Source organism: Rhinatrema bivittatum, chromosome 1, assembly GCF_901001135.1.
Source record: "Rhinatrema bivittatum chromosome 1, aRhiBiv1.1, whole genome shotgun sequence".
NCBI lineage: Eukaryota > Metazoa > Chordata > Amphibia > Gymnophiona > Rhinatrematidae > Rhinatrema > Rhinatrema bivittatum.
Genome location: NC_042615.1, coordinates 42335950 through 42579742, shown reverse-complemented (window position 1 = coordinate 42579742; position 243793 = coordinate 42335950). Strand labels below are relative to the sequence as shown.

At 44.5% G+C, this 243793-nt stretch overlaps 1 protein-coding gene across 4 annotated transcripts; it reads right to left on the bottom strand.

Moving 5' to 3' along the window:
* Positions 1-7403: 7403 nt before the first annotated feature.
* USP38 (ubiquitin specific peptidase 38) lies at positions 7404-140075 on the bottom strand. Of its 4 annotated transcripts, none has more exons than XM_029598521.1 (12): positions 139823-140075; positions 139558-139691; positions 132122-132846; positions 114420-114555; positions 109674-109803; positions 100645-100746; positions 85918-86076; positions 84865-85058; positions 83145-83238; positions 82277-82383; positions 70451-71807; positions 7404-8506 (listed from the first exon to the last, which is right to left on the bottom strand). In XM_029598521.1, exons 3-12 carry the CDS (start codon positions 132801-132803, stop codon positions 8321-8323), a joined length of 3147 nt encoding a protein of 1048 aa, XP_029454381.1. In that variant the 5' UTR covers positions 132804-132846; positions 139558-139691; positions 139823-140075; the 3' UTR covers positions 7404-8320. The 4 variants fall into 4 exon arrangements, with proteins under 4 accessions (XP_029454381.1, XP_029454472.1, XP_029454655.1 ...); XM_029598612.1 differs by having other exon boundaries at positions 139913-140070; XM_029598701.1 differs by lacking the exon at positions 7404-8506 and adding an exon at positions 63374-63453.
* Positions 140076-243793: the final 103718 nt, after the last annotated feature.

Here is a 243793-nt window from a genome sequence, read left to right as displayed (position 1 = left end):
ATCCAGTCTAAAAAACCCCAATCTTTTTTAGGCTGCTTTTAAATCCTAACCCCTGGTTATCCCACTCACACTCTTACTGACTTTAACCATTGTTCTTAATAAATGAAATTCCCAAAGCCTATTACCCTGATTGTTTTTCTTGTTAAGACTGTAAGTTCTACAGAGAAGGAAGTGTCTCTTTTAGTGTACAGCACTAATTACGTTAGGTAGTGCTATAGAAGTGATATGTAGTTAAGTAGTAGTAGCAGCAGCAGTTTAAATACTGAGTTTGCTACCGATTGTATTGGGGCTGTGGTGGCAAGTTCTGAATATAGTATGAAACCCAGGCACCTGACTTGGTGGCTAAAGAGAAGAGTTGTTGCTTCCAGTCCCTTTGGAATCAATATGGCTACAGTCTCTCTTTCCAATTCATAACATTTTTTTTAAGGGTTTTATTTTAGTTTGTTTTAGGATAGTATGAATTTGAATTCTCATATAATTTTTTGTCCCTCCCCCCACATTGCAAATGAATTGATATTGTTTTTGTTCCTATCATCTCTCCAAGGAAGATGTTCCATTTATGGGATAAGCACAAGGTGGTAAAGATAAAGCCAGAAGCAGGGGGCATTGCAGCAGGAAGGGGAAATGGACAGCCCAGATGGCCTTATGGTATTTATCTGTTATAAGGTTTTGGATCACAATCCAATAAACTCTGCTTGTCAGTAAATATTTGGATGAAGGACAGAGTTTTCAACCATGCTAAAGACATTGAATTTTGGGCTCATCTCTAAAATTAAATTAAGGCACATGCTACTTGAGTTCAGCTTTATAGTTTATGGCATGCATGCAGCAGTCAATTTATGCATTTTAATGGATGAGCTCCCCCACTCTCCCATGAAGAAACTCATGCACACAAGCACACCTTCCCTGGGATGCATTGTAAATGAACGCTGCCATCCCCAATCTAAAGATAAAATTATTGGAATTTAAACAAACAAGTGAATTACGAGGATCCTGCTTCTATCTTTAGTGGAAGTCATTCCGCCCATGTTTTATCTTCTGCAAGAGACTCCTTCAACATAGACAGCATTTGTTTCAGCAGCATGAACTGATGAGCAAAAGGACTAGAGCAGCTGTTTAAGAATTGAGGCACAGGATTACAATGGAAGGGTTTTCCCCCTCTTTCCCTATTTTATTCTTAAGGCAATGTCACTGAAGGGGAAGGCACAATGGAGTTTGAGAAGAGTTGTGTATCTCACGTTTTGTAACCCTGCTTCTCTTGTTCCACTGCTAAGTAGTTGGGAATTTGGTTTTTAGTGAATAAAAGGAGGTAATCCCCATTATCAGCTTCCAAAGAGCAGAACTTGTTACAAATACTGTAATAAAAAAAAAATCCTCTGCAAAAAGGAGAGTTAATAGTATAATACCATACAAATACTAGAAATTGTTCTAATGTGGAAAACCTCTTCAAGAAAAACTCTTCTTCAATCCTGCACATTGTGGAAAGGAACTGCAATGCAACTGTTCAAACAAAATTATTTTCCATTCTCTCACAAACTTTTCTTAATTTTCATAACCAATTGCTGTAAACTCCCTACCTCACAATAGCCCTAATAGAAAGATTTTTTTTTTTTTTTTTGCAAAGTGTTGTGATTTATTCAAATCAGCCGGCCGGATTTTAAAAGGGTTACGCGCGTGTTTTAAGATGTACCCCAGCATGCGCATGTGTTTGTAGGTGTAGGGTGGTGGGGATGCCAGTCTTCAACTATCACCTTGTGTATCATAATCTTTGTTGGTATCGCTGTCGAGATAAACAGTAAGACTGAAGCAAGACTCACGTAATTTCAGCAGTATGTTTACAATTCCTCTCTATTGCATGGGTTTGAATGCTGCCAAAGTAAAGTCTCTTTATACAAGTGTCCAGAATTAGAATCGCCTCTGTTATACTGACCACATCTACCCACACTGATTATGTGATGCCAAATGCTAAGATAAGAAAGAACTGCTACACCCAATACTTTAGTCAGAATAATTTCTGAAAAAAAATCTAATTTTCTCAATTACATTCCCTGTGAACTATTTATTTTTGTTGTTAGAGACATACTATTAAATTTTTATATAAAAGTCTGTGGTAGAGGGAGTGACTGAGTGGTCACTAGAAGGCAGGAGACCTGAGTTCAAGTCTTGCTTCTGCCTCTGATCCTCATTTTGACGTTGGTCCAGGCACTTTGAACTGGAAGCTCTTTCAGGCATGGATTAATATGCCTGAATAGAATTTCTTGTATGATTAAGGGTAGTGGTTTGCCCAGTTCCTGATACCCCCATCTAAGCAGGTTGGTTTCCAGGAAATTCCTAATAAATATGTTCAAGATCTTTGAATTTGGTTCTTAGATCCAACATATACAAATATTTCTCATAGATATTCAGGTTGGGTACACAGATTTAGGATACCAGATAAATGCTGAATACAATAATACAGCACCACATAGCTCAATGATCTTCAATATTTTTCAAGCAGGGTCTATTTTAGTTAAAAAAATATTCAATGTGGGAGCCAGAACCATTGCTGGCTGGTACCCTGGTCAAGGTGGGGTCCCCCTCCAATAATACTGCTGGCCTGGGGACAAAAGTGTTTAAATTAGAGGTTGCAACTGGCGGGGCTGCTCCAGCACATTCAAAGCAACTCATGTCATAAAAACAAAGTTGTTTCCATATTCTTGCTTCTTCAGCCGTTGTCCCACAGACATATTGCCCTTTCCCTGAGTTGCCCCTAACACACTTCTCCCTAAATCCCCCCCAACCTGTCTCAACCACCCACCCACCTCTCCCCACCAGTCAGCTTCTATCATCCTTAGGCTCATCCTAAACTTAATGCTGTCTCACTTTCTCCGGTGCTACCTCTAGAACAACTTTTCTGATTTCTTCTGATACCATGTGGTTGTCACAGTCCCATGAGAACAGAGCGGAAGTTTGGGCACCATATAACTCAAACTCACTGAGATCAACTTGGTGCTGGAAAAAAACAGGAAAGCCATTTTCCCTGTACGTACCTGGATCAGTCCAGGACACCTGGGTTGTGACTCCGCACCAGTAGATGGAGACAGAGCAAGATCTGTCGGACTCAGCCATATATGCCAATGTGCCTGACACAGCCCCTCAGTCTTACTCTGTCTCCAGTAGATGATGCAGGTGCAGTCACAGCCTCTGCCTGCCCTGAGTACTGTTAGTTAGTCAGGGTTGGTTTTCTTGTTGGTTTTGTATCTGTAAAAAAATAAGAGAAAAGGTAGAGAGAAATAAGGTAAGCAGAAGGAAGTTTTCAAAGGAAGCTGTCCGTCCTGCCTCCCAGGGGGGTTGGAAGGTTTTGAGGGGACCATCCCCCCCTGGTTGAGGCCGCTGCTGAGGGTCAAGGATCCGGCCTACCACGGGCAGCAGCATTGGGGGTGACACCGGGGAGCCCGGTTCACTCACCCCCTACAGGAGCAGGAGCCCCAGGACCGAGGACAGCGGCAGGTTTAAAAAAAAAATTTGAACTCTGTTTTTCTTGTGTGCCGGCTCTCCGTTTCTTCGCCGGAGGGGGGGGGGGGGGGGTCGCTCCACTCGGCGAAGGGGGGGGGGGGGGGAGTTGTTTGGTTTTTAATTTTTACTTCTGTTTTTGAATTTTCTTGCCGCTTTCAGGGGTTTGCGGGGCTTCTCCGTCAGGGTCCCGTTTGTTTGGAGGATGCGGATCACTTTTGTCTTGCGGCATGGCTTTTGAGAGGCAACGTTTGCTGAGAAAAGGCTATTCGGATACGGTGGTGGCCACGTTGTTGAGGTCCAGGAAGCAGTCTACGTCCTTGGCTTATGTCTGTGTCTGGGTAGTTTTTGAGGAATGGTGTGTGAAGCGAGGGCTGGATCCCATCTCTGCCTCCGTCTCAGATGTCCTGGCATTTCTTCAGGCCGGTCTTGCCAAAGGTCTTTCGTGTAGTACTCTTCGAGTCCAAGTTGCAGCGCTCGGTTGTCTGCGGGGCAAGGTCCGCGGATCCTCCCTGGCCCTACATCCGGATATCGCCCGTTTTCTTCGGGGGGCTAAGCATCTCCGCCCGCTGCTGCGTCATCCTTGCCCGTCCTGGAATCTTAATTGGGTTCTTTCCACTTTGTGCTCATCTCCGTTCGAACCCTTGAAGCGGTCCACTCTTAAGGATCTCACGTTGAAGACTGTTTTTCTTGTCGCTATTACTTCGGCTCGGCGAGTCTCGGAGTTACAGGCGCTGTCTTGTAGGGAGCCGTTCTTGCGAATCTCGGATGCGGGAGTCTCCTTACGGATGGTACCTTCTTTTTTGCCAAAAGTTGTGTCACCGTTTCATTTGAACCAATCGATTGAGCTCCCTGCTTTCGCGGTTGGGGAGTACTCGGATCCGAAATGGAAGGAATTACGGAAGCTGGATGTGAGGAGAGTCCTCCTTCATTACCTGGAAGTCACTAACCCTTTCCGGGTGTCTGATCATCTCTTTGTTCTGTTCTCCAGTCCGAAGAGGGGGGCTAAGGCCTCCAGGACGACGATCGCCCGTTGGCTTAAGGAGGCCATCGGCTCAGTATATGTAGTGCGGGGGAAGCCTATTCCAATCGGTCTCAGGGCTCACTCGACGCGCTCGCATGCTGCTTCTTGGGCGGAATCTTCTCAGGTGTCACCTCAGGAGATTTGCAGAGTGGCTACTTGGAAATCTTTACATACTTTCGTTAGACATTACCGGTTGGATGTTCGAGCCGCTGATGCCGGGGGTTTTGGAGAGAGGGTATTCCGAGCGGGACTCTCTGCTTCCCACCCTTGGTAATTTGGCTCTGGTACTTCCCAGGTGTCCTGGACTGATCCTGGTACATACAGGGAAAGGAAAATTAGTTTCTTACCTGATAATTTTCGTTCCTGTAGTACCAAGGATCAGTCCAGGATCCCGCCCATATTTGCTGCTCTGAAGTAACGGAGAGTCCGCTCGCAGTTTGGCTTGCTATTCTGATCATGGGTTTCACTCCCTCGGTTTGGGAGTCCTGTTCCAGTTGGGGGTTTTTGAATGGCTCCCCGTTAATGTTAGGTTATTTAGCTAGTTTATTTGTTCTGGTTTTCTACTTTGACATTACGTAAGACTGAGGGGCTGTGTCAGGCACATTGGCATATATGGCTGAGTCCGACAGATCTTGCTCTGTCTCTATCTACTGGTGCGGAGTCACAACCCAGGTGTCCTGGACTGATCCTTGGTACTACAGGAACAAAAATTATCAGGTAAGAAACTAATTTTCCTTTCTATATGGTGCTGACATTGAGCCTTCAGAGAAGGTCGAAGGAGAATGTGTACAGAGGGAAGGGAGTCAGGAAGTATCAGGGCACATCCAGTCACTAGGAAATGGCACATTAGGAAGAGACCTGCCTGAAGAGGTTGGCTGGCCAGATGAAGGTTGAGCCAAGGCCGGAAAACCCAGGCCTAACTTCAGTGGTATCTCGACATACAGCTGTAACATTGGAGCAGGCTCAGCATCAGGAATTCGGGAATAAAAGTCACTTATTAGTCAGATACTGATGATAACAAGCTAAGCTCTGCCTCTGATGACTGCATGCAAAGCTATAAGCACAGAAGTCTAAACCAAAATCACAACAGACAACAGGAAGTGCTGGAAGCATAATATATCACACAGGGTTCAGGCAGCATCGAGGCATGCCCTGCTAAAGACTTTAATTTGGCCATATTTCAGAAGCTACTTAACTGCAAAAGATATAAATTAGATGGGAGTTAGATAGGAGTTAGATAACTAAGCAGCCTTACAAAGGTAACAACTTTAGGTAGTAAGCTTTGTTAAAATAGGAATTCACCCAAAGTTTATTAAGTGATAGTCTGGAGCCAGTGGAGTTACTGGAAATGGTGGGGTTACATAGCATTTATTTGTACTTGATTCAGAGCCTGGGAATTGCAGGGGGACACTAAGTATTAAGCTGTTTACTAATTGGGAGCTGGGAGGTGGAGGGTCCACTAAGGGTTGGCCCATTCCTACATTACAATTATAGTTAATTAGCCTGGAGATTAAATTTGGGGCAATGGGGATCCAAGATTTTGAAATTAGGGTTCTGATTTGTTTTCCCTGCATTTATTCAGCTTAAGCTTAGAATGGCATATTTTCAAATGTGTCTAGGAAATAAGGGAAAATTAATGGGCAAGTGGAGAGACTAAATGATTTAAAGTTCCTTCCAACAAGCAATTGCAGGAGATGATAATATTTACACCTACAAAGTAAGAAGAAGAATATACAATTTATTAAACGCCTAGAATAATGTTATATGGTGTGGCTTTTATTCAGTGAAAGAGAGGAAGTGCAGCTTCTGCTGTGTTCAGTGATTTTACTAGATTTGCTAGCTTGTACAAGCATAATTAAACGGAAACACGGTTAAAAATGAAACTTTATATTCTTTTTGTGGGGAAAACTGATAAAACTTGGGTGCATTCTTATCTATCTGTGCCTGATAGTATGTTTTTTGGTATAAGGTGAGAATCTCAGGATTTCTTCTCTAGTAGTTTACAGATTTAGAGCCCATGAATAAAGGGTTCCAAAAGGAGCCCTGCTGTATGGCCCCAGGCAGAGAGACTGGACTAAACTAAGTTGCGAGAGGGATATGAAACATGGGGAAAAAAATCCACAGGTAGTTGCAAATGAAGGCTCAAGGCACCAGCTCCCAGCTCTGATTCAAACTGAGCTGAAAGCCTGAACAAAGAGGAAGAAACTGCCAAGGCAAAAAAGAAGAGGGGAAAAAAACAAAAACAGAAGACATCAACAGAAAAGAATGACTCAGTCCACCCAATCTGCTTTCCTCTCTGCTGCCACAGATCCTATTCCAGCTCTGCTACTACCGTAGAGTCTCTTTATGTCTGACCCAAGCATGCTCAAATTCTATCACCACTTTGGCTTTTCCAACATTTGCTGGCAACCTGTTCCAGGATTCTAATATCCTCACAGCGATAAACTATTTTGTCAGACTACTACAATCCTGCCTTTAAGTCCCCCTCCCCCTGCAAAAAAAGAAAGGAGATATAGAAATAAGACAGAAAAGATGCAACGGAACCAAGAAACAGGCAAGTTGATATTGGCAGCTATGAGAACAATACTGCTATTTAACTGAAGGCAAGGCTTTGTCCCTCCCAGAGGATGAGAATGTCCTGCAGCTTTTCCAAGAGGTATGAAAAATGGTACCTCTCTGCAGTATTCTGTTTTCTATCCAGAAACATAAGTGTTCCTGAACCAAGAATCCAACCCGTGGAAATCTCATGACCACCAAACTGGCTGCTTCCTCACACTTTACAGGATGGGTAAGCAAAGCAATTAAAAAAAAAGTATAAAAACAAATTTTAAACACGTATATCTAGTTGCATTACATCACAAAGCTAAAAATAATGGCCCACAAAACATTTTGCCTTTCAGAACCACCAGCTTTTACTTGTCGAAAATCTAACATCTTTCAAAAAGTTATAATTTCTAGTCAACATATAAGATTATTAACATTTCCTGTTATTTAAACTTTAAGAGCCTCAAACATCCTTTTTTTTTTTAATTTACAGTACTTGCAAGGCACATACAAAAACATCCTCCTAATTACACAGCAGATATTCTCCCTGAAATATAATTTAAAAATCCTCAAAACAATTAGAAAGACTACAAAGTTAGCAATTTCTAGTTAAAAACTTTGTTCCTGCAAGACCATGCACTGTTTTTGTGAAATGATTCAGGAAAAACTTTACATATTTTTATGGTTGCAGTTGAAATAATATACGGTATTCAAATTTCTATAAAGAAAAAAATTACTGTAATAGGACAAATGTGAATTATTGCCTTCGTTACAGGTTGCATCAATGATGTTTTCAAGTTTTATTATTTTAAGAAGAGAAAACAAGATTTGCAATTATAAAACAAGTCCTAGGTTTTTCCTCATTTCTTAAAATGAAAGTGATGCAATACCCACAGGTTTTTGTCAGGCGAACAGAAATCAATTGCTTTGCCTTCGCTCATTACCTGTACATATCCCAAACTGGCAAGAGCACACAATTTGTCTCAATGGCTCTTTTGCGTCTAACTCATTCTAATTAGAAATGCTGCTGAAATTTTAAAGATAGGTTTTTTTCCATGATGCACTTCACTTATAAATATAGTTGTAAAGAAAAAAACAAACAAAACAAAAAACAAGCACAAATGTCTTCCAGTACAAGGACCAAGTCTTAGAAACAGTAAGGGTAGGTATCTGTTACAGTCTGATACTTTGGCAGCCCAAACACTCTGTATTGTGTGCCGTTCTGCAATCAGTGCATATTGGACTCTCCCTCATTGGACATCAAAACACGAGTCTGCCGACAGTGCTGAATCCACCACCACCACCACCGCTGCCGCCGCCACCTCCTCCTCCGCCTGTGGGGCCACAGCTTCCGGGAGGGTCATTGTCATCGAACCCATTGGGCCGAAAACAACAGGAGGCGGAAGCTGCTTGCAGGGCCCGTGTCCGTGCATTTAACTCTTGCTCCTAGAATTTTAAATAAAAAAAAAAACATTAGAAAATGAACAGGGGTCTCTCAGTTTTCCAAGGATTCTCTGTCAATCCCCTACTTTTTCTAGTAAAAGGACAGATCATGCCACAAATTTTAAAACTTAAAAAAAAAAAAAGGTCCTCAGCAGAAATATTTATAAATTAGGAAAACTGATAAGGATAAACCAGAAAAAAAAATCAAAACAAAGCTCAGAAAGGCTGGTAGTCTTCTTTCAGTCTGCTCTCACTATTCTAAATCATTGGGGGGTTTTTTGGGTTTTTTTTTGGTTTTTTTTTAAGGGGAATGAAGATTTGTGGATGATCCATGTGTATTAAAAATGGAATGTCTATCAAACTTCGTTCCCCTCAAAAAAATACAATGATCTAGAATAGTGAAAGCAGATTGTGCTCTCTCATAAACACAGAAACTGATATTCAAAGGCTTTGTCAGCCAAATGGATGCATTTTATGCATACATCTTACTGTGCATGCAAGGCTGATCACTATACATCATGCTTTTTAATATATATTTACTCCCATTATGCAAACCCCTATCTGGGCTTGATCTACAATACTATATCTGTGCTGACAATATCCAGTTTTTCCAGTTATTTTTGGGTTATTCTCTATGTATTTATCTGCGATAATAGTTGGTTACCCCACAACCTGTTAGCATAAAATCTTTCTAAAACTGAAATACATTTATGCAAAAATTCTCATATTACTCCTCTACCATCACTTGCTTTTTGTGGAAAGGAAATTTATACATCAAGCCTAACTAGAAACCTGGGAGTTATATTTGAGAAAAAGTTATCATTTCGAGTCTATGTCAAGACATACTCAAAGCTCTGTATATTGCATAGATTAAAACCCTATTTTGAGCCCTTGGACTTCCATACTGTACTACAGGCTCTTGTAATTTCAGGCATCAATTATTGTAACTCAATATATCTCAATTCATAAAACACAAAATTATAGTAGTGTTAACAGATAAACAAGGCACAAACCTTACAGAAAACAAACAAATCCTAATGAAGGATGCCTCATTTCAAGTAAGCTAAAACTTAAGAGACTGTTGACCACTACCACTGAGCCCATACTGTGAAGTGGACCAAAAAGTACTTGGGTTCAAATGCTTACTGGAAATGGTAAACTTTAATCGTTTTTTTAAGGGAATTATAGGTAATTTTTTCCTGCTATTGATAGAACCCTAATATGTATCTTAGACAGTTGGGCAAGTTTGACAGTAGACAGCTAGAGCAAACCTGTCCCAGAAAAGTAAAGGAAACGGGTAGGGGCATCATATCACATATTAAGTACTCAATTTGTGGTCTGCATGCAGGCTAAAACACCCAAAACAATGCGTGGTGTTACTATGGAATCTTTGGACAACTACATTACACAATGGCTCAGAAATAAGCACTGGTTGAGAAAGCTATGGAGTAAGACTGGTCTTTCATATTTCCTGACAATGCTAGGGATATAATTGTAAGCCACCTAGTATCATCATAAGAACATAAAATATGCCAGACCAAAGATCCATGAAGCCCAGTATCCTGTCTCCAACAGTGGCCAATCCAAGTCTCAAGTACCTGGCAAGTACATAAACATTAAATAAATCTCAAGCTACTATTGCAAAGCATTTGTGGAATCTCTAAATATTTCTATGCAAGCTAAACTTTCCATGCTATACAAAATCTCCATCACCTTCTGGTGCTTACAGATAAACCTAAATACTGTCATCTAGTGAAGCTACATATACCTTCCATATTACAATATCATAGAAACATAGAAATGACAGCACAAAAGGACCAAATGGTCCATCCAGTCTGCCAATCAAGCTACCCCCATGCTTATCAGTTTTCCAGACCATAAAAGTCAAGGCCATCGTCAGTTGCTATTTGAATCCATTTCCCTGTTATGCCTTGCCGTTGAAGCAGAAAGCAATTGTGGAGTTGCATCAAAGTATCAGGCTTTTTGGTTATGGGTAGTAACCACCACATCATCAAGTTACTCTCATACTTATTTGTTTCTCCAGACCGTAAAAGTCTGGGCCCTTGTTGGTTGCTGTATGAATCCAATTCTTCTTTCCCCCCTGCCATTGAAGAGAGCCATGTTGGAGTTACATCAACAGTATCAAGGCTTATTGGTTACGGGTAGTTACTGTCGCACCAGCAAGTTACCCCCATGCACTCTTTTCTTCATTTCCATCCTTTAGCCTTTAGGGATCCACAGTATGTATCCCATGCCCCTTTGAATTCTTTCACTATTTTGGTCTTCATCACCTCCTCTGGAAGGGCATTCCAGGTATCCACTACCTGTGAAGAAATATTTTCTGATGTTGGTTCTGAGACGTCCTCCCTGATGTTTCATTTCATGACCCCTAGTTCTACTTATTTCTTTCCAATGGAAAAGGTTTGATGTTTGTACATCATTAAAACCTCTCCAGTATCTGAAAACCTGTATATCACCTCTGCAGCTCCTCTCTTTTAGGGTATACATATTCATATCCTTCAGTCTCTCTTCATAGGTTTTCTGAAACTGATCCTATACCATTTTGGTAGCCCTTCTCTGGACTGCTTCCATCTTGTCTCTATTGGTTTTCAGATAAAGGCTCCAGAACTGAACACAGTACTCCAGGTGAAGCCTCACCAAGGACCTGCACAAGAGCAGCAACACCTCCTTTTTCTTACTGGTTATTCCTCTTTCTATGCAGCCCAGCATTCTTCTGGCTTTAACTATTGCTTTGTCATATTGCTTCGTCATCTTCAGATCGCAAGACACTATCACCTCAAGATCCTGCTCTTGGTCCATGCTTATCAGCCTTTCCCTCCCTCATCACATACATCTCTTTTGAATTACCGTGTCACAGATGCATGACTACACTTCTTGGCACTAAATCCCAGCTGCCAAATCTTTGAGGACTCTTCAAGCTTTTGTAAATCACTTTTCATTCTCTCTACTTCAGGCATGTCTACTCTGTTGCAGACCTTGGTATCATCTGCAAATAGACGAAGTTTACCTTCTATCCCTTCCATAACGTTGCTCACAAAGATACCGAACAGAACCGGTACTAATACAAATCCCTGTGGCACTCCACTTAATATGGCTCTCTCTCTTCAGAGTAGATTCCATTTACCACTACACTCTGTCTCCTCTCAATCCATGCCACCACTTAGGCATTCACTCCCAAACTTCTCCTATGCGGGATGGTATCAAAAGCTTTGCTGAAATCCAAGTAGATGACATTGAATGCTCTTCTATGATCTAATTCTCTAATCACCCAATCAAAAAAAATTAGATTTGTCTGACAGGACCTTCCTCTGGTGAATCCATGCTGCCTCGGGTCCAGCAACTTACTGGATTCTAGACAGTTCAGTACCCTTTCTTTCAGCATCTCCATTAATTTTCCCACCACCAAGGTGAGACTAACCAGCCTGTAGTTTCCAGCCTTATCTCTGCTTACACTCTTATAAAGCGGCACCACAACCACTCTTCTCATATCTCATGGTACTACTCCTGTTTCCAGGGATCTGTTGAACAAGTCATATAGCAGACCAGCCAGGACATCTGAGTTCTCTTAGTATCCTGGGATGTACCTCATCTGGCCCCATGGACTTGTCCACATAAGGTTTTCCTAGCTCTTTCCATACATACTCTTCTGTTAAAGGAGTTGTGTCTAGCCCATTCCTTTCTATGGTCTTATCAACCAGAAACAGTCCTTCTCCAGGATCTTCTTTAGTGAACACCGAACAGAAGTATTTGTTTAATATTTCCGCCATTTCCTTATCTGACTCGACACATTGCTCCTTGCCACCTTTCAATTTTACTATACCACTTCGAGCTTTGCTTCTTTCTCTTAAATATCTGAAAAATGTTTTGCAAATCTTTCTTCTGCTGAACCTTTTGTTTTTCTGAGTTCTTTCTTTGTGTTACGTTCTGTGTGTCTTGAACTAATAGTGGTTCCTTGGGTCAGGGTGAGTGAAAACTCCACCCACAGGGAGGAGCCCTGTGGGCCCTTACCACAACAGGCAAGGTCTCAGCAGTGATGGACAACAGAGGAAACAACTTTATTATACAGCCAACGGTGATCCGAGGAGCAGATCAATAGAGTCAGTCCCGAGAGAGTGACCTGCAGCTGGTTGGTCCGCGTAGTAATCCTCAACATGGAGCAGTCCGGTGAATACCTTCTCTAGGCGTAGCTTGTGCTGGAAACTCTGGTAGTGGTCCGCAGCGCTGGGAAGCCGAAGGGAAGTTGCACAAGACTGGAGAGATCAGGTAGTGGCCTGCAAGTGAGGTAACCCGAGGCTCCGTGCCACAAAGGTAGAAGAGAGCAGGTTCTGTACTCATGCCGGTACTGAGGAAGTAGATGGAGGATCAGGCACCGAAGAGGTCCAAACAAGAACAGCAAGGGTTGTCCGAGGACGATGCAGGAACTCACTGGAACAGACAAACAGAAAGTAATGGCTCTCCGAGGAGCAGATAGCCCTGAGTATGGCAAGACCCCCGAGGAGCAGGTTCCTAGGTCACCCAGTAGTTCAGCGAGACGGAGTCCCAGTGTGGAGGAAATAGCAGGACAGGAATACTTGCTAACTCGTCTTGCAAGAAGTTAGCTAAGTTTAAGAATGGTAAGCGGATGACATCATGCAGTGGGGACGCCCCCCGAGGTTACCGCCATGATGCATTTAAGAAGGTGACAGGTGCACACACACATGCCTTAGGTAACCCCGGATGTAAGATGGCTGCCGGGAGTGCCCACGCTGTTCCAGGCATGCCATGAGGGTCGGCGTGTGGAAGCGGAGGCCGCCATTCTCCCCAGACTCTGAGCTGCATAGAGAAAGGAAGTGAGCGCAAAGGTTGCAGCCACCTTTGTTAAAGAAATGGCAGATACCATGCCATTTGAACTGCTGGCTGAAGAGGATACTTGACACTGAAAGGAGATCACGGCAATACCTATCCATGAAGTTCTTCTAGAGCTTCAACACCGCCTTTGGGAGCATCCTTGTTCTGTGCCTGCAGTTAATAGGAGAACGGACGCTACATACCTGGTCCAGCCTATACCAGGTTTCCAAAAGCCACAGTTACCACATAATTCCTTTGTTGTGGAATCTGCCCAGAAAAAGGCAAGGAAACAGAAGCCACATTCATCTACTCCTCCAGGAAAGGAACATAGATTCCTTGATACTTTAGGAAGAAAAGTGTTCCAGGGGTCCGTGCTGGTGACACGTATAGCTGCATATCAGCTATATATTACCCAATATCAAAGGAATTTATGGAAACAGGTCCAGGAATTAGTAGTTTCCTTTCCTCAACAACAAACACTCAATGCCCTTGTTGACAAGGGGCTAGAGTCAGGAAAATATGAAGTCAGGGCCACATATGATTCTTTCGAGACTTTGGCCCGTTTATCAGCTACGGGAATTAGGGCATGGAGGTGGGGTTGGCTGAAGGCTTCCGAACTCTGAATGGAAGTCCAAGAGAGACTCATGAACCTTCCATGTACAGGAGACAACCTCTTTGGAGAGAAGGTACAGGCCACGGTATCTTTACTTAAAGATCACCATGAGACGCTATGTCAACTGTCTAAGTTACCATCGGATCGTGCATCCTCTGTACGTAAACCCGCTAGGCGTGACACTAGGTGCCCTTTTTACAGACGTCGTAGGTACTATCCTCCTACCTCCTCTGCACGACCTTTCCATCAACCTCAGAGAGGACGTTCACGTCAGCCAAAACAGGCTAAGCCTCAGCCACCTCCAAAGTCAACACCTGCATCTGGTTTTTGAAATCTATGCCAGAGGACAGCAGCTTCTCCCGTGAGGGGGCTCCATCGATGTCACCCATATGGGAGGACTACATCCTGCTGTCCTGGGTTAACACCTATTACAAGGTAAGCAATTTTGCTTTATCCTAACTGAGCCCACTGTAAACCACTTTTTTCTGGGTTTCTGAATTTTCTGTAGTAAAGGGGAAATGATTCCTGAATGCTGTAAAGTGGGCGAGGATTCCTTGGCAGTTGCTAACACTTTTTTACTATAGCTAATTAAGCTTTAAGGTGAGCCACCTTCAAAAGGAACAACCCCTTTCCTGTGATCACATATGCTAAATGTGCACAGTATATATCATTAACAGGGGCAGACTGCAGGAAAATATCAGCCTGGGGGATTTTTTCAAAACTGGCCCACAGGATATCTTACTCCCTTGTGCACTCTCTCTGCAGCACAAGCATCAACACACAAGTCGACTCTAAAACCAGGCTGATTTAAGCGCAAATATCTCCAAAATAAATTTAATATTTTACCTAAATAACTTAAGAAATAGAGCATACTCTAGACCAGTAGAGAGTAAATAAAGCTGTAGAACCCCATTCCATCCATGGAAATTGGTTAGGGCCACCCCACAAGTCTGCTTAGCAGAATACCTCACCTTAGTCACACATGTAAAACACAGACAGACCCTCACCAAATACAAAATGAAGAGATAATAAAGTATAAATAGAAACATGCAGACAAAAACTGAACTTGAAACTGCAACAAGTCAGACTCTGTATGGAATGGAAAAACAAATATCATTCCTCACTAAACATCAAACAATAACATCAAGAAATATAAAGCAATCAATCATAATAGCAAAACCAAACTCATAAAAAGAATAAATATTTCAAAACAGCTGATGAAAAGAACATCCAATGATTACAATTATATAACACTTTGTTTTTTATTTCCCAAACAATAAAATATTTCAAAATAGCAGACACAGCAAACACCCAGTTAAAATAAATCCCCAGCTCTCTGTATCTGGGAACTTTAGATTCCAGTTACCCTGAGATTGTCATGGATTAGTAAGGGGTGGGAGATATGTACAAACTTTCTTCTCTAACACACGTTCATTCTCACACAAACTCCCTTATATTCTCTATCACATACTCTCTCTTGTACATGCTCACTAGCTCACATGCTCTCTCTGACAGGCTTGCTCACTGTGTCACACACACACACTCTTGTTCACACACATGCTCAATTGCTCTCTCAGATACATGCTCATTCACGTTCACAGACTCGTTCTTGCTCAATCACTCTCTTATACTCACACACAGGCCCATTGGCTTAAATAGCCCTCTTGCTCAAACATATGCTCATTGGCTCATTTATTCTCTCTTGTTCAGAAACATGCTCTGGTAACCACAACAAGCCCAACTTTATTATGCAGTGCAACAATGGAAAAACAAACAAAATCACTCCTCACAAAACATCAAGCAATAAAATCAAGAGAAATAAGACATCATTCATAATATATTCCTTCTTTTCATAGTTTTAATTTCAAAACAGCCGACAAATATAGAGGGCCCAATATTCAAAGCACACTCAGTGCTACTTAGCCGGATAAGTAGGACTTATGTGGTTAAGTAGCAGCTGCTGAAATGCTTACATTCAGTGGCTGCTGCTTAGCCACACAATTTATTTATTTATTTTAAATTCTTTTACTACACTGATACTCAAGACGCGGTCTTATCGTACCGGTTTACAATAGAACAGGGGAAACCAATTAATAACTATATAGAAGGTAAGAAGTTACATCAAACAGGGAGCGAAAAACATGGGAGCTGGAGGACAGGAAAGATATTTTAAAACGATATCAACTGAAGAGTGCTAAAATAGTCATTGAAAACAATGAAAACAAGACAGCGATACAAAATCAGCTAGATTAAGCTCGGCTGTGGGTTAATCTTAGGTAATTATTCACAATTATTCATAAATCTTGTGGACGGGGGAAGCATGGAGGGGTAAGCAGGGGGGGAGGTGGGAGTAGGGAGGCGGTCAAGGGTGAGAGACAATTATGTTTGATAAAACATAAATCCCTTATATGGCTAAAAAGTTAGCTGCATAAGTTGTGGGCAGGCAGTGGGTGAATTAGCCACATAACTTATGCAACTAAGTAGCAATATTTTGTCTTAGCTGCATAAATTTACCACCTATGTTAGACAGTTAAAACTGATAAGGCTAAGTACAAATATATATGCGTATACTCAGCAACATAGCTGTGCCGCTGAATATACTGTGAAATTTAGCCGGATAAGTTATATCTGGCCAAGTTATTTAAACGGCCACCTTTCAATATTAGGCTCCTAATGATTTAAAAAGTCACAAATTTTTTCGATTTCCCAAACACTAATAAATTATTTCAAAGCAGCAGACAAGAAATAACACCCCAAAATTTAAAATAATTTAAGTTTAATTTAAAAATCTCCAGCTCTCCATATCATTAAATAAATAAATACCTGGCATCTTTTGATTTCCTAGAGACTTGTGGATTTAGGTGAAGGCCACACAATCTTTATCCTCTCTCTCTCTCTCCTTCATACACTTAGGCACTCTCTTTCTGATATACACATGCAGGCTCTCTCTCATGGACACATGCAGGTACTCTCATACAGACATGTAGGCACGCTCTCTCATATACACATATTCAGGCTCTCATGCACACTTGCAGGCTCAGCCTCTTTCATATAAACATGCAGGCTCTCTCATGCGCATATTCAGGCTCTCTCTCTTTCATACACACATGCGGGCTCACTCATGCACATATTCAGGCTCTCTCTCTTTCATACACACATGCGGGTTCACTCATGCGCATATTCAGGCTCTCTCTCTTTCATACACACATGCGGGCTCACTCATGCGCATATTCAGGCTCTCTCTCTTTCATACACACATGCGGGCTCACTCTCATGCGCATATTCAGGCTCTCTCTTTCATACACACATGCGGGCTCACTCTCATGCGCATATTCAGGCTCTCTTTCATACACACATGCTGGCTCTCTCTCATACACACATACCCCTCTCAGGCATCCTTCTTTCAGGGCTTGATCTAGCCCATGCTGCTCATTTACTGCTGGAGGGGAAATGGGAGGAAGCGGCCCTGCAACCACCAGATGCATCGTCCTGCCGAGCCTGTAGGCCTTTCTTCATGACGCGTCATGGCCCTGCCGCGACCTCCCTCAGGCCACGAGTTGGGCTCCATCGCAGCCCTGCCAACATCTCCCTCTGGCCGTGTCGGGTATCATGGCCCCTGCAAAAGACCTTGTTCCATAGCAATCCCTCAGCAGGAGCTGAGATAACCACGTGACCAGTGCAACCGGCCTATTGGGGGATGCCCGATCCCCAGATAGGCTAATACACCCCGATCATTAATAATACAAAATTAACACACAAGACTAACCACAGCAAAAATAAAAAATAAAACAATCACAATTGTACACAATGGGAGACCTTACTAAGGGGTTAGTGACAATGGGAATGTCAAAGATAAAGGGCCTGAATCATTAAGCTCTTCCCTACTGACACAGAATGGGCGGGAAAGTATTTACGAATCAGGGCCTAAAAGCGCTCACATTGAGGTAGATTTTAAAAGCGTTGTTTGCGCAAAAACGGCCACATGAATGTATGTGGGACATGCACGAACAATGCAAATGTTAAGTCAGCTAGCACTGCAGTGTACAAATCAAATCCTGTTAGACTTTTCAGGATTTATAAGGACTACAGTTTCTTACTGATGTCAATTTTACTATGAATATTTCTGAATGTGTCTATATCAGCACCCCCACTAACCCCAACCCACCCCGATTCAGAATGCCCCACTAGAGTGGTACCTCTATAGAGAGTATCAGACTAACCCTATACAGAGATGCTCTCTCTGCCTCCCCCGAGCATGCAAGATATGCATGTAAAGGCTGTAGAGAAGTACGGACAGCAACAGCATTTTGAATGCTACGCGTGTACTTTATAAAGTAAGGTGTATGTTTGCTCGCGCTGCAATATGCGCATGAGTGTTCCTTTTCAAATTTACCAGTGTGTGAGTAAGGGGGGCAGAGTTAGTACTAACACACGTACTTATTTTTTATTTAAATCACAAAGTATGCATGAAAGTGACCCCGCACTTGTTACGGTATGTCCTGCTAGAGGAGGTGTAAATTTCAGCAAGATAATTTGTGCACATATTCGGCCAAATATCTGAGGATTTTCAAAGCAAACTTGGGCGCATAAATTCATTTTGAAAATACTCAGTGCATGCAAATTTTATCACTATGTGCACTGTTAGAAAACTATCCTCAAGTTAGCTTAACCCATCTTAGATCTGCATGTGTAACCAATACTGTATTACACAGGCCAACATCAAAATGTTACCGTATATCTTCCATGCAGAGAAATACCCTCAACATTTCCTTCTTATTGGCAGATAGAACTCTCAATTATCTGACATTTTGTTTGGTATGTAAAAATTCACTTAAAAAATATTTGCCTTCAAACTGGTAAACCCCTACAATAGCCAATGCTAAAAAAAATTGTCTTTTCAGTCACATAAAATCCATTGTGAAAGCATCATTTTCCAAGTTACAAATGTTGAAAAAACTGTGTCCCCTGGTAGATCCCCAGGATTTTCGTGTTCTCCAGTCTTTAGTACTTAGCAGTCTAGATTACTGTTGGTCTCCCTTACAATTTCATCCACCCTCTTCAGATTGTCCAAAACACTTCAGCACACATTCTGTCTGGTGATAAAATGTGTGATCACATTATACCAGTTTTGAATGATTGGCACTGGATTCCTATTAAATGGCGGATACCTCCCAAGTTGGCTATGATCATTTTAAATGTATTAAATGCATCAAACTAGCTGGTTTAGCTCTGTCTTGAAAGTGTATAGATAGACTCTATCTTTAACAATTTGCTTTAAGTTCCAACAGTGAAAATGGTCCATCTAAAAGCCACAAAGGAGAGGGCTCTCTCAGCAGCAGGGCTAATTTTTTTTCCCCAATAAGTATGTCCAAAAACAATCCAACAATTTTATGAAACTCTCTTCCCAAGTTAAGAACTATATCCTGTATAACATCTTTTAAAAAGGTACTGAAAACTAACTTTTTTAGAAAAGCTTTTATGATATATATTTATTTTTTGGCAACTGTTGTATTTTCTTTCAGTTAATTACTGTATTTGTCAGAAAATATCTTAATATTTTGTGCTTTATTGATGATTACTTATATTTAGTGAAGTCAGTAATCAATTAGCCATAAAGAGACGTGTTAGCATTAATACCCATAAGCCTTTATTTTAAAAACCATGGCTTTAGTCAAGGCTTGTGCTGAAAAAACTCCAGCACATAGCACTCACCTTTACCCCACTTCAGACCTTGAGAGAAAGTTGTTTACCACTTTCTCTTATCTCAAGTAAGAAAGCACCTGCATTTTATGACATTGAGCATCCTAAAAACAGGTGGTATGATTGAGCATCCTAAAAACAGATGGCCAGTCAATCAAGCATGAATCTTGTGACAGAAGGGAGTGGAAAAGATTTTCTCTTAGAACTACAAAAGAAATCCAATTAAAAATCGAATATGGCCAAAGCTTTAAACAGGTTAAAAATAAATCCTAAATTTTAATGTTCTGATATGAAAAATTAATTGGACCTCAGTCAAGGTCTCTAGAAATGAAGCTCTTCAAAGGCTAAAAGATAGATGTATTGATGGAAAAGAAACAGCTACCCTGGATCAAAGAGTTTTAAGGGTATAAAACTAGTGGCAGTCTGAGGGAAAGTGAAGGTGCTACTTTGACTTTCTTTGCACGTGATTAAGAGAGACACAGAGCGGGGTGCTTCAGATAATTGGTAAATATAATTTATTCAAGTATATGAGAACCCTTAAATTGCTATTGTTTCTAGATTGGCAGATGTATTAGAAATGCATTGATTTCTAAAAGATGACATTGATAGACATTTATCTGATATTAATAATTTCAATTTCCTTGTTAATGGCTCTTACATTGATTGTAGGATATACTCTGGTAAAGTTAAGATTTGAACATAAAAGTGTTTCTTAGTCATTTAGAGATTTTTATTCATGCCTTTCTTTATCTGAAATAAAGAAAATATTTTTACAATAAACTGACTGGTTTATTTTGCATGAAGTGCTGCATGAATTATTGATGAATAAATTTCTGTGGTAGATTCGAACACACCTCTGAAAGTAAACTTTTTGTCTCAAGGCAGAAAGGGTAGGGAAATAGAGTGGAAGTGGGGGTTTTTTATCAAGGCAGGAATCCCTGGTTTTGAATTCTGCTAATGGTAGAAGCCTCAATACTTCCATTCAAAATTTACCACATTTTATTTACTGCATTTCAGTTTGTTTGCCTTATGTATGTTTTTAAGCCTGTTAACTGCTTTGAAATGTAATGATGCAAGCGGTATACAAATTTTTAAGAAAAAAAAAAAAGATAAGCCTTGAGAAAATATATAATGCTTCACTTCAAATATAAACAAACATCCAGATCCTATCAAAACCTCAACATTCAGAAGGTCAAAAAAATGTATTAGAGGGGAAGATTGTGGTGGTGAGACAATACACTGCTGCTGCCGGGAAGATCGGACAAGGTGCAGGCGGCCTCAGTGACATCAGCTGAGAGGACTTAGGACCCTTAAGTTAGCGCAGAGAAAAAGTCCAACATAGAAACATAGAAATGATAGCAGAAGACGACCAAATGGCCCATCCAGTCTGCCTAGCAAGCTTTCATATTTATTTTTCTCATACTTATCTGTTACTCTGACCGCTGAGGTCAAGGCCCTTATTGGTAACTTTTTGATTCTAATTTCCTTCCACCTCCGCCAACTGATGTAGAGAGCAGTGCTGGAGCTGCATCAATGTGAAGTATCAAGCCTAATTGGTTAGGGGTAGTAACCACCGCAATAAGCAAGCTACTCTCACATCTATTTGTTTGCCCAGCCTGTGCAATTTAGTCCTTGTTGGTTGTTGTCTGAATATAAATCCTCTTTTCTTCATTTCCCTGCCAATGAAGCAGTGAGCTGCACTGTATATGTATTCACAGGAAAGTTATCAGGCTTGATTTGTTCGGGGTAGTAACGCCATAACAAGCAAGCTACTCCCACGCTTATTAGTGAATGCAGATCCTTTTTCCCCACATTTCCTCTTGCCTTTGAAGCATACAGCAATGTTGGAGTTGCATTAACCGTATGTATGTTTATTGAATAAGGGTAGTAGCCGTCATTCCCGAAGCCACCCCCATATGCCTCTTCTCGTCATTTCATTCACATCCTCAAGACTTTATGGATCCACAGTGTTTATCCCACACCCTTTTGAAATCCTCCACATTTTTGGCCCTCACCACTTCTTCTGGAAGGGTGTTCCAGGCATCCACAACCCTCTCCGTGAAGAAATACTTCCTGACATTGGTTCTGAGTCTTCCACCCTGGGGTTTAAAATCATGACCCCTGGTTCTGCTGATTTTTTTCCCAATGGAAAATGTCTGTCATTGACTTTGAATCATTAAAACCTTTCAAGTATCTGAAAGACTATCATATCACCCCTGATATGGGGTGATATGATACAGTTCAATAAATAGCTAATACAGCTATCAATCAAGCTAGGTAGAGAGTACATTGTACAATTCTAATCCTCTTTTCTCTTTCAGCACTCCAAATGACACAAAATGTTTACTGATGTATACTTTACAGGTTATACTTCTGACTATGTATATAAAAGTGACCCCCTAAGCCTACCACACCCCCTCAAACCCCCACCCCGAGTTTAAAGTACTCCCTCTTTTGGTGGTATAAATAGTATAGTGACCTATTCCTCTTTATTGAGTCTCTCTCTCGCTCCCTAACTTGATAAAATCCTGTCTGAGCAGTATAAAATAGCTATGGGGGTGGAAGGGGAATAGAACAAGGAGCTAAGAGTAACAGATAAGAATGAGAGAAAAAATGTGTGAGGCTTGCTGGGCAGACTGGATGGGCCATTCGGTCTTCTTCTGCTGTCATTTCTATGTTTCTATGTTTCTATGTGATGTGGTACCAGGAAAATTAGCCTAACCATGCCTTTTTTTTTTTTGTATTGTGGGTGTTATTCTTGCGAAATTTTTAGCAAAATAATAAATCTAGGCCTTAGTTAGAAGGCTGAATGTAAGATTTTTAAACTTTCGTAAGTGCCCTATGATAGCACCTACTGAGATGTTAAAAAAAATTGTATGTAGGTTTTTCTGAGTGTTAAAGGAGGTTGTTCCTTCTGTTAAGATTTATTACCCTCCAGAATCTAAAGTTTTCTCATTAAACAAAGCAGCTCAATCTGGACCCCTTTGACCTTTCTGAATTTCTAGAACAATCTTAAGACTATTGTTAAGGAAAGAGTTACTCTGCTGGTACAATATGCTAAAAAAGCAGATAAATAACAGACATTGAAATTGTTTTTTCAAATGAAGGATGTGCACTTTTTAGGATATAAAATATCTTTATTTCCTGATATGGTGAAAGACTCAATGTAGGAAATTGTTTTTTTCTTAAAAGAAAAAGAGTCTTAGCCATAGGTATAACATTCCAGCTCAGATTTCCATGTAAATGTGCTGTCAAATTTCAAGGATCTAGATATTTGGTTTTGACCCTGTCCAACTTGAGAGTGTTCTATCTAATAGAGTAGTTACTATTGGGTAAATATCCATATGTACAGGACTATATAAGCAATTGGCTTTTTCTTTGCTTGTTTTTTTTTGGTTTTTTTTTTAATTTCTTTTCCATAATGTAGCCTAATGATAGAATCCATAATTTTTCTTACAAAATGTAGTATAATTTTCTGTTTTACTTTATGTTTGGATTTCTGTATTTGTTTAAATCAAGGTTTTCTTGAATGCATATTTTGAATTTATAAATCAAAAGTTAAGATATATATATATAAATAACAGATCTAAATAATACTGACAGCATCAAACCCAAAGCTAGAACTTCTATTAGGTATTGTGCTTGTAAACCAAAACTGCAATTGCTGGCAATTCTCCACCTAAAATGCTTTCTTTGTTTAAAATTCTGCACCCATCGGGCATCATTTGCACCTCAACTAGGATTTCACTTATGCTTCCTCCAGCCTGTGCTTCTTTTTTTGTGTATTGCTTCAAATGAATATTTACCAGCCTTCCAGTTCACATCAATCCCCTCTTCCCCACCTCGAACAAAACAAAACAAAAACTGAGAAAGACCTTTAACTTTTGAGAACCATTTCATACCAAAGCTTACACCTTTTGCTACTGCATTCAGTTACAAATTGTAGGCAGCAATTTCTCCAGTAAACCGCCCTTTGATGAAAAAGAGCCTTAGCACAAGGAAAACCACCACACCAAATTTCCTATGTGTATTCTCAGGACATGGTCTATACACTGGTGCAAGTTCAGCCTTCCAACTCTTACAGATTTCTTTACAAGATCAATAAAATATTTGGCACTCACAGCAATCTTATGACTGAAGATTCTGTTGGATTTATTTATTTTATCTATCGAGTTTTATATACAGTCATTCAGTTTCACCATCACAACGGTTTTCAAAGTTTTGATATTTAACAGAGTGTTCAGAAATTCACTTGCTTAACATAGATATCGTAGTCATTATAAACATATGTACAGGTTAAATTACGTGCTTTGTATTGGTTCTGCAATGGAAGTTATAGCATATAGTCATTGGGTGTTTTGGTAGGCTTTTGTGAACATCCAAGTTTTTAGTTCTTTTTTTGAAGGTTTTTAAATTTTGCTGTGTTCTTAGTTCGGTTGGGAGGATGTTCTAGAGTTCGGGGCTTCCTAGGGAAATGGCTCTTTTCAGAGTTGAGGTGAGTTGTTTGTGGCGAGCAGGTGGAATTTTTAGTAGACCTTTGTTAACTGAACGGAGATTTCGGTTTGGTGAGTGGAGTTTTATGGATGCACTTAGCCAGTTTGTTTTTCATATATTGTTTTGTGTAATATGGATAGTATTTTGTAGTCTAATCCTGTACTTTATTGGGAGCCAGTGTAGTGAAATGAGAGTTAGAGTAATGTGATTGTATTTTTTCGTTCCTGCGAGTATTCTGGTGGTTGTATTTTGAAGTATTTGGAGAGGTCGGATGGTAGTGAGAGGTAAGTTGAATAGTAGGGAGTTGCAGTAATCCAGGTTGGAGAAGATGAGTAGTTGAAGGACTGTTCTGAAGTCGCTGGGGGAAAGGAAAAGTTTTAGATGTCGTAGGGTTAGGAGTTTGTGATATCCATCTTTGATTTTAGCGGAGATGTGGTTCTTGAATGATAGTTCCTTGTCGATTATGACTCCTAGGTTGCGGGTATGGGTGACAGGGGAGATTGCAGTCTTTTGATTCATTATGTTGAGTGTGGTATGTGTGTAGGGTTGTTCTTTCTATCCAGCATGATTATTTCTGTTTTATCAATGTTTAGGATAAGTCTCATGTTGGTTAGTAGTTGCTTTATTTTGGTGAGGTAATTGGCTGTTTTTTTGTAGGTGTCTTCCAGAGAGTTGTGTATTGGGATAAGTATTTGGATGTCATCAGCATATATGAAGTGAGTCAGTTTAAGGTTTGAGAGGAAGTGGCATATCGGGAGAAGATAAATGTTGAAGAGTGTCACCGATAGTGCGGAGCCTTGGGGAACTCCAGTGTCAAGGTTTATTTTCTTTGAGAGGGTGTCGATGGACATCCGGTATGTCCTTTATGATAGATAGGATGAGAACCATTGAAGGTTTTTTCAGTTACACCAATTCCGGATAGACAGTCAGTCAATCAGTACTGAATGGTTTACCGTGTCGAAGGCTGCTGATAGGTCTAGCAGTACTAGAAGGTAGCTGTGGCCGTTGTCAAATCCTTTGAGCACAGTGTCGGTTAAAGATAGGAATAGTGATTCAGTGTTTAGTTGTTTCCTGAAGCCAAATTGCATGGGGAGTAGGATGTTGTTCATTTCCAGGGGGTCACTGAGTTGGGAGTGGACGATTTTTTCAATAATTTTGGCAATGAGTAGTAGGTTTGATATGGGTCGGTAGTTTAGTGTGTTTTCTGGATCAAGGTTGGGCTTTTTCAGTATGGGTTTGATAATTGCTGATTTTAAGCAGTCGGGGTAGTTTCCTTCTGTGAGGGATAGGTTCATGATGTTGGTTAACATTTTTGTTATTGATGGTTCGATGGCTTTGATCATCTGTATGGGTATGTTATCAATAGGGTGCTTAGCTGGGTTCTTTTTTTTGATGATATTTTGGATTTCCAGAGATGATGCTGAATCAAAGTTTGGCTAGCTTGGTGTTTGATTGATTTGTATTTTCGGGTCTTGCGTGTTGTTGATGAGGTGGTTGTTTGAGGATTTTGATTTTTTTCGTTAAAGAAATCTGCAAAGTTGTTGCTTGAGAGCTTGGTGATCTCTGGTCATTGGAGGATTTGGTTAGGCAATGTATGATATTGAAGAGCATTCTTGGGTTGTGTTGGAATTTGTTTTGAGTACAAGTCTTTTTTTTTTGCATTGTGGATAAGTTTTTTGTAGTATGCTAAGTGTGATCGGTAGGCGTTCAGTAGTGTAGTTCTGTTGTTCCTCCAGGTTTTTTCTTTTTTTCAGAGTTCGTGTTTGTCTGATCTGATGTTGTCATTATACCATTGGTTTTGGTGTTTTGGGTTTTTTATTGTTTTCTTTATCATGGGGTTTATCTTGTCTGCTATTGTTTTAGTGATGTTTAGCCAGGATGAGGTGGCATTTTCTGCATTAGATAGGTCTAAGTTTGTTAGTTCTGTTTGTAGATTATCTTGAAGTATCTCTATGTTGAAGGGTGGCCTGTAGGAGAAGGATCTAGGTGGGCTTTTTTCTGTTGTAAGTTTACAGTTGGAAGAAGGTTGGTGTAGATTAGAGCAGCGGTTCTCAACCGGTGCGTCGCGACACACCAGTGTGTCGCCAAGCACCGGCAGGTGTGTCGCGTGGCTCCCGGTCCCTCCCGCTGCTCGTTCTTCCCTGCTGCCGTTGCCGCCGGGCTATCAGCACGTTCAAGCCCAGCGGGAACGGCAGCGGTGCAAAAAAAAAAAAAAAAGCTGTGGCATCCGCGGCTGCCCTTTTCTTCTTCCCGCGCCTGCATCCCCCCCCCCCCCCCGGACCCGGAACAGGAAGTGATGCGCGGGAAGAAGAAAGGCCGTGCCGCGTGATAAACTAGCAGGCACGGCCTTTCTCACGCGGCACGGCCTTTCTTCTTCCCGCGCACCACTTCCTGTTCCGGGTCCGGGGTGGGGGGGGATGCAGGCGCGGGAAGAAGAAAGGCCGTGCCGCGTGATAAACTAGCAGCGGCCGCTGCTAGTTTATCACGCGGCACGGCCTTTCTTCTTCCCGCGCACCGCGTATCACTTCCTGGTCCGGGGGGGGGGGGGAAATGCAGGCGCGGGAAGAAGAAAAGGCCAGCCGCGGATGCCACAGATTTTTTTTTTTTTGCACCGCTGCCGTTGCCGCCGGGCTATCAGCACGTTCAAGCCCAGCGGCAACGGCAGCGGTGCAAAAAAAAAAAAAAATCTGTGGCATCCGCGGCTGGCCTTTTCTTCTTCCCGCGCCTGCATTCCCCCCCCGGACCAGGAAGTGATACGCGGTGCGCGGGAAGAAGAAAGGCCGTGCCGCGTGATGAAGTAGCAGCGGCCGCTGCAGCATCGGCCCCCAAGCTATTGCAGCAGACGGTAATCGGGAGAGGAGAGAGCAGCAGGAGCCTCCCGCGATCGATGGAATTCTTCCTTATTGGCCTGCGGGGGCTGGAGGAGGAGGAGCAGCTACCGTTGGGGGGGGGGGGGGGGGGGGGGGGGGAGGGAGAGAGAGAGGAAGTGAGTGACAGAAAGAGAGAGAAGCAGCCAGCCAGCCTGTGTGTGAGAGAATGTGTGTGATTGAGAGCCTGTGTGTAAGTGAGAGAATGTATTTGATCGAGAGTATGTGTGTGATTGAGAGAAACTGGTCAGAGAGCTGATGTATGTGTATATGTGAGAGACAATGAAAGTGACTGCTCAAGGAGATGACTGATGTGTATGTGAGACAGTCAGGGATGTGTGTTTGTGTGTGTGTGAGAGAGAGAGAGAGAGAGAGAAAAAGCATGGAAGTGAGAAATCTGGGTATGTGAGAAAGCATGGGAGTGGGAAGCCTGTGTGTGTGCATGTATATGAGAGAGACTGGTTGGTAAGGTGACGGTGTGACTGGTGTGTATGTGAATGTGAGAGAGAGAATGTGATTCAGGGAATGAGAAGCCTGTGCACGTGGAGAGCGAGCATGGAAATGAGAGAGAGAGACTGGTGTGTGTGTATGTGTGTGTAACAGAGAAAGTGATTATGGGAATGAGAAGCCTGTGCATGTGAAGAGAGTGAGCATGGGAGTGAGAACCTGGGTGTGTGTGAGACACAGCATGGGAGGGAGAAGCCTGTGTATGTAAGACAGAACATGGAAGTGGGAAGCCTGTGTATGTGTGTGTATGCATGCATGAGAGAGATCAGGTGACGGGTGTGGGTGTGTGTGTATGTGTATGTGGGAATAAGAAGCCTGTGCATGTGAAGAGTGAGCATGGGAGTGTGTGAGATACAGCACGGGAGTGAGAAGCCTGTATATCTGAAAGAGAACATGGGAGTGGGAAGCCTGTGTGTGTGTATGCATGAGAGAGATCAGGTGACGGGTGTGTGTGTATGTGTGAGAGAGAGAAAGTGATTATGGGAATGAAAAGCCTGTGCAGGTGAAGAGTGGGCATGGGAGTGAGAAACCTGTGTGTGTGTGAGACACAGCATGGGAGTGAGAAGCCTGTATATCTGAAAGAGAACATGAGAGTGGGAAGCCTATGTGTGTGTGTATATGCATGAGAGAGATCAAGTGACTGGTGTGTGTTTGTGTGTATGTGAGAGAGAGAAAGAAAGTGATTATGGGAATAAGAAGCCTGTGAATGTGAAGAGTGAGCATGGGAGTGTGTGAGATACAGCACGGGAGTGAGAAGCCTGTATATCTGAAAGAGAACATGGGAGTGGGAAGCCTGTGTGTGTGTATGCATGAGAGAGATCAGGTGACTGGTGTGTGTGTATGTGTGAGAGAAAGAAAGTGATTATGGGAATGAGAAGCCTGTGCATGTGGAGAGAACAAGCATGGGAGTGAGAGACTGGTGAGTGTATGTGAGAAAGAGAAAGTGATTATGAGAGTGAGAAGCCCATATATGTAAGTGGAACACGGGAGTGGGAAGCCTGTGTGTGTGTGTATGGCATGAGAGAAACTGTTCAGGAAGGTGACTGGTGTGTTTGTCAAAGACTGGGAGATGATTGGTGTGTGAGAGACAGAAACTGGTCATGGGGGCATGACTGGTATGGTGTGTGTGTGTGAGAGACATGGGCCCTAAGGAAGAGGACCATGAGTATAGAGCTTAGCCACTACTGCTGCTTCTGGTGTGTGCTACAGCCTGCATGGAAGAGGAGTAGGACAGCTGCTGGAGGGGGTAAGTAAAGGTGGCTTTTTAAGTTTATTTTTCTTGATTGACTGCCATTTTAATTATTTAATATTATGTGATGTGTCTGCTTTTTTTGAAATATTTTATTGGTGTTTGGAGAATTTTTAATAGTTTTTATGAGTTTTTAATTGTTGGATGTTATTCTGTTCATAGTTGTTGTGAAACATTTATTCTGCTTATTAGTATAGTTTTACAATTATTTCTGTGTGGGGATCTATAGCTGCTTGTTAGTTCTGTTTTCCTAATAAGAGGTGTATTGGTTTTTAGGGCCTGATTTTAATATTTATAGTGTTGCCTTTTCATAGATAGGGTTGCTCCTGTTTGAGTGTATTCCATAATACAGGTGTAACTGTGTGTGGATTAGTTTATGTGCATTACTACAGATCCTGGGAGTATGTTAGGTCGGTTCTGTGTCTGTTACAGAGATATTTTACTAGCATGTAAGTGTTTTATCAGTCTTATTTGTTGCGTTTTCTCAAGAGGACATGCATTGGTGGTAAACTGCTGTCTTTTCATAAGTAGGGCTATTGAGCCTGAAAGTAGAAGGAGTTTGAGTTGCTGTTACTGAGATGACACCAGAACCAGAATATCTTTTTTGTAGATGAGTTGAATGGGGAATGTCATAATTCTGCTTTACATCCATTATTGTGGATCAGGGGGGGTTCCCGTGGATGCAAACTGTACATTTACATCTAGCCCTGTGACGATCATGGGTCAGTGTGTCACGCATGTGAGAACCATCTGTCAGGTGTGTCCCGACAGAAAAAAGGTTGAGAACCACTGGATTAGAGAGTGGTCAGACCAGGAGATATTAGTGATATTTGTGTGGTAATTAGTCCATATGTCAGTATTGATGAAGACTAGGTCTAATGTGTGACCTGTTTTGTGCACTGGGCCTTTGATGATTTGACTTAGTCCTAGGGTTGATAGGGCTTCGGTTATTGCATTGCATGTGGGAGATTGTGTCAACGTGTATGTTAAAGTCTCCTAAGATGATGATGGGTTTGTTGATAGTTAGTTTGGACAAGAAGAATTATATTAGTGGAGAGCAGTTCCGATCTAGTGAATTGGGGGGACAGTATACCAGACAGATTTGTAGTTAAAGTGAGTTGAATAGTGCAATTTCCAGTGGTAGGTGGGTGTTGGTTGGGAGTAGTTTATTTATTTATTTGAAACTTTTATATACCGGCATTAGTAAGCATACATCATACCGGTTCACATTGTAACTAGTAGGCTGAAATTACAATCAACGGGGAGGGGAAACAGGGAGGAATATACATAGAGCAGGAAGGTTGAAATTAAAGCATTTAACAAGTGTAACAGGCTATTTACAGATATATACAAGGAGGCTTAAGCAGGTTACTTACAGGAGCCTATATACAAAAGGGTACAAGTTAGGTGAGGGCTGGTCGGGGGGGGGGGGGGGAGGGGTGAGGATTAGTCTAGGTAGGCTTGTTGGAAGAGCCACGTCTTAAGTTTTTTTCTGAACTTGGAGTAGCATGGTTCAAGCCTGAGCAAGGTGGGGAGGGTGTTCCATTGTTTGGGTCCTGCAATGGATAGTGCGCGGTCCCTAGTAGTGGAGAGGTGGGCTGTTTTTAAAGGGGGAATAGAGAGGGTGCCTTTGTTGACAGATCGAATGGGTCGTTCAGAGCGTATGGGACAGAAGGGTTCGTCAAGCCAGTTAGAGTTGGATGGATGGATTTGTGTACTATGGTTAGGATTTTAAAGAGAATACGGGATGCAATGGGGAGCCAGTGGAGTTCTTTGAGTATGAGGGTGATGTTATCGGCTTTCCGTGAGTTGGTGATAACCCTGGCAATGGCGTTTTGGTACATTTGTAAGGGTTTGATGGTGGATGAGGGTAGACCGAGGAGGAGGGCATTACAATAGTCAAGCTTTGAGGAAAGGGTAGCTTGGACGACAGTGCAGAAATCATGATAGTGTCTGAGTTTCTTCAGGATATTGAGTTTGAAGAAACCTTCTTTGAGGATGGCGTTGATCTGTTTTTTTAGATTGAGTTGTTGATCGAGGATTATCCCAAGGTCTCTTACGGTAGCTTAGGACGTTATGGTGTTGAATGCTGGGTCGTTGGAGATCAGGGGTTTAGGAGGGAGGTGAGGAGAGATGAGGAGCAGCTCTGTTTTGGAGGAGTTTAGAGCGAGGTGGATGTTGGCGAGGAAGTCATTTATGTTGGCAAGACATGTGGTCCAGAATGCAAGGGCATCTGAAAGAGTTGTGAATGGGTATGAGGATTTGCACGTCGTCTGCATAGAGTTAGAATTTGAGGCCGAGGTCTGTAAGGAGCTGACATAGCGGTGTGAGGTATATATTGAAAAGGGTAGAGGAGAGGGAGGAGCCTTGGGGGACACCTTGAGACAGGGGATAGAGTGTGGAGTTGGCGTTTCCTATCTTGACTGAGAACTTTCTGTTAGATAAATAGGATTTAAACCATAGCAGGGCTAGGCCTGAGATGCCTATTTCTGTTAAGTTTCATCTTTAGGTTATTTTTTTATGATTAGCATTAGCCCTCTTCCTTTCTTTTTTGGTTGGGGGATTGAAAACGTTCTGTAGATGGGGATATTGATTTGGTTGATTAAGACTGGGTCGGTGTTTCTTATCCATGTTTTCGTGATGGCTATGAAATCTGGTTTGTGATCGTCAAGTAGGTCAGAAATGATGGGTATTTTCTTTACTATGGATTGTGCGTTGAATAGAAGGAATGATAGGGCTATGTAACTGCTGTAGGTCTTAGTGTTGATGTGAGTGATGTTTGAGTGTTGGTACTTATAGTAATTCTGTTTTTTTTTCTTGTTTCTTTCTGTGGGTTTTCCATGCTTTGATCCTTTCTTGTTTCCTTCTGTGGGTTATCCGATTTATGATCTTTTCTGTGGGACTTGAGGTGGATGTAGTCAGGAGTTTGTGTGTTTGCCATTTCTTGTGGAGTGTAGCAGTAGATTTTCTGGGTTTGGGGTCTGTACTCAGGTTTGCATGAAGGGGTGCACAAAGGGGAGTGCCCCTTTGTCGAGTGATGCCTGGGGAGCACGCCTCCTTTTGATGTGGGTTTGGCACTCCTATGATGTCACCAGGGGGCGGGGCTAGCGGCCGAGGAGGCAGGGCCGCTTCGTTGTTCCTCGGGGCGTCTCGTGCCTTTCTTCTGGCTCCTGCCTGCCCTCCCTGTGGGCACCAGGCGCCCGATGCTGCTGATCTTGGTGCCGCTGCCGACTGCGGGGGACCCCGAGGGATGCTGCGGCCGGAGGGGTCCCCCGAGCATATTAAACAGTTTATGGTTCTGAGTTACTAAAGTTTTTCTCTCATTTCTGTATCTATGAGAAAAAATAAGTCAGTAAATCAGACCCCTATACTTTATAGCAGGTCTGATAATATAAATTATCATATCACATGCAAAATATAGAGCAGTTACAGCATAATTTTAGTTGAGGAACCTAAGATTTTCAGCCTTGGGAACATGCAAAAATGCAACCTATTCCTTGCCTATTTTTTGGTTCTCTTCCTGTCTCAGTTGGTTGCAGGCTCTATTTTCCCCTTTTCAAAAACTTCTACACTGGTCTGGAATTAAAGGTGTGCAACTTTTATTATGACCACATCTTGCTTTTCAGTTCATACCCTGGATATATCAGTGATCTTGCCATAGCTCTTGATATTGTCAATGAGCAGAATAGAAACCCAGTGATGAGTATGATTTAGAAGGAAAGATTTCAAAAGCTGAGAGCACTAATTTCTTCTCAGGACTGAAATACAAATTATTAAATAAAACAAAAATCCTATTGCTGCTATTAATCATAATATTTTGGTTATACTATTGTTATCTGTAATAGACCATTACTCACCTAGCTCCTACTCTGGCCATGGTATTGCAACTGCTCCGATCTTTTGTTCTCAGTGATATATTGGCATTCTTCATTCCTTGCCAGAGGTATGGTTTCTGATATCAAGAAAAATCCCTGCATCTCTTATCTCTATCCTAGCTGCACCTCATTTCCTCCTCTATAAAGTTCTCAAATGTTCTCTCTTTTTAAATCAACAAACCTTTTAACACATTTTTTGGAGAGGGACCAACAGAAGGGGATGAGAGTATAGCTCCATATTTCAAAGTCCCTACATACCTCTTAGGACAGGGGTAGGCAACTCCAGTTCTGGAGTGCTTCAAACAGGTTGGGGTGTCTGGATATCCACAATGAATATGTATGAGGTATATCTACATGCACTGCCTCCATTGCATGCAAATATACGGGTGGATTTTAAAAGCCCTGCTCGCGTAAATCCGCCCGGATTTACGCGAGCAGGGCCTTGCGCGCCAGCGCGCCTATTTTCCATAGGCCGCCGGCGCGCGCAGAACCCTGGGACGTGCGTAGGTCCCGGGGTTTTTGGACGGGGGCGTGGTTTTGGGCCGGGGCGTTCCGGGGCATGGCTGCGCCCTCCGGAACCGCCCCCGGGTCAGGTCTCGGCGCGCCAGCAGCCCGCTGATGCGCGTGGATTTATGTCTCCCTCCGGGAGGCGTAAATCCATGGATAAAGGTAGGGGGGGGGGTGGGTTAGGTAGAGGAAGGGAGGGGAAGGTGAGGGGAGGGCGAAAGAGAGTTCCCTCCGAGGCCGCTCCGATTTCGGAGCGGCCTCGGAGGGAACGGAGGCAGGCTGTGCGGCTCGGCGCGTGCCGGCTGCCCAAAATCTGCAGCCTTGCGCGCGCCGATCCAGGATTTTAGAGGATACGCGCGGCTATGCGCGTATCTTATAAAATCCAGCGTACTTTTGTTTGCGCCTGCTGCGCAAACAAAAGTACGCGATCGCGCAGTTTTTAAAAATCTACCCCATATCTCATTGTGACCTGAAAACCTCATCAGTTTTTTGGCACTCCTAGGACTGGAGGTGTCTACTCCTGTCTTAGACAAATGCAGAGAATCCAATATGCCATCTATAGAAACTTAGTTTGAAACTGTCTTATAATGCTGCTCTGCAAGTACCTGAAATTACTTGCTGCCATTTTGTAATAATTCCTTACAAGGTCTACATTTTTCTGCTCCTGAAAATTCACAAGATGTTTCATCTCTTTTTGGTCAAGGATTGCTTCTCCAATCCTGATGCAGTCTCCTCTGTTTCTCTAAACAGATCCAATTTATGGTGATTTCCTCTGTTTACAAACCGTAACATCCTCCTTAACCATTGGCTACCTTTTTGCTCACAGCTGTAAAACAGTCTCCATAACACTTTCTCTATTCAACAAACATTCATGTCTTCTTTGCTTATACATTCTACACTCAAACATGCTCATCTCTTGATTACAGCAAATCTCAAATAAGGCTTTTCAACTCCCAAGGCTCCAACATGTCCCGAATACAGTTATTGAACTCATTATTCATACTAAAAAAAAAAAAAAAAAGTGATCTCATTTTTCCTTTTCCTCCGAGACCTTTATGACTGTATACCCTATATTTCACTAGGAAATATCACTTAAGCCCATTTCATCTATTTCCAAGGGGTTGTGAGATTTGTTTCAAGCCAGCAGTTCAATTGCCTTACTTGTCTTGCTAATCCCCTAAAGACTTTCCTATGCAACCTTAATGCAACTTGTTTCCCTTTACTACTCCCTCCAGTGCACTAGACTTTCCTCTCTTAAAAGCAAGCTGTACCCTCTGTGTACTGCCATATTTCAAAAGCACACATAACTTGTAATACTTGTCTTTCACATACACATTTTACCATAAGGTCTTTGTGATAATTCTTTAAAATACTTCACTACAGAATGCCACAAACGGGTCCAGTTTTCAGGATATCCCACAATGAATATGTTTAAGGTACATTTACATGTACTGCCCCCATTGAATCCAAATATAACTCATGCATATTAACTGAGGATGTCCTGAAAACCAGACCTGCTTGTGGCACTCCGGGACTGGAATCGCCTACCTCTGCTCTACTGCAATTCCTCTGCACCGTGTAGATCAGCCATTATGAAACTGCGGCAGAAAAATGGCTTTGCACAGAATTGTACAGTTCTCTAGGGGCCATACCGGTCCTGGAGAAAACCTTTCCTGGCACAAAAAAAAAAAAAAAAAAGGATGATGCAGTACGTGAGCTTTCATAACTGCACAGGTCCCTTTCTTGACATGTGACCAAATGAAAGAATGTGCAGTGGGTGATGGCATTTGTGACATAATTCATGTGAACTAACTGGATCCAGAGGGGAGGAGGATTTGGGATGTTTGGTACTAAGGCTGCTTCCATGGGTTTAATGGAATTGTAAGGGAGCTTCTTAGAGAATTCAATGCACAGACTCAGCAAAAAAAAAAAAAAAAAAAAAATTTAATTGGTACAGGGTGGATATTGCTTCTTACTTGTACTTCTGAAATACAGCACAGTACACAGAGGTATGGATTTTCTTTCCAACAGCTAGATTCTAATAGAATTTACTGCCAGTCAGAAGTAAAATGAGTTTGAGTCTCATTCATCTCTCCCAATAAACTCTATGCCATAATCAAAGTATCTATACATAATTTGTCAAAACTCAAACATCATAGTGATCCAGAGATGCATCAGCATATTTTGAACTTACAAAAGTCTAAGAGCCTGAGAATAATCCCTCAGATCAGGCATAATATGAGAATGCACTGTCAGTGTCTCCAACAGTACATCAGGCCTCTGCTCTAAACTGTCATGGGTGCACATAAAAAATAATTCTCACAACCTTCGCAAAAATTGCACACTAAGGGTCCCACAATACTATTGCTAGAGAGCATGCTTTTACATTAAAAGCCTCTCACAAGGTCTTTCCTGCTAAAAATAACACCGTGATCCATATTCTTCCACAATATTTTCCTGTTGCCTGGCAATTTCAAGTGCATATTATGCATGTGACAGTAAAGGGAAAAAGTTAGAAAAGCAGAAGGTAACAATTAATGTAGACACAGACAAGAACCTGCTGCAATAATGTAAGCTTAGATATGTGGCTGGACGTGCTTATCTCCTCAGACATAACAAAACCTATCAAAAGATAGCTTGCGCACCAGAGAGGGGCGTGGCCACCGCGGAAGATGGCCACGTGAACACCAGCTCTGTTCCCCCTCGAGCAATCTAGCAGAAAAAAAAAAAGCCACAATAAACCCCGTGAAATTGTGCAGGGGTTGAGCCCAGTGCTTCCTGAGAGAGTATGGCACTCTTGGTAAAAAAGAAAAACCCCGATTTGCGGCAATCCTCCTATCATTGGAGCGCAGAGGAAGTGGCAGGGTCTGGAGAGCAGGAGACTCTGGCAGAGGAGCACATGGCGTCTTGCACTGCAGCGGAGGCCGTAGAAGCGGCGGTGAGTGACATCCCCTCCCATGAAGAGTTCAGGGAATGGTTCTGCGCGATCAGGAAAGATGTAAAAGACTCAAAAAAATAAATTAATGGAGGTAATTACAGAATTATCTCCATTAATTGAATTGGGGAGGCGTGGGGACGAGTGTGATGTTCGTCAGGACACCCAGAGTGTAAAAAGTGAGCAGCTTGATAATCATACCGCTGAACTCCAGCAAGAAAATGTGGCTCTGAATATTAAACTGGAAGGTCTGGAAAACAGAGGGCACCGCTGTAATTTGCGGTTCAGGGGAGTGCCTGAATCTGAAGAGTATTTTAATATCCCAGAGGCAATACAGAAAATATGCACCTTTTTGCTGACTCAAGACGCTGGAGGCTCATCGGCACAGGATCCGGTGGAGATTACTCTTGAAAGTGCGCACCGTACGCTGGGCCCCGGGATTGGTGGTCGACTGCGGAACATACTCGCCTGCTTTCATAGATTTCCCATTAAGGAGAAGGTGTTAGCAATAGCCAGGAAACAACAAACCTGGCTTTGGGAGAATCATCCTAACTCCGTGTTCTCCGACCTCTTCCCTGTGACCATAAAAAAAAAGGAGAGCGGACTTTAAAGAAGCCAGAGTCCTCATGCGGAAAGAGGGGATTCAGTACCAGTGGCTCTTCCCTTGTGGGCTCGCACTGACCATCCAGGGTTCACATCCATGGTGACTAAAGCGGAAGAAGCAGAACGTCTGCTGGCGGAGGCTGGACATATGATGCAGAAGACCAACAGCAGAATAAGGTATCTGCCCCGGGCAGGCTGGATACGCCACACTGGCAGAGAGTCGGGAAGAGCAACAAGCGACTTCGGAGGCAGTCTGGGGATTCTCAATCTTTACAGGAATGGGGGAAAGGATGAAGGGACTTTTTGCTTTACATTTGGCAACTTCAGACCACAGTACCGATGGGGGCAGCGACTAATACTGCTCTAACTGCTATCACTGACTGGTTCATTTAAAGCGTGGGTTCACAAAGTTTATACGGCGGTTGCCCTGGTGACAAGGGGTTTATTGTCTATATTGCATTTTACATTTTGTGCCTATTAAGTATAATGGTTTCATGTGGGGCTCGAGGGATGGGGGTCATTTCCACGGTTTTCCCCTCTTGCTGCGTGGGCAGCCTTGCTATGGCAGCATAGCAGATATACCGGGGTAAGGGTTAAAGTACTGAGCCAAGGCATTGCAAATATACCTAGTATAGAGACGACGAAATGGCAACGGGCGCGCAGCAGGTTCTCCTGGGATCTGACCCATTTTTTTCTTTAATCTTACCTTTTCACTGGATAATCCATGATTGAACAGCTTTCTATGCTGTCCCTGAACGTTAAGGGGCTGAATTCCGAGAAAACGTCAGTCTTTGCGAGCAGAAATTGTACGTTCCAGGCCAGCTATAATTATGTTACAAGAAACACAACTCCGAAAGCGATATGAATCCTTAATGCAGTGGTCATTGTATCCCACCCAATTTTTTGCAGCTTCTACAATCCAGGATGACTGTGTCGGTGTTGCCATTTTGTTGCACAAAGACTTTCAAGGGGTTCTATGTGGTCACTTTTATGATCCCAAAGGCCGCTTTGTCATGCTGAAATTTGAACTGGAACAAGTTAAGTACACCCTGGTAACTGTTTACGCTCCAGTACAAGATCAAGTCCGATTCCACGCAGAGTTGGGCCTATATTTGTCACAGGCAGTGGAGGGTCAATTGCTTTTGGTTGGGGATTTTAATTTAACTTTGGACCCCCAGCTTGATAATTCCCAGAGAGGAGGCTCAGGAATGGGTATTGCAAGGGCTTGGCTCAAGAAGTTGGTGAAGTCATGGAACCTCCTGGATATTTGGAGATTTAAGTTTCCTCATAGTCGAAATTATACTTTTTTCTCCACTCCACATAACTCATACTCTAGGCTGCATTTTTTTTTCTTATGGACCAACTCCTGTTACCCCGGATTTTGAAGGCTGATATCAAGCCAATAACATGGTCCGATCATACACCGATAGTATTAACATTGCACGGCTGTAGCCAAGGGGAGGGGGGACGATGCTGGACCCTTTATAACAACTTGCTAGGTGATGAACAGTATTGCTCCCAATTAGAGGGGGAAATCACTGACTATATTGCTCTAAATGATCTGGAGGACACTAATCCCTCCATTTTATTGGAAGGGTTAAAAGCAGTGATTAGAGGTCATTTAATTGCCCGGGCAGTATATATTAAAAGAGGCAAAATGAAGACCCAGCAGCGGTTATTACAGGAGATTCGGGAGTTAGAGCGGACACAAAGCAACTTTAGCAAAATCCTGCTACACCAAACCCATGCGAGCTAGGGCAGCGCTCCAAGAATTGGAGATGGAAAAACGGCATTTCAGTTACAGCAACTGAATCAGGAGCAGTTTGAATGGGGAAACAGGGCCAGTCGCTTACTAGCTTGTTGTCTGAAAAAAAAAAAAAAGACTGGCTCTACGCCAAATAGTTAAAATTAAATCTGAGAGTGGGGCAATGTTAACGCGGCCTGAGGAACTGTGACAAAGGTTCCAGGATTTTTATAAGTCCCTTTATACAGCGGAACCTCACATTCAAAACAGGCATATAGAGCAATACCTGTGGGAGACCTGCCCAGCTGGGCTCAACATCCACTACTCACTACTGCCACATCTGGTGGCCTCCAAAACTGTTTAATAAAAGATTTAAATCTGTGTTTGTGTGTCCAGAGTCTAGCTTGACACTGTGGTCCCTCACAGGATTGCCCCCCCATGGGGGTGGTCAGTTGCCACAGTGTCCAAGGATCTACCCAAACATCTATAACCATAACAAGATCTTCCTAAACTGTCTGACCTGGAGAGGCAATTTTTTGATAAAGACATCTCGGATTTGGAGATACAGCAGGTGATTAAAGAGCTTAAAATACATAAGGCTCTGGGGTTTAGATAGGTATACGCTCCTGTTTTATAAAAAATTCTCCATTCAAGTGATTCCTATATTATGGGAGTGGTTTAATTCCTTAAAGAATGGAAATTCTATCATGCCTAGTGCAAATGTAGCTGGGATTTTCATTTTGGCTAAACCCGGGCGTGACCCTTCCCTGTGTGGCTCCTATCGGCCAATCTCCTTAATCAAAGTCGATCTAAAGATTTTTGCCAAGATTTTGGCTAACCGGATGAAGTAGGTCATGACCAAACTGGTACACAGGGACCAGGCGGGTTTCATTCCAGGTCGTATGACTGCGGATAATGTGCGAAAAGTAGTAGATCTTGTTTGGCTAGTTCAGGAGAAAGGGATCCCAGCAGTTTTGCTTTCAATCGACGCAGAAAAGGCCTCTGATATGGTCCACTGGCCACATCTGTTCAGGGTATTGCAGAAAATGAATTTTGGAACTTCCTTTCTAGCATGGCTCACAAATTTATACTCCAATCCTCAGGTGCGTGTTAAAGTTAACGGTATATATTCAGAACCTTTACCAATACAGTGGGGCACTAGACAGGGGTGTCCACTTTCACCGCTCGTGTTTGCCCTTTTCTTGGAACCCCTAGCTCAAAGCATGGGGTGCAGACAAGTCGGGCTGAATATAAAATTGCCATGTTCGCTGATGATATTTTATTTACTTTAACTCAGCCGGCCATTTCTCTACCAGAGGCTATTGCTGTACTTAAGGAATTTAGTAGAGTCTCGGGGTTCCGATTAAACCTTGACAAAATCGGAAGTTTTAAACCTGACTCTGGAGGAGGAGCAAGTAGCTAGATTACGATCCATACTTCCCTTTAAATGGGCTACCCATAGCATAAAATATCTCAGTATCCGCATCAGTAAAAATCATGAGGACTTGTTTAAACTGAATTATCAACCTCTTTAGCAGACTTTATCACAGGAGTTGGAAAAGTGGGCTTCCCTTTCTCTTTCCAGGTTTTGTCGGATGGCGGAAGGGAAATGAATTTACTCCCCAGATTTCTATATCTATTCCAATCACTTCCCATTCCTAATGCTATGTTGAAATGTTGGCAGAAACGCCTATTTTCCTATATTTGGAAACGAAAACCACCAAGGATTAAGAGGGATATAATGTATCAACCAACCATGAGGGGGGATTGGGAGTCCCAAACCTTCAATGGTACTGGGAGGTGGCTCAGATGTGGGCGGATATTGATTGGCATAGAGACAACCGTTGTGATGGTACATTACTAAATGACGGTATAGAAAAGCTTTTAAATTAAATTAGTTTGCAAGAACAGATTGTTTCCCAAGTTTGACAAGTATACCCTGTCCAGGGCGTACAGTTCTGCTCAGTTCCCGTCCACCCATTCATGACGGAAATGATAACCACCCTGGCGTTGTGTGCCAATATTTGCAGTTACATAGTTCAGTGGACGGGCTACAGCAGTGGGCTTGCTTTGTGGCCATCCAAGCCATGATCCCATCCGGTTCTTGGCAGTCATGACACCTGTTCCGGGGACTCGCTAGGCGTAAGATCCCACAATTCCACTTGGGCAGATATTAGAGTACCAGCACCTACTCTGCTGTGATTTTGTAAACATTGATTGATTAATTAGGCACCGAGTCCATTCAGACTCCCGTTAGGGATTCTAATAAACGGCTGCAGCTTTTGCATCCAAATAGTGTAGCGTGTTTTTCTTATGTGTAAGTGGGGGGAGGCTGGGGTGGGGGCGGATAGGAGCCCGGACTGCCTGTTAATATTTTTAAAAGGAAATGTTCTTGCGTGCAGGGCAAGTTTTAGGGTACCAGCAGGGTAAAACTAAAAGAATTCACATGGCTAAGCCCAAATTCTGAATAGGCACTCCCAGATAAAACAAACAGGTGGCTTATCAAAATGTTCCATTTTTTTAAATGAAGACAAACTCTGCCCAGAACAAATGGTGCCTACTTTCCAGGATATGGACATTTACATGGATATATAAAAAAAAAAAAAAGCTACCCCGTCAAAATCATGTTGCCACTAATATTTCCCTAAAATGTGATATGGATAGCACACCAAAAAGAAACCCTATTAAAAGAGACACAAAGACATAGCAATCAGCAACCTCATAAGCCTTCTTCTTGTTTGGAAAGTAAGCTAATAAAAAATTCAACTCAAATGGTGACAGTAAAATGATCTCATCAGTGCTAAATCACTGTACGGCATGTGCTAAATGCTTTACAAACAAAGGTCTTGCATGTCTAGTCCCAATTACAGTGCACAAAAAAAAATTATTTTTTTTTGGGCCTGGCAGAATCTTCGTTTGTGCTTCCAGCTGAACTGGAACATGCCTCTGCTGGGGTTACAGTGCCACGACTCTTCAGCCACTAATACCCAGGTACTTTCCCCCCACTCTCTCTCCTACTCCAATTTATAACCTTGTTCCCCACAGCCACAGCCCTTGGCAAGGAGCAACAGGCCACAGCATGCTCCGGTATGTGTGCACATTGAGATGCAGGTGGCGGCTGCTGTTGTTTTACAAAGGCTGGGACCTCTTCTCCCAAGAAGGGCTGTGAATGCCTGTTTCTGCAGTACCCCCAGCCCAAGAGACAGAAGGTGGGCTTGAAAATCAAACCCAGACTATGAGATCAAAAGGTTTGTGTTTCCTGTCCACAAGGGATGTTATGGTTCAAAGATGTTCGTGGGGGGAGGGAGAACACTTGAGCTCTTAGATAAAAGGATGAACAATACTGCCAATGGTGACTGAGAAAAAAAAACCGCCCAAAACATTTTGCTCTTGGCAAATTTCAAGAAAGATTTGAGCTGGAAGCTTTTCCCTTCTTTGCATTTCTGTAATTAAGAGAGGTAGCTAGTAGTTTGAATGTTAAGGAATCCTCAATTTGAAATCCAACTATGCTGAAGAATGTGATTTTTATTAATAAAAAAAAGTTGAAGGACCTTTGAGTAGAATTTATAAAGTACTTCAGTAGGATAAAGATATAAAACCCATTTTTGGGATTAAGGGCTTAGGGGAATTGAACAAAGAATTGGAGGAAAGGAGTGAGATCAGGTATGAGTGGATCTTGGAAATGAGTGGAAATGTTCCCACTCGCTGGATGTGGTTGAACAGGAATACAAAGTATTGCTATGAAATTATCATGTGCTGGCTTATTTGAAAGCGATGTATGCAGATGTATCTGATCTTTGCCAGAGGGCTTGCAGAAAGGTTGGTACATTGCCTCATATTTTATATTTTTGTCCAGTACTTACAGAGTATTGGGAAGAAATTAAAGATGCAGTCCAGGCAATATTCTTAGAAGTACCTGACAAGCAGGTACTTCTCTCCCGTATGAATGGTCCACGGGAGAGCTGTACCTGACAAGCAGGTACAGCTCTCCCGTGGACCATTCAGTCCACGGGAGAGCCCATTCAGTCCACGGGAGAGCGGGCGCTCCGAGGTGTGAGCCCGCTCTCCCGACGCGCACCCAGGCACCTCTCCTGAGTGCGCGATTTTGTATTTAAATTAGGGCCCGCGCTAATAAGGAGGCGGGGGCTGTCAGCAGGTCTGACAGCCGACACTTAATTTTACCGGTGTCTGTTGTCAAATCCACTGACAGTCACATGTTCGAAAAACAGACGCCGGCAAAGTTGAGCGTCCATTTTCCAACCCAAGGGCAGATTTATTTTTTTAATTTTTGGGGCCTCCGACTTAATATCGCTAGGATATTAAGTCGGACGGAGTACAGAACAGCAGTTTTTTTTTCTGCTTTTCTGTACACTTGCCCGCTGCCATCTGAAATTAACGCCTGCCTTTGACAGGCGTTACTTTCTGTATTGTGGGTACTAATAGGCTCATCAACATGCATTTGCATGGGATGAGCGCTATTAGTTTTGGGGGGGGGGGGGGGGGAGGAGACGCGTGTTTTCCACAAGCTATTACTACCCCTTACAGTATAAGGGGTAATAATAGCGCGTGAAAAACGCGCTGCCTGAAAGGAAGGATTATTGTTTCGCTATGACGTTGATAGCCATTGGGAGGCGAGTACTGTTTCCCTTTTGGAGATGATCATCTTCCTTTGCAGAGTGGTCCAAGGAATTGTGTAAATGGGTGGAACTGGAATTACTTTCTGCTAGGATTCGAGGGAAGATCAATCTAATTCAGCTGGTGTGGGATTTGGTGATTAACTATTTTAAGAAAAAATCATAAAATGTTTAGAGAGTTTCTCCATCTTTCATATCACTATTTTTGATGTTTTAATTCTTTCTATTCTTCTTTATTCTCTATTCTTTATCATTCTTCTTAACTCATTCTCTGGAAAAGGGTATATGGGAAGGGGAAGGAAGAAAAAAGGGAAAAAATGTATTTGAAGATATGTAATTAGTAATTCCTGGTATTTGATAGACTATAAGATGTTTATGTTTTGGATATGCTATATCTCACCTGATTGTTCATAAATGGGTTAAGATTGTTCATAATTGGGTTAAGATTGTTTTGCGGGTATGTGTTTGACATTATATTGAATTGCAATTTTGATATAATGCTGGATGCACACAATAAAACAAACAAAAACCACAACACAAAACAAGAAGACAATGCTTAGGGTTTCAGCACCGAAGAAGATTTTCCCCATTAGCCCTTAGCTGCAAGGGGCATCAGTATTGTGCATGCAATTGCCCTGGACCAGGCAGGAAGCAACCCATTCACAAATACAAAAGTTGTTGGAATGTAAAACATTAGCAATAAGGCTGCTTGATTGAACTAAGAACAGAAATAAACTTGGTGTGAATATGGTTCCATACGTTCAAAGTCACCAGTTTTCTGCATGAGCTCATAAAACCGAAGGGACAATTAAAATATAAAATCTGTGGCTAGGTCCCAGGGCTTTCTTTTGATTATCGAAATAAAGGGGGCATTTACTAAACTGCGCTATTTTCCTCAGAGAGAAAAATACTACGGAGGCTAACTAAACTGTGGTATTCACAGGTTAGGAAGCCTCAAATGCCACACAATGGCAGCCCCTTCACCTAAGCTGCAATCTTGTTAAAGCCCTTCCCAACCCCAAAGAGAAAAAAAAAAAAATCCCAGGGATATTGTGAAACCCCCTGTCCCACCCTCTGCTGACTCTAGAGACAGCTCCAAGGCACTACCAGGAAAAAAAAAAAGTACATTTTTAAGTCATGCAGCAAAGACCCCTCCTCTTCTTCCCAACCCCACTCCTTTGAAACAATTGACCTCATCCAGCCTTCAAACCCCACCTCTGGTCATATTGGTAGTTCATGGAGCCTGGAACGCCCCTCTACACTCTGGTTCATGTGCCATTTGAAGAAAAATGGTGCTGGCTGGCTGCTTATCAACTTATGCACCTATTATGTGAGCTTTCTGAGCTGCAAAAATGTGACAGGAAAGCCAGGGGTCAAGTGGCAACAACAGGAGTTTTATATCAGGCTGACTTCATGGGCCATCACACAGTATTTTATAATTTTGTGACAACATTCCTCTGTCGCTATAAAGGTAAATAGTTTTAAAGAAGTATTTTCTCCTGCTATTTTGAAACTGGACAAATACATGTTTGAGAAGGGTTGGCCTAATGAAGTTTTGACAAGCAGATTAGGATATACGTAGATATATAGGGATCAGAAAACTGCTTGTCAAAACTTCGTTAGGCCAACCCTTCTCAAACATGTATTTGTCCAGTTTCAAAGTCATGTATTTGTCCAGTTTGTTTAAGTCAAACAAAAGAAGGATTTTGATGTAATTTCTGGATGGCATAATGCCACCTCAGAACAATTTCATCTTTATACAAAGGTTCTGGTGCTTGCAACAGCATACATGGTCTGTTACACTAGATTACAGCTTTTTCCTGAAATCCAAGTCAAATTTTCTACTAGGCAGCCTATAATCTGGTGTGGATAACTGGGCCCTCAGAGAGATGGAGTTATATGTCAGGTGAAAGGATCCCGTTTAGGAAAAGGTTGAAGATGCTGCTACTGAAGACCTAAGTAACTGGCTACAACCAGGTGAAAGGTACTTGCCTAATGAAGAAATAGCCTGGAATAGCTTGAAAAGCTTTGTCTGCAGCTCAGATGAGAAGACACCAAGGAAGACTGTTGCACAATGCCTTCTGAGAGCACCTAAGACTAAGTCAGTGTTTACTCCCTGACTACAGGTTGAATGTACTCAGGTTAAAGATTCCCTGTTAAAGCCTCTACAAGGAAAACCCCTACAGAAGGAGGGCTGACTGCTAATCATCTCTGCTAAAACCCTAAGAGATGTGAAGATCAAGAAAAGGGTTAAAAATAACACCCCCAACCCCCCCCCACAAAAAACCAGAGGTGCAGGGCATCCAGCAAAGACACTATTTAGATTGAACTAAGGACTACCAGTGCGCACAGCCAGATCTATGATAAAACTACTTTCTCCTTTTGTGATATGCTGAAGTGAAGCTGATTTTTTTTTTTATTTATATTTTATTAAGTTTCCATCAATTTACAAAATATTGTATGTCCAATTGGAGAATATAGAGAATCAGATTAGGGGGAAGAATTTGCATTTCCTCAACTTCCCATATACTAGGCTATTATCTGTTAATGAATTATTCAAAAAAATATGTTGCGTAGATATTATCCTTCTCTGAAAATAAGTGAAGCTGATTTTTATGTCCAGGCTGTGCCTTTTATGATGCTGAAAGCTGCCTGAATAAAAAACTTTTTTTTTTTTTTTTAAACTATTCACTGGCCTGGTTGAGTTGTCCTGCCTAGTCACCCACCCCAGTCTCCTATAGCGGTCAACTATGCAATAGCTGACAAAGTCCTGGATAGGTTTTAGATGTCTGCAGCTGCTTGTGTTCCACAGCTGGAAGAGAAAGCATTCATTTCAATTAAGAGCATGACAAATTCTGCTGAAACAGAAGCCAGCTCCAGCATACAGAAACTGAGGTACTCATAAAGGCAAGGACTTCCTCAAGCAAGTATAAAAAGTAAGGTTGCACTTTTTCTATTCAAAACCAGAGAGGCGTTTCACAGTTCAAGTCCACAACCTACTGCATAGTAGATTTTTGTACACGACGTATTTTCAATTTGAATATAACAATTTTTTTTAAGCACAATGTGAAATATTGTTGAAAATTAACATGTGCAATTCTATGCAAGACAGAGTATGCTAATTTTCCACAGAACTGCTGCAGAATCTTAAAAAAATAAGTCAGCTGCAGAGTTTTAGATCCTTGTCACTGAATCTACCCATAAAATGCCACAGGAAGCTGGGTGGGAAGTGTTTGAAAACAGTCCCCTTTGCAAATGGAAATGGCATAATCATTTATCAGTCTTTCTGAGCAAATCCAATTTACAAGGGCAGAGAAGAACAGTATAAACGAAATTAAATTTATAGCCGAGCTTTAACAGAGCCAGGTCAAATTTTGCCTTAAAAACACCAAAGCACTTTGATGGGGATGTTTCAAAGAAGAAAAAAGCTTGCATAATGAACCTTAGAGTAAACTGCTATAAATGACCAGCAACTCTAAGGAAATGGAAATGTTGAGACAACTTAAAGGGGTGAATATAAAAAGTAAATAAAACCCTAGTGAATGTGGACAAAATTCAGAAATCCACAAAATTTATTTTTGCTGACCACAAAAAAGGTTTTCTACAAGAACTTGACTATCTTGGACCAATTTATAATTTAATGCCATAAAACCACAGCTACAGCTACAAATATTTATATACACAACAGCAACTTTTAAATTAGACAATTTATTAAAAATATATAATCTAATGAAAAAGAGAAATTACTACTTACCTGATAATTTCCTTTCTTCTAGTAAGGGCAGGTCAAACCCCATGAGTGGGTTATGCATCTCTGCCAGCAGATGGAGACAGAGCAAAAGCTGACATCACAGCCATATAGTCTCGCCCTGACATCAGCCTGCCAGTGCTCTCTGGAAAAGCCAAACTATGGACATAACTGATTATACTTGAAAGTTACTGTTATTAATCAACCGTTCGTGTTTCCCAACCAATAGGAACACTAAACTCAGCCAAAAGAAGGAACATATCTAGTGAACTAATGGTTAGAGAAGCCACTTACCAGTTTTCAATGAAGAGCAGGAATCAGTCTGCAAGGCTCACTACAAACTAAAACATTGGCAGCCGAGCGTGGGTCAGGGATTGACCTTCCCTTAGAGGAAAGGAAATTATCAGGTAAGTAGTAATTTCTCCTCTCTCAGCATTCGGGCAGGTCAATCCCCCCAAGTGGGATGTACCAAAGTTAATCTTGAGAAGGGCAGGAGGCTACCAGCGGTCCAATCAATACTACCCGCACAAACAAGGTGTCCTCCCTAGCCCTAACATCCAAATGGTAATGCTTGGAGAAGGTGAGCAAAGATGAGTATGTTGTCATTTGGCAAATTTCAGCAGGCGACAACAAATGAAGCTCCGCCCACGATACCGCCTGAACCCTCATGGGCTGCTGTAATGACTTCATTAACCCAGTGGGCTATTGTTGCCTGCGTTGCTGGTGCTCCTTGTTTACCTCCACCATGGAGCACAAAGAGAAGATCAGACTTGAGAACAGTTTTATTTATCTCCAAAAGTACTGCAGTAAATGATGCTTAACATCCAAGGAGCGCAAAGGAAGATTCTCAGCTTCATCTCTGTCCCTGTCCAAAGTGGGCAGGGAAATAGACTGATTCAAATGAAACTCCGAAACCACCTTTGGCAAAAAAAAAAGAGGGCACTATCCAAAGTTGAACAGACCCCAGAGTCATATGGTGAAAAGGCTCAAGGCAAAAAAGAGCCTGCAGCTCTGAGACCCAACGTGCTGAACAGATTGCTATCAGAAAACTGTCTTCAGGTAAGCAGCCGCAAGGAAAGAGTATGCAGTGGTCGAAAAGCCAGATCTGCCAAGAACTCAAGGACCAAGTTAAGATCCCACAAAGGCACTAGAAGCCACAATGGGGGATGAAGATGCAAGAATCGGGACACGTCTGGAAGGGAAGACAAAGGCCCTCCATTGACTCTTTAACAAGCCAATGTTGCAACTTGAACCTTCAAAGGTATTAAGGACCAAACCCATAAGCAAGCCAACCTGTAAAAAATCCAAAATCAAAGGAATATCCACCGTGTTTGAATACCTTACTCATAAATCAGGCCTCAAAGAACCTCCAAACTCTAACATAAGCTAAAGAAGTAGAAAATTTCGTTACAGCAGGTGAATAACCGTGCCCTTTCAATGGGTGAACCATAAGACAGAATCAACCCTCATGCAGAATGGGCCGCTGACGTAATAGATCCATCCAAAATGGTAGCCAGAGGGGACTGCCCACCAGAAGTCTCTGGAGATCAGCGTACCACGGACTTCGAGTCCAATCCGAAGCTACTAAAAGGACTTGCAATCTTCTGTAACAGCTGTCTATCAATGGCTAGGATGGAAACGCATACAGAAGGGTGCCACGTGGCCACTCCTGAACAAGAGAGTCTATGCCCATTGCTTTTGGATCCTGCCTGTGACTAAAGAAGCATAGAACCTTTGTGTTGTTGATGTTCGCCAACAGGTCTAGATCCAGCAGTTCACCAGGAGCTGAAAGGCCTCATCTGCCAGTTCCCATTCTCCTGGGTCCAAGCTTCTCCTTAAGCAAATAAGCTCTGATATTGCTCTCCCTGGCAATATGAGAGGCGAATATGCTTAGCAGATGCTGCTCCGCCCACACCATGAGCGCATTTATCTCCTCCAACAATTGATGTAAGCCACTGTCACTGTGTTGTCTGATATTATCAGGACCGCCCGAGCCTTAGTTGCTTGGCAAACTGCAGGCATGCTAATCGAACTACTCATGTCTCCAGTCTGTTGATGTTCCACTGCCACTCTGCTGCATTACAGGGCCCTTGTACCACTAACTTCTGACATTGAGCCCCCCAGCCTGGAGGCTCATATCTGTCTGAGCACCAACCAATCTGGCATCTTCAGGGAAATTCCCTGTACCATAGTCCAACTGGGATTTCACCTCTAATGGAAGGAGCAGCCTCATCGCATAGTTCTGCAACTGTAGACTCCATCAGGAGAGCAATGAGCCTGCTGGAGGGCACATATGAGCCCTCGCCCAGAGAACCACTTCCAATGAGGCAGGCATCAACCCCAGGAACTGGAGATAAGACCACAGGATTGGACAAAGTTCCGCAGGGATCTAACTCGCATCAATGTGCGGATCCCTGCCTTGTATCGAACTGAACCCCAAGATACTCCAGGGTCTGAGATGGCTGCAAATTGATCTTAGCCAGGTTCACCGCCCAGCCTAGCTCCTTTAGTAAGGAAACCACCCTGCAGGAAACACAAAGACTCTCTTGCACGTCTTTGGCTCGAATCAACCAGTCATCAAGATAGGGGTGAACTAGAATGCCCTCCTTGCAGAGGGCCACCGCTACCACCACCACAACCCTGGAAAAGGTCCTGGGCACTGTGGCTAGCTCGAAAGAAAGGCCTGAAACTGTTAATGATGATTCAGAATAGCAAACCGGAGGAACCACTGATGTTCCCGACAGATGGGAATATGTAGATACACCTAAGTCAGATCTAGAGACATGAAGTACTCCCTTGTTTGTACTGCCATTATTACAGAGCGCACCATTCCCATCCTAAAATGCATGACTTATAAATATTGGTTGACACCCTTGAGATCCAGTATGCGCTGAAATGATCCTTCCTTCTTGGGCAAGACAAAATAATTGGAATGGCGGCCCATATTTCACTGTGATTCAGGAACAGGAATCACCGTGTTCTGGTTCAACAGGCTTTATAACATCACAACCACTTCAACCCCCTTTCAGAGGATAGTTGCAAGGATAGACCATAAAAGCATCTGGAGGAATGTGACAAAATTCAAGAGCATACCCGTCCGAACCACTTTGAGTACCCATTGATCTGAGGTAATCTGGACCCACCTGTGATAGAATTGGGATAGGCGACCACCAATCTTCTGCACCACCAAGTGAGCCCACAAACCTTATAGAAATGAAATAGAAACATAGAAACATAGAAATGACGGCAGAAGAAGACCAAACGGCCCATCCAGTCTGCCCAGCAAGCTTCACATTTTTTTCTCATACTTATCTGTTTCTCTTAGCTCTTTGGTTCTATTTCCCTTCCACCCCCACCATTAATGTAGAGAGCAGTGATGGAGCTGCAACCAAGTGAAATATCAAGCTTGATTAGTTAGGGGTAGTAGGGGTAGTAACCGCCGCAATAAGCAAGCTACACCCATGTTTATTTGTTTTACCCAGACTGTGTTATTCAGCCCTTATTGGTTGTTTTTCTTCTCCCCTGCCGTTGAAGCAGGGAGCTATGCTGGATATGCGTGTAGTATCAGTTTTTCTTCTCCCCTGCCATTGAAGTAGAGAGCTATGCTGGATATGCGTGAAGTATCAGTTTTTCTTCTCCCCTGCGGTTGAAGCAGGATATGCATTGAAAGTGAAGTATCAGGCTTATTTGGTTTGGGGTAGTAACCGCCGTAACAAGCCAGCTACTCCCCGCTTTGTGAGTGTGAATCCTTTTTTCTTCTCCCTTGCCGTTGAAGCAGAGAGCTATGCTGGATATGCGTGAAGTATCAGTTTTTCTTCTCCCCTGCCGTTGAAGCAGAGAGCTATGCGTGAAGTATCAGTTTTTCTTCTCCCCTGCCGTTGAAGCAGAGAGCTATGCTGGATATGTATTGAAAGTGAAGTATCAGGCTTATTTGGTTTGGGGTAGTAACCGCCGTAACAAGCCAGCTACTCCCCACTTTGTGAGTGCGAATCCTTTTTTCCACATTTCCTCTTGCTGTTGTAGCTTAGAGTGATGTTGGAGTCACAGTAACCATGTGTATGTTTATTGAATAAGGGTATTATCTCCAGGCAGTAGCCGTCATTCTGGTGAGCCACCCACTCTTTATTGACGGCCTCTTGATTTTATGGATCCACCTTCATTGGGAAGACCAAGGGGCTTCACCTCCAGAGCACACATTCTTTTGAGGTCCTCAGGAGTGAAAGGACTGAGACCTGCAGAAGGGACGGGATCTCTAGGAAGAGAACATAAGAACATAAGAACATAAGAAAATGCCATAATGGGTCAGACCAAGGGTCCATCAAGCCCAGCATCCTGTTTCCAACAGTGGCCAATCCAGGCCATAAGAACCTGGCAAGTACCCAAAAACTAAGTCTATTCCATGTAACCATTGCTAATGGCAGTGGCTATTCTCTAAGTGAACTTAATAGCAGGTAATGGACTTCTCCTCCAAGAACTTATCCAATCCTTTTTTAAACACAGCTATACTAACTGCACGAACCACATTCTCTGGCAACAAATTCCAGAGTTTAATTGTGCGTTGAGTAAAAAAGAACTTTCTCCGATTAGTTTTAAATGTGCCCCATGCTAACTTCATGGAGTGTCCCCTAGTCTTTCTACTATCCGAAAGAGTAAATAACCGATTCACATCTACCCGTTCTAGACCTCTCATGATTTTAAACACCTCTATCATATCCCCCCTCAGTCGTCTCTTCTCCAAGCTGAAAAGTCCTAACCTCTTTAGTCTTTCCTCATAGGGGAGTTGTTCCATTTCCCTTATCATTTTGGTAGCCCTTCTCTGTACCTTCTCCATCGCAATTATATCTTTTTTGAGATGCGGCTACCAGAATTGTACACAGTATTCAAGGTGCGGTCTCACCATGGAGCGATACAGAGGCATTATGACATTTTCCGTTTTATTCATCATTCCTTTTCTAATAATTCCCAACATTCTGTTTGCTTTTTTGACTGCCGCAGCACACTGAACCGACGATTTCAATGTGTTATCCACTATGACACCTAGATCTTTTTCTTGGGTTGTAGCACCTAATATGGAACCCAACATTGTGTAATTATAGCATGGGTTATTTTTCCCTATATGCATCACCTTGCACTTATCCACATTAAATTTCATCTGCCATTTGGATGCCCAATTTTCCAGTCTCACAAGGTCTTCCTGCAATTTATCACAATCTGCTTGTGATTTAACTACTCTGAACAATTTTGTATCATCTGCAAATTTGATTACCTCACCCGTCGTATTTCTTTCCAGATCATTTATAAATATATTGAAAAGTAAGGGTCCCAGTACAGATCCCTGAGGCACTCCACTGCCCACTCCCTTCCACTGAGAAAATTGTCCATTTAATCCTACTCTCTGTTTCCTGTCTTTTAGCCAGTTTGCAATCCACGAAAGGACATCGCCACCTATCCCATGACTTTTTACTTTTCCTAGAAGCCTCTCATGAGGAACTTTGTCAAACGCCTTCTGAAAATCCAAGAGCTTTCCCTATAAGGCCGAAAACGCCAGCAGTCTCGAGAGTGGCCACCCATCCGAAAAGACTGGGTAACTGGTTTCTTAACTTTTGGTAAATGAGGGTCCTGGGTCTCTCCCCATTTACTTGCCAGTTTTCTCTAATTCACTGCCAAACAAAAGCGAGCCCTTGAAGGGCAGCTTGGTAAGATTGTCCTTTGAAATAGTATCTGCTAACCAGTTGTGCAGCCATAGCTGCTGCCCAGCTGCCATAACTGAAGCAGCTCCTCAGGCTGCTATGCAAACCAGGTCACAGCTTGTATCAGCTAAGGTGGTGGTCCCCGATTCAATTATAGGTCCAAGATCGGACACTGTGCTAGCAGAATCTTGACAAAGACGCAAGGTAGCTTGAGCTACCAAAGCACAAGAAGTAGCAATTTGTAAGTTCATCATCACTGCCTCAAAGGCTTGCTTTAGGATAAGCTCAATCCTTCTAATCCTGAGCATCCTTCAACGCCGCACCTTCCTCTACTGGGATGGTGGTATGTTTTGTGACAGAATATATCAAGGCATCCACCTTAGGGAAATGCAACTACTTTCTGGCCTGCGGATACAAGGGATATAAACCTGCCAAGATACATCCTCCTTTAAAGGACACATCTGGAGCACTCCATTCCAGATCGATCAACTCCTGGATTGCATCAATGAGGGGAAAAACAAAATGTCTTGTGCAGGGTAACCAAAATTGGATCCTTCTTCTGTATCCCTAAGAAGTCACACTCAGCCACTCTGAGGGTCTTCAAGGTCTAAGAGATCAAGCTCGATAACTCATCCCTATGACAGAAATGGAAAAAAGAGTTCTATAAGGCTCCAAATCTGGGGAAATCTCCCCTTCCTCACCAGGAGATCCACCACCATCATCATCCTGATCTACCTGCATTCGAGCCTTGTCAGACTGCGCTGAGCCACACCACTGGACTGTGGAGACAGGCGGAGGAGCACTCTGAGTGTACGGACCTACATTTGCAGGCAGTGTTGACTCAGAAGACTGTCCTGGTAAGAATATCTGAAATCCCTGGAAGAATTCTACCTAGGAAAAGGAAGACAGATCCCTTCCAGGCACCAAAGGCCCAAAGCTGACATCCTGAGAGTGAGTGTCTCCTGACGACTTGGTACGTGGTTCGACCGAGGGAGGGGACACCCGTCATGCCACAGACCGAAGAGATAGACCATCGTTTGCAAAATCAGAAGGAGATAAATCTCCCCAAGCATCTAGGCAGCACTGACAAAGGCTTAAAAACAGATTCAGCTGAATGGCTCTGATGTGGCATGCAGCACAAAAGGATAAGCACTTAAGCTTCTTTGTTGCTAGCGCCATGGTTTTAAGTGTGCAGAATGGTAAAAGCTTACACCTAGATTACGCGCGTATAAAACCCGTGCCCAAAATGGACCCAGAAAAAAGGTGCACGCAAGTATACGTGCCTAGGCTGCAGGTCCAACTAGGCAACCAAGTTGGGCGCCTAGTACAGACATCAAAAAAAGACGTCGAAGTTGGGCACACTACTGGACACGCAGGTGTACACGATGGCCCGCAGTGAAAAACGCATGAAATCACCTCCTGGCCTACCATGCGCCAAAAGAAAAGAAGCCTGGGAGCGGGGCCTAGCCAAAAGGCTGCTCAATCCGCCGTGCCTGCAATACCTCCTCAGCTCACTGAACTTCCCAGAGACGTGAGCAGGAAAGCAGAACGCCAAGGTAACAGACAGTTTCTCCTGCTTTCTTTCTTCCTCTTCCTGTGTTTTTTTTTTTTTTTTTTTAATAGAGTAAAACACTTTTCCCTGAGCACAGCCCTCCCTGGCTGAGAGCAGGCAAGGGTCCCGGCTACGGGGAGAAAGGGCTAAAACCTTTACTGCTGAGCTTCTCTCAGCCTGAAACTGCTAACTGAAATTTTAGGTTCACTTCAGACAAGGCTACCAGACCGAGGGAGGGACCACACAGTATCGTCTCAGGAGGCAAGCGGTGCTATACAGACATCTCTTTCTGCTATCTCCTTTCAATTCCTTCTTTTCTTTTTCTCTTTTTTCTCACAAGAAATCCTCTGAAGGGAAATCATGTCCATCTTCTGGAGACAGAGAATACTGGCAGGCTGCTGTCGGGGTGGGACTATATGGCCGTGAAGTCAGCTTTTGCTCTATCTTCATCTCCTGGCAGAGGTGCATAATCCACCTGCCCAAACACTGAGGAAGTAAAGTTTTATCATCATTCATCATCAGTCCTGGAAAATTTTTTTTTTTTTTTAAGGAACTATGCCTTATATTAGAACAACATAAAAATTATGCTAAGTTGGTGGCTTAGTTGAGTTTTTGAGATCACACAAGACCCTTCAAGATGCCCAATGTGGAGAAAAGTGCAAATAACTTAATGCCCAGGAATATCTTTCACTCATTCTACTTACTACTATTTGTCATTTCTAAAGCACTATTAGATATTCAAAATGCTGCTCTCATCTGTTTTCACCTCAGTATTTGGCTGACAATTAATAGTCTTAAAAATCTTTACTGTAGACATATCCCTTTAAAAGTGTGTTGAAATATTTTTTTCCCACTCCTAGCTGATATTTACTATTTCCTTTCTTCCTCCTCCTGCTCTTCTGAATCCAGCAAGCAGATATCACCCTTAAGCAGTGAACATGTTTCCCTCACCCAGGGGTCTGTAAATGATGCTTCCACAGTATCCCCAGCCCCCCCTCGCCCCACCTAGGGAGCAAAAGATTAAATTTAGGGATTGAATTAGGGATCTTTCATAAGGCAGTTCCCCACCCTCCATGTTTTTTACCTGAACTTTCAACCCCTTTCCTACCAGTGCCCTTCATAAAAGACTCAAGCATACCCAGAACCTGTAAAATTGCTGGTCACCACCACCAACACAGGTAAACCATTTCAGGCCTTGTCATCTTTCTCTATAGTTCTTACAGGACCAACACTATAATCCCACTCCCAGGTCTCATTCCATGTCTTATTACCAAGTTTTTAAATAATCCACACAGCTACCAAAATTCGTGACGCTGACATCGAAAACATCTGGCCTCCCAATGCGCAATGAAGTTTGTGGGTTTTTTTTTAATTTCTTTAAACTTTGCTCACTCCATGCAGGTTACCTACAGTGCTTTCTTGGAAGCCTGTGTCCAAGTTACCCCAGTACTATTCTTGGAATAATGATGTATTCCTGTTACTGCTCTTTGGGTCATGATTGCCACTCCTCAACAGTTACACCAGTGCTATTCTTGGAAGCATGGACTGTGAAGCCTTGCCAGTCACTGACCATGCAGATTCAGTTTTTAACATACAGTCAGGAAAGTTAAAAGTAGGCCAAGTTAATTTGACACTAAATAGGTGAACTGATGAACATATTTCTAATACTGTAAGTAAGCCCTGTAATTTCATTAATAAAAAAGGATTGCCACTAATAATTTCCTTGCCCAATATCTACATTTATAGTTATATTTTGTTACTTTATATTTCTTTAGTTAAAGAGTACGTGGTCTATAAAAACATTAAGAGGCCGATAATCAGAAGCCATTTAGACAGCTAACTAAAAAGTTATCCGTCTAAATGGCTAGCTGGTCGGGACAGTCCCGAGGTGGACGGGAGGTGTTTCACGACAGGCCAGATTTAGCCACATAAATTATGCCGCCAACTCCAATATTTGGATGTAGCCACTTAACCAATGGAGCTAACTCTGGTCAGCTCATAGGGCTGTCCTAAAGTTAACCATTTAGACATAACCGGCTAACTTTAAGATAGCCAGGGATATTCAGCAGCTATATCCAGCTAACTTAACTAGCTGCTCTTTGGCTGAAAATGGGACCTCTAAATCCATATTCATCTTGCATTCAGACTGATTAGGCCTGAGATGTAAAATCTTTTCCAAAATTTTGAAGCCAACTATAATTTCTAAAATAATTCTTAAAATCCTGGCATGATCATGATACAAACAAACATGCACCTGTCTCAAGGGGTTTTGTTTATACCATCATGCATGGGGAGGTCACATGACATTATGAAGGTTCAGGACATGTGCCTGCATAGCTCCGGATCCCCACCTCCTATTTTGGTTTTTAACCTGGGTTGTTTTTTTTTTTATTTCGTTTAGTACTGCTGGCTGTTCCTGCCTAATAGACCTTTTGGGGACTTTGCCATCTTTTTTTCGAGGGACTTTGGCAATTTTATGGCCTCCAAATTGCAGCACTGTGAAAAGGAATGGCCTAGAGCAGTGACTCAGAAGATGGCGGCTCCTTTTAGTACCCCTCTGTCGCCGGAAGCAGTGGCTGCTAGAAGCATGGAGGTAGCATCTGTGGTGGTTACCGCTTTATAGGCAAAATTTGAGAAGGTTTATGCCAAATTTGATGATTTTCTGATGCTTGTGGATTCTAATGAACAATTTGTGGAAATGCAATCGAGTGTGTCAGACTTAACAGATCAAGTGCATACCCTAGAGTCAGAGGTAAACACGCTAAAAAGAGATCGCGACATGCAAGCTTTTAAGATATGTTTTTTAAAAAAAATCGATCGCATAGGTTTCATCGGATTCAGAGTCTATTTGCAATTCCGATATGGCTGGTGTTTTGAAGGAATGGCTGCCCCAGGTGCTGTAACTTAACAAAAAACATGGCAAACTCCAAATAGAGAGCACACATCGGATTGGGCTGAAACTGGAGCAAAGAGCTAAGCTATGTCCTCTCATTGCGAAATTGCTGAACTTGGCGCACAAGATGGCTATTTTGCAAGCTTTTTGGGCTAATCGCACGTTTCTGAAGGACGGGGCCCAGATATTAATATTTGAAAGATTATTCCACTATAGTTACAGCAAAGTGCAAGGCCTTTGCACCCATTTGTGCTCAGCTTCTGGAAAAGAAGATTTCTTTCATGCTCCTATTTCATGCAAAACTGAAGATTGTTCATGGTAACAAACCACAGTTCTACTATTCGTTGGAGGCTGCAGACACTTTTCTGGACTTCGGACCTCTATTTGTGAGATATCTTGCCAGAGGATGGAGTGTTCAGACACATTAGTGTTGCTTATGAGAAATGATTTCTTCCCCCCCCCCCCCCTAACTACATACCGAAGTTTTGGGGGGACAGTGTTGGAGTATTAGCAATTTTCCTGTGGGATGCGACCTTCTGTATTACTGCTTTTTTTTTTTGGTGTTTTGGCCTAATGTACTGAGTGTTGATGAGCCTGAAGCTCCATATGATGACTGTTTTCAGTTTGATGGCTGGCACGAGCTTTGAATTTCTAATGGTTTGGGATTATGGCTGTGAATTAACAGTCTAAACGGTCGATAGTTTGGACTCTGTTACTGGACATACAGTACTGGACTGATTTGCAGGATCTTAGATGGGACTGGATGATTTCTAATTTTATAATTCATTTTTTTTTATTATTATTGTTGTACCTTTTTAGTTTTTATCCCTGAAAGAATATTTGGTTGAGATGTTAATGGGAGGTGGGGGATCTGCATGTCATATCTGGCCTTCTTCCCCTTTGAAAAAGGGTCATTAAGGATAGGTGGATACGAGTAGACTGGTTTTGGATGAAAGGTATGGGGGTGGGGAGGAGGAGCTGGATATAGGGACTTGGAGGGTGGTTGGGGGTGGGATTTCTGGCAAGTGGAATGTAAGGTGCATGGAAGAATGTATTGAGTGAGGTTTTGTTGGCAAGGGGCTAGTTGCTGGTTCGAGCCTAGGCTGGGGAACTCGAATCATAAACTGGGACTTTCTGCAATGTCTTGTACCTATAGTGCAGATAGATAGTCATATAATGTCTCAGTCATTGGTGCGATATGCCACTTGGAATGTGTCCAAGATTGGGTCTGTTCATAAACTCTATAAAATTCTCCAAGTCTTTATGTCGCCAGAAGGTACATGTTGCAATGCTGCAGGAAACTTTAGATGAAAAGGAACATCAAAAACTTCGGCAGGGCTGGGTTGGAGAGGTATTTTCTTCTCCATCTCTTAATAAGGAGAGAGTGGCGATTCTAATAGGAAAACAACTTTCTTTTCAAGCCATTAAGACTATTTCTGACCCAGAAGGGAGATACTTATTGTTAGTTGGGTATTTATTTGGTCAACTTGTATCTCTATGTAATATATATGCCCTAAGGGGTAGATTTTAAAGAGGTGCGTGCAGGTGTACATGTACACCAGATTTTATAACTTGCATGCGCAGGCGCACAAGTTATAAAATCAAGGGACGGTGCGTGCAAGGTGGGTGCACAATTGTGCACCTTGTGCTCTGAGCTACTCTGCCTTCCCCCATTCCCCCCCCCTAACCTGACCTTCCCCTAACCCTACTCTAGCCCCCCAAAATGTTTTATTTTACCTCTGGGCAGGCGATCCCTCGACACAGTGGCAATGGACACTGTGTTGCAGGCCTCTGGCTCTGCCCCCGGACCGCCCCACCCCACCCTACATCCCGGGGCTTTACGCATGTCGCCAGGCCTTTTTAAAATAGGCCCGGCGTGTGTAGCCCTTTTAAAATCCGGCCCTAAATATTTACCAACACTCCTTTTTCTTTAAACTGGTGAAACTACTGGCCAGTGAAACTCAAGGGTTTCTTGTTTTAGGTGGCAATTTTAATTGTGTCCAAAACCCAAATATGGACTGGTCCTCTGGAATCCATATGGAGGACCATCCATTGAAAGGCTCTTATGTATGTACCACCTTGGACCTGGTAGATGCTTGGTGCACGTTGCACCCTTTGGATAAAGAATACACCCATATTTCTAGAGTTCATGGCTCACATTCACACATAGATTACTTGATTGTGGGAAATCACACTCTCAAGGGTAGGTGGTACAGCGATAGGGATACCAAGGATACCAGAAATATTAGATTATTCCCTGGTTTGGATGGATGTAGAGGGGTCCCGACCTTCAGAAGTGAGAATGACATGGCGATTTCCAAGATATCTTTACAAGGATTCAGGGTTTAGAGCATTTTTAACTTGAAATGGGAAGATTACTCAGTTTTTAACGCAGCTCAAAGACAAACCAAGCTTCTTCTGGGAAACAGCAAAAACAGTTTTGCATAGGGAAATCATTTCTTATGTGGTGGCCCAAAGAAAGAGGCTGTCTAGAGAGGTGGTTCTTCTTGAAAAACAATTGAAAACTGCAAAGAAAACTTATGAACGCCATCAGATTGCAGAGTCTAGGGTTCATTTTTTGGAAATTCAAACCTCCCTAAACTCATTATTGCATAAGCGGGCAAAGAAGTCTCTCCTGTACTATAAGGTGAGGGTTTATCAATTTGGGAATAAATCTGGGAAGTTGTTGGCAAATCTGCCCAAAATTTGGGGGGGGAGTCGTCACGCTATATTAAAGCTTTGAGAGAAGTCACAGGAAGCATTACAAATTCTAATGGAGATGTCTGTGAAATCCTTCGTTCTTTCTATAACGATTTATATAAGGATGCATCAGTAGATGAGGGACAAATTGCTACTTATTTGCAGAGAAGGAAGCACTGAACACCTCCATTCAATTAGATGAAATTCAACAGGGTATTCACTAGGCTCATTTTTAAAGACCCCAGAGTAACCCTGATGGTTACTCTGAGGAATTTTACAAACTCATGAAAGATAAACTACTATTGCCCTTGGGGGATATGGTTAACATGTTTATTGAATTAGGTTATTTTCCTTGGTCATCCAACAGGGTGTTCATAACAGTAATACACAAAAGAGATAGGGATCCTCTGTCGCCAGGGTCTTATAGGCCTATTTCACTGTTAAATTTTGACACTAAATTATTAGCAAAAACAATGGCTGACAGATTGGCTAGGCATTTACCTTCCTTAAAGAGGGGCAAGTTGGGTTTGTTAAAGGGAGATATTCAGTCCATAATGTTTGGAAAGTTTTAGCATCCATGGGAAACAACTTCCATCGCTACTTTTGAGTTTCGATGCTGAAAAAGCATTTGATTGGGTGGCTTGGAAGTTTATATTTGCTGTGCTCAAAGTGGTGGGAAATGAGAGCTACTTCCTAAAAGTGGTGAAGTTGCTCTACAGTAACCTGGTTGCTTCGATGCTGGAAAATGGGGCTCAATCTGAGAGCTTTGCACTGAAGAGAGGCATTCGCCAAGGTTGTCCGCTCTCGCCTTTATTTTTTATTCTTACCCTGGAGCCTCTTAACTATGATCAGGGATAAGGAGAGGGAGTGGTAATGCTCCAATATTTAAGCTCCCGGTGTTTGCAGACGACATTTTGGTCCACATTACAGAAGTAGACACTTCCCTGCTAGCACTGCTAGATGAGTTCACAGAGTATGGGAATTTGGCAGACTTAAGATTAACTTCAATAAAACAGTAGCCATGCACCAGGAAGTTCGATCCCTGTGTGGGAGTCAATTTCCTTTTTCTTGGGTAAGGGATTCCTTTAAGTACTTAGGAGTTTTGTTGTATAGAGACTTATCCATGTTACAAAGGGAAAATTATAAACAAACATTGCTCCAAACCACAAACCTTTTAAGTACCTGGATGGACTTGCCTCTTGTTAATGGGGAGGATTAATTTATATCAGATGATGATACTCCCGAAGTGGTTGTACTTGCTCCAGACTATGTCTAAATGGTTGAATTCAGGAGAAATTAGGAGGTATAGAGAGACAGATCAGACAATTCATATGGCGAAAGGCTAAGCCTCGATTACAGCTTGGAATTTTAACTAAGAAATGGAAACAAGGGGGCTTGGGATTAGCCAATATAAAATACTATAATAGGGCTTGTAATTTGCTTTACGGCGGAGGCTGGATTATGGGGCGAATTTTTACACTCCCATGGAGTGAAGAGTTTGGTGAAGCCTAAGGACCTACGGCTTATCCTACACATTGTTCACATTTAGGTTTACCAAAGTCTTTTCAGCAAAATATTCTCTTAACTCTGACAATTAAAGCTTGGCATTGATACTGTAGGAGGCCAGGGTTGGATTTGCGAATATCTCATTTTTTCCCAAAGTGGTTCACATTCTCGGGTTTTTAAGGATTGGGGACAGAAGGGGCTGTATCTTTTACATCATGTGTTGTCTGAGGAGGGGTCTACCTATTTTATCCAGAGATATGTCAGCAATTTGATATCTCCCCAAGACATAGCTTTTCTTATTTTCAGCTGCACCATTATTTGCACTCCATGAATGTTAAGGCTTTGGAAGAACAACGAGAGATACTTCTAGAGATCTTCAATCTAGAGGATCCTAGTTGTCTATTTCTTTCTGGTATAAAATCTTATAGAAACTGTAAGTTGGACCTGGTTTTGAGGGGGTAGGGGTTGGAATTCAGAACTGAATACAGAATTGTCAAGGCAATCTATTTTTAAGGCTTTGGTGGGTGCCAAATCTCTCACGCCCAGGGCTTCTTTGAGGGAGACTCAATATAAATTCCTTCTCAGAGCCTTTTCCTCCAAGATCCAAGCTTTTTAAGAGTAAACTGGTGGCAACAACTTTATGCGTGAATTATGAGCACAATTTCTGGAACTGCCCCCTGGTACAAACATATTGGAAATCTGTGCAAAATTATATTTGTGATGTTGGCTTTTGATGACTTCCAGACTTCCACCTTTCCTTCTGGATATACATGGTTATGGTGTAGGAAAGCCAAGAAATGTATTTTCAAAAGTGGATAGTGGAAGAGATGCCCAATCTAGGGCAGTTGAGGAATTTGGTTTTCCAGACCTGTCAACTACTCGAAATAAGATTGATGAAAGATTTAAAAAACTCTTTAAAAAACGTTTGAAAACTTGGCTCTTCAAAAAAGCTTTTTACAATGAGGTCAATGAGTAAGAACACCTACTCACAGCTGAAAGTCACCTAAAAGCGTAATTGCTTTCTTTACTATTTTTATCATAATTAAGTATTAAGAGAGACAGTATAAAACATATATGATTATCCAATGAATCATAAAAATGGAAGTTCCAATCCACTTTCCATATAGAATAGATTTTTTAAACATGTAACCGAAAAACTGATTTGCACCCCCCTAGATAAATGTACAAACCAAACTGATATACGTGCCTAATTGTAAACAGTTGTAATGGTGTATTACTAAACGACGGTATAGAAAAGTTTTTAAATAAACTAGAAAAATACATCGAACAAATGGATATGAATAAGAGATATCAAAACCTTTTAAAAAAAAAATTGGGACCTGTATTTACAATTTTTTTTTTTTTTTTTTTTTTTTTTTTTACAGCCTAGGGGTAGAAGTTTGATTGTTCATGACTTCACTCACTGAAGTTTTGTCTAATGTTTTTGGGAAAATTTCTTTGTGTAATACTTCCTTTCCACTTGGGGTTGTATGGAAAGGGGGAGGTTTGATTTGGACAATTCAGTTTGGTTTCTAATTGAAGTACTTTCCATGTTATCTGAGCTGGGAAATGTACACAATTTCTATTTTTTCCTGTCCATGTATCATATTACATATGTTTATTAAAAATACTTTAAACATACCGTCATATCTAGAGAACACAGCATTTTAAGCTAACGTCCACAATCTAGTCTTCTGGCTCCCCTAGCCAGTCTGGTTTTCAGGATATCTGTAATGAATATGTATAAGATATAGTTGCATGTGCTACCTCAACTGTATGCAAATCTCTCTTGCATATTCATTACAAATGAAAACCAGATGGGCTAGGTTGTGAAAATAAGATAAAGATGTAGTTCAAAGGTTTCAGGAAATAACAGCCTGTATGCAAAGCCTTTGATACCATTTCCTATCATTTCCTATGCAGGGGTCTAATTCCTTTTAACCCTAATCACATCAAGAGATTCTATCTAGATAAGCTAAGTAACAGATATCAAGCACTGTGATGAGCATGCCTCAGGAAGCAAGAAAAAAAGAAAGAATAGGAAGTAATACCATAAGGACAAGGAGGGAATACTGGTGTGAGAAAGATAAGAACCATATAAAGTTGTGCTCCACAGGGAAACATCTGGCTGGCATCTTTTTTCTGCTACTTTGTTGGCAGTAGGCAGAGACTAGATCCCAGTACCTACAGAACTCTTTGTACCTTATTTGCTTTTAAACAAGGCTTCTGTAGTTTTTCTTTTACTCCTCTCGATAATAAAAGTTCTTTACTTGTAAGAAGACTGCCTAAGTTGTTTATTTAAGAAAAAAACAGATTAACAGTTGATTGAGGGCCTCCTAGGAGCAGTTTGAGAACCATCATGAAAAACCTTCACAATCATAACACCCCCCCCCCCCCCCAAAACAACCTTGGACAACATCATAGTAGTTAAGGTTCCAACTTTAAAGGACAAAGTCTTTGGCATACTCCTTAATATCAATTTGAGTCACATGCTCATCAACTTTTGTTTCTGTTGGGTAATAGAACAGTCAATATTCTCTCATTTTAACCCAAATGTTCAGAAAGCAAAATTTTCTTACCATAGACAGGGTTCTCCATGGACAGCAAGATGAGTCAGCCATGACATGTGGGTGATGCCATCTAATGGCGCTGAAAAACCTTTCACTCTTAGCTTTACTGAGCATGTGTGGGAGTTCCCATACAGATGCTGCCTTGAGAGCCACTCAGTCAATTGTAGAGCTTAGCTGTAACTCGATATTTGACTCTCCAGGGAGATGGCCAGATATTATGCATGACTAATTCATCCTGCTGTCTACGGAAAACCCTGTTTACAATAGGCAAACTTATTTTCCCTAACAGGCAGGGATGAATTAGCCATGACATGTCAGGAGTCCCAGGCTGAGAGTTGCAGCAGAGCGATGACTGAAAAAGCAACCAGGCCTCCACTGTGGAGAGTGGACTACTGGGTGAACAGGCTGCACAAAACTGCTTGTTCAGATTTACTGTCAACTTCTTCATAGATTGTCCAAACAGTAAAGGGATATGAAGGTGTTAACTTGATGACCAAGTTGCAGTTTTGTAGATGTCTTTAATAAGTGACGGCTCACAGATCAGCTACTGAAGTAGCCATGGCTCTCACTTGAAGAGCCTTAGGCTATCCAGAGTACAGCAGCAAGAGGGGGGCTTTCCAGTCTTTTGCATTGAGTGTCACATTTATTTATTTATTGTTTTTGTTATACCGAGTTTCATGATAGGCATCACATCAACCCGGTTTACAAATAACAAGGAGTGTAAAGCATAACGTAACGTAAAAAACAATATTTTCAATAAGAACCTTGAACTTTAAATACAGTGAATCAGAAAAAGGGAGAGGGAAAGTTACAAAAAACAAGGAAAATAAACTTGGGATGGAAGGGGAGAAATTGAACAGCACAATATTTACATTTCAGCCTATTGATACATTAGAATAGCAAGTGAAAAAATAAGACTATGAAACGGTACATAGGTAATCAAATGAATAAATATGACAGTTGTGAATGGTAATAGTATGATAAATATTCAGCAGGAATTAGTGAGAGAGGGTTTGAGGTTGGTTGATTCGTGTTTACATTCCATTATGTATGATTTTTTACCGGCCGGTGAGAGATTGAATGTGTACACTCTTTGCAAAGAGCTCCTGGCTCTCAGGGAACAAGTCCGATCTCTGGAGGCTAGAGTAGCAGACTTGGAGGAGCTGAGGCAGACAGAGGTACATTGATGAGACCTTCAGGGACATAGTAGCCAAGTCTCAAATCCAGTCTGGCAGCCCCAGGACTGCCTTGGATCAAAAAGGTCTCCCAGTAGGAGAACATCACCCTAGTGTAGCAGGAAGTGATCCTGTAGCAAGGACCTACTCTCCAGGTGATGTATCATCCTCTCGCACTGAAGACAAGACTCCCAGGGCTACTGCCCAGGAGGGAAGGATTAGGTTGGCCATCATAGTTGGCGATTCGATTATTAGAAATGTAGATAGCAGGGTGGCTGGTGACGTGAGGACCGCCTGGTAACTTGCCTATCTGGTGCGAAGGTGGCAGACCTCACGCGTAACCTAGATAGGATTATAGACAGGGCTGGGGAGGAGCCGGCTGTTCATGGTACACGTGGGCACCAACGACATAGGAAAATGTGGGAGAGATGATCTGGAAGCCAAATTTAGGATTTTAGGTAGGAAGCTGAAATCCAGAACCTCTAGGGTGGCATTCTCTGAAATGCTTCCAGTTCCACGTGCAGGTACCCAGAGGCTAGCAGAGCTCCAGAGTTTCAATGCGTGATGAGACGATGGTGCAGGGAAGAGGGATTCAGTTTTGTAAGGAACTGGGGAAACATTTGGGGAAAGGGGAGACTTTTCCAAAAGGATGGGCTCCACCTTAACCAGAGTGGAACCAAGCTGCTGGCACTAACTTTCAAAAAGGAGACAGAGCAGCTTTTAGACTAGAACAAGGGGAAAAGCCGACAATCACTCAGCAGTGCATGGTTCGGAGAAATGTATCCTTGAAGGATACTAATGAAACAGGAGAGTTAGGGCATCCCAACAGAGAGGTTCCATTAAAAGCAAACATAGTCCATGTGTCTATATGTAAAAAAATTCACCACCTATATGTTAAAAATTCACCTAATATGGAACCTAACATCGTGTAACGACAGCAAGGGTTATTTTTCCCTATATGCAACACCTTGCACTTGTCCACATTAAATTTCATCTGCCATTTGGATGCCCAATCTTCCAGTCTCGCAAGGTCCTCCTGTAATGTATCACAATCAGCTTGTGATTTAACTACTCTGAATAATTTTGTATCATCCGCAAATTTGATAACCTCACTCGTCGTATTCCTTTCGAGATCATTGATATATATATATATATATATATATATATATATATTGAAAAGCACCGGTCCAAGTACAGATCCCCGAGGCACTCCACTGTTTACCCTTTTCAACTGAGAAAATTGACCCATTTAATCCTACTCTCTGTTTCCTGTCTTTTAACCAGTTTGTAATCCACGAAAGGACATCGCCTCCTATCCCATGACTTTTTGGTATTATTTCTGTTCTGCCCTTGGGGTGGATGGGTAAGAGTATGTGGCATAGTGGGGAAAAGTGTTTTAAAATCACAAAAAGTTTGGATTACCTGTTGAATGCTCTCAGTTTACTGGTTGTTTTGTTGTTGTACCATATATGTCCTACTCTGGTGCTTGAGCACATTAATAAAAGGTTTTACATAAAAAGCAAAGTAAGGATGCCTCAATGAGGATTGTTGCTCAGAGGCCATTGAGGCCACATGCTGCTGCTTGATTTGGATGGCCATTTCCCTGAGCTTGTCTCCAGAGAGGTGTTCCACAGAGCAGAGCACATCTGCCAACAAAGGTGAATTTTAAAAGCCTAGTGCTCACATTAATTAGGAGATGTGCGAATAAGTCAGACTTAAGAGCACCATACAGATTTTAAAAGCTGGCGAGATACGCACATATCTCCCAGAGAACACACATCTAAAATGTTTTCAAAAACAGCCTGGGCGTGGTCTGGGCAGGGAATGGGTGTGAACCAGAGATATGTGTAAACGCTGACATGACTCTGCATGCGTTGAAGCCCTCTGCTGCGTAACTTTACTTCTGCTTGGGATGACATGTAAGTTAAAAAATTAAGAAAACTATGCAGATATATGGGGTGTTAAGGGTCGGGGATAACTGCGGGGAGTGAAGGCTAATAAACTAAGGGGTTTGGAGGATCTCTCTCAACTGGGCGAATTAGGGACAAACTGCACAACTGGGAATAGTGTTGATGCATGCCCCTTTCAAAATCGCCTGATTTACGTGGTAGAAGTAGCATTTGCATGCACCCCCGCTTAAAATCTGGCATATACATGCACGCGGGCAGGCTATTTTAAAACATGCATGCAAGTTATAAAATAGCCATATCTGAGTGTGGGCCGATGCATGCGTGCACATGTGCACCAGCGTGCCATTGACAGTTACCATGCCATTGTGCACGTGGTCACGCAAACTACTGGCCCTCGAACTAAGCCACTTGGCATGCTCCAGTAGCTGCTGCTGATGATCTGGCTGCGGTGTCAAAACAATTCGTATGGCAAGCGAAGGAAATGATATTCGCACTCCTTAGCATCCAGAAGAGTCTGTGGATAGCCTGACTGGCCTCCTTCCCCTGAGTCTAATCAGCAGCTTCCGCTTCTCACTATAATCACCATATAAAACTGGTAGACTGATGCCAGTATTAAGCATCAAGCTCTGGAAAACCATTTTCCCAAAGTTGTCTAACAGTCTAGGATCTTTGCCTGGACGGATGTTAGAGAAGATCCTGGTCTTCTTTCCACTTTCCAGCACCAATTTCACTACTTCTGATTGGTCTAGTAGCTGCACTACCCCATATCCAGGGGTTTGCTGAACTCTATACTTAAGGTCCAGCTTTCTGGCTACCAGGGGCCAGGATGCTGGATTTTCCCACATTCTTGCTTGTAAATCCTGTAGGATCAAGTGCACTGAGATTGCTGCAGGTTCCGCTGGAATTTTTGAGGATCAGAAGACCAAAGACCTCCATATGGGGTTCCTTGTCCTTATGAACGCAGACTCCCAAGGGCCTTTCCCAGCTTATCCAAAATCTGGAATAGGAGAGGTCTACTGGCGATGAAGAGTGCTCCAGAGGATCAGGAGGGGTGATGGAACACTAACTCAGGACTGATGATGCAGGAGACTGTGGCGTGGCCCTATTCCTGGGAGATGTCCACTGACTAGATGGGAGAGAGAGAGACACACACAGAGACTATATTTCATCCTTTGTATATCTGATGGGACATCCTTGGGTGTGTAGACAAGAGAAGCACTCTAGAGGAACAAATCTGACCCTCTGGAAAGGAGCAGTTGAAGGGTGCCCTCCTTGTCTCTAGCTGCCAGCGAGGCAAAAAGAGTCTTCACCAACTCTGCCACCTGGTCCATGGGTTGCCATGTCCTCTGACCAGAGCTGGGGGAGAAACATCTGCTTTCAAATCCAATAAAAGTTCATCCTGCTGAAAGGCTCCCTCTGGACTTCAGGTGGTGGACCCTTCCTGGAGCAATTGAAACAGGAGTGCATGCAAACCAGCTGCACCATGTAACCTGGACTGGCCACTTTTGGAAACCGGATGCTGGGCTTAATGGACCCTCAGTCTGATCCAGTATGACAACTTCTTATGCTCTTATGAAACAAACTGGGTCTGGTGTCTCCAGTTGAAGACCTTACTCCAGAAGCCTCAACAGTGATACCACCCTGGAGATGGGAGAAGGTAAGTGAAGCAAATCCCCCTCAGGACCTCATGCTCAAGTGCATCGATGGAGCCGATGAGTGATGTGCTGATGATGAATAGCTGTGTCGATAGTGTTGAGGGTTTTTGCACTGAGGCCAGATATTAGGACTCTGATCGCCAGGCATGTTACAAAGGTGCCAAAAGGTCCATGCACTGATGGCACTGGGAACATCTTTGGTGCCAGGCTGTGGTGCGTCAATGGCACCAGAGTTTGATATGTCAATAGAGTTGAGTGCAATGGGGAAGATCCTATGTGTCACCAGCTCCAAAACATACTTCTTTTTAAGTGCCACCGAGCCCTGCAGATCCCATGGGCTCCTGAGTCCGGAGTTTCTGTGCTTTATTTGACCCCACTGAGGTGGTAGGCGTGAAGGTCTGCACCCAAGGAGAGGAGCCGTGCTCAAGGAGCTCCTGTTCAACTCATCACTGGGAAGAACTCAAAGATTCTGCTCTGGGAGGAGGATCAACTCTGGCTCTTTGCCAACCTGATTGACTCCTCTATCTTCCAGACTCTGGTTCTCTGAGTCTGCAGCGACATCCTGCCACAATGGTAACAGGTACACTATATGAACAGAGGACTCGGCACAATTATAATGCCAACAAATAAGTATATGTAAATTTTTTTTATTTAGAACTACCGACGACATCGTCGGTAGTTCTTAAATTGTGTATGTTCTCAGCACATAACGGTTCTAATACAATATGTTAAAGTCATTTCTAAATAAAAAATTTACATATACTTATTTGTTGGCATTATAATTGTGCCGAGTCCTCTGTTCATATAGTGTACCTATTAATAGAAACAGAGGTGTACGTACTTAGATTTATGACCTACAATGGTAACAGGTGCATCATGATCAGGCCCTAGACACTGATGGCCACAATGTCTGCTAATAGACATTTTTTTGCCACACACACAATCCTTGAAGCCACTGAGAGTGGTTTTCTTAGAGCCAGACATCTCAAATTATTTTTTTGAATACTGAAAAATGCTGCTGTGGGGCTGCCAAGGCAGTAAGGCAGCACCAAAAAGTGTTAAGTAAAAAAAACAAACAAAAAAAAAAAACACAACACAAAAATTTAAAGTAGTACAAACTAAGAATAAACTAAAACAGAGAGAAAAAGAGTACATGCCTGTGCGGTACCTCAGATAAAACAAGACTGAGGGGCTCATGAGGCAACTCTTTGAGCTAAGAGAGAAGGGTCTGTTCAGTGGTGTAGGATGATATTACTCACATGCCATGGCTAATTTGCCCTGCCTGCTGATGGAGAACTTGAGTCAAACAAAAAACAAGACCAGATTTCTCAAGTCCTCCATCAGGTCTGATTTGAGTATCCAATGTTAGGGTATCTCTGACCAATTGTAACTGCACAAATTTCCAGTAAACCAGCACAGCTAAATCAAGTCCTAGGAAGTAACATTTTATAAAAATGGAAAGGTCAGAAGCTGCAACCAAGACCAAAGGGCTTGCTGTATTGAATAGAAACGTCCACTGCTGCACTTGGGAAAACTTAAGCCCCCATCTTAGTCACCCACTCTTCCACAGAAATTGACTTTTAAGATTATTGATAATCATTATATTTATCAGGACTAATCATTTTAGTTGCCTTATTTTGTTCTTTTTCTCCCTTTAACAGTAATTTTTTTTTTTACCATAAAAGATGTCAGCAATTCTCTTACCATAAAAATGTTTGACAGACCTCCTTTAAAGATGAGCTATGGTGTTATAACAGAGCAAATTGTCAAATCTGCTGTATTCTCAAACTTCGTATAAATACTTGGGCTGTTTTACTATATGTTTATATCCTTCAATACCATAACTCACTACCTCAATTAAAACAAATTTAAAATTATATGACAGGGATAAGAAGGCCAAAATTATACTTTGGAGATAAGAAAAAAAAAAATTCAGTGAGCTCTCCTGTAAGTTAACATACTGTTTCCTTACCTGTAAATACAATTTATTGTCTTTTGTAATAGCATCCATAAGTTCTTTCTGCAGTGGAGGATCGCCATTCATCCACAGTCCATTTGCTGAACTAGGGCTGACACCATTACTTTTGCTACTCTGCCGTTTGTAAAGCAGTACATAAGCAGTATCCTTTGGAAACCTACTGGTGATATTCTGAACGGACTGAAATGAGGTAAACGTCACTCTGCTGTCGTTAAAGAGGAACCACTCATGTGACACCTCCCTGCTGTCCCTCTCCTTTCCAACAACAGAGATAGGAGTTTCGCCACCTAACAAACGACCGTGGGGAGGGCTCAGAGTCAGGGTGTTGGGCTGATGGCACAGCTGGGCCGAAGGCCCTGAGCCTCCAACGTTTCTGGCATAGGAATAATAATGCCCGCTTTCAGAGGATATGCCAGAATGCACCACAATGGAACTCAACACATAGGGTACAAGCTGCGTGCAAATATCTTCGGTCCCAGAGGGCTTCCGTTTTTTAGCAAGGTTCTCACCAACCTGGAACTCCAGATCCATAGCCCAGTTTCCCGATGCTGGAGCTAAGGATGATGTAGTTCTTTTCACTGGCAACTCCAAAACCAGTGGCAGGGACACGTTGTCCAGGATTTTGCGCCTCACATGGCACTTTGGGTCATAGGAGAATCTCAGGAGGGTGAGGATGAGGTATTCTGGCTCGTCCATAATTTGCATAGTTTTCTCCGCATTTTGTAGAGAGGCACATTTCTCGCAGTGATACCTGTTGTCTCCATCAAGTATCTCAGGTGCCAGGAAATAGCTCAGCAAGTCAGTGACAGAGAGGGGACTTTCACTTTCTGGTTTCCGAGGAATGCAATGATTACTAGGAACCTTACAAAAGCCAGAAGCGTTCTTAACATTGTTAACCACAGATGGCAGAATTTCAGGCATTTCTTCAGTCAAACCTACTTCACGATCAGTGACTTCTCTTCGAAAGTTACAAAGGTCTGGTTCTGCGGTTGGACTGGCTATATCTGTATCTACTTGCACCATGCACTCGTCATCTTTCTGTTTTGGAGAGCACAGAGCCCCCTTCACAGGCACACCTGCAAAGGAAGGGCAGAAAGCTAGGGAAAGGTCAGTGAAAGCTTCTTCTTTCTGAGATGTGCTTTTGCAGTTCAGACAGCATATGCTGGTCTGCAGCTTTCCGCCAAACATTTTCTCTATCAAGGTTTTGTCCTCTTTCCTAGCAGCTTTATAACGTGCCTCGGAAAAGGGTTGAATCTGAGAGGCTGACTCGTGGCAATTGCTGTCCATGATCATATTTTCAGAAGGTTGCAGTGAAGAAAGTGCTCTAATGGTTTTCTCTTCTTCATGAAGTCTGAAAAAGATAAATAAGCACAAATCTGAATCTTCATCAAATAATCACTCAGGGCATTTGGGGGCTAATTTTGTAACTTCCCACATTGGTGGGAAGTTTAAAGGTACTTTTTGCCCATATACATGTACTTTCCCTTTGAAAGTTATCCTACCAAAACTACTCGTGCACATTTACAGCTGCTGATGTGTGCACAGATTTTTCAGGAAAAATTACGTGCGTACTTTTGAAAATGCAAAAATACACATAAAACCATACCCTAGCTTCTTCACGCTAGGGGTAAAAGCATCCACATGCGGGAGGACAATTTATTTTTTAAAAAAGGCACATTTCAACAGGTAAATCACTATTTTTCCCATAGAAATGGCTTTGAAAATTACCCTTAGTAATACACAGAGTAATTAAGGCAGCAATTAAACTGGTTGATTTCCTCCCTTAAAATAAACAAATCGGTCAAGTTGAAATGCTTCTTTGATCTACAGAGCAAGAAAACCCTACTGCTACAAACCATTCAGAGCCCATGACTGTCCTTAAAAGGATTTTACTCCATAACTTGAGGCTTGGACACTGGCAGAACTTGCTGCTCAGCCTGCAAGCAGCCCTCACTCCTGCTGATAGAAAACAAACAGAAAAGCCAGTTCTAGACTGGCTTTTCTATCTGTTTCCAGTGTAGTTGTGGCTGTAATTATTTTACATAAGTGAACCACACCCATCTTACATCTAAAAAAAAGTCACATCAAATGGGACACAATATAATCTCAAATGAAATCATTAAATAAGGTATTACCGGTATACAGAGGCACAAAATTTCATATTATGTTGATATATTAGCAGTGCCTCACCAAATTATAATCCTGTTATCAGCCCAACACAATTCAATTGACCCACTTAAACCTCTTGTATTAATACTGGATTTACTCTGTATTGTTAACACCTAATGAGATAAATTGTTCTACTCATTGGACTATGGTAGAAAATAAAGTGCATGCAAATAACATGTGCTGGATGTGGGCATTAACCCTAATGCCCTTTAGTACCTATACCCCTAAATATTCCCAGCTCCCTCAGTGTTTACTGATAGGCATGGAAACCATATAGCTGCATGTCCAGGGAACAAGCTGAGTTAGTCCAGGTTTTACCCACTGCATGTATGGAGATGTAGTTCTGATTCTCCTATTATTTCCTAAGAAAAGCAGGGATGCATCTCAATAAATACAACAGGGTAAAAACCAGGACTAGCTCCATTTGTCCATCTTGACATGAGCTATATGGTCACCCTATACACAAGTAGGGCTGCTAATTTTAGGTTTTAACAAAAAAAAGACAAACAAAAAACACTGATAAAATACCCTGATGCAAAAGAATAAGATAGGTGGATTTTTTTTTTTTTTAATAAACCCCAGAAAAACACCATTTCCCTTAGTACTCTTTCACCCTCCCCTTAGCTACCTTGAATCCCCCACTGTTTCTGTGCCTTTTTCATGCTGACTCCTCCCCAAATATATTCATTTTCACTGAGAAGGGGTTGATTTTGGAGTTCTAATGGTGGATTTATGTTTGTATGTTTTTATTGTTTTATTTGTGCTTGTTGTTCACCGCTCCAGTCAGGTCAGATATGTGAGTGGGCGATATGTAAGACTGTGAAAAAATACCCAACAGTACCTGCACCAGGAAAACTCAGATAAGCATCAATCTTTTTGTATTCTGAAAGAACCCCTAATTAGCTGGAAAATTAACCCAAAATGTACAATTTATAAACACCTAAGATCAGACACACTACCTATATGTAAACCCTGAGGGAGCTGAGATTATTTGTTCTAAAGAACACCAAGTGGTGAATTTAAAGCAATATTCAAATGTCTAATTAGTTTGTTTTAATGATAGATTCTGACGAATTAATGGTCAGACGGTGGAGAAAAATCATAGGAAGCAATTTCCAGGAGTCTGCATTTTTGAAACATATGCAGGTACGTTTGTAACCAGGGACCCTATAGCAAATATTCTAAGGGAAAGTACTCAGGTACAAAACTTTGTGGTGTACTTTTGAAAATCCAAATGTCCGTACTTTGTTTACTCCCCTGGGAACACCTCTTTAAGCCAGCTAAAAGGCATGTGCATTTGCTGGGCACAGGCGTGCAGCACGGTTCAACACTTAAGGGCCCCGTGGCGGAAACAGTGCTGGTCGGTGCCTCCAGATGATGTCACACAGCCGGGTATTTAAACCTTGGCTGTGCAATGCTCCAGAGCCTCAGCAACAGGTAGACTCTCGTGAGAGTGTGAGTTGCTGCTTCCTTCATATTCAGCCTCATCCAGTCTTACCCTTGTCTTCAGCCTCATCTTCTCATTCTGCCTACCCTTGGACAGGTTCTCAGAATCAAACATAGCCTGTGACCTGACTATCCTTGCTTGCCGCCTGCCTCAACCATAAGAACATAAGAAATTGCCATGCTAGGTCAGACCAAGGGTCCATCAAGCCCAGCATCCTGTTTCCAACAGTGGCCAAACCAGGCTACAAGAACCTGGCAAATACCCAAACACTAAGATCATCCTATGCTACTGATGCCAGTGATAGAGGCCATTCCCTAAGTCAACTTGATTAATAGCAGTTAATGGACTTCTCCTCCAAAAACTTATCCAAACCTTTTTTAAACCCAGCTATACTAACCACATCCTTTGGCAACAAATTCCAGAGCTTAACTGTGCGTTGAGTAAAAAATAATTTTTTCCAATTAGTCTTAAATGCTAACTTCATGGAGTGCCCCCTAGTCCTTCTATTATCTGAAAGTGTAACCGATTCACATCTACCCATTCTAGACCTCTCTTGATTTTAAAGTCCTCTATCATATCTCCCCCTCAGCCTTCTCTTCTCCAAGCTGAAAAGCCCTAACCTCTTTAGTCTTTCCTCATAGGGGAGCTGTTCCATCCCCTTTATCATTTTGGTCACCCTTCTCTGTACCTTCTCCATCGCAACTATACATTTTTTGAGATGTGGCGACCAAAAAAAAACCAAGATACTGAGCCAGCATCTCAAGCCAGACACACCAAAGGTTAGAAACTTACTGCTGTCTAGAGATTAAATAATGTTGAGATTACTTACCTGATAATCTCCTTTTCCTTAGTGTATGCAGATGGACTCAAAACAAGTGGGTATAGTGTGCTCGTGCTAGCAGTTGGAGACAGATCTGACGTCAGCATGGGTACATATACCCCCCCGCAGGAAGTGCATCAAATCAGTAATCTTCCTTGCAAAAGCTGTAGCTGACCGATCGATTAAATGAACAGGATTACCCTGACCGATTGATAGTAGCTGGAGACCGCCAGTGTTCTCAACCGGAAGGCGTCGACACCCAGCAGGGTGGATGGCCTATTATAAGAAAAAACATGGCTTACCGTGAGTCGATGAATTCCCATGTAGACCGGCAGCCGGGCGGGATGCTGAGTCCATCTGCATACACTAAGGAAAAGGAGATTATCAGGTAAGTAATCTCAACATTTCCTAGCGTGTAGCAGATGGAATCAAAACAAGTGGGATGTACAAAAGCTACTCCCGGACTGGGCGGGAGGCTGCCCGAGGTCCGTTCAGGATTGCCCTCGCAAATGCTGTGTCCTCCATGGCCTGGACATCCAGACGGTAGAATCTGGAGAAGATATGGAGGGAGGACCACGTTGCTGCTTTACATATCTCTGCAGGCGACAGCATCCTAGTTTCTGCCCAAGAGGCTGCTTGCGCTCTGGTAGAGTGAGCCTTGACCCGTAGAGGCGGTGGTTTCCCTGCATCTACGTAGGCTGCCTTGATAACTTCTTTGATCCAGCGGGCGATGGTTGCCCGTGAGGCCGCTTCCCCTTGCTTCTTCCCACTGTGAAGGACAAACAGGTGGTCTGTCTTTCGTACTGCTTCTGACATTTCCAGGTAGCTGGACAGCAGCCTGCCAATGTCGAGATGGCATAGTATTCGACCTTCTTCCGATTTCTTCAAACCTTCCGTGGTAGGCAAGGATATGGTTTGGTTGAGGTGGAAGTGTGAGACCACTTTGGGTAAGAAGGAAGGAACCGAACGAAGATGGATAGCCTCTGGAGTGATTCTGAGAAACGGATCACGGCAGGACAGTGCTTGTAGCTCTGAGATGCGGCGTGCCGAGCATACAGCCAGCAGGAACACCATCTTCAAGGTTAGCAAATGGAGAGACAGGCCTCGAAGTGGTCTAAAGGCGTGTCCCGCTAGAAATTCCAAAACTAGGTTGAGGTTCCACAGGGGTACTGGCCACTTCAGTGGCGGGCGAATGTGTTTAACTCCTTTCAGAAAACGTGAAATGTCTGGGTGTGTGGCGATGTTGTTGCTGTCACTCTGGGGACCGTAGCAGGATAGCGCTGCTACTTGGACCTTGATGGAATTGAGGGACAGACCCTTCTGAAGTCCATCTTGTAGGAAATCCAAAATGATAGGGATCTTCGCGGCATGTGGATTGGTGCTGTGAGTTTCGCACCAGGCTTCAAATACTCTCCAGATCCTTATATATATGTTAGTGATGTGGAGAACTTGTGTGCTCGGAGGAGTGTATCTATTACCGGCCCCGAGTATCCTCTTTTCTTCAGTCTAGCCCTCTCAATGGCCAGACCGTAAGAGAGAATTGAGCTGGATCCTCATGGAGGATGGGACCTTGCCGCAGCAGGTCCCTGTGTGGAGGCAGGGGAAATGGAGTTCCTGCCAGTAGTCTTCTCATGTCTGCGTACCAGGGTCTTCTTGGCCAGTCCGGGGCTACTAGAAGAACTAGGCCGCTGTGCTGCTGAATCTTGTGTACAATGGTGCCCAGCAGGGGCCATGGAGGAAAGGCATATAGCAGGATCCCCTGAGGCCATGGCTGTACCAGGGCATCGATCCCCTGGGATAGCGGATCCTGCCTGCGGCTGAAATATCTGGCTACTTGAGCGTTGGACCTGTCTGCTAGTAGGTCCATGCCCGGTGTCCCCCACTGATCCACAATCATCTGGAAAGCTGTGGGCGACAGCTGCCATTCCCCTGGATTTAGGCTCTCTGCTGAGGAAGTCTGCCGTGGTGTTGTCCTTCCTGGCGATGATGTCCTGGAGATGTGCTTCCGCCCAAGTCATCAGGGGGGCTATTTCTAGGGATACCTGTTGGCTTCTGGTTCCGCCCTGTCGGTTGATGTATGCCACCATGGTGGCGTTGTCTGACATCACTCTGACCGCTCTGTTGCGAAGTCTGTGGGCAAATCGCAGGCACGCTAGCCTGACTGCCCGTGCCTCTAGTCGGTTGATGTTCCACCCCGACTCTTCTCTGTTCCACCGCCCTTGGGCGGTGAGTTCTTCGCAATGTGCTCCCCATCCGGTCAGTCTGGCATCTGTAGTGAGCAGGATCCAGGTTGGGGAGGACATTTTTGACCCCCGGCTCATGTGGCCGGGTTGAAACCACCACCGTATCTGATTCTGCACTCTGGCTGGTAGAGGTAAGTGTACGGTGTAGTTCTGTGATCGTGGGCTCCACCGAGATAGGAGGGCGCGTTGTAATGGTCTCATATGAGCCCGCTCCCCTGGTATCACCTCCAGAGTGGATGCCATAAGGCCGAGGACCTGTAAGTAATCCCAAGCTGTGGGCCGGATGGCGCTCAGCAGGGCTTGCAGATGATTCCGGAGCTTTGATCTTCTCTTGGAGGTCAGACTGACCTTGTCTTCCTGGGTGTCGAATTGGACTCCTAGGTATTCCAGTGACTGAGAAGGCTGTAGGGAACTCTTGTTCAGGTTTACTACCCATCCTAGGCTTTCCAGAAGAGACATAACTCTGTTGGTTGCCTGGCGGCTCTCCTCCGGGGACTTTGCCCTGATTAGCCAATCGTCCAGGTAGGGATGGACGAGAATTCCTTCCTTCCTGAGTGACGCCGCCACTACTACTATGACCGTGGTAAAGGTTCGCGGCGCGGTGGCTAACCCGAAGGGTAAAGCTCAGAACTGGAAGTGTTGATTCAGGACTTGGAAGCATAAATAGCGCTGGTGATCCCGATGAATTGGTATATGCAAGTAGGCTTCCGACAGATCTAGGGATGTGAGAAACTCCCCTGGCTGAACTGAATTTTTGACAGACCGTAGAGTTTCCATGCGAAAGCTGGGGACCCATAGGTGTCGGTTGACCGACTTGAGGTCCAGGACTGGCCTGAAAGTGCCCTCCTTCTTGGGCACTATGAAATAAATGGAATAATGCCCAGAATGTATCTCCCCTGCAGGCACTGGGATTATGGCTTTTAGAGACAGGAGCCTCTGCAAGGTAACTTCTAGTGCCATCCCCTTGAGGGGTGAACAAGGAGATTCCACAAACTTGTCCGGTGGGAGCCGAAGAAAGTCCAGGTAGTACCCTTCTCGGATGATGGAGAGGACCCACTGGTCCGAGGTAATCTCGACCCACCTGCGGTAGAAGAGGGTTAGCCTGCCCCCTATGGCTGCTACCCCCGGATGGGTCGGCTGATTGTCTTGTGGGGTGCAGCCGGGACCCGAACCCGAGCCGGTTCCTCTCTTGTTGCGCTTAGTCCGAAAGGACTGGTTCCTGGCCTGTGGATGGGGTGCTTGGTAGCGAGTCCTGTATGGGTTGAAGCGCTGCGAGTTTCTACCTCTGGATGGTCTAGGAAACGGGCGCTGGCTCCTCCTTGGCCTGTCTTCTGGTAGACGGGGTAATGGAGAAGCGCCCCATTTATTGGCCAGTTTCTCGAGGTCGCTGCCGAACAGGAGGGATCCCTTAAAGGGCATTCTCGTGAGACGTGTCTTGGAAGAGGAGTTGGCCGACCAATTACGTAGCCAGAGCTGCCTCCTGGCTGCCACTGTGGATGATACTCCCTTGGCTGTCGTACGGACTAGATCGGAGGCTGCGTCAGTGAGAAACGAAAGAGCTGATTCCATCTCTTCTCCCGGGGTGTTGTTCCTGGCCTGTGATAAACAGGAACGTGTCAGCACGGTGCAGCAGGTCGAAATTCGTAGGGACATGGCTGCCACCTCAAAGGCTTGTTTCAAAATGGCGTCCATGCGCCGGTCATGTGTATCCTTGAGGGCCGTCCCACCTTCTACCGGAATGGTGGTGCGCTTCACAATTGCGCTTACTATGGCGTCTACCTGAGGGCACGCCAGCATTTCCTTAGCTGCCGGGTCTAAGGGGTACATGCCAGCCAAGGCCCGACCCCCTTTGAATGAGGCCTCCGGCGCATTCCATTCCAGATCGATTAGCTGCTGTGCTGCTTTTAGGAGGGGGAAAATGGTGAGTCATTTGACGCAGGCCCTCTAACAGGGGGTTCATTCTTGGTTCCCCCGGGGTGTCATGGCCCGGAAGAGCCAGTTCCGACAGGCATTGAGAGATCAGGCCTGGAAGATCCTCTTTCAGAAAGAAGCGCCTCATGGTTTGATATGGTTCAATCCCCGAGGGAAATCCTCCCTCCTCGGGGGGCTCTTAGTCTTCCTCAGGGCAATCTGAATCCCCATAAGTGGGGCTTCCGGGTGGCGAGCGGCCGTGCCTAGGCCTTGAGGGTCCAGGGGCCGGGTCATCCGGTACATATGGACCCGTTCAGGGCGCAGCCTGCATCGTGACAAAGGCATGAATCCCCTTAAATAATTCCACCCAGGAAAGTGAGGCCGAATCTGGCCTTAGGGGCAGCAGGTCTCTCGGGTTCCCTGGCAGCTCCCCGCTGCCTGCTAGGTCCGGGGTGTTCCCTGAGGAACTGGCAAGGACGCTGGGTCGCGACCGGTCCTGGCCTGGAGCTCCCAGGGCCTCTTCACATTGGGCACATAGGGAGTCTGCTTCCTCGCACTGTGTGGCTCTAAGGTTGCATGCGGAGCAGAGGCTTATGCCCGATTCTAGAGGTGCCGGCTCCGCTGACGCATGGCCTCTCTTACGCTCCATCTCGTCTATTAACCCAGCTAGAGTCTGCGCTTTGTAATATGCGCAAAATATGTGCGCCTATCCACTGGCGCCTATTATGAACGGGCGCCTATCAACCGGCGCCTAACAGTATGCGCTTAGCGACGGGCGCCTAACAGTATGCGCTTAGCGACGGGTGCCTAACAGTATGCGCTTATTGCGAACCCAGACAGAAGGCGTCGGCGAGCAGACAGGCAAAATGGCGACCCCCTTGGCGGGTTGCCACGTAGGCAGACTCTGCTACTCCTCGGTTCCTCAGAGACCAACAAGAAAATGTACGCCTTACCTTGTCTTCGGCGCTTCCCGGCTGCGACCCGGGCTGTCTCCGGCTGCGGGGGGAGAGGGTGATTACCGTCACCGCCGCGCTCGAGGAGGTGCACCCGCTGCCTCTAGGCCGCGCCTGAACTCGTCTCGCTCGGGGGCCAAGCCGCACCCGAGCCCTTCTCACTCGGGGGCTAGGTCCCTGCCGCGAACCGACCACCGGACCGAGGCACTCACCTCCGAGGGACCACGGAAATCACCTCGGGAAACTCAACTGGGGGAGTGACCGAATGGTATCACCGCAGGAGTGCGGGGCTAGTCTTCAGGTAGGTTTTTTCTAAGAATTTAGTCATTAGAATTTGGAAAACCGCTCAGCGAGCGTGGGTAGCTCCAAACTGCTTTGGAGACGGAAATTACTGATTTGCTGCACTTCCTGCGGGGGTATATGTACTAGAGATGTGAATCGGAACCAGAATCTGTTCGGATTTCAGTTCCGATTCACATCTCTAATATGTACCCGTGCTGACGTCAGATCCGTCTCCAACTGCTAGCACGAGCACACTATACCCACTTGTTTTGAGTCCATCTGCTACACGCTAGGAAATGCATAGGTTTGAAATAAAATGGGACGCAGTTCAAAGTCCCTGACTTGGGACATGTCTCCCACATGGGAATAGATGCATTTTATTGGCTAATTTTGACTTTTTCAGGCATGTAATTAATTCTCTTGTTTATAGGACATAACCACCAATACGGAGGCTTTTGTATTCTGCTCAGAAATATTTTATGGTAACAGAACTCGAACGTGCTTGACAGTAGATTAGTATAATTTTCCATGAGGACAGTTCACAGGACTCCCCCCCCCCCCCATCAAAATGAACTGCTAATTCAGTACAATCCGAGGTGATTTCCCGAGGTGATTCACCTACCAGAACTCTGGTAACCTTTCCCTCCTTTCCTCCTTCCCACTGGGAGGTGAACAGCCCTTCTTACCTGTGTGCATAGCCTCTGCCAGATTCAATCTGGTGTTTGAATGTGTGGGGCTGTGTAATCAGCTGGGCCTGCATGTACAGATGTCAGATTGAAGCTGGCAGAATGAGGCACACGCACAGGTGAGGAGTGCAGCTCTCCTCCTGGTGGTGGAAGGGGAAGCAGGGTCAGAATTGTGCAAAATTTGATTTGGTGTACCACAAGGTTTGAGCAAACTTGAAAGTGTGCCCTGAAATAAAAAAAAAGGTTGAAACGAAGGTCAGTGTTAATTTAATTGGTGATGTCCTTCCCAGGGAGGGGGGGAAGGGGAGGGCACACTACCAACAGTGCCTAGGGGTGACAAACTAAAATCTGTCCCCGAGCAGCCCACAACAGATTCCTCTAATTCAGCCTAATCAGGCCTCAGCTCACAGCACAGATGCTCGCCTACCATCTGCTGGAAACAGAGAATACTGGCAGGCTGAGGTCAGCACGGATGTCTAGAGGGAGTGATATTAGCGAACCTGTTGATCTCTGTCTCCATCTGCTGGTCAGTGACCATAACCCAGCCATCTGGTCTGACGGTAGTTATGCTCACTGACGGGATGATTCTGTTAGAGTGTGCTCGGCCATGCGCACTGTTTAACACGGGTTTGGTCTCGTGTCTTTGAGGGGCATCTATTACCCCTTATACTGTAAGGGGTTTAGCGCCTCGAAAATGCGCGGCCAAACCCCTTGAAAACTAATAGCGCTCATCACATGCAAATGCATGTTGATGAGGCTATTTGTCACCCAGGATTCAGAAAGTAAAAATGTACGGCCAATCCGCACATTTTATGCTCATAAATTAACGCCTGCCCAAGGCGTTAATTTATGAGCCGCCCAGAAACTGCTTTTCTGTACACTTTCCAACTTAATATCCTAGCTGAATTTTACTAGCTTCCATTTTCCTAACCGATCGTTGTCAGTGGATTTGGAAAACCGACACACGTAAAATTGAACGCCAGTTTTCTGAACCCACTGACAGAGCCACCTCTCCTGGCCAAGGAGGCGCTAGGGGCACGTAATCATCCCTAGCGCCTCCTTTTAGTGTGGCCCCTCATTTAAATATAGCATCTTATGCCCAGGAGAGGTGGCTGGGCGCACGTTGGGAGAGCAGGTGCTTAACACGGAGTGCCCGTTCTCACACGATCCTTTCTGTATCAGGCTGTGAGGAAGGTGAAATTTCTTTTTTTTTCAGAATTATTATTTTGCCCCAGACCGTGCTGACTGGTTACCAAGAAAAAATAAATACCATTCTTCTTCATCATAAACCCACTGCATTCAAGATTACCTGTCTAGTAGAAACCTGAGGTATTCAGAGCAGTCCTGCTGGGATTTAGGTGTGAACCATGGTGGCCTGGAAGCCTCAAAGAAAATCTGAGGAGCATAGGCCTCCCTCTGTTGGTAAAAAGTAATAAAACAAAGTCAGCTACACACAGGATATCCAGTACGCTCAAATAAGGATCTCTTGGGAATATTCCTCATAGAGATGAAGCTTCATGAAAGCACATTTTAGAGCATTAAAGCCTTATATTAAAAATACATACGACAGTTATGGCAAAGTAAAGAACTTGAAATGAGTACACAAGAACAAAGGATTTAAAAGCATATTGGTCCTGTTTAAACAAATCTGAGACAGGATAAAGAGAAACTACTGCCAAGAGGCACTGGAAAAAAAAAAACAACCCAAAGAAAAATGAAAATGAACAAACATGCAACCTAGGTATTTGGTGTTGAACAGCAAAAGCCCATAGCCCTCCTTACGAAAAAGCCTTCTGGCCAACTTTTCTATACTGCTATGCATTGTTTTTTTTCAAGGTAGCTCATCTATTCTGGAGGCTATTTGCTCTGCCTCTTTGGTCCACTCCTAACTTTCACCAGTGAAAGCATCTATAGTGTCACTTCACTCTAGCAGGGAAACAGGAAAAACGAGGTGTCCTCTGATGTCATCTTATTGCTCAATGACCTAGACAAATGGAAATGCCGGAGAGATGCAGCTGGCATCTTTTCCTGCCCGTTCAAGGTAATTGATGGTCTCTTGTATGACATCCCTTGTCCTCCCCAAGGAAGCATGAATCTGGACAGTGACTTACCAAACCGTCCCTTCACTGCAAAGGCAGGAATTGCTACCAATGTGCTTAGAAAATAAAGAGGCATACCTGAGTATGACCCAAGAAGGCAAACAGATGCTGCAATTTCTTCATTAACGAATTGCACCCATTGAGGTTTAAAGCGAGCACATGTCTCCTGAAACTGAAAGAGTACAAAAAGAAGCTCATTTTTAATTTTTCCCCAAACAGAAGTTTTCAGTTTTCTCCAGGCCCCACACTGCTACCAGAATGCTTCACTATAGAATAATGGGGTGATATGTTCAGGAATCAAAAAGGGAATAGGTGAACAACAAAAACACATTGGCATAGCTTTTATTCAATTATGATTAACAGCATACTGCACAATTATGACTTCAGTCAAATAATAAGGACATTAGTCATCTGTGTCATAAGATGTTTTGCTTCAGTAGTGCCAGGAAAAAAAGTCATCTCTCTGGCTATTAATATTCATGCACTGCAGTTACTCTTCACTGATTTTCAGGCATGACATGAACATTCCTGGCAGGTTTCTGCCCACCGAGATGTGCTACATCTAACAGATGCTTGCATGTCATACCTGAGGCTCAGTCAGGAAATTAAGTGCAGCTCGTGGAAACCTTTGGGAACTGGAATACACTATGACATTAAAAACCGGTAAACACAACTGCTTTAAAAACATCTGAGCAGGCAAGCGTGCTCTTGGGTTTATTCTGGAAGGGCAGAGATAGTTTACAATGCAGCTGGTATGGCAAACTCATTTTCAAGAACGACTTCAGTGGCACCCATGAAGGCCCCTTTGCACAGGTTTAGCTAGGGTCCATGTGGGTAAAAATCAGGAACTTGAATGAATAATTCTGTCTAGCTGCATTTTCAACTTCCTAAAATCATAGGTGTACTTTCAGCTGCGGAGGGGGAGGCAGGGGGGTGTTACTTGGTCGGGGAAGAAAACTCCATGCCTATGTTTACGCTTCAAAAACGTACCCGCATAGCCAACGTGCGGACCTTGTGCTCTCATTTCATACGACAATGCACCTGTGGACGTTTTCCCGTCTGCGGGTGTGCCTGGCTATTAAGCCACTTTGGGCAGGTGGAACAGTCTGTGCTTACTTGTGCTGCTAGGTGGGTGAATGAAAATGTACCCTGTCATATCCAAGAGGCACACATTACTCTGAGGGAGGGAAGTTCCAGAAATGAGGGGAGCTCGTGATAACAAGGCCAAGGTGGGATGAGGGGCAGCTTAAGGAAAAACAGGTCTTCACAGAAAAGGGGGGGGGTTCACGGAACAGCCTCCCAGTGGAGGTGGCAGAGGTAAAAACTGTATCAAAACTCAAGACAGCATGCGACAGGCACAGACAGGAAGCAAGGGTAAGTGAGATCAAGTAAGGCTTTGCAACAGACAGGAGGGGCAACATTTTAAAAATAAATAGCAGACTAGATGGGTTTTTCATTTTTAGTCTGTTGTCATATTTGTTTCTAAGGTAGTGGTTAAACAAAGCAACTGATACCCCCATCCCCGCCCCTGAAGTAATCTGTCCCACCCTCTTCTCTAGGGCTGAGTTTTCCCAGAGATTCAAGCAAATGGCATAACTAGCTCTAAAACAAAAGCCTGCACGATGCCACCAAGTCATCATGGAGCCTCCAAGCACCACCACGTTGCGATTAGCGTACGAGATGATACAGGGCCGGCCAACGCTCCCGGTCTTTCCGTTATGATTAAAACAATCCAGTTCCATAACAGGATGTGCACGTTATAAAAGGGCTGCAAGTTTAAAAAAAAAACCCAACTTACTCTGTGGCCATGAAGAGTGCCTGGATGACACTGTTCATGTAGCACGTATTTCCCAGGTTTATGAGACCGGTTTTTCCGGTTTCAGATTTTCCAGAAAGTCTAGATAAACAAGATGCCAGCGAATTGGACTGGGATGTCCAGGCACTTTGATTGAGAATCAGTTTAATCTTCTCTTCATTAGGTTTAGGCAGCTCCTGTAAATGGAGGGAGTGGGAGGGAGGTAAAAAAAAAAAAAAAAAGAAAAAAATAGAGACACAAAGGCACATTGTCACAGCAACTCCTGCTAGTTTAGTGCTGTTTAAAGAAAACATTCTTTTCCATTCTTCTGGGCCCTGCCATTCTGCAGTTTCTCCTCTTGGCCTGAAGAACGTGGAATGCAACGTCTTTGAAACCAATGCCAGTAAGATTCCTTGGCTATTCATCAATGGATTAAGCTACTGTTTACTTGACTAAAATCCTCTCCCCCCCCCCCCCCCCCCCCCAGCCAGTTCTCCAAAGATTTGTTCTGTCTGCTCTGACATTGTAGTACGGGACCTGGGTTTCCAAGCCCGTCTCCGAAGCCTTCCACCGCGACCGCACCATCAGCTTGAAATGCTTTGCGGGCGTCACTGAACGCCCTTTTTGCCGCCGATCTAAAATGTACCCACAGAGTATCCGATAGTAGCAACCTGTTAGATCTCACCATCAATACAACAGTTTAGACAGACAGAATTATTCTGAATGCGGTTTGTTTTAATTCTGGTCTCTAAAAGCCATGGTGCCCTTATTAGCAGGTATCTGTCACAAAAGATAATTGCACTAAACCCTTTTCATTCACTACCTTGGGGTATCATATTTCCACCACTGGCAGCCATGTGGCAGTAGAGCTTGGTGACTGCAGACACTACTGCTTATGCCTACTGCTGAAGAGAGGATTTGACCGGCAGAGCCCAGAGAACATGTGTGTGCCAGTAGTACAGAAACTATTGAGCATTCTTGGCATGACACATGGCTGTCTCTCTTCTCAAGCCTCTCCTCATAAAAAAAAAAAAAAGGTACAGTTTGAATCCTTACCTTGATAGCTTCAAGAATGGGTTCATAGAGGTCTGGAAATCCCGAATAATGATATATCATACAGTGCATCAACTCTGTAAACTGCACTAGGAAGGTGATACTGGAAGGCAGGCCATCACTTTTAAAAGACTGGACTAAGTTGACAATGTGTGGAACAATCTGGAAAAAAAAAAATATAACCAGAAGGAGAACTCAATAGATGTGGTAGAATCATGTTCATTCATAAGTCACACAAAACACTCCACTGGTTGAATGAGCCATAATTTGTTTCATTTGCTTCCATAAACAGAGTTTGAGAAAGATGCCGTAAGAACACAAAACATAAGATTGCCATACCCTGTCAGACCAAAAGGTCCATCAAGCCCAGTATCCTGTTTCCTGGCAGGATCCCAAATGGTAGATAGACTCCATGCAGCTTATCACAGGGATAAGCAATGATTCCTGCATTTCCATCTTAATAATGATTTATGGACTTTTCCTCAAGGAGCTTGACCAAACCAGCATGATGTCCTTGGAAATTCAAGTCCTTCATCCAGCTACAGAAAGGTGAAATTACTTACCTGATAACTTCCTCTCTTCTAAGGAAGGCAGGCCAATCCATGCTGATGGGTTATGCACTCCTACCAGCAGATGAAGACTGAGAAAACTGACTTGCTGACATCACCAACATTATAGCCCTGTCCAGCCATCAACCTGCCAGTATCTCTAGAAAAGCCGAATTGTGTACAACTGATTATATTTGAACTATGACTATTAACTGCCAACGACTCATTTCTTCCAGCCAACTAGGAAGTACTGAGCTCAGTAAAAATTTTAACATCAACTGATCTTAGGGGCTGGTTTTTCAAAGACTTATAAAGAACACTCTGCATCGCTCCTGAATAAGGGACAAACTAGAATTAAGTAGGCAGCCCAGGCGGGATTGTGGATTGGCCTAACTTCCTCAGAGGAAACAAAATTATCAGGTAAGAAGTAATTTCACCTTCCTTTGCACCCAGGCAGGACAATCCACACAGGTGGCATGGACCAAAGCTACTCCTGAAACAGGTGGGAGGCTGCCTATGCTCCCGTCAACACCACTCGCAAGAAGGCCGTGTCCTCTTGAGCCTTAACATTCAAGCAGTAATGCTTGGAGAAAGTATGTAAGGAGGATCATGTTGCCGCCTGGCAAATCTCGACTGGAGACAACTAAATCTCTGCCCATGAAACTGCCTGTGCTCTAGTGCAACGGTTCTCAGTGTGTCACGAAACACTAGTGTGTCACAAAGCACCAGGAAATGTGTTGCAGCCACTGAAAGCTTTCTTCCCCTCCGCGTGGAACGACGGTGAGCTCCTCAGGAAAACATGCCCTTCTTTGCAAATGCTTTGCTTTTCTGGCTGTAGTGATTTTGATTGCATAGTGGCCGCAGCAGATTTGCGCCAAGTAGCTGTTTGGAAACCGGGGAATCAGAATCCAGCCCAGAGTGCCCCTCACTCACTTCACGGTCAGTAAAGTGAGCTGTCTCGAGGCTGCTCTTAACTGGCCCTCCCTGCTCAGCAGCCCCCATATTCTCTCTTCCACCTCTCCCTGCAAAGCATCCCAAACCTCCTTTCCTGCACTCCCACATGGTGAAGAATGCATCAGCAGCATCACTTTTAAAAGAAACACATTGCCTGTTATTGGCAGGAATGAACTTCACTCATATGTCTCAGGGTATGATTTCAGTCTCTCAGATTTACTGCTCGTTTTATTCTTAATACTTGCATTGTGCCAAGTGAGCTGCCTCCTGGACTTCATAGGATGTAATATGTATATAGTCAACATATCCGAGTGTTCTTAGAAATTCTTTATAATCAAGTTGGTAGCAATATACAATTGTGATTATTTCTATATCTTTCTGCAACTTTTATTTTGTCTCCGATTACACTGGTTGTCTACCACCCTGTAGCGTCGCAGGGCCTCTTTCTCCCCCACCCTCCCCAGAAACACTGTGTGTAGTAACGAGCCACGGCAGTGCAGCCAATTTGAGTCTTTGCTGCCTGCCCCCATCCTGGTCCCCGCTACTACGTGAGTGCTGCCTGCCGACATCAGAATACCAGAAAGTTTGGTACCTGCCTGCCCTGGGCAGAAGCTCCTCCCTTCCTGGGTCCCATAGCTGCAGGGACCGGATGGCAGCAATCTTTGTACTTTGTTTAGTGCAGGAGGAAATATCTCTCTGTTTCCATTTCTCCAGTTTTGCACTGCATGCAGAGTGACTTTTTGGGGTTTCCATTCCAGCTTTTGTCTCCACATTATTGAAGGTCGGTTGTGTGTGTATGTGACCAAGGTGAGGTATTTTACTAGCACATAGGGATGTGTATCAGTCTTATTTGCGGTGTTTTCTCAAAAGGACATGCATTAGTGGTGAACTGCTACCTTTTTATAAGTAGAACTATTGTGCTTGGTAGTAGAAGGAGTTTGTGTTGCTGTTACTGAGATTATACCAGAATCAGAATATCTTCTGTTTATATGAGTTGTACAGGGAGTGTCCTATTTCTGCTCTGCACCCATTGTTGGGGAGGTTCCTGTGGATGCAGGGTATATGTTTACATTTAGCCCTGTGACAGTCATGTGTTCAGTGTGTCATGCTTGTAAGCATTATCTGTCAGGTGTGTGCCGACAGAATAAAGGTTAAGAACCTCTGCTGTATAACATGCGAGAGCCACTACCACCTGCACCTTCGGGGTATTTAGGGCCAAGCCCTTAACCAATCTCTCCTGCAAAAACTCTAAAATCAGAGGGATCTCTACTCTGAGAGGGCAAGAACCTCTCACCCTGCATCAGTTCTCGAATATTGCCCAAGCCTTAATATAAGCCAGAGATGCAAAAAACTTTCTAGTGTGAAGCAATGTGGATATCACTGCTGGAGAATAACCACGCCTCAGCAGACAAGCCCTCTCAAAGGCCAAACCGTAAGACAGAACAGACCCAGATTTTTATGCACGATCAGCCCGTGATACAGAAGAACTCCCTGACCAGCAGTCTCATAGGACTGCCCACTAGGAGGAGTCAGAGGTTGGCATACCATGGTTTCTGTGGCCAATCCAGAGCCACAGAAGCATGGTCTCGGTATGACTTGCAATCTTCCAAACTACCCTGCTGACCATCAGCCAGGGAGGGAAAACATAACACCCCATTCCGTGGCCACTGTTGGACAAGAGCATCAATTCTTGAAATAAAGAAATATGAAATTCTCAAGATTGGGGAGTCTGGATACTGCTTGCATTTCTTCAGCTTCCTGTGCTTCCTCACAACTCAGTCTTCAATCTGGCTCCGTCTCACTCGACACAGCTTTGCTGAGAGGTGGACTCACGCCTCGAACAGCAGACGATAGAACCATTTCCTCCCCATCTCCATGGCTAGGTGTTCTTCTCCTGCTGTTTCCAAAACCCCAACAAATCTGGGGGACTGAGACCAATCCTGGATTTAAGAAGCCTGAACAAGCATATAACTCTGGGAGAAATTCAAAATTAGTTTCTTCCACGCAATCTTCCCCTTCATACAAAAGGGGGAGTGGATGTGTGCTCTGGATCTAAAAGATGTGTATGCTCACATTCCCATCCAGCCATCCCACTGACAATACTTACGTTTTATGGTGGATATTTCTCATTATCAATAACCCACCGTATTATGTACAAAATCTTGTCAACTATACATAACCTGTTATACAATACAACTTCTGTCTGGCTTTGCTCTTTTCTAAATATCTACAGACCATCCAGACAACTTCGGTCCATGGACAAATGTATTTTGGAGATTCCTTCAATCAGAACAGTTAAGTTTAGCACTAACCCAAAAATGGGCCTTTTCCGTGGCAGGTCCAACTCTGTGGAACGCTCTCCCTGAACACATCTGTTTGACTGCAAACTCTAAATATTTTAAGAAGAACCCACCTGCTTAACAGTGCATACAATATACAAATATAGTAGTAATGACAGTACGTCCACTAATACTACCAATCAAGACAAAATTAGTAATCTGCTTTTCGATGTTTTTACTTTTTATTTTTCTGTGAATGTTTTGATAATTGATATTGATATTATGAATGTAACATTGTAAACTGCCTAGACGGGCATATACATGGCCTTATTTGCACAGTATATAAAAACTTAATAAAAAAAATAAAAATTCCCAATGCTCTTAGATCCTTTCTGCGACTGTAGAACCAAGACACTGTTGCATTGCTGTAGCTTGCTATTAAATCCAAATATGGCTGCCCCCACTGAGAAAATATGAGCTAAAAGGTGTCGTCTGTCAGCTCCCGTTCACCTGGGTCTAAGGCCTACCTGCTGAGAAAATTGTCCCTCACATAGTCCGTCCCAGCAATGTGAGAGATGGACAGGAAAGGAGTGCTGTTGAAGACACTGGACTACTTGTTCACTTCCATTGGTCTTACTGAGTACTCCTGTCATTGCGGATTCTACCATGAGAGCACCACAAGCTGAAGGGACCAAATATTTATTTATTTAGTTAAAGGCTTTTATATACCGAAGATCATGTACTAGTACATATCGCTTCGGTTTACAGATAACCAGAATTGGAATTACCATAGACATGGTGTACATAGAACAATAAACAATAAAAACAGTGAGCAAGCGATAAACAGGGTATACATTGAACATGGAGTACATTGGAAGTATTATGCATGGAAAACATTAAATATGTATGGTACAGTTTAGATAGTCTCATGCTAATAATAAAGTCCTATACTAAGTGAAGGCTTCCGTGAAGAGCCAGGTCTTCAATTTTTTCTTGAATGTCCACAGGCATGGTTCTAAGCGAAGGTCCGATGGTAGATTGTTCCAGTGAATAGGGCCGGCTATCGAGAAGGCACGTTTCTTCATTGAAGACTTGGCCGAGGGTACATAAAGGGTGCCTTGATACGTTGTTCTAATGGGTCTGGATGTTGATTGATATTGGAGAGGGCAATTTAATTCGAGTGCGGTTTGTGAGTGGATGGTTTTGTGTATCATAGTTAGCACTTTGTATAGAATTCTAAACTTAATGGGGAGCCAGTGTAGGCTCTTAAGTATAGGAGTGATGTGTTCACCTCTGCTGGTATTGGTTAGGATCCTGGCTGCGGAGTTCTGTAGCATTTGTAATGGCTTTGTAGTGACAGCTGGAAGGCCGATTAGAATGGAGTTGCAGTAGTCAATTTTAGAAAATAGGATAGCTTGGAGAACTGAACGGAACTCATGGAGATGGAGGAGAGGTTTCAAGTTTTTTAAATATATGTAGTTTGTGAAAACATTGTTTTGTTGTGTTATTGACGAATTTTTTTTAAGTTCAGCCGGTTGTCTATGGTTACTCCTAGATCTCTTACATGTGTGGTCAAGGTCATTTGAGCTGATGGGGAGTTTTCATCCTGAGTGATGAGCAGAACTAAATTAAGGCTGGTGAGGAGTGTGTTTATGGATTGTAGGCAGTTGTTCCAAAAATTAAATGTTTTTGCTATTGATTCTGAGACTGGTATCAGGATCTGGACGTCGTCGGCGTAAATAAAATGCGTAACCTTTAGGTTAGTGAGAAGTTGACAGAGGGGTAGAAGATAGATGTTAAATAGAGTGGGGGATAAAGAGGATCCTTGAGGGACTCCAAGAGTGGCTTTGACTGGGTGCGATTCTTTATTATTTATTCTAACCTTGAATTTTCTATTGTCGAGGAATGACTTGAACCAGTCCAGGGCCGTTCCTAATATACTGATGTCTGTTAGACGATTGGTAAGTATGGAGTGCTTCACCGTGTCAAAGGCCGTGGATATGTCGAGTAGAGCCAGCAAGTAGGGGGTCTTTTTTTCAAGGCCTGTGTAGATTCTGTCCGTCAGCAAAATCAGAAGGGATTCCGTATTGAGGGATTTACAGAAACCAAATTGTGCTGGAGCAAGAATCTTATTTTCCTCTAGGTATTCCGAAAGTTGTCTGTTCACTACTTTCTCCATGAGTTTGGCTACAAATGGCAAGTTGGCAATGGGGCGAAAATTTGCCGGGTCTATTGGGGTCAGGTTGGGTTTCTTGAGAAGTGGTTTGAGGGTGGAGAGTTTCAGTGTGTCCGGTACAGATCCTTGATTTAGCGAACAGTTGATAATCTCTGCTAGAGGCTTGGAGATAATTTCGGGAATGGTGAGCAATAGTTTAGAGGGAATAGAGTCAGTGGGATGAGTGGAGGGTTTCATCTTTTTGAGCATAGATTCAATTTTGAGGGAAGTAGTGGGTTCGAAAGAATTTAGTTGTGCTTTCTGGTCTATGCTGGGGGAGAAGTGTGAAGGTGTTCCTGTATTCAAGGATGCCAGTGGGGCTATTAGTTTAAGGATTTTATTTTCAAAGAATAGTGCAAGTTCTGTGCACCTTGAGTGGGCTTGGTCGTCTGGGATGACTGGAGAGCTGGGTTTTGTGAGCTCTGTGACATAGGAGAACAATGCTTTGGCGTCAAAGAAGAAATTGTGAATTTTGATGGCATAATAGTCTTTTTGTTCGGAGGATATTATTTCTGTAGATGTGCATGAGGGTTTTATACTCCGTTAGCTTATCAGTGGTAGGTCTCTTTCGCCATAAGTGTTCTTTGCGTCTTAGTTCTAGTTTGATTTTTTTCAATTCCTGTGTGAACCAAGGTTTTTTGTTCAAGGAGTGAGGGTCTAGCTCTTTTGTTTTTAAAGGGCAAATTTTTTCAGCTACCTTATTTATGATATTATGCCAGGAGGCGATGGCTGAATCTGCATCTGAGAAATCCAGGTTGGCAAGTTCTGTCGAAAGTTGGGATCTGAGGTCCTCTAAGGTGCAGGATTTTCTGTAATGAATCGTGGTTTTGGAGAAGGTGGGAGCTGGGTTTTCCTTGATAACAAGATCAATTGTGATCATCCGATGGTCTGACCATGGAATAAGGGTGCAATGAGGCGGGGAGGGTTGAGTGAGACCTGAATTTATGAAAATGAGGTCCAAAGTGTGTCCAGCTTTGTGTGTGGGACTGTTAACGATTTGCGTGAATCCCAGAACCTTAAGGGATGAAAGCAGTGCTTCGCAGTTGGTGGAGTGTGGGATCACATCGATGTGGAGGTTGAAATCTCCCATTATGATGGCTGGAGTGTTGGCTTTGATGTATTTTGCAATAAACTCTACCAGTGGAGAAGGGTCTGATTCTAGAAGACCAGGTGGAGTGTAAAGTAGGCATATCTGAAGCTGTTTAGAGTTAAATATAGAGCATTCGTGTTTGGAGTTGTGTTTAGTGCTTTGTAAAGTTAATCTTAGCTCTTTTTTTGCTGCTAGGATCAGTCCGCCCCCTCTCTTTTTCAATCTAGGAATAGAGAAAACATCATTTAGTTGAATGGGTAATTGGTTGATTAGTCTGATGTCTGTGGGTTTCAGCCAGGTCTCTGTGATGCCACAAATATCTGGTTGTGAGTCAAGTAGATAGTAGTTGACGAGATGCGTTTTTTTTGTGATGGATTGGGCATTAAAGCGTTAATGAGAATATAGAAAGCCCCAGGAATTGAGTTAAGGGTGAGGTCATGATGGGGATCAATCAATTGTGCTGGAGGATCGTGGGATGGTTGGTTCTTTTCCTTTGAGAGTAGATGTTTATCGTGGGGATAGGGAAAGAGAGTATAATTGAAAGGTCGTTGACAAATGAGACTGAAAAGAAAGTAGAGAATTGAGACAACAGTAAGGATGCCGGAGAATCAGCAAGTTCTTGGTGAAGCACTTAGTGGCTGCACTAAGGGGTACACAAAGGGGCCTGCCCCTTTGATGCGCTCCTTCGGCGCGCGGAGCCGAAACGAGGCCCTAAATTTAAAGGGCTGCTGTGGGCGGCATTCCTGGCCTCTGATAGGCCCGATGGCGAGATGGTGGGCGCGGCTTAGCGCCAGGAGGCAGCAGCGGGTCTGCTCGGCGTCTTTCCCCGTTTGTTGGGGGTCTCTTACCCCTTTCGTTGAGGGTCTCCTGCCACTGGCGCGGTTGCCGCTGGGGATATGTGCCCTTGCCCAGGGTACTACCTCCAATGTAGCCACCGTCAGCCCCAAGACCTGCAAATAAGTCCACACTGTTGAACAAATGGCCATCTCAAGGACTGAACTTGAGTCACCAACTTCCGGATGCATTTCTCTGGCAGGAACACACTGTATCGAATTAAACTCTGAGGTATACCAGAGTGTGTTGGCTGTAAACTGCTTTTGCCTAAGCTCACCACCCAGCCTAGCTCCTGAAGGAAGTAAATAACTTTGCAAGATGCCAACTGACTCTCTACTACACTAGTGGCTCAAATCAACCAGTCATCGGAGAGAGTAGAGGAGGTGAGAAGGTAAAGCTACTCCACCGTTTATCTGCTGAAAGCGATCCGGGACTTGCAGCGGCTGCTCGTAATTCCGACGGAGAACCCACAGTTGACCTGCTGACGTCAGGGGGCGGACCCAGGCGAGAGGAAGCAGGAAGCCCCATAAAACTCGGGCCAGGAGCGGCGCGTAGCAGAGCCGGCGCGCGCTACACTGGCTTTGCCTGGCTTCGCTTGGATCTCGCTTCTAGACTCCGCGGATGTGATTAAGGTAAAATTGTTTCTATTCTCCTATCCTGCCTCTATCTCTGGACTATCTGCGGGTTATTATTGGCAATACAGTTGAAAGCTACTTAGGTTTCTGGTAAATAAGTTGAACTGTTGTGTTTAAAATGCCTCCGAAGAGAAAAGGAAAGGTGAGGGTTTTTCCCCCTTTGTCCTTACCTTCTCCAATTTTACCAGATATAAGTCGTTTTATGATTTCACCTGGAGTAGCAAAGGAAGGAACCGAGGAGACTGGCGTTCCTGCCAGTCAGGGAGGACAGGCCGGACTTGCAGAGGAGGCCTCCCTTAGTCCAAACACCGGACTACCACCTGTACAGAGGATCGGTAATGGGATACTAGGAGAAGCTTCCATAAGAGAAGCACTGGATATTGAAGGAGCAGTAGGAGGATTAGAAATGCCGTCTCCCAAGGAAGGGATTGGGACTCAGCTGACCAGCGGGACATCCCCTATCCCAATACACTGGCCCGAGGTGGTAACTTTAGACACATTATGGGACATGATGGCGGGAGTGATTAACCATATTCAAGTTCTGGAAAATAAGGTTGATGCAATAAATAAAGGATACCAGAAAGATGTATTTCAAATTCAAAAACAATTGAAAGATTCAACTGAGAAGATAAAAGTTTTGGAATTGAATGAAAAGAAAAATTTAGATTTTCAAATTGCAGTCATAAAAGACAGAGATAATATTACAAGAAGAGTTGAAAACCTCGAAAACAACTCCAAACGCCTAAATTTGAGAATTTTGAATTTCCCCAGGATAGTTGGGGAAACTTCTTTAATTTCCCTTAAGAAATTTCTAAATGAAGGTCTTGGATTTGTAGCAGAGGACTCTCCTGTGGTAATTAATTGTTATTTTTTGCCTAAACCAAAAAATCAATTATTACAACCTGCTGAACAAATGTTTCAAGGAGACTTAACCCATTTTCTTGAGGACTCGACTGCACAGATAATTGATAGAGGTACTTTGTTGGCAAATTTTTCATCTATTAACGATATAAATTGTGTTATGAAAAAATACTTTGCCAAGTTCCCCATCAATTATCTTGGTAAAGACATCAAGGTATTCCCAGATTTAGCTGCATCGACACAAAGGCGGAAGTCCTTTTTAGGCTTCCGTCAAGAGGTAGTTGCTTTGGGTTATTCCTTTGCTTTAAGATTTCCTTGCAAATGTTTGATAACAAAGCAAGATGAAGTTTTTATTTTCTTTGCTCCAGACCATTTGAAACATTTTATAGAGCAATGTAGGATCACTACCTCATCCCCAGTGCCTAATATATGAGTAAATATATCCAGTTTTTCTGTATTATGCCCTTTCTTGTAAGGAATATTATTAAAATCTCCCTGAATTTCTGATATCCCGCACATCTCTCAAGATTGTATTGAATAGGATATGGTTTCAGAGCGATACAAATGAATTGAATTATATTTGTGTTTTACTTTTTTGAAGTAAGATGTTGTTGACCCTGATTTAACTCTTAACCATTATATATGTGTTTTGTGTAAACTATATTTGTAAATCATTTATGTGATTTATCAAAAATTGATAAATAAAGAATTAAAAAAAAAAAAAAAAAAAAAATCAACCAGTCATCCAGATATGGATGGACTAAAATGTCCTCCTTGCGCAGAGATGTTGCTGCTACCACCATGACTTTGGAAAAGGTTCTAGGCTTTGTAGCCAGACCAAATGCAGTGATTGAAACTGATAATAGTGCCCTAGAACAGCAAAGCGAACAAACCGCTGATGCTCCTGTTGATTGGGGATATGTAGATAGGCTTCTGTCAGATCGAGAAACATGAGGAACTTCTTTTCTAGACTACTATAATTACGGAGCGAAAGGTTTCCATTCTGAAGTAAGTCACATGCAAATGCCGATTGACTCCCTTAAGATCCAGGATCAGTCGGAAGGAACCCTCTTCCTTTTTGGGAACAGCAAAATAGAATATCGCCCCATATTTTCCTGCGATCTGGGAACTGGAATTATTGCCTTGAGGTCAATCAGCCTTTTCAATGTAGCCTCCACTGCCATTCTCTTTGCTAGCAAGTTGCATGGAGAAACCATAAAGGCATCCAGAGAAATTCTAGAGCATATCAGTCTCTTATTCCATCCAGGACTCAGTGGTCCATCATGATTTGGGCCCACCTGGGATAAAAGTGAGATAGACATCTGCCTATCCCTGGATCCAGTAGGGACCCCACACATTTATTGCGAAGATTGAGATGCTCCAGTCCCGGAGCCTGTGTCTTTATTTGGTTTCTTAGGCCGAAAGGACTGGGACTTTCCAAAGGGCCACTTGATTTGCTGCATCTCTATAAGGGCAAAAATGACAGGAGTCCCTGGAATGGCTTCTCAACCCAAAGGAATACAACGCTGCTTTCTTGTCCTCCAGCAATCATGCAATCTTGGATTCATCCCATTTGCCATCTTCTCCAACTCACTCCTGAACAAGAGAGAACCCTTAAAGGATAACCCATGTAACATTTGACTTAGAAATTGTATCCAACAACCTGTTCCACAGCCACAGCAGGTATCTTGCTGCTCTCACAGAAGCTACATCTCTAGCTGCCGTAATCACCAAGTCACAGCCTGCATCCACTAAAAATGCGGCTCCTGGCTCCATCGCCGGGCCACTATTGGCTTAAACTCCTTGAGCCTCCTGAGAGACAGACAAAAGCTGCCCAGGCTACCAAGCAGCAGCAAGAAGCTATTTGCAAATTCATAGCCAACTCTTCAAAATGCCTACTTGAGAATAGCCTGGGCATCCTTCAGAGCTGCTCCTCTTTTGACCAGGATGGTGGTTCACTTGGTGACAGCACATATCAGGGCATCAACCTTTGGGAATCACAACTGCTTCCTTGCTTTCGGCCCAAGGAACGCCCACCTTTAAAACTTGCTTCTGGAGCATTCCAAAGGTCAATCAACTCCTGCACTGGTTCCAGGAGTGGAAGGAAACAAGAAGCCTTGAACAAGATGACCAAGATGGAGTCTTTCTTCTGTACTCCCATAGCATCACCTCATCTACTGTGAGCATTTTCAGACCAGACAACTTGGAGTCACAGAGTAGAGTCCTCTGTGACTCCAAGTCAGGCAGAAATTCCCCTCTTCCAGAGGTATAGATTCTGAATTACCCCCAGATTCATCTGACGGTTCACAAGCCTCGACCTCCTCTACCTCACCAGGGACAGCCTCTTTATGGCACTTACCCGACTTGGGCACCAAGTGGAAAGACCTATGACTCATCCTCTCCTTATGGCAGTGATTTTCAACCAGTGTGCCGCGGTACACTAGTGTGCCGCGACACATGGTCGGGTGTGCCGCGGGGAAAGTTCCCCAAACTATAGTGCCCCCTGTGTTTTGTTCCCCTACGATGCGCAGTCACGCTTCCTACAGTGTAGGAGCCGTGTACAATAACACATGCGCGAGCTTTGAACGCTCGCGCGACTTAATGACATCACCGAGCTGGTACTTGTACTCTGGCCTCATGACCATAGTATTTCTCATTGTACCCCTTTATATTGCAGTATATGCTTGGCAGAGGTCCTTTAAGTGTGGCAGATTATGTAATACTCTTCTATTTTAGTGTGTGGCTGCGCACACTATCTCAGCAGTGATGGAGAAGTATTTGAGAATGGAAAAGGCAAATGCCGAACAGGACCCTGGACACAATTCTGACCTAGATGAAGGCCCTAGTATGAGAGGTCGACAAAAGAAAAAAGACAAGACGGTGAGCTCAAGGCAATACAGTGAAAGCTATCTTTCATTTGGATTTACTTTCACTGGGGATGCGACAGCACCAACACCACTGTGCTTGGTGTGTGGTGAGAAGCTATCCAATAGCGCCATGGTGCCAAGCAAGCTTAAACGCCATCTCCAAACGAAACACTCTTCTGTTCAAAACAAGCCAGGACAACCAGCAACAAAAACCAAAGTACTAGAAGCGTAAGCCCAAGAGACTGGATTTAAACATGCAGCCAAAAGATATTTTGATTCCCCACAGACAGCAGATACAAAACTCCAGTCTACAATATCCTGGTCGGGGGAGGGGAGGTAGATTGGTGCTGCTGGTGCATCGATGGCTCCAGATCACCAACTGTGCTTCCTAAAAATCTCACCCAATCAACTCCCAAGGGCAGTTACTACACAGAACCAAGAGATCTTGGAAATGCAGGTCTCAGTCCTACTCGAGGCAAGAGCCATCAAAACAATCCATTGGCAAGAGTAAGGAAACATTTTATTCTAAGTACTTCCTCATTCTGAAGATGCTAGGTGGGTTCCATCCTAAACATATTTCTCCTCAAGGAGAAGTTCAAAATAGTCATCTTGCCTGTGATGCTATCACTACTGGACAAGGGGACTGGCTTTGCTCTTTATTTATTTAACTTCTTTTACTATACCGATACTCAAGACCAGGTCTTATCGTACCGGTTTACAATGGAACAGGGGGAAACCAAACAACATCTAGGTAGAAGGTAAAAGTTACATTAAACATTAGACCTGAAGGATACTGGCATGCATATTCCCATATATCCAGGTCACAGACGAGTCCTAAAAATCAGAATGAGCACGAGTACAGAAGATAGAAATTAATTTTTGGTAACTAAAAATGGGATCCTTTTTACCCATAAGTGTTATTACATACGACCAGGGTTGATTTATAACAGCAGGCAGAGGATTTGCAGCAAGGTGTTTTCTCTTCTCCTGCTCCCTGGAAAGTGGAATACAATTGGGAGAGGGGGCTGAGGGGTTAAGTCCCATGTTTTGGAACACAAAGCATGTGCCTTTGTTGCCTATGCCTACATCCAGCCCAGCATAAGGCATGTCAAAAATTCATTTCAGGCAGTGTTTCCAAACAAAAGAAAATAAACAAACCAGAATTAGCATTGTGTACAAAAGACAGAAATACATTTTCAATAACTAGAAATGAACTCCAAATGCTCGATGTCTTCACTGTTTGTTGTCTAAATCCTTCCAAAAATTGCAAAATTGTTTGTTTCTATACTGTTGTCCAATATTTGGGTCTATTTTTGTACACCACATCTTTCTGGACAGAAACAGCAGTGGGGCTTTGCAAAAACTTCAAGCTCTGAACTACAGCAAATGGCTTCACTTTCTGAGGTGTGCAAATGATTGAAGGCAAAGAAACTGGTCAGTTGAAGTAAGGCAGACCTAGAAACTGTAACCTTCCCCCAAAGCAGCTGACAGAACAGAACTAGCTGCTGGGGATAGTGCACCTAAAACCATTTGATTACATGTAGACAGGGAAGCTGCAGGGTCACAAAACCAGGGGAAGCCAGATTCTGACCAGAACCACCTGACCTGTAATGGACACCTGATAACAAGACCAGCTTGACCTAGCAACAGAACGAGAGGGCAAGCAGAGAATGCCAGATAAAGTCCTGCTGAGTGACAATGCAGAGTCTCACAGCAAGAGCTCCCCACAGAATTAGCCTAAAACTGGAGATGCAGCCAATATTCAGACAGAAAGAACAGAATATTTTATTGTTTTCCTCTTTGCCACGTATTTATATTTAATTGTGCATTGCCCTAGGCTTTGGATTTTTGGAAAGCATGTAATAATAAATAACTTGGTAACTAGTAAGAGAAGAGAAGAGGAGAAGAAGACTGAAGAAAGGAGGACACTCTGCTGAGCCTGGCCAACTGAACTTGTGAAACATGTAAGTTTATTATCTTGAATCCCCGAATAATATGGAACAAAAACATTGCTCTGATAAGTATCGCTCCCTAGAGATCCTCATGTGGGTGCTCCTCTTCAGAAAAGGTTATAATTGTGATTATTCAAAGAAATCCCATGGAATATCTAATTTGCATGTAAATAAAGCTTCCACTTACATTCTGAAATAAAGCCTACTACTTTTTTTTTTTTTTAATATTGACAAGGGAAGTACATTTTTAACCTTGTGGTGCCTGCTAGTGGCTGTTAAAGGGTATTATATTTAAATTTGAATCCTTTTTTTTCATTCAGCTCATTATAAAGTGTATTGCATTTTAATTATTACATTTTACTGACACCATTTTAATAGTTTTACAGCATTAACACTTCTAAGATAAAAAGACAACTATACTAAGCAATATTACCCTGGACAAAAAATAAAATGGGGAAAACCCTTTAGTGCAATTGAGCCAAACTGACAACTTACCAGGTGAAAAGCCTCTGCAGAATGCTGAAAGCTAAGCAACATGTGGGACAGGACAGCCAAAGCACCAGGTCTTACGAGAGTGAACCAGAGTCGATTAAAAACCTTAAAAACAAAAATCAGACATTTACATCAAACAGCCTCAAAACTGTGCCAATTATTTTCCGGGGAGAGGGGAATATACCAATAGATTTTTCATATTAGTTACTCTCATATCCTCAAAATGTGGAACACGACACTTGTGCGTTATCTGGCTAAATGTCTCTGGATACTGATCCCCATGCCTTAAGTAGAAATGCTGCAAGTTGAAACTGACTGCCCCATAAGCACAATGTTATAAAAAGGGAGGAATAGTTCCACCATGAAATCCCAATAACCTATTTTCAACAAAATAACCTGGGGATCCATTTTTCAGCTGCTGTGCAGCTCAGCTAGTTAGCTGGAAAAACACATATGGTTAACTAACTGGGTATATTCAGCGGTGCGGTCACACTGCTGAATATACCCAGCAAACTTTAGATCAGCCCTATGGCCCGACTAGAGCTAGCCGCTTAAGTACATGGAGTAACTTGATGGTACGACAGTTATTACCCTTAACCATTAACCCTTGATACTGTTAATGCAACTCCAACATTGTTCTCTGCTTCAATGGCAGGGGGAAGAGGGAAAATGGATTTGTTCAGCAACCAAGGGCCCCGACTTTTACAGTCTGGGGAAAATAAGTATGGGGGCAACTTGCTGTTGCGGCAGTTACTACCCTTAACCAATAAGACTTAGTTTGATGCAACTCAAATTGCTCTCTGCTTCAACGGCAAGATATAACAGGGAATTGGATTCAACAGCAATCAACTAGGGCTAGTGTGGGAAACTGATAAGCACAGAGGGGTAATGGGGAACTGGATTCAAACAGCAACCAATGAGGGCCTTAGCTTTTATGGTATGGGAAGCAAGCATGGGGTAACCTACATGGCACAGAACAAACTACCATAAGCTTACTAGGCAGAATGGATGACCATTTGGTCCTTTTCTGCTGTCATTTCTATGATTCTATGTTAAAAGGCTTTTGAATATGGACCTCCTGCAATTTAGTAACAAAGATTAGGAAAAAGAATAGGCACATTTTAAAGCAATTATTTTTTTTGACTGAAGAGGAAAATGCCAAGGCATGCCTACAGGACGTTGCATTGATGCTGTTTTGAAAAAAGGAAGTCCCTGATACTCTTCCTACTGATGTCACCTTGTCATCAGCTCACCAATGTGTGCCTGCTAGGAGTTGCTTGGTGACAAAGTCAAAACAAGTGTTCTAAATTGGATCATGGGTGTCAATTCAGAAACACTGCAATTCTGAATTGCCTTAAGTCGAGGACTTCTTGTACTCAAGATGAGGCCTCACTGGTGACTTACACAACCTGTTGCTCTTAAATGCTCATATTGTTATTACCCTGCCTACATGGGGCTCACTGTATCAAAATACTTAGAGATCCTGTTCACTTACAGGCAAGAGGCCAGAGGCAAGCTATCTAAATGTTCCTAGCTTTTGCCTCATGCACAGAGAACTCAGTGCTGTAAATGATGAGATGTCACAGAAATATGGTTCCATATCTGTTCTCTATGCACTTTATTAAAATCTTTGCATTCACCCTAATACTATATGTGGCAAAAGCCACAGACCTGACTCCTATTATTCCCTCCCCTGATCTCAGTGATTTATTTTATTGATTTATAATCTTTAAGCATTTCAAAGTAGATTACATTCAAGTACTGTAGGCATTTCCCTATACAGAGGGCTTATAATCTAAATATCTGATTCACTAAGGGTTTTTCCTATACACAAAATGGGAGAAAAGTATTGATGAATCTGGCCTACAACAGTAATTTTAAAATGGAGCGCACATGTGCCCATATACACACACATTGGTAAACCGTGTACAAGTATGTTCCTAATTTTAAGAGGTTACTCGAGCACAACTAGAGCTCATTTCTTCCATAGGATTTTGTTGGCTTTTACTTGTTATGTAAGTGGATTTTAAAACATACTCGCACGAGCCACTTTTCCAGCTTTCCAATTAGTCTACCAGTTAGCCCAATTAATATCAATGTCTTTCAGACCTCTCTAGTTCTTCATCTTGCACGTTGCCCAGTTGACCCCTCAACCCTAAAACTTGAGATCTACAGACTTGCTCCTCATCAGGAGCAGCAGTAAAGGAAAAATTGGTTGTTACCTGCTAATTTTCATTCCTGTAGTACCACAGATCAGTCCAGACTCCTGGGTTTTTCCTCCCTTCCAGCAGAGGGAGACAGAAAATTTTGCAGGCACTGCCTCAAACTGGTGTGCCACCTGCAGCTCCTCAGTACCCAAGCATAAAATATTTAACAAAACTTCTAATAACTCAACCCTATAATATGCCCTGGAATGAGCAGAGGAAAGTAAAATTCATAAATGGGAATTATAACCAACTTTGGAACCTTTCTTGAAAAGGCTAATGAGAAACCTGTTCTTCAAAATTATAGTAAACAAACTGAGCGGACTCTCCAAAACCTCCTCTTCACCACCGGGCAGAACTCTGCACTGATCTGTGGTTCTACAGGAATGAAAATTAGCAGGTAAGAACCAATTTTCCTTTCTCTGTACATACCTAGATCAGGCCAGACTCCTGGAATGTATCAAAGTTTCCCTAACCGGGGTCGGACTGCGAGAGTCCTGCTCGAAGTACACTTTCACCGAAATTTCAGACATCCGAATCCTGGACATCTAATCGATAGTGTCTGGCAAAGGTATGCAAAGACTTCCAAGCAGCCACCCTGCAAATATCTTGCAGCGACACTAGCCGACATTTTGCCCAGGATAGGATGACCACGACAGATGTATGCAGAACCAATAGCCTCCTTCAACCAATGCGCAACTGTGGCTTTTGATGCTTTCTGATCCTTTTTCGTGCCACTCCATAGCACAAGAAAGTGATCTGATAATCAGAAACTGTTAGTGACCTCAAGATACCGCAAAAAAGCCCTTCTGATATCCAGATGCCTTAACTCTTTTGCATGAGGCACACCTACTGCCAGATTTGGAAAAGCCAGAAGCTCCACTGACTGACTAAGTGGAACGCTGAAACCATCTTCAGCAGAAAAGATAGAATCTTCCTCAGAGAAACTCCGGAATCAGAAATCTGTAAAATGGGTTCTCTACGTGACAGTGCTTTAAGTTCAGAGACCCTTCTGGCCCCCAAGAAAACTGCTTTTAAAGTCAGATCCTTTTTGGTGGCCCTCCTAAGAGGGCTCAAATGGTGCTCTACATATGCCCTTGAGAACCAAGTTTAGGCTCCAAGAAGGATACACCTTACAAACAAGTGTGGGGGGGGGGGGGGGGGGGTGTGCAAATGCTTTGCTCCTCGGAGGAAATATACCACATCTGTATGTGCAGCCTGAGTTGTTCCATGAACCTTGCCCCACGAGCGGTCCGGGGCAGACGCTTGCACCCTCAGGAAACTAAAGGGCAAACCTTTCAACGGGCCTCTGCAAAAAAATCCAGAATTTGTGTCACTGATGCACGCCAAGGATTAACCCCCCTGCTCCATACACTTGAAGACCCTAAAAACCCAGACATTCACCAAGTTAGAGGTTTTGCGAACTTGCAACAGAGTAGAAAAAACATCCTCTGGATATCCTTTCACCCTCAATTGCCTCCTTTCAAAAGCCAAGCCGCTAGACAAAAGTGATCCACTTCATCTGAAAATATAAGACACTGATGTAAAAGATTTGATAGATGGCCCAGCCTCAGGGGGCTGTTTACTGCTACATTGATCAGATCCACAAACCAAGGCCTTCGTGGCCACTCTGGAGCTTCAAGAATCACCTTTCCTGGGTGGACCTCTATTCGCCATACAACCTGGCTCACAAGAGGCCATGGAGGAAACATGTAGAACAGAACGTCTTGTGGCCAAGGAAGCACCAGGGAACTGACCCCTACCACTCCGTGCTCTCTTCTGTGACTGAAGAAGCGCAGTGCCTTGGCATTCCTCCGGATTGCCATCAGATCCATATGAGGCATGCCCCTTCTGTGAGCGATGAGGGTCATCGCTTCCTCTGATACCGCCCCTTCTCCGGAATCCAATTGTTGTCAGCTGAGAAAATCCGCCTGCACATTGTCGGACCCTGCTATGTGCGAGGCCGCTATCAAAACCAGATGCTCCTCCATTCAGGACAACAGCATCTCCACCTCCTGAGCAACCGCTCAACTGTTGGTACCTCCCTGGCAGTTGATGTAGGCCACCGTTGTTGCTTTGTCTAATAGGACTCTGACTGCACAGTTGCCCAAAAGGGGAAAAAACTCCTGTAGAGCCAACTGCACTGCTCTCATCTCTAGGCGATTGATGGACCAGGTCCTCCTTCCTCTGCCGACCAATGGCCCTGCACCAATGGGGACTGACACACAGCCCCCCAACCAGAGAGACTGGCATCAGTGGTCACCACCATCCTTTGAGGCACCTTGAAGTCCACTCCGCTGCACAAATGGTCCCGGCCAAGCCACCACAAAAGACTGGACCTGGCAAACTCTGTAAGCGGTAGCGGAAGATGAAACTGCTCTAAAATCTGATCCCACCGGGATAGCAACGCTTTCTGTAGAGGTCTCATATGAGTAAACGCCCATGGGACTAGCTCCAAAGTTGAGGCCCTGCAAGTAATCCCAGACCCAGGGCACTCAGGAATCCAACAGGTTCCAAACTTGAGCCTGCAGCTTAACAATCTGCTCCTCTGTGAGAAAGGCCTTCCCCAGTTGGGTATCGAAGTGCCCGCCCAAGAACTCCAGCACCTGCGAAGGAGAAAGGTGGCTCTTGGTCAGATTGATTATCCATCCCAATGATCTCAGGCGCTGAAAACACTACTTCCACACATCAGCAAAGGTCTTCAAACTTCGCCCGGATGAGCCAGTTGTCCAGATATGGGTGGACCAGTACGCCCTCCTGAGAGCTGCCGCCACCATCACCATCACCTTGGTGAAGGTCCTCAGAGCTGTTGCTAGTCCAAATGGAGAGCACAGAATTGAAAATATCTCCCCAGGATCATAAACCGGAGGTGCCACTGATGATCCGGATAAATCCCTATGTGCAGATACGCCTCAGTCAGATCCAAGGAGGCCAAGAACTCCCTAACTTCTCACTGCTGCTATGACAGACTTCAGGGCCTCCATCCGGAAATGGGAAATTTTGAGAGCTAGATTCACCTTTTTTTAAATCCAGAATTGGACGAAAAGTTCCTTCCTTTTTTAGCACCACAAAATAAATCGAATAATGCACCATTCCCTTCTCATCCCAGGATGCTGTATGTTCTGCTGGACGATCAGCTTGTCTGCCAAGCCACAAGGGGACACCATAAACAGGTTTCTGAGCGGTGGAGCAAATTCTAAAGTGTAGCCTTGTCCTATCAGGCTTAGAACTCACTGGTCAGATGATTTTGACCCACTCCTCGTAAAATTGATTCAAATGACCCCTAATGACTAGGACAGGAGTGGGTCAGCCTCATCTCATTGAGCAGGCTTGGCCCCAGCACTACCTTGCCAGGAGCCATCTCTGTTCACTCTGCACCCACGAAATGCCTAGTTCCAGAACTGTGACCCCCGAGGTCTGCCTTTGACCACCACCTGGAGCTCTGCTCTTGCAGAAATGCCTTTGCCCCCGAAATTGAAAGCGCACAGGGAGAAAACCTTTGGACCATCTTGACTTGTCCTCCAGTAGCTTGTGCACCTTATCTCCCGGATAACTTTATCATTTGCTCCAAGTTCTCTCTGAACAGAAGTTTGCCCTTAAAAGGCAACACTCCCAGATGAGCTTTAGACAAGATGTCTACTGACCAGTTCCGCAACAAAGAAGTCTTCTAGCTGAGACTGCAGACATCATCGTACGAAATGTGTGCAAATGAGGTAATACAAAGCATACGCCCCATAAGCAACCGCCTATTCAAATTGTTCCGCCTGTTTAGACTCCTGGGGTGTCAGTCCTGTTACCTTGCAACTGCTGCACCCATTGCATAAAGCTGCTGCAGACAGCTGCCCGGATGCCCAGTGCAGACACCTTGAAAATCATCTTAAGATGCACCTTGAGCTTTCTGTTCTGCAAATCCTTCAGAGCTGCTGCACCAGCTACCAGAATGGTGGTCCTCTTTGTGACTGCCAAGACCAAGGTATCCACCTTCGGCACCTTCAAGAGCTCCAGAGTGTCTTTAGGCAAAGGATAAAGCCTATCCATGGCTCTGCTCACCTTAAGGCCAGTCTCTGGAGTGTCCCATTCCCTGACCACCAGCTCTTTCACCGGCATGCGACAAAGGAAGGTCTTGGCTTGATCCCTCAAGCTGGTCATGACCGGATCCACTTCCTCCAGGTCAGCCTGCTCCTGCGGAACAATTATTCCCAATTCTGCCAAGACCAGCGGGATCAGGGGCCAGAGTTCCTCCCTTTGAAATAGGCGAACCACCTTAGGATCGTCACCCTCCATTGTTGGGGGACTTTCCCACATCCTCCTTTGGACCTTGCGCCAAGCGAGACATATGCGCGTCGGGAGAACCATCCCAGGATTGCAAACCATGATCCTACTTCTCCAAGGAACCCTCCTCGGTGGCCCCTGTCCCAGAAGAACCCAGGATCCTCCAAATCCTAGTGGCTCCCGAAGTCCCTGAAAATGTGGACGTCTTCCGGGAGGATCTGTCATCCTCTGCTTGGAAGAGCCGCTCTGTGGCCTTATGGACCAAATAGGCTTTATGCATCAATAAAAAACTCTGGCCAAGGAGAAGAACCCTTCAAATCCTCCACCAGAGGATCATGCTCCTCCCCCAACGGGTCCCCCAGGGCTCCCCGGGTCTCCTCCGCGGAGAGATCTGCCGGAGAAAGTGCAGGTAAGAGATCCCTCCCCCTGCTGCAGCTTGTGCCTTGAGTGCGAAGATATCCAAAATGGCAGTTGTTACCGTGCTCAGCAGGAACGGATCAACTGCCTCCCGTGCTGCAGCTTTAGGCCCACCAGACCTGCTTTGCAAAGTTGATGCCGCCGCACAGCAGTCTCTCCGCACACAGTGCAGTGGCAGCCATGCAGCATGGCTCAGCACCAAAGTCGACTGTGCGGCACATGCCAAAAAGGAGATGCACTGGGAGGAGCAACGAGGTAATAGTGCTGGCTTGGAGCCCTTCTGCCACTGATGGAAATCAAACACATTCCCCCTTCTTTATTCTGGTTTTTTGTTTTTTTTTAAATAAACTTTATGACAGACAGAAACCAGAAACTAATAGCCTTATCTGAAGGGTGGCAGAGGCTTTTCCCAAGTATCCTGTGGGTGAGGGAACTGGACCACCAGCTGTCACACCCGGCATGGATCAGTGAGCTAGGGAGGATCTCCAACTCCTGCTCGTTCTCCTCTGAAAACCAGGAGGGATGGTCACACCAGAACCTGCCAAACTCCTGGGAGGGAATTTCACCTAATCTATCCTCTTCTACTGCAGGTTTTGCACCTCCTTCATCTGCTGGAGACAGAGAAATACTGAGGAGTTATGTGCATAAGTGTTGGCCTCTCCCCACCCATTTCCCACCCCTTATTCCTCAAATGTACATAGGTCTGCAGGTAAATTTACGAGTATGTGGGCATTTTTGCTTGAGCAATACTTTTAAAACACACTTCTAAGTTTGTACCTGAGGCAATGTCAGCAGATTTGAACCCTGACTTCCCTAGCTCACAGCCTGCTGCTCTAACCACTAGGCTACTCCTCACTACATATTAGTCTTGGGGGAATTCTGAGCTATTGCGGAGTGTAGAATTTGCACAGAATTGCCAAATTCTGAAGCAGAAAATGGCAGAGGAGACCCCCAGCATGCCACGAACAGTAAGCTCACTGTTTGCAGCAAAGATGAAGGCCCTAGGTGTGTCATTCGCATTGAAGATGAAGGACTCAGCATGCCTCAAACGGAGCACATGCCATTTGTGGCAAAGATGAAGGCCCCGATGAGAGCGAGTGTAGAGAGGGGGGAGGGGTGGATGCTTGAGTGTGGGAAGCCTATATGAGGAGATTGTGAAGGAGTGTGTATGTGTGAGAGACTGGGAGCTCGTATGTATGAAAAAGGGATCGTGTGTATGTGTGGGTGCTTAGCTTGTGTATGTGTGAGACAGAGCATGTGTCAAGGGGTGTATGAGAGAGAGAGACATAGGTAGCCTGTGTGAAGGTGTATGCGTGAAAGAGAGATTGTGTGGGTGTGTATGCAAGAGAGAGGGACCCTGTATGAGGGGATATGTGTGTGTGTATATATACACGTGCGAGAGAGTGAGGGAGCCTGTACGAGAGAGTGTGTGTTATGTGCACTAGAGAGAGGGAGCATGTGTATGAGAGAGAGGGAGCCTTTGTGAGGGGCAGTACTGAGAACAGGGTCAATCTCTGGGAGTGGCGATAGAGTGGAAGGGGTTGAGCTTAGAGGTGGAGGTACTGGCAGGTATATGAGTTGGGGCCTGAGAGGGCAAAGTGGCCAGGGGAGTAGTGAGAGCAAGTGGAAGGGACATTCTTACAGTGAATTTCTAGGAAAATTCTGTTCAAAATATTTAAAATTCTACATCTTTAAATAACTTTTTTCTGTATTAATTTAAAATGTACTTAAAGACTGTCATGTAAACTGTTATTTTGACCAATATAAAGTAGGAAGAATTTTGCAGAATTTCCCCAGGAGTAAATATGCATATACATTCCCAGCCATGATTTAAAACATCACCCATTTGTTTTATAGTGCCAATGTCACTGGCCCATTAGCAGCATTAACTAGTCAAACGCTACCAGGCCCTGCTATTTTCAACTCTGTGGCTGGAGGAATTGCCTTCAAAAGCACAACAGCACAAGCAGCCCAAACAGCATTCGGCTTTTTCTGTTAAATATATTTATTTATTACAACGTAACATGCACAAACAGGTTTGCAGCATGGCAATCCATGATCTCCGAATATATTTCCTGCATGTCTTGAGACGCCCGTTACAGCAGTTACACAAATCCTCAGCTTTACATTTCCACATACCAGCTCAATTTTAAGCAAAGTGACATCAATGAGAATAGTAAACTTCTGGACTGCTGCCAGTCCCTTCAGCAGTGCAATCACCCATGTCTCCACGTGCTGGGCCAAGGGCCATGACAGCCAGTTAATCATTCTGGAGGGGGAAAAAAAATCACAGTAAGGAAACATTCTTAGCCCTTTTCTTCTGTTTGCATGGAATTTGCAGCTATTTGCACATTTTCAAGATACACAATACAGAGCAATACTACAAAAAGGATATGCTTATCTTTAGAGATGACTGGATTGTTATCTCTCAAAAGTTTACCAGTGGTCAGAACAGAAGCTGCCGGTAACAAGAAGGCAGAAGCAGGACAAAGTCATTTGTAATTGGCACACACATGGCGCAAAGTACAGACTTTCAACCTCTCCGGTCTTGCTCCAAGACAATTAACATGATGTGTGCACAACACACTTTGTGTGTCTCTAAAGATATTCTGCAAGCACCAAAGAGCCCGATAACAGGCTGGTGGACATTCCACTCATTAAATGTTACAGCAGAATTTGCCACCTATTACAAATACTACGTAAGAATTAAAAATCACTACTTCAGTTACCAGAAACCAAGATTTGTAATAAAATGATGCAATTGTTTCTTGTTTATGAAAAGGTACTAAGTTAATTACAGTTGAAGGCAATACCACTGATGATTAAACAAAAATGTCTATTTGTGTAATAGATTCTTTGCAGGCTGTTGATACTTTTTCTTGGATCAATGTAAGAGTTATTGAAAGGCAGTGGTGTACATTTGATTCTGACACCGTAGGGCTCTTCAAATATGCGAGAAGGGAACTCCGTGGTCTTGAAAATTTGTGAACAGCATCTTTGGATAATTCTTAAGCTGGGCCAATAACAGCTGAAAAGAATCTCATTTTCTCCAGAGACAAAATGGCTGCTAAACTCTGTAATATGCAGCTCATGTAGGTCTGATTTCCTGAAGACTTTTTCCCATTTTGGGTTTATGGGAAACAGGGCTGACCTTAAGAGGGTGAGCAATCAACCACAGCAGGGCCCTGGAACGCTGAAATTATAGTGTTGGAGATGGGACTTTCAAGGTGGTGCAGGGATCAGGGCAGTCACCTCCTGTTCCCACTACCTCCCACCAAGGATGGCCCTGGAGGGAAAATAGGGTAATTTTTATTAAATAGTTTTTCAGGTGATTGCAGAAAAAAGCTCTTTGAAAAATGCCCCCTCCCTCATGGGGAAAAGGGATGAGATGAGGAGATTGGGGTTTAGGGAAGGGTCATGAAGTGCATGGGTGGGGTGGGTATTTTGAAATCCCTGCAGCTGCTTTAACCTCATAAGGGGTAAAGACTCCTCACAGCACCAACCTGCTGCTGGATTTTCTAAGAGAAAGTACAGGGAGTTCCCATTTGAAAATTGGTTTGCAGGCATGCAGGTACAAGGCAAGCCTGCAAGGACCACAGAGAGTTTAAATATTAGCCTAAAAAAAAAAACACACTTTTAGTACAGAGGCCCAGAGCACCTTTCATCCAAATAGTGTCTAGTTTAAAGTAGAAGTGCTGCACAGATTGCTCAAAAAAGTCTAGTTTCTTGGCTTCCTTCCTTTGATAGCATGATCCAGTCTGTCTTTGTGTCCAAAAATATTTCCTCTTAGATAGATTTTTTTATTTTTTCCCAGTTTAAAAAAAAAAAAAAAAAAGTTTACACCCTTATACTGTAACCCTGTCCCATTACTTAAAAAAATATATCCTGTTTCTGAGGAGATATATAGGGCGACATTCAGTAAACTGGCGAGTGGACAAGGTATCCGGCTAAAATTAGTCTGATAACTTGCCCGGGTATTCAGTGGGATAAACATCCCGCTGAATATACTCAGCTATGTTTGAATATAACCAGTTAGGGGTCAAACAAAAAAAAAAAAAAAAAAAAAAAAAAAGAGGGCCTGCACCTTATTCTCTCCTTTTCCGCCTACACAAAATTTAATATATGGCCCTTTTGAGCCATGAATCCCCCATCCTCCAAACCCCTCCAAAATTAAATTATGTTCTGGGGTCAACAGGTTCTCTTAATATGTTTAAAAATACTGCTGCTTCCATGACCCCTCCCCCCCTCAATCCACAGTGGGAATGCTCTTATCTGCTCCCTCACAACCCTGGAGTCCCACCAGCTCCCCAGATACCAAAAATTACCCGTGCCCTCGACTCCCAGCTGCACGTTACAGCTTCCCACTTCAGGCTCCAGCTCTTTTTTTTTTTTTTTTTTTTTTGAGTTCGCGCTTCGGGTTCCAAATTCCAGTGCAGGCTCCAATTCCTGCTCCACGTTCTGGCTCCAGTTTCGAGCATCAGCATACTGGGACACCTCCCCCTGCCTCAATCCCAAACTCCTACCCATGGGTTAGAGAACCGGACAACTCTTTTGTGCATGAGTCCTGGGCAACAAATATATCCCAGAGCTCGTTAGTCCTTCCAACAGAAACTGGAGCCACTTGGGTAAATGTTTTTAAGTCCCGTGTAAAATATACCCATACAGTGACTCTCCATGGTCTATGAACAGACTGAGGAGGAGGGGTGCCCTTCCCTGTATCTTCAGCCTTTATCAGCTAACAGTATTGATTTACTATGTTTTTCCCCCCCATTCTTTATCTATAGGAGTAAACCCCCCCCCCCCCCCAACATAAATCAGAAGCTAAATCTCGCTATCATGCATTCATCTATGAAAGCCTGAAGCATGGCTCTCTTCCCTGAAGAATTTGGTAATCACTTTAGCCGAGCCAAAGAAAAGATGATATTATTTATTTAGGATTTTTATATACCGACCTTCAATACAAGTATCAAATCAGGTCGGTTTCCATAGAACAAAACTGTCGCGGTTAAGGCGTTACAATAAACAGAGTTTCTGAACATAAGAACATAAATAAATATTACATAGACAACAATAACTCGTCAAAATAATGTGAATAAATATAGGGAATGGCTAAAAAAGGGGTAGTGTAACTTGGGATATACAGTTAACAGAAAACTGTGTTGATGGGCAAAAACATGAGTAATGCATGAGCTCAAAGAACTAATGCATCAACAAAAGAGTATTTTCAAAACAAGTGGGCTGTCCAGATCAGGCGTGATTGGGCCTAGAGGGGGTATGGACGGTCGAGGAGCTTATAGTGGACTATTTTGCTCTTTGACCGGTGTCAGAATGTTCCTGCGATTCTGGATAGGCTTGCCGGAAGAGCCATGTTTTTAGGTTTTTCTTAAAGGTTAGATGACAAGATTTTGACCAGGGATGGTCAACTCCGGTCCTCAAGAGTCACAAACAGGCCAGGTTTTCAGGATATCCACAATGAATATGTTTGAGATAGATTTGCATACAATGGAGGGAGTGCATGCAAAACCTTGCTCTGTTTGCGGCTCTGGAGGACCAGACTATACACTTTTGAAACCACAAAAGGTCCCTTTCTCCAGGCTTTTTTTTTTTTTTTGTTTGTTCACTAAAAGGTATCACAAACTACAAACAAAAGAAATCTTTAGTTATTTGCATCGCCCTTGACTTCATTTTGAAACAACTTTGTATCCCTGCCAGTGAGCTAATAGGATAAGCAGGTTAGGACAAAATGTATGGCAGAGTCCTTGGCACAGATCCATATGCACATTTAAAGATACAAATTTCTTTCCACTAAGCATTTTGCCTCTTTCCAAGAAGTTACAAAATACACAGAGACAGAAATGTGGCTAGCTTTAAAAGTATATTGGCATGTTTTCCTCTATCAATGGCCACTTTTGTTTTTACAAACAAATGAGGAATCTCGCACTTGTGAGGTCAAAATTGACAATTTTTTTCTTATTTTTTTAGGATTGATTTTAATTATGGTAGCTCACCTCTGATCTCATAAGGTGTCTAAAAATATATACCACTGTATGCTGGGACATCTGGAAATATCATTGCAGACTGGGCACAGCCATAATCTTAAATGATATGGATTTGGCTGGGTTATGCTAGGCAGTTTGCCATTTCAGATGAAGCTGAGAACTCAAACTCTTAATATTTATCAGTGAATGTGATTGGCAACACCACGGAAACACGTAATTTTTATGGCCACCAGCCTCCCAAATCCAAGATACACAAGAGAAACAGAAATTAATGGAAAATAAAAGACTGCCCATTTTCCCTTCCTACTGTAATACTGTAGACCCTACTGAGGTATGTAACAGTTCCCATATTAGACCTATGGCAATGGGAGAAGGGTAGATTTTATGTTGATTCTCATGGGAAATGGTGTCTTCTCACCCAGATATACCATAAGCATAAAGAAAGAATGTAATTAAAAAAAGTGAAGAATAAACTGCTGAACAGTGGATCAGAAAAGGAGAATATTTAAAAATGGCGAGCCTACCCTTCGGAAAATATACACACTTTTTATTCCAAATGGAAAAAAAAATAGAAGAAATATTTTTGGTTAAACAAGGTAAGAAACTCAAGATAATGAAAAAAAAAAGGAATTGAGCCAAGAAAAAGGAATATATATTTGTCAAATAAACCACTCTGAACTGCTACTTTAAACGGCAAGTTACAGTCACATTTTCAGTTATAATACTTAGTTCAGAATAGGTATTTGGTTTTTTTTTTAGCCACATCTCCCATGAGATTTCCAGTTTCATTCCAGAAAAAAAAAAAAAAGGTTGCAAAAAAAGCCAACCTGTGACTTGTTCAGACCGACATGCATGAATCCTTCCCACCCATAACAGGCCACGATACCTGCACAGCGCTTGAGTCATGCTAGCATCTTTCACATTGGGATCCGTGGTCAAGCTCCGGATGAGAACCGTGATCATCTGCAAGGGGATATGCTGCACCAGGCTGGCCAGGGCAACTGACGGTTCAAACGATGCATCTAAAAAGAGATCAAACACTTTATAAAGAGAAACCAAAGCAGAACACACCTACAACCTACCTGCTTGTGATACAAAAAAAATCACGAGGGGCTTGATTTAGTGAGCTTCTCCCTACCCCAAGAGACGCAGATTGGGGGGGGGGGGGGGGGGGGGGAAGAACAACCTTAGGAAAATCAGGCCCTAAGTAAAAACTATTTTTTCCTCTAATTCAGATTCTAGGGGATCACTCAGTGTGAAAGAAAAATAGCAAAATAAATAAATAAATAAATGCGAATTTGTAGGCATTTAAAAGGTGACATTTAATCTTACCAGATCATTGCCGTTCCTTTGCTTGAGTCCTGATAAACCAGTCCTTACTCATGGGATTTACCTCTCCCCAGCTGTTGGAGAAAAAGGACACACCCTGTCTCCCTTCTGACCAGCAACCTTCTGTCAGAGGAAGAAAGCGACAACTACCCTACATAAATTTTGAGGTAAAAATTAAAAACCAAGGATGCACTGGAGAACGAGAGATCCTTATTCGCTTTCCATGCATTTCCACATTTAACTGATACGAATATATATATCTGTGCTCCATATACATAACAATTTTTCTCTTAATTTTTTCTCCCATCACTGCTTTCTTTCAATTTTTTTTTTTTTTTTTTTAAAGGAAGGGATGGAGTTTGGAACATCTTCCCGAGGGGATAGGAATTGAACTAAAATGTAAAAGGAGATAGCTCATAGCTACTGCGTGCTAGGATTTGGCAGCACTGTATTCCTGGGTAGGTCCTGAATGGTCCTTTAAAGACTCAAGGAAAGGAAATAATCAAGTAAAATTAAAATTTCATCTTCCTTATTCTGCTAGATCAGTTCTTAGTCATGAGAAATACCTAAGCTGCTACTCCCTCAGGCAGGAGGAAGAGCATGCTGTTCTAAGGATGCTTGCTCCAAGGGCTGCATCTGCCTTGGCCAGTACATCCAGTCTGTAATGCTTGGTAAAGGAATGCAGGGAGGACCAGATGGCTGCCCTACAGATCTCCTTTGGGGCCACCCATTCCTCTGCTCAAGACATCACCTGTCCCTTGGTGGAGTGTGCCCAGAGTCCAACCAGAGCTGAGGTGATTGCTTCTTTATCAGACTATTGTTAGCTTGGAGGCTGCTTCTCCTTTCTGTTGACCTCCATATAATACAAACCCTTGTCTGTCTTTCGGAAATGGTTCATGATCTTTAGGTACCTTAAAAGCATACGTCATTAAGTCCAATAGACACAGTTTGGCGCTTCTGTTTCATGACTTGACATCCTTGAAGGCTGGAAGAGATACTACCCGATTCAGGTGAAATGGGGACATCACGTTGGGCAAAAAGGAGGGAACTGAATCAGGAATAGAGACAAGTAGAGGGTCCCTGCATAACAGGAATTCTATCTCCAAAATATGGCTAGCCGAATAGATGACCACCAAAAAGGCAGTCTTCAAAGATAGATCTTTCAAGGAAGATTGTCTCATTGGTTCAAAGGGTTGGCCTGTTAGGACCCAAGAACAAGATAGAACCCTCTTAGAACTTTATAAGGGGGGGCCCTTAGAACTCCGTGAACAGCAACCATACCAATAAAAAGAATAATTCAACACAATTAACAAACAGAATAGCACCAAATAGTTAAAAACTCATAAAAATGTTCCAAACACACATAAAATATTTCAAAACAGTCACATCAAAAAATCCCAATAAATTAAAAGTAGTAAGGATTTTAAAAAAATTATCCACTCTCCAAACCTGGGAACTTTTGATTTCAAGATGTGCCAAGATTGTCATGGATTAGCAGGCAGAGAGGAAGGGTGGTGGTAGGGAGTTGTTGCACACAGATGTGCTTTTTCTCTCACCCATACATATACACACAAACTCTCCCTGGGTTTGGCCTACAGGCCGTAGTTTGCCCACCCTTGGTATAGGCTACAAGACAAAATGGAGACAGGTATTAGATTGTAAGTGGACCCTGCCATAACAACCCATGCTCCCTGGAAGTCATATCTGGGTTCCCACTAGTAGCCTGATCAAGTCTGCTCCATGATCTCCTTGGCCAGTGCAGGGCTATCAGGATTATAAAAGATGGATGAACTTCTATTCTTCTCAACATCCTCCCTAATTAGAGACCAGAAGGAAAACATGTATAGTAGGACATCTTCTGGCCAAAACTAAATTAGGGTATCTATCCCCACTGGAGCTTGATGTCTTCCACCGGCTGAAAAACTGACTGCCTTGGCTTGGAGTTGCCATTAAGTCTATTGATGGTTGTCCCCATTGGTCTATTATCATCTGAAAAGACTCCCAACTGAGTTCCCATTCTCCAGAAGAGGTGGCAGTACAAGCAAGGCAAGGTGATCGTAAAACAAAGGGAACGGCTATACTTAGGAGACACTGAGGAGGCACCAAAAAGGCATAGAATGATCACAGGGCAGAAAGACACCACACAAATGGCACGTTGAAAATCTATATCTAGCTCCAGTTCAGTGTAGGCCATGTATATGCTGTGAGCATGCGAGGACCACAAAATACAGTCACCCTTAAAATGCCAGATTATGTACCATACTAAATCTCAAAAAGATATAGCAGAATTAGAAAAGATACAGAGAAAGGTGACCAAAATGATAAAGGGGATGGAACAATTCCCCTATGAAGAAAGGCTAAAGAGGTTAGGGCTCTTCAGCTTGGAGAAGGAACAGCTGAGGGGAGATATAGAGATCTATGAAATGAGTGGCGTGGAACATGCAAATCGGTTGTTTACTTTTTCAAAAAGTACAAGAAATAGGGGGCATGCTATGAAGTTATTAGGCAGCACATTTAAAACAAATAGGCAAAAATATTTACTTAATGCATAATTAAACTCTGGAATTCATTGCTGGAAGATGTGGTAAAGGCTAGATTTTAAGAAGGTTTGGAAAAGTTCCTGGAGGAAGAGTCCATAAACCATTAAGGTGGAGTTGCAGAAATCCACTTCTTATCCCTGGGATAAGCAGCTTGGAATCTCTCTACCCCTTGGGATCCTGCCAGGTACAAGTGACCTGGATTGGCCACTGTTGGAAACAGGATACTGGGCTTCATAGACCTTTGGTCTGAGCCAGTATGGCAAGTCTTTATTCACATGGGCCTCAATTCTGCAAAAGATGAAGCTGTGCAGAAAATTATATGAAGCAGCTCATCTTTCCAGAAGAGAATCTAATATCGCCCAGGCCCATCAGAATAGCTTTTTGCAATATATGGAAAAAACAGCACTACAATGCAAAAATCTTCATTTATGCAGCTCCAGAATTCTGAAGGACTGAGGTCATGTCACTTGTACAACTGAAGCTATCTGTGCCAGGTATTTTTCTCCAATTCTTTTCTCTTCTTTTGTTTACTTTTGAAACTCAGTCCCACCTTAACCCAGATCCCTCCCATCTGAAGGCTTTGCCCCCACCCCACAGTCATACCATTAGTCTCCATGAAACACACTACCTCTCCTGTGATCTACAAACAGTATTCCTGCAATGGATATTAGAGATGTGCTTTGGGTTGGTTTATCGTGTCTGGCTTCGTTTCAGAGCCCCCCCCTGCTGGAATTTTGTTTTTCCTGCGGTTCGTGGGTTTGTTTTTTTTTTTCCCCGGGGGCCCCCAATTTTCAGGTTAGGTTAGTGCACACTAACCTGAAAATGAAGTTTTTCCGAAATTTCGGAAAAACTTCAGTCCTTTTTCGGTTCTCCTGAACCATTCCAAAAACAAAACAAAAAAAACCAAACAAACACGATTGCACATCCCTAATGAATCCCCTTAACTCATCCCAGTCTCTTTTGTAAGTCTTCCTTATTACTTGTGTTAACAGTCGCTGATAGGCTGGTGTAGCAATTAGCTAGCGGTGAAGACGTGTGCTAGAGGAACACGCTTTTTTCAAGATTCAAATTCAAAGGTTTTTCCAAAAAACATCTCAGTCTTTCACGAGGTTGGTGTACAAGCATTCAGAAATGGATTCTTACAGAAAACCCCCCCCCCCCAAAAAACTTTAAAATGTAACAGTAATAAAACAAGGAATATCTTCAATTCCTCAAGACAGGTTTCCTAGCTGCTTCCTGGCCAGCTTAACTCCCAGACACACTGGTTTTTGTAGGTCTTGCCCAATTAGTCACTCCTATGGGATCAGCTTGGTGCAGCTGACCTCCTCTCTGGGCAGGAGGGCATACAGCATGGTCAGCAAAGCTCACCCTTTTTATTTATTTATTTTCTTCTCTTTATCTCTGCCCTTTCAACATAATGCCCAGGGCGGCTCATAGTAACAGAAAACACAATCCTGAAATAATCTTATAAAACAGAACTAAGAAACATAACACAAGCTTACAATATTTCTGATTACGATTTAATATGTACTTACAATAACTTCCATCAAAAATACAATGGAGGTTAATATCCAAAATAGTTTATCCCATTAAGTTCAGGATGTAGCCAGACAAACCACAGGTTTTACATTTCCTGTGCTCTGAATGCCTCTGACTTATCTGGCTAACTGTTTAGCCAGATAAAACTCAGTCTGTTAAGTTGGCGTTACTTTAGCCAGACAACTTATCCACCTAATTCCAATATTCAGAGTTAGCTGGATAAATTATCCAGCTCCATCTGGTTATGCTGGAGAGCAGTCCTGAAGTTAGACTGTCAGGTAAGGCCTCAGCACCACCCTCAACACCCATTCAGAGGGTGCTACTGAGCACTGCCCAGGCCCATCTGCACCTTCACACATGTTCTTAGGCAGACATCCTCCCATCCACCAACCTGGTCTCGCTTGCCTCTGGAAAAATTCCCCATGTGCAAGCAGTGTGACACGGGGGGGGGGGGGGGGGGGGGGGGGGGGGGGGGGGTGTCACACTGTTGCTAGAAATACACCTGCAGACCAGATACAGAAAACACTCGATCCAGGACAGAGAGCTAACTACAGTACCTGAATGCAATCCACTTTGAAGTGCTGAAAAGCAGAATATAAATAAATATATAAATAAAAAATTGAATTTATAAAAAAACTGGGAAGAGTAAACAGAAAAAAAAGATTTAATCTGCAACCAGTAACATGTAAAATAACCAGGAGTAACGTTAGCTGAACACTTTTCATTGTACTTATCAGTTCCTAGGGAGCTTCAGGAAATGCGCTATCCACCAGAGCTGTAGTAGGATCTTAGCACAGAGATCTGCTTTCTCTGTGCTCTCAGCTGAACGTAGAGAATTCTAGCAAATTCAGGGCCTAGTTCTCTTTCTGAAAGGCCAATCCGTGCATAGCGTACTAACATTAGCTCTCTGACCAATGGCACTACAAGATGTTACAGTCTTACAGCTTCCTCAAGGTTTCTGAGTCAAGCCAGCATCCCAAGCCTCTGAAGCACTCGCCTTGCTACTGAATATTGATCTTAAGAAGGCCAAAATGACAGTCTAACAAAGAAAGGAGGCAACAAAACTCATGTCCATGGAATAGAGAGAAGTAACCAAAATGGTAAAAGTTTAAATTTTAAAATATTCTCCCGATGAACCCAACTGCATTGGCAGCACGTTCCAGATTGCAGAAACAAAAGCTTTGTTTCCTGTTCCACGAGTCTTTGCAAATGCCAAAAAAAGGAGTTCTCAACAAACACTGGGTGATTTGACTAGATCCTTCTAGAAGGAGCATAATCTGACAGCTGACTTGACAAAATAGGACAGGCAAGGGTTGTGCAAATGTTAATACTACTATTTTAAAGATTATCCTGGCATTAACAAAGAGCCATGGTAGCTCTCTAACTGCCAGCCTGATGTGATTCAAATGATGTAAACCTAGCAAAAAGCAAAATTGCTTACCTGTAATAGGTGTTATCCCAGGACAGCAGGATGTAGTCCTCACATATGGGTAACGTCACTGGACAGAGCCCTATCACGGAAAACGTCTGTCAAAGTTTCTAGAAACTTTTGACTGGCACACTGAGCATGCCCAGCATGCCATTATCCCTCGAGCCACAGGGGTCTCCCTTCAGTCTCATTTGTAGCAGTAAGTGTAAGCGAAAAAATTGAATAAAATGTTTCAGACCCAACTCCGCGGGGTGGCGGGTGGGTTTCGTGAGGACTACATCCTGCTGTCCTGGGATAACACCTATTACAGGTAAGCAATTTTGCTTTTTCCCCAAGACAAGCAGGATGATAGTCCTCACATATGGATGATTAGCAAGCTACAGGCTGAGTCATCTTTGTTTTGTACCAACAGTGTAGAACTTGTGCAACAGGCACTACAACTGGTGTACTGTTGGAAAAAATGAGGCAGCCTGAAATCACAGCAGCTTGGATGTGGAAGGAGTTGGAATTATACTGGAAATAAGTTCTTTAAGACAGATTGTCCACAGGCTGAATCTTGTCGTCCTTCCTTGTCCAGGCAGTAATGAGCTGCAAAGGTGTGAAGCGAGCTCCATGTTGCAGCTTTGCAGATGTCAGCAATCTGTACTGAGCAATAGTGTGCTACTGAGGTTGCCATTGCTCCGAGTGCGCCTTTACTCATCCCTGGAGAGAAAGGCCTGCTTTTTCATAGCAGACGTCTATACAGTCTGCTAGCCAGTTGGAGAGTGTTTGTTTGCCCACTGCCATACCTGGTTTGTTTTTGTCAATAGAAACAAAGAGATGGGTGGGTTTTCCATAGACTAGTGCGCATTTACAGTCCAAGGTGTTTAAAACTCTTTCACCCTGGTGAGAGTGAGGCCTTGGGAAAAATATGGGCAAGTTTATAGACTGATTCAAGTGGAAATCAGAAACTACCTTAGGAAGGAATTTAGGGTGAGTACGCAGGACCACTCGGTCATGTGGGAACCTGGTATTGGATGAGTATGTTACAAGTGCTTGTAACTCATTAACTCTTCGAGGAGATGTAATGGCTATTAGGAAGAGAACTTTCCATGTAAGAAATTTAACATCGCAGGAATCTATGGGCTCAAAGGGAGAACGCATGAGCCTTGCTAGTACTACATTAAAGGTCCCATTCTGTGACTGGTGGCCGTAAAGTGGGGTTTTAGTTGAATTAAACCTCTCAAACCTACTGACAAGGGGTTGCACTGATATCTGGGCATCCCCTACTCCTTTATGGTAAGCTGAGATAGTCAGTAAGGGTACACTTGAGTGCTAAGTCTGGAGACCAGAGTCTGAAAGCTGCAAGAGATAGTCCAATAAAGATTATGTGGGGCAGGAAAATGGATCAATACTTTTCTGTGTGCACCATGTGGTGAATCTTTTCCACTTACAATGATAGGATTTTCATGTGGAAGGCTTTCGTGAAGCTACAAGCACTTGAGAGACATTAGTTGAAAGATTGAATGATTGCAGAATCAAGCTTTCCACATCCAGGCTGTGAGGGATAGGGTTTGAAGGTTGGGATAGTGCAACCTGCCCTGATCCTGAGTTATAGAGTGGGTGCTGTGCCCAGGCAAATTGGTTCTCTGATCAAGAGGTTGAGGAGTATGGGAAACCATACTTGTCGAGGCCAATACGGTGCTATGAGTATCATTGATCCTTTGTCCTGTTGTAGCTTCATTAGAGTTTTGGTTGTTAGCGGTATCGGGGGATATGCGTATAGAAGACCTGAGTTCCAGGGGTGAGCAAAGGCATCCTTGGCTAACTGGTTTCTCTGTTTGTGCAGGGAGCAGAACCTGTCCACTTTGTGATTCAGCTCGGATGCAAAGAGGTCCATTGTTGGCTGACCCCAATGTTGGAATATCCTGGTCGCTACTAAAGGATCCAGGGACCTCTCGTGGGGTTGGAATGGATGACTGAGGCGGTCTGCAATTAAGTTGTGTATGCCTGCCAGATAAGTGGCCCTGAGAAACATGGAATGTGTCAGGGCCCAGTCCCAAATTTGTGCGGCTTCTTGGCAAAGGAGATAAGAACCCGTACCTCCTTGTTTGTTCAGGTACCACATAGCAACTGTGTTGTCTGTTTGTATTAGAACAGTCTTGTGTGAAAGGTAGTCCTTGAACGCATAGAGAATAATGTATAGCTCAAAGCTCTAGGAAGTTGATTTGAAAGGTTGCTTCGAGACTCGTCCAAATACCTTGAGTTTGAAGATTGTTGATATGCGCTCCCCAACCTAAGGTGGATGCATCTGTAGTCCAGGTTACTTGAGAAACTGTTTGCTGGAAAGGTAGGCCAGTGAGCAAATTGTTCGTGTTTGTCCACCAGAGGAGAGATGAAAGCAACTGGTGGGTTATCCGAATTGGCGATGATAGTGGTTGAATGGCTTGGAGCCACTGTGATCTCAATGTCCATTGTGTTATTCTCATGGCTAATCTGGCCATAGGAGTGACGTGGACTGTGGGAGCCATGTGGCTTAACAGAGTAAGGAACTGATGGGCTGTAGCTGTTTGCTTTGCACGCAGAGATTTTGCTAACTTGGAGAGCGTGTCTGCGCGATCTTTTGGTAGGAATGCTTTTGACACTGTGGTGTTCAATTCTGCTCAGATGAATTGTAGGAGATGAGAAGTGGGATTTCTGGTAGTTGATAAGAAATCCCAGCAAGTGAAGCAGACTGGATTGTGAGCTTGAGAGAATTGAGAGCTCCTTTTTTAGATTGGCTTTTGAAGAGCCAGTCGTCCAGATAAGGAAAAACGTGTATGGTTTCCTTGCATAAAGTGGGCCGCTGCCACCGCCAGGCACTTCGTGAATACTCGGGGTGCCGAGGCAAGTCCGAATGTCAGAACCAGATACTGAAAAAGTGTTGACAATCCACCAGGAAGCACAAGAACTTGCGATGAGGAGGGAATATTGGAATGTGAGCGTATGCGTCTTGAAGATCCAGAGAACACAGCCAATCTCCTGCTTGAAGAAGGGGGGAAGCATGGTGCCTAAGGAGACCATCCTGAATTTTTCTTTTCATAGAAATTTGTTGAGATTTCGGAGGTCTAAGATGGGACGTAGGCCTCCTGTTTTCTTTGGAATGAGAAAATAGCGGCAGTAGAATCCTCTACCCTGCCTCTCAGGAGGGTGGATAATTCTATGTGAAGAAGAGTGGTGTGATCTTTGTGTACCCAAAGAGGCCTTAGTGGAGAGTCTTTGGGCACTGTGAGAAAATCCAGATGGTAACCTCGTGTTATAATGGATAGAACCCATTGATCTGTGGTGATGGTTGACCAGGTGGGCAGAAAGTAGTAAACATGGCCTTCAACTGGCAAGTTTGGACTCTTGTTTCTGGAGAGGCTGCTGTTCCCTGGGATCTGTTCTCAGGGGGAGGCTGAGGTCTGGATGGTTTTATTTGTCTGGATTGACCTCTTTGTGATGGTCTTTATGTTCTACCACGAGAAGCTGGTGGATAATATCTGCGTGGTCTGTAGAAAGGTCTTGTATCCTTTCTGGAAGTCCGCCTTGCAAAAAAGAGTTTCTGCAGGTATCATGGAGAGTTGGTGCAAAGTTTCACTGTAATCTTTTAGTTGATCAACTGCCGCTTGGACTTTATCACCAAACAGGTTTTCACCTGTGCAAGGCATATCAGCCAACTTTTCTTGGACCTCAGGTCAGATGTTTTCCAGCCTCTAGACCCTTGTAAATAGAGCTGAAGGAGTCTTGATGCTCTTGTGGAAGGGTTTCTGAAAAGGCCTAATTATATATGACACAATACCAACGGAATTTATGTTTCCATAAATTCCGTTGGTATTGTGTCATATATAATTAGTACAATGCAATCTGGGATAGTAATAGTGAACCATGGAACATTTTATGACCTAAAGTGTCTAAATTTCTGTTCCTTTCCAGGAGGTGTAGAAGAGTGTGGTTTAATTCTTTTTGATCTCTTCTGTGCAGACTCTACCACGACAGACTGGTGTGGGAGTTGAGACTTCTGCGACCCAGGGATGTGTTGCACTAAATAGGTGGCATCTGTTCTTTTATTTACAGGTGGCACTGTGCATGAATGCTCCCAAAGGCGGCATTGGAGATCAACCAGGACCTCATGCACTGGAATGGTAATCTCTTTAGGAGCTTCTACAAACTGCAGGACTTATAAAGTCTTATGTCTGGTATCCTCCTCTGTAAGCAGCTGAAAAGGAATAGTTTCAGACATCTCCTTCACAAAGTTAGAGGAGGAGAGATCCTCAGGAGATTTTCTCCTTTCTTCTGGTGGTGAGGGTTCCGACAACATATCTTCAGAAGAGGAACCAGAGTCCACATCCTCCCAGGTGTCTGATAAAGTATGTGGGCGTAGACTGGAAGGATGAAATGGGAACGGCAGCGATGGTGACTTAGTTTTCAATGGATCCATCAATGATTTCTGTTTTTTCTTTCCTGGCATCAGGATCGGCATAGATGGAAGCGGTGCTGGAATTGGGTGGCTTGATCCTGATAGCCCCGACTGCCCTGGCATCGGCTGAGGAGTCGAAGGTCGGAATCAGTGGATTCAGCATCCGAAGAGTCTGAAACCAGAATCAGTTGATTTGGGTGCTTAATTTGTGTGTTTGGCCTCGATGGCACCGGTTTGAGTTGGCAGGGCACCGATCAAGGTATCGAGCGGGGACAGTAGCAGCTGAAGCATCGATGGCTCCGGCTCCGGTGGAGATATGGACATCGGTACAGGTGGATGGAGGTCACGGAGGGCATCGACTACTGCCTGGCGGATAAATCCGAGCAGTTCCTCCATGATAGCTGGTGCGATCAGAGCAGCTATAGGGGGTGGCAGGAGGCGGCAATACTGGCTGCACCACAGGTCCCTGTGGGGGCTCAGTAACCGGCACAGATATCTGTGGGGATTGCCTCAGTTCTGGCATCAATGAATCCTCGATCCTAGGCTTCTTAGAGGGTGGGTCGACAGCTATGGAACCTATTCCCGGATCGGAATTGGCACCAGGTGGTTCCCGTCAATGCCGATTGATGGTGCTTCTCACAGTGCTCTTTTTTCCCCCCCTCGAGCACTGATGCTGATTTTGTCGACGCCTTAGAAGGAGTTCGAGATAATATGTCCCCACTACCCCTATGTACCCGTCGGGTCTTTAGGATTACCTTTTCTGTAACTCCTGCCGGTGACGACTACATTGATGATGGAATGAGCTGTATATTGAAAATGTGTTCCATTTTATCTAGACGGGCCCGTCTACCTTTGGAAGTCATCTCGGCACATTGGGGACATGATGAAACGTTGTGTCCGGGGGCGAGGACACAAGACACTATGTGGGAATCAGTGATGGACATTGTACGAGGGCAATTAGGGCATTTTTTTGAAGCCGGTTGCCATTGTGATAGGCCGGACAGCTGTCGACAGCCTGCGGTCATAGATGAAATTAAGGAACAGTATCGACCGCAAATATAGGTTTAGTCACTGATTGATGGAAAAATTGATAGATACTGGGAGACCCCAATGAGGGGATTTTTCTGAGAAAAAAAAATAGTTTTTCCTGTGAGGGAAAGTTGTGTGAAAACACACAGGGCTCCTTAACCGTGAGGCTAACTGCAGCATGGAAAAAAGAAGACTGAAGGGAGACCCCTGTGGCTCGACGGATAATGGCATGCTCAGTGTGCCAATCAAAAGTTTCTAGAAACTTTGACAGAAAGTTTTCCGTGATAGGGCTCCTTCCAGTGACGTCACCCATATGTGAGGACTATCATCCTGCTTGTCCCAGGATAATGCTAGCAGAGATATTTTGCACATATTGGAGTTTTTGAGTGCTCTTTCATAGAAAGTTGGCATATAAAGAATTACAATACAGACTAGCTGGGTCATTACAGTGGCATGGATGACAGAACTTAGAGCATATAATAAATATCTGAACTGATGTATCTTTTGGTGGTACCTGAAAGACAGGTGGAATACAATATGATTTGAGATGACATATCAAAGTTCTCATGAATAATGATGTCCAGAATTCAAATCTGATTTTGTAATAAAACTGGTTTCCCTCTAGAATCAAAGATGAATTTGACATCCTATAAGCAGGTTTATGCACCCATAAAATTTCAGTTATGGAAGAATTCAAACATTTTAATTTTCATGCATCCAATCAGCTATGTTAGCTAGGCAAGCATAAAGTTTTCCCAGGGTCTCACTGTCATTCCTCAGTAGCGTGAAGAGCTGTACATCAGCAGCAAAACAAAAAATTAGCCCAGAGTCCCTAATAGGCTATGCTGAAAAGCATAAGTGAAATGGAAGAACTTTGGAGTACCCCATATTTCAATTCCCAGAGGAGATGACAGATTATAGCCTAATTTTACTCTGAGACCAACCTACGTGTGCTCAGACATTTCCAAATGTAATGGGTGCTTCAAAACTTATGCTAATCATACACCACAAAAACCATCAGCTTGTCCACATCCTCCTAACAAATATTTGCTTTCGTACTCACACGATGATACAAAATTGTTCAGAGTAGTTAAATCACAAGCAGATTGTGATAAATTGCAGGAAGACCTTGTGAGACTGGAAAATTGGGCATCGAAATGGCAGATGGAATTTAAATGTGGATAAGTGCAAGGTGATGCTTATAGGGAAAAATAACCCATGCTATAGTTACACAATGTTAGGTTCCATATTAGGTGTTACCACCCAAGAAAGATCTAGGCGTCATAGTGGATAACACATTGAAATCGGTTCAGTGTGCTGCAGCAGTCAAAAAAGCATGTTGGGAATTATTAGAAAGGGAATGGTGAATAAAACGGAAAATGTCATAATGCCTCTGTATCGCTCCATGGTGAGACCACACCTTGAATACTGTCTACAATTCTGGTCACCGCATCTCAAAAAAGATATAGTTGCTATGGAGAAGGTACAGAGAAGGGCGACCAAAATGATAAAGGGGATGGAACAGCTCCCCTATGAGGAAAGATTAAAGAGGTTAGGACTTTTCAGCTTGGAGAAGAGATGGCTGAGGGGGGGGATATGATAGAGGCGTTTAAAATTGTGAGAGGTCTAGAACAGGTAGATGTGAATCTGTTATTTACTCTTTCAGATAATAGAAAGACTGGGGGCACTCCATGAAGTTAGCATGTGGCACATTTAAAACTAAAATCGGGGAAAGTTCTTTCACTCAACGCACAATTAAACTCTGGTATTTGTTGCCAGAGGATGAGGTTAGTGCAGTTAGTGTAGCTGTATATAAAAAAAGGATTGGATAAGGTCTTGGAGGAGAAGTCCATTACCTGCTATTAATTGAGTTGACTTAGAAAATAGCCGCTGCTATTACTAGCAATGGTAACATGGACTAGACTTAGTTTTTGGGTACTTCCAGGTTCTTATGGCCTGGATTGGCCACTGTTTGAAACGGGATGCTGGGCTTGATGGACCCTTGATCTGACCCAGTATGGCATGTTCATATGATCATCTAACAGTCCAACTGACTCCCTCACAGGCTTTCTGCTTCGGATATAATTTTAAAACGTTTTTACTGTGACTTTTTGCCTCTTCAGCCAACTTCTTTTCAAATTCTCTCTTAGCCTGTCTTATCAATGTCTTACATTTAACTTGCCAACACTTATGCTTTATCCTATTTTCTTCTTTTGGATCGTTCTTCCAATTTTTGAATGAAGTTCTTTTGGCTAAAATAGCCTCTTTCACCTCACCTTTTAACCATGCCGGTAATCGTTTTGCCTTCCTTCACCTTTCTTAATATGTGGAATACATCTGGACTGTGCTTCTATGATGGTATTTTTTTTTTTAAACAATGTCCACACCTCTTGCACACTTTTTACCTTTGTAGCTACTCCTTTCAGTTTTTTTCTAACTACTTCTCATTTTATCAAAGTTTTCCTTTTGAAAGTTTAGCACTAGGGCCATGGATTTGTTTACTATCCCCCTTCCTTGTCATGGCTGGGGAGAGTCCATACTATTAAAATGAACATCTTGCCAAGATTGTGTTATGTGTTCCAGACCCTCCTATCCTGGATCCTGATATAATGCTGAGAAAGTGGCAAAAAATCGTTTCTGTTTTATTTGGAGAAGATGGCCTCCATGAGTAGCATCAGACTAAAATCCAGGATGGGTTGAGGGTACCGAATATAATCCTATACTATATTGGGTAAAGATGGAACAAGAGATAGTAGGCAAAGTATCCCTGGAAGCAACAGTATGGATGGCAAGTGGGCATAGAGAATTGAGGGCAGTGTCCCAGTTTACTCAATTAACACTAGATGTGTAGCAAAAATTGAAGAGAAAACTGGTGGGGAGACAAGATGTGATGGCATAGAACCTCCTTTCTGTATAACAGAATATTTTCGCCGGGATGCTTGGAGGTAGTAGCATCACAGTGGAAAACAATAGGGATCACAGAATAGAACAAGTGTGGGAAGGGAGGCGTGCATTTTCATTTGAAGATATAGGTAAGAAATATCAGATGGGAGAGAAGGATAGATAGCCATATTTGCAAATAAGCTTCCTATATCCGAAGTGGTAAGGCACTCCAACAGAGTAAAACTAGATTTGAAGGGTGCTGTGAAAAAACAGACAAAACAAGTAAGCCTATGGCTTAAGACCTACCATCGCATATTGCAGTCTTTGGGGAAAGAATTGAAGAGACAAATTTGGATATATTTCAGAATAACTGGGAGAAGCTCACTTTCATCATAAATCAGAGAAAATGGATACAAAAACCTCTATAGGTGGTACTTAACTCCAGCTAGGATAAAGGATATGTATCCAGGGCTATCGGGTCTCTGCTAGCAGGAATGCAGGGAAAGGAAAGATTTTTCACATTTGAAGGAGGTGTCTAAAATTGAAGGCGTATTTGGATACGACTGGAAACAATCAAGGAAATAATGGGGTGTGGAGTCCCTAATGATCCCAAGCTGATTGTGATAAACCTAAACATAGTAGATTTGGAGGAGAGAATGCAGCGTTTGATATTGTAGATTATTATTGCAGCAAGATATGAGCTAGTGACAAGTGGTGGTGCCCTCGGTGGGAAGGGTACAGATGAGGTTGGCGAGGGTATTTCTAATGAACAAGCTTACGGCATATAAACATGGTACTATCCCGAAATTTGAAAAAACCCTGGCCCTCATATATTGCTTGAAAGCAAGGAAGCAGGATGAGAGGTTGGAAAATCTCAGAGGTATGTTGCTCTACATTTAGTTGTATAGGAACTATAAGTGATGTCATCAGCATTGTACTGCATTTTTTCTAGCTCATCTTTTTTTTAGTTGTGCCACCCAACTTAAGTCATTGATGGTTAACAACATTATACAGCCTCAGACAACCAGAAGAGATGGATGACGGAGAAGGTCACTATGACTGGAGCCCTGACTGACTTAGGAGAAGAGAACAAGGTGCAGAAATGAATTGTAATGGACAATAGAGGGTGGGGGTGGGGGAAGAGACGGCTGAAAATGGAAAAGCTTTGGTCGGATGAGTGAGATATAATATTGCTTGCTAGAATCTTGACCAGTAAAAGCAAAAAGAGACCACATCACAGAAACCCTGGCGGAGTTACACTGGCTACCCATTGAGCAAAGAATTCAGTACAGAACACTATGCACCATACATAAATTAATACATAACGAAAAAGCAGAATGGCTGAACACAGCCCTTCGCGTACACGTCCCGAACAGAAACCTGAGATCAGCCAACAAAGCACTCCTAACTATTCCAATCAATCAAAACAGCTAGACTAACGCAAGTAAGAGAAAGAGCACTATCCCTGGCAGGACCCATACTATGGAACACCATGCCCTTGGAGCTAAGATTACAAAGTGACAGCAAAACCTTTAGAAAAAAAAATGTAAAAACCTGGCTCTTTAAACAAGCTTAACAAAAAGAGAAGGGAGAATAGTACCCAAGGAAATGCAAAGTACAAACAATTGAACACCTACACACAAAACCAAAATCAAAGTGTGTAGTTTTTGTTATTTTAGTTTAATCTTCATTTTTTTGTTCATCAATAAAGGATAAAAGTACAATGATAAAGCTAATCTCATACCCAAAACTGAAACAATGAGAAATGGACATGATTTATCACACTTACCAATTAATATTGTTTACAAACTATGTTACCGAACCTTAATGGCACCTGTGTAACTTGATATATTTTAGCATCATTATGTGCCTTACTGTAAACCATTGTGACGGTACCCATCTGAACGGCAGTATAGAAAAAAGTTAAAATAAATATGGATTTGTATCGCCGGTTACAATTTCTTATTGGACGTTAATGGATATGAAAGCTGTGTTTCATTGCTGTTTACACCTATGCTGTTCTATATGCTGGCATTGTGATTCTGACTTCTACAATAAACATTAAATTATCAAAAAAATGCCCAATATATTTTTCATGGCGGGAAAGTTAATTATGTTAAAGCAAGATAATGTGTCCCAGCTTATGGCTTTTGCTGTGAACTGCACAAGGTCTGTGCATCCATCAGACATTGGATTACTATACTGATTTCTATATATTTTTGTATATAGAGGTATAGTACAGAATATAATTAAAAAGGTCTAAAATACGCATATATCTGTTTGCCTCATGTGAGTTGATTTTCATTGTCAATGAGAATCTGAGGCAGGAACAGGAGGCAAAAAAAAATCAGTCAAAACTCCTCACTGCCAGCAAACAGCAAATGGGGGACAGTGGAGGCAAGTTCCAGCAGTAGGAAACAGCCCTCACTGCCAGGAAGCAGCAGGCAGAAAGAAGTTACTGGGGACATCCCTGCCCCACCGACAGGAAGCAGCAGTAGGGCGCAGCGGGACACATCCCAGTCTTGGCAATAGGAAGCAGAAGCACGCCAGAGCAGGGATGTAGGAACACTCCCGCTCGTGACACAAAGCCACAGTGCAACAGACTGGAGCTTTGGGGAACGCACACAGTTGGGCCGTGGAGCCATGAAGAACATTCCCGATTTTAAAAGAGGAGCAAGAGGCATGCCAGACAGCACCATTTATTTATTTATTTAAAGTTTTTGTATGCCGACATTCGTTACACACCTTCCCTGAGAAAAGGAGCGACATGAAGTGTGCAGAGCCATGATTGGGACCTGGGAGAAACGAGAGGGGATGCAGAAGATCTGGGGGTACTGGAGAAGAAGAGAGGACTGCACCTGAATAGAGTGAGCAAGGGGGAAGGCTAGATGGAGGTAGGGTGGGGGTGTGGCATCCAAGGGAAGACATGTACTCTTGCCATCCCACCCCCTCAAAATAATTAATTGGTAGGGGGCTGGAGGGAATAGAGGCAAGTACCTTTGTCCCTGGCAAGTAAGTGCTAGAGGATATTTTTCAAACGTTGCCAATAAGAAACACAGAAATACTAAAAATTACCAGCACACAACTCACTCCAAAAGTCAGTGTGCCCCAGTGATACCCCCAAAACACAGAATTTCTTGAACCTATGCATTCCCAATTTAACCTAGGAAATAATATTCTTAATACTTTTAAATTTCATTTCAACCACAAATGCCTGATCAGCTTACAAGTATTGATAGAACAATTGCATATTTTACAGTTAGTTTACAGGAAATGTGAACCAAACATTCCTACACAAATAATTAAATAATGCCAAATTTGAAATCTTCCTTCCTGAGGACATGTTTGGGTAACCAAAAAACCTGGTCTGCTTACCCACCTCAAAATACAAGAATAAAAAAAAATATTCAAAGCATCTTTACCTGTGGAAGAAATAATTGCAAACACCTCTTGCAGAGAAGGAAGCAAAGTGCATGGCTCAGCCTTCCAGATGTTCTGAAGCAAATTACTGACTTTGGTAACTTGAGAGAGATATTCCCGAAGTTCCTTCTCGTGCGAGGAAACACACTGGAAATGACTGATGGTCCGTACTAACTGCTGGCAAAATGCTACCGATAGTTTACCTTTAGGTACGCACTGCACAAAATTGGTCAGCAGCTCGCTTAGTCTAGCGCACAAGAGGGGCTCGGGTCTCTCGCAGACTATCCTTAAAACTTCAACCTGCAGCACACTGAAAAGGTCAAGAACAGAGGGGCAGCTCATTATCAGCTTCAAGCCACTGTGGATGTAGTCGAGCACTATAACATCTGTGCGATGTATGGACCCATAACCTTCTTGCAAAAGACTCAGAACAAAATTCTTGTTGAAGAAAGCCTCAAACTCCGAACGGTGATACCTGGCGTAAGCTTCGAGCACCTGATGGCCAACTTGTTTCTGGAAATGATCCTCTCCCTCCAAGATGAGGCGTGTGGTGAGGTTAAACATGGCCCTGCACTGCTCCTCAGTGATGGAGTTTTCCGCCAGTTCCATCACTTTCTTAACAATTGCTCTCTTCACCTTCAGAGGGTTTGAAGACGTCACAAGGCCTTCCAAAATCTTGTCCATTATGGCTTACTGAAGATCTAAGCACTAGCAGTGAAAGCAGCATCTGAAAGAGGGAACACAGGCAATATATATATATTACGTTCCAACTGAGAGCTGAATGAAGACCAAATGAGGGGAAAAAAAACCATGTGATTTAATTTAAAGCACCATTTTTACAGATTTGGGGAGAGGAGTGGGATGCATGGAATTCATTTTTTCCATTTGGCTTCATGTATTTAAAATGATTTGTACCCATTTCTCATCAACAACACTTCCAAAGACTGAAATAACCGAACACATACAGCAGACTGTTCAGGTGTATGGTAATGGCGTCCTGCAATATTTGCATAACTAAACAGGCCTAAAAATATGGATCTTCACTCCCAAATGAATGCTTTTTTTTTTGGGTGGAGGCCTGAACTTTCTTCACGTAACATTTAGAATGATTTTCTCTTTTTGATCAGTCCTGCTACGGGCTGGGACTTCTGTGCAACCGTGATTCTGCCCAGCGCGGCCGCACTGTCTGTAGAATTGCGCGTCTTTACCATTTAAGCCAATAGGACGTCACATTCTAGAATACAGAGAAAATGGTGCTTTAGGCTGGGATAAAAATTAAAAAAAATATATATTAATTATACACCATTTTTCTACTAATTCTGGAAATAAAACAACAACAACAACAAGATTGAAAGACTTGGCTGAACCACTTAGCCACAAGAGCAAAAGATCACCAGATCCTCAAATCTGGTCACGGTTGAGTAAAATAAAGAGGAGACCATAAAGTGTATACAGGTATTCTAAGTTACAGTTCCTGAAAGGGATGTGGAACAAAGGCTATTTTCCAGCTCCAGCACCACAGAGAAGCTACTTTTGAAGGATGTTATTTAGATTTCTTTTTCAAATCTACTTTTCCAGCAAACAGTAGTACCCTTTGCAGCTGAATCTCTGCAAGCATGAAGCCTTGCACCATGAATGCTCTCACTTGTGGTCTCTTTAAATGTAACTATCTGCTCATTAAGGGAAGACATATCTTGCTCCAAAAATTAACACAATAGATTTAAAAACAGGAAAAAAAAAAAAAAAAAAAAAAAAAAAAGGTCCTCCTACAGTGTGTGCCACTCACCTGACTGCTTAGCTCCATTTTTTTATTTAAAAGTTTATTGGTTTTGAAAATAGAAATCTCGGAAACTCCATCATATCGGTTCACAATAAAATTTGCTCTGGGATTTCCAGATCCACCACAAAGTTCAACAAGGAACAATATTTAATAAACAGAAATGTGTGGTAAATATGGACCAGAGAGAGGGAACAATGAAAGGATTATATTAATATGACGTTAATAACTGAAGGCATTACCATCTCTGGGTACACTTCTCCCTCCTCAATAGGCAACTATTTTTCCATTATTTAAAAAGAAAAAAAAATGATTACAGTCCATTGTTTAAGGATACTTTTCTTTAAAAAAAAAAAAAAATTCACATCCCTAAAATTTAATGAAATGTCAACTCTTACATGCTAAGATGTAGATTTTATAATTTTGCGCAAGCGCGTACTTTTGTTCGCGCACAGGGTGTGAACAAAAGTACGCGCCTGGTGCGCGAACAAACGTGAAATCGGAGCGGCCTCGGAGGGAACTATCTTTCCACCCCCCACACCTTCCCCTTCCTTCCCCACCCCCCCGGCCCTATCTAAACCCCCCCTACCTTTTGTTGGCAGATTTACGCCTGCTGAAAGCAGATGTAAATCTGCGCGCGCCAGCGGGCTGCTGGCGCGCCATCACCCGACCCGGGGGCTGGTCCGGAGGCCTTGACCACGCCCCCGGGCCAGCGCCATGCCCCCCAGTCCCACCCCCTGACCCCAGACACGCCCCCTCCCCGCCCCTTTTACGAAGCCCCGGGACTTACGTGTGTCCCAGGGCTGTGCGCGCGCCGGCGGCCTATGCAAAATAGGCGCGCGAGGGCCCTGCGCACGTAGATCCGGCCGGATTTACACGCGCAGGGCATTTAAAATCCGGCCCTAAGTGACTAACATCTGGGTGATCGCTCACAGTCATGTCTGATCTTGTGATTTGATTCGCACAATTGTAGCTGGTGTTTTATATATATTTAAAACGTTAACTATATATTAAGCCTTATGTGTGTTAGGACACAATATTTCATTACACAACTGAACGTGAAATGAACTACAGTCAAAGATTCATGAAATCACGTCCCAGCTGCCAGTCTGGCCTCAGAAAACACCATGAGCACTAAATTCTAAACCAAATAAGCATGAAGACTTGAATCACCAAAACACGGAAGGAGGAATGGCCTAAGGGCTAATTCAATGGGCTGAGAACCAGGGAAACCACTTCTCCTACTGACAACTCCCTGTGACTTTGGGCAAGTCACTTTATCTCCCAGTGCCTCATGTAGCCACTCAGATTATAAGCACTTTGGGCTAGGGACTCCACTGTATCTAAAATTTACTAATAACGCTGTAAGCCCCCTTGAGCATTGTTTGGTAAAGGCAGCTTAAGAATCCAGCTACATGTTATAATCTATTTGAGGCTCAACCCTTCCTTGCCCCTCCCCAAAACTTACAACTACTGGCATGGCTGCAGTACCTTATCTATCCCTAAGAGCTCCCGCCTCAATAGTTTCTGTCCATCCTTTATTATTCAGAGCAGAGTAGCAGCTGCTGCTCAGTCTCTGGTCTCCAGGTAACAGCTCAGCAGCCTTGGCTTTGTTTTACATCTGGTTGCCATGACACCCTAGCCAGAGAAAACCCTCTCTGCAGCACTCAGCTTACTTGACCAGAGCCCGGGTTATTTTTTTTTTTAATAAATGTGTTCACATCACTCCCTCTGGTAAGTTTTGCAATAAAAAAAAAAAAAGTGAGGTAATACATAATGGTGATTGGATAAAAGTTATTTTTTCACCGATAATTTTATTTAACACTTTTCTACACCGACCTTCATGAAAAATTTCATATCAGATCGGTTTACATGTAACAAAGGGTATAACTTAAACAAGAACAATTCACTAGAAGCGGAAGTTACATATAACAAGGGTAGATAACTTGGAGGCTAGGCTAGTCAGAGGTATAGGACAGTGTAACTGAAGAGAACTAGAAAAGGCAATGGAACAAAACATAGCGGGGCGTTAATGAGCAACGGGTGTCATTTCTTCAGCTCACACGCAAAGGCAAGTAGTAGAACATGGAAACCCTATCTCTGCAAGGAAGCAATGAGATAAGCCCCACATCGTATGTTTGACTTGCATAAGAATGCCGTCCGTTATGTATTTATAAGATGGAATATATGATCCAAGTGCAATATTATCTGTTATTGAACAGTAGAACATCGATTTATCTTTAACATTAGATGGGGATGATTGGAGAGATATTTGAACAGCTACCCTTAACCTTTCTAGATGTAATAAAATAAAGGAAGTGTTTTGCTTGCTTCATCGAACACATCAATATCTTATGTATTTTGCCAGATTTAGCGCTACAAGCCCCTTATGTTGGAAGGGCTGTGGTGTAAATGCCACTCATTTACATATGTGGTGGGAATGTTCCATTATTTAGACATTTTGGGAGCAGGTACAGAATGACCTAAAAACTATAAATCTGCACAGATATACATTTAACCTTCCAAGAAAGAGGTGCGATACAGTTTGTGTGGCCATCATAATAGGCATTTCTGGTAAGAACATAACATAAGAAAATGCCATACTGGGTCAGACCAAGGGTCCATCAAGCCCAGCATCCTGTTTCCAACAGTGGCCAATCCAGGCCACAAGAACCTGGCAAGTACCCAAAAACTAAGTCTATTCCATGTAACCATTGCTAATGGCAGTGGCTATTCTCTAAGTGAACTTAATAGCAGGTAATGGACTTTGTCAATGCTTATGCTTTTTCCTATATTCACCAGATGGCTCCTTCTTCCAGTTTTAAAGGAAGATCTTTGGGCTAAAATAAGTCTTTTACCTTACCTTTTAACCATACCAGCAATCGTTTGCCCTTCCTTCCTCCTTTCTTAATGCAGAGGGCAACTGTTATAGAAGACAATGAGTGTTATGCTAACCAGGCCTTTCACCAGGCCAAGCGGAACCCCCAAGCAGTCAGGGGAGGGGGCACAGTCTGATGTGGTGGCAATCCAGCCCAGATCCCCCATCCAATGACGCAACCATGTAGACGTTCTTGCCACTACTGTAGCAACCTACAGCACGGGTGTTCTGCCCCCCAGATAAGGAGTGCTGGTGCATTGGGTAACTGCACACCTCATCTGCCCCTTCTGGACAGCCCTGATACTAGATACTGCTATGAAGAAAGGTGGATGCTCAAAAGGAAAAAAACTGCTAAAACTGCTGATTTGAAAGCACAGAACAAAACTGTGGAGACATCCTGCAAGTACAATTTACCTTCTTTTGCCTTATATATAGACACCTCACCAGCCAGAAGTAAATAATTTTTTAACTTATTTTTTGACTTTTGCACATAAAACTTAACTTAGTCCAAACTGCAATACAGGCTCCTCGACATGGGTCCGTGTTTTGTGGTACTGCATCAGGGGGACCTCTGGTCTTAAGATTTTGGCGCCGAGAGAGACGCTATGGTGGAATAGGTTACAACCTGACAACTGATTTGACTGCTGAATGGATGGTAGCAGTGGTCATGATATGATATAAGGAGATCCCCCTGATGCAGTACTACTAAACACGGGCCCATGTCGGGGAGTCTGTATTGCAGCTGGACTAAGTTTTACGTGCAAAAGACAAAAAAAATCTAAAAAAAAAGTTCAAAAATTATTTACTTCTGGCTGGTGATTATAAATAAGGAAAAAGGTTAACTGTACCATAAGTGCCTTTTATGATGGCCACATAGACGGTATCACACCTCTTTCTTGGAAGGTTATTGTTAATAATTATACACTTGTCCTTCCTACCATGTACCCCATATAAACAACAGATATACATTTAACAGCTCCTTTATGTCTGCTTGGTAGATGGGAAGATCAGCTATTGAATGTGCTCTTGAAAAAGCTTGTAACTCTTATTACATGCCGCTCGTATAACTAGCGCCAGCACAGAGTCGTGGGAGCAGCCGCTTGTTTTTCACGGAGCTTCACAGACCGCTAAACAAACTTAACAAGTTGAACATTGCTGGCACAGTAATCAAATTCACTGTCACAACATCTAATGTTTCACTGGAATACCGGTCTCTCTTGCGCATATCCAGCCCTTGAAGAAGGAGCCAGCCTCCGAAACATCAGGATGTCGGCTGAGGCAAGACCGACTACAATTTTGAGATAAGTGAATATTGCAACAGTATCCACGTGATCATTTCAGCAACAATTGCACAGTGGACAGTGAGCACTACAAAAGTTTGCATTCCAACACTGGGGTACCTAATGATTTTTAAAGCCTACACATAGGCTTCACAGTCACGATAGCCGTATTTTTTTACAGCATCGTATGAAGGTACACTCAGAGTATTGACATCCATATAACAGGTCTCTTTTTGAATTCATAATTTTTTCATGTTATACTGTTTGGGTTTATAAATTTAGCTCGTATAACTATAGCATATTTTTGAAAGATAACACTGACATTATCCTACTGGAAGAAGGTGATTGCTAGCATAGCAATTATGGAAAAGATGTCATACGCTCTCAAAGATCAGTCAGAGAAATAGGATAGTGTTTGGCAGACTTATTGGCAATGAAGAAATTCTGGTGATCTTTCATGATATGTGATAGCTGCTATGATATTTACCGCTACTGACTTGGTTTCTGATGATTTGTACCTTAATGTGACTTTACCTAATAGCTGTAAATAGTATTTAACTTGCATCATATAATCAGTGTGAATATGTATATATAAAGAATGTCATCAATTTAAAAACGTGCTAACCCCCGATATGGTTTTCTGTTTTGGTTTGACACTGTCAGCTAAAATTAAAGCCAAAGACTTTGTAATGCCTAAGTGGACAGAGACAATCTGTTCCAGCAATGCATTCTAATTCCAGAGCAACATGAAGCTCTGAAAACAAGGCCATTTATTTACCTTGCTGAAAGAAGTTATGTGAGAGTTCCTGTGCCCATATGTACAGTTCCTACAGGTATGTATCATGTATTTATTGCAGAATTATTATTTTTACAAAGCATTAGGTCTTTTTAAAATGAAATTATAACAGATCTTTGAAAAAAATACAAAAAAACACTCCTTAAAATACATCAATTTCTGTAACACTGCTTTATTTAACACCACTAGAGAAAGGGCCTTCTCTATAATAGGGTCCATAATTTGGAACTCTCTTCCCTTCTCATTATATAGCATAAAGGCCCCAAAGAAGTTAAGAAAGGCTCTTAAAAAACAACACTATTTAAAGCAGCTTATCCAGAAGAACAATGTAAAGAGAGTGTTTATCTCAGCCTTCTGAAGGTGTGGTAAGACGACATTAACTAGCCTGGTCTAATGCTCATGGTTGTTGTTATCTTTCACCGTCTTTATTATTTTAAATTCGATATGTTATGTGAACTCACCCCAAACTTTGGAGGGTGCGAGCAATAAGTGCGTTTAAAAATAAATAAATACTACACATACAGTATTTGAAATATACACCTCGTTTACATGTAATATTTATGGCACTAGAACCCATAACAACATATTGTCTTCAAGCCCGGAAACAGTTAAAAATAATTTCCACGAGACAGATACCTGTGGCCTTCATGGAAATGAAAACAATGAACGTCACACAGGCGAACAATACTAAAGAAACGCCAAGTTACCTTAACAAGAGGTGGAACTCATCATTGGCTGCTGAGTCACTGGGAGCTGTTTGTTCTCTGGGTTTCCTCTTCCCCCTCCTGCTGTTACCCTGAGCGATGAGGCTCCCGCTTCCATCCACTTCGGCAGTGTCAAACTATGGGGACCATTTAGAGGAATCACAAACAGGGGCCACGCTTTTCATTCCAAACTCCCTCCCCCCCACCCCCCAACACGTTCCAAATCATCTCGCCCGCCCCTCCCCCTCCCATTCCAAAACCTCCTCACCTCTCCCGTCCTCCCCCCTCTCCGAGAGACGGCAACCGACGGGGCCAGGGGAAGAGAAGCGGGGGGGGGGGGGGGGGCGGCAGCTGTCACCTTCCCCTCTCTGTCCCGCCCGGTTGGGCCTGCTCCGCCGCTTCCAGAGGCGGCACAGCAGCCTTAACCGCTCCGCTTCCCAGCCACGAAACGACCGGATCCTCTTTGAAGCGGCGGACAATTATAGCGGAGGGCTTCCGTTTTGGGTTTTTTTTTTTTTCCGGAGGGAGTGTTGCCAACCCCGCTTATTTACCGCGAGATTGGGCTTCTTTCTTAATCATTCGCGTTTTTTTTTTTTTTCCCGATTCGCGGGTTGCTTTTAATTGGGCTATTTTCCCTGCCAGTCGCGTTTTTTTGGGCTTGTTGGGCGGGACTTGTGCTCTGTTGTTGCAGTGATTGGCTGCTGCTGCTGCTGCTATGAAGCCTGTCCGTAACAGGCGCACCCTAAATTTTTGCAGCAGTAAACCAATCAGAGCTATAAACCTTCACCCGAGCTGTGGGCCAGACTTGTCTGTTGCTGGCTCTCCTCGGCGAGCTCTGCCGGTTTTTGCTGCTCTCCTTGAGCGGCTAGGGCTCCGGCCTCCTTTCCTACTCCCCTCGGTGGAGCTCTGAGGGAGTGCGTTTGCACTCCTTAATCCACCCGGAGACACCACTTTTCCCCTTCTTGTCCCTGCTCCCCTGTGCAGAGTAGAAAAGTTTTCTTGCCTGAACTTCTCTCCTATAGGGCAGCCCAGCGTCTCCTCCCTCTCTTGCCCTTCCCAACCCTCCATGCTTCTGCTGTAGCTCTCTCCCGGTGCCTTTTTTTTTTTTTCCTGCCTTCCCAGACCCAGAGAAAGGTAAGAGTCTCCATTTCCACTTTTTTCCTTGACTTCTGAGGGACGGTGCGGGCTGCAGGCGGGGCTCAGCAATGCGATATGCTCTCGGAGCTTTTCAGGATTGCCTATCAAATCACCTCATCCTGATTCAGACAGACAACCAGGTGGCCATGTGGTACACCAACAAGCAGGGAGGCACAGGCGCCTTCCTTCTGTGTCAGGAAGCTGCACAGATTTGGTCGGAAGCGTTCTCCCACTCGATGTACCTCAGGGCTACCAACTTGCCGGGAGTGGACAATGTCTTGGCAGACAAACTGAGTCGTGTCTTCCAGCCACACGATTGGTCTCTCAACCCCTCGGTAGCGACTTCAATCTTTTGCCAATGGGGATACCCCCAGACTGACCTCTTTGTGTCCCCTCAGAACCACAAAGTGGACAACTACTGCTCTCTCATTCGGAGTGAGTGCTCTCAGCCCCGAGATGCATTCTCCCTCTCGTGGGCAACCAGTCTGCTCTATGCATTCCCTACACTTCCTCTTCTTTTGAAGACTCTTGTGAAGCTACGTCAGGACAGGGGAACCATGATCCTGATAGCATCTCACTGGCCACGCCAAGTGTGGTTTCCTATACTCCAGGATCTCTCCACCCGCAGGCACATTCCCTTGGGAATGGACCTGCATCTGATCACTCAAAATGACGGATGCCTATGCCATCCCAATCTTTGGGCCTTGTCCCTGATGGCGTGGATGTTGAAAGGTTAATCCTTCAACCACTTAACCTTTCAGATTTGGTTTCTTGTGTCCTGATTGCTTCGCGAATGCCTTCCACAAGAAAATCTTATTCCTATGAATGGAAAAGGTACAAATCATGGTGCACTTCGTAGTCCCTTGATCCTTTTTCCTGTCCAATCCTAAGGTTTTTGGACTATCTCTGGCATTTGTCAGTCAGGTTTAAAGACATCTTCAATCAGAATGCATGTCAGTGCGGTAGCCGCCTTCCATAAGGGTGTCGGATGTTCCTGTATCAGTACAACCCCTCGTAACATGTTTTTTTTAAAGGGCTTCCTCCACATCAAGCCACCTTTACGTCTTCCGGCCCCTTCTTGGGATCTTAACCTGGTTCTTGGTCGGCTCATGAAACCACCATTCGAGCCTCTTCACTCCTGTGACCTAAAATATCTCACATGGAAAGTGATTTTCCTTTTGGCTATCACTTCAGCTCGCAGGGTTAGTGAGTTACAGGCCCTAGTTACCTATCCGCCGTACACTAAACTCCTCCAGGACCGGGCGGTACTCCGCACTCACCCTAAGTTTTTACCTAAGGTAGTTTCGGAGTTTCACAGTAATCAATCCATCATACTACCTACCTTCTTTCCCAGGTCCCATTCCAATCCAGGGGAACATGCTCTGCATACCCTTGACTGTAAACGGGCTCTAGCGTCCTACCTAGACCATTCAGTTGCCCACAGGAAGAGTACTTGGTTATTTGTCTCTTTCCATCCCAATAAATTAGGGCAACCTGTGGGTAAGCAGACTCTCTCCTCCTGGTTGGCGGACTGCATATCTCTTTGCTATCAGCAAGCAAGCATTCCTTTTCAAGACCGTGTCAAAGCACACTCTGTGAGGGCCATGGTGACTTCAGTAGCATACCCCCGATCGGTGCCGCTTCCTGACATTTGCAGGGCTGCCACCCGGAGTTCTCTCCACATTTTCGCAGCCCACTATTGCTTGGACAAAGCCAGAAGACATGATTCCATCTTCGGCCAGTCTGTCCTGCGTAACCTATTTCCAACATGACGTAACTACACCCTTCTGCCTGCCCGGTGGGGTTCAGGATGCCTTCTACCAAATTCCACCCCAGTTGTTGTGCCTGTTGGCACACCATTGGGTATATTTGGTGCATTTTCGGACATCCTCAGCTCCGTACTCACCCATATGTGAGGACTACCATCCTGCTTGTCTTGTGAGAAAGCAAATGTTGCTTACCTGTAACAGGTGTTCTCACAGGACAGCAGGATGTTAGTCCTCATGAAACCCGCCCCGCGGTTTTGGGTTTGTAACGTTTTGTTTTGTTTTTCGGCAATGCCTGTAGCTTTCAAATAAGACTGAAGGGAGACCCCTGCTGGCTGCAGGGTTGGTGCCATGCTGGGCATGCCCAGTAGGGGCCAGTCAAAGTTCTGGAAACTTTGACAGAAGTTTTCTGTGATTGGGCTCCATCCTGATGATGTCACCCATATGTGAGGACGAACATCCTGCTGTCCTGTGAGAACACCTGTTACAGGTAAGCAACCTTTGCTTTCTTGTAGAGTTGCGGAGAAGTGTGTGAACATGCCAGAAGTAATACATCTGCTCAGGTTTTTATTGGTGGTCAGAAGTCACTGGAAAAGAGTCTGGAACATGTGGAATAGTCATTTGCAGGAGCTATAAGCATGAGAGATTCGGGAAGCAGCAGAAGGGACTGGGAGGTGTGAGGAAATTGAACAGTCAGATGTTTCTGCAGCGTATTAGCAAGACGTACACACCCATTCTCATTCAAGAGGAGCAGGGTTGCAGGTTAAAGCTCAGTGGATAGAATCGAGGCTGCAGATGGGGGTCATATCTCAGCAATGCCTCCAGTAGACTATTGCATATGGATTCGTTCTCCATGCTTATTAGGAGAAGGCAGACCCCAGTGAATTCACACCTCTGATCACTTGGAGGAAGGACTTTAGTAGCCTGTTCACTACCAGTCCCAGTGAGGCTCAGGATTAGCTCATCCCAGCAAATATCTGGAGTGTCTCTTCTACACTTGATGCAAGCATCGCCTCTGGCTCAGATTCAAGCTCAGGCACAGTTGGCTGTAGCACTGGTTCAGGCCTCAGATGTAAGTGCCAGTTCAGACTCAGGCCCATTGTTACAGTAACTGGCATGCATCAAATGATCAAAGCTGAGTGGCTTATCAGTAGGTAGAGGATCTTTCTACGTAAGCTGTATAAACAGTTCTTTCTTTGAAATACTTTGAACAGGATGAAATCACCCAGCTGGATGTTCGGAGTAGTTGGAATGGTTGTGGCCTTTCAAAGCTGCTGCAATCTTGCAGTGAGGAATCTTGAGGTGATAGTAAAACTGAGACACAAAATGTGTTGTCGGTGTGTCATAGGCAAAGTTAAAGTCCTATTGGTAATTGAAGCGCAATGGCAGTGGGAACAGCTCTTTCCATTTGCAGTTCATGAGGGATAAGTTCATGTTTATAGTTTGGCATATATCTAACATTCAATGCGTATGTGAAAAGTCTCAGAGTAATAATCTCTGCCAATTTAACTTCTAGATACTAAAGCTAGTGTTTGGCCTATCCTCTTAAACATAAAATGACGGCAGAAAAGGACCAAATGGTCCATCCAGTCTGCCCAGCAAGAGGTAAATCTGCTGCGCCATGTCACCTGCTTGCTTAGTTTCCCAAACCATTAGTCAGGGCCCTTGTTGGTTGCTGTCTGAGTCCAATTCCCTATTACTTCTTGCCATTGAAGCAGAAAGCAATGTTGGATTTGCATCCAAAGTATCAGGCATGTTGGTTAAGGGTAATTGCCACACCAGCAAGTTACCCCCATGCTTATTTGTTTTCCCAAACAGTAAAATCCAATGTCCTTCTCTTATAGAATGGGTGCAAACATCACTTTAATGCATTCAGAAATACCAAATCGGGGAATCAAGTCATGTACTGCATCTTTTAGCAATCTTTTCAGTAATAGGGCCTACTTTTTGCAATTGAGCCTATAGTTGGGGTCCACCAATGTGCTTGAATCTCATACGTTGCCTCACTTATTGCTCAATTGAGAACCCTTGGTGATCCAGTCGAGCAAGAGAGGGAGTAGAGATGGAAGAAAAATAAGGTGGTAGGGACCAGGCCATAGTCATAATAGTGAGAGGGTGCATGAAGACTTCCATGAAGTCTCCACTTGGCATGATGTTCCTTAGCTTCATCCTGCAATGAAAGGAGAGTGGAAACTAGGTATAGAGGACAACAAGTTAGGTAGAGAGTGCATTGTAGGAATTAACTCCTCTTGTTCCTTTCATTAATTCAGACAACACAAAATCTTCAGTGATGTCACCTTTGCTGTTCGTACCTCACTGTCTATGAACCCCCCACCCTGTGTTAAAAGCACCCCCTCTTACAGTGGTAAACGTCGGGGCCATTGTTGGTTGCTGTTTGAATCCCATTCCCCTTTTTCCCTACTGTTGGAGTTGCATTAACAGTATGTAGGCTTATTGGTTAAAGGTAGTAACTGCCACAATAGCAGGTTAGCACCATGCACTCTTTTTCATTTCCAACCTCTAGTTTTAAGGGATTCACAGTGTTTATCGTATGCCCTTTTAATTCTTTCACCTCCTCCTCTAGAAGAGCATTCCAGGCCTCCACCACCCTCTCCATGAAGAAATATTTCTTGATGTTGGTTCTGAGTCATCCTCCCTGAAGTATTATATTTCTTACCAAAATAATTACTCGGCAGCCCAGCATCCAAAAGATGCAATTGAATTGGTTCTGGAAAGCCCGATTTCACTTCTTGGTGTCCCGAAGTAGGGACTGTGAGACCTTGGGCTGCTGTTAAGTTTATAATGCCTATCTTGTGTGAGCACATGAGAGGCTTTAACAAGCAGCAGCTGCTATGCCGCAAGACTAGATATTCTGCCTGACTAGCTACCTCCCCTTTAGGTTGAGCCCACAGGTACCTGCAGCTTGCAGGGCTTTCCAGGCTGGGTAAAAGGAAAATAGAAGTAACCAAGGTCAGTGATCGGGCTGAGGTTGGGCATGCAGAGAGCAAAGCAAAGTCAAGATTCAGACGGTCAGGGCAAGCAAAAAAACAAAGAAGTCAAGGTCCAGGTTGAGGTCAGAAGAATGAGAAATCAGGCGGTGGGAGAAACACAACAGGCCAGACAGGAGTGGGCAAGGGTGGAAAAAAGCAGGGCAAGAACATACAGAAACAGAACAAGGCAGGAACATGCTGAAGCAGCTAGCACTGCAGAACAAGCAGGAGACCTGTTGCAAAGGCACTGGAACGTGACTCAGTTTCCCTTTATACTAGGTGGGATGTGATGTCACCTGTGAATGTCACAGGAAGTACACCCAACATCCCTTATAAAATGCCACCATCTCAGCCAAGGTGAAGGAATATAAAAATGTCAAAAACCCATGTTTGCTGTCCTGTGAATGACGAATGTTCTGCAAGAACCAGCATCTAGCGCTCACAGTATTAAGTTTAGAAAAGAGCTGTACTGTTCGCCTGCACAGAGAACAGCACTACATAGCCAGCAGAGGGGGGAGCTAAAAGGAATTTTGGGAGACCATTTAAGGTAGAAAAGGTACAATTTGGCTGACTCTGTATGTGAGGGGTGAGGACAGCCAGGAGCTAGGAAGAGGAGTGCATCTGGCAGCCCTGCAATCAGTTCTACTGAAGAGCTAATCATTGAGAGGGAGAGACATAAGTCTGAGCTCTGATAAAACAGAGAGACAGACAGCTGTTCTTCCTTTATAGCTGAGCTACATGTAAAATCCTGTCCAGGGACAAAGTAGCCGGGAGTTGAGAGACTTCTTTTTCAGAGATATCCTGGCTCAGGAATGCATGGCTGGATCTCCCTCCTAAGAGGCTAAGTTAAGATACTCTCTAGGCCAAGTTTAGATTACTTAACAGAGGAGGGAGAAGGTTTATTTCCTTGCCTTTTGTCACAAATTCAGTATTTCGTCTTAACTGCTTCAGCCTTTCAGCTTCAGTCAAACATAAACCCTTGGTGGCAGGTACAGACACCCAAGATAAGGCTGTTCCAGAGAAGCTGATGAACCATAGTCTTTCTGTAAGAGACTGAAACCAGGCCAGCTTTCTGTTTATCCAGCATGGCTCTCTGCTTCAACAGCATGGGAGAAGACTGATACATCACGCATTTCCAGCATAGCTCCCTGCTTCAACAGCAGGGGAGAAGAAAAACAACCAATAAGGACTGTATAACATAGTCTGGGTAAAACAAATAAGCATGGGTGTAGCTTGCTTATTGCGGCGGTTACTACCCCTACTACCCCTAACTAATCAAGCTAGATATTTCAATGGTGGGGGTGGAAGGGAAATAGAACCAAGAGCTAAGAGAAACAGATAAGTATGAGAGAAAAAAACGTGTGAAGCTTGCTGGGCAGACTGGATGGGCCGTTTGGTCTTCTTCTGCCGTCATTTCTATGTTTCTATGTTTCTATATGTTTAGTAACAAATAAACCATTTGGGGAAGTTTCCCAGGAGCGAGAGACCTTTCACACAATGCAGGCTCATCAATTTGATTTGTCATCCAAGCAACTCCACCATCAAGAGGGACTTCTTCATTTTCTTTCTTGCTTTTTTTTTTTTCCACACAATTTTGTGTTTGGGACAGGGTGCACACTTTACAAACTGGTGACATTGGAATGGATCTGTTTCCCCTCCCCCCCTTTTCCCTTTTTTGAGAACTCAGGAGTAAATAGAATTTTTGAAACCTGTGACCTTCACTCCTTTTCCTCCCTCCAACCTTTCTCTATTAGCATTCGTTATATTTTATTTTACTATCCATATGAGTATGCTGGCTGCCCTAGTTAACAGGCCATATCCAATGTTATTTCTGCAGTGCTTGATATAAAATAATAAAACTGCAAATTTATATTATACTTCACTACTGTACTTTTTTTTTCCCCCATTTAATGTTCTGGCTGGATTTACTGTCTACTTACACAATAGTAGTAAAAAAAAAGTTAATTATTGTTTTATTCTGTGGTGATGACTTTATCTGGTCTGTGGTGCCACAAGTGAGAGGTTGTTTGTTTGAGAAGGGTACAGAATTGTGGTATCGGGGTGACTGGGACCCTGACTCGTCCCTCACTCAGGCTACAAACCCAAAGATAAATCATATTAGTAAATATAATTTCTCATGTGGTACTCCCTACCTCAAGCATAGGAATAATTCCTAGTCCGGACCAAGGTGTGTTTGTGTGTGTGAGGGGGCATATATGGAAGAAGGAAATACAATTATTTTTTTGTAAATAGTTATTAGTCTTGGACTCTGCCTAGAAACCTACATTAAGAACACCTCCTTCCCTGGGAACAAAGGCACACTAAGGGAAAGCAAGAGTCTCAAGGTCAAGCAATAGTGTGTATCAGGAATAAGACTGTGTTAATGAGAGGTCAAGTGCTGCTACTCAACAACCATGAGAAAACCACATATTGAAGAAGGTCTGGCAAGAGATCATAAAAAAAGAAAAAGTAGAAGAAATATGGTACTCTTTCTCCTGACTCTTGCTTCTGAAGATAGGACAGGTGCCCATCACAGTCCTGGGCACATTTGTCTGTGTAAAATGTGGGCTAAGTGGTTGGTTAGTGCGTCACAGGATACACAACACACATAAGTATATAAACTTTATTTACAAGTCTGAGAACAAGCTATAAAAGCATTCAAGTTTAGATTTTGCATTAGGAATATATACAAAGATACTTCCTGTCACAGTTTCCAGTGTGAGTTATTAATCTTAGAAAATCAGAAACAGGTCATTAATCACTTTAATATCCAACAAGCTTTTCCTTTGAACTGTTCTGTATCTGACTTCAACCAGTCTTTCTGATGTTTTTCTTTTTATGCTAATTCTCCTGCCCTATGTCCCAGTTTCTTCTGTGGGCTATTTCCTTATATTCTTGTCATCTGTTGAGGCTTCAACTATCTGTGTTAACCATATCAGTGTTGTGATTCTGGTCACTATGCGGCCTCCCCTCCACCTGTCTTAGTGGTTTCGGATGCCAATCCATGTAAGGGTGTCAGAATTCTCCCTTTCTCTTTTTGACATATTATACAGGCTCTTACTGCCTGCTCTGCTTCTCCTTTTGTAATAGGGAAATATTTAAGATGAGCCCATTGTAATATATTACTGGCACCCAAAAGACCTGGGCTTCATGCACATAGTTCCCTATGCTAACTGTATGAATGGCTAAATATCAAATACTGGAAGCACTTCAGAGAGGCAAGGGACTTCCATAACATCCTTGTGAATTTTGGACAGTCCAGGGAAGGAACTCAGACACGGCTAGCAATATACCACTTCTATTTTAAAAGGCTAGCCATAAGGGCAGTACTGGTTAATGCAGTGGTGTGTTCCGAATTTACCCATATCATAATTGGGATGATATGGGTCAACTAATATCCCATTTCTCAGTAATCTGATTAGTCTCAATCAAAGCCCCATAAACCCTTAAAATATGTTTCTCGAACATAGTATATTACAAAGCCACAGAAATCCGTTTCTTTCCCCAAAACTGTCTTATCCAACTTCCAGAGAGACCAATCTGCTCCCGCAGGGGCCATTGATACCTTCGAAAATAAAAGTAGCATATTAATTGATAGCATGCAAATTCTGAGCAGTAAGCACTGGCAATTTGGCAGCATCACATGCACTCTGTGCGTCCTCTGTCCATTGGAATACACATAGGGGCAGATTTTAAAAGGTACGCGCGAGGCGTAAATTTGTGTGCGCAACCCGGTGCGCACAAATGTACGCCCGGTTTTTATAGGGTCAGCGCGTGCAAGGGGGTGCACAATTGTGCAACTTGCGTGCACTGCATTCCTCCGTTCCCTACCCCCCCCCCCAGCCCTAAGCTAAACCCCCTAAAAAATGTATCTTATCTAGTTACACCTGCCTTGGGCAGGCGCAGGTCGCACACGCCGGCCAATGGTCTGCCTGCAATCCTGGGCACAGCAGCAAATGGCCGCTGTGCCTGGAGGTTCCGGCCCCGCCCCTTTTTTCAAGCCCCGGGACATACACGCGTCCCGGGGCTTTACGCGCACTGCTGGGCCTTTTGAAAATAGGCCCGGCGTGCGTAACCCCCCCTACACGCCTAAATCCTTCTGGATTTACGCGCGTAGGGCTTTTAAAATCTGCCCCATACCTTTTTTACATAGTGCTTAAAGAGGACGCAGTATTTGTAAGTGATGTGGTACATGATTCTGCCAGAAATTTTTATTTATTTATTTAAATTCTTTTAATATACCGATGCTCAAGACCAGGTCTTATCGTACCGGTTTACAATGATTAAAAATACCACAAACTTGCTGTACCTCCTGTGAGGCTGGGGCTGCTAATTGTTGGGTTTTATTGATCACTGATTCAGGAATACAACTTTTACCTGCTGCTATTGTATACCCAGAAATTTCACTTCCTGACTGGGCCCCGGAACTTTTGTCTGATTTATTATTTATTTTATTTATTTTTAATTTTTATATACCGAAATTTCTGTATGAAATACAAATCAATCCGGTTTACATGGAACGGCTAATCGTCCGGGGATTACATAACTGCCCAAGGCTTTTACATAAAACGGTTAAAGAATTACATATAATGAATAAAAACAGTAAGTCTCTGTTTAACAATTTAACAATTAAACAGGAAATTGCCTGGGACCTTAAGTGTATGCCTAACAGCTTTACATCAAATTAGACAGTAACTCGCCACTGGTTAAAATTAAAATAAAAACTATTGAATGGGATAATGGGGGGAGGAGCAAAAGGAGAGTAATAGCTGAATGTAATTAGGGAATGAATAACGGGAAGGAATTCAAAATTGAAAGGGAGGGGTAAAAGGGAGGAACGGAAAGAGTGGGAGAGATCCGGTTGGATTGTTGTGAAGGAGGACTAACTTGGAAGGGAGGGGATCAGCGTAATCTACAGAGGAGGGAGGACCTTTGGGGGAGAGTAGGAGGACGGTAAGGGGAGAAGTACCGCCTATAAACGAATCAGCATAGTGAGCTTAAGGAGATAGCTCTTAATTAAGGTATCAGCTTATGCCCTTAAATTAAGGTATCAAATCTTGTCATCCTAGTAGCATTAAGTATCTGGGAAAGCTTGGCTGAAGAGCCAGGTTTTTAGCTTTTTTTTTAAACTCCGGTAGGCTGGGTTCAAGTCGTAGGTCTGGGGGCAGCAGGTTCCATTGGTGAGGTCCTACAGTGGATATTACCCAGTACTCCTTTTCCAGTTCCTGACAGAGCAGGACTAAAGCTTCAGCAATCTCCTGTGCGTCTTTTCCTTGAAGTAGATATCATCTACATAATGATGTTGCTTTATGGAACTTGGAAAACCTAGGAGATAACCGTTCCAATGTCTGTGCAACCTTTTCATGATAAATGGTTGGGCTATATATGAATCCCCATGGCAGTTGGGTGAAAGTGTATTGTTGCTCAAGCCATGAGAAGGGTAGCATCTCCTGACTAGAAGAGACAATAGGAATACTAAAAAATGTATTACTAATGTCTACCACAGTGTACCAGGTGCCATTATCTTCTTGGATGGCATGTATTAGATTAGCTATAGATGGGACACAGCATGAAGCAGCAGAGTGACAGCATTCAATTTACAGTAATCCACTGTAAGGTGCCAAGACCCATCTTGTTTTAACACTGACAACAGTGGACTATTAAAAGAAGACTTTACTAGTGTCACTACTCCCGCTTCCCTTAAGTCATCAATAGTTGTCTGCAAAACTGCTGGTGGGCATTTGGTCAAACTGGTCAGAATGAACAATCTCATTAGGTTTGGGAAGGGACACACACTTGAGAAGACAACCCACATGAACAGCAGACACCAAGGTGTGTTTTGGGTGGATAAACATCCGTTCTTGTTTAATTTTACATTCAAATTGATAAAGTCAATGCCTAATATGCAATCTTGCTGGGGAGCAATGATAACAGGAAGAGACCGTCGTTGACCATCCTCTGTAATTATATGCACACCTGTTGTAATGGAACCTCCATATTCTTCCAGCTGTATCGATGTGGGATACCCCATATAATGGTGGACTCCACCCCTGTGTCCACCCAAGCGTTAATTTGTTGACTATTACCTCTTTTCTATTAGATGGTAGCATTCATGTGAGTTCTTTAACATACATTACCCCTAAGAATGATCAATGTAGCAAGAGAGGCTCGACCACTTTCCTACCAGAGGTTTGTAGTATCTGGGAGCCGGGGAGCTGAAGGACCCTCACAACCCATAGACTTTTGCTTTCCAGTAGCACTTGTATCAATTTTTCTATACTCAAACCATCTTTAAAACTGGATGGACCTTAGCTTGCTTTAATACAGGGGGCAATCAACCCTCTGATAGTGATGCATTCACTAAATAGGAATTCTGAGGTGCAGAGCTGGGGTGGAATCAGGATTTTCATGCATACTTTTGATTTTGGAAAGTATGACGGTAATTTTAAAACAAATGAGCGGGCGCCCGAGTGGATATAAACTGGAATTGTAAATCATGCACATACTTGCGCACATATTTAAAATATGCCTACCATGCTCCTAATTTTAAGTGGTTACTCAATCAAACATATCTTCCTTAGGACTTTGTCAGCTTTAACATGTGTAGGCAAGTGGATTATAAAGTAAGCTCGCGTGAAGGACATTCCCAGTTTTTCCAATTAGTCACCAGTTTATCCAGTCAGTCTTGAAGTCGTCCAGCCCCCTCTGGTTCTTCATACTGCACTCCCCCTCTCCCCCCCCCCCCCAGTTGACCTGGACCCCTCACCCTATTGTATTAAACCTAAAATCAATTTCTGCAGACTTGCTCCTCATCAGGAGCAGCAGTAAATATACGTGGCTAACAAGCCGCCGTGTGCTACAGCCTTCAGTTTTAAAATATGGATTTATGCACGTAACTATTGGCTCCACCACTTTTCTACTCCCTTTTTTTATAGCTCGCAGGTGCGCATATACACGCTTAATTAGTGATTTTTAAAATACACAGTGCACACCCCTGGCCTACATACGCACATATATGGGCTTTTTTTGCACAAGCAATGCTTTTAAAGTTGACCCCAGACAGGGAGATTTTAAAAGCGTGCAAGCAAAGTTAATTTTAAGAAACCACAAAATACGTGTGTACGTACCCGTGCACATGTCAAGAACAAGGGGGTGGGAAAGGGGCAGTGCCTTGGGTTACACGTGTAACTCTGAATTTTAGAAAGGCTGACCATGGCGCACATCAGTGTTATCCACGTAACTTTACTACTAGTCCTGATGAGGAGCCAATCTGGAGATCTCAAGTTTTAGGGGATTTCAGCACAGCATGAGGGTTCAGGGTCAAGTGGGTAACTTACAGGATGACAAACCAGAGGAGTCTTCAAGACCTCTGAACTGCCATATATTCTTGGGGGGGGGGGGGGGGAGGGGAAGAAAGAGAGATATAGAGAGAGCGTGCATTATAGGAGACAATATGACACTATATATATCTGCCACTGTAAGAGGGGCACTTTCAGCTCAGGGTGGGTTTGAATCATAAGAACTTTATCCAAACCTTTTTTAAACCAGATTATACTAACTGCCGAAACCACATCCTCTGGCAATGAATTCCAGAGATTAATTATTCATTGAGTAAAAAAAGAAATGTTATCCAATTTGTTTTAAATGAGCTATTTGCTAACTTCATCAAATGCCCCCCTAGTCCTTCAGTTGTCTGAGATAGTAAATAACTGATTTACGTTTATCCATTCAAGTTCTTCATTCCCTCCCCCATGGCCAGGGTGCAAGAGTCTGTAGCGCACCAATGTAATACTGCACCCTCCCAAACCCACCCTGAGTTGAAAGTGCCCCTCTTACAGTAGTAGATATATAGAGTGTCATATTGTCTCTCCTACAGTGTGCTCTCTCTCTCTCCTTCTCCTTCTCCCCCTCCCCCCCCCCCCCCCCCCCCCCCCCCCCCCCCCCCCTGTGTGAGCATGCACATGTAAAAGCCATTAAAGCACTGGTGGCAATATGCATGGGACATTTACTCGAGCCACCTCTTATGATCACGTGTGGAAGAAGTATTTTAAATGATATGTGCACACATGGTATAAAATGGCAGCGTATCTCTGCTCACGTACCGATATGTGCATTCTTTTGAAAATTAGCCGGTTAGTGTGTAAATACACATGCATAAAGTTGCACCTGTTCTCTGGTAGGTGTAACTTTGCACATGTGTGGGTTCCCATAGACTTTAGCTTGTGGAGGTTGTTTGCAAATTACCTTCCGAAAAATCATGGAACCCCACATGGCATACACACAAAAAGTTACACATGGTCGAGAGGAAGTATAACTTTGAGCGTATGGATTTGCATGCATACTTTTTATAATCAAAAGTATACATTAAATCCCAATCCTGCTCCAGCTCCACCCCAGAACACCTATTTAATATGTGCATAAGAAGACAAAAATCATGTTCTGCGCAAGTTCTGGGCTATTTTCAAAGAGATACGTGCATAAAACCAGATTTTGTGCGGATAAGTGTCTTTGAAAATTTCCCCCAGAATGGATTGAAGAGTGATTAAGTGATTTGATATACTACGCGCCTCAGTTAGAAACTGTTTAGAATTACAAAGTAATCTGTTTTCCAGGTTATTTGCAGCTAAGATCTCTAATATTTGTAATGAATTAAATGATGAAGCTGTCATATGTTCAGCTGAAGATCAAGAAGGTCAAAAAGAGTTGGATCATTTCCAAATGGTAGGGTGTGACGAGTTAGAAAAGATTCTTGGAAAGTTAAAACCTATTCCCCTGCCAATTGGCTAGTTGTTCTCCTAGAAAGGTGGTACATTGTGCCAGTCATGGGATGACCCCATGACCAGCTGCATTCACCTTCCAGCATGTAAGTCGCTGTCATCCCTGTTTCATGGCTCAAACGCTACCAGCAGGTCCTCATCTATTGCCACACTGTTGCATAGGTGTGCGTGTGGCAGGCCTGCCTTTAAGAGTTCTGTGATGGGAAAAGTCAATGCTAGCGCCTCCTAATGATATCACATGGCTGGGTATTTAAACCCAGATGCAACTCTTACTCTTCATCTCAGCAACATGTCTCTTGCCATCTAAGCAATGTATGTTTCCACCATTCCTGTCTCCTTACTTTGTCTTGTCTCTCCAGTCTGCCCTGCCTTGCCTCAACATGTCCAGTCTGTTCCGTCTCAACCAGCCTCCTCGTCTTGTTGGTCCACCCCACTTTGCCCCTTCATTCTCCTTGGACTGATTACCCAGATCTGACCGCTAACCTGGACCTTGTCTACGCCTTGCCTGCCACCTGCCTCTGACCTTAGCATGGACACTGACTATTCTTGCCTGCTGCCTGCCACTGACCTTACCTGGTCACTGACCCTTCTTGCCTGTTACCTGCTGCCTGCCACTGACCTTAGCCTGGTCACTGACCCTTCTTGCCTGCTGCCTGCCACTGACCTTAGCCTGGTCACTGACCCTTCTTGCCTGTTGCCTGCCATTGACTCTAGCCCAGACACTGACCACTTTCATCTGCCACCTGCCCTGACCCAACTTGACCCCGGACTCCTCATCTTGCCTTACCCTAAGGGACTCTTGCCCCGGAACCTAAGGCATAAAACTGCAGGGAAAGGAGCCAGTATAGGTGAAGCTCCAGTCCAGTCCCATTCCAGGGTTCATCTTCCTGTGGCCAGTGAGAACCTGGAGGATTTATTCTCTAGGTTGTGCCAACCATACTGCAACACAGGGATCCACCATCCCTTACAAAAGGGTTAAATAGGTGCCAGTTTTTTGGAAAGAGTGATGATTCATCTGCTTTTGAAAAAACTTAGCCTGATCCTAAAATTATTGAAAACCTTCTATCTCCCACTCCTCCAATAATCACAGAAAGTTGCTGCCTCCTCCCTCTTGTGGGGAAAAGGACTGGATTTCACATCTGGTTTAAACATCACAGCCTTATCCTGTATCCTCCCACTGTAGTCCCTCTCCCTTAACAATTATACATTTCCCAAGCCAAGCACTTTTACCTGCTGGCTGTACACTTGCTTAGACCCCAGGCTTGCTCCTCACTGTCTGACTCCAACTGCTTTTTTCCTGTAGCTCTGCCCTTCACCTGATTTCCTACCTGGCTTCTGGGCTTAAGGGATTCCTTCCCTCCCTACTCTCAGGGACCTCCCCTTCCAGAGCTCCCTGGACATCTGGGAACTGTAGTTTTCTCTTTTCTGTGATGCCTAATCTTGCTTTGGCTACGGTCTGAAATAGGCCTAATCTTGCTTTGGCAGCGGGCTGGTGCCCCTCTCCCGGGCACTTTCGTACGGTCTGAAATAGGCCTAATCTTGCTTTGGCTACGGTCTGAAATAGGCCTAATCTTGCTTTGGCAGCGGGCTGGTGCCCCTCTCCCGGGCACTTTCGTACGGTCTGAAATAGGCCTAATCTTGCTTTGGCAGCGGGCTGGTGCCCCTCTCCCGGGCACTTTCGTACGGTCTGAAATAGGCCTAATCTTGCTTTGGCAGCGGGCTGGTGCCCCTCTCCCGGGCACTTTCGTACGGTCTGAAATAGGCCTAATCTTGCTTTGGCTACGGTCTGAAATAGGCCTAATCTTGCTTTGGCAGCGGGCTGGTGCCCCTCTCCCGGGCACTTTCGTACGGTCTGAAATAGGCCTAATCTTGCTTTGGCAGCGGGCTGGTGCCCCTCTCCCGGGCACTTTCGTACGGTCTGAAATAGGCCTAATCTTGCTTTGGCAGGTTTACGGTTTCCCTTCCCTCTTTCCCTCTTTCCCATCAGCGGCTCACAGGTGCATGCCTGGCAGTGGCCCCCCCCCCCTACCCCTCCCCTTTCTCCCAAGCCTCTGCGCATGGTACATCTTTAGCCAGCTGTGTCACATTTTTGTGCTTTTGTTCAGACCTTTTCTTCTGTGTCCCCTGCGGGATGCAGGGCACAGTTGTTTGTCTCTATCTTTCATTGGGAGAGTGGGTTGGTGCCCCTCTCCCGGGCAACTTTCGTACGGTCTGAAATAGGCCCCCTGCTGGCTGGAGAGTGGGTTGGTGCCCCTCTCCCGGGCAACTTTCGTACGGTCTGAAATAGGCCCCCTGCTGGCTGGAGAGTGGGTTGGTGCCCCTCTCCCGGGCAACTTTCGTACGGTCTGAAATAGGCCCCTGCTGGCTGGAGAGTGGGTTGGTGCCCCTCTCCCGGGCAACTTTCGTACGGTCTGAAATAGGCCTAATCTTGCTTTGGCAGGGTTACGGTTTCCCTTCCCTCTTTCCCTCTTTCCCATCAGCGGCTCACAGGTGCATGCCTGGCAGTGGCCCCCCCCCCACCCCTCCCCTTTCTCCCAAGCCTCTGCGCATGGTACATCTTTAGCCAGCTGTGTCACATTTTTGTGCTTTTGTTCAGACCTTTTCTTCTGTGTCCCCTGCGGGATGCAGGGCACAGTTGTTTGTCTCTAGCTTTCATTGGGAGAGTGGGTTGGTGCCCCTCTCCCGGGCAACTTTCGTACGGTCTGAAATAGGCCCCTGCTGGCTGGAGAGTGGGTTGGTGCCCCTCTCCCGGGCAACTTTCGTACGGTCTGAAATAGGCCCCTGCTGGCTGGAGAGTGGGTTGGTGCCCCTCTCCCGGGCAACTTTCGTACGGTCTGAAATAGGCCTAATCTTGCTTTGGCAGGTTTACGGTTTCCCTTCCCTCTTTCCCTCTTTCCCATCAGCGGCTCACAGGTGCATGCCTGGCAGTGGCCCCCCCCACCCCTCCCCACCCCTCCCCTTTCTCCCAAGCCTCTGCGCATGGTACATCTTTAGCCAGCTGTGTCACATTTTTGTGCTTTTGTTCAGACCTTTTCTTCTGTGTCCCCTGCGGGATGCAGGGCACAGTTATTTGTCTCTTTCGGTGGGAGAGCGGGCTGGTGCCCCTCTCCCGGGCATTTTTCTGTATGGTCTGAAATAGGCCTAATCTTGCTTTGGGGGATGGAGTCCCCTCACTGGATTCAGGCAGACTTTGCTGCCCTCAAGGTGGAAGAATGGGACACCCGTTCCATTACACTCAGATCAGTACTGATCTTATTGCCTTGTAAAAAAACTGCTCAAGAAAATATATTTAGGGAAACAACATCGAGAGACCAATGATTATATTGGGAATACCGATACAATAACTGTTTGTACTTGCTTCCGTTTCCATGAACTGAAGGTCTCTGAATTCTCTTTGTCTTGTTTTCTGTATATGGAGAAGGAACAATAGGATGGGATTTATGTTTTTCAGTTTTTCGCCTTCTTACTTACAATATGAAAGAAATTTACATTCTGGAGTCACCTCAGTAACAGTGATTCAAATTGCCCTCATTACCAGGCATTTTGTGAAGTAACACAAAACCCTTCAGAAAGATTGCTATCTTCCAGAACTCAAATTGCAACAACCCTGTTAATCAAAAGGCACCACTGCAGATATTACAACAGGCCTTAGAACACCACTACATTTCCTATTGGGGAAACAGAATAAGCAAGACTGTTACAGATCCCTGCACAGAAGCTACATGCTGGCAGAGTATTTCACTCTGGTCTCACACGCAGAACACAGACCCTCACCAAATGCATTTTTTCAGAAATTTTTTAAAGTTATATTTTTGCTTTATCTTTGTTCATCTTTTGTCTTATTTTGTACAGTGGATGAAATTTGTATACTTTTCAGCACATTTTATTTTACTTTTACAGGAAATGGAATTCATCCACCTCCTGTCAAAAAAACACATTGACCACTGACCGACTTTTCCAACTTTTTTTGGGGTTTTTTTGCAATTTACCAGCAAAATTGCAACCTGTCTTTGACTGTCCAGAAATAGTTCATTTTGCAAAGACAGACCTTTCTAGGCATTTATAAACATAGCAAACAGTTTACAACTGAAGAATGCCCGTGATTATTAGGCTCAGCTGGAATGCAATTCATACAATTTTGTCTCCAGTTGTTTTGAAAATACTGTCCAGTATTAAAGTTTCGAGCCTCCTTTGCTATTTTTTGTCATGTTTACTGTTGCCCTGTTGTTTTTCTCACAGATGTCCTTATTTGCTCTCTCCTACTCTCTCTTTTAGTCACCTGCATGATGACTAAAAGTAAAAATGTTGAATTAATGTTTTTATCTAGTATGATCATGATTTGTTATTTTTATTATTTTAACTATTAGTCAGAATTTTTAATTTTTACTCATCACGTTTTATATGTTAAATAATACTATGTCTGTTGAAGTGTAAATCTCCTACACTTATGGATTGTGCGACTGATACATTTTCTAAATTAAATTAGTCCAAATTTGAAGCTTGTAAGTGGTAACATCTTGGATAGTGCTTCACACCATGTGACAATCCAGACACTCAAGCCTCATAATCATTCAGACCCACAAAGAGTTTCCAAACATAGATGTTCAGGCAGTAAGAGAACTAGGTAAGATGGGACTGGCTTTAATGCAAAGTTCCTTGATTTTAGTTGCAGAATTTAAATCTTGGTAGGATGCGGCTCCCGAGGCCCCCGCCTCAAATTTAAAGAGCCTACAAAAAAAAAAAAAAAATTGTTGTGGCCAAACGGAGGGGTCAGTACCGATTTTCAGCTCATCCTGGGGCCACCACATGAGGCGGCCCTGACTCCTCCAAAGTCTAAAAAATAAAAAAAAAATGAGCCCACACGGTAACGGCCCCAGCCGCCCTCCCCACCCCACCCAAGTCCCATAAGAAAATTTAGTGTCCTGACCCTCATGCCCCCAAATCCCACAAGAAAGATGTGGGTCCCAGCCCCCACTCTCCCCTTCCAAGTCCTACAAGAACATGGGACACACCCTGGTACCCATAATGGATCGAGGGTGTGGCCTGACACAGGATTCTCTACACATTTTAAAGGTTTGGTGATTGTGGGAGGGGGATCGAGGAATGGGGGTGGGGCAGGATCCAAACTTTTGTGGGATTTGGGTGGGTGGGCGCCAGGACACTAAATGTTCTTGGGGAGGTGGGAGGGGCCAGGGCCATTGCTCTGTGGGCTTATTTATTTATTTTGTAACTTTTGGGGAGCTGGGGCTGCCTCGATTCGCAGCCCTGGGTTGAGCCAGGGGTCAGCACTGATGCTCCCTCAACCTCCCCATGTGGCCACGACAATTTTTTTGGGAGGGCAAGCAGTCCTTTAAGGCGATGGCTGTTCCTTGAGGTTGGGATCACCATTGTGTTAAAGGGTCGCTAGGCACATTCTTTTCCCCCACGGTGTTAGGCCATGAGACAAAAGAACACGTCATCTGCCGCAATGTTTTTTTCAGGGGAGGAGTCCCACTATTGCAGCGACCCCCCTGTGATAGTGGGACCCTTTCCATGAAAATCATTGCGTCATAATACATCTAAGGTTAAAGGAAGTAGGCTCCTAGATCTCCCTAAATTAAAATGTCCCCCGCTGAGCATCTAAATATAGATGCCTTGTGGTAACTTGGGCGATAGCGGCTTGGAAACAGCCAGAGAAATAAGGAGGCAGCTTCTGGCTGTTCCTTAGCTAAAGTTTATTCACAGTGGATAAAACTAAATCACCTTAAAGTCAGGTAAAACACAATCCTTAAACATAACAGGACTTGGTGGACGGTGGGCTTCTTCTTGCTCCCCAGGGCCTGCTTAACCTTTCAAGGCCTTGAGTTCTTATACTCTGGTGAGGGGCTCCTCCCTTCAACTAGGATTCCCTGTGGGTCTGGATCTTAAGGAGGATCGGGCGAGACAGCTGTGCCCGGTCCCTTAAGATAGTCTGAGAGAGTTTCCTATAAACTCCCTCACATGCCTATTTTCACTCCCTGAAAGTGGGTGAGATCAAGAGAAAAAAGTTAGGCACCTAGAGCACGTGGCACAGTTTTTCAGACAGAAGTTATCATTTTCCATGTATAATTTGTTTTCTAAGACTCATAGGGGCCGATGTAAAAAAAAGCGTGGAAAGCGGACGCTGAAAAGTCAGCGCCCGCTTTCTTAATGCACGCATGGCGTAATTTTGTATGCATGATGCAGTAATTTTGTTATGGGTTTGATAGATGCTTGGTTTTGCTTGTTAAGAATTACTATCTTTAATTTAAGGCATGGCGGTAACCTGCAGAGTGGCAGTTACTGCCCTTGGCGGGCACTTGGGGGTAACCTGCATGGAGCAGCAGTGGCTGCAATGAGAAGCTTGCTGGGCAGACTGGATGGACCATTTCATCTTTTTCTGCTGACAATATTATGTTACCATATGCAAATGAGCTTGGTTAAAAAGTTATACATGTAATTGTCTTATGGACGATCTCACAATAAAGAATTGTATATCTAATTGAGGTGTAGTTACCTTGTTTGCAAAAACCAGTGTGCACAGATGGCTTTACAAATTGGTTTTTGCTGAATTCTGAATTAATGAGCTGCTTTGCATGATATTGTATTGCAGCAGCTCATGATCTAGAACTACATGTTTATGTTTACTATGAGCAAGGAATGTTGTTGGAATGTTTTTGCAAAAAGGTCCAATGCATGTAACAACACACAAAAGCCCAAGATGCGGGCATTTCTGAGTGTTCAGGGGAATTTTGTGCATATTTAGATGCATAGGCCCACAATTGCAAAAACCTTAGTACATTGGCCTGTATGGTGCCTATGTGTAGGCAAGTAAATTATAGGCCTAACTTTAGGTGCTTCAGTTTTAGGGACCAAATAATAGGTGAATTTTCAGCTCAAAACTTCAATACCTCAATTTGGTCAGCTTTAAATGCTAAAACTGAAGCACCAAGGTCAGGTGCTCAGCTTTCTTTGAATATCAGTCCCTTAGTATATACCAGGGGTGGCCAACTCCAGTCCTCAAGAGCCACAAGCAAGCCTGGTTTTCAGGATATCCATGATGAATATGCATGAGATAGGTTTGCATGCACTGCCTCCAGATAGGTAAATCTATCTCATACAAATTCATCGTGGATATCCTGAAAACCAGGCCTGTTTGTGGCTCTTGAGGACTGGAGTTGGCTACCTTTGGTACATGCAGTAGAGTATTGTTTATCTGGAATAGCTGGGACCTAGGCCATTCTGGATAATGGGTTTTGCTGGTTAATTGAAGCTCTGACTAATGGGAGCTTTCTGATCAAAGAATTCCAGATAAGAAAAATATTTCCAGATAACAGATCATATGAAGCCAACAGAATAACGGAACATATGAAACCAATCAGTTTTTCGAGAATAGAGGTTCTTCTGGATGATGGTTCTTCTCTTTCCAGATAATGAGAGTTTCCAGGTAATGAATCCAACTGCAATTAAACAATAACCTATAAGCATGCCAAAAGATGATTGAACCTGAGCAAGTACGAGACTTGTTTAGCATATGATACGTAACTTTCTGTGTCATTGCAACCACATGCTAACAACATACCCCGATCAAGGTTCCTGCAGTAGATTGGAGACTATTTGAGGCAATGACTCATTTTATGAACGATTTTTGGTCAGGGTTTGCTTCTCTTCCTTCCTCTTCCTACTTGTCAATGTTTCAAGCTCGGTTTCCACACATTTGATTCCATGTGCTTGGGGTGCCTCAGCACGATACTATACATCAGACAGCAGAGGGTGCTCCAGGAACAGAAAGCAGAAGCAAAGAAACTCGGCCTATTGAAATGTACAGAACTGAGGAGGCAGGTTGGATCCTTTTCCTTTTGAATTTGAGGTAAGTATGAGCATGCACCTAATGTTTGTTTTACCCTGAAGCATCAGTTTAGTAACAAGCTGTTTACTGAGGCTCAAATGCTATCTCTCTACTATATTGTACTATATTTTGACCTTTTATTCGACGATGCCATTTCTTCTAGTTTCAGTTTCTTTGCCTCAGTTTTACAGATCCTGTATCAGGGGTATAGCTAGAATTGAAATATTTCGGGGGGGGGGCCCAAGATTACATCGGTAGGCACTGTGGCCAGCCCCCTGCCCCACCCCATCCTGTATGCTTTCATGGCAGTGGCTACGAAACCCTTATCATTTCTGGCAGCATTGTATTTTGTCTTTTCACTGTCTCCTTGGCCTGTCTCTGCCCTTACTCACCGTCCCTCTATGGTTTCTTTATACAAATGATGGCCTCTCAGGTTACTGAAATTTATGTCAAGATAAGAGGATAAGAGGAAGGAGGATAAATAACTAGCTGTCAAAAGTAAAACAAAGACTTTGAGGGTCTCAGACTTTTGCATCTCTAGCCCAGGGGCAGTGTTGTTTCCAATTCAAGGGCCCGAATTAATAAGGTGAGCTCAGCAGAGTGCACAGATTTACCTGCAGTTGTGTGCGCATACTTTACTCCTGATGCAGGAAGGAGTTTTGCACACAACAAATGTATGCACTGCTTAGCGGCCTTGCATGGAAATCCCATATAGATGAAGGCATTAGCTGTTACCTCTAAATGCAAAGAGGCTCGCTGGAACCTGCTGTCTTAACACTGGAAATGTTACTCCTGATCTGAGGTGGAGTAAAGATTCCAGTGCCAGTGTTATCCTATGGGCTGAAGCTGGAGTTCTGGTATCGGGCCCTATAGTCGATATTTTATGCACAGAGAGTATATTTTGTGTGCATAAATCAAAGTTAATTCACAGAAAACATGATTTGTACACACAAACCATGATTTCTGAGAATAAAACTAGACTAATGTACATAAATCATGTTTTGTTGTGCATTAACTCGTGAATGCTCTTCTCACAAAATTCTGAGCGAGGTATTTGTCGTGAAGAACAATAGGTGAAAATGAAAGAGTAAAGTACCTTTATTTACCAATAGTTTGAACCAAAAACGAAAACAATTTTTTGTTAGTTTAATGACTTCATACCAGGCTTAATGGTGCAATTTCTGCACAGTCATTTGCCATAATTTGCGGAATAGCATGTATTGGTTGCTTTCACCACGCTATGTTTTAATCATCGGTCATTAAAGTATTTTTTCATGCTATTTATAATAATGCACCATGTTATGTGAATAAAGTCATTTTGTGAACTGGTTGCATTGTCCCTTTTTCATTGCATTATTTTGCATTGTTTGCATTGTTGTATACAAATTCCCAGCTACTTAGCTTTATCATGAAGAAACACTTTTTTTAAAATTTGTTTATTGCATTTTTTTCATTAACGTTGTTAACATATCAATAGCATTACACGACAGTGAACCATTATATAACTATAAATTGCATACGAGATATAATGTGAATACAAAATATAGAACAGTTAACTGTTAACAGTAGTTACATCCCCGTTTACCCTCACCCCCTCTTCTGCAAGGTGCAATTGGAAATGAAACAATATAATAGCACTGTCTCCATGTCCACTCCCGTCTCCCCCTATTTCTTGGAGATCCAGTGCTCTAAAGGTTGCCATTTCTGTATAAGGCAATTACTATGTCTATGGGCATGAGCTATCCCCTTTAGGTATGACCAAATCTTAAGCAATCTGGAGCGAAGACTCTCCTCTGAGGGTAGTGTCACTGTTCTCCAGTGCTGAGCAAGTTCACACCTAGCTGTCATGATAATAAGATGAGCAATTTTCCATTGCGCTGGTGTACCATCAAAAGGTAAGTTTAGGAGAATGCTGATCCCGGAGAATGAAAACTTCACATCCAGCACATCCTGTATAAGTTGGCTAACAGACTCTCAGTACTTTGTTATTTTAGGGCATTTCCACCATTGATGATAAAATGTTCCCATGGAGCCACATCCCTTCCAGCAGCTGGAGTCATAATTGGAATTAAACTTATGTAATCACTCCGGAGAGTAGTACCAGCGAAACAATATCTTACAGCAATTTTCTGCTAATGGGGTGTAAGAGGAACCCTTCTTAGTGGCTAGGAATATAGAGTCCCATTTGTCTTCAGAGAATGTTGTGCCCAAGTCCGCCTCCCACGCCTTCATGAAGGCTGGTTTAATTAAAGGATCCTTATTAATATAATTATAGACCTGTGAGATCGCTCTCTTAAGTGTATCAGCTTGATCACACCAGTTCTCCATTTGTGTCTTGCCCTTTTCAAGTTCTTTACTGATTTGTTCTGTCTGAAAAAAGTGTTGAATCCGAATGTAAAGAAATACCTCCCTGGAGGTAACTGATAGGTTTCCTGTAAGGTGGGGAAAGTGAACATTGCTCTCTGTGCCCAAATATGCCCTAGGTATATTATATCTTTCTGTTCCCAAGATTGGATGCCCCTCATCTGTCCCCCAGCAAGAAATGCCTCAGAAAAAATACCCGAAAGAAAAAAATATTTTCTATCCCCTATCAGTGATTTCCTCCATTTCTCCCAAATTGAAATAGTGGTTCTGACCGGCAGCGGTGTAAATTTTAATGGGATCCAGGAACCCTTTGGTTGCCATAGGAGAGCTCTAAGAGGCATCCTGCCTACCATTGGCTGTTCAATATCCCCCCACTGTTTATGCTCTCCCCTCCGGTGCCAATCAAAAACCACCCTAATTTGTGCTGCCATGTAATACCAACATAAATTGAGAACTCCTAGCCCCCCTCTCAGCTTGGGGTGAAACATTACGTGTTGTGATACCCTCGGAGGTCTCCGCCTCCAGAAGTAAGGGAAAATTCTCTGCTGCCAGCGCCGCAGGAATGCAACCGAGATGAGTATGGGTAATGCTTGGAATAAATACCCCAACCGTGGCAATGCATTAATTGTTACAGAGGAGATCCATCCAAACCATGAGAGATATAATTCGGACCACCTATCAAGATCCCTAAATATCTTATGTATTAGCGGAGGGCAATTCAATTTGTAGAGCTCGTTGGGATCCTTGCTAATATACACTCCTAGATATTTAAATTTCTTGGAGGCCCATTTAAATTGAAAGGAGGTCTGTAGATCGGTGAGCTCTCTGATAGGAACAGTAATATTCAGGAATTCAGATTTTTCTATATTAAGCATGAAACCTGAGACGCCGGTGCGTTTCTTCCAAGGTAGATGCTGGGTTGGTTAGTGTGAATAAAATGTCATCGACGAACATTGACATTTTGTAGTCTCTATCTCCAATTTGGATGCCCCTTATTTTATTGTTTCGCCGAACAGAGTTGGCCAGTGGCTCTAAGAATAGCGCAAACAGTAACGGAGATAGAGGGCAGCCCTGCCTCGTCCCTCATTTTATCGGGAAAGGCTCAGAGTATATCCTGTTTACTTTTACACGGGCTGAGGGTTCGGTATATAATTGTTTCAAACCATTGAGAAACTGTGGGCCAAAATTGATCTCTTTCAATGAGCTAAATAAGAACGGCCAGTGCACCATATCGAATGCTTTTTCTGCATCCTCGGAGAGTAAGACTGTGGGGATTTTTTGTTCTCGCACCCAGCATATTAGATCTACTATCTTCCGTATGTTATCAGCAGCCATTCTGCCCAGAATGAAACTTGCTTGATCTGCTTGTACTAATCTAGCAATAATTCTATTAAGGCGGGTTGCCATGATTTTTACTAGTAATTTAAGATCTATGTTAATGAGGGAAATTGGTCGATATGACCCACATTGCGTGGGATCTCGCCCTGGTTTGCCTAAAATAGTAATGTCTGCCACATTCGCCCCTTTGCCTAAGGAATTCCCTGACTATAAGTGGAAGAAAATTGTTTGTAAAATTGTGGAGTATATCCATCCAAACCTGGTGCTTTATGGACCTTAAGACCCTTAATCACCTCTTTAATTTCCCCAGGGGTTATCCGCCTGTCCAAGTACTCTCACTCATCCTCTGTGAGGCGGGGTAGCTTTAGCTCTTGTAAATATTCTTGTATATGATCTGGCTGTATTGAAGAGTTCTCATCATAAAGGGCCCCATAAAATTGTTGGAATCTTTGTCGGATGGCAGGGATAGACGTGATTAAACTGCCGTCCAACCCTCTAATCCCTGTAATCTGATTCTGTGTTTGTTTGTGTTTCAAATACTGGGCCAACAGTTTCCCTGATCTATTTTCCCATTCAAATTTTTCCTGGGTGTTGAGAGCCAATTTAGCCTTGAGTTCTACATCCGCCATTACCTGCAATTGATCGCAGGCTTTTTGCAGCCGCTCATATGTGTGCTTGGCCAGCATTCTCTGTGTTGCTCAGATAATTGCTGAATGTCATCCGCTAATTTTTGCTTTGCCTTTCGGGATTGTTGTTAGCACTGCCAGCCGCGGCAAGCCGCGACTGGGGCCGGGTTTCATGGCCGCCGGCTGCGGTGAGCTGCAAGCAGGGCCAGGCCGGCGGTCATGAAACAAATGATTACCCGTGGTGTCCGGCATCATCCAGGGCTCCGGTGGCTGCAGGCAGCCTTCTGTTTTCTACAGCGGCCGCTGCCATGGCCAGGTTCGGCAGCGTGGTCCCGCGGATGATCGGCTCCTCTCCCTCTGCCTTCATTAAGAGCCGCGCGCGCAGCTGAAGAGTACTCTTAAAGGAGCCATGATAGGAAATAGTCATGGCTCCCCCTGAGACTTCTCCCCTGATTTCCTATACTTAAGGCAAGGTCTGAGTCTCAGACCTTGCCTTGGTATCAAGGTTCCTGACTGGGTTTCGTCCAGTGCCTCGTGCTCCTGTTTTGGTTCTTCGTCCCACTCTGCTCCTCCTCCCTGTTGGATTGACTCTTGGCTCCTGACCTTCGGACTGGCTTTTGTGTTCCCTGTGGCTTGATCTTGGACCGGCGTTCGTCTCTTCTCCTGGCTTGCTCCTGGACTGGCTTCAGACCCTTCTCCTAACTCGTCTCTGGATTGGCTTTCGACTCCTCTCGTGTTTTCGGACCCTCGGACCGGCTCTTGATTACCCTGCGACTCCTTCTTCAAGACTACCTCGACCTGCTGGAGGCGCCTGCATCCAGACCATTCTTCAGTCTTCATGGGAGTCTCCTAAGTCCCAGCAGCCAGATCCCTACAGGCCCCTCCTGGGGGGATCACGAGCTTCCAGGGTGAAGTCGCCTAGCAACATCCACTACCTTCGGCCTTGCCCTTTGACGGTAGAGACCTAAAGGAGGTCAAGTTCCTTTTGGGTAGCGCTAACTCTACCTCAATACAGGGGTCCACCTTCCAGTCCATAACAGAATACCAAGGCCATGGACCCGGCAGAGGCCTCAGCTCGTCAAGCCATTCCAGGACTAGCACAAAAAGTCATGGAGCAGCAACGCATATTGGAATCCATGGCGTCTTCCTTGGAACGACTCAACTCTCGTCTTGATTCGATAGCCTTGGCTCAGGCCAACCCTCCACCATTACCATCGGTAATGCCGAATAATACCCGTTCTATGATTCCATTACCGATTCCTCCATAGTACGCAGGTGATCCTCACTTATGCCAAGGATTCCTCGACCAATGCAGCATGCACTTTCATCTTCAAGCCTCCTTGTTCCCGGATGACCTTACAAAAACTACATATATCTTGTCTCTGTTAGAAGGTAAAGCCCTGGCGTGGGCTTCTCCTTTTTGACGTCGGTCAGATCCAGTCCTACAAGATCTTCCTAAGTTCCTGGAACTGTTTCAAGCAGTATTTGATGACCCAGGGAAACAGGTGGTCGCTGGTTCCAAGCTTCTACAACTTCGGCAAGGAGGTCGACCATTGGCAGACTATACTATCGAATTTAGAACTCTTGCCTCTGAACTCCATTGGGAGGAGAACTGTCTTCGGTCGATATACTTGGAGGTCCTGTCATCCAGAATAAAGGACGAAATGGCAGCCCGAGAGTTACCTCGATCATTGAACGCTATTGTGGACTTGGTAACCCGGATCGATCGCCGACTACAAGAACTAGCTCGTGAGGGATCAAGCACGAGAAGGCTCATGGCGGTCACTACTCCCTCTCACTCGGCTGTCTCTATCCCTCATAAAGCTGCAAATACAGAAGGTACTGTTGAAGAACCTATGCAATTGGGACGTGGCCCCCTCTCTCCTGAGGAACGGCAAAGACGCCGTAGAGTAGGTCTCTGTCTATATTGTGGAGGAGCGGGTCATCTCATAGCCCGTTGCCCAATACGCCCGGGAAACTCCTAAGCCTAGGCTCCATCGCGGGAGTAACCCTAGGCATCGCTTCTCCAGCCCCCCCACTAACTCTACAGGTCTCTCTACGTCTTGGAGACCTCCAGTTCTCTACCCTAGCTTTAGTAGATTCTGGAGCTGGGGGAAATTTCATTCTGCAAGAGGTAGTACAGCAACTACACATTCCTACTTGCCCATGCCAAAAACCATTAATTATATCTTCCATTCATGGAGATCCCCTGCCGGGGAGGATAACTCATCACACTGTCCCATTGGAGTGTCACATTGCACCGAATCACACTGAAAGTATTTCCTTCTATGTCTTCCAGAGAGCTATCCACCCTATAGTTCTTGGAATTCCTTGGTTGCAACAGCACAATCCATAGTTCGACTGGACATCTTTAAAACTCATCCAATGGGGTTCAGCATGCTTTAAGACCTGCATTAAAGAATCCAACAATTCCAGCAGCTTCATCTGCTCCTCCCGTCTGGTGGGTCTGCCTCCTCAATACCAGCAGTTCGCGGACGTTTTCTCCAAAAAGGCTGCCGACATCTTGCCCCCTCACCGAGAATTCGATTGCAGCATCAATCTGATTCCGGGAGCCACACCGCCCCTGGCAGGGTCTATCCCTTATCCATCTCGGAGACACGTGCCATGTCTGAATATATCCGAGACAACTTACAGAAAGGATTTATTAGACGCTCTAAATCCCCCGCCGGGGCTGGATTTTTTTTTGTTGAAAAAAAAGATGGAACTCTGCGCCCATGTATAGATTTCCGTGGGTTTAACGCCATCACCATCAAAGATCGGTACCCATTACCGCTAATAGCGGAACTCTTCGATCGCTTACAGGGGGCCAAGGTGTTTTCCAAATTGGATCTTCGAGGAGCATATAATCTTATCAGAATAAAGGAGGGTGACGAATGGAAGACAGCATTCAACACCAGAGATGGACATTATGAATATCTAGTCATGCCCTTCGGATTGACTAACGCCCCGGCAGTATTTCAGAATTTCATCAATGAGATATTTCGAGATTTGCTTTAAATCTGCATTGTAGTCTATTTAGATGACATTTTGATCTTTTCCTCCAATTTACAAATTCATCAACAATATGTTACTCTGGTTCTCCAACTCTTAAGAGAAAATCATCTTTATGCTAAACTCGAAAAATGCATCTTCGAACAGAAGTCATTACCTTTTTTGGGATATATCATCTCCAAACAAGGTTTCCAGATGGATCCATCCAAATTGAAGAGTATTCAAGAGTGGCCCCAACCCAACGGTTTATGAGCTCTCCAGTGTTTCCTGGGTTTTGCGAATTACTATCGCAGCTTTATTCAGAATTTTTCCAAACTAGCGGCACCCCTTACAACACTCACCCGCAAAGGGGCGAACATCAAATCCTGGCCTGTAGAGGCTGAAGAAGCATTTTGGGCACTCAAGGACTCTTTCCTCAAAAGACCTTGCCTTCGGCATCCAGACCCCAGATGTCCATTTGTGGTAGAGGTGGATGCCTCTGCTGAAGGGGTAGGAGCGGTCTTAAGCCAAAATGATACCACAGGGACCTCTCATCCTTGTGCATATTTTTCTAGGAAGTTTTCACAGGCTGAACGTAATTACTCCATAGGTGACAAAGAGCTTCTTGCCATTAAACTGGCATTTGAAGAATGGTGGCAGTGGCTGGAGGGAGCTCAGCATCAGGTAACAGTCTATACTGACCACAAGGGCTTAGTATACCTTCAACAAGCCCAACGTTTGAACCCGCATCAAGCTAGATGGGCACTTTTTTTCACACGGTTTCACTTCGACCTAAGATATCGACTTGCTGACAAGAATGTGAAGGCCGACGTTCTATCTCGATCCTTCTCTGCGGAAGATGTTGAGGAGCCAGTTCAACATATTATAGACCCGGCTTGCATCACCCTTTCGGCAACTTTTACCATCCCACCTGGCAAAACCGTGGTACCTAAAAGGCTGCGCAATAAAGTACTGGCCTGGGGGCACGACTCTCAATTAGCCAGACACCTGGGAAGAACTCGGACGCAACAGCTCTTACAACAATATTATTGGTGGCCAGAGATGCATAAAGATATCCGAGCCTATGTGGACTCTTGCCCAACATGCACCCAACACAAGATTCCCACCAGGAAGCCGTGGGGGCTTTTACAGCCGTTATCTATCCCCAAGAAGCCATGGACACATATCTCCACGGATTTTATTGTGGATCTTCCGCCATCAGAAGGCAACACAGTTATATGGGTAGTAGTGGATCGGTTTTCCAAAATGGCCCACTTCATCCCACTACCCTCCCTTCCATCTGCTCCTCGCTTGGCTCAACTATTCATGCTCCACATCTTTCGTCGCCATGGTCTTCCACAGCATATTGCATCTGATTGAGGCCCTCAGTTTACAGCTCGCTACTGGCTCAATCTGTGTAAAATGTTTAGTATTTACTTGGACTACACTACTGCATTTCACCCTCAGGCTAATGGTCAAGCAGAGCGTACTAATCGCACTTTGAAACAATTTCTTTGCATGTATGTTAATTCCCGTCAGGACGATTGGGCTATGCTTCTTTCATGGGCCGAATTCTCTCATAATTCTCTTACCTGTACTGTAACGGGGGCTTCCCCGTTCCAGATTGTCTTTGGCCGACAGCCCAGGCCACCCTTGCCTTTACCCATGGCTGTACCATCACCAGCGGCCCAGCTCACGGCTGTACAGTTGAGGAAACTCTGGATCCATACTCAACACATGCTTCGCAAAGCAGCCCACGATGCTAAGACCTTTGCCGACAGACATCGGCGACCAGTGCCTCGATTCCGTCCTGGAGAGAAGGTGTGACTTAGCACCAGGCACATCCGGTTGCGAGTCCCGTCTACCGGTAGTACGACAACTTGGACCGGTGACTTACCAACTCCGTTTGCCGGCAACATTGAGAATCCACAATTCTTTCCACTCCTCGCTACTAAAGCCCCTGGTCCTTTCTTGGCCCTCCCAGAAGGTTCCTGCCGTTCCACAACCCAGGGCAGAGGAAGAGACTATATATCAAGTGCAGGAGGTCCTTGATGTTAGGAGGCAAGGCAAGTCTTGGGAATACCTCTTAGCATGGGAAGGATTTGGACCTGAAGAGAATTCCTGGGAGCCTGCTAAGAATATACTGGATAAGTCTCTTCTCAAGGACTTTCAGTCCAAACACCCTGGTAAACCCAAGCCTTCTAGAGGGAGGCCTAAAGGAAGGGGTACTGTTAGCACCGCCGGCCTCGGCAAGCTGCGACCGGGGCCGGGTGTCATGGCCGCCGGCTGCTGCAAGCCGCAAGCAGGGCCGGGCCGGCGGTCACGAAACAAATGATTACCCGTGGTGTCTGGTATCATCTAGGGCTCCGGTGGCTGCAGGCAGCCTTCTTCTGTTTTCTCTAGCGGCTGCTGCCGCTGCCAGGTTTGGCAGCGTTGTCCCACAGATGATCGGCTCCTCCCCATCTGCCTTCATTAGAGCCGCGCGCGCGCGGCTGAAGACTACTCTTAAAGGAGCCATGACATGAAATAGTCATGGCTCCCCCTGAGACTCCTCCCCTGATTTCCTGTACTTAAGGCAAGGTCTGAGTCTCAGACCTTGCCTTGGTATCAAGGTTCCTGGCTGGATTTCGTCCAGTGCCTCGTGCTCCTGTTTTGGTTCTTCGTCCTGCTCTGCTCCTGCTTCCTGTTGGATTGACTCTTGGCTCCTGACCTTCGGACTGGCTTTCGTGTTCCCTGTGGCTTGTTCTTGGACCGACGTTCGTCTCTTCTCCTGGCTTGCTCCTGGACTGGCTTCGGACCCTTCTCCTGACTCATCTCTGGATTGGCTTTCGACCCCTCTCGTGCTTTCGGACCCTCGGACCGGCTCTTGACTACCCTGTGACTCCTTTTTCAAGACTACCTCGACCAGCTGGAGGCGCCAGCCGTCTGGAATCCACGACCTGCAGGAGGCGCCTGTATCCAGACCGTTCTTCAGTCTTCAAGGGAGTATCCTAAGTCCCAGTGGCCGGATCCCTACGGGCCCCTCCTGGGGGGATCATGAGCTTCCAGGGTGAAGTCGTCTAGCAACATCCACTACCTTCGGCCTTGCCCTTTGACGGTAGAGACCTAAAGGAGGTCAAGTTCCTTTTGGGTAGCGCTAACTCTACCTCAATACAGGGGTCCACTTTCCGGTCCATAACAATTGTTTTTTATCATGAGATCCCTTTGAAATCAACCGACTTCTCACCACTGCCTTTAACCAATCCCATAATAGAGTGAGATCCCATTCATTTTCCATGTGAAATAACGATATGTCTTCCTTTAGTTGTTTGCAAAAGTCATCGTCAAGTATGATGGAATAATTTAGTTTCCATGGACGAAACCCTTCTCCACCAGAAGCATTTTCCAATTCTATACCGATTAATCCATGATCCAACCATGTTACTGGGTCAATGTATACCCGAGCTACTCTGTCCAGCAGCTGTTTGCTACCAAAGAATAATCAGTTCGTGAGTAGGTGTGGTGAGAAGAGGAGTAAAAGGTATAATTTTGAGTTTGGGGATTCCTCTGACGGCAAATGTCAAGTAAGCTCCATTTGGCCATGAGGGATCTCAGTCTCTTTCTGTGGGGTCCGGATCCCGGGCTACTCTCCCCGGAGTTATCTATCTGAGGACTAATAGTCAAATTGTAATCCCCTGTGATAATTAAGAAGCCCTCTCCTTCCTTACTTAATAGTTTGTCAATTTGATTGTAAAAATGCTTCTGGTCTGAGTTGGGGGCATAAACAGTAATTAGAGTGTAAACCTCTCCCTGATATTCAAACTTAACTAGCAAATACCTCCCATTAGGATCCTCCACATGTGCGTGGATTATATAATCGAAGCCCTGTTTGAAACATATACAGACTCCCGTGTATTTATTTTGTTTTCTCGATGCTGAAAAGTAGCGATAGGCAAATAAGAGCCAGTCTAACAGGTGTTCGTACCGCCGTTTCAAGTGGGTTTCTTGTAAACAGATTATCCCTGCCCCTTTATTTTGGATGTCCTGTTTCAATAAATGATGTTTCCGGGGCGTGTTAAGACCCTTGACAGGGAAACAATCTTAAGTGCCATTATCAATCTGGTGTGTAGGTAAAGAAAAAAGCACTTTGGTTGTTTACTAACCCCATCCTTGAAACTCCCGCAAAGATCTCTCCACTACAGTGTCTATTACCAGCAGACACATAAGAATGGCTTCTGTACCCCTTGCCAAAAAATCTTCTTCTATAGCTCCCCCCTTTTCCCCTTCCTCCTCCCCCCTCCCTCAGGTGCAATCGCCATATAATTATGGCCTTTCTCTAGTGCAGATGGAGTCGACTGACATACTTGGCACAATTGTTCAGCCCGACCCTCGCCCCCACGAGTATCTACCCCAGTTGATCCCCTCCCCCCCCTTTTCAAATATTGTCCACACAACTATATACAGAGGAATAATTGCAACTGCAAAAAGATGGACATTTTCGCCAAGATTTAAATCTGTTTCTGCATTAGAAACTCATCTCTAATTGTAATAAAAGAGCTCACTTACATCTTTTGATCGATCTGTCACTCCTCATGATCTTGAGTCGACTGTTCTAGGGAGCTGTTGTTCCTCCTCAACCGCCATCCCCCTTTTTCAATTCTCTGCCATCTCGGAGGCTCCGGACGCGGTCTGGTCTTCTCGGGTAAAGTGAGTTTAACTTGAATGCCTGTCTTGGACAAAATGGCCGCCACTTCTGCAGGCGATGTCGCTCGGGAGGTGCTGCCCTGGATGGTGAATGATAAGCCCGCAGGAAACAACCACCAGTACCTGATATTTTCTTTTCGTAGGATTGTAGTTATCGGTTGGGATGCTTGTCGTCGCTTAAGAGTCCCAGGTGATAGGTCGGCGAACATAGACACTGATTGCTCCTGCCACAGCCAGGATTGCTGCTTTCGGGCTTTATTCAATATCTGTTCTTTCAGCAGGTATCGGAGGAAACAGGCTATTATGTCCCTGGGTTGATTGCCTTGTTGCTGCCCAAGGGTGCGGTGAGCCCGCTCTAATTGGATCTGTTGTTGGATGATTTCGCTATCCTTGTCCATTCCCTGCGCCAGTAAAAAAAGCACAGAACGAGCGAACTACCTCATGGCAATACTGGAAGGCCTCCGTTTCGAGTATGCTGCGAAAGCACAGGTTGCTCCTGCGATTTCTATTTTCTAAGTCTTTTACTTTCAGTAGGAGCTTTTCCTCCACTTTAGCCCTTTCTTCACATTGATGTTTAATTTGCTCTAATTTTGCCGTGTGAGTCTCTAGGCGAATGTCGCATTCGTCCATTCTATAAGAACATAAGAAAATGCCATACTGGGTCAGACCAAGGGTCCATCAAGCCCAGCATCCTGTTTCCAATAGTGGCCAATCCAAGCCATAAGAACCTGGCAAGTACCCAAAAACTAAGTCTATTCCATGTTACCATTGCTAATGGCAGTGGCTATTCTCTAAGGGGCGGATTTTCAAAGGCCCGCGCACCGGCGCGCCTATTTTGCATAGGCCGCCGGCGCGCGTAAAGCCCCGGGACGCGCGTAAGTCCCGGGGCTTTTGTAAGGGGGCGTGTCGGGGGCAGGGCCTACTGACGCAGCGTTTCGGGGGCGGGCCGTGGCGTTTCGGAGGTGGGCCCGGGGGCGTGGCGCCGGCCCGGGGGCATTGTCGAGGCCTCCGGACCAGCCCCCGGGACCGGAGGACGGAGCTGGCTGCCGGCCGACGCCCGCAAAGTTACGCCTGCTTCCAGCAGGCGTAACTTTGCCGACAAAGGTAAGGGGGGGGTTAGATAGGGCCGGGGGGGTGGGTTAGGTAGGGGAAGGAAGGGGAAGGAAGGGGAGGGAGAAGGAAAGTTCCCTCCGAGGCCGCTCCGAAATCGGAGCGGCCTTGGAGGGAACGGAGGCAGGCTGCGTAGCTCGGCGCGCGCAGGCTGCCGATTTTGCGCAGCCTTGCGCGCGCCGACCCCAGATTTTATAAGATACGCGCGGCTACGCGCGTATCTTATAAAATCAGGCATACTTTTGTTCGCGCCTGCTGCGTGAACAAAAGTAATGGACGTCTCCTCCAAGAACTTATCCAATCCTTTTTTAAATACAGCTATACTAACTGCACTAACCACATCCTCTGGCAACAAAGTCCAGAGTTTAATTGTGCGTTGAGTAAAAAAGAACTTTCTCCGATTAGTTTTAAATGTGCCACATGCTAACTTCATGGAGTGCCCCTTAGTCTTTCTACTATCCGAAAGAGTAAATAACCGATTCACATCTACCCGTTCTAGACCTCTCATTATTTTAAACATCTCTATCATATACCCTCTCAGCCGTCTCTTCTCCAAGCTGAAAAGTCCTAACCTCTTTAGTCTTTCCTCATAGGAGAGCTGTTCCATTTCCCTTATCATTTTGGTAGCCCTTCTCTGTACCTTCTCCATCGCAATTATATCTTTTTTGAGATGCGGCGACCAGAATTGTACACAGTATTCAAGGTGCGGTCTCACCATGGAGCGATACAGAGGCATTATGATATTTTCCGTTTTATTCACCATTCCCTTTCTAATAATTCCCAACATTCTGTTTGCTTTTTTGACTGCCGCAGCACATTGAACCGACGATTTCAATGTGTTATCCACTATAACGCCTAGATCTCTTTCTTGGGTTGTAGCACCTAATATGGAACCCAACATTGTGTAATTATAGCATGGGTTATTTTTCCCTATATGCATCACCTTGCACTTATCCACATTAAATTTCATCTGCCATTTGGATGCCCAATTTTCCAGTCTCACAAAGTCTTCCTGCAATTTATCACAATCTGCTTGTGATTTAACTACTCTGAACAATTTTGTGTCATCTGCAAATCTGATTATCTCACTCGTCGTATTTCTTTTCAGATCATTTATAAATATATTGAAAAGTAAGGGTCCCAATCCAGATCCCTGAGGAACTTCACTGTCCACTCCCTTCCACTGAGAAAATTGTCCATTTAATCCTACTCTCTGTTTCCTGTCTTTTAGCCAGTTTACAATCCACGAAAGGACATCGCCACCTATCCCATGACTTTTTACTTTTACTAGAAGTTTCTCATGAGGAACTTTGTCAAACGCCTTCTGAAAATCCAAGTATACTACATCTACCGGTTTACCTTTATCCACATGTTTATTAACTCCTTCAAAAAAGTGAAGCAGATTTGTGAGGCAAGACTTGCCTTGGGTAAAGCCATGCTGACTTTGTTCCATTAAACCATGTCTTTCTATATGTTCTGTGATTTTGATGTTTAGAACACTTTCCACTATTTTTCCTGGCACTGAAGTCAGGCTAACTGGTCTGTAGTTTCCCGGGTCACCCCTGGAGCCCTTTTTAAATATTGGGGTTTCATTTGCTATCCTCCAGTCTTCAGGTACAATGGATGATTTTAATGATAGGTTACAAATTTTTACTAATAGGTCTGAAATTTCATTTTTTAGTTCCTTCAGAACTCTGGGGTGTATACCATCTGGTCCAGGTGATTTGCTACTCTTCAGTTTGTCAATCAGGTCTACCACATCTTCTAGGTTCACCGTGATTTGATTCAGTCCATCTGAATCATTATCCATGAAAACCTTCTCCATTACAGGTACCTCCCCAACATCCTCTTCAGTAAACACCGAAGCAAAGAAATCATTTAATCTTTCCACGATGGCCTTATCTTCTCTAAGTGCCCCTTTAACCCCTCGATCATCTAATGGTCCAAATGACTCCCTCACAGGCTTTCTGCTTTGGATATATTTTAAAAAGTTTTTACTGTGAGTTTTTGCCTCTACAGCCAACTTCTTTTCAAATTCTCTCTTAGCCTGTCTTATCAATGTCTTACATTTAACTTGCCAACGTTTATGCTTTATCCTATTTTCTTCTGTTGGATCCTTCTTCCAATTTTTGAATGAAGATCTTTTGGCTAAAATAGCTTCTTTCACCTCCCCTTTTAACCATGCCGGTAATCGTTTTGCCTTCTTTCCGCCTTTCTTAATGTGTGGAATACACCTGGACTGTGCTTCTAGAATGGTATTTTTTAACAATGACCACGCCTCTTGGACATTTTTTACTTTTGTAGCTGCTCCTTTCAGTTTTTTTTAACAATTTTTCTGATTTCAGCCGTGTCGTCTCTCATCTCCGCCATTTTTTCCAGCAATTCTTTTTTATTTGCTTTCCTGTCTTTGCGGAGATTTCCAAACCATGGGCGGAATTCACTTCGGGTAGGGATCTCTGACGACTGTGCTCCCTCCTCTCCGGTGTGAGAGTCGGCGTCCTCCTCTCTCTGCTCCTCCATTTCTGGATCGTCTCCCGTACTTAGGCCTTCCAGCACCTCTCGACTCTTTATAGAAGAGTATTTGCTGAGATCCGACCCTTTCCCTTTTCTGAGACATGGCCTGTGTTCTGGGACTTGTGATATTCGTTTTATCTCTGAGAAGTGGGGGTGGATGGATGGCGATTTTTTATCTTATTAGCTCGTGGTGCTCGGTTGCTCTCAAGTCAAGCTGCCATCTCGTGCCATGACATTACCGCCCCCCCTTGAAGAAACACTTTTGACCCAGTGTCTAGAAGTATTTGACAAGCTGCCCGACACAGTCCGTGTTTCGGCTGAACACCTTCCTCATGGGGCCATGATTGACTCAGTTCAGCGTCTCTTAACACCGTCATCTGGAAGAAATACTTTAATGACCGATGATTAAAACATAGCGAGGTGAAAGCAACCAATTCATGCTATCCCGCACATTATGGCGAATGACTGTGCAGAAATTGCACCATTAAGCCTGGTGTGAGGTCATTAAACTAACAAAAAATTGTTTTCGTTTTTGGTTTAAAGTATTGGTAAATAGAGGTACTTTAGTCTTTCATTTTCACCTATTGCTGTGCATTAAGCCATTTCTTTGCATACATTTTCAGATATGTGTGCATTTTTTAATTCCCGTTGCATTAGCGCCCCATTAACTTACTGCATCGGGATTTTTTAAAAACTAACTTGTGCGTGAAATTCAGTGCACAGTTTTAATGCTCAAATAATTACATTTGCTCCCAAGTTAGCCTCTTTAAAGGCAAAGGATCATTGACTGGCAGCCATTCCAGTGCCTATAGACCCTAACTCCTGCACCTTTAAAAACTGACTCAGATGGGACCTGACCCTGCTAGGGGTGGAGGCTTGAGCCAAAGGTCAGAGGGCACAGGCCTCTGAGGCCCACCCATGGCTACATCTCTGTTCGATATGACTAATTTATTTAGAAACAAAACACTCACTGGTGTCTGGTAGGAAAGAACAGTTGTTTGGGGAAGACGAATCAATGCATTTGCTGGTTGAAACAAAAGTGTATTAAATATAGATGGTATCACAGGACTTGGCACTATGTACTGTATATGTAACACTTTAGTTTTAATAAACAAACAGCTCCAAGCTGCAGTTACTAATCGGTGCTCAATTTATGAAAACAAGCAAAGACTAAACACAAATAATTTGCAATGGTGTCACTTGCATTCTATCAGTGTTCAATAAAACAATAGATTTGGGGGGGGGGGGTTTTATTGCTTAGAAGTGTGCTTGCGCTACCAGAGACGTCTGATCCTCTGCCTCATATTTCTGCTGACTTGTTTATAATAGCAGGCCTCCTCCCTTGGGAGAAAGCAGGTGTAGCCCCCGTGCACATGGTATGGCCCAGAGAGGGTGGGTTGGTTCTGACCCTAAGAGGTAGTGGCCCAAGAGATGATGTGAGCATGCCCTAGAGGAATTGTGTGCAGGTTGAGAGAGTCTGGATCTGGAGCGTCACGTGTGTCGCTGCATGTGTGCCCGGCTGTACTGAGTGGAGGTGAAAGACAGATATAATCCACTGGAGAAAGGGCTGGAGAGAGAATGCCAATTTCCTAGTGAAGCCCCTGAGCTCCTGGGAGGAGAATGGAACTCCACCTGTGAGAATGTTGTTTAATGAGGACAATTGGAACAATGAGTAAAAGGGAATCCCCCTAAGGGTCCCATGCTTGCTGAGGACAATGTGAAACCCTTGTTTATGGTACCTCTGGAGCAGAGGCGTTCTCTGGCTGGTGCATTCAGCAGAGAACGAGTCAGAAGATCTTTTCCTTGGGTGAGCAGAAGAGAAACTACGTGCTTTAAAATCCTGAAGCTTAACTGAGAAGTCAATATTCAAAGGCTTTCTTCAGATAACATTTTGGAGTTTCCCCGGACAAAAGCTGAGATTTTAAAATCCCCCCCATTCCCCAGCTAAATTTTGTTTGGGTAACTCATTACCGGCAAAAAAATATAGCCAAATAAAAAGAAGCAGTGATGGGGGCATTCTATTTCTAAGGGCATGCTATTTAGCCAGAGGGCACTGATATTAAATGCTACCCAGCTAGCTTTAGCCGGATAAATCTGATCGTCAAAATACCTGTCCCAAAATTGCCCAGATAACTTTAGCCAGGCATATTCCATGGCAGACTTATCCAGATAAGTGCCGATGAATATCTGGCTAAAGTCATATTCAAATCCAGTCTAAAAACTCATCGTTTTAAGGCAGCTTTTAAATCCTAACCACTTTTTTTTTTCCACAATATATACACTTCCCATAGACTCTTGTTTGCCATACATGTTTATTTTGACTAGACTGCAAGCCACATGGACTGTCTTTTATGTGAATCTGTACAATGCTGCATATACCTAGTAGTGCTATAGAATTGATAAACAGCAATAATAGTAGTAGTGGTAGTAGTAGCAGGATGACTCTCCCACTCACCAGCCCCCCCCCCCCCCCTGAATATCTGCTTCTGAATAGCATATCTGAAATCTTAGTAAAATGCAGCAATAGTTTATCTATTGGCTTGAGATCCGTGATCCCAAAGCTCAAAGTTTAAACCTATTCTAGGAGAAAGGTTTCAAGGAGAAGGGATTTGTGAAACTGATGAACTGTGAAATGGAATGTTAAAGTGGAACCCACTATGTTCAGCACAGATAATTAAAACCTGTGTACACTCAGATCGGGCCTGTGCAGCAGCCTGCAAATACTTTAGCTGTAAATAAAAGCCAGTCCAGTTGGAATCACAGCTATTGGAATTGTCCAAATTCATTTCAGGTCTTGACTAACATAAATCAGTGCTGCCACAGAAAGGATTTGGTCACCCTTGCATTTGAGTGCTTTCATCCATGGTTCACTAACTACACTATCTGATTGATCACACGTTAAAGAACCCTGAGACCATCAGGAATTGATCAATTACATCAGGCCTGAGTGTCTGAGTCACATGTTCTACTCCTAATGAAACCCCAAATTTCTAATGCCATTGAACAATTTAATCCTAACCTAAGAGCATGCATTGCTTTCCTTTTGTGTTATTTTGAAAAGGACAAGGTACCCAGCTCTCACCCAGATTTCCTTTACTGAGATTAGGATTCTTATATTAGGCAGACAGCTTGTACAGGGTGAGCCCATTGCATGTAGGAAGATGCAGTCCTGCTTTTCTTAGGGAAATCAGAACTAGATCTCTATGCATCCATTAGAGCAAAGCCAGGGCTAGCTCAGCCTTTTCCTTTTGACATATGTGTGACATTTGGTTACGTTTTGCGATATGTTCCAATCACTCTGGTCATAGCTTGGAATGGCCTGGGTATTCTGAGCATAGCGTGGAGAGTGTGGAAGTTGTTGGAGGAGAAGGAAGAAGAGTGTAGCAATCAAATTTGAACATGATACAAAATTATTCAGAGTAGTTAAATCACATGCAAATTGTGATACATTTCAGGAGGACCTTGCGAGACTGAAAGATTGGGCATTCAAATGGCAGATGAAATTTAATGTGGACTAGTGCAAGGTGATGCATATAGGGAAAAAGAACCCATGCTGTAGTTACACAATCTTAGGTTCCATATTGGGAGCTTCCACCCAGGAAAATGATCTAGGCGTCATAGTGGATAATACATTGAAATTGTCAGCTCAGTGTGCTGCAGCAGTCAAAAAAGCAAACAGAATGTTAGGAATTATTAGGAAGGGAATGGTTAATAAAACAGAAAATGTCATAATGCCTCTATCCCTCCATGGTGAGACCACACCTGGAATACTGTGTACAATTGTGGTTGCCGCATCTCAAAAAAGATATAGTTCACTGGAAAAGGTACAGAGAAGGGCGACCAAAATGATAAAGGAGATGGAACGGCTTCCCTTTGAAGAAAAGCTAAAGAGGTTAGGACTGTTCAGCTTGGAGAAGACACAGCTGAGGGGGGATATGATAGAGGAGTTTAAAATCATCAGAAGACCTCTGCTGGCGGGGAGGCTGCTTAGCAGTCAGGATTGTGCGAGATAAAGAAATATAGTAGCAAAGAAGAGCGACATGGAGAGTATTGTGTGCAGTTCTGGTCATTCCGTCTCAAAACATATGGCAGAACTCGAAAAAGTAGAGAGAAGGCTAACAAACACAATATGAAACATATAAAGAAAGGCTAAACAGGTTCAGGATCTTCAGCTTGGCGATGATTGAGAGAGAATGTGATACCTAGTTAATAGGGAAAGGTCATTTATGCTTTCAAATAGTACTAGGACTAAGGGACACTACATGAAACTAACGGGAGATTTAAAACAAATTTAAGAAAGTATTTTTTAAATTAGTGCACAATTAAGCTATGGAATTTGTTGCTAGAGAATATGGTCAAGACTAATGTATAACTGAGTTTAAAAAAGGTCTGGGCAAGTTTCTGGAGGATAGGTCCATTAACAATTCTTAACCAGTTCCACTTGTGTGTCTCCACTTCTTATTTATTTATCTATCACACTTTATATGCCGCTTTATTATTATTATAGAAACTATGGTATGAATTTAGGGTTTTTGGGTGTGAGTTTAAAAATAAAAGTAAAAAATAAAAAATAAAAATTCATATAATAAAATGTAAGAGTAGATTAAGTGCGGGTTTTGAATGGTGTACGATTGTATTTACCCCCACTGTTGTGGATTTATAGTAGTTGCTTTATTATTCAAAGCAACTCACAGTAAAAACATTCATAATCATACAATACTAATTCGCATATAACAAACCATGGTGCTGTTTCCTACCACAAACTTTATTAACCAGTTCTTCAATCAAATCATAGACCACTTTTTTTAGCCAGGCAAATCAAATGCCGTTTTAAGATGTTTCTTAAAAGTTTTAAAACACTGCTCAAGATGAAGTGTGTGCTCAAGACGAAGCAGCTTGTTTTAAAGGATAGGACCAGCTACGGCAAACAGCCTCTCCCTCGACTCAGCCAGCTTGACAACATCGACGGTGGGGAACCAGTGGAACGGAAGAGATGCAAAGGCCTATAGATTTTTAACAGCTTGCAAATGCATGAGTTCTTTATTGTTAAGTGCTTTATGAATCTGTGAGAATTTTACACCTGATCCTCCATTCAACCAGGAGACTATGTAAGGCATTCAACATAGGAGAGCTATGATCAAACTTAGAGGTACCTGTAAAGATACGCCTAGCCGAATTCTGGATTGTCTGCAAACCTTTGATCACAGAAGCAAGGAGGCCAAGGTAAATGCTGTGGCAATAATTGATATTTGAAATAACCATGGCCTGCAGCACTGTGTGAAAATCTCCAGGATCTAAATAGGGTTTAATCTTCCTTAGCATATGCAATTTATAAAATGAGTTATGTACCAGGGATTTAATTTGTGGTCTAAGAGATAATCCAGTATCAAATAATACTCCTAAACTCCACACTTCAGTAGAGATTGCAATTTCACAACCTTTAAAACCTGGGAAACATGGACATTATGCAACAACTAAGTCTACTAATTTCAGGTTTAATGATATTTAGGGCCTATTTATCGGCAAACATTCATGCTTTGATTTTCTTCAGGTTTATTGTTAAGTAAACCTTAAGTAGTTTTATCATCTGATACTGGAAAAAAAAATTGTATGTCATTGGCATACAGTCTAAAATGTGTGTACTTCTGGGAGCGAGCAACAACAATGGACTTTTTATTGCTGGGTACTTGCACATGATCCAGAATGGCCACTGTTAGAGACTGCTAAGGAAAAGAATAAAATCCAGTGTATATGCTGAAGCTTTTGATATGGTCCTGCATAGGAGGCTTATGAATAGAATGATAAGCTTGGAGCAGGTCCCAAGGTGGTGGAATGGATTATAAATTGGTTGACTGATAGCAATGAGTAGTGGTAAATGGAACCCACCTTGAGGAGAGAAGAGTGATAAGTGGTGTGCCTCAAGGATTGGTTCCGGGCTGGTTCTGTTCAATATCTTTATGAGTGATACTGCTGAGGGATTAGAAAGAAAAGTTTATCTTTTTTGTGGATGACACTAAGATCTGCAACAAAGTGGACACACCTGAAGGATTGGGGACAATGAGAAGCAATCTAAGAGGGTCATTTATCAAAGTGCTATATGGCGTTTTCGCATGCAAAAACACCTTTAACGCATGGTGCGATGCAAATTAGGAAAAGGGGAGGAGTTTGGGGCCAAGTGGGCTGGCTTTGTAATTTGTGAAGCCATATCACATGGCTTTAACCACACCTTTTTCATTAAGCTGTGCGATATGGCTTTATTGTGCTTTGCAATGTTTTTAGCATTTTAAGCTACTGGAGAGCCAGCCTAGCTATCAGGGCCAGAGAGAGTGAGTGAGGGAGTAGCTATAAGGCCCTCATAGTAGTTAGGTATTTATACTTCTATATGAGGCCCACCTAGTTACTCGAGGTGAGGTTTAGGTAGGAGTGTAGCGGTTAGGGGCCATTTTGACATTCAAAGTGGGATATACGAACAGAACAGTGCTCTCTTGTGAAGATTTGCTGACCTTCAGAGTGAGGAAGCTCAACCAAAGATGAGATTTGTGCAATGTTCTCTTAACCTAGCTTGATTATACCCAGGTAGAGAGTCAATCAAGCTACCAAAGCTCAAACCGCCGCAGCTGGATAAAGGGCTCCGCAGGGCCGTGATGCAGCTCAAACTGCTGTGGCTCGATGAAGGGCCTGGCAGGACCGCAATGGAGCTCAAACCACCACGACTGGATAAAGGGCTTGGGGAGGGGGGCCGCAACGGAGCTCTACCCACTCCCCGCTGTGGCCTGAACAGAAAGGTCTACCTGTGTGGAAGAATGATGCATCTGGCGGTTGCAGGCCACCAGGAGCATTGACCTCCTCCTAGCAAATAAGCTAAAGAACTAGGGGTCATGAAATGAAACTGCAAGGGGGTTGAGTCAGGACCAACATCAGGAAATATTTCTTCCCAGAAAGGGTGGTGAAGACAAGAACAGTGATGGAATTCATTTTACTATGAAAGTTATACCTGCACAAACTGACCAGTGACTCTACTCTGCTCCTGTTAGAACAATCTCCTGCACTCAGAATATGCTACTTATATGTACCAAACACTATTTCTGACCATCTATTTTGGTGGCTTACATTTATATTTATTTGCATTGCGTTAGTGGGAGATGAAGGGGATCCATTTGCGGTAAACCTGCCTCCTTTACCTGCTTTTAAATTTATTTTTAAAATATTTATATAAAATAGGAGAAATCTTTCAGAGAATAAGCTCCATTTGCACTCCAAGCAAATAAAAAAGGGTAAGGAAAAAAAAAAAAGATGAACTACACTTGTCTAAATCTGACATTTAAAAATAATTTTGTGCTCATATGCTGCTTACTGGGATTGTCAAGGGATCTGTATGCTGCACACTGTGTATAAAGAATATAGGTTAGGTTTCAGTTTCCTATGGCACAGGACTAGATAACAGCTGTGCATATTAGATAATATCATGCATAGATGGGTACTCAAAGGTAAGAACAAAGTACAGAAGAATAACTGGGCTGTTAAAGCTGCAATGCCTCCTAGTCAACGTAAAATTCAGTTTTGCCTTGACAGGAAGAGAAGAATGCTTTCTGGAGCAAGAGAAAAGAACTGGTGGCTGCTGCTCATACCTGGATGATCATATTTAACCCAGTTCATCCTGTGTAGGGAAATGGGATTTCTAATGATAAGGGATAATCACTTGAAAACAAGGCCTTTCCTGTGGAAGAACTTAAGAGGTAGAGTCTAAGAGGCCGTTATTCCAAAAAAGATGATCTCCAAAATTTAGGCACCTAAATGGGTCATTTATCAAATTGCTATAAGGCGTTTTTGCATGTGAAAATGCCTTTAATGCCTGCAAAAGCACCATAATGCATTGTGTGATACAAATCTGAAAAAAGGGAGGAGTTTGGGGTGTGATTTGTGATTGAGTTCACAATTTTATGAAGCTGTATTGCATGGCTTTAATGTGACAGAGAGAAAGAAAGAGAAAGAGAAAGAGAGAACACCTAGCCATAATGCCCTCACACTAGGTAGGTATTTATATCTCTATGGGAGGCCCACCTAGTAACTCGAGGTGAGGTTTAGGTATTAGTGTAGGGGTTAGGGGCCACTTTGACATTCAAAGTGAGACGTACGAACAGAACAGTGCTCTCTTGTGAAGATTTGATGACCTTCGGAGTGTAGAAACTCACACAAAGATGAGATTTGTACAGTGTACTCTCACCCTAGCTTGATGGACTCTCTAGCTGGGTAACAGCAAGCTAGGTTGAGAGAGCATTGCACAAATCTCATTTTTGGGTGAGTTTCCTCACTCCGAAGGTCATCAAATCTTCACAAGAGAGCACTGTTCTGTTCGTACGTCTCACTTTGAATGTCAAAGTGGCCCCTAACCCTTACACTAATACCTAAACCTCACCTCGAGTTACTAGGTGGGCCTCCCATAGAGATATAAATACATACCTAGTGTGTGGGCATTATGGTTAGTCTCTCTTTCTCTCTCATAAACTGCCTCTTATCATAAAACATGCTCCTTTTCCTATCGCATGCAATATTTAGTGCATTTTGATAAATCCAGGCCCAAGTTAGGAGCCTCAGTTAAGCATCTATTTTAAGTCAGCCTATATTTTTGGCTGAAAATTCACTTATATCCAGATTCCATAAAATTTAGAGGTCATATTCAAAAGCATTTAGCTGGCTCACTCAGACGTTAGCCAGTTAAATTAATATTAGGGCACATATCTAGCTAAATTCTAACTGTCTAATAAGTTAGGGATCTAGAATTTAGCCCACTAACAGGATCATTCTTTATTCTGCAATGTGCCAGTATCGCGACAGTATTATTCTAATTAGGGGACGGGGAGGAGTGTGGCAGGGTTTGAGCAGAGTTATATCCTGGCAGTGCTGTGGGTGATAATGTTTTTCGCATTATCGCCGACAACACCGCAGGAAATAACTACACCTTTTCCCAAGGCACTATGGGGGTAATAGTGTGCTGCATGGCAGCAATGTGGCAGGCAAAACCATACCGCCATGGTGCGGCCGGCTGCCCACTATCTCCCCTGTGCCCCTTTTTTTTTCAGGTCTCATCATTCTGCTATAAATATAAATATAGCAGAATGATGAATTTAGGGGTAAGTTAGGGGCATTCCAAGGGCATAAATGGGAGGAGATGAGTTAGCCAGATAAGTTCACTGGCTAACTCCAATATTCAGAGATAGCTGGATGACTTAGCTGGCTAAGTCTGGTTGGGTCATAGAGCTGTCCTAAAGTTAGGCATTTAACTTTAAGATAGCCGGCTATATTCAATAGTGTGGCTTCACTATTGAATATACCTCCAAGTTAGCTGAATAAGTTTATCTGGCTAACTTTGCTATCCAAACTGTGTCTGAAAATGGACCTCTTAGTGTTTAAAATTAGCCCTGCTATTCATTTACTTAGATTTTAGATCCTAAGTTAGATGCCTAATGCTCAAAATCATTGCTGAGCACCTAACTTTTTTCCCCACCCTAACTCCACATTACTTGAGGGAAGATAATAAATAAAACTACTGCGGTAACATATGACTTTAAAAAGACTGCCTATGATTAAATGAGGAGACTAGTTAGAAGGAAATTAAAAGGAGCAGTTACAAGGGTTAAAAGTCTTCCTGAGGAGGCTATTCCACACTTGCTATCACCGCGGTGAGATTCGGGACTGTTTTCTGACCTGCTTGCTGAGGGAGGACGGGACGCCGGCTTGCCCGACGTCAGAGAGTGGCGCCGGAAGACCCTTGAAAAGGCGCTTCCCGAGAGAGTTCCCCTGAGGCTATTCCACACTTGCTATCACCGTGGTGAGATTCGGGACTGTTTTCTGACCTGCTTGCTGAGAGAGGACGGGACGCCGGCTTGCCCGACATCAGAGGGTGGCGCCGGAAGACCCTTGAAAAGGCACCTCCCTCTCGATGCGTCGTCGAAGCAGCGCGCGTCCAAGGGGCGCGCGCGACTTTGCCCGACTTCGCCCGACAGAGCTCTGGCCATAATCTTTGGTTTGGTTTATCCTGTTGTTACTGGTTAGAGGAAATAGCTACATAAATCAAGAATTCTACTTTATTCGAGATACAATTATTGGATTTATGCCTGCGAAGAGGAAAGGGAAGGTTCGGATCTTCCCTCCGGAACCAACCCCATCCACCTCAACCCAGTTAGAAATTCAGCAATTCTTGACCCAGCTGGGAAAGCAAGATGCTGATCAAGCCGTTGGAAATCCCCTAGGAGGAGAAATGGGGAATTCCCGTAAAGAGGCGTCCTTAAGCCCGGACACCAGACCACCACCGGTACAGCTAGCATCTGAGGAACAGGCTGTTCACTTGTCCATCCTATCAGGGTTGGAAACAAATGAACAGGAGGGAGCCTTATCCTCAAATTTGATGCAGGAAATTGTTAGACCAGAGAAGGTGACTCTTGAGGCAATTTGGGATGCAGTTAAAAGCTTGAATGGAGCCGTAAACCGATTGGAAAAAAAGATGGATTCATTAACTCTTGAAAATCAGGGTAAGATTCAACAAATGCATACTAACTTATCAGAGGTTTCAAAAAAGGTGAATAAAAATGAGGAAGATTTAAAAATGATACATAAATTGAATGTCATGGTAGTAAAAGAATAAACTGTTATTTCACATCGATTAGAAATGATAGAGAATAAGGCAAGACATTTAAATGTACGTATCACTAATTTTCCACAGGTATTAGGGGAATTACCTTATATTTCTTTAAAAAAATATTTGAAGGAAGTGTTATTGTACTCTGAGAATGATTTACCATCTGTTAATACATGTTATTTCTTATCTACAAAATCCCCTGTACCTTCAAATTTATCAAACTTTTTGGAGGATTCATCATTAGAAGTATTACATAGAAATACCCTGATAGTTTCTTTTATTTTAACAAAAGATATCAGTACCCTAATGAAAAAATATTTTCAAAAATTTCCAACCTGTTTCCATGGCCAAACTGTGAAAATATACCCTGACTTGGCTCCTATCACAAGGTTGAGACGGAAAGAATTTTTGAAATTGCGACAAAGAGTTATTACCTTGGGTTTTACTTTCTTTCTAAGATACCCGTGTAGATGCGAGCTAAAGAAAGGGGAATGTGAATATGTGTTTTTTCAGTCAGAACAATTACTACAGTTTTTAGAAGCTCAACAACAGCCTACAGCATCTACACCATTGCCCAATGAGACACCCAATGTGGGGATACAATTAAGTGTGTGAAAATGGAACGAGTTATAATTAATCTCCTTTATATCTAGATTCCTCACATAGCCTTAATGTTTCCTTCTCTATCCTAATAGATAGAGATTATTAGAATTTCTTTTTCCTTTCTCATATTTAAATATGCAATATGCAAGTCAAATATGTTAAGCATGATAATTTTGGTTTTAGTTACAACTTTGTGTAACTGTATATTGAATGTGATTTCAGAGAATGTAATTAAGTTAGGTTTGAAGATTTGATCGTGTATTTGAATATTTGAAAACTTGAAAATAAAGATTAAAAAAAAAAAAAAGTCTTCCTGAGACATTGGGGACGGTTTGAAAGTACTATCTTGGTAGTCCAGATGAAATGCACTCCACATACGGACCTGCGCTTAAAGCTTTTTGCACATATCTTGTCTGCATCTCACTATACACAACATCTCTTCCCCTCTCTTCTCAGACATCTCACTATACACAACATCTCTTCCCATCTCTTCTCACACATGAAATAACAATGGACAACAGGAGGACAATTTTCAAACAGCCTGCATAGTGGTAAAGTCTGCATACACAATGTACATGCAGATTTTACTAAGTATTTTCAAAGTGAACTTGCACACGTATATCTATATAAATAAAAATGTAAATGTTCGTTTGTTCAAAATCTTAAATCTCCGAAAGTTCTTCACCGATTGCTTTGAAATTTTGACACAACGTTGCATTCAAATACGCGCGTGTTTTTATATACCTATATTATATAGATGTCACACCTGTGACAGGTAAAAACATGCTTTTTTGGAAAAACAGCGCCATCTGTTGGACGTAAAAGCAACACACGCTATCTACAATATAAATGGGCTCTGACTGACGGACCGCAAATGCGCAGTAGAGAGCAGCTCTACCGCGCATGTGCGGACCATAGAGCTCTGCGCTATGTGCTGGGTGTCACAGAGGGGAGGAGGAAAGGGCAGACGAGTCACCGCTCCGAGAAATGGCTCAGCCCGTTCTTCCGCCGCTGGGGAAGGGGGGAGGGAGTAGGGACTCCAGACAGTTACACACAGGAGGAGGAAAGGGTAAAAGAGTCGCCGAGCCAGTCCGTCCACCGTCGGGAAAGGGGGGAAGGGAGTTGGGACGGCCGGAGCAGAGCTAATGCGCATTGTGAAATTAAACCAGACTGAGCCACGGCAACGCGTGGCCAGGTACAGCTATTGCTATAAAAATAATCGGATAATTGGCTGAATACAAACTGTTAGAATTATGAACCCCTGTGTTGGAGGGAGGTTGACGCAACCTACTGAGAAGGCCCGATAGGTCCTCACTGCCAATTAGCAGAGCAGATGGGGCAGAGACTGAGGTGGAGTTTTACCTATACCAGCCCCTTTCCCTTCGGGTTGACTTTTGGGTTCGGGGGGGGGGGGGGGGCAGCAGGTCTTAGGTGATAGTCTCTGGATTGTAAGCTGAAGAGAGGTTCTGAAGTCAGGCTGTGGTCAGGGGTGGCAGCAAGCAAGGATGGTCAGTGATCACAGGCTAAGGTTGGTTCTGAGCAGGGGTGGATTGGCCTATCGGGGGAATTGGGCATCTCCCAGTGGGCCAGTCGCACTGGTCACGTGGTCTGTTGAGAGGGGCTGCGACAGAGCGCAACTCACCGCGGCTGGTAGAAGGGCTTGGTGAGGAGGAGACACAGCTCAAACCGCCGCAGCTGGATAAAGGGCTCCGCAGGGCCGTGATGCAGCTCAAACTGCTGCGGCTCGATGAAGGGCTTGGCGGGACTGCAGTGGAGCTCAAACCACCACGACTGGATAAAGGGCTTGGGGGGGGGCCGCAAAGGAGCTCTACCCGCTCCCCGCTGTGGCCTGAACAGAAAGGCCTACCTGTGTGGAAGAATGATACATCTGGAAGTTGCAGGCCACCAGGAGCATTGACCTCCTCCCACCTGCCCTCTGGCAGTAAATAAGAAGCAGCGCTGGCGTGGCTAAGGCCCAGCAGAAAGGAGGCCTAAGGTATGAGAGAGAGCATCTCTATGTCTGTATGTATGAAAGAAAGAGCCTGTGAGTGTGTATCAGAGAGCCTGCATGTGTGCGTGCATGAGAGAGTGTTCCTGTGTGTGCATGAGAGAGAGGGAAGAACTGGCATGTGTTCATGAGAGAGAGGGGAGAGCCTGCATGAGTGTATGAGACAGAGAGCACTTGCATTTGTGTATGAAAGAAAGAGCCTACATATGTGCATGAGACAGAGTGCCTGCATGAGTGTTATGAGAGAGAGCCTGTGTGTGAGCCTGAATGTGTGTATGAGAGGCAGAGCGAGCCTACAGATGTGTGAGAGAGATCTCCTGCATGTTTGTATGAGAGCACTTGCATGTGTGTATGAAAGATAGAACCTACATATGTGCATGAGACAGAGTGCCTGCATGAATGTTTGAGAGACAGCACCTGCATGAGTGTTATGAGAGAGAGCCTGTGTGTGAGCCTGAATGTGTGTATGAGAGGCAGAGCGAGCCTACAGATGTGTGAGAGAGATCTCCTGCATGTTTGTATGAGAGCACTTGCATGTGTGTATGAAAGATAGAACCTACATATGTGCATGAGACAGAGTGCCTGCATGAATGTTTGAGAGACAGCACCTGCATGAGTGTTATGAGAGAGAGCCTGTGTGTGAGCTTGAATGTGTGTATGAGAGACAGAGCGAGCCTACAGATGTGTGAGAGAGATCTCTTGCATGTTTGTATGAGAGCACCTGCATGTTTGTATGAAAGAGAGAGCGCCTGCATTAGTGTATGAGAGAGAGTGAGCTCCTGCATGTGCGTATGAGAGAGAGAAGGCCTATGAGTGTGAAGGGGAAAGACAGAGGATAAAGATTGTGTGACTCCCCGTCTCCCAAATCCACAACAATCTCTGGGTGAGAGAAAATGAAAAGATCCTGGTATTTCTTTATTTTATGGTATGGTGAGCTGGAGATTTTTGAATCCTATTTTAAATTTTGGGGTGTTATTTCTTCTGTCTGCTGTTTTGAAATATTTTAGTGGTATTTGGAAAATATTAGAACAAATTTAAGAGCCATTTTAAAATTATTAGATGTTTGAGGCCTATTTTGACATGAGAAAGTCAGATACCCAATGGGCCAGTTTTGAAAAAAATCCCCCGGGGCTGATATTTTCCTGCAATCCGCCCCTGGTTCCGAGAATCAATCCGAGGGTAGGCAGGCAGACGAGAAGGAGGAGGCTGAAGACGAGGAAGGCTGGACGCAGGAGCAGCAATTCGCACTCTGGATAGAGTCAACCCGTTGCTGAGGCAGTTCTGAGTTGTGCGGCCAAGGTTTAAATACCCGGCCGCGTAATGTTATCAGGAGACGCCGGGGAGGTCGGTTCCCACCGTGGGGCCTCTGTAGTTTGGTGTGCACCTAGGAAGAGAGCAAGAGCAATGGGGGCGGCACTTCCTTGTCACGTGGAGCAGCAGAGTTCAGCTGGGCAGCGCTGGGTGAGTGAGAAAATGTAACACACACACACACACACATGCATTCGCGCAAAGTTACACCTCTTCTTTGGACGGTGCAACGTATGCATGTCCATGAATGCATACACTTTCGTAAATCAAAATTATGCACCTAAGTGCACCATTCTCTACCAGTCTGAAATGCCTCTCCTTCAGTACGCATAAAAATGCGCGCGAAACCGGGTTGAATGCGTAATGTTATATGCAGTGAGCCTGGGTCAGTTTTAGAACAGCCAGTTGTGTGCATAAAACTGGGTTTTTGCATGTAAATGTTTTTGAAAATTACCTTCTCCCCTTCCCCTCCCCCCCCCAAACTGGACTAAATGGAACCATTAAACAGGACTATGGCAGAAGCTTTCACGCTGTGCCTCCTGTCTGATTCCTATGTGATAAATCTGCGGGTTCTGTGCTCACTTCCTTGCTGATTTGTGACAAGGACACAATGACAGATTATTAAACATTTAGAAAGCAATATGTAAAATTAAATATTTAAATGTGGTCGGTTTGCTGCTGGCTCCCTTGGAGTGTTATGTGGCAGGCAATGACTCTGGCTCCCTCCATCAGCAACTGCAGCAGGTGCAGGACACCGTGTTACAAAAAAACGGACTACTTTATCAAACTTGCCCCCCACACACGCACACACTTTATCATCTCTCTCCTAAGCCCCTGCTCTTGTCCTTCCAGTCCTCTTTTGCCATCCTCCAAATGCCTTCTGCCTTATCACTTCTCCTTGGGCTCTTCCCTTCTAAACCTGCCATCAAGTCCTGCTCATCTCCCTTTCTGTTTTTTTCCCTATCTCAGCCTCCCCTTCCCCTATCCCTCTTCCTCCAGTGTCTCACCTGCCCCCACCTCATCTCCTTCCTGCCCTTTCATCTCCCTGTTTCCCTCCCTCGCTTTCGTCATCTCCCTCCTCTCCTCCTCTTCCAGACAGCCCAAGTTGAACCTGGTTGACGTCAAGGAGTGAAAAGGGGGGGGGGGGGGGATGAAGAGAGAAAAACATTATAGCGTGATCTCCCCACTAAAAAAAAAAAAAAAAAAAGTGACATAAGTACTATTTTTTGTGTAGAGCAGGATGTAGAACTAACACAAGCAGCACACACAGTGCTATATTTCAGTTCTTAAACTCACACACCATATTCAGCAAGCCAATGAGTTGCCCCTGATGTTCAGTGATCTCCCCCAAGTGTTACCCTAATAATGCTCCCAAAAATACACCTTTTTTTTTTTTCAGAAAACGGGATTCTTTTACGAAGCAAGAATGGACATTGAGACAGTTCAGAGCTGAGTAAAATTCAGTCATTTGTCCGACGGTTCATTATATATAAGTAAGAAGTGTTGTTTATACACCAGGATATTACATGGACACAAGTTAAAATAAGTTTAAAATAAAAGACAAAAAGAATAGAGGTAATCGGTTGCCTACTATCAAAACTTTTTTAAAATTCACATTTTCAATAAAAGGGAGGAGGGAGGGTGAGTTAATGATTAAAAAAGGAAGGCACCAAAGGAGGGTTGATGCCTATTGACAAATGTATGAAACCATCCTCTTTCCTTTCAAAAAATCTTCGGTGTACCGATGGTACAATTATTTGAAGTGAGCAACAGAGTGTGCCTAAAAAATTCATACATTCCAGGTGTGTTTTTGGGAGCATTGTTCGGATGTTCAGTCAGACATTCCTTGCTAAGCGTGTTGAATAACCGGGTAAAGTTATCTGGTAGCACTGAATCTCTTTGCTGCACAGACAAAAGTGAAAGTGTTTCTCTGGAAACACTGCTGGTAAATTTTGTGCAGGCGAGTTTACCCGGACAACATTTATCTGGCGAGAGAGAGGAAATTTCCAATCTCAGGTTTTGTCCGGACAATTCCAAATGTTACTCGGATAAAGCCTTTCAGCATCAACCTCACAGCTTTTAAGAAAACATATAAATATGTACCTGGAACATATAGAGGGCAATATTCAAGTAGCCCATATGGTTGTAAAGGATGTGGGCAGGTTCTTTGGGAAAATAAGCATAAATAAAATGATGTGCATTAAAAGCACCCATGCACTCTGCTATTTTGTGCGGGCAGCCAAGAGGGGTAAACTGGTGCACATGCGGTATTATTTAGAAATACTGCGCATGTGTGCTGCTCCCGCCTCCTCACTGTCTGGCTGAAAATACAGGAGGGACACTTTCAGACAGGGCAATCTAGGCTTCTTTCACGGCAGAGACGTCATATAAGTTTATATAAATACATAAGTTTCAATGCTGTTAGATTTCTTTGAAAATTGCCCTCATAATTTAAAACCCAAAGACACATAACCCAGAATATAGACTGAAAATAAAGGAGTTTTATGTTTTTTTGTTCTCATTGTAGGGTTCTCAGTCTCTGCTCTCCTATTCCTTTTTTTTTTGTTCTCCTTTCCTTCTTTCGTTTCCTCTCCCCTTCTTTTCTTCCATTTCCATCTGTCTCTTCCATATCACTTCTTAACCTTGTTTCTCTTCTCTCCCTCTGTCGCAATCTATTCACTTCTCTTCCTCCTCTGAATCTCTCCCCCCCCCCCCCCCCGTTGCTCCTCCGAGAATGCTATCTTTCCTTTACTGCCTATCACCTCCCCCACCATGCCCTCTGATATTGTCTATTACTCCACCCAGACCTCCATCTCCAACTCTTAAAACCTTCTTAGGCCCTAATCGACCTCATTCTGTCTTCAACCCCTCTTCCAGGCTCAAACTCCTTCTCTTAATTTTTTCATGCCTCTCTTAGCCTCCAACTCTCCTTCCATCCCCATGGCCCCCTCCCTTTGTCTCTCATTCCTTCATCTCACTGATCTGTCTCTCACCCTTTCTCCCCATTTCTGCCATCCCTCTCACCTCCTTCCCCACCTCTCTTCTCTCTCCCTCCTGTCCACTTTGATTCTCTGCTCTGTTTCACTGGTTTGATTCCCCCCCCCCATCCCTTCCAGACTAATTCTCACTCTTTTCTTCTCATACCTATGAGCCTCCAATCCAGTTTTTAAAGAGAAACTCCCCACAGAGTTTCCTTTTGAAAATTCCTTCACACATAGTTTGCAGGTTCAAACTCCCCACTGGGAAGTATGCAGGGTGAGTTCAAAAGAAATTGCCCTGCCCCCCAGCACCAACACTTATCCCTGCAAATGGGGGGCAACTGTGCAGGTAAAATTCCTGTTTATCTGGAGCCAGATAAGACACATCCTAGGACATTAAAGGAGCTTAGAGAGTTTCTAATACTCCATTAAGAGCTTTGCTCAACAATTCTTTGGAGGCAGAAATTGTTCCAGAGAACTGGAAACAGACAAGCATTGACTCTCTTCCTCCATTGGAACAGTTCCATATATCCTATACAGTGCCAAGATGAGAGTACATGCTAAAGCAGGAATGGTGCCTAATAGCTTGTTGTCAGAGAGCATGAATGAAGAGCCATATACAGTTTCTGAAGGTTTTGACCCTCCCATCCTTGATGTGAGGGATAGATGTCATAGTTATGAGGATAAATCGAAGCGCGAGAATTAACAGAGACCTCTTGAGTGACACGTGTCTTAATATAAGACGAATGCTTATTTCAAAAATGATATAAATTCTTGCATTGAAGTTTATTTTAACTATTAGAGTTGGTTTCCCAATCTTTATCATCTTCTTTGCATATCCGCTCTTGGTTCTCCTTTTTGCCCATTGTTTCATATGGAGCAGGTGCACATACGTTTTTTTTAAAGCATTATTAGTTCGATAATTAAAGTGTTGGGGAGATGTGTATGTTCTTATTCTTGCCCTTAGTTTGCACTGACATTACACCATGAACATGCTCCGTGCAGTTCCTTGTTCCATAGGGTGCTCAGGTCAAAAGAGCAAGTTTTGAATATCTGAAAAGGGATAGTGAGGCTCATGCATATCGTAATAATGTTGAGAATGTAACTCTAGTTGGAAGTCGAGGGTCAAGCTAAAACCCCCATGTAAATGGAGTTTAGAAGGCTCCTCGGAGAAGTGCGAGGGCTTTTCAGCTGCTTTTTTTCACTCATAGGATATGAAAATCTATTTTCCGCTGATGCGGCAAATGCTTCACTGAATACTTTTCTAAGTCTCAAACAAGGGTGAACTGAGGCCTGTAGGTTTACAAAGAGCTCACAGTTGGTGCGATAAGTGAAAGCAAATACTGTATCTTATGTAAAACAGATTAATACAGTGCTCTTTGCAATAAGGAATGTCATATTTCAAAGAAGTATGAAAAACGATCACAATAACATTTTTCTTCCACAATAACAATTTTAATACAACTTGAAACAGCAAGAGTTTCCCTTGGCCATTATACGGAAAATGATATCATGCTTATTCTTCATATAAGGAGAATACAGCATTTATCATACTTAGAGAGAATAATACCAAGTGCGTGTGAACATGAAGGAAAGAACACTGTGCAAATATTTAAGAAGGTTTCTGTGAAGAGCTGTTCAAAATAGATGGACTTGATGAAACCTGAGTATGATTCAAAATTAAAATTCACTTCAAGCTCAAGCGAAGCAGGTTTTGTAGTCTGGGTATGGAGTAATCCTGCATCGGATTTAACAGGGGCTTCTTCAACAGAGATATTCACAAATAACATTTTCAAAGGCTTAGTTGGTTGGATTGCACACAAAAAACGATAGAGATTATCGTGCATACTTCTATGCAATTTGGCTATTCTCCCTGAATAAACGGGAATTAACATGTAGAAAGTTTCCCCTCCACCTCCCTGCTCCCCCTTTTTGGTAAACGAACACACACTGTCAACAACAACATGTATGCTCCCCTCCCCCCTCCCCCCCTTCCCATGGTAGAGGCAAGGTTTGGCCTGGGGAACACTGGTTCAGGTACAGTTCACGAGTTTCATTTTGAAATCCCTGAGCATTAGTTAAGCCACGCATTTTGCACCTGCAAAGTGTGTGGGTTTAAAAAAAAAAAATCATCCCCATAGCAGCATGGGTGATGGGATTTTTAATGGGAGTTTCCATTTGAAAACTGGCTGGCAGGTCAGTGGGTAGAAATTACCTGCAGCCCTGTAAACGCCATTGCCTCTTTGAAAATTATCCCCCCCAAAGGAGCTTCTCAGGGCTGTTTGAAAAGCATGTGCATGCATCGCATTATCAGAACGTTACACCGGCGTGTATGGATTTGCAAAAGCTATTTAACTGGCTAAGGGCAAGCTCACCTTCCCCCCCCCCCCCCCCCCCCCCCCTTGGATTCAGTGCCTGGTAGTGATGTGTTTGGTGCTTAGTGTGATTCCACGATGAGTTTTCATGTATAGGTTTTAAAACGTGTGTGGCAGAGGCAGAGGCAGCAGAGGAAAAAGAGGTACCTGCCAGAAAAGGCTTGTAGGCCCAGAATAAGGCTTTTGGTTTATCTGTTGCAGCTTGTGCAGGCTGGTATGATCTCATCCTAAGCATGATACAGAGCTGGTGTCTTCTGACAGATGGGCAGATAGTGAAGGCTAAAACATTTGGGGCTAAGCCAGGCTTTTTGCTGGTTTGCATGATAACACAGTAACCTAATATAAAATGGCAGAAAAAGATCCAAACGGCTAGAAACATAGAAATGACGGCCAGGGCCGGTGCAAGGGTATTAGGCGCCCTAGGCGAAATGTCAGCTATGCCGCCCCCCCCCCCCCCCCCACCTCCACACACAATTAACTTACATTGTGCATTAATGAAAATAACGAAGTCTGTATTTATAACAGAACACTTATTTGACATTTTTATGCCATGTAAACCATTGAGATGATTTGTCTTATCAACGGTATAGAAACTTTTATAAATAAATAAATAAAAATAAATAAAATAAACATAAACCAAAGCTATACTTGTTGCTCAAACAAAAAAAGCAGACACATCACATAATATTAAATAATTAAAATGGCAGTCAATCAAGAAAAATAAACTTAAAAAGCCATCTTTACTTACCCCCTCCAGCAGCTCTCTTACTCCTCTTCCATGCAGGCTGTAGTACACACCAGAAGCAGCAGTAGTGGCTAAGCTCTATACTCATGGTCCTCTTCCTTAAGGCCCATGTCTCTCACACACACACCATATCAGTCATGCCCCCATGACCAGTTTCTGTCTCTCACACACCAATCATCTCCCAGTCTTTGACAAACACACCAGTCACCTTCCTGAACAGTTTCTCTCATGCCATACACAGCACACACAGGCTTCCCACTCCCGTGTTCCACTTACATATATGGGCTTCTCACTCTCATAATCACTTTCTCTCTCTCACGCACACTCACCAGTCTCTCACTCCCATGCTTGTTCTCTCCACATGCACAGGCTTCTCATTCCCATAATCACTTTCTTTCTCTCACACACATACACAAACACACACACCAGTCACCTGATCTCTCTCATGCATACACACACACAGGCTTCCCACTCCCATGTTCTCTTTCAGATATACAGGCTTCTCACTCCCATGCTGTATCTCACACACTCCCAGCTTTCTCACTCCCATGCTCACTCTTCACATGCACAGGCTTCTCATTCCCATAATCACTTTCTTTCTCTCTCTCACATACACACAAACACACACCAGTCACCTGATCTCTCTCATGCATACACACACACAGGCTTCCCACTCCCATGTTCTCTTTCAGATATACAGGCTTCTTCCTCCCATGCTGTGTCTCACACACACCCAGGTTCTCACTCCCATGCTCACTCTCTTCACATGCACAGACTTCTCATTCCCATAATCACTTTCTCTCTGTTACACACACACACACACACACCAGTCTCTCTCTCATTTCCATGCTCGCTCTCCAGGTGCACAGGCTTCTCATTCCCTGAATCACATTACATAAGAACATAAGAAAATGCCATACTGGGTCAGACCAAGGGTCCATCAAGCCCAGCATCCTGTTTCCAACAGTGGCCAATCCAGGCCATAAGAACCTGGCAAGTACCCAAAAACTAAGTTCTCTCTCTCACATTCACATACACACCAGTCACACCAGTCACACCGTCACCTTACCAACCAGTCTCTCTCTCATACATGCACACACACACACACAGGCTTCCCACTCCCATGCTCTCTTTCACATAATCAGGCTTCTCACTCCAATGCTTTCTTTCACATACACCCCCACAACACCAGGCTTCTTACTCCCATGCTTTCTCACATACCCAGAGTTCTCACTTCCATGCTTTTTCTCTCTTTCACACACACACACACATCAGTCACATCCCTGACTGTCTCACACTCTCACACATCAGTCATCTCCTTGAGCAGTCACTTTCATTGTCTCTCACATATACACATACATCAGCTCTCTGACCAGTTTCTCTCAATCACACACACATGCTCTCGATCAAATACATTCTCTCACTTACACACAGGCTCTCAATCACACACACATTCTCTCACTTACACACAGGCTCTCAATCACACACAGGCAGGCTGGCTTGCTTCTCTCTCTTTCTCTCACTCACTTCCTCCCCCCCCCCAGCACAAATGGTAGCTGCAGCAGCCTCCTCCTCCAGCCCTCGCAGGCCAAAAAGGAAGAATCCCATCGGCCGCGGGAGGCTCATGCTGCTGACTCCTTTCCCGATTACCGGCTGCTTCAATTGCTCGGGGGCCGATGCTGCTGTCGCCGCTATTTTTTTCATGCGGCACCGCTCTTTCTCCTTCCCGCGCATCACTTCCTGTTCCGGGTCGGGGGGGGCGGGAGGAAGAAAAGGGCAGCCGCGGATGCCACAGCTTTTTTTTTTTTTTTTTTTGCACTGCTGCCATTCCCGCTGGGCTTGAACGTGCTGATAGCCCGGCGGCAACGGCAGCAGGGAAGAAAGAGCAGCGGGAGAGACCGGGAGCACGCGAACCGCTGGGGGAGGTCAGATGGGTCTTTTGGGGCGGGCTGCCGGCAGCGGCTCTTTTATTTTTATCGGGGGGCGGCGGCTTAATGCAGCTCTTTTCATTTTACCTGGGCAGCGGCTGAGCGCGGCTCTCTTAATTTTACCGGGGCAGTGCCGCCCCCGGGAAGCTGGCGCCCTAGGCGACCGCCTAGTTCGCCTAGTGCTTCCGCCGGCCCTGATGACGGCAGAAGAAGACCAAACGGCCCATCTAGTCTGCCCAGCAAGCTACGCACTTTATCCATTTTTTTCCCCTTTTTTTTTTCTCTCCCACCTGTTACTATTGGCTTCCAGTACCCTCCAGCCCTAATTCCCCTCCACCCCACCACCAATCTAGAGAGCAGCGCCGTATCTGCATCCAAGTGAACGTCCAGCTCAATTAGGGGTAGCAACCGCTGTAACAAGCAGGCCACACCCTTACCCCATACTCTTACCCACCCCTGTTTTTATTTATTTATTTTTTATTTTTTTTGAGATAGCAGCCCCCCATCCTTCCGCTCCGTGAAGGTGGAACACCAACTACTGGCCACTGGCATCCAGCTCCGTGAATGCCTCTGTGGCTACTGCCGCTCCGTGCAGTGTTTGAATGCCTCCTCCTTATTCACGCCCTCTAGACTTGATGGATCCACAGTGTTTATCCCATGCCCTTTTGAAGTCGTTCACAGTTTTAGACTTCACCACTTCCTCCGGAAGGGCATTCCAGGCCCATCTAGTCTGCCCAGCAAGCTACGCACTTTATCCATTTTTTTCCCCTTTTTTTCTCTCCCACCTGTTACTATTGGCTTCCAGTACCCTCCAGCCCTAATTCCCCTAATTCCCCTCCACCCCACCACCAATTTAGAGAGCAGCGCCGTAACTGCATCCAGTTGTTTAGATTAGTAACTGCAGCAATATTACACCTAACATTAACCCAGGTTACACTGTTTCTCTGAGGACAAGCAGGATGGCCGTCCTTACATGTGGGGGACATCATCGGACGGAGCCTGGCATGGGACTTTAATGTTAAAGCTCCCAGCAGCTTTGAGTATGCCCTGCTGGGCTTACGCAGCCCTAGTCACTTCCTCGCCCCCCCACCCAGGCAGAGCCCCTTAACCTTAACCTTTTCCGCAGAGTCTGCAAGTCACAGTTTTCCTCTTTCTCTCACAGCTACTGCACCTGCAGGGAACTCTTTTTCTTGCACAATCCCATGGCTCTCTTTTCTCCCTCTAGTGCCATTAGGTCGCTTTTTTGTTTTTTTTCTGTTTCGGGATTTTCTTGTTTCGAAGCCTTTATTTCTTTTGATCGTAAGGTGCACTTGCCTGGTGCCCAACGCAGCCTAGTCAAGGTTTTTTTTTTCCCCCCAGCCTTCTTGTCATGTTTCTGCCTGTAGTCTAATGCCTCAAGGGGCCTGCAGTTTTCAATGCCCCTGAGTGGTCAGGCTAGGCCTCTTGCCCTAGGTCATTCGGGGATTTGCCTGAATACAGACTCCTGTGTCGCTGGCAGCGCCCCCTGTGAGGGTTCAGCCATTATTAGCTATTGTTCCGGTCAGAAACTCTGGAAGCCTTAGACCGCCTGATGTGCGTCGATGGAGGCCTTGACATTGAAGGATCCAAGAAGGCACTGCCAGCACATCGATGTCATCGAATCCCCCCCAGCCCATGCTCTGGGTTTGGGACTGGGTCAGTCAGTGTCTGATGAAGGAGTGTTCCTGTGGGAAGGAAAGCTCATTTGTCCCACAATCCTTGGAATTGCACCAGTCTCCAGGGGCCCAAGTTAGTTATCATCTCTGGTGCCCTGGATGACATCGCCTCCCCTCCTGCCTGACAGCTTGTTGTGGCTGTGCAGTCTTTGAGAAGGAGCAGGAAAGCCTGAGCAAGGGAGCAATCTGCAATGGCTGATGCACTGATGGTGCTATGCCTCAAAGACATTGAGTGTCACTGCACTAAAGAAAATTGACACAGGGTGCCACAGCGCTGGTGGAATTGATGTCCGTGCACTACTGGCAGAGTCGATGCCAGGTGCTAGCAGAATTGATGTTGGATGCTACAGCACAGGTAAAATCGATTCCGAGCGCTGAGGTGTTGGTGGAATTGGTGATGACACCAGGCAGCATCGGTGGAATCAGTGCCACCAGTGGACTCAGTGTTTGGTACCATCGACTATGAGGTTGAGTACCATTGATGTCAGTTGCTACCAACAGTATTAGGCCCCGCTGACAGAATTAACATTGGGTGCCAGTGAAAGAATCAACGTTGGGTGCCACTGACCGAATTGCCACTGCTGTGCAAGGGACGTTGATGTAGGGTGCAGCTGTGCTGAAGGAAATTGGCATCAGGTGCTGCAACACTGGCATCAGGTGCCATGGTGCTGGCTATGTTTACCGCCACTGTTTTTTGCACTTTCTGTACTTCTGTATCTCCTTAATTACTTATTCTCCCTTCCCCCACCCCTGTTCTTTGTATTTTAAATCTTTCAGTTGTAATGTAAACCGGTATGATGTTTGCACACTAATGCTGGTATATAAAAATCTTAAATAAATAAATAAATAAATAAATAAATAAATTAGGTGCCATTGGAACAGCAGCACTGGCGTCTGGTGCCACCACCTATGGTGTTGACTTTGGATGTTGCATGTGCTGCCCGCGGCAGCCCCATGGCGCGGCCCTTTCACCTTTTCAGATGGACTCCAGCTTCTGGCTCCTCTGCACTGGCGGTGGTGGGCCGCCAGCTCCGACCTCCAGTGCCTCCGGTCCTCCAGTGCCTCCGGTCCTGCCATGCTACCCAGTGTTGCCTGCCAAGATGTCCCTGCTCGTCGGGCCTCTCCATGTGGCCCACGGAGAGATGCCGCCATCAGCGTCGCGCCCCTTCCTAGGCATGTGCACACGCATCACTAGTTCTTTTAAAGGGCCCGCGGCGGGAACCTGGCAGTGGACCCGGATGCTGACGTCAGACTCTTCAGCATATAAAAGCTCAGTCCTCACTCCATAGCGTTGCCTTTGCAACAGGTCTCCTCATACTCCTCATACTCCTCATACTCGTTGCTGATCCTAGAATTGTGTCTTCATGGTGTTCCTGATCCTGTGGTTCCCAGTTCCTGTTCTCCTCGTTCCTGTTCGTCTATGTGTTGGACTGACGCTTTGGATTTGACCATTGCTACGCCTGACTACTCTTCAGCTTCTCTCCAGCCCCAGACCTCCGCTACGCCTGACTACTCTTCAGTTTCTCTCCAGCCCCAGACCTCCGCTACGCCTGACTACTCTTCAGTTTCTCTCCAGCCTCGGACCTCCGCTACGCCTGACTACTCTTCAGCTTCTCTCCAGCCCCGGACCTCCCCTACGCCTGACCACGTCTGCCTTCTCCGTGCCCTGACCATTGCTTTGATTGACTACCATCCCTCAAATCCCACTCCTCTCCCCCTCCCAAATCCAAAACCCCTCATCCCCCCTTCCTCTAACACTACAAACCTCCATCCCGTATCTGTCCAATGACAGCACCCTTTGGAGGAATGACTCCTATCTCCCAGATGTGGATCAATAACTTCCTTAATTTACGGATTTTGTAATTGCTATAATAACAGATTCAAAGACAATAGTAATAATACAGAACTTAAACATTTCAACATATGAAAACCATAAGCTAGAATTTTTCTCTTATGTGACCCCTATAGTTCACCCATTATAAGTTTTATATCACTGATAGGAGATGTCTACAAACCAATAAGGATATTTTCAAACAGTAGTGGGCCATGATATTTCTTTTATCAAACTAGTGAGCACAGCCAGGAGTCTTATCTCAAGTCTTAGATGATTTTTTTCCCAAGAGAAACTCTTTTCCAGCAAGAAAATTCTTGTCTGGTTATGATCAAGATTACTATTTTCTTCTTAGATTCCCTTGGTTAGAGGTCTGCTATATCGAGGGCAGCTTTTGGTAATACTTGTGATGCCTCTTTCCTTGATTTGATTTTGTGACTAACTCCGCTCACCATAAATATTAATCCAAATGGGAAAACCCAGTGATATCTTATATTCTCTCTTCTAAGTTTCATCCTTATGTCTTTCAATTCTCACTACCTCCACAAAGTGGCTAGTGCCAGATCATTGAAAATAGATAGTTCCTTTAGCCATTATTTTCTCCTTCACTGGGAAGTCCTTCATACATGCCACAATATCTTGGGGAAGATTTCCATTTTGTGGACCTAGTGCCTGATGAGCTCATTTGATATTAATCTTAGGTTCTTCTTCTGTTTCATTGCTCCCTCCAAGTAATATGATTGTGCAAATACGCTATGTCATATCAACAGCATCTTCAGAGTGTGCTTCTTTGGGCAGGCCCCTGATCAGGATATTATTCTGCCAAGATCTGTTTTCCAGATCTTCAATTTTATCCAAAATCTCTGCCTGGTGATCAAAAAAGGAGGAGATGGAACTCATAACCTCTGTTATATGTAACTCATGCTCTTCCAGTTTCTGCTCAGCTTCCTCAACATGGTTGCCTAATTCTGAGTCATCAGTTCCATAATTTCATTTTTAAACTTATAACTTTGTTTTCCGAAGATCATGGAACCAACTTTTCATTTCTGATCAGGGGAGTGTCTATTTATTTTATTTATTTTATTTATTTATTAACTTTTATCTACCGACATTCGTGAAGCACATCATGCCGGTTTACAATGAACTCAGGTGGGAGATACAGTATAACAAAATGACAATAAAACAGTATGGAAAAACTAACGCAAGAGCAAAAACAAACCCAAAACCAAATACAACAAAATAAACAATAAATGGAACCAAGGAATAGAGATTTGAGGGGGGTAGGGGGGGAGAAAGGGAAGGGGTAGGAGGTGGGTGGGAAAGGGGGATAAGGGGGGAAGGGGGGAGAGGTATAGATAACAGAGGTAAAAGGGAGGGAATAAAGCGGAAAAGAGGAATGCTATGTACAGATGCCTAATGTACAGGAAACATTTGATTAAATAGGAATAAGGAACAATTGAAACAGGAGGTAATTTCTGGGAAGGGTTTCTTCAAGGGTAAGTGGGGGGGTGTGGAGGGCAGGGGAAAAGGAGGAAAAAAGGGGGGGGTAGGGAGGTGGCTGGGTGTCGAGGATAAAGGGAGGTGGCCAGGGGAGGAGGGGAGGGGATCAGGCGGGCTGAGAGGGAGGGTGAAAGGCCGGGCGGGGGAACCTGGGGGGGGGGGGGCGCAGGGTGTCAGGTCGTGCAGAGGGGGGGCTAAGGTGCGGAGATATTAAGTTTGGTTTGTGTCAGGGTAGGCCTGTCGGAATAGCCATGTTTTGACTCCTTTCTTAAAGTTGTGAAAGGATGTCTCTTGGCGTAGGAAGGTGGGGAGGGAGTTCCAGAGGGTGGGGCCAGCGACGGAGAAGGCTCTCCCTCTGGTGTGGGTTGAGTGTGCTGTTTTGAGGGATGGGATGTGGAGAGTGCCTGTGTGGGTTGTTCTTGTGGGGCGGTTGGAGGAGCGGTAGCGAGGCATTTCATCGAGCCAGTTGTGGTTGTGTTTATGTAGGGTGTTGTGAAGGATGGTGAGGGTTTTGTATTGTGAGCGGAAGGAGATGGGCAACCAATGTAGGTCTTTTAGTATGGGGGTGATGTGGTCCCTTTTACGCGTACCGGTTATGATTCTAGCCATGGAGTTTTGTAGAATCTGGAGGGGTTTGATGGTGGTGTTGGGGAGTCCTAGTAGCAGGGAGTTACAATAGTCTAATTTCGCGAGCATGGTGATCTGTACGACTGTGCGGAAATCATGGGTGTGGAGGAGGGGTTTGAGTTTTTTTAGGATGTTAAGTTTATAGAAACCCCCCTTAAGAAGGGTTTTGATGTGGGGTTTAAAACTTAGGTGCTGATCTATAAAGACGCCCAGGTCTCTTACAAACTGGGCCTGAGGGAGGGTTGTGGTTGTCTTTTGAGGAGTGTTCTGTCGCATGGGGAGAGTGAAGCGTTCTGGTTGATTGGAGATGATGAGTAGTTCTGTTTTTGAGGTATTTAGAGCTAGATGGAGATCAGATAAAAATGTGCTTATGGTGGCGAGGCTAGATTCCCAGCGTTGCAAGGGTTCGCTAGTGGACCCTTGAAACGGGATGAGAATCTGCACGTCATCTGCATAAAGGAAGAACTTCAGGCCTAGGTCGGAGAGGAGGTGGCATAGGGGTAGGAGGTAAATATTAAAGAGGGTGGAGGATAGGGATGAACCTTGGGGTACACCTTGTGTGATAGGTATGCGTGAGGATTCGTGTTTGTCGATTTTTACTAGGTATTCTCTGTGAGTGAGGTAGGAGGAAAGCCATGAGAGGGCTGTGCCGGCGATGCCTATTTCTGCTAGGCGGGTCATTAGTATTTGATGGTTGACTGTATCGTAGGCAGCTGAGATGTCTAATAGGGCGAGTAGGTACGAGTTTCCATGATCCATACCTTTAAGCATGGTGTCTGTCATGGCCAGTAGTAAGGTTTCGGTACTTCGGGCTTTACGAAAGCCGAACTGTTGAGTGTGGAGGACATTGTGGTCTTCTAAAAAGTCCGTCAGTTGTTTGTTAATAACCCTTTCTAGGACTTTGGATAAGAAAGGAAGATTGGAAATCGGTCGGTAATTGGCAGGGTCTGAGGGGTCAAGGGTAGGCTTCTTTAGGAGAGGTTTGACTATGGCCAGTTTGAGTGGGTTTGGGACACTGCCTGCAGTAATGGAGCAGTTGATTATGTCCTTAATAGGTTTGGTGATGGCGGGGGTAATAGAGAGGAGGATTTTTGAGGGAATGGTGTCTGAGGGGTGTGTGGCGGGTTTCATCTTTTGAAGGATGGCTTCTACTTCTATGTTAGTGGTAAGGTCAAATGCACTAAGGGTGATCTTTTTGTCATTGGGGATGGGGGCGAGGGGGGTGGTGTTGGCAGGGAAGCGAATGAGGATATTGTCGATTTTGTTCTTGAAGTAGAGAGCTAGTTCTTCGCATCTTTTGTTAGAGATGGTTTCGTTGAGGGTGGGTGTGTTTGAAGTGGTGAGTTCTGAGACATATGTGAATAAGACATTTGCATTAAATTGGTAGTCATGGATCTTAGCTGCGTGGAAATCACGCTTGGCTTGGGTAATTGCATGACGGTATGCGTGTAAGGTGTTGCTGTAGGTAGCTTTAAGTGTAGCGGATGGTTGTTTGCGCCAGGCGCGTTCTTTAGCTCTTAGTTCTTGTTTCCAGGGCCGGCGGAAGCACTAGGCGAACTAGGCGATCGCCTAGGGCGCTGAGCATTAGGGGGCGCCGAGCCGCTGATGGCCAATGGCCGCCGGTGGACGTCATCCCAATAGCGGCTGAGCGGTGAACTACTGCTATGCTGTGTGCCGGATACACACAGCAAGAAGATCGGCAGGACCGTGGTACAGTCGCGGCTAAACATGCTGGTGCTCCTCCTCCTTCCTGCCCGCGCGGCCCCGGCAACATTTTTCTTCCGGGGCCGCGCGGGCAGGAAGGAGGAGGAGCATCAGCCAATGCAGGAACTTCTCCTCCTTCCTGCCCGCGCGGCTCCGGCAACATTTTTCTTCCGGGGCCGCGCGGGCAGGAAGGAGGAGGAGCATCAGCCAATGCAGGAACTTCTCCTCCTTCCTGCCCGCGCGGCCCCGGAAGAAAAATGTTGCCGGAGCCGCGCGGGCAGGAAAGAGGAGGAGCATCAGCCACGTGCAGAAGAGGATCAGCGCGGCTCGAGAAGACCGGGGCCGCTGCAGAGCCCATCCTGCAGTGGCCCGTGAAGAGGAGGCCCAGAGGTGAGAGAGAGACTGAGGGTTTGTACAGTGTGCATGTGTGCGTGTATGAGATGAGTTGAGAGACTGTGTGTGTGTGTGTGAGTGAAGACCTGAATGTTTGCAGAGACAGCATGGGAGAGCCTCTGTGTGTGTGAGAGACAGCATGTGATAGTGAGAGCCTGTGCTTGAGCAAGACAGCATGTAGGAGTGAGAGAGAGCCTGTGTGTGTGTGTGTGAGTCAGCATGTGACAGTGAGAGCCTGTGTGTAGGAATGATTGTATGAGAGAGAGCATGTGACAGTGAGAGCCTGTGTGTAGGAATGATTGTATGAGAGAGAGCATGTGACAGTGAGAACCTGTGCTTGAGCAAGACAGCATGTGGGAGTGAGAGATAGACAGCATGTGCAAGAGAGAGACTGTGTATAAATGATTGTATGAGGGACAGCATGTGAGAATGAGTGCCTGTGTATGTGTGAGAGAGAAAGCGTGTGAGAATGAGAACTGACTGTGTGTTTGAGGGAAGCAGACAGATGGAGAGAAAAGAAATATGTTATAAAAGGAATTGGCAAAAAAATAAGAAAGGGAAGGTGGAAAAAAAAAAGCCTGTGACCAACCGATTAGAAAACTAAGATCAGACAGCAAATGTAAAAAGAAATAAATTACTTTTTACTGATTGGCACATGTAATGTTTGGGAATGTGCAAGAGTAGCACTTTCTCCTTGCGGATCTCACAATGTACGAGATCAGCATAGAGGAACTGGAAGCCCATGGGGCCTGCACAGAGGAGGCAGCAGAATGGGCTTCAGTGCCAATAGCAGCAATCAGCACCTCCGCAATAGCCATACAGCGGCAGTGACAGTGGCAGCAGAAGAATGAGAGAGGCTCTGAGGTTGCTGGCAAAAGAAAGAGAGGGGGTCTCTGCCTTTAGTGTGTGCATGTGTATGAATGGGAGTCTGCCTGGCGGTGTATGTGTGTGAATGCATGGGTGCTTGCCTGAGGGTGTGTCTGTGAATGAGAATGTATGGGTGTCTTCCTGGGGTTTGTATGTGTGAGAATAGGTGCCTGCCTGTTTGTGGTGTATGTGTGTGTGTGAGAATAAATTGGTGCCTGCCTGGGGGTCTGTGTGTGTGAGAATGAATGTGTGCATGCCTGGGGGATGGGGAGGGAGTGGTGTGAAAATGAATGGGAGCCTGCCTGGGGTTCAGTGTGAGAATGACTAGGAGCTTGCCTGTGTGTGTGTGTGTGTGTCTGTGTGAGAATGAGTGGGAGCTTGCCTGGCAGTGTGTGTTTGTGTGTTTGTGAGGGAGCCAGTGAGAGTGAGAGCATGAGTGTGTATGAGAAAATCCAGGGGAGTAAGAGTTTGTGTGGGGGTGTGTGTGGAGGGGGAGAGAGTGCCTTAGAGCCTGAGTGTGTCAGTGTCTGTGAGAACGAGAGGTTATGGTTGGGTATAAGAGCATGACTGTGTATGTATGTGACAGTGTATGTGTGAGAGAGAATGGACATGTGAGTATGTGTGAGAGAGAGAGGATAACCTCCTAATCCTCGGCAATATCAGGGTGACTGGAAATCAAGAGCTCCCATGTATGGACAGCAGGGGCTTTTTAAAATCCTTATTAGTTTTAATTATTGTGTGTTATTTGATATATGTACTGTTTTGAAATATTTTATTGGTGTTTGGGAAATTGTAAAAAATGTATATGATTTTAATTAATAGAAATTCTATTTATCAGTAGTTTTAAAATATTTTATTAGTATGGTTTTACTATTATAACTGATGCTTTGTTTCTTGATTTTATTTGTTTTATGAGGAATGGTTGTTCTGTTTTTCCATTGCTAATACACAGATTCTGGCTTCTTGGGGTTTCCATTTCAGTTTTTTCTAATTTGTGCTCCTTTATTTTGTATTCTGTATTTGGTGAGGGTCTGTCTCTGCTCTGTGTGTGTGACCATGATGAGAGATTCTGCTATCATATAGTGTCTGTATAGAGATCTATAGCAATTGGGTTTGTTTTGTTTCCTCAGTAGGTGGTGTATTGGTATTCTAGGACCCAGTGTAATATTTACCCTTGCTTATTCACAGGTAGGGTTATTGTTGTTTGAGTCCTTGGTGTTATTACTGTTATGTTATGATGGGATTGCAGTATAGATTTTGGGTGTCTTTTTTGCGGTGCTTTGTGTTAGTTCACAATGTGTCTGGCAGTGGAAGGTGTTTGTGCTGCTGTTGCTGTGAGGTGACACCAGAATTTGAAAATATCTTTTAGTATGATGAGCTGTAAGGGAAACATCCAAGCTCCATTGTTTGGGGGAATTTCAGTGGATGCACAGAGATACAGAACTGGAGGTGCAGGATTTGTATTGACATTCTGTCCCTTCCTATATATTCCAGACTTCACTCTCATAATCCATATAGAATTAGTTGAATGAGGCTATCAAATAATTTTATAGTAGTTTTATTAGAAGTGTGAAACTGGCCAGCTTTTTAAAATAATGCAGAGGACCCTTTGGACTTTTTTTAACAACACTTTTTTTTTATAACCAATTTTAAAGCAGGGTGTGATGAAGAAATGTCATTTTGGCTCCCCCCCACCCAAAACAAATTCTTCTGTCTAGAGATGCCACTGATTTTCTGTGGCACACAAATGCATTGGCCCCTGGGCGCTGGAGACCCTTGGTGCGCCACTGGGTGCGAGCCATATGGGGCCGCAAGTGGTGGCAAAGAGGAGTGGAGATTTGGCGGGCCGCAAGCAGTGCCCAATCTGCTCGCGACCCAGAAAACCCCAGTCAGCGGGCGTGATTGAGAATGAGGTAGGAGTCTGGGCCGAGACCGGAGGGGGGGGGGCGCAAGGAAGAAGGCTCGCCTAGGGTGCCAAATCCCCTAGCACCGGCCCTGCTTGTTTCATTGTTTTTAAGTCGGTGGAGAACCATGGTTTTCTTTTCTCACGTTGTGCAATGGGTATTTCTTTGTAGATGATGGGGCAAATTTCGTTGGCTATGGTCGTTGTAAGATTGTTCCAGGAGTGAAGTGCAGTGTCTGGGTTGGTGAGGTCGATGTTGTTATTTATATTGTCGAAAGCTAGGGTGAGCTCTTCTGTACTACAGTGTTTACGGAAGGAGATAGTTTTACGGTGTTTTTGTGTGGAAGGTGTGGGGGATTTGGTTTCAAGGGTTGTATTGATGAGAAAATGGTCAGACCAGGGTACTGGGGTAGTTACAGGGGGGGTGGCTATGGTTATTTTAGAATTCACAAAGATTAGGTCGAGTGTGTGGCCTGCTTTGTGCGTGGGTTCGGTGATGATTTGATTGAAGCCCAGGGCTTTGAGGGTGTCCAGTAGGATCTCGCTTGGAGATCTGCTGTATCTTCTTTCTCTCCCATTGTGCTATCAGAATCTGAATCAGAAGAGGCATGTTTTCTCGTGGCCTGCAACCTGATTTTATGCTTTCCTATTGCACTTTCTGCATTGAAAAAATGCTTCATTTCATCCGTTTTTCGACAAGTCTCTATCGCTGTCAAGGCTTACTATGTTATATGATCTGGAAAACGCTGTTCAAAATGCTTTGAATCTCTCTTAAATTTAAAGATATTCAGTATCTGGCAGGAGCAATCATCTTAAGCTCCCATTTTGGATGATAATGTCACTTCTTCCCTGTTTTGCCTTTTTATGATTTTGGCAAATAGCATGCATACCCTTCATGGATAGTGTGTGCTATTTCCCATAAAAGAAAAAATACAAATTTTTTCAAATTTTTACAGTCATTTTTGGCTTGTTTCAAACAAACCGAAAATGGGCTCATTTGTTCTGTTTTTCACCATTCGTTTCAAATGAGTGCACAGCAGATTAGTACAAAAGGAGCTAAGGATAATGTTGTATGAACATACAAGAAAAGTGAAAGTTGAATTATATCAGTATTGTTTATTTTAAAAGATACATAAGAACAATAAGGGCTGAATATTCAAAACTTTAAGCCTCTAAAAATTAGTATATGTGTGTGTAAATGTTGCACGCACAGGCTTTGGCAAGGTGTTGCATGCGGGAGGCCATGATCAGCTGTTGCGCAGGAACAAGAGGTGTGCCCTTGGACCTTGGTGAACCGGGAGAGGAGCTCCAAGGAAATGCCAAGGCAGGTGAGACGATGTCCCATCTGGGCTGAGACCAGGAGCCTAGGCCCCCACCGACCTGCACAGCCTTGGTGAGGTCAACCACACAAGGTTGGTCTCTGAGTGGTCCTCTGACCACTCCAAGCCCTTTCGGACCTGCCCCTGGACATAGCAGAGGTGGCAGGCCAGATAGAAGACAAGGGCAGACGAAGACTCTGGAACATGAAGACTCAGAAGTACTTGGAACGTGAAGACTCAGACGAGGAACTTGGAACGTGGAGACTCAGACGAGGAACTTGGAACTTGAAAGGACCCGGAACAAGGATTCAGGATTCAGACGAAAGTACTGGGTGAGAACTGCATCGCAGCGTGCCCTACACAGCCATACATGGCTGGTCACGGACCACGCTAAGCGCGAAGCAGACTCTAGGAGAAGAAGTGGATCTTAAGACTGGAACATGTCGTAGATTCAGTAGAAGCCTGCACCGGGGTGCACCCTACACAGCCTCCTGTGCTGGTCACGGACCACGCTAGAGCGAAGCAGGTTCAAGCAGAGTCTTGGTCATGGACGGAAGCAGACACAAGGGAATCCGAGGGCCGGAACGAGATTCAGGACACAGGACCAAGACGGGACTTGGCTTCAAACAGGGCAATTCAAGACACAGGACCAAGACGGGACTTGGCTTCAGGTAAGGATGACCCTCCGGAGGCTTGTGCTGCGGAGAAGAAGAAGGCCTTGTACCACAAAGTGCCCTACACAGCCCCTCATGTGCTGGTCACGGACCACGACGATGACATGCCAGGAGAGGTGGACGCAGGAACCTGGGAACTGGTTGCAGAGGCAAAGACAAGAACATCAGGACTGGAACACGGAACATCAAGACTAGAACACGGAACATCAGGACTGGAACACGGAATATCATGAGAGACCAGGAACAAGACGACGAGGGATCCCACGAAGAACAAGGAAATGCCAGGCAGGAGCAGAAAGCAGGAGACCGAAGGAGGACTAGCCCATTGACAAGGCACCAGTGAAGTGGAAGCAGGGCCCTTAAGTAGGGCTGAAGATGAGGAGAAGCCCTGGGAGGAGTTTAGGTGGGGCCCGGGGCATATCTGGCCGTGGGCCCTTTAAATCTAGAAGAGAGACGCAGCCTCACCCCATAGGAACAGGAAACAGGAAGTGCAGGACCCTGGACAGCAGCGTGAAGAGGAACAGCTGTAGCAGGCCTCGACCAGGCCCGACGTCAGAGCGGCGGCATCTGAGCCACAAAGGAGGATCAAGGGTGGCTCCCTGCCGCAGCAAGAGCCTGAACTGAAGGCCCCTCCCGCAGAGGGGGACAAGGAAATGTCGGCAGCCTCCAGGCCGAGAGGAAAAGATGTCAGCGGCCTTCTGCCGCATGGGAGTACGGCGGCAAGGCCCACTGTGCAGAAGATGGCGTCGGGAGTCGGGTCGGCTGGCTGAAGAAAGGTAAGAAGCTGTCTGTAGCTCTGGCTGCGGGCAGCATCGCAACAGTAAATAGCCTCTACTCAAGTTTTCCATATTTTATAAAAGTTGAAAATATGCATGTATTTTCACTTTAGTGCGCACATATACGCATGTAAAAGAGGTGTGGTCTAGGGGAATTCTGTGGCGGGGCCAACACTTACTCGCATAAGTTGTTATTTTAAAAGACATTTGCCAACTTACTCGCATAGTTTTACACCTGCTAATTATTTGGCATAAGTGATATTAAACGTGTTTATTGTGTAGTACTGACTGGATGGGAGGGCTGGGTGAACTGGCTGAAGAACCAGGAGGGTCTCCATGTCCTGGAAAAGGACTGGGCAAATTCTGAACTAATTGGTAAACTGGGCAAGTTCATTTACATGCATATGTTTTAAAATTATCCAACTTATGCAAATAAGTCCTACTTTAGTGCATAAAATATATGCACATATATTTTAAAAATAGGTAGGAAAAGTAGGCACGGTCAATGCATTGATATATGTGGTTTCAATGCATTGCATGTATTTGTGTGTAAGCATACATACACGTGTATGTTGCGGGGTAGAGATGCGTGTATTTTATAAAACATGCATAGATCATTTTATAAAATATTCGTATACTTTGCTGCACGCATTTGTTTGAATGTTGTCTTTTAACTGTTGCCTACAAAAGTATGTGATATAAAGAGGCAGTCATGAAAAAACATTGAAATCTGAAAATTGTTCAGGCTTTCCCCGGACAAAAGTACATGCAGGATTCAACAACTCGTATACTTTTACTACCTGCAGACAAATAAGTGGGCTTGGAGGTGGGATTAGGTTGGGGGAGGCAACAGTGCATGTCATTTTGCATTTTTTCAAAACTTCATGCGTTTGTTTTGCAGAGAAAATGTATCCACAGAAAACAGATTCACCTTTGCAGATACTTCATTCCCCCTGGCAGGTTCTCAAAGGGAAAGTGTGTTCATGGTTCCCCTTATGAGAACTGGTACACAGTCTGTGAATCAAAGTACAACTAACTGCAGACCTTTGAAAATTGCCCCCATAGGCAAAAGAACTATAATATCCAGGTGATTTAATTTCCAAAGATGTAAAGAGACAGAAATCAATGTTACTGGTCCTTCTTTTCCTCCTTGCTATGTAGGTCAGGGAACAAGAGTTTATAATAATTTCGATCTTGGGCTCCAGAGGAATTGATAAAGCTAAAACCAAGCGTTGGCCTTTCAGCTCCTCCAGACCATGCAGCTCACCAGGAGAAAAGTTAATTTCTGCATAGCAACACTGAAAAAAAAAATAGTCCCTGTTATGAATGCCTCTCTGTTGAGGAAAAGATGAATGATTTATGTGGAACAATATCTAAAGAAGTGTAAAGATCCAATTTTGTGGAACTGGCTAGGGTCTAAATTGATTTCTGTATAACAGCAAATGATGAGGTGGCTTCAGCAAACTCCAGACCACGTGGATCATTAAGATAAGAAACAAAGTGTGCCATAATAGCACTGTAGAATGCAATTTCTGTTTTAGAATATTAAAATATAAGTTGGCTTCATGGAATTGCCAGTTTGTAAATGTGCAAAAATGAATCCTACAGTAACTTGTAAAAAGAACAGCTGGGTCCAGTCATCAGGCAGTCAGTTGTTTCCAATAACCTTGGAAAAATGTTGAGAAAATGCTGAGGTCTCCAAGCAATACATTGTGATTAGAACTCTCCGTTTTCTGCAGGAATGTAATGATAGACGCCAATTTCTACATTAGAAACATCAAAGGAGAAGTTAACAGCAAGTCTAAAAATGGGGTTAAAGATGTGTGTTTCTCTAGTCTGTACAATAACGCCTATAAAGCTGAGCCAGATGTACTTAAGGGATTTTCCTATTTCGGGGCTGATTTTTCCCCCCCGTGACACAGAATGTGAGAAAACCCATAAAGGTGAATTTTAAAAGCCCGACGTGCACATTAATTAGGGGATGCGCCAACATGGGTTCGCACACGCCAAATGGATTTTAGAAACCGCCTGAATACATGCATGAATACTGCAGTGCACCCTATGGATAATTTAGAAACCAAACCAAACCTATTTGTGCCTAACTGTGAACCGTTGTGATGGTGCATTACTAAACGACGGTATAGAAAAGTTTTTAAAGAATAAATAAATAAATAAACATCTCGGAAGTTTTCAAAAAGAGGCGGAGCATGGGCGTTTTGGGGCATGAAGCTGAGACGTGCGCGTAAATACTCACGTGATCTGGCAAGCGCCGATGGCCCCTGCCGTGTAACTTTCACTTCTGCTATAGAAGCCGCGTAAGTTATAAAATAAAAGATTAATAGGCAGATCGGTGGAGTTTTAAGAGTGGAGGATAACTGTGGGGAGTGAAGGCTATTAAACCAGGGGGGTTTGGAAGATCTATCACTTAACTGGGTGAACTGGGGACAAACTGGTAAAACTGGAAATGGCGTCAGCACATGCCCCTTTTAAAATCCCCCAGTTTACGAGGTAGAGGCAGCATTTGCATGCACTTGCGCACGCCCACTTAAAATTTGGCACACACGGGGACGCAGCCAGGCTATTTTATAGCGTGCATGCAAATGCACGTGCAAGTTATAAAATAGCTGCACCCCTGGGCGCGGGCCGAGGAACATGTGCACATGTGCACCCACGCGCCAGTTTGAACGTTACCGCCCCTTTGAATCAGGTTCTTGAGGCCTATGGGAAAAATATTTAGTGCATTTGGTCCCAAGTACTATGTATTCCCCTTGGAGGGTAGCAACAAGTCTTATAAAGTCATCACTCGAATGCATAAAATATAGGACAGCTAAGGCACTCATAACATCTCTCTGCACTGCGATGACATCACAAATGACTTCAGACATGGACTAAAATGCTAGAAGAAATGTAGGTCCAAGGGGAGAGCAAACGATGAGAGGAGCAGGAGAAAGAAATGGTGGCACATGGGCTAAAAAAAAAGAGGAAGAAGAAGCATACAGAAAGGGCATTCAGAAAACAGAATCCGTGGGAAACAAATCAATAAGACAGTAGAAGAGTGCAAAGGAAAATTGAATTCTGATTGCTTCAGCAGCCTTTACGCAGTATTGCCTTGCTTTTGGGCATTTGTGTTATTACCATAAAGTTTCCGCAATATAGTTTTTGTGAGTGAATAAATCATAAACGCACTAAACAGCAATAGCACAAACTAAAACTTCACTGGCCAAACAGAAGCAAGATTCTATGAGCACTGCCATGTTGGCACATGCCTGCTTTATCGAGCTTTCCCATGGTGCTCTTTCTTTTTTTTTTTTTTATTTCAAATGTCTATTACATAAAATGAGCAAATAAAAGTTTTTATAATCATAATAAACCCTTTCATGAGTAGCCGTAGACTGCAAGGCTAATGACCTAGGCTATATCAACTGCCCTTGTCATCAGTGTCTAACACAGTCATGGTCCTTTCTTGACTGCTGCCTACCTGCCATTGGTTTTATTGTTTAATTAATGAAAACACAGTAAATGGCAAAGACCATGAGAACGGTAATGCGCTGGTAGACTTATTAAGTACCACCAATGCGATATAAAGTCAGTTTATGACACTGCCCAAAACTTATTCCTTGATTTGAGAAATCAATGCATGTAAACTCCTGGGAGATACCCTATTTGCTGACATTTTAGGTGTACGAATAGGCACTTTTGCCAGCGCGAGATCATGACATGCTGTACTTCAACCACATGACGCTAGACTTTCAAATAATTCTTTTCTATCACGCAGCTACGAATTTTTGCATAGGGCCTCAGTTATCAAAGAACTGTAGACGTTGACTGAATGAAGAGTATCAACAGTCTTACTGGATTCACCATGTCCTTGGCCTGTACTATTTTCCAACACCATTAATATCAGTACTGCAAAAAATAAGAGAGTATGTTCCTTACATCAGGACTAGGGTGGCAGTACCTGAGAGTGTATTGTACTAGAAGCAAGTGCACTAAATAAAAATATAAGAAAGCTAAGCAACATTTGCTATCAGCCATTATACATATAGGGCCAGATTTTAAAAGCTCTACGTGTGTAAATCCAGTGGATTTAAGTGCGTAGAGTGCCTTACGCACACCGGGCCTATTTATAAAGGCCCGGCGAAACGTGTAAAGCCCCGGGACATGTCTAAGTCCCGGGGCTTTACTAAAGGAGTGGTCCAGGGACGGGGCCAGAGGCCTCCAACACAGCGGCCATTTGCTGCTCTGTTGGAGGATCACGTGCCGGCAGGTTGCCAGTGTGCGCAACCTGTGCCTGCCTCCAGGCAGGCGCAAAAGGTATGATAAGAATTTTTGGGGGGGGGGGTTAGAGAAGGGTTAGGGGGGGGGAAAGGTTAGGGGAAGGGGTGGGAAGCTTAGGTTAGGGGGAATGGAATTTCCCTCCCAGGCCGCTCCGATTTCGGAGCGGCCTGGGAGGGAACGGGGAAAGGCAGCGTGGCTCTTGCACGCAAGGTGCACAATTGTGCACCCACTTGCGCGCCGACCCCCTATTTTATAACATGCGCGCACCTGCGCACGCATGTTATAAAATCAGGCATACATGTGTGCACACCAGGTAGTGCACGCACATGTATTCTCGCGCACAGGTCTTAAAATCTACCCCATATGGCCGTATTTTCAAAGCTCTTCGCACAGAAGTCCAGTGTATGTACGCACGTAGAGTGGCTTACGCGTCCTATTTTCAAAAGGCCCGGTGACGTGCGTAAAGCCCCGGTACGCGTCTAAGTCCCGGGGTTTTACTAAAGGGGCAGGGGCGGGGTCAGAGGCCTCCGACACAGCGGCCATTTGCCACTGTGTCAGAGGATCGCGTGCTGGCAGGCTGCCGGCGTGCGCAATCTGCACCTGCCTCCAGGCAGGTGCAAAAGGTGAGATAAGAAATTGGGGGGGGGGGGCTAGAGTAGGGCTGGGGGGGGGGAAATTACGGGAAGGGGTGGGAAGGTTAGTTAAGGGGGGAAGGAAACAGGGGAAGCCTGCGGGTGTTGGTGCACCCCCTGGAGCACATGGGGTAGCGCGCGCACATGTACGCCCACGCGTAGGTCTGAAAATCTACCCCATAGCATTTATTCTTTTCATACGCAGCACTAGTGTGCATAGATAGTAAGCATTTCAGTTACATTAAAAAACAACAAATGCTGTGGAGCTTTTCATGATCAGCTTCTCAAGACAATCTATTCCTTTAGCAAGGTTTGTGGCAATGATACATCCATAATTAGAAAAAAAGAAAGTAGATATCAATATCCAGTGAATCAAAAGCGCTACATCTATAATCATTACAGAATCTGAATAAGAGAACACCCTGACCTTTTATAGCAGAGTTCCATTACTGTGAAGATACAGTAAATTCTGGGACCATATAATGCTTCAAGAGATAGTATCAGCACTCTCAATCTCGAGGGCCACCAACTGATCGGGTTTTCAGGATATTCCTATTGAAAATGCATGAGACATATTTGCATACAACTGAAGCAGTGTGCATGCAAACCTATCTCATGCATGTTCATTAGGGAAACCCTGTAAAACCCTGTAAAAAAAACTACTTGGTGACTCTCGAAGACTGGAGCTGCCCATCCTTGCTCTAGGCCCTTGGCAAACATAAAATGCTGAATCTTCTGGAATGCCCTATGGCTTTGAAAATGAAAGTGACTGTATGATTCTCTTCAAAAACGTCCATGTGCCGGTTTGGTGTGGTGCACGCAAAGAGACTATGATGATCACCCGGCTCCAGGCTGTAAGGGGTAATAGCGCGTAGAAAATGTACAGAAAAGCAGAAAAAACTGCTTTTCTGTATATCCTCAGACTTAATATCATAGTGATATTAAGTCGGAGGCCCCAAAAATAAAAAAAAATTAAAAATCTTAAAAAAAAAAAAAAATCTGCCCGCAGGTTGGAAATCGGACGCTCAAATTTGGCCGTCAGTGGGTTCGACAACTGATGCCGGTAAAATTAAGCTTCCGCTGTCAAACCCACCCGCTTCTGCCAATAAGGAGGCGCTAGGGACGCGCTAGGGTCCCTAGCACCTCCTTTTTATCGTGGGCCCTCATTTGCATAAAAAATCACGTGCCCAGGAGAGTGGCCTGGGCGCATGTCGGGAGAGCAGATGCTCACCTCGGAGCGCTGGCTCTCCCGCGAATTTTACTGAATTGGGCCGTTAGTTTGGTTTATTATTTTGTTTGACCGCTTTTCTCAAATAAGTCAAAGCAATATAAGGTACAATAAACGTGGTGGGAGTGGAGGGGAGGGGGAGAGACAGGTAGAAGGGAGGCACAAACTGCTGTCCTCCATAAGCAAAAATACTTGATTTAAACAGGGAATACCTTGAAGGAATAAGAGCACAAAATAATCATGCAAGGAAACCTGGGAGACAACAATCCAAAATAGAGGCGGGATAGATTATATGGGTGGAATCAGGATAGTGTGTAGGTAAGTGTGAACTGGAATGGGAGAATCTGGGGAAGCAAGACTGACAATGAATAGACAGACAAACCAGGACAACACTAACACTGAACATAAAACACAAAAGCCCGAAGGCAGGCAAGCAAGGAGTCAGAACATAAGCCTGAAGGCAACAGGGTAAGACGGGAGGCCTGAAGGCAACAAGGCAGAACAACAGGCCCAAAGGCAACATGGCAGGACAATAGGCCCGAAGGCACACAGTGGACAACAGGAGGCTAGAGCAGGGAAACCAAACGAGCTCGATGCCAAAGCACTGAGGCATTGGCTAGGCAAGGTTATATAGGAAGTCCAGGTCATGGAGCAGATATGTAGGCCAGACTGGGCCAGCCAAGAGAGTGTGCTCGTGAGGGACCTCTGGTGGTAAGAAGGCTGCACACCAGCCATAGTGTAACACCCGCATCCAGCGTGGTCCGCGACCAGCCCTGTGGGTGGGTTGTGTAGAGTGCGCTGCATCGCAGTCTCAGCCCAGAACCTCGTTCCTGAATCCTCATCTTCAGTACCTTGTTCCTGAATCTTCGTCCAAGTATCCACGTCTGAGCCTGAGTCTTCGTCTGAGCCTTCCATGTTCCAAGGTCTTCATTGCCCCTGGCCTCCGTCTGGCCTGCCGCTTCTTGCCATTACCCAGCGGCAGGTCCAAAAGGACTTGGAATGGTCGGAGGACCATTCAAAGACCACCATTACGTTGTTGGTCTTCCCAAAGCGTGCAGGACCGGTGGAGGGTCAGTACCTTCAGTCATCCTTGTCTTTGTTCCAGCCTTGCTCCTGCTCCAGATTACATCGTCTGTCTTCAGTCCAACCTTGCTCCTGTCCAGCCCATGATCGGGCATGCCTCGTCACCTCTTCGGAATTCCTCTGGGGTCGAGCCGTGGTCCAAGAACACACAATCCCCTGGAAAGTGAAACTATTCTCCTAGCGCTTCCTATCAGGATGGACAGTGGTGAAACAGTTTTTATTTCTTCAGTCCCTACAGGCAGTATTTAAAAGTGTTGTTCATGCAAAAGTAGCCCCCTACATGGGCCATGCGCAAGCAAATTGAATTTGAAGAAGCTGCGAAATATGTGCGTACATACATGGATAAAGAGCTTTCTGGGGTAGGGCCAAGATGTACATGCATGCATAACCCCTGGATTTTGCAAGGCTGACCATGACAACATGTGCCAAGTTATGCAGGTAACTTTACTATAGGTTCCAATAAGGCACAATTCTGGAGATTTTGTGGGGAGGAAGGGAGAGAGAGAGAGACTCTTCTAAAAGGCCACTTTAACCCTTTCTATATATCCCACTGAAAGAGAGGCACTTTAAATTCAGGGTGGGTTTGGGGGGGCAGTATTACATTGGTCTGCCTAGGGTGCAAGGGTCTGTAGACCCTTGTATCGCCCCCCCCCCTCCAAAACCCACTCTGAATTGAAAGTGCCCCTCTCATAGTGAGATATATATATAGACTTGCACACACAATATAAAATTGAACATGTTTATGCACACACTTTTTAAAATGTACTTGCTAATGAATATGCATGAGATACGTTTGCATGCACACTACCTAAATTATATGCACATATGTCTCATGCATATTCAATAGCGATATCCTGAAAACCCAACCAGTTGGTGGCCCTCAAGGACCGGAATTGTACACCCCTGGATTAAAGCCAGAGATGGTCACATCTGAATCCTGATTTCTATTACACCAAGGCTCAGTGATTGCCAGCACATCCAAGTCTCCCTCTGTTATGGTGGCCTCCAGTTCTGTGACTGTGCTAGAAGACTTCAAGCATTTGCATTCATAACTCTCTAAGATGATGCTTTATGTCTCTCTCTTTTGATTTCCTTTTATTTGTTTCCTAATTTTCCATTAATTATTTTAGCATCTATGAAAAGGACGGTGTGGGTCAGGGTGGCGGAGACACGGCTTCTTTTGAAAAGCCTCTTTGAGCATCAGGAAGGCTGAGATGGCTTCTGGAGACCAATTGGCAGGGTTGGCCCCCTTCTTGGTCATAGCAGTTAGAGGGACTGTCAATGCTGAGTAGTTTTTAATAAAGGATCGGTAGTAATTGGTGAATCCCAAGAAGCGACGCAATGCCTTCAGGCCTGTGAGTTGAGGCCATTCCCGGATACTCTCAAGTTACTTGGGGGTCCATTTGAAAACCATTCTTAGAAACAATGTATCCCAGGAAGGGTATAGCTTCTTTGTGAAATTCGCACTTCTCAAGCTTTGCGTAAAGGTGGTACTCACGCAGGGATCTTAGGACTTTCTTAACATCCTCCTGATGACTTTGCAGATCCTGAGAAAAGATCAGTATATCATCAAGATATATTACTACGCATTGATACAGTAAGTCCTGTAAGATGTCGTTTATCATATTTTGAAAGACTGCAGGTGCGTTACTTAAACCGAAGGGCATGATGAGGTATTCAAAGTGTCCATCATGGGTGTTAAAAGCAGTCTTACATTCGCCTCCTTCTCGAATACGCACCAAGTTGTAAGCTCCTTGTAGGTCCAATTTAGAAAATATTTTGGCTCCTTGGAGTCTATCAAACAGTTCAGATATTAAGGGCAGGGGGTACCTGTCCTTGATGGTAATCTCATTCAGACCCCTGTAGTCGATGCAGGGGCATAAGGTGCTATCCTTCTTCCCTACAAAAAAGAAGCCTGCACCAGCAGGAGATTTGGAAGGTCTGATAAATCCTTTTTGTAGATTTTCTTGTATGTAGGTAGACATAGCTTTGGTCTCAGCTACTGAAAGAAGATAAACTCTTCCTTTGGGAGGTTCTGAATTTGGCTTCAGATTTATGGCACAATCAAACTCTCTGTGTGGCAGAAGAACATCAGCTGCTTGCTTAGAGAAAACATCCTGGAAGGAGGCGTATTGTGGAGGTAAGCCAGGTAATGATGCGGTAGTGGGCATGCAGATGAGCGGTGAAACTTCAGCAAGACACCGACCATGACAGTCTGGTCCCCACTGGGACAGTTCCAAGGCAGCCCAATTAAATTGTGGCATATGGTCTTGAAGCCACGGCAGACCCAATACCACCAGATACATGGTTTTTTCCAACACTAGAAAATAAATTAATTCTGAGTGTAGAGCTCCAGTGTGCAGGCCGATGGCCTGGGTGGTCAATGAAACGTCTCCAGGAAATGGTTCTCAATGGATGGATGACAATAGCAGAAGCTTAGCTATTGGTGTGGTAGGAATCCGTAGATGTTCAACCAAGCGTTTCAGAATAAAGTCTCATTGATTCCGGCACCCGAGTCAATGAGAGCGAGAGTCTGAAATTTGAGACCTCCGCAAAGCAGAGATACTGGTAATGATAATGGAGGAGTAGGAGAGGTGAAGCCCAGGAGAAGTCCTTCTGCATATCCCAGGCCCGTCAGTTTCCCGGACAAATGGGACAGGTTTGGACTGCATGACCCGATTGGCCACAGTACATGCACAACCCCATGCGCTTACGATAACGTCTCTCCTTAGAGGTCAAGTGGCTTCGGCCTAGTTGCACAGACTCTTCCTCCTCTAGGGGTGCAGATGGTAAGCTGGAAGCAATAGACACAGGTTTAGGATGGTTAGCCCCCACTGTAGACTTTCGTGAACTCTTAGCCTTTTGAGTACGATTGTGGATACGGCGGTCAATTCTCCCTGCTAGTTCCATCAGGGACTCAAGGGAATCAGGCAAATCGCAAGTCACTAATTTGTCCTTTATGCGAAAGTTGAGACCCTCCATGAATATGGCACGTAAGCATCCAGTGTCCCAATGCAGTTCAGATGCTAGAGTCTTAAATTCAATAGCACAGTCTTTAAGTGGCTTGTTACCTTGCTGAAGGTTGAGCAAGGCGGATCCAGCGATGGTCTGACGAGCCGGGTCATCAAACACAGACTTAAAAAGTTGTAGAAATCCTGGTAGGCCATAACGGTGAAGCCCAGGCCAGGGCTCGTCCTTCAAGGAACGACAGGATGTAGGTGGTCTTTGAAGCTTCAGTGGGAAAGAGGGTAGGCTGTAATGAAAAATTCATGCTGCATTGATTAATGAACCCTCTGCACATCTTGGCTTCACCCATAAAGCAGGTAGGTGTGGATAAAGGTACAGTGGTCTTAAGGGTTACCACTGGTGACAGCAATTCCTTTGCAGGAGGAGCTGAAGAGTTCAGTTGAGCGTGTAACTGATTGAAGGCAGTAGCTAGGCTCTCCAAAGACTTTTGTTGTTCTGTGATCCGCTGGGCTAGGCCAGGAATGGCCTGCAGGGCTGCAGCTGAGCCGAGTCCATGGAGTTAGAAATCTGTTGTGTTTGTGGCATTGTGGACCCTTGGTCGCAATGGAGATGACGCCGCCCATGGGGAGGAGCCCAGTGGGGAACCACTGCGATAGGCTGACACAGATAGCAGACACAGTATGGATAGAGTCTTTATTGTACTGCTGTAGATAAATGGTGAAAGCAGGAAGGTAAGGCACTGATCCACAAAGTGCCAGTTCATCGACAGGCTCAGAAGTGTAGTCTCACCCAGATGTTCGCGATAGGCGGGAGCCCGCAGGCGGGTAACACAGCGGCTGGTGGGTGGAGTTGGAGCGCTGGATCGTAGAGGTGTTCATAGAATGAAGGCGTCTTCCTGGTGGTAGAATGGTGGGACTGAAGGTCAGTGGTGCAGGATATAAATGTAGATAGGCCCTCGAGGAGCGAGTACCCAAGGTCCAATATCCTGAAAGTAGAATAGAGAGAAAGACTCCCGAGGATCGGTTGTCTTAGTTAGTGAGAAGCCCCGAAGGGAAGCTGGAAGCGAGAGACCCCCCAAGGAGCGGGTGTCTAGAGCTTCTTGCTGGAGCGAGGCCCTTAGTGTGAAAGCGGCGTCTAAGCATGCAGCTTAGAGCAGTCAGAGTAGCGAAGCGAAGTCTTTGCTAACTCAATGTGGTAGCGGAAGCAGAGACTAGATATACCTGGAGGTACTGACGTCATTAGGTGGGGCCGCCCCCGAGGTTCCCGCCATGACGTGTATTTGAGCATAGGAGATGTGCGCGCTCGCGCCCTAGGAGGCCACAGGAGTGAGCATGGCGGATGGGGACGCCCATGCTGGTTTGGAAATGCCGAGGCCCTCGGCACTCGGCACCGGAAGCAGCCATCTTGCCCAAAGAGAGAGAAAGGGGAGAAAAAGAGGTAAGGCAGAGCGGTCACAGCCGTCTGCGACCGATGGACGCAACAATCTATATGCCGGTTTAAGCAGATTAGTCTTTAATAAAGATTTGAACTGCTCTGTAAATGTCAAAAGCCATAAATTTGCACGTAAACTATTCCAATATTCGGGAGCAACAACAGAGAATGCTCTCTCATACATTTAATCTAAGCGAGCCATCTTAAAGAGGGGACATACAATAGGCCTCAGTGAGCATACTGAAGGGCACGGGTTGGGATGCAAATTTTCAACAGGGCATTAGCGCATGGAAAAGAGTCAAACTTCAAAAGATTATGTACTATGACTACAATTTTGTACTGAACCTGCTGCTGACCAGACAGCCATTGAAGGTCATGCAGGACAGGGGCTGCCAAGTTTTGCAATAACTGCAACACCTTTAGAGCAAAGGTAGGAAGACCCAAGAATACTACATTACTGTAGTCAAGCAATGACAGTATCAGTGCTTCAACAACTGTATGAAAATCTGAGTGGTTAAGTAGGGGCTTCAGACCACGAAGAACTCTTAGTTTATGTAACGAGGTGACAGTCTTGTGGTGCGTTCTGGTCCACTAGATGGCTGGTGATGCTGCATGGGCCTGTGTATAGGCTAAGCTGTATAAATCAAGACAATCAAACAAATTAGAGAGTTAGTTTGAGGAGTACGTGTCTTAGTAACATAGAAACACAGAAACAGGACAGCAGAAAAAGACCATATGGCCCATCCAGTTTGTCCATTCATCCAATTAATTTAACATTTATAATTCTCTACACTTCCTTACAGATCTCCTGTATTTTTCCCATGCTTTCTTGATTTATCCCATGCTCTTCACTGCGCCCATGGCTCTGGCTCAATGCTACTGGACTCTCTTGACATGAGGTAGGACACTTGACCAAATGGGTCCTGCTTAGTGCCTGTAGTGCCCCCCTCCCCCCTGGACTGGAAATTGAGACTTCATACACTTGTTCCAGGAGACATATCCCTTATTGGCCCCTGGATTAGAATTAATGGGTCCTTCTCTCTTTTGTGCTCTACTTAACACTTCCTTGACTCAATCTTCAGTCTTGGCACAGGGACTCTCGGGACAGAGTAATCCTCTCTTGTGGTGATATCAGTGGGGATGCTGAGTTGGTTCCACCCTGTCCTGGTTTTGTACACAGTGTTCTGAGTGGGCAGTCTTCTTCTCATGTCCCTGCCAGGCCTCTGCTTTGCCTGCTGGCTGACTTCAGTAGCAAGGATCAGCTGCTCTTTTACGCCAGCTGAAATGATTGTTAATCAGCCTCCAGACCAGTCTATCAACTCCCGGCTTTAAAACAACAACAACAACAACAAATAGTCCAAACACCAGAGGCATTCCCTTAACTGCTTTTATTCTTAAGCTTCACTTGTGCAAGTTCCATTGAGAAAACATGACAACTTTATTCTTCAGGCGAGAATACAATTCTTTAATAACCATTCCACAGTCCAAACTCTTGGGTTTCAATAAAACAGTTGCAGTTTCCACAAATAGGCTATAACACTCAAGCTGATTAAGTTCTCAAGACGGCAACTCTGATTTCTCCTAAAGCTGCTCATAGATGCTTTCCCCCAAATCAGGCACAGCTTGATCTTATCAGCTAGAAAGTCATTCCCTTTGCCCAGCTGTGACAGTTCAGTTTCACACAGGTAATTACACTTCAATTAATAGTGCTGCTCCTTTTGCATGGCTTACACTGGCCTTGCAATTTCAAGGCATGGTTAGTTAATTAGCCATAGCATTTTGTTCTATATAAACCGGAAGTTCTGGCTGGCTGATTAAAAAAGAATTGTAACCCTGTGCAGCTCAGACACAGCTCATAGTTAAGGGGAGTTTTCTTCTCTGTGCAATCTCTGCAATACAGCTTCCTTGTGCAGGTTTTTACAAGTCCTTCTTGCTAATTAAAGCCAATTTCACACTGCTGCCCTTACATGAATTCCTTGCATTTCTTTGGCTATATCAGAGTCCACTTGTGCAGCAAAACTAGCTGTGCATTCTTTAACAAAAAAAAAAAAATCAAAATCGAAACAGAGGAAGCATTCCTCTTTCTATCCTGTCTATCCCACTTGTCTAATTCTTCCATCTTACTTAGACTTCTGGCATTAGCATACAAACATTTCAGTTTGTCTTTTGTTTGTATTTTCATTCTGCTTTTTAATTGATAGGGATAAGTTAGAAATTTTTAGCTCAGGTGAGTTTTTAGTTACAGGCACTTGGACTACTTTTCTTATTATTGGAACCTCACTGTCGGGATGCCCTAATTCTAATGCATCATTAGTATCCTTTGAAGATACCTCTCTCCGAACCATGTGTTGCTGAGCGACTGTTGGCTTTCCCCTTTGTTCTAGTTTAAAAGCTGCTCTATCTCCTTTTTAAAGGTTAGCGCCAGCAGTCTGGTTCCACCCTGGTTAAGGTGGAGCCCATCCCTTCGGAAGAGACTCCCCCTTCCCCAAAAGGTTCCCTAGTTCCTAACAAAACTGAATCCCTCTTCCTTGCACCATCGTCTCATCCACGCATTGAGACTCCGGAGCTCTGCCTGCCACTGGTGACCTGCGCGTGGAACAGGGAGCATTTCAGAGAATGCTACCCTGGAGGTTCTGGATTTCAGCTTTCTACCTAAGAGCCTAAATTTGGCTTCCAGAACCTCCCTCCCATATTGTCCTATGTCGTTGGTGCCCACATGTACCACGACAGCCGGCTCCTCCCCAGCAATGTCTAATATCCTATCTAGGTGATGTGTGTGGTCCGCCACCTTCACACCAGGTAGGCATATTACCAGGCGATTCTCACGCCCACCAGCTACCCAGCTGTCTACATTCCTAATAATCGAATCACCAATTATGACGGCTGACCTAACCCGTCCTTCTTGGGCTGTAGGCCTTGGGGAGATATCCTCGGGGCGAAAGGGCAATGCATCACCTGGAGAGCAGGTGATGCATTGCGAAAGGGCAATGCATCACCTGGAGAGCAGGTGATGCATTGCGAAAGGGCAATGCATCACCTGGAGAGCAGGTGATGCATTGCGAAAGGGCAATGCATCACCTGGAGAGCAGGTGATGCATTGCGAAAGGGCAATGCATCACCTGGAGAGCAGGTCCTTGCTACAGGATCCTTTCCTGCTGCACAAGGTTGATGCTTTCCAATCATGAGACCCTCTTTCTCCAAGGCAGCACCAGGGCTGCCAGTCTGAAGTTGGGACTTGGCTACTATGTCCATGAAGGTCTCATCTATATACCTCTCTGTCTCCCTCAGCTTCTCCAGGTCTGCCACTCTAGCCTCCAGAGATTGGACTCGTTCTCTGAGAGCCAGGAGCTCTTTGCATTGCATGCACATGTACAACTTCTCACCGGTGGCTAAAAAATCATACATGTGACACTCGATGCAAAAGACTGGGAAGCCCCCCTCTTGCTGCTGGACTGCTGCCTTCATCTCAGTTTTGTTCAATTCCTAGTTACGTTTTAGGTTGCTATGGGAGTAGGAATGTGTCTAATTAACGTCCTTTAAATGTATTAGTGAATTCACTATATGTCTGGTAGTGGCCTACAGGGGATTGATCAAACTCTCAATAAAGTTTTTGTTGCGTTGTCTTTTTTTTTTTTTTTTGTGAAAGTGGCACCTGCCTATAAATTAAAGGATGAGCTAGGGGTGTGTGGGCAAGGGGTGGGAGGGTTGGGAAATCCAAACAGTCTAACTTCAGTTAGTCAGCCAGAGTGACTCACTGCTCTCTTGATGAACAAATGTTGGTACCTATTCAAACCAAATCACACTACCTCAACACCTTTCCAAGGTGAGTAACTGAACTGAACTTTTCAACCTTTTTACTTAGGTATACACTGCTCCCAGCTTATTTCTAGCTTCTGGCTACTTTTTTTTTTTTTTTTTTTAAATACAAACACTCAGTTCTGCTTACTAGCTGCCTTACAGACTTTAAAAAATAAACACACTAACTATTGCTTTCTAGCTGCCTTACTGACTGACTATTTAAAAATACAGTCCAGCTTGTTTATTTGCTACCTTACTGACTATTAAAAGCACAAACACATTAAATAATATTCTCAAATAGTTAACTTTGCCCCAATACTTTTAAAAAAGACAATGTCCCAAGCAAAAACATACTGATTCCTTTCAGCCACCAGCAAGGTGATCCTCTCCTCTCAGTACTCCCACTGGAAGGACACCAGACATCAAGACGAAGGACATCAGGAACATGGTGGAGGTCTGACAAGGGATGAGAAGACTCCTCGGCGCTGACAGATGGAAAAGACCCACCAGCACCCTACACACCCCAGCGGGGGTAGTTGCGGACCACTGGACCTCTACGTGCCCTACTCAACCCAGCTGGGCTGGTCACGGACCACAAAGGATGGGTCAGAGCAGAGCTGAGGACATCTGGAATGTGAACGAAGACATCAGGGCTGGAATGGAACATCAGGGCTGGAATGGAACATCAAGAAGAGACCAGGAACGGATTGGGATCCCAAGAGAATGTGCCAAGCTGGAGCAGAAGACGAGGAATCCTGGAGAAGGACTGGCTCCTTGCAAAGGCAAGGCTAGAGTGAGAGCAGGAGCATTTTGTAGGCAGAAGAGGACTATGCCTGGGGAGGGGCCTGCAGGTGGGACCAGAGGGACCACTTCCTACTGGCCCTTTAAATCTGAAGAGAAGACGCAGACCCGCCCCTAGGAAGCAGGAAGGAGGAAGTGGTGCAGGACCCTGGACAGCGGCCATGCTGCCACTGAGAAGAGGAATGCGGGAGTCGGAGCTGGGCCGTGCAGGCCCCGACGTTGGAGGCAGCATCCAACCGCAAGGAGGCCTCCGGGAGCGGCTCCATGCCACAAGAGAGTCCGGGGACCACGGCCTCTGGGCCGGGAAGAGGAAGGCTGGCTCGTGGAGGTTCCTGCCGCATTGGAGAATCCAGGGGTGGCTCCAGACCACGAGAGAGGCCTGGACGGTGGTTTGAGACGGGAAGATGGTGGCTCCCGCTGTGGGACGGCAGCTTTGGCGGCTCCTGCCGCATGTGAGAATCCCGGCGCAGCTCTTGCCGCGCTGACACAATGGCAGCCTGGGCCGCGAAGGTAAGAACCTGCTCGCCAACCTGCCACGAGCAGGATCGCAACAGAGGGGCCCATGTCAGTACCTATAACAAAGTGCTTATCCCGTATGCTTCTAACAGATGTGTGTCATGATGGCAGGTGTAGATAAACCTCTGTGCGTAGTTAGAATTCTGACTCCCTTATTAGTAGTTATGGACCAGGCTGCCTCAGACATCAATGATGGTTGATTAGAAACAGGGCAGGAACCTACGCATTGGTCATGTGTTGGTGCACAAAGTTCAGAAGGTGGTCTGTACCCAACTATGGGTCAACAGATATGTGTCAGTATGTGTGTCTGCATGAATGACGTGTTGAGTTAGCCTCTGTCTAGATCTGTTGGCCTCATTGTTCCCTCCATTACCATGCATACTATACCATTACTTTGCATACTATACCATTACTATGCATACCAGAGAATGCAGTATGCAAGCATTCATTTCATATACACTGCCTATGGACATCAGAGATCCTGTGCTTCCACTCTTTATAAAGGGTGCCTCAAAGATATGATTGTATTGGATGGGGAGAAAATGGCCTGATGCTTAGTCAAATAACCTTCCGCCTAGGGCTCACAAACAGGCCCATACAGTACAGTGCGCTCTGTTAACCCGCATTTGGATGCACGTTTTCGGCACGCTAGCTTTACCCCTTATTCAGTAAGGGGTAACAGCGCGCTGAAAATGTGCGTCCAACCCCACTGAAACTAATAGCGCCTGCCACATGCAAATGCATGTTGATAGCCCTATTAGTTATGCTCGCGCAATTCAGAAAGTAAAATGTGCAGCCAAGCCGCACATTTTACTAGAGATGTGAATCGGAACAGGAATCGGATCGGTTCCGGTTCTGATTCAAATCTTAAAATTTTTATCGTCCGGCTCGATTTTTTTTTTATCGGCTGTGCCCGATCCGATAACAAAAATACCCTCCCCCCACCCTCCCGAACCCCCAAAAAATGTTTTAAAATTACCTGGTGGTCCAGTGGGGGCGCGGGGAGCGATCTCCCACTCTCGGGCCATCGGCTGCGTTAATAAAAATGGCGCCGATGGCCCTTTGCCCTTACCATGTGACAGGGAATCCGTGCCATTGGCCGGCCCCTGTCACATGGTAGGTACACTGGATGGCCGGCGCCATCTTTAAAAATGGCATGGGCCATCCAGTGCTCCTACCATGTGACAGGGGCCGGCCAATGGCACGGATTCCCTGTCACATGGTAAGGGCAAAGGGCCATCGGCGCCATTTTGATTAGTGGCAGCCGACGGCCTGGGAGCGGGAGATCGCTCCCAGTGCCCCCACTGGACCACCAGGTACCTGTAAAAGGTTTTTGGGTGGGTCGGGAGGGTGGGGGAAGCAAAGGGATTAGTTTTAAAGGGTCGGGAGGGTGGGGGAGGCTAAGGGGTAAGTTTTAAAGGGTCGGGTAGGTTTTTTTTTTATTGGGCCATCAGCGCCATTTTTATTAGTGGCAGCCAAAATGGCGCCGATGGCCCGAGAGCGGGAGATCGTGCCGGGACCCCCCCCCCCCCCCCCCACTGGACCACCAGGTAATTTAAAACATTTTGGCGGGGTTCGGGAGGGTAAGGGATTCGTTTTAAAGGGTCGGGGTTGTTTTGGTGTGCCGGTTTTCCCGCCCTCCCCCCAAATAACTCCCGTACCCGATTAACGATTTTTCACGATAAATCGGGGGAATTTGTAATGTATCGTGCACTCTGATTTTTGAAGATTTAAAAAATATCGGACGATTTTTTAAATCGTCAAAAAACGATTCACATCCCTACATTTTACTTTGAGAAATTGACGCCTACCCAAAGTAGGCGTCAATTTCTCTCGGCACCGGGAAAGTGTACAGAAAAGCATTAAAAACTGCTTTTCTGTACACCCTCCGACTTAATATCATGGCGATATTAAGTCGGCAGTCCCAAAAGTTACAAATAGTTAAAAATTAAAAAAAAAAAAAATTAAAAATGGGCCCACTGCTCACGGGTTGAAAACCGGACGCTCAATTTTGCCGGCGTCCGGTTTCCGAACCCGTGGCTGTCAGGGGATTTGAGAACCGACGCTGGCAAAACTGAGCGTCGGCTGTCAAACTCGCTGACCCTTGTATCGCCCCCCCTCCACGGGCCCCCTCTGTGGGCCCTAATTTAAATAAATTAATGTACTGATTCGCGCGCACAGGAGAGTGGCCTGTGCGCGCGCCGGGAGAGCGGGTGCTCGCCCGCTCTCCCGCGATTTTTACTGTATCGGCCCGAATGTTTGTTCCTTGTGACAGGGTCGGGGGGAGGGGGTTTGTAAAACTTGCCAATGTCAGACCTCAGATATGGCGTGTCATATTTCTGGATGAATAGAAATCTGCCTGTAGTATACACTCTTCACCCCCCCCACCCCCCCACGACCCCTTTGGACCCTGAGGCTCTTCCACCTAGTACCTGGAGTGGGCTTAATTGCCCTGTTATTTGGAAGTGTGCATGATTCCAAGAGCTGCAGCTGCCAGGAAAGGTTAGCTGATTTGGGGGGGGGGGGGGGGGGGGGCTGAGGCCTGCAAGCACTCCTATTAGAGGTTCTATTTTTTCGAGACAGTGGCCTACTTTCTCTCTTCTCTGTAGAACATATCCTGCGCACTCGACATAGAGTCTGCCACACCAGTCCACAACATTTGAGACTTCCTATGCCATATGTCTAAGCTGGCAGGTTAGGCCTCCAAAAATTCAGCCATATGTAACTCGATATGTTTTACATGCATACAAAGAAGTGGTGGCACATTTCTGCTGTTGATTTTAGGGGACAGGTTTAGCTGCAAACTTTCACAGCATCACTTGAGCACTACACAACCTTTGCATTAGGCACCTTTGTCTACTTGCAGGCTGCTCTAATACTGTGTCAGCAGCTGTGTGACAACTGAGGAGGAGTGAGGGAGTTGTGTAGAACAAGAATTGCCATACTGGGTCAGACCAAGGGTCCATCAAGCTCAGTGTTCTGTTTCCAACAGTGGCCAATCCAAGTCACAAGAACCTGGCAAGTACCCAAACATTAAATAGATCTCAATCTATTATTGCTTATTAATTAATAGCAGTTTATGGATTTTTCCTCTAAGAACGTATCCAAACCTTTTTTAAACCCAGTTACACTAACTGCTATACCACATCCTCTGGCAATGAATTCCAGAGCTTAACTATGTGCTGAATGAAAAATAATTTTCTTCGATTTGTTTTAAATGAGCTACTTGCTAACTTCATGAGAGAGTAAATTGTTGCGCGTCCCGGCCACGCTGGTGACGCAACCGGGCCTGCTCACCTCGGGCTGCCCTCCACGGGCTCCGTTCCGTCCTCCCTAGCTGCAGCAGCCAGCTCTCAACGTCCCCAGTGCCTGTCCCGAATGCCTCCGGCTTCACAGGCCTCACAACGGAGCTCCCGCAGGGGCTCCACGTCCTCGGCCCCGCCCCTCGGTGCACGCATGGCCAACGCTCCCTCATTTATAGGGCCCAGGGCGGGAACCTCGGCATGGACACCTCCCGATGACGTCACATAGGCACAGTATTTAAGGCGAGGCCCTTCCCGCGGTTCCTTGCCTTGGCAAATGGGTTGTCACACTTGTGTGAAGCTAGTTGCCGTCCTGTTTTCCTGCATTCCTTGTTCCTGTGCTTGTTCCAGTGTTCCTGCGTTTCTTGTTCCTGTGATTGTTCCAGTGTTCTTGTGCTTGTTCCAGTGCTCCTGCATTCCTGTGTTCCCTTGGTTCCTCCTCTGTCCCAGCATCTGTTCCTGATTCCTGTTCCACATTCCGCTACCCAGGTTGTACCTCCTCAGACTGATACACGGTACTGACCTCGGCTTGCCTCTGACCATGCTTGGACTGATACCCGGTACTGGCCTCTGCTTGCCTCTGACCACGTTTGGACCGCTGCCTGGAACTGACCTCTGCTTGCCACTGACCATGCTCAGACTGATACCTGGAACTGACCTCTGCTTGCCACTGACCACGCTCAAATTGATACCTGGAACTGACCCTTGCTTTGGCTGACCATCCTTGGATGGATACCCTGGCTTTTACCCTTGCGCTCCATTCGGACACTCTTTGCTACTCCTGTGACCACCAGGCCTGCTTGTTCTGACGCTTCCCGCGGCCTTCCTCAAGCTAGAACACTAGGCGCTGCCTATCCTACCCGGAGGACCTTCAGACCCTATCCGTGGTCTCCGGTACTCTTGATTCCGGTCTAGCTTGCCTGTTCACCAACAGCCGCGCACCTCTACTCTTGGTGGGCACACCTCTCCGTCATCTCTCCGGAAGACCCCCAGAGGCCTACCTAAGCCCAGGCAGTCTGGGAATCCAAGGGCTTAACCAGCGGAGCCCCCGGACCGTTATTGGTGAAGCTCCAGTTAGCCTCTGTCTCCTTGTGTGCTCCGCCTCCTGGTGGCAGGCGCCCTCTGGGATCCCTCAGAGGGCCGTACCAATCCTGTGCTAGGCCAAGGGTTCACCTCCAGTGCAACAGGTTGCGAAGGCCATGGACTCGGCGGAGTTCCCCGCCTTGGGGGCTTTTCCGGACCTGGTTACACATGTCCGGGAGCAGCAGCAATTCCTCGAGGCATTGGCCACCTTGGTAGAGAGACTATGCTCACAACTGGAAGAGTTCACCATGGCCAACCCAGGGCTTCTCGACAACAGCACTTCCTCTGCTTCATTGCCCTCATGGGCACTGCTGGCCCTCCCAGCTCCTCCTCGTTTCAATGGGGATCCTCATCTCTGCTGAGGCTTTATCAACCAGTGTTACATGCAGTTTGCGCTACAACCTTCCTTATTCCCAGATGAAGTGACGAAGATCACTTTTATCACTTTTGGAGAGGAAAGCCCTGGCATGGGCCTCTCTGCTTTGGGAGCATTCTGATTCCGCACTACAGCAGCTCCCTCAATTCATTTCCACCTTCCAACGCACCTTCGATGACCCAGGCTGAGAGGCAGTCGCCATCTCCTCCACCTCTGCCAGGGGTCCCACTCCCTCTCAGTATTCACTGTGGAGTTCCGAACCCTGGCAATGGAATTGGGATGGCAGGAAGACTGCCTGCAGGCACTCTATTTTGAGGGACTGTCACCTGCACTGAAAGACGAACTGGCAGCCCGAGAGATCCCTACGTCATTGGAGGACCTCATCTCTTTGGTTGGGCGGATTGACCACTGCCTCCAGGAACGGCACCGGGAAGTAAAGGCTATCCAACGACCGGCTCCGGAACCACCTCGGTCCATTAGCCCCAGATCAAGGGCATCTCTGGCGGTTTCCCCGCCAAAGGAAGAACTGATGCAAATAGATCGTGGTTGTCTTACTCCCGAGGAACGCCTCCGAAGGCAGCAGTCCGGTCTCTGCCTCTACTGTGGGGGTCCTGGGCACATTATCCAAACCTGTCCGGTGCGTCTGGGAAACTCCAAAGCCTAAGCCCTGCGGGGGTCCTGAGCTTGGGCACTACAGTTACCGGCTCTCAACTTCTACTGCCTATCTCCCTCTTCAGGGAGGCACATTCCTTCTCGACTACCGCCGTTGTGGATGCTGGGGCCGGTGGGAACTTCATTCTTGAAGAATTAGTGACTCTATTTCAAATTCCTACTCAACCCCTTGAGGTACCATTGCGAATCGCCTCCATTCATGGAGAACCCTTACCTGATCGCATCACCCATCGCACCCTAGCCATCCGACTGACTGTAGAGACTCTCCACGAAGAAGAGATTCTTCTTCTGATCCTGAAACGGTTAGGACACCCCATTGTTCTCGGTTTACCCTGGCTACAATTGCACTCCCCACATTTCGACTGGGAGTCACTCCAGTTACCCAGTGGGGTCCTCAGTGCCAAACACAGTGTTAACGGTGGGTGTCCCTGTCTGTACCGGTGCTAACATCCTCTACCTTTCCTGGGTTACCTACACCCTACATTGACTATCAGGATGTCTTTTCCAAGCAGCAAGCCAACATCTTACCCCCTCTCCAGAGGTTTAAATACCCAATCAAGCTGTTACCTGGTACCACACCTCTACCCTTCTTCTACCCTGTAAAGCAAGCCATTCTGGACCATAAAATAGGGGTACATCATAGACTCTTTATTGGCGAGCTGTTGTACAGATAGCTTAGCTTTTTCCCAAGCTACCTTCAAGGCCGGGTCCTTACCCTGTTCATCCCTAAATTCTGGGAACTGAGCTAGCAAGGTTCCCACTATTTCTTTAGTAGGCCCCTTATCCTTACCTTCCCCTTGGTCGGCTTGTCCGCTCTTCTCCCTCTTTCTCTCCGCTCGGGGCTTACGACTTACCCCTGGAGCCTCCACTACTTCCCCGTCCTCAAAGGGAAAAATCTCTCCTAGGGGAGGCTTGTGCTCTCGCACCTCTTGTGCCTGGGCTTGAGCCCTTGTGGTTATAAACGTTTGCTTACCCCTTAGCACCTTGGCGAGGTGCTTCCAGTCTCGCCCTAAAATGAGGGGCATGGGCAATCCCTCCACTACGGCTACATCCACTATGTCCTCATGGGGTCCCCAGCAAATAGTTACCTCATGTACCGGGTGCCTAACTGCTGTACCGTGTACACACCGTATCACCACCTCCCCTTTTTGAGTTCGGGACATCTTGACCCCCAAAGCTAAAGCCATTTTCTTGGAGAGCAGTGCCTGATTAGTGCCTGTGTCTATTAAGACCTGCACAAGCTGTCTATTGACCTGAACCTGTTGAAAATACAGATTCTGGTCCCTAGGTACTTTCCCACCCCTTCGCTCCGGGGGATGGGCATAGGCAACTGCTAAGCGTGGACATTCCCTTTTGAAGTGCCCTACTTCTCCACAATTAAAATATCGCAATGGGGCCGGCTTTACACCTGACTCCCTGCCTCGGCCCTTCTCTTCCTGTGGGCACCCGGGGTGAACCTCTCAGGTTCCCTGTGACCCCCCGATTCTCTTCTTTACTCGGGCCTAGTCCCTTTAGCCCTTTCCCTCTATTGGAGGTCGCGCCACCTCCCATAGCGGCCTCTGCCTCTAAGTACCTCTCTGTATTTACCAGCGCCCTCTCGAGCCCACTCGCTCCTTGGCGAATCACCCAGTTCCTCATCGGAGGTGGTAGTGCCCCGATATACTGTTCCAGCACTATCAGCTCCATGAGCTTGGTCACAGTTTCCCCTTCGGGTTCTAGCCACCTATATGCTAGATCCTTAAGGAGGCCTTCTGTACCGGCCCATGTCTCCGCCATCTGGACCCAAATCGCCCCTTCATTGTAGAGGTTGATGCATCCGCCATTGGCGCCGGGGCGGTTCTCAGCCAGTACTCCACGAAGGAGTCCTTGTCCCGTGTTCTTTTTACTCCCACAAGTTCTCACCTGCAGAACGCAATTATACCATCGGGGACTGTGAACTTCTGGCCGTGAAGCTCACCCTCCAAGTGTGGCGCCCCTGGCTTGATGGAGCACAGCACAAATTCACCATCTACAAGAACCACAAAAACTTAGAACATCTGAAAGAAGCCCAGCTTCTGAACGCATGGCAGGCCCACTGGGCCTTCTTCTTTGCACGGTTCAATTTTGAATTGCGCTACTGTCCGGCTGAGAAGAATCTCCATGCCAATGCACCCTCACGATCGGTAGAGCCGGATGATACCCCCAAAACTCCGACTCATATTATAGATCCCGCCTATATCTCCATCGCAGTCACTTCCACTATGCCAGCTGGTAAGACGGTGGTGCCTCATCGCCTCCGAGAGCGTGTACTACGTTGGGCCCATGACTCCCAGCTCGCTGGCCATCCTGGCCGGGCCCGAACCCTTGAGATGCTTCGCAGACACTACTGGTGGGCTAGTATGGTAAAAGACTCCCGAGACTACGTGGACTCTTGTCCTGTCTGTGCTCAACTAAAACCTTCCACTGGGCAGCCGTGGGGGCTTCTTCAGCCCCTTCCTGCACCCACAGAACACTGGATTAGCTTTTCTACAGACTACTTGGTGGATCTGCCCCCTTCCAAGGGGCACAGCGTAATCCAGGTCATAATAGACCGTTTCTCCAAAATGGTCCATTTTGTGCCTTTACTTGGCCTACCATCAGCTCTTGAACTTGCCCGACTCTTCCTGAATCACATCTTCCGTCTCCAGGGTCTGCCACAGGTGATCATCTCGGACCGTGGCCCTCAGTTCATTGCAAAGTACTGGTGATCCCTCTACAGAAAATTTAACATTACCTTGAAGCTGACCTCTGCCTACCACCCACAGGCTAACGGCCAGGCCAAGAGAACCAACCACTCCCTGAAGGCCTTCCTCCGGTCCTATGTTAATGACCAACAAGACAACTGGGTCGATCTTCTCCCATGGGCACAATTGTCACACAACACCCACATCGCTTCCACCATTGAGACCTCTCCATTTGCAATGGTTTTTGTTCGGCACCCCCGCCTGCCTCTTCTGGTTCCACTCAGTGTGCCATCACCTGCAGCACAGTTCACGGCCCAAACCATCTGCTGGCTGTGGGACCAGGTCAAGGAATGTCTCTGTAAAGTGGCCAAATGTGCCAAATGGATGACGGATGCCCACCATCGTGCCGCCCCAGTATTTCTTCCAGGACAGAAAGTCTGGCTCATCACGTGGCATATCCGCCTTCGACTGCCCTCTCAACAACTAGCTCCCAAGTATGTGGGTCCATTCCCCATCTTACGCCGAGTGGGAGCAGTGACCTATCAACTGAAGCTGCCTGCAAGCTTCAGTATTCACAATACATTCCATGTATTCTTGCTCAAGCCCCTAGTGCTATCCTGGCCCTCGCGGAGACCACCATCACCGACTCAACTCTCCGCAGAACCTGAGGCACCCTCCAGGTCCGGGAGGTCCTGGATGTTCGCCGCCAAAGAGGGCGCTGGGAGTACCTCCTGGTGTGGGAAGGCTTTGCACCTGAGGAGAACTCATGGGAGCCCTCCCACCACATTCTTGACAAAAACCTCCTGCGAGCCTTCCATCTCCAACATCCAGAGAAGCCGCATCTGGTAAGGAGGCGGCCTAGAAGGGAGGGGTACTGTTGCGTGTCCCGGCCGTGCTGGTGCTGCGACCGGGCCTGCTCACCTTGGGCTGCCCTCCGTGGGCTCCATTCCGTCCTCCCTAGCTGCAGCAGCCAGTTCTTGGCATCCCCAGCGCCTGTCCTAAACGCCTCTGGTTTCACAGGCCTCACAACGGAGCTCCCTTATTTAAAGGGCCCAGGGCAGGAACCTCGGCCTGGACTCATCCCAATGACGTCACATAGGTACTCTTGATTCCCTTCCCTCAGATTCTTGCCTTGGCAAACGGGTTGACACACTTGTGTGAAGCTAGTTGCCGTCCTTTGTTCCTGCATTCCTTGTTCCTGTGCTTGTTCCAGTGTTCCTGCATTCCTTGTTCCTGTGCTTGTTCCAGTGTTCCTGCGTTCCTGTGCTTGTTCCAGTGCTCCTGTGTTCCTGTGTTCCCGTGGTTCCTCCTGTGTCCCAGCATCTGTTCCTGATTCCTGTTCCATGTTCCGTTACCCAGGTTGTACCTCCTCGGACTGATACACGGTACTGACCTCGGCTTGCCTCTGACCATGCTTGGACTGATACCCGGTACTGACCTCCTCTTGCCTCTGACCATGTTTGGACCGCTGACTGGAACTGACCTCTGCTTGCCACTGACCACGCTCGGACTGATACTTGGAACTGACCTCTGCTTGGCACTGACCACGTTCGGACTGATACCTGGAACTGACCTCTGCTTGCCACTGACCATGCTCGAACTGATACCTGCAATTGACCCTTGCTTTGACTGACCATCCTCGATGGATACCTGGCTTTGACCTTTGCGCTCCATTCGGACACTCTTTTTGCTATTCCTGTGACCACCAGGCCTGCCTGTTCTGACACTGCACGCAGCCTTCCTCAAGCTAGACCACTAGGCGCTGCCTATCCTACTCGGAGGACCTTCAGTCCCTACCTTGTACACGTGGTCTCCGGTACTCTTGATTCCGGTCTAGCTCGCCTGTTCACCGACAGCCGCGCACAAGAGTACGCGGGATTTCAATAGATACGCGCGTAGCTTTGTGCGCGCCAGGCCGGCTGCCGCGCTCCATGTTCCGGTCCGGGAGCTGGTCCAGGGGCCGCTGTCATGCCCCCGGGCCGGAACCACGCCCCCGGACACACCCCCGAAACGCCGCGTCACTCCCGACACGCCCCCGAAACACCGCATCACTCCCGGCATGCCCCCTGACACGCCCCTCGACACACCTCTCCATGCAAGACCCGGGACTTACGCGCATCCCGGGGCTTGCACACGCCGCCAAGCCTATGCAAAATAGGCTCGGCGCGCGCAGGGGGGGTTTGGGGTAGGTTTTTGGGGGGTACGCACGTATCTTACGCACGTACCCCTTTCAAAATCTACCCCAGTATTCAGGATGCGGTCTCACCATGGGGCAATAAGAGGCAGTATGACATCCATCATTTTGTTTGCCATTCTCTTCTTAACAATTCCTAACATTCTGTTTGCTTTTTTGATCACCACAGCAAACTAAGCCGATGATTTCAATGTATTATCCACTTTGACACCTAGATCTCTTTCCTGGGTGGTAACTCCTAAGATAGAACCTAACATTTGTGTAAATACAGCAAGGGTTATTTTTCCCTATATGGATCAGTTTGCACTTGTCCACGTTAAATTTCATCTGCCATTTGGAAGCCCAGTCTTCCAGTCTCGCAAGGTCCTCCTGCAATTTATCACAATCCGTCTGAGATTTAACTGCTCTGCATAATTTTGTGCCATCTGCAAATTTGATCACCTCACTCATCATACACCTTTCCAGATCATTTATAAATATATTAAAAAGCACTCCACTGTTTACCTTTTTCCACTGTGAAAACAAATCATTTAATCCTACTCTTTGTTTCCTGTCTTTTAACCAGTTTTCAATCCACAAAAGGATATTGCCTCCTATCCCATGACTTTTTAGTTTTCTTAGAAGCCTCTCATGCGGGACTTTGTTGAACGCCTTTTGAAAATCCAAATACACCACATCTATCAGTTCACCTTTCTCCAAATGTTTATTCACCCCTTCAAAAAAATGTAGATTTGTGAGGCAAGACTTCCCTTGGGTAAATCCATGCTGGCTGTGTCCCATTAAATCATGTCTATCTAAATGTTTTGTGATTTTTATTCTTTATAACAGTTTCCATGATTTTTCCCGGCACTGATGTCAGGCTTACCGGTCTATAGTTTCTCGGATCACCCCTAGAGCCCTTTTTAAATATTGGGGTTACATTGGCCATCTTCAGTCTTCAGATACAATGGGTGATTTTACTGACAGTTTAAAAATGAATTGTAATAGGTTTGAAATTTCATTTTTTTAGTTCTTTCAGAACCCTGGGGTGTATGCCATCCGGTCCAGGTGATTTACTATTCTTCAGTCTGTCATTCTGGCCTACCACATCTTCCAGGTTCACCATGATTTAGTTCAGTTCATTTGAATCATCACCCTTGAAAACAGTCTCCGGAATGGGTATCTCCCCAACATCCTCTTCAGTAAACACCGAAGCAAAGAAATAATTTAATCTTTCCACGATGGCCTTATCTTCCCTAAGTCCCCTTTAACCCCTTAGTCATCTAACGATCCAACCAACTTCTTCGCAGGCTTTCTGCTTCGGATATATTTTAAAAAGTTTTATTGTGAGTTTTTTTCCTCTACAGCCAATTTCTTTTCACATTCTTTCTTAGCCTGTCTTATCAATGTCTTACATTTAAAGCCTGTCTTATCAATGTCTTACATTCAACTCCAGCCACACTTATCTACCAGACCCATCAGAAGCGCCTACAAAGGCACATTAGTCGCAGCTCCTGCCAAATCAACACTAAGAAAAAGAGCACTCTCCACGGCAGGACCACACCAATGGAATGCGCTCCCACCAGACCTACGACTCAAACCCAATCTACCAGAATTCAAAAAAAGGTTAAAAACCTGGCTCTTCAGGCAAGCATTCCAATTCACAGAGTATAACTAAGCACCTCCTCCTGAATTTCAGATCCAACCATTGTAGGGTGTCACGAATAGCTTGACACTTAATTTCTTACACGTACTTGCTTATTCGCAATGCCTATTTAACAGTCATTTAACAGAGGACATATTATATAACCATTTACTGCAGTCGATATACGCTACTAAAGTCCATTGTAAAAAATGGGGAACACACACATACTATTCAAATCACGAACAAGGTTATTTATTATTTGTTAATTATTATTGATACTTTCATTGTTCCTTGTAAAAATGTCCATTGGTTGATTGTTATTGTTCAATGTTCTATGTAAAATTGTTCAATGTTCTATGTAAAAACCCCCGGTCTAACCTCCCAGACCAGGGCAACCTTTTTGTTAATTGTAAACCGGATTGATTTGTATTGCATACAGGAATTCCGGTATATAAAAATTAAAAATAAATAAATAAATAAATTTAACTTGCCAATGCTTATGCTTATAATCCTATTTTATTCTGATGGATCCTTCTTCCAGTTTTTGAATGAAGAATTTTTTGCTAAAATAGCCTCTTTCTCCTCACTTTTTAGCCATGATAGCAATCGTTTCACCTTCCTTCCACCTTTCTTAATGCAAGGAATTCATCTGGATTGTGCTTCTAGGTGTTGCATCCATCAGTTGCAGACGGCTGCGACTGCTGTGCCTCACCTCTTTTTTAACTTTCTCCTCCTCCATGGGTAAGATGGCTGCTTCCGGTGCCGTGTGCTGAAATCCTCGGTGTCTCCAACTCAGCATGGGTGTCCCCGTCTGCCATGTTCCTTCCCATGGTCACCTAGGGCGTGCGCGCACATGCTGCCTACGCTTATCTACACGTCATGGTGGGAACCTCAGGGGCGTCCCCACAGCATGACATCAATACCTCTGGGTATTTAAGCCTCCGCTCTGCTCCTAACGAACGAGTTAGCAAGGACTTTGGTTTAGCTACTCTGACCGCTTCTAAGCTGCACACTTAGATTCCTTGCTACCCTCCGGGGTATCTCACTACCCTCCTCGGGGGGCCTCTCGCTTCCAACTACCCTTCGGGGTTTCTACTACTAACACAGACAACCGCTCCTCGGGGGTCTTTCTTCTCTTTCAGGATTATCTACGCTTCCAGGTACTCATTCCTTGAGGGTCTTTTCAGCTCAGAGTATCCTGCACCATGGACCTCGGGTCCCACCTTCAACATCTACGAGGAGGATTCCTGCACTACTCTTCAGTGAGTACCTATATGAACCAGTTCTCCATTTCCACCCACCAGGTTCGGCTTATCCCACTCTGCGGAACACTACCAACTTTGTACATCTGGGTGAGACTTCTTCATCTGAAACTGTCTGAGCATATTGACACCTTGCTGGACTTCAGTGCCATTTCTTCCTGCACAATTACCATCTATCTACAGCAGTACAATAAAGCTTTCCATCTCCAGTGTCTGCTGTCTGAGTCTAGCTCTCTGCTTCAACGGCAGGGGAGAAAGACCGATACTTCATGCATATCC

Coding starts and splice junctions, on each gene's coding strand:
- USP38 (XM_029598521.1), bottom strand. CDS start 132,803: ATGGACAAGATTTTGGAAGGCCTTGTGACGTCTTCAAACCCTCTGAAG. Junction 100,747..109,673: donor CTTTGCTTAAAATTGAGCTG/GTATGTGGAAAT, acceptor TTTGTTTTTAAG/GTTTTTAATCGACTCTGGTT. Junction 71,808..82,276: donor CTCAGGTTTCTACTAGACAG/GTAATCTTGAAT, acceptor TATCTTTTTCAG/ACTTCATGAAGAAGAGAAAA.